The 278210-nt window shown below is 41.5% G+C and overlaps 16 protein-coding genes, 4 long non-coding RNA genes and 1 pseudogene across 45 annotated transcripts; 12 read left to right on the top strand and 9 right to left on the bottom strand.

Annotated features, from left to right (window-relative positions):
- Positions 1 to 5766: 5766 nt before the first annotated feature.
- On the bottom strand, positions 5767 to 7423 carry LOC145656966 (uncharacterized). Of its 2 annotated transcripts, none has more exons than XR_014122698.1 (2): positions 7332 to 7423; positions 5767 to 7129 (listed from the first exon to the last, which is right to left on the bottom strand). XR_014122698.1 is itself a non-coding variant. In XM_081710796.1 (2 exons), exons 1-2 carry the CDS (start codon positions 7347 to 7349, stop codon positions 6802 to 6804), a joined length of 411 nt encoding a protein of 136 aa, XP_081566922.1. In that variant the 5' UTR covers positions 7350 to 7423; the 3' UTR covers positions 5767 to 6801. The 2 variants fall into 2 exon arrangements, 1 of the variants encoding a protein (XP_081566922.1); XM_081710796.1 differs by having other exon boundaries at positions 7267 to 7423.
- A 127-nt stretch (positions 7424 to 7550) lies between these two features.
- Positions 7551 to 9999, top strand: LOC145656967 (uncharacterized). Its single transcript, XR_014122699.1, has 2 exons — positions 7551 to 8598; positions 8657 to 9999. It is a non-coding gene; the product is annotated as an uncharacterized LOC145656967 (long non-coding RNA).
- LOC118242407 (uncharacterized) lies at positions 9730 to 17293 on the bottom strand. 4 transcript variants are annotated; one of them, XR_014122697.1, is made up of 3 exons: positions 16870 to 17237; positions 14859 to 16122; positions 9730 to 11052 (listed from the first exon to the last, which is right to left on the bottom strand). XR_014122697.1 is itself a non-coding variant. In XM_081710795.1 (2 exons), the coding sequence occupies exon 2, from the start codon at positions 15981 to 15983 to the stop codon at positions 15114 to 15116; it is 870 nt and encodes a 289-aa protein (XP_081566921.1). In that variant the 5' UTR covers positions 15984 to 16109; positions 16870 to 17238; the 3' UTR covers positions 11062 to 15113. The 4 variants fall into 4 exon arrangements, 1 of the variants encoding a protein (XP_081566921.1); XR_004776841.2 differs by lacking the exon at positions 14859 to 16122 and having other exon boundaries at positions 9730 to 11055; positions 16870 to 17293; XR_004776840.2 differs by lacking the exon at positions 14859 to 16122 and having other exon boundaries at positions 16870 to 17293.
- A 40271-nt stretch (positions 17294 to 57564) lies between these two features.
- On the top strand, positions 57565 to 64285 carry LOC145653745 (uncharacterized). The gene is made up of 4 exons (XM_081707737.1): positions 57565 to 57693; positions 60316 to 60389; positions 62794 to 63111; positions 63245 to 64285. Exons 2-4 carry the CDS (start codon positions 60329 to 60331, stop codon positions 63574 to 63576), a joined length of 711 nt encoding a protein of 236 aa, XP_081563863.1. The 5' UTR covers positions 57565 to 57693; positions 60316 to 60328; the 3' UTR covers positions 63577 to 64285.
- A 28457-nt stretch (positions 64286 to 92742) lies between these two features.
- rasd4 (rasd family member 4) lies at positions 92743 to 94847 on the top strand. The gene has a single exon (XM_027000373.3). The coding sequence runs from the start codon at positions 93223 to 93225 to the stop codon at positions 93847 to 93849; it is 627 nt and encodes a 208-aa protein (XP_026856174.2). The 5' UTR covers positions 92743 to 93222; the 3' UTR covers positions 93850 to 94847.
- A 1376-nt stretch (positions 94848 to 96223) lies between these two features.
- prpsap1 (phosphoribosyl pyrophosphate synthetase-associated protein 1) lies at positions 96224 to 104417 on the bottom strand. Of its 3 annotated transcripts, XM_027000362.3 has the most exons (12): positions 104109 to 104417; positions 103326 to 103378; positions 103160 to 103226; positions 102696 to 102868; positions 102463 to 102578; positions 102302 to 102357; positions 101801 to 101946; positions 100556 to 100594; positions 98985 to 99055; positions 98610 to 98756; positions 98193 to 98397; positions 96224 to 97785 (listed from the first exon to the last, which is right to left on the bottom strand). In XM_027000362.3, the coding sequence occupies exons 1-11, from the start codon at positions 104189 to 104191 to the stop codon at positions 98239 to 98241; spliced, it is 1110 nt and encodes a 369-aa protein (XP_026856163.1). In that variant the 5' UTR covers positions 104192 to 104417; the 3' UTR covers positions 96224 to 97785; positions 98193 to 98238. The 3 variants fall into 3 exon arrangements, with proteins under 3 accessions (XP_026856163.1, XP_026856162.1, XP_026856164.1); XM_027000361.3 differs by having other exon boundaries at positions 96224 to 98397; XM_027000363.3 differs by lacking the exon at positions 100556 to 100594 and having other exon boundaries at positions 96224 to 98397.
- Positions 104418 to 106422: 2005 nt separating this feature from the next.
- Positions 106423 to 116985, bottom strand: LOC113571425 (splicing factor U2AF 65 kDa subunit-like). Of its 3 annotated transcripts, none has more exons than XM_081710793.1 (11): positions 116615 to 116985; positions 114720 to 114855; positions 114327 to 114430; positions 113660 to 113811; positions 113174 to 113290; positions 112295 to 112433; positions 112018 to 112097; positions 109374 to 109496; positions 108762 to 108848; positions 108000 to 108245; positions 106423 to 107704 (listed from the first exon to the last, which is right to left on the bottom strand). In XM_081710793.1, exons 1-11 carry the CDS (start codon positions 116661 to 116663, stop codon positions 107642 to 107644), a joined length of 1296 nt encoding a protein of 431 aa, XP_081566919.1. In that variant the 5' UTR covers positions 116664 to 116985; the 3' UTR covers positions 106423 to 107641. The 3 variants fall into 3 exon arrangements, with proteins under 3 accessions (XP_081566919.1, XP_081566918.1, XP_026856151.2); XM_081710792.1 differs by having other exon boundaries at positions 106423 to 107597; positions 116615 to 116909; XM_027000350.3 differs by having other exon boundaries at positions 106423 to 107597; positions 108000 to 108242; positions 116615 to 116903.
- A 100-nt stretch (positions 116986 to 117085) lies between these two features.
- dhrs7ca (dehydrogenase/reductase (SDR family) member 7Ca) lies at positions 117086 to 120914 on the top strand. 5 transcript variants are annotated; one of them, XM_027000301.3, is made up of 10 exons: positions 117087 to 117256; positions 117578 to 117881; positions 118123 to 118275; positions 118499 to 118547; positions 118663 to 118819; positions 118929 to 119041; positions 119322 to 119532; positions 119639 to 119731; positions 120123 to 120275; positions 120455 to 120914. In XM_027000301.3, exons 4-10 carry the CDS (start codon positions 118527 to 118529, stop codon positions 120661 to 120663), a joined length of 957 nt encoding a protein of 318 aa, XP_026856102.2. In that variant the 5' UTR covers positions 117087 to 117256; positions 117578 to 117881; positions 118123 to 118275; positions 118499 to 118526; the 3' UTR covers positions 120664 to 120914. The 5 variants fall into 5 exon arrangements, with proteins under 5 accessions (XP_026856103.2, XP_026856102.2, XP_026856101.2 ...); XM_027000300.3 differs by lacking the exon at positions 118123 to 118275 and having other exon boundaries at positions 117578 to 117794; XM_027000298.3 differs by lacking the exon at positions 118123 to 118275.
- Positions 120915 to 121988: 1074 nt separating this feature from the next.
- Positions 121989 to 123665, top strand: LOC113571392 (uncharacterized). The gene is made up of 3 exons (XR_014122696.1): positions 121989 to 122231; positions 122344 to 122433; positions 122571 to 123665. It is a non-coding gene; the product is annotated as an uncharacterized LOC113571392 (long non-coding RNA).
- A 132-nt stretch (positions 123666 to 123797) lies between these two features.
- On the bottom strand, positions 123798 to 126853 carry LOC118241268 (uncharacterized). The gene is made up of 4 exons (XM_035525740.2): positions 126702 to 126853; positions 126266 to 126367; positions 125697 to 125823; positions 123798 to 125209 (listed from the first exon to the last, which is right to left on the bottom strand). The coding sequence occupies exons 2-4, from the start codon at positions 126360 to 126362 to the stop codon at positions 124927 to 124929; spliced, it is 507 nt and encodes a 168-aa protein (XP_035381633.1). The 5' UTR covers positions 126363 to 126367; positions 126702 to 126853; the 3' UTR covers positions 123798 to 124926.
- A 686-nt stretch (positions 126854 to 127539) lies between these two features.
- On the top strand, positions 127540 to 137609 carry tspan10 (tetraspanin 10). The gene is made up of 4 exons (XM_027000370.3): positions 127540 to 127831; positions 134153 to 134300; positions 134489 to 135099; positions 136053 to 137609. Exons 2-4 carry the CDS (start codon positions 134211 to 134213, stop codon positions 136378 to 136380), a joined length of 1029 nt encoding a protein of 342 aa, XP_026856171.2. The 5' UTR covers positions 127540 to 127831; positions 134153 to 134210; the 3' UTR covers positions 136381 to 137609.
- Positions 137610 to 143024: 5415 nt separating this feature from the next.
- LOC113571390 (galectin-3-binding protein A) lies at positions 143025 to 145847 on the top strand. The gene is made up of 5 exons (XM_027000291.3): positions 143025 to 143216; positions 143443 to 143652; positions 143850 to 143981; positions 144114 to 144381; positions 144612 to 145847. Exons 1-5 carry the CDS (start codon positions 143138 to 143140, stop codon positions 145645 to 145647), a joined length of 1725 nt encoding a protein of 574 aa, XP_026856092.2. The 5' UTR covers positions 143025 to 143137; the 3' UTR covers positions 145648 to 145847.
- On the bottom strand, positions 145641 to 152904 carry LOC145656965 (uncharacterized). The gene is made up of 2 exons (XR_014122695.1): positions 152767 to 152904; positions 145641 to 149545 (listed from the first exon to the last, which is right to left on the bottom strand). It is a non-coding gene; the product is annotated as an uncharacterized LOC145656965 (long non-coding RNA).
- timp2b (TIMP metallopeptidase inhibitor 2b) lies at positions 152872 to 157013 on the top strand. The gene is made up of 5 exons (XM_027000310.3): positions 152872 to 153164; positions 154910 to 155010; positions 155364 to 155472; positions 155589 to 155713; positions 155890 to 157013. Exons 1-5 carry the CDS (start codon positions 153038 to 153040, stop codon positions 156085 to 156087), a joined length of 660 nt encoding a protein of 219 aa, XP_026856111.2. The 5' UTR covers positions 152872 to 153037; the 3' UTR covers positions 156088 to 157013.
- An 864-nt stretch (positions 157014 to 157877) lies between these two features.
- On the top strand, positions 157878 to 177661 carry usp36 (ubiquitin specific peptidase 36). Of its 6 annotated transcripts, none has more exons than XR_004775426.2 (22): positions 157879 to 158010; positions 160953 to 161214; positions 162193 to 162414; positions 162700 to 162810; positions 163011 to 163113; positions 163448 to 163515; positions 163881 to 163951; positions 164079 to 164161; positions 164332 to 164443; positions 164528 to 164668; positions 167175 to 167275; positions 167352 to 167487; positions 168380 to 168721; positions 169491 to 169712; positions 170412 to 170545; positions 171371 to 172066; positions 172182 to 172363; positions 172529 to 172714; positions 174612 to 174727; positions 174850 to 174987; positions 175568 to 176463; positions 176649 to 177661. XR_004775426.2 is itself a non-coding variant. In XM_081710786.1 (22 exons), exons 3-21 carry the CDS (start codon positions 160962 to 160964, stop codon positions 174976 to 174978), a joined length of 3408 nt encoding a protein of 1135 aa, XP_081566912.1. In that variant the 5' UTR covers positions 157891 to 158010; positions 160578 to 160688; positions 160953 to 160961; the 3' UTR covers positions 174979 to 174987; positions 175568 to 177661. The 6 variants fall into 6 exon arrangements, 5 of the variants coding, with proteins under 5 accessions (XP_035376969.1, XP_035376895.1, XP_081566914.1 ...); XM_081710786.1 differs by adding an exon at positions 160578 to 160688 and having other exon boundaries at positions 157891 to 158010; positions 175568 to 177661; XM_035521076.2 differs by having other exon boundaries at positions 157878 to 158010; positions 172185 to 172363; positions 175568 to 177661.
- A 678-nt stretch (positions 177662 to 178339) lies between these two features.
- On the top strand, positions 178340 to 219272 carry cyth1a (cytohesin 1a). 3 transcript variants are annotated; one of them, XM_081710785.1, is made up of 13 exons: positions 178340 to 178490; positions 205263 to 205345; positions 207026 to 207090; positions 207723 to 207789; positions 208171 to 208289; positions 209215 to 209295; positions 209422 to 209534; positions 210505 to 210653; positions 211003 to 211114; positions 216553 to 216629; positions 216936 to 217004; positions 217096 to 217250; positions 217724 to 219272. In XM_081710785.1, the coding sequence occupies exons 1-13, from the start codon at positions 178472 to 178474 to the stop codon at positions 217800 to 217802; spliced, it is 1188 nt and encodes a 395-aa protein (XP_081566911.1). In that variant the 5' UTR covers positions 178340 to 178471; the 3' UTR covers positions 217803 to 219272. The 3 variants fall into 3 exon arrangements, with proteins under 3 accessions (XP_081566911.1, XP_026856124.2, XP_081566910.1); XM_027000323.3 differs by lacking the exon at positions 178340 to 178490 and adding an exon at positions 184220 to 184537; XM_081710784.1 differs by lacking the exon at positions 178340 to 178490 and adding an exon at positions 193562 to 193754.
- Positions 219273 to 223205: 3933 nt separating this feature from the next.
- Positions 223206 to 223918, top strand: LOC145655751 (uncharacterized). Its single transcript, XR_014121709.1, has 3 exons — positions 223206 to 223460; positions 223666 to 223716; positions 223818 to 223918. It is a non-coding gene; the product is annotated as an uncharacterized LOC145655751 (long non-coding RNA).
- A 6225-nt stretch (positions 223919 to 230143) lies between these two features.
- Positions 230144 to 232822, top strand: socs3a (suppressor of cytokine signaling 3a). The gene is made up of 2 exons (XM_027000391.3): positions 230144 to 230363; positions 230923 to 232822. The coding sequence occupies exon 2, from the start codon at positions 230989 to 230991 to the stop codon at positions 231616 to 231618; it is 630 nt and encodes a 209-aa protein (XP_026856192.1). The 5' UTR covers positions 230144 to 230363; positions 230923 to 230988; the 3' UTR covers positions 231619 to 232822.
- A 28815-nt stretch (positions 232823 to 261637) lies between these two features.
- On the bottom strand, positions 261638 to 269827 carry LOC113571415 (transmembrane protein 235). 3 transcript variants are annotated; one of them, XM_035530986.2, is made up of 4 exons: positions 269096 to 269827; positions 268272 to 268349; positions 267834 to 267971; positions 261638 to 262088 (listed from the first exon to the last, which is right to left on the bottom strand). In XM_035530986.2, the coding sequence occupies exons 1-4, from the start codon at positions 269265 to 269267 to the stop codon at positions 261844 to 261846; spliced, it is 633 nt and encodes a 210-aa protein (XP_035386879.1). In that variant the 5' UTR covers positions 269268 to 269827; the 3' UTR covers positions 261638 to 261843. The 3 variants fall into 3 exon arrangements, with proteins under 3 accessions (XP_035386879.1, XP_035386880.1, XP_081563858.1); XM_081707732.1 differs by lacking the exon at positions 261638 to 262088 and adding an exon at positions 266497 to 266658; XM_035530987.2 differs by lacking the exon at positions 268272 to 268349.
- A 150-nt stretch (positions 269828 to 269977) lies between these two features.
- Positions 269978 to 274060, bottom strand: LOC113571426 (baculoviral IAP repeat-containing protein 5-like). 5 transcript variants are annotated; one of them, XM_027000354.3, is made up of 5 exons: positions 273812 to 274060; positions 273363 to 273472; positions 273138 to 273255; positions 270716 to 270773; positions 269978 to 270511 (listed from the first exon to the last, which is right to left on the bottom strand). In XM_027000354.3, exons 1-5 carry the CDS (start codon positions 273917 to 273919, stop codon positions 270498 to 270500), a joined length of 408 nt encoding a protein of 135 aa, XP_026856155.1. In that variant the 5' UTR covers positions 273920 to 274060; the 3' UTR covers positions 269978 to 270497. The 5 variants fall into 5 exon arrangements, with proteins under 5 accessions (XP_026856155.1, XP_026856152.1, XP_026856156.2 ...); XM_027000351.3 differs by having other exon boundaries at positions 269978 to 270457; XM_027000355.3 differs by having other exon boundaries at positions 273138 to 273206.
- Positions 274061 to 276661: 2601 nt separating this feature from the next.
- The window catches only part of LOC145653816 (E3 ubiquitin-protein ligase TRIM47-like), a 3081-nt pseudogene continuing 1532 nt past the window's right edge, over positions 276662 to 278210 (bottom strand).

The raw sequence follows: 278210 nt of genomic DNA, 5'->3' as shown, positions 1-278210 counted from the left end.
ACTCATCTCCCACGAGTCACGTGGTTTGGCCCGCCACGTGCAATGGGAGGATTCTCGTTTGTGGCCACGCCTGCACACACCTGTATCTCATCTTGTCTGTGTATTTAAACCCACGTCAGTGTGTGAGGTATCCTTGGTCATTGTTGATGTAACGTATTAATGTCAAGGTTATGGCCTTTTCGTCATCGTTAAACGTATGCATGTTTATTGTGTTTGTTTAATGTTAACCGTTACATGTTCATGTTCTTCGTGTGTAATGCTTGTGAGTGCCATTATCGTTCTGTGTAAATAAATGTCACTGGAGTCTGTGCGTCCTGCCCCTCGCCCTTCGGCACTTGGGACACCACACATTACATCTACAAATTCAAGATACTACTGTAATGAACAGTCTAACTGAGGTTCGATTTAATTCAGCTGGCCACCAGTAAATATCCGATATATATATATAATATTTTTAATATGTTTTATATATGGGACTGGGGTCTTTACACTCATAATTCACATTGAGCAGCACTTTTACATGAAATACATAATTATTTAAAAAAACAGACACTGAATAATTTGATGGCTGTGCATTAATTAAAAGCGAAATGAGGGCAGTGATATGTTTGGTGGGCTTCTGCAGGATTAGAGTTGCTGAAAGGAGTCCTGCCATCCTTGGAGCATTATTTCAAAAAAATTCTCCAGTTTCTCCAGCTGATAGAGACAAAGAGCTTCCATTCATGCATGACACACCCTCGCCTGTGGGCCTGCCTGGGTGCTGAGTAACAGCTGTCCCTCCTAATGGGGCTCAGCTGCAGCTTATCTGCCTATAGGGAACAGTGTACACACCAGGCCATACAAGCAGAGGGTGTCACTGTCCACAGTGCTGATCCCAGACCCTTCATATAGCCCTGCTGCATGTATTTATGTTCTAAAAATGCTGATCTCCAGCCTCATATGTCTATCACCAGTCTGCATGTGTAGGGTGACCTGGACACTGAGTTTTTTATTGGAACATTGAATTATGTGTGAAAATTCTTAACCTTTAATGAGACTGTGAATGCAGTACTGTCTAGTGGAGATCTCTTCAGAGGAGGGAAAGTATTATTATGCATTTGTTACACAGAACATATTGGCCTTGAAGGGTAAACTGTGCTGGCAGTGGGTTTATTATTAATGATTAATGGGAGGAGGGGGCATCTCTATGGCCTGCTTCATTAATGCACCTCCTGCTGTCTGTCAACATGCTTTGTTAATTGGGTTAAAGATGAACTAGCCTGTTTTATACTGTTTTTGTTTGAATAAAAGTGAAAGTTCATTTACAAAAGACTGCTTTCTGCCTTTATTTGCATTTCATTGACCATCTCAACTTTTTAGAATCGAGATTTTAGAAACTAAACATAACATGAGGACACACAGAATTCAAACAAATCTAACTACAACAAGTTCTGCTACCCCCATTCATTACTAAATTACAATAATGTGGACTTCACCTAGGCTAAGCTATCACATAGGCTAAGTGGCATGTGTCTGTCCTTGATACTAAGGACAGCACTGCTGACGGTATGGAAAAAAAACTGACCACTGTCCATGGTGCTGAACTCATGCTAAGCGCCTGTGGGCACTGGGCATTGCTGCAGGTGCATTAGATAAAGTGACCTGCCCAGGGCATCAGATAAGGATCAGTAAGATGGCCAGAGGCTTCAGACTTGCACATATTTTTGAGGGCAAACTAGTCCTTGGGATTTCCCCAATTTTAATCTGTCTTTCTGATATTGAGTAATTCTGGAAATGTCAACAGATGCAAAATCAAAAATAGGAAGAAGCTGTGCCTATAGAACTATAAAAGTTTTGAGGGGATGCTATAGCATCCAAGAAATTCTCCCACTCAGCTTGTATATGCAAGTCTGGCACAGGCTCTGTAAGAAAGATATCAAATCTAAAAATGGCTGACACAACTGGCCAATCAGATTAAACCACACATTTGACAGGCTTCCAACTGGTCAATCCACAGGAAATTTGTATGGTACTTTCAGGCACATATTCTCTAATACATGTTCAAGTTTCATAGGAATTGGCCACAGAGGGTGCTTCTCATATTTACAAACACATATACTGGACTTTGTCATTCTATAACAAATGTACCCACAAGATCTTGAAATCAAATAAATCTATGTAAGACAGACAATTGTCTCTTGTAGTTCTTTTCAAAGCTTTATGAGTTTCATTATCTAAAAATAACTCTTTTCAAACTAGTCGTAGATGTTTCACTGGATTGACACAAAATTGGTCTCAATGTAATGATTTGAGTCTCAAACCAAATAATTAAATGTTGAACATTTAGTAGTGTTAATGCTACATGCCAATCAATAATTGTGAGTGGAGCGCATCCACACTGAAATATTCAAAACTGTAGTAGCAATAATCAGAGTTTGACCAAATTTGGAAGATGATAGTACCATAACATTCTCAATAGGACTGCCAAGTTTGATGTGAATTAGCCCCTGGGAGGAAATATCCTAGAAGACAAAACCTATTTTAAATTTTATTTAAAATTTTATTTAAAATGGGGTAAAACAAATGGTGTCACATTGCAAAACTCTTTATGATTGATGACTTCTCATTAAACATTTGTTTCACAATTGCATGTGTAATGTTACTTTACTCTATTATTCTATTTCTATTTTCTCCAAACCAGAATTAAATTGACAATGTTTATTTATCTCTACACCAAACACAGTTGTTCAAAATAACTTTTTGATGGACTCTACTAAGTCTGGTTCAATTTTATTTGACGTAACAGTTACTAGATATTTTTTTTATATTACCATAAACTTTTCACTATTTGCCAGACCCTATATTTAGTGCTTCTGGCCGCATTTATTGTTATTTTTAATCTTTAAATGTGCTCCTTAATATTCCTTTCCACCTTTATTTTTAATGTACACATGATTATTATATTGTATCCTTCTAATTATTGTTTGCTTTTGTTATTAATTAAATTTAGTCATATTGTTCTAAGTCAACTATGCATACACTATTTTAGAATTGTTTAACTTTATTGTTTAATTTATTTACATTAAGTAATAAGAAATAAAATGAAAGGCAGACACAAACACAAAAACAACACAAAAAACAAAGAAACAAAAAAAGGCTGGGAAAAGATACTGCTGCTTCAAACGGAAAGATATTAGTTTTGGAACCTTTTTACACCCTTGCTATGCAGGTGTCCTGTCCAAACATAACATTTAATTAACAGCAGATGTTTTTCCATAGGCCTTCTCCAACACAGAAGAACTCTTCTCAACCCAGTATCTCTTATAAAACACTACAGTAATGGCGTCCCTATTTGCAGAGAGAGCAAAGTTAGTGTGGCCTCTGTGGACATCTCCGAAAATCATACATATTTCATACAGAACCCGTGGTTGGTGTTGCCTTGTAGTGAAAGTATGAGAGGGATCAAAGTTGGTCTTGAAGATTTCACAGTCAACCATCTTGCTCTCATGAGTTATTTAAGTGGCTTTGGAAGGTGTAATGGGTGGTGTTCAAAAGGGATGTAAAGAGGGAGAGAGAGGGAGAGAGTAAAAGGAGAGAGAGGAATGTAAACAAATAGCACATCTGTTGATCCATGCACAGAAGTTGGATTTGGCCATTCTGTAGAGCTGCCATGCACCTGTGAATGAAGGAAGAAGAAGAAGACATGTTTCAGAGGAGCTGAGGAACACAAAAATCTGCTGCCCAAAGCCTATCAAAACTTTCAAAGCCTATTTGTCATTAAACGATAATACTGGGAAAGCCTCAATCCACTAATCGTGCCCCCTTCCATGAACATGAAGATTTAATGTAAGCAGGGATGTCCTACAATTCACTGCATGTATGGGTGTGGGTGTGTGTGTGTGTGTGTGTGTGTGTGTGTGTGTGTGTGTGTGTGTGTGTACATGTGCTTGTGCATGTGTTTGTGTATGAATAGATGACAAAGCACTTTTGTGCTTTAAATAGTGTCTGAGCAAATGAAAATGCACTTTTGCAAGTCAATCTGGATAAGAGCTTCTGCTAAATGTCAAAAATGTAAATGTAAAATGTAAAAAAAAAAAAGCAAAGAAATTTTACAAAGCAATGATTACAAATTGTGGTCTAAACTGAAAAGTGCAAATGTAAAATACTAAGGGTAGAATGATGTATGAACTCAAGAGTGGACAAGTGACACTGGATGTCTCTGGAGTAAAAATGACCTACGCATTATGCGTTATGTTCCTTGAAAAGTGAAGGAAAGAAACCATTCCTTAAGTGTCTGGCTTAAGTACCACCAGGAAGATGGTTTAGTAAGTGGTGTACTGAGTTAGAATGCTCAGAGATGAGTTTTGAAGCTTCATTTTTGATGTACTTGATAATATAAAGGAATGTCACTAAGAGAAGGCGATATCAAAAAACATTTGATGTATACAAGTTATTCCAGATACCTTGTTGTGAGAGACTCTGGGCTGGCATAGAAGGTAGTAATAGATGATGTCTGAATGCTTTGGAAAATTGCAATATAAACTTTACCTGTAAAAGCAGAAGCTGCAACACTAGAATAAAATAAAACAATTTAACTACATATTCAGCCTCTGGAAGAAAGAGTCTCTGCTGGGTCTTCTCAGTGATGTTACTGGTGCCAAGATGCCATTTAAATAAACTGCTGATACATGTACCAAGATTCTACACGAACCCCTACTAATTAACAACTAGTTACTGATTCATTACATACTTGTAATGGAATCTGTCATTTATAAAAAAAAAATGTAAAAAAAAAAATTAAAAGCTTATTATAGTTTACAGTCCTCCAAAACATTATGCAAAATTCATAGATGACTCACTGAATTACTCTGTTACCTTCATCAATTAAATGAGTTTTATACTCTTCTGTTACAGCTGGACATTCTGCTCTAGCCAATAATAGAACAGTGGACATCACAATAGCAACAATATAAACAATAAAGTCAAAAATAAGTAATGAGAGAGAAAAAAAATTAATGAATGTCTACTTCAGTTTTCTAGAAGTATAACCCATCTGGCACGAGAACATCTGACCAGGGTAACAGATGTGGTTGGCTAGGGTGGAGGTGTGGTGGGCTATAGCATGGGACATCAGGGGTGGTGGGAGGAGCCATGGGAGCTGAGATGGGTTGAGGCTCAGTAACATGACATCAGGGGTAAGTCTACCTCAACAGAAAGTGAGAATGGATTATTAGTCATGTCCAAGTATGAAGTTGTGTAAATTAGGGAACTATAATATGCAAAGATGGACTCCAGCAATCTAGCTATGGTAGCATAGCTAAATGGGCACCCTGGAACATCAGCACTCCACTGCTCTCAGTCAACAAATTTGAGTGACAAAAGAGAGGTGAAGTGACATCATAACATCACAGTTTACTATAACTCTCAATGCCTATGCAATCCCAGATCTACATCTTTACCTAAGAAGGGAAGAATTCAATAAAATAGGTTTTCAGCCTAGCCTTAAATATTGAGAGTGGTATGGGAGATAATCGGAAAAGGCTCTGGCACCTGAGGTAGATTTTCTTATTTCTGACACTAGTAAAGAGCCTGCAACCTTTGATCTAAGCAGACATGGCAGGTTATAATACACTAGGAGTTCACTAAGCTACTGTGGGTCCAGACCATTCAGTGCTTTTTCGGTGATTAGAAGTATTTTATAATCAATACAAAATTTTACTGGGAGTGTAATGTTGTAACGGTGAGCGGTAAGAAGGCAGACGCACGTGCGGAGAAGAGCGAGATTTATTGTGGGCAAATCCAAAGTCAGAGTTGTTTTAGTAGTCCAGGGTCATATTACCAACACAGTGAGCACGGAGATACATGATCAAACAAACAAAACACAAAAGCAAACAGGGGAAATAACTCAGAGGCTAACAAACAGAAAGCCATTTGTTTTCCTAGCCTTTGTAACATCCAAACATTCAATACAACCACATAAATACAACCATTAAAATAAACAATGAACAGCCAAGACCAAGGCAACAAGGCAGGGAAGACATGGAGCAGGGACAGGACCCAGATGAGACACAGGAGCTGACAGGCCAGAAACAGGAATCAAACACAGGACATGACAAGGAGCAGGCACAGCAGCAGACACAGAAACCAGGGCAATAGGAAAAGACCGAACAGGACAAGAACCAGGAGCAGAAGCAGGAATAGACACAGGAACCGAAAGAACAGGAGCGACAGGAAAAGAAGCAACAGGAACAGGAGCAGAAACAGCAGCAGCAGGAATGGATGTAGAAGCAGAACCAACACCAGAAACTGACCGAGGATGAAAAAAGTGCCAGGAGGGAGGCCGAGGAGAAACAACAAAAGACAAGATACGACCGGAGGCACAAAAGCACGAAGAAAACAAAGACACAAAACAGACCAGGGACAAAACAGGAACAAAAACGGACACAGGCACCTGAAAGGACACACGGCTGGGCATAGGGACAAAAACAAAGGGAGACACAGGAATCAGAACGGGCACAGAAACAAGCACAGGGACAGACAACACAACAGGAGCAAAAATGGAGGCAACAGAGAAGGCAAAAACAACAGAGGCACAGGAGGCCCACAGGGAGCAGGAGACACAGGCCGGTGCAAGATGGGTAGGAACCCAGTGGCAGAGGCAGCAGGAGACACAGGCCGGTGCAAGATGGGTAGGAACCCAGTGGCAGAGGCAGCAGGAGACACAGGCTGGGAACATGAAGCCTGTGAATCAGGAGGCAGGTCTGCAAACACAGAAGAGACTGGAGAAATAGCAGTGGCAATCTTTTGAGGTACAGGAGTTTTTCAAGGAGCAACCACTGGGACAAGTCTAGCACGAGGCACGGGGGCTTGTGGAGTGGCTTCTTCCACTCCAGGAACAGGAACTGGCAGGTTCAGGGGCGTTGCTGCGGCATTCAGCAGCTGCGGGTCCAGAGGGTCTGGAGGCGTGGCTACAGGAACAGAACGGGTGGTGTCTCCCACACCGAGAACAGGAATTGGATCAGGACAGGTGGCGTCCTCCACGCCGGGAACAGGAACTGGAATAGGATGGGCAGCGTCCTCCGTGTCTGGAACAGGAACTGGATCAGGCTGGGTGACTTGCAGGATAGCCACAGGCACTGGTGGGGTGACACTGGAAGAACACACAGATACAGAACCTTCTTGGCAGTTCTCAAGGCGCATACAAACCATGGAGAGCTCACATTTGTGCTTGAGTGCCCACCGAGTAATGTTAGACAGGTTATCTGTGCATTCACTCTGCCTACTCACGTCTTTCGCTGCAGACCGGTTCCCCATGCAGCGTTGGTCAAGACGGGCATACTCTTGACACTTACCTGGGATCTCGTCGTCATCAAAATAAATGTGATCCTGCTTTTTCCAGGAATGACGAGATGCCCGTGTACCCACAGCGCCAGGGGATTTGCTGTTTCTGAGACGTAACGAACTCGGACTGTGTAGAAACAGCCAGCGTTGCATCCCAGCAGAACACCCACCTCCCAGAGTCTCGCTCTCTTGCTGCGTCCTTGTTGGGCTGTAACGGTGAGTGGTAAGGAGGCAGACGCATGTGTGGAGAAGAACAAGATTTATTATGAGCAAATCCAAAATCAGATTCATTTTAGTAGTCCAGGGTCATATTACCAACACGGAGAGCACAGGGATACATGATCAAACAAAGAAAACTCGAAAGCAAACAGGGGAAACAGGCTATAACATATAAGAGGAAGAACTCAGAAACTAATAAACATGGATAGGAAAAACATCCTAACATCCAATCCAAACATTCAAAACAACCACATAAAGACAACCATTCAAATAAACAATGAACAGCCAAGACGAAGGTAACAAAGCAGGGTTTAAATACATGAATTAAATGAGGGCCAGGTGTGGAAAATCAAACGAGGGTGGCAGAGAAAACAAAACTATGGTATGGAACTAAAATACACAAGACAGGGAAAACATGGAACATGGAAGCTGGGAGGGACTAATTGTGACAAATGTAGCTAAGACAGGAGAAATGTGATCAACCTTTCTAGGTGTAGTAAAAATTGGCTGCTATGCTTTGAAATATCTGGAGCTTGTTTAAGCAGTACAGCCAAATAGTAAGGCATTGCAGTAGTAGTAGAGTAGTCCTGAGACATATAATTGAGTATCATCCACATAGCAGTGGAAACTAGCACAGTGTTTACATATAATGCCACCTAGAGGGGCCCTAGATCAGATCCTTGTGGGACACCAAAACTAATCTTGGTGTATGCTGAAAAGTCTCCAGTTATGTTGATAAACTGGTAATGATCATCTAAAACATCTGGTAAACTGGGATGTTATGATGCTGTCACTTCACCTCTCTTTTGTCATTCAAATTTGTGACTGAGAACGGCAGAGTGCTGATGTTCCAAGGTGCCCTCATCTTCTAGCTCTATCCTTTTCTTTGCCACTGTCGCCCTTGGGTTGCTCACTGGGGGCTTGGCCTTGGACATTTGTAAAGCTGCTTTGTGACAACATCTAAAAATAAATTTGATTTGATTAAATAAGATTTATAGCAGGAAAGGGTTATTCCTCAAATCAATATTTTTGAATTTATCTAGTAAAATGTGATTTATGGTGTCACTTGCAGCACATCTCAGTGCTGCAAGTGACACCATAAATCACAAAATTTTAGCAATATAAGCAAACACACATAACCCTGGTTAGAAGCCAACAACAGTTCATTAACTACTTTAATCAGCACTGTGTCTGCACTATGATGAGGCATAAACTGTGAAAGACTAAATGTATCTGGTTCTGATGCAGGTATGAGCTTAGCTGCTGAGCTATCGCTTTTTCTAGGATCTTGGATATAAAGTGAGGTTTGAAATTAGCCTGTAATTGGACATCTGACATATTTTTGAGGTTCATGTTAGATTTTTGATAAGTGGTCTGGTTAGTGCTAATCTTGGTGATTTAGGTATGTAGCCAATGTTCAGGGAGGAGTTTGTTAAATTTTGTAAAGGTTCACTTACTTCAGGTAGAATTTCTTTAAGAAAGTGTGTGGGCAGTGAATCTAGTAAGCAGGCAGAAGCTTTTAAGTATGAGATCAAAGATGTTAGTTCAGGCTTTTGGATAGTAGTAGTAATGGATTCTAGATGGCTTGGCTGTTCTGATCTTTGTGTAACTGCCCGATGTCATATTAATACGCTGAATGTTATCTCTAATGTGCTTAATTTTCTCATTTAAAAAAATTGAATGAAGTTATTACTACTATGTGATGTAATCTGAGCTTTGGTGTCATCTTTATTCTTAGTTATATGTGCAATTGTACTAAATAAGAATCTTATTATTTTTGTTGTTTTCTGTTAGAGGCGAGAGATAGCTATTCAAGTAGTAATAAGTGCCTTTCTATACTATACTTTCTATACTTGAGAAGACTCTCCCTCCATGCAAGCTGGAAGACTTTAGTATGATGCCATAGACATTCTATCTTTCTTTTTAAATTGTGAATGTTATCATTGTATCATGGTACTAATATTTTGTCCCTTTTTTTGTTCTTAAGTGGAATGACATTATTGGGTGTGAGGCGAAATACTGATTGTATTTGTTGAGTATCCCAGTCAGAAATTATAAATCTGGGAGATTTGCAATAAATCTAGGTGCAGTGACTGAACTAATTGTGCATCTGGTGAGGTCGTGAGGCCAGGTCACTATATTGGGGCTTGTCATGTGTGGTGGAAATTCAATAAAACGGGGAGTCAGATGTGGATAATAAGTAAAAGGTTTAATAAAAAAAAGATTCCACAGAGTGTGGGGCTCACTGCCGAGAGGAGCCCCGAGCATACAAAGCGTTGCTTAATATACGATTCTGGCTGTATGCTTTGACCAGCTGGAAACGGTCTGCTTGGGTGTCGTTTCTTCTTTGTACGCAGTGTAGTAAAACAAGACAGACAGTTCCTGTTTATCTAATCTACAGTCACACTCCCTTAACATTTCTTGCTTGCATAATCATTTTTTCCCTGGAGAACATGGTACTACTGACTGTGTGTGAATCACCGAAGCATGCAGTATTTCCTTTACATTTCCCCTCTTTGATTCTCATACAATCATTGACTAAAACCTTCAATTATTATGGTGAAAACATGGAAGTTAGCTGGAAGTTATCCTCGTCCGAGTTAGCGTGAAGCAATATCTGTCGGGGGCCACTTGACGTAGTCTGTGCCTTTAAGGCCATTGTTTTGTTCAGTGTCACTGCTTTGCGGGGGTAAAGTAGAGGTCACCGGACTAGCCGTGCTTTCCGGGACTGGGTTAGGCTTACGTCGGAAATTAATTTTTATCAGTCCCATGGGGTCCCTACCATACACATCCACCCCCAGGATGAGCCAAAGGGGAGTGGTGCCAGTACTGCCGCCTCCCTCTTTCTCCATTAAGGAGCGCTCCCATTTGGTGGAGAGTGTAAGGGGATTTTGGGTTCCACTAAAGTCACGCTGGAACGACAACTTGCCCCATTCATCAATGTGCTTTCCTGCTTCATAACCGGACATCGTTGGTGTCCACGTTCCTGTAAATTTAATTACATTTCCCCATCCTCTACCACACCATGGATTACTAGCCACTATGTTTTTATGACAATTGTGAGATGCCATTACGTCCCAACATAAGTATGTGTCATATCCGCGATATGACGAATTCTTTCCTGCACAATTAATTACGTCACATAAGTCAAAAGTCCATGCAGTAGAACTGCCCAGCATGTAGTCCAATTCTACTCCTCCATACTTTTGTATGCACCAATCTTTAGATGTAATGACACTGATGCGTGATAGTATCAGGCTGATCCACAGGAGGTGCTGCATCTTGCTAGTCCTGCGGTGGCGTTTCTGGTGCCTTTTTACAATGCGTGTGATGCACCCACGTCGCTCTCCCGTCGGTCTTGACGGCGGCGTTAGTCGTCAGTAGCACTTGGAACGGTCCTCTCCACCTGAGCTGGCTCCACCGCTTCCTTCTGAAGTCCTTGATCAGCACCCAATCACCTGGTTGATAGGTGTGGAGTGGAGTATTCGTCACCTCGGGAAGGACTGCCTTCACCTGCTTAGACACATGGGAGAGAGATTTGTGCAGAGACACACAATACTGCAAAAGTGATTCATTGATCAGGTTAGTATCCCAATCGGGCAGACCTATCCCCGTGTTGGGAGGCCGCCCAAACACTATCTCAAAAGCTGATAGCCCTGTTCGCGCCTGTGGCCTGGTTCGACATTGCCACAGGACGAGGGGAAGGCATTTTACCCAATTCATGCCTGTTTCCTGCATTAATTTAGCTAGACCCCCTTTAATGGTGCCGTTTGCCCGTTCTACTGCCCCTGCACTAGCAGGGTGATAGCTGCAGTGTTTTTTAATATCCACCCCTGGGTATTTAGTCAGAGCCTTTAGTCCTTCATGTACGAAGGGTGTTCCATTGTCACTAGATACTCGTTGCGGCAACCCCCACCGGGGAATAATCTCTCTCAGTAGCGCTTTTGCTACTGCATCACTATCTTGTTTCCCTGTTGGGAAGGCCTCTACCCACTTACTAAACATGCACACACACACAAGCATGTATCTCTTCCCTTCAGCTGGTGTTAGTTCTACAAAATCTATTTGCCAATGTTGAAATGGCTCACTGGGCGGCGGGTGTCCGGCGGGTGCGTGTTTGGTATGATTGTCTCCGTGTGGTGTGTTTTGTGCACATACCAAGCTTCGGGAACAAAAATTTTGGGTGTGTGTGTTTATTCCCGGTGCATACCAATGTCTCGTTATACTCTCCACTATCCCCCCTTTGCTCATGTGACTCCTCCCATGAGCAATCTCAATTAGTCCTTTCATATAAGCTGTGGGGAGACATGGTTTGTTCATATCTGGGTGTACCCATATCCCGCTTATTTGTTTACACCCCCCTTTTTTCCACTTCACATAATCCTGTGGAGTGGCTTGTTTTTGGATATCTTTGGTAGATATTCTGATTTCAGTATCTGCTTGTGCCATTTGTGTATGGAGTGGTTGTAACGCTGAGTTGAGCTACTTTGTCCGCATAAGCATTCCCCTTTGACACAGTGTCATCTGCTTTTGTGTGTGCGGCGCACTTTATGATTGCTACTTCCTTTGGTAGTTGGATTGCTTCCAACAGCTCTGCTACTAGGCGGTGGTTCTTTATCTTTGCTCCTGAGCTGGTCAAAAAGTTGCGATGTCTCCAAATGGCCCCAAAGTCATGTGCTACTCCCCACGCATACCGGGAATCGGTCCAGACATTCACGGTCTTATCTTGTGCTAGTTTACACGCCTGTATGAGTGCAGCAAGTTCAGCTGCCTGCGCTGAGTAGTTAGATGGGAGTGGTTCTGCTTTCACCACTTCTGTGTGCGACACAACAGCATATGCTGCTCAATTAGTGCCTTGAGAGCCACGTTTGGCTGAGCCGTCCACAAACAGCTCCAGATCCGCATTAAGTATTGGTTCCTCCTTTAAATCTATTCTGGGAGATGTTGCAATTTCTAACACTTGTTGGCAGTCATGGGGCTCTCCCTCCTCCTCTGTAGGCAATAGAGTGGAGGGGTTTAAAGTTGTGCATCGTTTCACAGTAACATTTGGCATGTCTAATAAGGCAGTGTGGTACCTAAGCCATCGCTGAGTGGACAAGTGTGCCACCTTTTGGTCTTGCAGTATTCTTGACACTGCATGGGGCACATGTAGGGTAAGCTTGGCGTAGCCTACTATGTCTCTGGAAGCCACCAGTGCCTTCTCGGCGGCTGCCACAGCTCTTACACATAGGGGTAGACCTGCTGCGACTGTGTCTGATTTTCCTGAGAAGTAGGCCACCGGCCTTTGTTTGTCCCCATGTTTTTGTGTCAATACACTTGTCATATATTGCCCTTTAACATCCACTGTCTGTTCGAATGGTTTGTTTGGGTCTGGAATGTCTAACGCTGGCATGACTTGTAACAGCTGTTTCAGTGTTGTGAAGGCCGCCTCAGCTTCCGTCGTCCATTCCGGCTGTGAGGAATTTGACCCTTTGGTCGGTATTATATCTCTGAGTGGTCCCTCATGTTCTGCATAGGATGGTATGAATGTCCTACAATAAGAACACATTCCTAAAAAGGACAACAGTTCTTTTTTCGTCGTGGACTTTGGTATAGTCAAAATGACATTCACTCGATCTTTAGTCAGCATGCGCATTTGTTCAGTGATGTCATGTCCTAAAAAATGCACTTGCTGCTTACAAAACTGTAATTTGGATTTGGATGCCTTATGGCATCCCCTGCTAGATGATGTAGCAGTGCCACCTTGGCTTGTTTACACGCTTCTCGTGTTCTCCCACAAATCAAAAGATCAACGTATTGCAGCAAGGCTATTCCCTCAGGGAGTTCTAAAGCCTCTAGGCTTCGATGTAAGGCAGCATTGTAAATGGTTGGTGATTCACAATACCCCTGACACAATCTCGTGAATGTGTACAGCTTTCCTTCAAAAGTGAAAGCAAACCAAAATTGGCTATCCTTGTGTACAGGTACACTAAAGAAAGCACTGGCCAAATCAACTACACTGAATCACTTACTGTCTGGTGGGATCTGAGAGAGAATGGTGTGCGGGTTTGGAACTTCTGGGGCTCTAGGGTGTACTGCCGCGTTGACAGCCTGCAAATCCTGCACAAATCTCCATTCATTTCTCCCTGGCTTCTTAACTGGGAAAATTGGAGTATGTACCGGTGAATCTGGGCGTGGTATGATAACTCCTGCTTGTTTTAATGATTGGAACACAGGCCTGATACCCTCCGCTGCCTCTGGTTTCAGAGGGTATTGGTGCTGGTGTGGTCTATAATCAGATTTTGGGGTGATGTGGACGGGCTCACATCCTTTTATTAAGCCCACATCATTTTTTCCCTGTGCCCATAACCCTGCAGGAACTGTTTTCAGGTCCTCTTCCTCTTCCTCTGAGAGGGTAACAGAGGCTGCCATAATTACCATATTTGGACTTACAAGCTCGACCCCCCTTTTGCAATTTAGCCTATACGGGGCTGGCATTTTCCACACTTCTATGCTCGGGCTGTACATAATTTCACACTGGTTCTTTTATCCAATCAGTTGCACTCAACACGCGTTTTGTCCACAACCCTACTCTCTGCCAGTCTGGGTCAGCATGTGCGCTAGCCAGCGACACATGAGGTGCTGCATGTGAGATCGAATATAAAGGTGTCTGTTTATCTGAGAGCTGCACCACTCCCGCAGCCCACTCGCTGTCCCATGCTATGGCTGTGATAATCAAACTGTCACTGCCCCCTAAGTCAAATTTCTGCTCAAAATCAACGTCACATCCCTCATGGACCTTCATTGTGCAGTGAACAGAGTCACTTTGTTTAACTGTCAGCTCACCAGGTAGCATGTTAGTAACTTCAGTCATAAAATGTGTTAGTACTTCCCCAGCAGTGCACTGCAATTCATACACGTACAAAGGGACTTCTGCCTCTAGCTGGACTCCCTGTGTAGGTGTTTCCCACATAACAAATAACCCCTCTGGGTTGCTGCTAATTGTGCACCCAAGTTTACACATTAGATCTCTAGCTAACAAATTAATTGGACAGGTTTCTGACACCAAAAAGCTGTGTTTGAATTGGCTGTTTCCTAAACTACATTGGAGAGGCTCGGATATCCTTTCATCAATGGGATGACCTCCCACTCCAATTACTGTTATCCCATATCCTGGTCTCATTCTACATTCTATTAAACCTTCTTTTAACACTGAGTGGGTGGCACCGCTGTCAACCAGAAACTTAACAATTTTTTCCCTCTACGTTCACAATCATCTCGGGGAGGCCCCTTGACCCTTTACTAATCTGTTGCAATAGTTGATAATTTAAATTTGTCACTTCTCTTTTGCCGTCTTCACTCAGTGGTCCGCTGCTGTCCTGCCTCTCCACCGCCCGTCACTCGTGGATAGTGGGATCCTGGTCTGTGCCCCCGTCGTATGAGTTATCCTCCTCCGGGCAGTTTCTGGCAAAGTGTCCAAACTTTCCACAGTTGTAGCACTCCTGTCCTTCCTTTTGTCCATCAGGTTTCCCTCCTTTTCCTCTTCTTCTGCCTCTGCCTCTTCCGCGACCGCGTCCCCTGCCACGACTATTTCCTCATCCGCGGCCTTCCCCTTGATCTCCCACCGTGTGGAGCATCGTCAGCATCGCTTGGTGTGTGGTATCTGCTTGTTGACGCTCTCGTCTGGCGTCTTTCTTCCCCAGGATTGTGTCATGATGCTTGGCATGCTCCTCAATAGTAGATAGGGGAGCTCTGCTGTAGCCTATGCAGTTTTTTCTAATGAGATCACTGATGTCTTTTCTCATGTTCATCAGGAAGCTGTTTCTCAGATGAGCTTCCCATGCCCCTACTTCTCCAGGTTCTGCTGCTCGTTGTGCTGGTGTGTCAATACCACAATGGTCAGTGTGGACACACGTCAGACGGAGGGAAAAGTCAGCGACGGGTTCGTCATCTCTCTGTTTGCATGCTGCTATCATGTCGGTGTTGATGGTGGTTGGATAGGCTGTTTCCACCCTTTCGATCAGTCCTCTAATCATTTCTCTATATGGGCCATTCAGGTCCTGTTGGCCCTGGGGTGGTGCATTCCACTCAGACAGGTGGAGACGGACATCTCCATCCACCCAGCCTCTGTCAATGCGATTATATTGTGGCCCAAGTCGAATCATCAACAACCGTCTCAGTTCAACCTGAGTTGGTCTGCAGGACTGCACGAATGCCATCAGTTCTTGTCCGAAGCATCGTCTGCCGATGTCACCTGGCTTGCTCAGGCCGTCGGCTGCTTTCATGATGTCGTCTGCAGTCCAGTGACGGTGGACCATAATAACTCCCTCAGGTCCCGACACTTCCACCATCGTGAACTGTGGGGCATAGCCTGCCTCAGGCTCTGCAGATGGCTTTATAGTGGCGTGACTTCGAGTGTGATGAGCCACTGGTGAGGTTATCCAGTTGTCGTCTTGGTTTGTCATATGGAGACGGCTTTGATGTTAGCGATGAAGTCCCTGGTTCGGGATAAGGAGGTGTGTTTCCTGACGCTTGTGTTTGTTGAATCAGCTGGGGGGCTCTTGGTGGGGCGGCATCGAGGTCAGGATCAGCTAAGGAAACACACTGAGACACTTCATTATTACCTTTTCTATGCCCTACCTGTTGCTTCTGCCTTTTCTCAGCTTCTTCTAACCACATTTTTCCCTTTTCAAACATATCTTCACTGTTCTTGTCAAAATATTTCCGCACTTTCTTATCAGCTTCCCTAGGTTTGACCTTAACTCTTTCAACTAGTTTTAACAGATATACAACACTTAGAGTCCCTGAGGTATTAAAACCGTAATATTTAATCCAAAATGGGACGTGTTTGTTTACATGTTCCCCGTAGTCCTTACTCATTTGAAAGAATAGGCTACCGGAGAACTTGTCTTTACTGAACTCGTACTCCTTACTGTTGCCCGCACTCATAATATTTTTTTTTATTTTTATTTTTTATGAGCCCAGGCAACAAAAGAACAAAGAAAACTTACCTACTCTTTACAATTTTTCCTATCCTTATCTTATTAAACACACCACCGACCCCCGATATGGATTAGTTCGACTCCAGCAAATCGTGCTAGTATACTGAGTCCACTCCTTTCCCTGCGGGGTGTTCTGTCGGCCTGGGCCTATTTCTTACACTAGTACATCTACTCAGTGTGCCTATTCTCTTAGGCTGGCGGAGTCCCTGACTCCGGAGTCCTCTGACCCTATTTTTAAGCCCTAGTATCCCATATACTATGCTATATTACAGACCCACCCCAGGGTAGACTCAGGCGGATCACTATGTCACTTTCTTCTAGGATTGGATTACTGAACCTCATCACTTACTTTCTGTTCGTTGGATCAGGCAGAGTACACCAGCAGAGTCTAGCGGGACATCACTCCCTGGTTAGATACTTTCCCGTATTCTTGTGGGTTTCCCTCTTTGTCCAGCTCAGTTTTCTCTCTGAGGAGCGTCCTCGAAGTTTAGTCACCGCTGCTCCACGTGGTGCCTCTCGCTGATCCTGCCGACTACGCCAATTTCTGTGGGTCATACACCAATCAGCTTTAAGCGTTGTTTATCTCTTCAGGCCAGCTGGAAACGGTCTGCTTGGGTGTTGTTTCTTCTTGCACGCAGTGTAGTAAAAACAAGACAGTTCCTGTTTATCTAATCTACAGTCACACTCCCTTAACGTTTCTTGCTTGCATAATCATTTTTTCCCTGGAGTACATGGTATTACTGACTGTATGTGAATCACCGAAGCATGCAGTATTTCCTTTGCACATGGCACGGCCCCCTCTCCTAGACTCCTCCCCATCTCTGTGTGTGTCTGTCCATTGTCACGCCCCTGCTGTGTTGATTGACCATGTCACACCTGTTCATAGTTATGTTCCTTGTTAACACATGTACTTAAATCCCTTTTGTTCTGTTATCTGTGTTTAACCCAGTGTGTATCTTGTATAGTATGTTAACACACATATTGCTTAATGTATACGGTCATTGTGATGTTAATGTTTGGGGAGTCTTACGTTATTCATCGTGTTGATTACTTTCGGTTTTTGTGTTTATTGCATTAATTAAAGACCAGTTTAGCTGTGGAGACTTGTCTTAGCATCCCACTCTCACAACACAATCATTACAGAAACGCCAACTCACCAAGGGATGCAACAAGAATCCTATTCTACCCGAAGTCTGCTAGCAGTGTGACATTTGGAGGTTTCAAGCATGATGTGGGGGTGAGGCACGTTGACGCAGACGTACCATGATAGAGCTTCCCCCAAAGGGTGCGACTCCCGGCGCACCAGCTTATCGAGCTGTGTCCCCGAGACCAAAGCCAAACGACGAGGCAAAAGGACCGGATAACCCCCCACAGGCCAGCATGAGCAGAACAGTGGGGGGAAGGACAGGGGCCAGGACAATGACAGACACAGGGACCCCCCACAGGGACCCCCCACAGGGACCCCCCACAGGCCAGCGTGAGCAGGACAGTGGGGGGAAGGACAGGGGCCAGGACAATGACAGACACAGGCACACACACACTAACAGGGACAGGCACAGGCACAAAGGGGAACAAAATGATCGGTACATTCAGTGTAATAGGGACAGGCACGGTGACGGAGTCAGGCACATGAACAACACCACACATATTAAACGGGTCCAGAGAAGGGGGAAGGAACCCCAGCCAGTCCCCCAGTTGTCGGCTGGGGGGATTGTCCTTTGCCAGCTTGGGTATCAGAGGCTGTTCTGGTTTTGGCATATGCATCTGGAACGCACCAGCTGTGTTGCAGGCACTGGTGCCACTGCCTTTTTGCCTCCACAAGGCTTAGGCATAAGCGTATGTGTTCAGGGGCCTTCGCCTTAGGCGGAGGAGTGCCTCCCTGCTAGCCACCCGGGGCAGCTTGCTTGCACCGGCACGGCGTGCCCTGGGCGAAGCCTTAGGTGGAGCCTTGGGTGCTGGGGGCTCATCATTCTCTGAGCCTTTAGCATCACTGTGGGAGGGAAGATCCCTATGAGGGTCCTCGTCCACCTTCATTAGTGTGTCCTCCTCACGATCGGACCTCATGTCCGACCGCAGACTGACATCACTACACTCCCCTTTCTCTCCATAATCAGCATAGCCCCAGTAATCATCTAGGCAGGGGTCGTAGGACCCACCGGAGTCCACCTCCAAGTGCCGGTTCTCATAGTCTAGAGAGTCCGACCCCAGACCATACACAGGGCACCCCCAAAACTCCCCTGCTTCCGCACCTGGACCATGCTTACCTGGACCACTCTCCCCTATTGTGGGACTCAGGAGGTTGCCCAAGAATACAGGGGGCTTCCCTGCATGGGTAGTGGAAGGGCGTTGACTTCCCTTCTTTCCCTTCTTCTTTTTGCCTTTCCCAGGCATCTTTCATCGGTTATGTTTCTGTGACATTCGGAGGTTTTAAGTAGGATGCGGGGATGAGGCACGTTGATGCAGATGTTTATTATGACATATAACAACAAGATGTAGCACGCAGGCTATAGTTTCAAACACTGACCACCTCAGTGATAAGACACAAGACTTATATACATGCATGACACACAATTACACAAAACAAGGATCAGGTGAATGGCACAAGAGGGCATGGCAATACAGACAAACACACACACACACACAGAGACATTTGGGTGGGGGGGGCGTACCATGATAAGTGGAAGCAAAGTACTTGGCGTTACTTACAGAGGATACTGAGCAAGTGCGTAAGGACAAGAAAAGAGTGGTTCACACGTTTGCCGATATGATGGACGCATTTCTCGGGAGTAACACGGTTATTATGGGGGATGAAAGGGTTATATACCTTACCCAAAACTTAAAAAGGGAGGGTATCAACTCCCCTACTCCTTCTAAGGGGAGGAAAAAGAGGAAAAAGAAGAGAGACTGTGCTCCCCCAGACTCCTCTTGTACAGCAGAGCCTTTGAGCCCAGAGGAGCCGCCATGCTTCTGCTCAGAAACGGAGCTGGCACTTATCGGTGTGCTCTGTCCTTACTTAGAGGAGAAGGGTCGTCCTGAGGGGTTAACAGAGGATCTAGGGGATTCAAGGTCACACAATGGTGGTCGACCAGCCCGCCATAGACCAGGATGTTGAGAGCTATAATGAGGGGCAGGAGTTCTACTACGACTTGCGCTCAGAGGCAGGATCCGAGCACACCATCTCCTCTCACCACAGCATGGAGGAGCTTCCCCTGGAGGCTCTCTCAGAGGTGGAGTCAGAGTATTCAGTGGACTCCCGAATGGAGGTGGAAGCCTCAACTGTGCCAAAGCCTACGAAAGGCACACGCCACTCAAATGCCTGTGTGCTTTTGGTATGCTTTTTTAGGAAGGTACAGGTGTCATCCGGCATGCACCACCCCAGAGTCTACGCATCCCCTCACAAGTCCGCCAAGCCCGTGAGGGTCTCCATGCTGCCCGAACCCGTAGCTGGCACTTTCATATCACTTGTGCCGATTTCTCAAAATATTCAAATAAACTGTTTCTGATAAATAAGTGTGCAAAAATTATTGATCAGTTTATGAAGGCTATATCACCATAAGTAAAGCCTTTGTTTATGCACTAGTGAATCATTTCAATTTGACATTATGGCTGTCCGTGTCGCTTAGCTGGTAAAGACAAAGACAACTTTGGTCAAACGGAAAACTCTAAGCTGAAAGAGCATAACAGTAAAAGCCCCAAAGACAGAGTGCAGAAAAGCTAAGCAGAGAAAATAAAATAAACATCAAATCCACTACATTACTAAACAGAGCCTTTCGACTTTTATCCTTCAACTGCCTTTAAAAAAAACTTTAAGCTGTAATGCGGTGCAAGCAACTAAAAATGGTAGAATACAGGCACAAGACGTTTAACTGAGAACTAAATTAAAACACAAACAGCAAATACGTTAAAGCCAATAATGCACTCTACTATATGAATGTTCGCATCCAAACGGTGCAGACAATACAGACATCTGACAACTCACATGTTAAACACATGAGCTAATTGTGGAGAGAACAAGGCACAGGTGAAAACACAGAACAAGCTATTAAGGGTGGTGTGGATAAACACATGGACAAGGGAAAAGTCAGCACAGTAGTGAAACAAAAACATAAAGCCACGTGGCGATCCTCACCACACGGACAAGTGGAGAGTGTCTTAAATAAGCCACTCTAGAAAAAAACTGCAATTCTGCAACTTTTTTTTACAGCCCCACCAAAGTCCCAGGACTGCTCTTATAAAGGTATTAACATATGCCTGCATATCAACTCTTGTAAAATGTCAATTCTGGTATTACTAGACTTCAATGCTTCATTTGACACTGAACAACACATAATACTACTAGAACACTTTTAGACACTTCTATAAGAAACTGTCCTCAAATGACTCAATTTCAATTTATAAAGCCAGCGGTTGGTTCAGCTCAGCAATTATGAATATGATGGCTGTAATATGCGGAATTTAACGGGATGATGTAACGTTAAATTTGATGGAATGGCTGTAACATGCAGAATCCATTCTCTGTCTATTTTTATTCAATGCATTTATGCGCTCACTAGGCCAAGTTCTACAAGACATCAAAATGTCTTATTACAGTTATGCAGATGACATGCAAATATAATTGTCTCTCATCTCATGATTACAAAACAAAAGACACACTCTGTTTATGTCTGGAACACAAAAATAACTGGATAAGAAAGAATTTTCTTCAGGACAAAACAGAGGTTATGATATTTGACTATAAGTACTAAAGACCTAATCAGAAATCTTGGCATTTTACTTCACTAAGATCTAACCTAATTATCACCAAAATAGCCTTCTATGCTCTTAAAAATATCAATAGAATCGGAAGCTTTATGTCCCAACAATACTTTGCAAATCTCAGGCATGCTTTTATCTCCAGCTGGGTTGGACATGGTGTCATTTAGATTTCACAAAGGTGCCACAAAGATTTCTGGATTGAGTAGATTCCAGGGTTTCTGGGTTGAGCAGGTTCTTGGGTTTGAGTAGATTCCTGTTTGATCCAGCAGGAGCATATCCAGCAATCATCAGCATATCCAGCAATGTAAAGACCATGAATACATTTTAAGGTCTAATAAAACAACCTGAAATCTATCTAAAATACATAAGTAGCTCATGAAGGTTTTCACTATTAGTCCCTCCCAGCTTCCGTGTTCCATGTTTGCCCTGTCTTGTGTATTTTAGTTCCATGCCATAGCTTTATTTTCTCCACCCCTCGTTTGATTTTCCACACCTGTCCCTCATTTAGTTCATGTATTTAAACCATTCCTTGTTGCCTTGGTCTTGGCTGTTCAGTGTTTCTATGAATCTGTGTGTTTGTGTTGACCTCATTGTGTTGACCTCATTGTGTTTGTGTTTTTGGATTTTTCGCTCTTCTCTGCACATGCGCCTGCCTCCTAACCACTCACCATTACAAAGGTATTTGAAGGCTGTTTAAATGTGATTTTTCTGACATAGGCATTGTGACCTCATTCCAAATTAGCCCTTTGGATGGCCCTTAGAGAGTTTCACGTTAATCTAGTCTACATAAAACAATGTGCAAGTTTTGAAAGACAAAGGCTAAGACCTTAAATATGTACCATCTAGCATTGCTGACCTACAAACATTTAGTCTATGTAAGCAACCGCCCCTTTACACTGAACACTTGAGTGCCTCTGTTATACTCACTCTACAAACACAACTACAAGCTCGTCCAGAAGTTGAACATCCATAATAAAGTTTGCAGATAATGCACCTGTCAGAGTACTAATTTCAGACATTAATGAATCAGCCTATAGAGAGGATGTCAAGAACATGGAGTCATGACAACAACCTAGGTTTTAAATCAAAGAACTGAACCTGGACTTCAGAAATCAGAAGCACAGTGATCACCACCAGATCAGTATCAATGGTGAAAATGGTGAAAAAAAATGTATTAAGAAGACTAAGTAAAGCACAACTCTGATAACATCTTGTTAACTTCTACTGGGCTATGATTCAATCTATAATTACTGTACAACACTGTTACAGGAAGGTACCCTAGTGCATCATCAATACTGTACAAAGAATCAGTGGATTGCAGATCCATCAAACCACAAAGCCAATAACATCTCCAAGGACACATCTCACCCAGGTACAGAATTTCTATCCTCCTGTCTTCTGGAAAATATTATAGAACCATGTATGCCTGCAGAGCCAGATTGTAAAGCATCATCTTTCCCAGAGCTGTTACATTTCTTAACACTGCCATTTCGCTCACTCCCATCTTTATAATAACACTTCACAATGTTCTGTAATGTACCAACAAACTTCAGCACATATTAATCCATGATCCATTGATATCTCATGAGTGCAGTTTGTTCAAATATTATTTTTTTATTTCTGATTGCAATGTCTTAAGGTTTTATTTTTGCAGTACTTTATATCACACCTACATTTACACTTGTGCATATACAGCTATTTCTCCTGTGATCCTTCCAGTACTGCTATGACTATTACAAATGCTGCTACTTATACACACTCAGGTAGAAGTTTCCCCTTTTATTAATTTAACACTTTTGCATCTCTGTACTGTGTAATTTACATTAGCATTTGTATTCTGCCCTGTGATGGACTGGTGCCCCATCTGGGGTTGATTTACACCTTGTGCCCTGTGCTGCTGGGATAGCACCCCCCACCCCCGCCCCCAACCATGATTGAGTTAAGTGGATTTGGAAGATGGATGAATGAATGAATAAATGAATGAATGAATGAATGAATTTGTGTTTCCTCTTGTATTATAATACTTTCTTCATGCATCTATAGCATTGCATCAAACAATATCTCGTTGTAATTGTAAAGTGACAGTAATGGTGCCTCATGTCTTTTATCAAAGGTAGTGTGAGATCTTGAAGAAATATGACAGAGAGTGCAGCTGAGTCAATGATAACTCACAAATCATTTAAAACTAAGATATGTTGTTTGCGAGCTGTGGGAAACCTAACAACCACACTTGCAATAAAAATGCATTAATGTTGTTGGAATTATGATACTCATTTAACTGAATGGAAACTTCCTGGTGAGTAATTTCACCAAGAAATAGAATGTTGCTTGGTCTATAGCTACTGAGTACTGAGGAATCAATCATTTCATTTTCTTCAATCGATGCCCAGTACTGGCTGTTCTAAGATTATGCAGATAAATTCAAAGACCTGAAATAATAATTAAAAAAATACACATTACAAGCATATCTGCATTAAATGCTGAACTCAAATATATAAACAGTTGTTGGAAGAATGGTTACAGAATAGTGCCAGGCATTAATAACAGTCCTGTTGGTACAGTAGGCAAACTACAATCAACCCACATGTGGAGATGTACACAGTTTCAGCTGACCAGAAGCAGGCTCATGTACCTTTATGGTCAGCAGATTTCAGGGCAGCAGGTCTGAAATCTTTGGTACATGTTGTCATTTTGGAACAGGAATGCGTCTTTGAACACTGGGAAGTGTTACATTTTGAAAGGTGTTGAGGACTTGTGTGAAGACCAGGAGCAGCTGAACCGGTGGGGTGATCTGGACCAGCTGCTTTGCTTTTCTGAAAGTAGTTTTTCTTTTTTTTTTTATGGTAGAGAGTGAAGACAGGTGGCGGGGGAGGAGAGGAACAGAGAGTTATAGTGTTCTTTTAAAAATGAGCCAATGGAACCTGATTGAGTTTGTCTGGCAAACAATCTATAGGTGGAGAGGACCTTGGCTTGCAGTTTATTTCCTGCGGCTTTTTCCAGACTGTTCTGCTGATATTGGCAGCAAACTCTGTAATTCAGTAAAGATGTGAAATTAGACTTTGCTTTCCTGATGACAGCTCAAAGCTCATATTCAGCAGTCTTATATCAGTCTTATAAAATGCCATATGTCCACCACTGTTTAAGGTTCCCCTCTGCACAGAGAAGATCATTCTTTATTACACCATGGTTTGCCAATACAAAGAAATTTCATGGATTTTGTAGAGGTGCACGAGTTCTTATTGAACTGACTCTATCACATCACTGTGTTTCTGTTCTGAAAGAATTCTACTCTGAAAGTATCCTACTTTGCAGAGTACACATCAGGGCGTTCACATCATCAGTAGCAAACTTTAAACTTTAACTGCTGTTAATTAAGGCTTAGCAGTTTTACACTCCTGTTAGTATATCAAGAAGAAAAACAGGACTGAGTGGTCAGGGAGAAAGAGTGAAGAAAAGAGAGAGGGGGGAAAGAGCAGGGGTTTGTGTTCTTTACTTCTCCTCTCTGATTATGATGCTTCAGTGCACGTTCAGTCTCTGAGAGAGAACTCTGGACTATCTACTCCTGTGACAGACACTCTGAGTGTTCATGCTCACAGGAGAAATTCATTGTTGGACTTATTTGTTTTGCACAAAGACTACTTCAATTGTAGATTGTCCCTCCTTCCAATTTTATGGTTCGCATCCTTTGTCATTTTACTTGTTCGTCTGAGGTAAATTAACTCTTGCAATTTGACTTGCAAAGGTAGATTTGAAATGTAATGTAGACTTACTGACCATGTGAATTACTTACTTTTATTTTGTATTAAAAGATAAAAACTTTCTGAACGAAAAACTATAATAAACTCTATTAAGATAAAACTTTATCTGTGGCATAGCACTATTTGTTCCAGACATTTATTTTGATGATTGGGTGCATTTAGATGAGTGTACTTTGTGTAATGTACTACAAAAATGTGTTTCAAACAGCTATGGGAGGCACACAAGCAGAAAATGTGTTTGAAATCATAAAGCTCCTTATTCAGTCATGCATTTCCTAATGGGCTTACTGAATCGACACTGAAACAATCCAAAACACTTTGAACACGGGAAACATTTTAATATACAATCAGCCCAGTTGATTGAGATGGAAAATAATTGTATTTACAGAATTTTACAGACACTCTTATCAAGAACGATAAACATATGTATATGTTCATTAGTATGAGCTCTTTGGGATTTAAACTCATGATCCAATGCGTCCAGGTAAACTATGGTGACCAATGCCACAACAGCCAATGTTTGATTTTTGGACCTAATGTAGAGTGGAGACTAATTTTAGTTTTGTAACTTATGGTTAAATAAATGTAGACAGTATGTAGAAATGTAAAACATGCTGAACCATTCAAGAGCAGTCCAAACAAATCACACATGCTATTATAACAGATATAAATCATAGGCCCTTTTTATAACTGATATAAATCACATATGACTTTATAGCTGATATATATTACATGCTTTGATAACTGGGATATGTATCATGCTTTTATAACTAAAGTACATCACATGCTTTTATAACTGAGATACATCACAAACATAAAATCACATATCCTTTTGTAACTTATAACTGGTATGAATCAAAATAGTTTTTATAACTTACATACAAAAACTTTTTATAACTGACTTTTACATTATCACATTTAATATAAGCTTAAAATAATTTAAGAAATTAAGATCAGTCTTCCAGTTCAACACATTATTGTTAGTCTACAGTGTGAGTCTACTGAGTGACTACAGGTTGAGTGTACACTGTGAGTCTATGGTGTGACTGTTGTGTGACTACAGTGTGACTCTACTGTGTGATTCTACAGTGTGAGTCTAATGTGTGACCCTACTGTGTGACTGTAATGTGTGAGTCAACAGTGTCATTCTACTGTGTGAGCAATATCAGGCTTTCAGCTGGTGGGCCTGTGTCTGGGGACAGAAGCAGCTGTTCTAATCTCTCACCTGTATTATCTAGCTAAGCAAGGCCTGCTTCCTTGATCCATTAGGTTGAATAATTTGAGTGGGAGGGCATTTTTAACCTTGATTGACAGGTGAGAAATTGCAGATGAGTGCCCTTTCCATTTTTCATTTCATTTCTAGCCCTTGGGTCTATAGCAGATCTTCATCAATCTTTCAAACACCATGGCAACAAAAAAGGAAGCTATTTAGAGACCAATAACATGAACAATGAACTGGCATATCTCCCATATCATTTTGCTAAGATTCAGAGTTGCAAAGAAATACTGCCTCAGTACTGGATGCTGTTTAATGTGTTTGTTTAAAGAGGCTCATTATGGGAAACTGTAAGCTGTTAGTCTTTCAGTTCTGCTAGAATACTGTTCCCTACAGAATTATGCTAGAACACTGTGTCCAGAAGAACTATGATAGAATACTGTGCCCTGTAGAATTATGCTAGAATAATGTGTTCTGTAGAATTATATTAGAACACCGTACCTTGCAGAATTATACTAGAATACTGTGCCCTATAGAATTATTGGCACACTTGATGAAGATGTGGAGACTAAAATCACAATATCAGTTCACAAATTACATATTGTGCAGATCTAATCTTTAGGGACTCTAAAGTGGTCAATAATTTCATTTTTGTAAATATGTGGTCAAACACATTCACCTATTAATTTGGAGACAATCAAAGACTACAGAAGTAAAACAGATAAAAGGCATACTGACCTTCAGAAATTAAGAAATAAAAAATTCAGTTAGGCTCATATAAACACTGAACAGTCTTAAATATAAGGGAAAATAATTACAAAGTTTCAAGCAGAAAAGAAAACTCAAAAGCAGCTGGACAATTCATTCAACTTAATTCAAGTATATTTTCATAATGCCCAAAGCAACTTCATACAAACCAGATACCACCTCCAACCCAACCACCTCCAACCCAGCTGCCTATTTGGAAGGACTGGCAGAAGAAAACAAATATTAGGACTTAATGATTAAGGGTTTCACTTCTAATTATTGGGACTTTGATTAGAAGCAGGTGCTATGTTCAAAAACACATGAATACACATGAATATTGAATACTGTGTTCATCAACAGCAAACATGAAGGGTAATAGCAGATCTGTGATGTAATCCTCAATGTGAAGTGTATTTGCAGACCCGTGATGTAATCCTCAGTGTGAAGTGTAATAGCAGATATGTGATGTAATCCTCAATGTGAAGTGTAATATCAGATGTGTGATGTAATCCTCAATGTGAAGTGTAATATCAGATGTGTGATGTAATCCTCAATGTGAAGTGTAATATCAGATGTGTGATGTAATCCTCAATGTGAAGTGTAATATCAGATGTGTGATGTAATCCTCAATGTGAAGTGTAGTGGTGGATCTGTATTTCTTCCAAACAATCTGGGAGTCTTCTTTGGAAACATGACCTGCTGGACTTCTGATTGTTTTGTACAAGAAGCTGTTCCTGCCAGGAGGCTAAGACTGGGTCAGGGTTAAATCGCACAGTAGAGTAATGATGCAAAACAAACTTTCAAATCCACACAAAACTGGTTCACTGACCACAGAATCAAGCTTTTGCACTGGCCATATCTGTGCCCTGTCCTAAATTCTGTTGAAAACATTTTTCATGCAATTATGTTTGTTTGTTTTTTGTTTGCTTGTTTGCTTGCTTTTTTGGTCATACCAACAGTGCCAGTAAATAAAGTGAAGTGTAATGCAAAACAATTTGACTTAGTTGTTAATGTTACTTTTTAGAATAAAGCTTCTTGTGCATATAGTCACGGCATCTGGCTGACACTTTTTTCCAAAGCAACTTACAATTATGACTGAGTACAGCTTGAGCAATTGAGGGTTAAGGGCCTTGTTCAGAGGCCAAACATTGACAACTTGGCAGTGGTGGGTCTTGTATTGGCAACCTTATGATTATTATTCAAGCATCTTAACCCCTGAGCTACCACTGCCCACACTGACATCAGCATAATGCAGATGTATCTGTCTTGTGATGAAGAAGTGAAGTGCACCATATGCTGAGTCTCTCTCTCGCTCTCGCTCTCTCTCTCTCTCTCTCTCTCTGCTACAGCTCTCGCTCTCCAGCACAGCTGTAACAGCAGGCCACTAAATAAAGTGGAAGATAAATGGGCCTCACATTGGAACTGTACACTGTGTGTGTTTTGCTCTCCAGATACAGTGCCCAAGGAGGTTCGATGTTGAATAATTAAATTCATAATGATTAAGGGGATTAAGAGCTGTGCTTTAGCAATATACAATGTAAAAGGTGGTGTGAACTATTGGCTCATGTGAGAAATTCCCTCTGTCCTCTTCTCTCTCTCTCTCTCTCTCTCTCTCTCTCTCTCTCGCTGTCTCTCTCTCCCCATAAATCATTTGCATCATGCATATAGATCAGTCTGACTTTATTGATTCTCTGAATGATAATGACATGGTCACTGCCACTCTAGGACACCTCTTACCACAGTCTCCTATTCTTCCAAACCAATGAGCTAGAGAGAAAATAATGACTATTGTCCAACCCATAGAGATTTTACTCTATGTAGTGAACATACAGGGCTTCAATATTCTCCTAATTAGCTCAAATGCCTGTCACACAAGCCTATCACAATGTATACCTCAGCACATTATAGCACACTGATGTACTGAGGAAATTTATTAAGAATTAATATTTTAACGACAATCCCCAGGTTAAGTTGCTTTTCATATGAATTTGCTTATGTGCATAGAAATCTGTAGCTGTAACAATTTATCAGCTCTTAGACACTCGTCATTTAGCAGTGTTATTGATAAAATCTGGTCATTATGTAGGAACACTACTGCCATGGAGTAGAATATGTGTCACATTTTAAGACAAGCAATAAAGTGGAAAAACATGAAAATGCACATGTGACAATACACTTTAAAATGAGATGAAAAAAGCATACTCAAGCGTAAAAGCAAAACCAGAGTCATGTCATACTTATATGTTACATTGTGCTTTGAAAGTTATTAAACTCAGTGTTCCATGCCTTAGCATATATCTCCAGTACTCTGCATTTCAAACAAAAGTTCAGGAATTATTCCAAAACATAACAAAATCATTGTCAAATAACAGTCCTCTACAGAACTAAAGGGTGTGGTTGAGTAGCTGGTTTGTAATGGAGCACTATTAAGCATGTCTTATAGGGTCTGGTAAGCAAACTCGGGTGTTTATATTAGGATAAAATGTGATTAGAACTATAACAACATTTTAGAAGACAATAGCATTCAGAGAAATCCAATGAGGTATTTGACCTTTGTTATTGGCTTGTTCGAGGCAGCATGCAGGCAGTCATAATACAGCTGAACAGATTACACAGGTGCATTACATCTATTCCCATTACAAATTCAGCATTTCATTCTTTAAATGTTAATCCCCGCACACTGTTTCTTAGGTCAAGCAATGTGAAAACATCTAAATGCATAAAAGTAAAGCATGACATTAAGATATGGGTCATGAGCTTCAGATAATGTTTGCATCAGACATCAGATAGGGGAGAGAACATGACCTGAGTGACTTTGAAGGTGACATTGCTGTTAGTGCCAGACGTGCTGGTTTGAGTGTTTTAGAAACTGCGGCTCTCATGAGATTTTCATATCTTTAGAGTTTACAGCACAGTCAGCAGATAGTATAAACAGTACAAAGAATGTTTTGTAAAAATGTCTAACATACAGCTGGGAATTACAAAACAAGATGTAGTGTCTTGTTACAATATTTACAATATTTAGTATTTGCAACTGCGAATGACACCTTCCATAAAGGCAGGAAAGTGATTTGTTGGCCTCCATAGGTACCAGAAGCCAGTTCCCCCCAGAAAGGTGAGAAGTACGGGTACCATGGAGGAGTTATTCCATGACTCCACAGTGCTTACAAAAGATTGAAAACTTTACAAGAGATTAATGCTGCAGTCTATTTAACTATAGGTGGTTCTTTGCTCTTAGTTAGTGTGTATGTAGGCATTTACAGATGTCTACAGAATCAGAGGGGCAAAGTTTGGCCTGCCAAGGCAGGTGGTCAGTTCTAGTCAGGTGGTAAGTCTGTGGTATTCATTTGGAGATGTGTCTGTTATTCTTCGAGACTCTCAGGACCAAATGCACCACTGGGAATGTCCCTGAGAATTAAATTTAGGCAAAATTGACACAGGATGGGAAACGTAAACATAAACACAAACTTAGGGAAACAAACTATGATAAAAAAAAAAGGTCATCCAACCAGCAATAAGAGCATCAGCTCCATTATCTTGTTTTGCTGATGCCTTCAGTGTTCCCAATGAATTTTTATTTTGCTGCCATAGCAAAACAATTCAGCTTATTAATTAGGCTCAAACATGTCATTGCACCGTCATTTTCTCGTAGTTGTTATCTGAAATCTACAAAATAAACACATTGTTTCTTTAGGTCTGTATATAGAGAACAATTTGGAGTTTCAGATGTCTGCATTTTTTGTGTGTGTGTGGTTTTTGATGGGCAACACCAGGGTCCTGGAAATGAGAATGAGTTTCTTTCCTTTCAAGAGTTTCTTTCCTTTCAAGTTCACTTTCAGTATTTGTTCTATGACAGTTCCATGCACGGGGCAAAGTGTGAGTGCAGTTATCCAAAGTTTTATTTAAGTTAAATAAAACAATGAATATGAAATGAAGACAATAAGCAAAGTCTCTAATAGTAACCTATATGGGAACAAACGCAGGCTTCTGTGGACCAGAGTGGGTTAATGCCGAGCACTGAAAAATGGTACCTATGGGGCTTAAATAGACAGGGAAACAAAGTAGTTCTGACTCAATAGGTGGGTGACTGGGACGATCAAGAGAGTGTGGAGGGGTGTGTGTGTGTGTGTGTGTGTGTGTGTGTGTGTGTGTGTGTGTGTGTGTGTGTGTGTGTGTGTGTGTGTGTGTGTGTGTGTGTGTGTGTGTGTGTGTGTGTGTGTGTGTGTGTGTGTGTGTGTAATTGTGTAGCCCAGGGTGTAACAGTTTATTTTTCAGTCTTTGTAATGATAAGCGAATCGAGCAGTGTCAGACAGAGAAATAACACCAGAATACATAAACTACGAAGAGCAACACAAAGGCTAAACAAAAACAAACAGGCTAGAAATTAAACTGGCAAGAAACTAGAATAACCACTAAATGGAAAAACAAATGTGGAAAATGAGAACAGGGAGCCAGAACATAGAACAAGATACATCAAATGTAGTACCAAGAATATACAGCATACATACATTCAACTTCAACACTGACCAGCGACTAAAACTAGGAAACCTGGGGTTTAAATGGTGAGGGGAAATAACACAGCTGATAATAATCAAGGCGGCGCAAAACATGATGTGGACGAGAATGAAACCAGGAGCAAAACAAACACAAAGAACTCATGGACAAGTTATGCTGTGGGAACTGTGATGCCTGATGGAGAGGACACTGAACAAACACAAACATGGTCATGGGACAGGGACAGACGAACTGACATGTACAGGGACCAAAACAAAGAACATGACAGGCACAGGGCCTTGGGAAGGCCAGCGGAAGGCCACAGTGCATTTTGCAGTTGACCTCAGAGTCTTATACTGCTAAGTCCTTCAGATGTATGTATTTTTTAAATTTATTTGTATATTTATTGATTTATTTGACTGGAAAAAAAGAATGCGAATAGTACAAACCTAAGCAGATTCTAAACAAAATAATGATCTATTTGGATTATACACAATGTTTCCAGCATCCCAGTGTTGTAGAGAAGGTTTTTGGGAGACTCTTGAATCCTATATAACCTCTGCTACTGACTAGCTGCTTGGAAATGTGGTGACCATCCAAATGATTCTCCAAGAAGAGAGGATGTCATTTAAGATTCACAATACGTTAGAACAAATCTCTTAAATCTCTGTTGCATCAGTAACCAAAATAGTGAGATTAAAATATAACATTAAAATGCATACATACATATATGCTGTTTACCTACTAAATATACCAAAACATACATTGGCCTCTTTTGTTAATAAAACCAGTCAACATACTTTTAAATGTCTTCTGGGCTAATCATATTGAAGGTCCTCAGTGCTCTCTTGACTGACTTCCTCCAAGGCCCTTGAATGAGTGTAATGCAGCCTATCTCACCTTCCAGGACAGCTGCCTGCTGGAGCCAAGGCACAGGGGGGTTTGCATCTCGCTGCTGTTCCCACCGATCCTGGCCGCCTGATCTCCTCCACACAAGACAGGCGACAAGGAGGAATATGGCTTTAAACTGCCCTCGCTGATCCCTCATTCATCTACCATGCTTTCATTGTTAGTAACTACTCAGGTACCGGGATCTTCAGGCATGTCTCCCCTTTCTAGCTGCTTCATTCTAATGGAACTGCTACTGGAACCAAGGTGTAATTTCCAAGGCAGCATCTACCATCTTTCCCTCTTTTTCCATTCGGATTGTGTTATTAAGCTCTGCTGACTGTTTGAGCAAGTGAGCCCTGCCTGTCTCCGAATGTTGGCCTGTGCAATATGACATGTCATGGAACTGGTCTCTCAGACAGCCATCAGGGAAGGACAGACTGTGCCTGTAGTTGCCTGATCTTCTAGAGTCTCTCTCTCTATCTGATTTCTCTTGTCCTGCTCAGGCTTCTTCTCTAAGACAGCTGTTTGATGATAAAATCCTGGCATGATAAATCAAACCATTTAAGCCATCAAATTTTAAATTACAATTCTATGGAACTAACAGGCTATACAATGTCATGGTGATGGTAAAATATGTCCACCTTGCCTGGTAGTCCTCCTTCTACTATACAAAGATTGACATTGACACCAGTGCTCCGCACTGGTCTGGATCTAAAACATCATGTTTTCTCAGGTGCTGTGGGCTAATCCTCAATAGGGGGATGCGTCAATGCCTCACTCGCAGGACTCAAGATCACCCTATCGAGTGCTGTAATCCCTCACAAATCCTGGTGATAATACACACATTAAAACCTCTAAACCCCATTGATGAGAAATGGGACAAGATTAATTTTGTGCTATCCTTTTTAACCTTAACAGCATGCATTAAAACTAAAAATAATGGACTTTGCTTGTTAAATTAAGGGTTAACTTGGACAGCTGTTGTTAATACACAGTAGTTTTGCAGATTTAGCCCTCAAGCAGAGAGTGGTGTTGGATGAAGATCAAAGAGCTTCCTGTCAAAGACAGATGGTACCACATTTAAGTGAGTGACATTCACTGTTGCACAAGAAGCAAGGCACGAATACAGGAAACAACAGACTGAAAAGTATATATATTTTTAACATCATCATGCTCTCTTAACTCAGCTAAAATCAATAACAGATTTGCTTTACAAGATTACTGGCATTAGATTGGGTGACTCAGTTTCATGATACCCTGTATGATTGAGGTCTAATCGATTTTTCAACATTTACTGTGTCAGTGTAGTGCATGATGTTTGCCAAGGATTCAGTCTGGCTTGTAAGTTGGGGTTTCAAGGTGCATGTGGAGGGCTTAAAGTGTTGAAAGGAATAACAGAAGTAGAAGTTGCTCAGATGAACAGACTGTAGAAGACACAGCCCTTCGGGCCAATCAGAGAGATGCAGTGCTCAGGCCCAGAAATCTGCTCTGCTCTGTTCCTGGGGCCGGATCAGCTGCAAACAATAAACACACAATACATTGAACTCCACAATGTCTCCTGTTACATTCAAAACACAAAGAGAAAGAGAAATGTAGGTTTTATTACTGCATTTATTTAATCCTACCCTGCTTACCTACTAGAACCAATGATGGAAATGGGTGCACACAAAGGTTTAATGTGTGTAAAACTTGTTAATAAATGTTTCCAATCCAAATTATAATTACAAAATATATTAGAACTGTAATACTACACAACTGGGTGAGAGATCTGCAGTAAAAATATAAATACTGTGGGCTTCACAAAACAGGCATAGGTCAGCAACAAGAAGAGGGCCATACAGGGGAAATGGAGTGATGAGAGACAGGGTTGTTAGAGAGCATGACATGAACAAGAAAGTTCTATTGTACAGTGTAAATCATGAGACTTTATAAAGTTCCTTAAGGCTAAAATAGATGCTTTGTCACAAGATTACTGTTTGGATAGCCTAATTTATACTGTAATTTAAACTAAGTGATACTCAAATTAATTCATATAGTGCTTTTTGTAACACACATAGTCACAAAACAGCTTTGCAAGTTTTTGGGTCCATTTCTGTAATAAGCAAGCCAGAGGCATCAGGTCCAAGGAAAAATTCCCTGGGTGGAATTAAGGAAGGAACCTTGAGAAGACCAAGACTCAAGAGGGAACCCACCCTTCTTGGGCAGGCCCAGCTTACAAACATGCTATGTTCCACTATATATAGTCCATGTAGCCAGTCAAATTCAGTGTCTCAGCTGCTCCAGTGGGTCTATTGTGGGCTAGCTGTTTCTGTATCCAGCTATGAAACATGTACTGCAGAGATTGGATACTCTACACAGAATTGGTGTTGGCAATCTATAAAACTATAATTGGTTCATCATTCTAGCTAGTGAGAATTTAAGCAATTACATTAGGTGCATATATCTAAAGAGCTGAGAGCTTCAGGATTTATTAGCTTAATACAAACCAATTAGTTACACATTACAATTAGTTATATATTATAATGAAGCAATAGAAATGTACTAGCTGAATTGAAAGGGAGAGAGAGAGAGAGAGAGAGAGAGAGAGAGAGAGAGAAAGAGGAAGGGAGGGAGGGGGGGTAGAAAATAGTGCAGGAGAAAGAGAAAGAAATAGAGTGAGAGAAGAAAAGAGAAAGAGAGCCAGTCCCAGGGAGAGATTTCTCAAATGTACCTCTTCAGTCCAACAGCTCTGCCCCACTCTATTTACCGCTAAAGCTCAGAAATCCTTCCTTCCTAAATTGACCAAGAACAGGGCTGACCCAACAATGACCAAAAAAATATTATATTGAAGTATGAACTGGTACTTAGCTAGGCCACCCAATGGAGATGGATCCTCTCTTGAGTCTTGGTGCTCCCAAGGTTTCTTCCTAATCCCCATTTAGGTAGTTTTTCTTTGCCTCCATCGCACTAAAAAAAAACTTGCCCTTGACTTTGACCAATCAAAAATGACCCCATACTTGTATCACTCCCACCATAGGATAACAGTCAGGAATCACAGCCACAATAACTTGCATCTGGTATTGATTTGATATTGATTAACAGCCCTGAGTAAAAGCTGACCATTTGTCATGTGGCAGAATGAATGTGACCATTGTGACTTGATCACCTTTATCTCTGTGAGAGACAATGATGTTTATGCATTTATTTATCATTTTGTCCAACTCACTGTTTTAACTACTAGTAAAGATTACTAAATGTAACTATTTATATAAGTAAAAATTATGTTTTGAATATATATTGTATATAAATATATATTCCTCTGTATTAAAACACACTGGCAAAGCCATGTTAATGTGTTTCTTCTCTGAGTACACAAACATCTTCTCATCATAAAGTGAAACCAAGGTGAATTTATGATACCAGGAAGCATTCCAACCCCTGATGTGAGGGGGTGCCTGTTACCATGGAGATTATGGTGCAAACTCTGGAAAACTAACCTCAAGTGGACCAGAAGTCTCTCTTTCTGTGTGTCTCTTTTTCTCCTCTCTCTCTCTCTCCCTCATTCTCTTGCTCACTTGCTCTGTGACATAATGCTGCAGAATAACTGCCCATCACATGAAACTGAATCCTAGCAAGGCAGAGCTATTACATATTCCTGGTGATTTTTCGCCGCACCAAAATCTGGCCATTTCCTTTGAGAACTCACTTATCCTGCTGTCTGAAAATGCAAGAAATCAAGGTGTGGTCATGGACAAACCAGCTATCATTCTCTGCTCATGTTACCAACATGTCCCAGAATGCAGGTGTCTCTTATGTAACATCAGGAGAATTCTGTCATTTCTTTCAGAGAAGCAAGTCAGTTGCTTGTCCAGTCCCTCGTTGTCTCATTGGATTGAAGTTTTGGAGCTGAATCGGTCAAACACTGAAAGTATAACTTTGGCATAATTTTTACACCTATGCCACTTTTTCAGCTATGTGAAAATATATGGGTGTACTTCACCTTTTAATGCTGCACATAAAATGTAAAAACAGCCTTCAGGGCTGGGTCTGGTGAATCAGGGCAGGACCTGGGTCATTCAAGGTGGGGCCTGGGTCATTCAAGATGGAGCCTAGGTCATTCAATGCCAAAGAAACCAGAGAAATTTAACTAGAGAGCAAGAGGTCTTGGATCTAGTCCCTTTACCACCCCTCAAAACCACTAATCAATGATTGAATGACGTCCTGAATAAACACTCATCAACAACCATGGGCTTGTATAGCAGGTGTACTTTAACATAACAGACAAATGCATCCTGTGCTTTGATCCTAAACAGCATCTCATCACTGTAGCCACCTTTAATCATTCTCCTATCTCTCTCTGTTACTTCTATTTCTTCTCTTATTACCAGCATTAATAAGTCAGCACCTAAACAGCACAAAAACCAGGAGGGACACAAATTAGGCGGCAGGCTCAGTTTTTCAAAATGCTCTCAGGGCTCCAATTTGCTGAGGGCTGAGGAGAGGTAAGCTGAAGTGAGGAGAACACGTTTCACCAGGCCAATTAAGATGCAACCAGGTCCATTCTTCAGGCCACCAGGGAATCCCAGAGCACCACAGGCAGAAATCATCTGATTTTAGTCTTTATTTATTCATGAAGGACTCAGTGGGCTACTAACAAAAATCTATTCAAATGTCCAGTAATGTGGTTTTAGCAATAATTTAAATGGTAAACAATAGAATATGTTCCTAAAATTAGGCTATTAACTATTTTAAGCAAAAGTCAGTCTTTTAACTTTACCAGAAGTTTATTTTTGCTCGACATCACTTCAGTTATGGTCAATTCTTAAATGCAATTGCCAGGTATGAGAGATGGATAACTTTGCTTGAAATCACAAAGAGGTCTGGAGGTTTGCCAGTCAGCTTTATTCTGTGTTGCTGTTTGCCATTGCTTTGACTTATGTGCTTTGTCAACAAGAACAGCCGGTGTGATGGAAGATAATTTCCTGAGTGCAGAAAGCACCCCGGTATGTGCAGTGTTCATGTTCCGCACACCCACAAAAACACCTCACTCTCTATGTTTACGCTGCGCTTGCCACTGATAGCTGAACTCTTCCAAACGGGATTGCGGTGAGAGGTCTCGGCTGTCTCGTTCCCATGGCTAAGCCATCAAGCAGGTGAAAGCTAGTAGTGAAAGGAAAGTTTGTCCATGAACATTTACCCATTCATTAGAGAATAGGTCATCCAAAATTAGACTCCCACCTGTAAACATGTTTAATCTGGAGCCAGAACAGTAATGAGGACGAAATCGATGTGATTACCTCTCTCCCTTTCAGCTCCCCATCGCATCACCTTCCCATCAGGCATGCATTCAAGTGAGTGGGGAGGGGGGGGGCAGTATTTGTTTAGGGACACTTAGTGTTCTGACAAAATAAAAACCCATTACAAATGAAAGGTTGATTGTGGACTGTGCAAAAAGAGCATACAAAATAATAAAAAAAAACTTGCACACAAGGCAACTCTGAACTTCTTTATTTTAATAAAGTCCACTGGGTAGTGAACGCTTCTCTCTTAGATGGGCTTTTTTAATATGGCTTTTTACAATCAGCCACTAACATTTCTTAGTCCTCGCCTTCTTTTCGGGATGCTGACATGATGTTTGGTTGAGTATAAACATTAATCGATGCGTCATTTTATTTAAGGGAACTCAAAATTGGGTTTTTTTTTAACATAATGGCAAAGCAATTTCTAGAACTGTTTGTACTCAGTGAGGCCTCATGAGTACTTCACTGAAATGGGGAAAAGACTCATGGGAGAAGCCTACAAAACTAGGCTGCTTGTTCAGAGTGAAGTAAGCACTATTTGAATAGCCTCATTCATTCAGTAAGGGAAAACACTGCTGAGCTGGAGCTCATTAGAACAGCATGTTTAATTTAAAATAGAAGGATAGAACAGATTATTATTTTGTCGAGCCAAGGTCTTTAAGTGAACAAAGTTGTAATAGGGTTTTAAAGAAAATAACACCACTCTGCAGTCCGAGGGCCTTCAGGAAGGCACTTTCTGTGCTGTATTACTGACATTAGGCCCTGCACATGTCTGCCCAGCTCTAAGTAGAAAGCAGCAGGAACCAGGTCTTCTTGAGGCAAGTGACATCTGGCTCATCTTTATGAGTGATACATCTTGGGTCCTCTGAAGAAGCTCTGTGGCAGCTTTGAGCCAGCAGCGGGGAGTGTGCAAAAATAACATTGCGCTGTTACAATGTTATGATGCATTATAGCTAAAGGTCTTTTAGACAGCCAGCAGCTTGCCCTGCAGGCGGCTGTTGTAGTCTACCACAGCCATTCAGTCAAGACAGGAGAGTACTTACTGCACCATCAGTGTAGCCTAGCACAACTTTACATCTCTCTCCTGTATAGTACCTTTTAATTCTTCAATTATGGATTGAATAGAGTGTAATATTCAGCTTAAACCCTACCCTGTGTAATATTTGGCCTCTTGCCATATTTATTAGCTGTGAAGATGAGCTGTGATGAGGAAGTGGGGTGCTGAGGCAAGTCTCTGTAAAAAAAAAAACATTTACACAAAAAAACCCAAAACAATACACAAAAAACAAGAACAAAACACACTAGACTAAACCAATGTAGCAAACAGCACAAACCTTTAAATACAATGTGTGGAACACACGGGGTCAAACACCAACAAAGACTAACATGCAAGCACTTAAATATACATGCTAATGATGACTCAGACAAACACTTTGACAAACACATAATCAATAAACAATGAGGGGCATGGCCGGGTAGATACACACACACACACACACACACACACACACACACACACACACACAATGTTTGTTCCATTATATATTATTATGTATAGTTTACAGACACTAAGGAAAGTGGATCCCCTCTATGTTGGCAGACTATTGCTAGACATTGAAGATGGATAAATCATACACTGTGCATTTTAGAAGCACATTTGTACATATTTTAAGAGTAATAACAGACATATTTATGAATAAGTAATATATTCTTAATGTAAAACATAATTGCCCTGTCACTTCAAATCCATACATGATTGAAAAATTCTACCAACAGCTCAAAGAGGACATCAATGTACGTACTGTAGCTCAGAGAAAACATACATGTACATGGTAGCTTTAAGAGGACATGCTTGGATGTGCTGTAGTTCTGAGACGTGTTCATGTCTGAGATAGAAGAGAAGACAGCAAACAGGATGCTATTAGCTCTCTGCCTGAGTGATGCTAGGAATTCTGCCCGCCTGTCACCATATGCACCAGCATGAAAAACACATGCCAGTGTTAACGGCTTGCTAGCCACCACTGGTGTGTCTGTCTTGGGCGCATTTCCATGCCTTGCAGGGGAGCACATAACCCATCATGCCACAGTAGAAGCAAACAGAGACTCTGCTGTTGCTCATGGTTTGGCACAAAAAGGCAACTTCCAAGCATATATATATTTAAACCCACACTGTTCTGCACAGAGTGCCTCCTTTTGTGTGCTTCACAGTCCCATACACTGCTCATGTGTTTGCCTGCTCCTGGTTCACTGAAACCCTTCAAGAACTGAACTCTGGGTTTGAGAGCAGGGAACGAACCTAATTGTTTTCATGAGGTCTGTTTAAAATAACTGACTATAATTAGTGTTCCACTGTGTGCATGTTTGTTAGGGTTATACTCAGGTTATTGTTATAATCGGTTATAATGTCCACAAAGCACAACAGTAAAGGACCCAATCGAGACACACTGAAGCATATATGGGCTAAATAAAGTCTCTTTGATGCTGACTGAGAGCTACTGAACACAAGGAGGGACTTTGACTGCTGTGAGTGACCCTCATCGTTCAGCATATTAGGACACTGTAATGGCTTTTTAGGTTTGACAGGCTTCTAGCCAAACCAGCTGGAACGAATAATTCCAGCAGAGTGAAACAGGAGTGTGACTCCAATGAGGCATGTGAAGTGTGTGTTCTGCTACAAAAAATGAACATTTTTGACATACAATTTTATGTAAGGAAAGTTGGTATTACATTAATTAGGCTTTAAATTATGTGGACACATAAAGCGTGATGGAAGAGGATGACATCTAATGTCTGTCAAGAGTCAAAAGGTATTTTAGTTCATGGAACAAGCTCTTTAATACAACATTGATTCCATAACAAGACAGATACAGCAACAACAAAAAAACAAGCCAATATATTAACTAACCTAAACGAACACGACTGGGCTAAACTAACACATATACAGTAATAAACATCCATAATCACAAACAATAAACATTACATTTGTGACATTACAGAAGTAATCAGACGCTGGCAGTCCTAAAAACACAAGCTTTTATTTATAGTGGTGCAATCCAGAATTGAAGCAATAAAAAAAGCAAGCGTCAAAAGCAGAGATGATAGATTACCAAATCCAGGAGACTTCGGAAAAACCGTGAAAAACACAGTCCAGGTCAACAACAGAAAGATGACAAGATAAGGCAAACAAAACCAAGGAAAGAGGAAAGAACACAGTGGGCCTAGGAGTTAACAAAGTGTGTCAGCAACTAGAATATACAACAATAACAGGACAACCGCTCGATATGCACAACTGAGTAGCGGCGATACTTTGCAGAGAGTGAATAAAACAGAAGTGATTAAATAGGTACACATATAATGAGCAACAGGTGAAATCATTAGTCCAGTGAAGAGTATCGTGTAAGGCTGAACTTGGGAAACTGAGAGTTAGGGTCGGGTCCGCTGCTGGCAGAGGGCAGCTGCGTGACACATTGAACTAAATAAGAATTGCGGAGAGGCACACATGAGGAGTTCTCCCCATGGCCCTCACCCCTTGTCCACTGGCACACAGTCCTTGGCAGACACCATGATACACAAATTAAAACTAATTTAACCTTTTCTGTCTCAGGTTGTTGGTTTAATGACACTGTTGTTATGTACACATGTAGAGTGAATAAGGCCTTGGTTATATTTGTCAATTGTTAACTGCTGAGCTATGAAGCGTTGTGTGCATTTGCTGATTCCTCAGGATGGATGGATGTGGGTAAGAGACAAGATGGGGGATTAATAAAAAGACCCAATTTTCCTTTCTACCTCCCCGGGGCAGCTTAAATCTCACTTTTTATCTCCTCAGTGCTCCTTAAATCTCCCTTCTACCTGCATTGTTTATTCATCTCTGCTTAATATACTTTGGGACTTTGCACTGAAATTGAAAAGTGTTTTATAAAGATCTATTTATAAATTAGATGATTTTATTTATATATATATATATATATATATATATATATATATATATATATATATATATATATAAACTTTAGTAGCAATGTTTATTAATCAGTGGAACTGAAACACAGCAGACCCTAAAATTAGACCCTCAGTTCCCAGTCTGTGAGTTACACTTGCTGTCTTTGTGTGTTATTCTAGTGTAGCACTACCCCTAGCAAACCTGCATTCCTTGGGTGTGTACACGTTTTCTGAGGTTGAACGCAGAGTCCACCATGTCTGTGGGAACTCCAGAGGACAGTGAGTCAGTAAATCAGAGCCACCATCTTCTTCCCCTATAATGAAAAGAGCTGATTGCGTCTGGTCTCATACTAAGAGGTCGGGTCAAAAGTGCCTTGGCAGACAGTACCATGCTAGGATGCTGTCTCCAACCAGCGATGAAAAATGTTCGCCACTGATTCATGTTGGGGACCAGCAGAGCCAAGTGAGTTGCCAAATCACCCAGAGAGTGTGTGCTTAAGGGAGCGAATCTGTGGACATATAGGCCATCACGTTGATGCAGGCATTGGGACGGGAAGAGAAAAGTGGCTCCGAATCATGCAGTGTTGTGTAGCTTGTCTGGGTAGGGAATTCTTTGCTGTCAGATAGAATCCATTTTATGGAGGTGCTGCAAAGGAATATCAATAACAAAATAATGCCTTTTGTCAGAACTTGGGGACTGGGAAGTCACAGTTACAGCAGGGGAGTTCAGTGAGAGGACAGATATTAAAAACCTTGGAAATTTCATTTCATATCCTTGGTCTAAAGGGGATTTGGACCTACAACATTGCATTTATAGATTTTCACTAGGCAATTTAACAGTGTATGACTGACAATGCTCTTTAAATATAGTGTTACCTCGGTCAAAAGGGTGATGATGTTGACATTAGCTCTGCTGCAGAGCACCTTGGAAACATCACTAGCCCTGATCAGATGGAGATGGCTGGAGAAGCCTCAGTGTCTCAGTGCCACTGATTTTACAGGGCAGCAGTGATTAAGTGTTTGGAATTGATCAATATCTGTGTAGTTTAGAAGGTGGAGAAAGAAACCAGACAAAGACCTATTAAAAACCAATTTAAGAGTTGAATTTGCTAATCCCACTATACAATGCTAATCTGTTTTAATCCCCAACACAGTTCAATGGGGAGATGATATAATAAATGTGCTGTACCTGGGAGCAAAACAAAAACAAATAAACAAATATCATATTTTGTGGCTGGAGACTTCTTTATAAGTCTCTTTCTTCAGCAGTTGTGTGTGTATGACTGCAAAACAAAGAAACAGAATTAGAGTGAGACAAGGAGGGAGAGTGAGACAAGGATTAAAAGAGAAACATAAAGACAAAAGCAGAGAATAAGGCTGAGGAAAGACTGATCATGATCATGAGTTAGCTCACAGAGAGTTATTTATTTTTATGTTTATGCATAATTGTAAAAATGGACATCTTTATAAGCCCATTGAAACTCACAGACAAATCAAATTGCCCATAGCTACACAAAGCCATCTCTCACATAGAGAAACCTGGGCCCCGTATCCAAAGTGCAGTGGCTATTGAGAACCACAAAAATCAATACCGCATTGAAAGCATTTTAAATTTCCATCAATATCAGTATCTCAGACAGATCTGAACAGCCCTAATGGCTTACTTTTTTTTTTTAAGACTTTTTTATGAAAACATTAGACATATTTCACAAAAAATCCCATCATTCTCTCAAGATGATGAAAATTTTACAGTGGCCGAGGGGCTGTAATGTACTATATTCACGTCTTCCTGTGACATTGTACATCCTCCTATGACATATGCATGTTCTCCTGAGACATGTGCACAGTCTCCTATGACACATGCACATACTCTCATGACAGGTGCATGGGCTTCTGTGACACATACACATCCTCCCGTAAGACATACATGTCCTCCTGACACGTACACATCCTCCTGTGACACGTACATGTTGTATGAGATGTATACGTCATCATGTGAGACATAAACATCTTCCTATGCCCAAACCCTTGAGTCTAGTGCTTTTTGGCCATTTCAGGCACTCTTAACTAAACTCAGAGAGCCCAGGCATGAGTGGAAACTGACACTCCAGCAGCAAGACAGAGATCAGCATGCAGAAGCACAAGCTCACTCGATAAACAGTCCCTCATCATTCAGGGCTCGAAGGCTGTACTACACAGGATGACCCGTCTAAAGAGCAAGCTGTTTCCAGACTCATTGTTCAGGCCACAGTGTTTTCAGAGTCGCTGCATCACACAGAATGCACAACGTGCAAAGTAAACCTGGATCAACATTAGATTAATGTAAAACTCATCTGTAGGTTTAAAAAAGGATCGTCACAAAAAAAAACAAAAAAACATCATAAGTTCATTGGTTTAAATGTACAAAATACCTTCAGCAAGGCTCAGCAAGACCTGGTTTGTACACACATGTGCACACACACACCCATGAATCCCTGTCAGTCATCATCTTCAGCCACTCCCCTGCTTTATTATTATTTATCCCATTCACCTGTCGCCGCTTACCCTTTCTCCTATTTAAACATCACAGGTGCCGAACTCCAGCGCTTCGCATTATAGACTGCTCCATCTATAGCCAAGCTGCTGCTTAACGCTTCAGAGAAATGTCACACTATATCAAACCTTTTTAATGCCATTTTTTCATTTTCCATTGTTTAAGCATTTTAACATTGCCTTTTTTCTCCCACTCATGTCTGGCTCCTGTGTCAAAATGTCACATTAGGCAAGTCAGGCTTATGATCTGATCATCAGTTCTATGCACATTACCCAACTCTTAAGCATGTAAACCTGAATGCTATCTTGGTATAATTATTTTCAGGTGAAGTTTAATTGTTTAATGGGGGAGGGGATGTGGCCTAAAGTAGTTAAGACCTTATATAAGGCATGCATAATTATTAGACAGCTTCTCCAGCTCAGGAAAGAGATTTAACTGAGACTGAAAAGTCAAGTACTTCATCAATTGCCTATCAGAGGGATTCAGTACACTGCAGGCTGCACAACTACTGAGGCGTGACTACTGGACGGTCAAACGCTTTATAAATACTCAACAGGGGTGCAAAAAAAAAAACGAGAAAAGGTGCAAGAAGTCTGCAAAAGAAGAATAAAATGTGGTTACCAGGAAATTGTTAGCCTCGATTGCCACAATATTTCAGATCAGCACCCTATCAGGTGTGTCCTGATGTACAGATGTCGAGTGCTCAGAGACCTGGCGGAGGTAAGGAAGGACACCACCACCACTAAGACTCACAAGCTGAAGCATCATGACTGGGACAAGAAATAAATGAAGACTGATTACGCAAAGGTTTTATGGACAGATGGAATGAGAGTTGCTCTAGTTGGACCAGATGGATGGTTCTGTGGGTGGACCACAAATGGACACTGAGCACCAGTTCAAACGAGGCACCAGTGGAGTTGGGGAGGGCTGCTGCTGTGGTCTGGTATCATTAGTGACTTCAGGTTTCATTGCTGACTTCTTTGTGTACCTCTTTTCTTGTTTTCTTACTGCCAATTTCCAGTCACTTTCTTCAAGCGGTGGTGCAGAAAGAAGACAGCAACCATGATCTTCATGCAGCAGAGTGCTCCATCAAGGTACAACGCTGCCTGGTTAGCCAGCGAAGGTATCACAGATGACAGGATGATGACCCAGCCCCCCTTCCTCACCTGACAAATCCTGCTGAGAACTTCTGGACCATCCACAAGTGTGAGATTTACAGTGAAGGAAGACGATTCACCTCTCTGAACAGAATTTGGGAGGCTGTGGTGGCTGCCTCAGCTAAAAGTGATCACGAACACATCACAGAAGTGATAGATTCAAATGCTGGAAGGCTTATGAAGATTACTGAACACAAGGGCTGCTATATTCACCACAGAATAGTTCTGAAGGGCCAAAATTGATTTTAGTTCATTGTTATACTATTTTGTTATTTAATTGTTAAAAAGCACTTTAAGACTAAAGTAAAAATATTTTACACAAGTAAAAATATGAAATGTAATAACTGTAAATAATTGTAATAATTGGGCACACTAAAAGTTGCCTAATAACTGAATTGAAGATGAACTGCATTTCTAAGAAAGACAAATCTCATTTTTTTTCAACATTCTATCTTGATGTGAAATAAACATGCAGTACCAGCTGACACCATTATTTGTTCACCAATAAAATTAAGCAGAGACAGACCATTTGCCTCATAACAGAGAGCAATGTAGTGTCACACTGAGCCTAATGGACAGGTGGTGTAATGTAGTTCAGCTCAGCATGGAGAGAGCTTTGAAGTTTGTTTTAGCACTGCTGCTTACCAAAGGTTTCCATGAAACCAGCAGGACCATCAGGACTCTAAGAGAGCTCCAGAGCCAGACGCATTACACAGTGCTACTGTATGTTCCCTTATTTGGTATTTTTATGTTCCCTTTTCACTTATTGTAACCCTCTACACTGACACAACAAATACAATTACCAGAATTCATCTGCTGAGTACTTTTAAGGGAAACCTGGAACTTTTCATGTACATAGCGAAATGTTAAAATAAACCGCAATGGTACATTTTCACAATCTCCTTTTATTTCAATTTTCTTCAAACTTGCTGTCAAATGAGATCAGAGAGTTGATTTTAACATGTGGGATTTTGGGTTGACAAACTTCCACTGTGGGTAAAAAGAGGAGGTACGTTTGGCTTTTCTTTGGAATTGATATCTTTCTCCTTGCCCACGCTAATGTACCTCTGCAACCAGATGAACTCATTTCAGACCACCTGACTCCTGCAGTGCAATATATGACACACTTAACCACTTCTCCAAACTGTACAAGACACACATTGTGAGAGAGAGGAAAGAGAGTGAGAGGGAAAAAGAAAGAGAAATGGAGAGAGAGTAGAAGAGCATGAGTATACATAGGAATGTTAAAGACAAACTGAAGAAAATGAAACGGACAGACTTCCCCATCTCTGCTCAAGCAGGAAACAACGTTTAATGAGGAGGAGGCAGCTGCTTTAAAGACTGTAATTAAAAAATTAATTACACACCAATTGAAAAATTAAGCGGAGAGATCACTACATCATGGAAGAATTATCCATCCCTTATGCTAATAGAAGTGGGCTGGTGTAACATTGCCCGAGTGCCGCAGGGCGTGGAACATGACGCACAGACTCCCTGGACATTGTGAAACATTTAATGATACAACATGTAACAGATAATGGTGGCACTCACACAACATCAGCAATGAACATAGACACACTTAACACTGACGATAAATATGTAACAAACGCAGGCTATACAAACACAGACATTAACATATGTTCTGACTGACAAGCAAACAATGACCAACAGTGAGGGGTGCACTGACTGGGGTTTAAATAGCCTAACGAACATTAACGCTTAACCCCGTACAGGTGTGTACCCTCAAGGGGGTGTGGCCACATACAAGAGTAAGAACACCCCCCCCCCAGCATGTGGCAGGCCGTACCATGTGACTTGTGGTGAGGGAGCATCCCATGACAGCTGGCACACTTGGACAGACTTGCAAACAAATTCCAGTTTCCCATCTGGTCAGGAAACTGGATCCTATGTTTGAGAAGTACTCAGTGTTAAGATTTCTCTTGTCTTGAGAAGTCCTGTCTAGGAAAACATTCCATCCTTTTGCCCCTTACAGGTAATTATTAATCCCAGACTATAACTTAGTCAAAGTTAAATGATCATTAATCTCACACTACAAATAAACAGGCATGTTGAAATGCTCATTAATCCCACACGGTAAACAAAATGAAAGGTAAAATAAACATTAATCCCACACTGTAAAGAAGCATGCAATGTTAAGTAATGATTTATCCCACACTGTAAGTAGGCAGGTGAAAATAGTCAGTCCGTAGGAAAAAACATATAGAGGGCTGAATAGATTAGTATTACTGGCACAGGATAGCAGTGTCGAGGCTCAGTAAACCTTACTCTGACCAAAGAGCAAGCAGGAACAAAACCAGTTAGTAGAAAGAAATTGCACTCAGTGCAGACAGTTATGTTGTTAAAAGAGCTTGAACTTTTACATTGGGAAAGGTAGCACATGCACCAGTCAACATTTAATTTTCCAAACCAGCCACAGGGCCCCACTATGTCCCACAAGGTCCCATGGATGGAGGTGAAGAGAAAGTCAGGCAGAGCGATACCAACAGGGTGATCAGTGCCTGCTCCACCTTTTACCTGGTGTGCAGTAACCATGGTGCATGAATCAGAAATGCCACTTACATTATCCAATCAATTTTGGTTCCATTGGGACAGTTCAGGGACTAAGGAGAGAACCAATAGAGTGCCTGAGTGGAAAGACGCAGCACTTAAAACTTCTAAGTTAACATAATTTCCCTTGGTTCTCTGAATACATTTGGTAAGCATTAGTGAAAGCATTACGAAATAACACATGTTTACTGAAAAGGAACAAATATGGGAGGAACAAGTGATAGAAAACAGACATAATCCTAATTAGAACAACATGCTCTTCATATTCCTTTTTTTTAATGGGTTTTTGTTTCTGTGGACAATGTGACCACTTATTCATCAGCACCGAGTGGTCTCATCAGGTGCCTATATTTAGTGACATATTTCCTCTTATATGTGGCTTGCATTTCATCAGTGTATGGGCTGCACCCGTAGCCTTCCACAGTCTGCTCTAGCCTTCCATCAGCCTCCAGTTCAGGTCCCTTCACCTGGCAAGATCTTGCTTATTAATGACTCTGCCAAAACAGAGAAAGCTCTCTGTGGACCATTAAATGAACCCTCACTATTTTGACTCGCCACTTAATTCGGCGTTGAGCACACTAAACAAAAAGTGAGTGCTTTTCTCTGCACATCCGGCTCATTCGGCATCGGCTTTCATCCGCACGCTGCCTGTTCTCTTTAGGGTTCTTTATTCTAATTGCATGACAGGGACACTGACAGGCAGATGAAATACCTGAAGCTCTGATGCTCTTTGCACTAAAAACAGCTCCATAGGTGACAAAAGCTGAGCTGTTGTCTTTCCCTCAGAATGCAAATCTGGCTCACGCTGCCTTCCAACCCCTCAGAGACAGGGATTCTCCTGTGCAGAGGTACCTTAAAGAGGTTTTTAGACAGCACCGCGACGGGACTATTAATTTTGCATCAGGGAAAGAAATCATAAGGCTTTGAAAATTGCATTTGATTTTGGCTCTCTGTATTTTTCCCTCCCAGTAAATCACATTGTATTTTGAATTCTGAATACAATTCAAGGAAACTGTGTTGAGTCAATTAGAGAAACTGTGCATGCAGTAAGGGTGGCTGTGTTGAACAGACCTGTCTCTGTGCTCATAGGATCTACTATAAAATGAACCACTGTGTCATCATCTCAAGTGAGGCATTTTAAAATCAATATTTGATGAGTTGAGCAGACATTAAGTGGATTGCCCAGGCATGACCCAGTAGGTGTTCAGCAAGCAATCATAGTATATTAAGAGAGAGAGAGAGAGAGAGAGAGAGAGAGAGAGAGAGAGAGAGAGAGAGAGAGAGAGAGAGAGAGATTGCAATGCTAATATCTGCTTGTCAAAACATCCTACCTTAGGAATATGAGAATGTAAATAACTAATACATGCATAATACAAAGTTCTGTCATGGAAGCAGAAAGTAAAGCACTTATGAGAGCGAACAATATATGCTGAAGAATCACCTTCTAATTCCAGATGGCAGGAAAGCCTACAAGACCTGAACAGCCAGGTGAGAGCCGAGGTCATGTGAACTCAATCCTGGAAACAAAATGAATGGACCACATGCAATATCATTCACGTGTATTAGCACCATAATCACTTCAACCTTCTGATGCTCAAGTCATGTTTATGCCAGTCCAAGGGCACCCCCTGCTGGTTTTATTTGTTTTTAAGTCGTACAGATACATGAGGTTTAAGAGATGAATACAGTACTATAAAGAAATCAGGCACTTTTTAACTTAGATGCAGTTATAGTCAAAGTTCCCCAGATACATGGACAAAAAAAACACACACAAATTGAAAATTTTCCCTCCCCAAACTAAAGCATTGCTCCATCACACCAGCTTTACTTTAGTGGCTGCACTAGACACACTGAATGAACTGGAGGCACTGGACAAAGTGGATGCACTAGACACACTGAATGCACTGGACACACTGGATGAACTGGACACTAGGGATTAACTAGACACACTGGACAAACTGGACACATTGGAAACATTCCAGTCAACAGGAAACAGGAAAGCAGGTGAATCTGCTCACTCGTCATACACAACATACACATCCAGCTCCCATGACAACCAGTAGCTCTGTGGTCATCACTTCTTGCTCTCTCTCTCTCTCTCTCTCTCTCTCTCTCTCTCTCTCTCTCTCTCTCTCTCTCTGCCACTCTCTGTTTTTTCTTTCTGTCTGTCTCTATCTGTATGTCTGTCTTTCTCCCCACTCTATATGTTTTTTTCTCTCTGTCTCTATCTGTCTCTCTCTGTTTGTCTCTCTCTCTCTTCGCTAACCCATCTCCAGAGGTTTCACCGCTCGTCTATAATGTTCCATGCACATGCTGAGCTCCAAGTCTATTCACTGGAGCAGAGTAGAGTCGGACATTGAACTCTCTGTGAGCTCGCATTGAGACAGCTGTAGAGCAGGGGTCAGTCATGCACCACACTGAGCTTTAATTGAGCTCTTATTTGAGATCTTATTTGTGTATTAATATGATCTTTCTCAGAAGTCATATCGAGTATATCTACAAAACAGATATAAACGCATAATCTCAGTCTCAGTGTATGAGAGCAGAGATCTGATTCCACTTTCACCTCTTCTTATGAAGGCATGCATCTGTTTGTTTGTGTCTGTGTGTGTGTGTGTGTGTGTGTGTGTGTGTGTGTGTGTGTGTGTGTGTGTGTGTGTGTGTGTGTGTGTGTGTGTGTGTGTGTGTGTCCACAGCTACAGACCCACAAAACCTTTTTCCAGGTTTCATCTCTAGATTTGTTGAAATCTTCAAGGTGCTACTAGAGCATTGAGACAGCAGGAGTCACACAGCTCTGTGTAGTAGTTGAGGAGCAGCTCTGAGTGACTTTTTCCGTAGATTCACATCATTTTGAGTCATGCATTTGAAGGAGGTGAAAGCTCTCAATGCCCTCTCCACCATCCCTCCAAACTACACAGCAGATTTTATCCACTAACCCACAAATCTGCACCATCTTCCCCAAATTGGTTTTCTGGTCCAGGGAAATTAGGATGGCAGAACTATAGCTGTAAGAGTAACTAAGGGCAGTGAAATAGACAAAGTCACTGAGGCAACTCATATGCTTCTGCATCACTTCCTCTGCTCCAGTGATGATTCAGAGGCTCTCCTAAATGAAGGCAGTTAGAGCACAAAGGCAGTCGGGCCTGTACAATACATTGTCTGATATATTGTTTGATATTTTGAATTTAGTTGGGTCAATAAATCAGAATAAAAATTATTTATTGAATAATCCAGAAAAACACTAATCAATTTTGTTACTTAATTTTCCACCCAGTTTAACTGCAGACCCCTTTGCAGGCAAATAATCATGATATATTTCACAGATATTGCGAATATCAAGAAAATATAAGCATGGTTTGGATTGTATTTGCTAATTAAAAAATCTTTAAAAGTCCTAAACATTTTCAAACAATACAATACTTGAAACAGTTGTAGTAATGACATAAGTATTAGTTATAATCCAACACAAGATTTGATTGTGATTGGAACGTTTGTCATGAAGTCAAAACCGTTCTTTGAAAGGCGGTTAGAATCTTTTGGATGGTTTGGCTAAAGCTGTGGCTTTTCTAGCATTATATTGGTGTTAAATGTGGCATTTGTACCAACAGGCCCTAAGCACAATGTCCTTTGAGAACGCGAACTCTACAAGGCTGTGCTGATTTGTGCTATATAAACTATTGTTTGTGCCAGTGTAATTTTTAGATATTATAATGTTATATTTCAGTATAAGTTAATGATCAGAAATTATATTACAGGACATTAAACCACATACAGCTGAGAAATCAAACCAAATTACCATCATTTATTTTTGTTGTGTTTGTGCTGATCTGTGTCTATCAAAATGCACAATAATTATTATAGCACACATTATCATAAACACAGTACAAATGATTAGCAACAGTTTTGATTTGTAAGTTCTTTATACATTTATACTAATTGTCATGCCTTGGTCATCACCCAGTCAAGAGCACACACTCATCCACCAATCACAGCAGCCAATCACTTCCCAGTTCCCAATCACCCACTTAGTAATCACTGAGCACATCTGTTTTTCATTTCACCTTCCCTATTTATTCCCACAGGCTCCCTCTGTCCGATGTATCACATTAGTCTTGAAGACTAATACTTAGCTGTCGTCATCTTTCTAAGGAGAACATCTTTTCTAAAATCGAGAATCTTCTTCATTTTTGTTTCTATCATTAAATGTAACGTGACTCCTGAACTCACACCTCTGTAGTCGTCACACTAATGTGTTACTAATGTGTAACTAATGTGTTACTAATGTGTTACTAATGTGCCTCAAAAGTGGCCGCATATTAATGTTGTATCTCAGTAAATAAGGCTACATCTGGAAAATCACTAGTTCAGTGCAGTAGTGATTTCCCATCACTGAACAGTGAATACTTCTGTTAGCATAATCTCACCAAAGAAATGTTTGATTTTCACTATGGGGGCAGATTTATAGCAGCCTCTCAGTGTTCTGAAGAAGGGGCAATTCCAACATTTGCAAAACTCACAATCTGTGTACATGCTACCTTAGCCAGGTAAAGTCATGTGGCAACTACAAGAGAAATCGACATCACTGTAAAATTATGTAGCTATGTAGTTTATATAAGAACTTACATAAACAATGTAATTTATGTAAGTTTAAGTAAGGTATTTTTCTTCCATCTGTAGTTGCATTTTTATGATTGCTAAAATCTGTTTTTAAATCCCAACAATAAATTAAAGTCACACTGAATTTTTGGATTGTTTTTGTTTTTGGGTTTGTTTTTGATTTGTTGTTGTTGTTGTTGTTGTTGTTGTTGTTGTTGTTGTTGTTGTTGTTGTTGTTGTTTGTGAAGGGGGTGTATCCAGAAGAGGTACCAGCTTATGCACTGCACTCTACAGTGTTCTGGTAAAAATAATATATTTTCTTTACAATGCACAGTGGAAGACCCTGATACAGAAGCCAAGTATAGATGAATATCACTAGCACCCCTGCCCTGGGTCTGGGCCACTATCCATATGAGTGAAATTCTGGTTCTTTTTCATTGTGAAACAGCAAGGGTGATACCCATCCTGAAAAAGTCCTCACTTGACACTTTAGCCATCTACATGCATCAACCCTTGTCTCTGTCCTGGGACCCAGTTGGTGGAATGAATTTCTACTGGCTGTCCATACAGCTGAATCACTGGTTCTCTTCAAATGAACACTGAATGCTCACCTCCCCAGTGAATTACTAGACATCAAAATATGCACTAATATTTTATAAAAAGTACATGTTATGACTTTTATTGTCTTCTCCAATGTAGCCAGATCTTTAGACTCATAGTATTCCTAATGCTGACTCATCTACGTGGATATGATTTTAGATTTGTCTTTATTGTCATTGTACTATATATACAATGAAATTAAGGTAAACTATAGTAAAGTACTGTGACATTAGGAGGCTAAGCAGGATGCGGGGATGAGTAATGTTAAACAAACACATATATTTATTTGTACACAACACACCAAAGACATAACACACAGACTATCATGATCAAACACCAACAACACAAACACGTAAATGATAGACTTTTATACATGTACGCTAATGACACAATGAGGAGCAAGTGTGAGACACAGGGATGGCGTGGCCACTTTGACAAACACACACACACACACACACACACACACACACACTTGGAGGCGTTCAGGGGGAGGGGCCATACCGTGACAAGTACATAGACTTTCCAGAGGAATAGAATGTATTGGTCAAAGGTCCTTCAGCTGTGCAAGACTTCACTTCAAGTGCTTGGAACAGCATTCAAACGGTTAGGAATTTTGCAGCGGTTAGGGATTTTTCCTGAATTAATGAAGCTAATTTTGGCCCTTTACCTTGGCAGAGGAGCTACAAAGTCATCTCAGAGCAGTTTCAGAAGGTGATGATGAACCAAAACAGGAGTAAAGAGAAAAACATAAGAATGGCCACATCAATGTCCTGAGCTCCTACTGAATCCTACTGAAACTTTGCACTATGACATACATGTACACAAACACACAATACACACAATTCCTAATGTGGGTGTCTACACGTACATCTTGTCTGCTAATAAGGCCAAAGGTTTTTTTGTTATCATAAATATTGTATATATATTTACAAGATAATTATTTTACAGAATAATTATTACACAAATGGAATAGGTATTGCACAGTTATTCAACAGGATATATTGCATGGATATTGCACAAGGGTAGCTATTGTACTGTAGAATGAATAATGCACAGAGATAGTTATTGCACAGTATCTGTGTTCACTAGGAGTAATTTATTTAGTGTATAGAGTTCAGTTCAATTCTTTATGGAGTCCAGTTCAGTATTTTACAAGTTCAGATTTTCAGTGCCAGGTTCAGTGTGGTGATAATCCTGGGGTAGAAACTGTTCCCTCCTCATGTGGTGCACACTTTGATGGACCTGTATCTTTGTCCTGAGGTCAGAAGGTCAACCAGGTGATAGGCAGTATGAGATGGGCCTTTTATGATGCAGGATCTGCAGGCATGGAGAGCTGTAAATATCCTCAAGAGCAGGCAGATGTGTGTTAGAGATCTTCTGGGATATGTTTATGTCTTTGCACTGCCATCTTAGCAACATCTTAGCATCTCTCTATCTTAGCAGAGCTGTTGCCATATTACAGTAAGATCCCACAAGTCAGAACACTCTCAATGGAGCCATGTTAGGACACTAGCAGCTGCTGGGGCATGTTGGCTTTTCTGTCTTCTTAGAAAGTAAAATTTTGATGTCACACAAATTTCTGTTCTAGGGCCCCTGCATTTTGTTTTCTCTTTATATATGCTACCTGTGGACACATTACTTGCAAACACTATGCTATTCAGATGACACTCCAGTTATATGTCTCAGCTAAACCAGAGGCTAAATATCAGCTTAGCATTTCTGAGGCATGTGTAAAGGACATCAGACACTGGAAGTTGGGAATATTTGCTCTCACTTAATCAAAATCAAAAGTGCTTTTCACAAATCAAAAGTGCTCTTATTAGGCCCACAGGCAACCAGGAATAAGCTCTCTAATTAAAACTTTTTTTTTAAAAAAAAACATTGGTCTCCCAGTTTCACAGCTAAGTGTTTAACAGCTAAAGATCTAGTGAATCTTTAATGGCTTGATATTTTACATCTTATCCTGTGTATAATTACAATTTTGTGTAATTTTGCATAGCAGTCTCTAGTCAGAAGCAAATATTATTTAATTACAGGAAATTTGGTCTGGGCATTTATTAGGTCATTTAGGAACCCAGAATAGCTCTCTATTGCTTAGTTGTTCATATTAGCTATCTTGTTCTTATTACCTTGTTGTATGTTATTTATGTTATGTCAAAAAATATTGGTTCCTCTCAAGGTTTCTTCATGTTGCCTTTGGCTTGATTACTGTGGGTTTGGACTCAGACATCTGTAAAGCTGCTTTGTGATAATGGCTGCTGTAAAAAGTACTATATAAATATATTTGACTTAACTTTATTAAAGCTAGAGTTCATGGATTCTTAAGCCCAATGTTTTGTATTGATTTCTTGTATTTCTTTAATTTCTTCATATCAGGTTCGCCCACCCTGGCGTCGTGGGCGACGTCATCTTGTGGTATATGTCTGAGCCATGTGTTATCATGTGTGTTACTTCTTGTTGTTTGGATTTTCACATGGACTTTTGGCTTACCCTCTTTGGCTGTTCCCTGTCTGTTTTGGTTTACCTTGTTGATGGCTTTTCTGGATTACAACTTTCGCTTGTTCATTGGATTATGTGTGTGGACTACCCTTCTTCTCTAATAAACTGCATCCACTATACTGCACTCGACTCTGTCTCTGTACGTGCTCGGAACATGACACTTCATTATGGTGACTTGGGAGTTGTTGAGTATCCTGGCACTATGTCCCTCAAAAAGGAAAAATCACATGAACTGAAGCCCTCTAACAGGCATAAACCTCTTCTTCTGATAATAAGTTTCTCTTCTCTTTCTGTCATTCCTTCATTTGTGCTTGACATTGTGTGCCTTCTCTGTCTCTGTTTCCATCTCCATCCCCTCAAGTCTGAATACCACATGGCCACCAGATCTACTATGAGTGTGAGCGTCTTTGGTCCATGTAAATATCATTTGGAATAGAAATACTATACCAACACCAAAACCTCATCTCTATTGTAAAACTTAGTGGATGGCATCTAATGGTGTGAGAAACACATTTCAGACAGAGGACCTTCATCAGCTGTGCAAGCAAGGTGACCTTGAAGGACCTCTGTCTGAAATGTTTTGTTTCTTTGGAAACTCTGAATACTTTATTACAGTTTTGAATATATCTACATCTCTTACTAAAGTATACTGCAGTTACTCACCTGGAATCTTCTTTGGTCACCACCTGGATTTACCTAAGCAAATAGGTAAGAGCCTCCCATTGGATAATTACTGCATGGGTGATAATGTTTCAGCTGGCAACAAGTTATTTAACCCTAACTGATGCAGTGAGTAGCTTCTCATTTGTTAAACAACCAAAAGATGTTAATCTGTTTCAGAAGTATCAAATTATTGGCATGCTAAAATCAGGTTAAGAACTGTCCAACGCATTATTAAAAAGCGGAAGCACAGTGGGAAACATCATCTTTGAGGAAGGAATGTGGTCGGAAAAAAAATTTGAATGATCGTGATCCGCGATCACTTAAACGTGTGGTGAAATCAAATCATAGAAAAACAACAGTAGAACTGAGGGATATGTTTAATAGTGAAAGTAAAAGCATTTCTACATGCACAATGAGAAAGGGAACTCAAGGGATTGGGACTGAACGGCTGTGTAGCCTTAAAAAAACCACTTGTCAGTGAGGCTAACCAGCAAAAACGGCTTACAATGTAGTGAGTGCTGAAAGAGGAAAATTAAGATTACATGCACGGCTCTTCTTGCTCTCATCAGATTATCGTGATTAGCCATAATTAGGGTTTGGGTTGATCTTAAAACTCCTGAAAATTCTTTTTTAGATCAAGTTGCACAAACCACTCACATTTGGCCTTATTTTCATTTTCTTTCTTTCTTTCCTTCATTTTTCCATTTTTCTTTTCTTCTGCCTTCACTCAGACACCCTCTATACTCATTCATATGTGCAGAGCAATGAAAGAAAGAAAGAAAGAAAGAAAGAAAGAAAAAGATTGTTCATTAGCACAAATGATATGAATAACTAGATTCACTCAACATGTGATAATATACAAATCCTTATGAATACAAATCACCTTTTGGCTCAGTGATGGACACAATGATTGTTAAATCAGTCAGCAGGGGGCTGATTGGAACTAGTTTGAAGGTTAGCTAAGGTTAGCTATCACACTTGGAAACATCTAATTACTTTTGTGTGATTGAATGGAGGGTAATTTCCATCAAATTGCTGCAGTGAGAAATAAATCTCACTGAGCATTTTCAAAACCAAGCTGGAGGTAATTTTAAGTACAATTTTAGGTAAGAAAGGAGTAATATTTTAAATACATTCCAAACTGCTGAAGTTTCCCTTAAACTTGTGTTTAAAAAAACATGTTTAAAAATAAAGGGTGGATAATTGTGCAGGCCACCTGAGTTCCTCTGCATTCAGCATTAATTGCTTTCATGCCATACTTTCACTTGTCAAGTTTTCAGTGGTGTGTGCATGTGTCATATTCCCTCAGCTCACACATTCCTTTTAACCCAGGACAAGTGAAAACATGTTAACCCCTTGATATGTTTGTTAACCTGAACTGTATAAAGCAGGATTCCTGTTGCAATATCACTTTCAAAGTTACACAGCTAAACCTGGATGAGTTTCTTCATTGCCGTTGTATAAGATATTTTTAGGTAAGTAAGTTGTGTTGTATTGTTTGTTGTTTGTTGCGCTTATATATGTATGTATTGTTGCGCTTATATATATATATATATATATATATATATATATATATATATATATATATATATATATATATACACACACACACACACACACACACACACACACACACACACACAAGGTTTTCCAAAGAAACAGGACATTTCAGATAGAGATCCTTCATCAGCTGTGCAACCGATGTGCTTCTGAAGTTTTAGGAGGAGAAATCAGCTTATATATGAAAAATTAGTTGAAAGTTCTTTTTTGTTGTTTCCTAACTTCATTGCTATCATAACAACTGGCAATGCAAACAGATATGTCATTAATGCAATGTCCATTAGTATTAAAGTTCCTTGCCAATGATCAGCAAGTCTTATCTTGGTTTCTCCAATATAAAGCTCTTACATTAAATTTAACAGACAACTCCTGTAGTAATAGAGGAGCAGGAATGGGTAATAACAACTGATCCTTAAATTATGTTTATTTTAGTGGCTGTGTTAATAAATTCATATGTAGCACCTCTAGAGTGCCTGCAGGGTACAGTACCACAGTTATTATCTGAATGGTGATTTATCTCCTTCTTGACAACATGACTTTTAGGTTTTTGTCTCGACTGTGCTAAATAATAGCAGGCCTTGGAATATGAAAGGGATCTGAGTGAATTATTACTCTTAATCAATATGTTAGAGGTTATTATTATTATCATATGATTGTCAGAATGGTCACCCACTTGGTGGTTGACAAGAGATGCACAAAAATGGGTAAAACATTAACAAAGTTTAATAGCAAAGCAATTGGAAAAGTAATAGTGTAAGATGCATAAAAATATAATATTTATATCGGAAATACAAACCTCAGGGTGCACCAGTAAAATCATCAAACTGAAATAGGCTACTTGTGACAGTGCTGTGTCATCTGTATCATGCTCTCTCTCATTCTTTCAACCATTCCCTGCGCTCAATGTCTTACATGGGTGTCCCTCCTTTTCTTGTCATTCTCCCTATTTGTTCCTCATTTCCTTCTCTAATGTCTCCTCATATATATTCCTCCTGTCTCCTGTCAGTGGTGCGAGTTATTAGTATTGTATTCATATTCTTGCTCATGTCATTGACCTTATCCGTGTATAGATGCATGTTGTTATTTAGATTCATTTTTAATTTAAAGTGACTCTGCACAAACTTGCACTCGAATGACACAGTATTTACGAGGAAAGATTGCAACAGACAATGCTAGAACTTTCCTTTGCTCTGTAATGTCACAGTGTCAAGACTAGAACACCATGTTATCACTGGGGAGGAAAAGCAAGGAATCGATCTTATATTTACATTCAGCATAGTCCTTGTTAACTGAGAGGCCTAGGCAGAAGCAGATGTCCCCTGGGAATTGCAGAAATAGGCCCTTGTGCACTTATTCCAGATTGTTTCATGCAGTATGTGTCTCTTGACTAGACTAGACACATACTGAATTTAAAGCTGTATCAGCTAAGAGGTTGCTCTGAAATTGCTGATCAGAGACCAAAAGGCCTAAAATGTTCAGTTCCAGCCTGAAATATGAGGGTGCTGTTATGTATAGGTGTGTAGAGGTCGGCAGAGTCCATATCCCCATCATATCTGGTCCTCCATGTTGATTGGTCCTTCCAGCAGCAGTGGTAGCCTATTCTTTGGTAACTGCACATGACTTCATTTCTCATCCTTACAATGTAACTGGTGTATGATACATCTTTGAAAATCATTTTTTCAAGTAGAATTTCAAATATTATTCTAGATTAATCATGATGATATATTGTATTTTTCACAAACAATTCAGGAAAAAAGGAATGAATTATACTTTTGTGCAACACATCATTACACAAATAATAAATGACCTGTCACAGGATACTATGAATGTTTTGTGAAACTTCAATTTCAGTATTGTTAAAGAAATTGCATTTCAGCAGGGTCAGCAGAGTGAATATACCAGTTTGTACCAGACAGCCAGGTCAATCAAGGTCATCCACACTCAGATAGAGAAAGTTCCTTATGTGGTGCCCTCTCTCCACATAAACAATACAGAACCTTCCTAACACTTTTGATTAATTTGCAAGGCACAGGCACTCTGTGCCCTCCAGGGATTTTGCTCCTACAGTGATATCTGAAGAAGATTCCAGATGAGTAACTGCAGTGTACTGTAGTAAAAGATGGAGAGATTAGTCAAAATTCTAGTCAAAATTGCAGTGAAGTACACAAGGCTTCCAAAAAAGGAACAGCTGATGAAGGAACTCTGAAACATTCATTCTTCTTCTCTCTCTCTCTCTCTATCTCTCTCTCTCTCTCTCTCTCTCTCTCTCACTTTATAGACACAAAAAACACGTATATACACTTATGCCCTTAGCTGCAGTATGCCATTCCATGTATATTGTTGAACTTTGCTGGCGTAAATTCTAACCATCCTCTGTCTACTTCAGTGTAGACGGAAGAGATGCTTTTTTTGAACCTTATAATCTTCCTCTTAACAGCCTGGCTGGTCGTCCTAAATGCAAAGCAAAATTGCTAAAAGTAACAGAGGTTTTTAAATACTACATGACTCATTTAGGGGAGGTCTTGTCACATTTCCAGGTTCTCAGCCAAAATGAGACCGACTGCTACTTATTTTACCATCTTCTGGGTCTCGTCTGCCATCTTCAGTGAACGTAAGAAATGAATTCCAAACATGTTTTACTGAAAAGAACTGAAGCAGCTAAAAAGACAAACCTTGGTTCTGCACCAATATGCTATCCTACTCCTACTAATAATGATTTTTAATACATTATTCAGTCAATAAATATAATATTTAAAAAATAACTACAATATGACAACAATAACTTATTTCTTGCACTTTTTTAAAATTCCCCTTCCTTTAAAGAACGTTAAATCAAGACAAGGCAAGATTATTTGTTTAGCACATGGCAATTCAATGAGCGTTACACAGACAGCAGAATAATAACTTAACTGGAGAGCGCGAAGCCAAAACGAGTGCTTTATTACAAAACAGCGAACGAAAGAAATGACGAACGTCAACAAGAAAACGACACATCAGCACCAACAGCAGTGTTTCAGACTGAAACATGCAGGCTTCTGTTCGGGCGCGATGTGAATGCAAAGCGTTGTGGTCTTTAATAGAGAGAATAATTAAGAGACGCGAGCAACAGATGAAAGTAATAAATACTTTATAATCTAGGGGACTGGGATCGCGTTTTGTGTGTGTGTTATTTATTATCATGTGAGAAAGCCAGATGTATCTGTGTACCATCTACAAACCTTTTTAAAGCATTTATTAATATATCAGTAGGTATAACAGAAACAGTCACTGTAAAAAGGCCTACCCAAATTCACATGTACTAGTCTATGTACTAACCTAGTTCACTGTTCTAACTAATGGAACAGAAATAAAGATTGAAAATAAAAACAGGCAAAGCTACCTTGTATGCTAACTGACATCTGTTCTTGACGAATGATATTCTTCATATTATTCATGTTTTTCTCCCTCTTTCTCTTTTACTACTCCAAATATCATATCTTTTCATACTCCAAATATATCACAGCAATGCATGATGGGCATGACTTTCTGAAAGTTATCCTGAGCGGACATGTACCAGGAAAGTAACAGACCTATTCACAAAAAAAAAAAAAAAAAAACCTGAATGCAAGCCCTCCGGTTTGGGAAATCAAACATTATTTAATTTCATCGTTTATTTTGTGTATCGCAACAACCAGTTCAGAAGCTATAAAAGAAAGCCAGCTTGTGTCTACACAAACTTAAAATATGTTTCAGACAGCAGGAACTTGTGCAACACTGGTTACCTTTTGTTTTTAGATAAACCACCAAGAACTACTAAGTAGTTTAAAACATAAACAACTAAAGTGCATTGCTGGTGTTGTTTTACAGTGTTTGACTATGTTAATTAAATCACCCTGGTCTATCCATGCGCTATTATGTTAATGCTATACATAGACGTAATTTACGATGGGACAAGTCCCCACCACTTTCTTTTTGAAATGGCTGATTTTGTTCCCACCACTGTTTAAAGCGTAGACTACTCTGGAAATATTAGCGTTTCGTGTACAAGCAGTATTTGCTATATTTATTCTGTAATCATTCCAGCCATACTGTAATTGTTTTAGTCAATAAAACGAAATGCATTAGGTTACTAATTACATAATCAGATGATGTTCGTGCTTTTCCTTTTTTGAAGGGAACGTGAATTTGAATTAAAATTACACACATCATGATAGGTGGTCATACCGCCAGATCCCCAAGCAGACTGCAATACCCAGCAACCCGTTTATCACCCAGTCAACGACTCAACCAATCAGAGGCGTCCAATCAGAACAGCGTCACCAGAATATTGACCTCGCCTGTATGTCCTGATTATTGGATTATGTAAGACTGTTTCAAAATCTAAGTCATTGCGAAGTATTGCCTTTAGTTTTCTGGAAGCATACCGAGTGTTATTTTGGATTGTCTTTTAGTGTACCGTACCTTTTCTTAGAATTCCTCGTTGTTGTATTTTCGCCTGACCCTTTTGGATTGTCTGCCTGGTAATATTGTGATTGATCTTCTGGTTTCTTACTCGGACTATTATGCTCTCTACGATTTGGATTATCCTTTTATATTCTCTTTTTGTCGTCACACTGGATTATTGCACAACTTTTGAACAAAAAAGAAACCAATTTGTTGTTTCATATCCGAAAGCATCTGATTTTGCCCGACCCATCACAATATGCCTGTTATTTCACTAGAGAAACATGAGCTAATGAGAATTGTTATAAGATAACTACAAGATTATCCAGTAAATGAAAGGAAATATTAAATATCACAAATTATAATGAAATTGACACATTTAGATTAGGTGAGCTGATGAGATGTCAAGGTGTACATTAACAGTTAAATATAATCAGCAGTGTGTGTGTGTGTGTGTGTGTGTGTGTGTGTGTGAGAGGGAGTGGCAGGATACATTTTGACATTTAGCTGTTCCTACACTAATGGTTTATGCAGTTTCCATGTGCCAAGATCTGTTATGTTTACTTCACAATACACCGTGTGTCGCTTCCCAGGGGGAAGAGCAGCAAGTTTCGCTGAATCTTCAAAACCAGTGGATCTCACCATCACTCTCCACAGGCTCATGAACTGCGAGGTTCCCATTGTCCTAGAGTGCTCCATTTCTTCAGCAGAGAACTACAATGTCATCAGAATGGAATGGGTCGAGTTTTGTAACCTCTCTGCTCTTGGCCCACAGTGTAAATACAGAAAAAATGAATCCCTAAATCTCACTATCCCATCATGTAACAACTTGAAGGACAAACAGGAGTACTTCTGCGCCGTGCAGACAGACAATGGACATGCAATAAAAAATATTAGCATTACTGTAGAAGGTGAGTTCACTAGTGATGTAGCTCCTGTGCACATATATCTATACCCCTAGATAATATGGTTTAGCAGAAAGTGTATTGGATGGAAGGATAGGGTCTCTTCAGTCTCTGATTCACACTTTTCTTCCCACTGCAGACTGCAAAGACATTTCCCTAGTGAGTGTTCAGGCCAACCAGAAGCATTGTGTCTTCTGTGTAAATGACTCCAAAGGTCAAGTGAACTGGTTCCATGGCAACAACAATGTGACCTCCAAGGCCACTAACAACAGACAGTGGAAGACTCCCAATGGACATCTCAAGATCAGTAGTGATCTTCCCATCCAGGAAGATGCAGATCAATATTATTGCTCCCTGTGGTTACCTAATAATAGTCAACAATCAGGGATCTTCTCCCATTTCATGAACAAAAGCAGGTTGCTGTGGCTCTTCTTCATCTTCCTCATCCTCCTCAGCTACATTTTATCTTAAAGGTCAGGCTTTTGGTCAGGCACCATGTAGAAAATTTAGAGCTGCAGTCATTGATATGTAGAAAATACCTACAAAATGACACACATTCTCTAAGGCAACAGTGGTAATGTTATTAAAGTCAATGGAATCAGGGACATTCTTTTTCAATAAATAAATTCTGCAAATTAATGAGTCAGGTGTTGTTAAAACTTGTTATAAATTCTTGGTGAGACATATTGTCAAGGAACAAAAGCATGTGAAAAGTGATTAAGGGCAGAAAGAACCTGTTTGTCCTTCCAGTTGGCATATCTTTAACCTGCTGCAACATGTAACTCTAGGCTAGCAAACAGTAGCTGCTATATTAATTACTGAACTAGACATGACCAGAACCAGATATAAGAAAAATTGTATAAACATATACAACTGCAATTAAATTTCATTTATTTCATTTAACAATAATCAACAGAATTAACAGACAACAACAGCAACAAAATACACCTCACTCCTGTTGGATTTTTTAAAATGTTTTCATCTTACATAAATTAACTAAAGTCAGTAACCATGGAGACACTGGATGAACTGCTTTTTTGAGGGAATAATAGATGCTAATTAAAAGTGACGTTACAAAAGCAAAAGCTAATTTCATTCTCCCCTTCTAAAGAGAAGCACCAAAGTTTTAATTATTGTTATAAAGTACACAGTGTTCTCATAAGGTCACACAGCAAGGGAAAAATATTCAGCAATGGAATATTCAAGGTATCACAGAAACACATGCACACAGAGAAATAAAGCATAGAAACTAAGTATCCAAAACGTGTCTCACTTTCAGCACATCCTCAGTTTTGTTTGCAATTTATCCTAGTTCCACAAGGGGAGCTATAAACTTGAGCTATAAGCACAGACTTAAAGGAAAAAAATAAAAGAAAAAAATTTGTGAACAAACTTATTTGAAAAAGAAAATGAAATGTCCATACACAAATCATAGTCATTGCCAGTGTTTAAACAGTTTAGTAATCATCACATTAAGTCAATCTCATCCAAGAAGAATAACAACCCATTTAAGGATGTATAGTTTTTCCTTCATCTATCTTTTACATAAACACACTACAGGTTTGTGAGTGCAAAAGAAACTGAAACATATTCTGTGTGCATAGAATGGAAACTCCTTCTTTGCAGTTGTGCAAAGTCTGTAAAGGTGAAGGTGAAGTGTGTCTGTATGTATTTCCTGTTTCCTTAACTCAATGTAAAATGGGTTAACATGATAACCATGAACCAAATTAGGCCGTTTTAACTCCTATTGATAGATTTCTTATCTTAATCTGAACTTTATATAGCAGGTCGCTTGTTCCAATACTACTTTCAAACTCCCTAATACAACTCCATGACAACGTGGAAACTACTGATCAAGACACCACAGGGCACCATCACATGAGCAATGTAGCTATTTAAAGAGCTCCTCGTAAAGTACCCTCATGGAGCGCCCTCATGTGGATAAACTGTAAAAACAAACCTCAAAACACAACAGCACAAAAGAAAATGCCATAATGTCCAAGGACTTAAAACTGGGCATGTGAATAGTTGTATGTAAGAATGAGAGTTTAGAGAGGGTGCAACAAGAGAGAGAGAGAGAGAGAGAGAGAGAGAGAGAGAGAGAGAGAGAGAGAGAGAGAGAGAGAGAGAGAAGAATTTTACTAGAAGCTTATCCTGCACACATCAAAACATGCCCCTACTTACAACAGGTCACTGCATGTCCTGTGTTGTTGAACTTCTATTTGCTTCAATGTGGATAGAAGAGACACCTTTCTGAGCCTTATAATACTCATTTTAAAGACTCCTGCCAGTGAAAACTGAGGTTTTAAACTTGTTATTGTGTCCATGTGAGAAGACAAACTAGGAGTGAAATAAGCATGGCTGAGGACTTCAGGCTTTTCATATCATCAGCATAATACTACAATGATGAGAGGGGTGTCAGAGGAGATGGCAGGTTTAGTAGCTATTGTATTTTGCAATATTATATATTATATATTGTAAATTTGATTATTTTAGAAGTGACACCAAAAATGTCATTTTCTGTTGCAAAGCTTTCATTTACTTCCTAAGGATCTGAAAATCAGAAACAGGTGCCGTTTATTTGGAAAACAAACTCAACCACACTTCCAGAGAAAACTCCAGTTTGCAGTTCCCATTTTACAGTTTTGAAAATTGTATTTTAATAATAATAATAATAATAATAATAATAAAATTAAAATAAAATTGCCACAAAACTTTCATTGAAGGCAAATACTGTTCCACTTTTTGTTCCACTTTTCCCTGGGGTACAGCAAGTATGAGCATGTTGGTTGGCCCATCATTTTACATTTTTTGTTGTGTTTTCTCTGTTGACTGTGTGCAATAAAACTGTAGCGTGCTAGATGTTAGATAATGCTTGCCTTTCAATGTTACATGATGATTCATATTAAATGCCAACAGGGCATTTTATATGGCTTGGAGATGTTGATGAAGAAAGTTAGGTCAAACTTTATTATTACTCAAAACAGTTTGTCAGAGAGCTGAATAATATGATGGCTGTATTCTTTTAAAAGAGCACCACTGAGGTCACACCAGTGGAGAGGACTTCCCCAAGGTCACAACAGCAGAGAGCACTTCCTCAAGATCACAACAGCAGAGAACACCACAGCAGTGCTGTTGGCCAGCTGAAGACATCAGAGCAGAAACTGGGATTTTCCTGGTATTAAGATGAATTGAGAGGCAGGTTCTATTTTTTACAGCATTTTTACAGTTGTGATCTGTAACAGATGAAGTATGAAGATAAAGTATATGTTTGCCTGTGTGTCTTTGTGTGTGCAGTTCTTTAATCAGTTTTCTTTGCTACTAGCAAATTTGATTGTACAATTGATTGTACAATTTTAATGTACAATCAGTGATCGCTGCTAATGGCAATGTGACCCAAGCTCTCCAGGGCCTTTGTTAGCTGTCTAGCAACAGGAAGGTCCCTGGGCCCCTAGGTTTTCAAGTCCTCTATGCTAAAAGCCTCATTGCATTTGTGTACATTGGCTTTAGTTTACATGGATCCAGGTGATTTTTGAAGTGCAGGGAACCAAACTGCAAAAGATTTCAACCTTTAAGCTTATACAAATATGTTTGATAAGTTGTTTAAATTGGGCTAATGTTTTAACACTTTAAAAGTCATGATGGGATACTGACTTTTTCCACTTCCTCTACTTCTATAGCTCTCTCTTCATGTTGTCTTTCTCTTCTGTCTCAACTGCCTTTCATCTGATACACTCTGTGGTCAAACTGACGTGGGCCTGTCTCATTGTCATCAGAAATTCCCTGAAAATATAAGCCATGAGGAAATGGTGTCTACAACTAGGGCAATGTAAAAATTCGCAACAAATATCTACTGCTAATTAAATAAAATCCTGTGGTGGTTCCTGAGGAGGATGTATCCCCCGCTTCCCAATCTGCGCTCCTGATAGTGAAAGTTCAGGTTTCAAAGTTCAGGTTTATTTGTCATGTGTCCTGACAAGCTGTACATTGAAATGTTTGTGTGATGTTCTGGTGCTCTACAGCTGTGCAATATGCAGTACCAAATATGAAGAAAATGTAGAAAAGTGCAGAATAAATAGGGCAAAGAAATATATTTAATATAATTATTTATAATTTAAAACATTTGAAAATGCTGGTATAACCCTTAAGTTATTCACCTATTAATTTATATTTATAGTGTTAATAAGGGTAATAATTTATAGTGGTAATAAACATTTCCTCTATACAAATTTAATTTAAAAGCATTTTTGGTGGAACCTTTGGTGTACCTCTGAGAAACTGATCTCGAGAAATCTTTCTGAAATCTTTCACACAAAGTCACGTGTGAACAGGGGCTATAGGAGGGGGCTGAGAACACATTCCTGAGGATGGCCTGCGTTCAGAGACCGTGCAGAGGATGTTCAGCTACCGATCTTCACCACCTGAGTTCTGTTTGTCAGGAAGCCTGTAATCCAGTTTACCTTATGAGTGTTCAGCCCTAAGCCCTTGAGCTTTGTGCTGGGTTTGTCTTGAAAGCAGAGTTGTGGTCGATGAACAGCATTCTCACATAAGTGTTTTTCTTATCCAGGTGTGTGAGCATCACTAAAGCTATGGCTATGGTCCATTGATCTGTTTGTTCTGTGTCCAAATTTGAGAGGGTCCATGGTGGTGGGAAAGTGGGAACAGACATGGGTTTGAATTTGCTGCTCCAAGCAGTGCATGATTGTAGGCGTTGGGGCCACAGAGAAGTAATCATCCAGACAAGTTTCTTAGGGACTGGGATTATGATGAGCTTCTTAAACATGTGGGAATCATGCTTTAGGAAGTCCATCATAATCCCAGTCCCTGTGGAAGAGGTGTTCTAGGGCTTATGGTTGCTATTATGGAGGTGTTTTAGAGTGTGAGGTGTTGAAGAGATCTGGCAGTGCATAAGAGTGGCAGCATCTAAGCCACTTTCTTTGGCATCATAGCCAGTCAAATAGCATGGACACCACTACATTCTTTTAAAACCAGAATAATCTTTTCCCATTCATTTTTTTACTACATTTTATAATTGAATGAGTTTTTATAACTGTTCTATAGGAAAATGCATCATATTTTATATGCAAATTAGTTGTAATGTCTATATACACAAAATATTATTCATCTTTCATTGATTATCCATGGCGTGAATCAGTGACATCACTGTTGACGACAGAGGGTAGTGCTAGCTTTGCCCTCAGGGGAAGCTGTTATACTACACTTCCAACTCCATTTATCCAGAACGCTTGGGACACTGGAGCCATGGCAACATAAGCGTGACCTCCAACTCATAAACAACAGGAGCCTGGAGGACACGGATGGTGTTCTAATCAACATCATGTTCTACTCACTCAAAGCAGTTCAGATGTGCTCACTGATGTGCTTCCAATAAAGGCAGTTTCCCTACTGACCACTAATGACTACCAGAACCCTCCATTTTCACAAAGGCAAGCAAAAAACAATAATATCTTTATTCTCCTTAATGTCTCAGCATTATTACCCTACCAAAAGAGTCAGTTTATCGGAGATTTTAGTACTCTTAAACCTTTGACATGTTAGCATCTACAAATTATTTCAAATGTGGAACATCATAGCAAATTAAAGAACATATATAGAATGTGCATAAATATACATATATGCAAATGAAATCAAACATGCTTTACATATCTCATTACCGTCACTGGTACCATTTATTGGTTCACTTCATGCAATTCAGCATATTTCCACCAAGGGGCATTATTGAGCTATCTATTTTCAGATTAAGGAAGTAGAACAGGCCTAAAAAGAAAGCCTGTTCTCTGAAATTGTGAAAATCACAGGCCTATGAAAAATGATACATTCCAATATAATTATTTCAAAGACGAAAGGTATTACCATAAGCACACAGCATAGCAATGAGCTATAAAACAGGCCCAAAGGAATCTATTCCTCCAAATGACACAGAGACTTCCTCATATCACTTTGTCATTCAAACACCGTCCATGTAATATGCATGTGGCCAAAAGCATGCAGGTGGAGAGTGGTAAACTGAGCTCTGTCATACCCTCCACCTAGCGCGGAGCTCCTGAAGGTGGCACTCAGGAGCAAAGAATCCAAAAAGCCAAGACACATGGCACGGAAGGGAAACCTATCTGGGGTATATACACTGTGTCGATACCTACACTTACACCACCATCTGGGGTATATATGCCTTGCAGATGTTCTCAGTGAGATGGGTGGAGGAGGGAGCAGTAAGACGGAGAAGGACCCAACAAAGAGATTTGTAGAGTGTCCTTGAGTTTGAGAAAGGCGTTACATAAATGCAACTTATAATAAAAACATATTGGATGAGGCAGCAGTGAGACAGGACGTGACAGCATGGAGATGGAGGAGGTGACAGCAGTGGGACAGTGGAGATGATAGCAGTGAGATGGAGGAGGAGATAGCAGTGAGATGGAGGAGGAGATAGCAGTGAGATGGTGGAGGTGCAGCAGTGAGTTTGAGGAGCAGACAGCACTGAAATGGTAGAGGGTGTGACAGCAGTGAGATGGTAGAGGAGACAGAAGGGGGTGTTGGACCAAGTGTCAGCAGTGAGACTGAGAAGAAGACAGCAGTAAGATAGTAGAGGAGACAGCAGTGTGATGGTGGATGAAGTGGTAGCAGTAAGACTGAGGACAGCAGTGATCCTGAAGAGGAGACAGCAGTGAGACAGAGGACGGAGAGGCAGGAGTGAGGCACCCAGCACTCGATGACCTGCCTCCAGGCCCTCCGCGCATCTGCTTCCAAAGCCTGTGTTACCATGGTGACGCCAGGCTGCCAATGCCTCTTGCTCACATGGAAACGGCTGGAGGGTGGGTTCTGTACCTATTATATGGTTCACCTGATTAGCTTAACTTCAGTTATTCTGTTCTCACCAAACATACATGCTAATTAGCCAGGCATGCCATTGGAAAACAGCACAGAAACCTCCTCTATTCTCTTGTGGAGGCAAAACCTGATCTATCGGCACCTGGTCCATGTGCTTAAGGCTCTCTATCACCAAGCCTTTCCAAGGTATTTTCTGAGGCATTTTCCCAAGTATCTTTCAGCATGTACCTGCAGTGAAGGATGACAGACTGACAATTATGCGAACAAGTGCCATCATAAAGATCAAAAAGACAGATCAGAGGACTGACAGGTACCCAGCTGCCAGCCTCCTGCTCAAACACAAATAAAGCGTTACGAAAACTGTTCTCTTCTTGGTGAACACTACATCTACAGGAATATTAAAGAGCGTTTACATGCATGTCTCTGCTACACTGAAAAGGTAATCTGCTATTGCCATTTAATTCAAAATGTCTTCAAAACGTGGGGTTTTTCCCAACACTAGTTAAGCGCTTTACTAGTAGAGTACATGTGGATTTCTTTGAATGGTCGCTATGGTTGCACAGTGTTCTGCAAAATACTGCACTCCACTGGCCTGTTTCTATTCAGCCTGCGTGAGTCTCCTTCTCCTTTCCTATCCGCATTCATGAACGGTCTAGACAAAGGGTAGGTAATACGCCACAGGCACATCACATTATAGAGTTACACTCAGCAACCACTTTAGAAACATTTATTTTGCCCTACACTCATCTGTCATTACATTGGGCCAGGCATAACTGGTGAAATAGGACATTCTCCTTGCTGAGGCGTGGACGTCCAGCAGATGAGGTTGGGTGGATCTCGGAAGGTGTAGTGAGTGCGTACATTAGACTGCCTGGAGGTTATTGGGTTCTTTGTGTGATATTTTTCTCATAAAGTAACCCGGCAAAATCTGCTAGAAAATGCTTGTTAGGTCTACAGAATAATACAGAAAATAAATATTTTTTAAAGTCAGTAATTATGATCCTCTTTGAACCATGCTCCAGTCTCCAGTCTAATAGACCCAAGCACTCAGGATGGAGTTTGTCTCATGCAGGAGGAAGAGCCGTGCTCTATGAGTGTGTCTACGAGCAAAGGAAAAATGGGAATTGTTCTCCATCTGTACTTCACCTGCCACAGGACCGGTTTTCCAAGACGAAAAGAGGTCTTCCCTTATAAATGTTTGTGATCCAACATGTGTGTCAGGCCACCTGAGTTCAATGAAATGTGACAGTGAAGTTCTATTTATTTTTACATCAATTCCCATCATTTTTTTATTTAACAGAATGTCAACTTCCTTTCACTATTTTCATAAACCAAGAAATAAACTGTCTTTTTCATGTCAATAAATGTTAACTTAATAAGTTATTAAGCTGTAACATGATTTATTTTGGCTTTGGAATATGTCTCTACGCTGGCCTGGGGGGACTGCTCCTTCAGACCAAACCTGCATTATTGTCATCTGGTTAATGATTTAACAAAGAAAGTCTTAGGACTCTTACCACAGAAGCACTATGCTGTCACAGAAAAATATTAAAACATTAACTCAGCCACTTTGCCTGATGTTCAACCTCAACCCATGTATGGGAAAAAACATTTAATTCTGTATCAACTCAGTCTTTGAGATTGAGCCTTTGAGTCTGGAGAGGATAATTTTCCCTTCATTTACACTGAACACTCAGCTATAAACACAGTGCTTTGTTCATTGGCTTGACCTTCCCTTTTTGCCAAATTGCACAATGTGGCAAAAGTCAACACTGTTGATGGTGTAAATGGCTTTAAGACCAGCGGACAGCTACTGCTATGCCACTGTGGAGGACAGCAATCCACTTAGTAGTACTCCTCCCGCTGGGCTAGATTTATTTACGTGGGAGATGATGTAGGCACAGTTTACCACCAGTCACCTGCCTTCCCATTCTAGACCATCACCAGCAGTCCCCTTTCAGCCTCAACACATTCAGAACTGGCTTCACTCCTCTGCCTCACCCTGCATTAACACATTCAGAACTGGCTTCACTCCTCTGCCTCACCCTGCATTAACACATTCAGAACTGACTTCACTCCTCTGCCTCACCCTGCATTAACACATTCAGAACTGACTTCACTCCTCTGCCTCACCCTGCATTAACACATTCAGAACTGGCTTCACTCCTCTGCCTCACCCTGCATTAACACATTCAGAACTGGCTTCACTCCTCTGCCTCACCCTGCATTAACACATTCAGAACTGGCTTCACTCCTCTGCCTCACCCTGCATTAACACACTCAGAACTGGCTTCACTCCTCTGCCTCACCCTGCATTAACACATTCAGAACTGGCTTCACTCCTCTGCCTCACCCTGCATTAACACATTCAGAACTGGCTTCACTCCTCTGCCTCACCCTGCATTAACACATTCAGAACTGGCTTCACTCCTCTGCCTCACCCTGCATTAACACATTCAGAACTGGCTTCACTCCTCTGCCTCACCCTGCATTAACACATTCAGAACTGGCTTCACTCCTCTGCCTCACCCTGCATTAACACATTCAGAACTGACTTCACTCCTCTGCCTCACCCTGCATTAACACATTCAGAACTGGCTTCACTCCTCTGCCTCACCCTGCATTAACACATTCAGAACTGGCTTCAGTCCTCTGCCTCACCCTGCATTAACACATTCAGAACTGACTTCACTCCTCTGCCTCACCCTGCATTAACACATTCAGAACTGACTTCACTCCTCTGCCTCACCCTGCATTAACACATTCAGAACTGGCTTCAGTCCTCTGCCTCACCCTGCATTAACACATTCAGAACTGACTTCACTCCTCTGCCTCACCCTGCATTAACACATTCAGAACTGACTTCACTCCTCTGCCTCACCCTGCATTAACACATTCAGAACTGACTTCACTCCTCTGCCTCACCCTGCATTAACACATTCAGAACTGGCTTCACTCCTCTCCCTCACCCTGCATTAACACATTCAGAACTGACTTCACTCCTCTGCCTCACCCTGCATTAACACATTCAGAACTGGCTTCAGTCCTCTGCCTCACCCTGCATTAACACATTCAGAACTGACTTCACTCCTCTGCCTCACCCTGCATTAACACATTCAGAACTGGCTTCACTCCTCTGCCTCACCCTGCATTAACACATTCAGAACTGACTTCACTCCTCTGCCTCACCCTGCATTAACACATTCAGAACTGGCTTCAGTCCTCTGCCTCACCCTGCATTAACACATTCAGAACTGACTTCACTCCTCTGCCTCACCCTGCATTAACACATTCAGAACTGACTTCACTCCTCTGCCTCACCCTGCATTAACACATTCAGAACTGGCTTCACTCCTCTGCCTCACCCTGCATTAACACATTCAGAACTGACTTCACTCCTCTGCCTCACTCTGCATTAACACATTCAGAACGTTCTTCACTCCTCTGCCTCACCCTGCATTAACACATTCAGAACTGGCTTCAGTCCTCTGCCTCACCCTGCATTAACACATTCAGAACTGACTTCACTCCTCTGCCTCACCCTGCATTAACACATTCAGAACTGGCTTCACTCCTCTGCCTCACCCTGCATTAACACATTCAGAACTGACTTCACTCCTCTGCCTCACCCTGCATTAACACATTCAGAACTGGCTTCAGTCCTCTGCCTCACCCTGCATTAACACATTCAGAACTGACTTCACTCCTCTGCCTCACCCTGCATTAACACATTCAGAACTGACTTCACTCCTCTGCCTCACCCTGCATTAACACATTCAGAACTGGCTTCACTCCTCTGCCTCACCCTGCATTAACACATTCAGAACTGACTTCACTCCTCTGCCTCACTCTGCATTAACACATTCAGAACGTTCTTCACTCCTCTGCCTCACCCTGCATTAACACATTCAGAACTGGCTTCACTCCTCTGCCTCACCCTGCATTAACACATTCAGAACTGGCTTCAGTCCTCTGCCTCACCTTCCATTATCACATTCAGAACTGATTTCACTCTTCTGCCTCACCCTGCATTAACACATTCAGAACTGGCTTCACTCCTCCACCTGAAACAAATCCAACTAAATACTTGAGACCAAACAGATGATGGATAATACAGGATAATAATCCAGCAAATAAATAAATAAATCCATCACATAAAGTAGATAAGATAGACAGTTAGACAATGTGTAGAATAAAGTATTTAATTCACAATACTAGACCATGCTTGTTCGCTTGAGCCCGAAATAGATTTTAAGAGGTTTTATTGCCTTTACCCTATATATTTCCTTTCCCTCTGTTTTTTTAGTATTTAAGCAATAAGAGATTGTCCTGTAGAGGTCTTGAAAAATGTATATTCAGCAGGTGAATGCACTGCTCAGATGCATTTTAAAACAGGCATGACTGAAGTCTTGTTTTCTGTTATGTACTCAGTGGCCAACCAGCAATGACAATAAGATTGTGCCCTGATGCTGATTTGGGTAATTTGTAGTTGATTTGGGTAATTTGTAATTAACCTTTAACAATGAATCAGATGCCATTCCTGTTCATTTAAAGATGAAGAACTGATCTTCAAATTAATATATAGGCAAGAATTCAGGCACAGTGATGCAGCTTCCTATTGCAAAACCAACAGATGCGTCCCAGATGGGTGAGAACATGAAAAGAAATTGAAGTTCCCATGTAGGAGAATGAAAGCAAATATGATCCATGTAAACCAGAAATGCAATACTTCTTTTGAATGCTAATAATGATATTCTCTGAGCACTTTGAAGTGAAGTCACTGTGGTTCAGTACCCCCTACATAGTTCAGTTTCATCATTCAAGTCACATACCCAACTCTAGGTTTGCCACATGCCATAATAAACAGTTTGAACATGGTCCTCAGTGACAAACCAGCCAATCATGGCTCCCTCACTCGCCATTTTTGTAAATACCTGGTCCTGTATAACATGGCAAAAGTAGTAATCAGAATAATAATTCCAAAGCTCAGAAATCAGCATGTACATGGACAGCATACAGCATATCCACGTGCTGCTCTAGCAGTGTTTGCATGAACAATTTGTCTTTAGATGTAATGTAAAAGGAAATGTTGCAGGGATTTATTACGATTGCATTACTATAGTAGCATGGTGCTATGGAAACAGACCACTAGTGCAGAGCAGTCACGCTGACATATAGAGCAGCTTTCTAAACTATTTACTTATCTCGATTTGTGATTAACCTTCATAGAACAGTCCATATTGCAGAATGTGTTTTGACTGAATTTAAATAGTGGTCGTGGGGCCTGAGGTCAGCTCTTGTAAAGCATCCCATTTTTTTCATCAAATGGCTTTTGAAGTGGCAATTGCAGGACATCATGTCTTTTTTTCCCAGTTTAAAAAGATAAGTTTAAAAGGTTAGGCAGCTGAAAGCTGCTCCTGACATTTCGTTTTTATTTTGTGTCTTCTTGTGCTTGCTTTTTTGACAGATTGTTTGGCCCAGATTTCAAATGCATCTACACTTATGTATGGTTCCAGCAATCTAACCCTAAGTGCACAAGTACCACATATCATTCAGAATCCTTTTGCCTTTATATTAGGCCCTCAACAACCTTACACCTTCTTCTCTGTCTGATGTTCTTCTTGACAAACCCACTCTCACTCTCAGGTCTTTTTCGGTTGGGTTCCTCATCACTACTCCATACAACCTTCAAAGTTTCCACGAGCATGCTTTTTTTTTTTATTGCCCGCTCTATGTCTGTGTTAAGGTTGTCTACCTGTATTATTGCCCTGTTTTGATGTTCTGAAACAAAGGAGATGGCAGTTGACTTTAGGACAGTATGAGGTTATCACTCTCCACTTAACACTGACAGCGAACCATCAGAAGCATGAAGTTTCTGGGTGTCCACCTAGCAGAAAACCTCATCTGGACCCTCAAGCTCCATAGCCAAGAAAGACCAGCAGTGACCCTGTTTCCTGATTAAGATGAAGAAATCTCATCTCCCTCCCACCATCCTTACCATGTTCTATAGAACGACAATAGAGAGAATCCTGAGCAGGTGCACCACTGCCTGGTTTGGGAATTGCCCCATCTCAGACCACAGGACCCTGCAGAGAATAGCCGAGAAGATTGCCAGGGTCTCTCCCACCTCTATCAAGGACATTTACCCCACACACTGCTTTCGCAATGCTACCAGCATCCTGGATGATCCCACATGCCCCTCACACAAATTCTTCTCTTTCCTATATAATGTTATGTATGCTACTACTACTATTAATAATAATAATAATAATAATAATAATAATAATAATAATAATAATAATTGTTGTTGTTGTTATCATTATTATTATTGCAACTAATTCAATATGCTGAAAGCATGTAAGAAAGCAAATAATTATCTAATATCTTAGAAATCAAAACAAATATTGGTAGCTCAGGTTGATTGGTTTGATGTTGTGGGGTTCTCTGAGCTTGACATTTTGGTTACAAATGTTTCATCACCAGTCAAGGTGACATCGTCAGTGCAAGCGTCATTGTGTGCTTAGTCGTGGGTTTTTGTCGTTATATAGATTAGTGTTGTTTGATCCTCAAATGCCATTGGTCACTCATCAATTGGAGGCTATCTAATATCTTATATCTGGTTTCTCACCTACCTCTGCATAATTTTTAAGTAAATATACCTTTAACATCAAATAAGGTGTCATTCATGTGCAATTCATATACAATTCATATGCAAAGACACAGCTTCTTGTTGCAAAACCAGCAGACACCCCAAAGATGGGTGAGAATGTGAAAAGAAATTGAAGTGGGGGAGAATGAAAGCGGGCATGATCCATGGAAACCTGGAATGTAATATTTCTACATCACTAGGGTTTAGAAAACGAACCTTGATCTAATGTCTTATCACTATTTCTTAATAACCCTCTAATGTAAATTCTTAGCACATTTTTTTCTCACTTTGCAGCTAGGGATTTTAGCATTCTTGCACAAGTCTGGAAAACCTTCCCCATTATTTGTGGAGTCAGTCACCAGACATCTCCCAGCTGATCAGAAAGGAGAATATCCAGGTTTTCCTCTTGGGCAGTGGTACAGTGACACTTCTCTTCTGAAACTCAGCTGATTATGACTTCTCTTTCAGACCTCAGAGCTGATGGTGATTTCTCTTTCAGAGCTTAGAGTTGATGTAGATTGCTCTTCTGAAGCTCAGAGTTGATGTTGATTTCTCAGTCAAAGGTCAGAGCTGATGGTGATTTATTTTTTTCAAAGCTCAGAGCTGATGATGATTTATTTTTCAAAGATCAGAGCTGATAGTGATTTATTTTTCAAAGCTCAGAGCTGATTTCTGTGCATTTTGGATTTTAGATCTGGCCAAAAGAGAAGTTTTGTAATGGAGTTGTACTGTTGTAACGCGTGGTGGCCCAAGTGCCGCAGGGCGAGGGGCAGGATGCACAGACTCCAACGTCTGGGACGTACATTTATTTACATTTAACATAAAACACTAAGGGCACTCACAAAAATCACTCACGATTGATACAAACAAGAAACGGTTAACATTAAACACATACAGTGAACACTAATACAATGAACATTGACAAAAAACATTATAGCTGAACATTTACTATATTACATCCACACGCTATGTCAACAATGACCAACAACACTGCACAACCTAACATGAGTTTAAATACACACAGACGAAACGAAGTACAGGTGTGTGCAGGCGTGGCCACAAATGAAAGTCCTTCCACTGCACGTGGCTGGCCAAACCACGTGCCTCGCAGGAGGCAAGCGTTCCGTGACACCTGTATTTTATAGTTTCAATTTAATTTAACAGTCTCAGCAGTAAAAACATTGGTTATATCCTCTAACCTTATATGACCATTATATGACATTCAAACTATATTTCAACATTGTCTTTTACTGTATTAGAGTAGTATAAAGCTTGTTCTATACATATTTTAACTGGAGCTCTTATGTCCTCAGAGCTGGTCAGACTCCATTACGTAGTCATTGTAACACAGAGTATGCTTTATCATGGGACCGTATATGGCCTTGGTGCAGGACGTCATGGATTTCACCCCATTTACAGACCATTCACACAGCCCATTACACACACAAACACAGCGGCCTCAAACCCAAACACAGAGCCAGCTGTGCCCCCCACCCACTCTGTGTTTACAGTAACGCAAAAGCATGACTAAAAGGAACCTGACTTCAGAGACCCCACCAGTTTGTTTGAGTGCTACTTGTGTTTAGTATCTGATGTGCATGTGTGTGTGTGTGTGTGTGTGTGTGTGTGTGTGTGTGTGTGTGTGTGTGTGTGTGTGTGTGTGTGTAAACTGCCTGCCTGTTTTGATTGCATCTACCAGATCTTGAGAGTAGGACCAGGGTTTTGTTTACTCAACAAGGTAAAACTTGATCTTGTTGTAATTTATACTGTCAGGATTAAATTGAAAATTTAAATACACAATACATTATATAAGAAGCACTTTACTTCCCCAGCTGATGAAGGATCTCTGTCTGAAATGTCATTATTATAAATTTATATTAAAATATTTTATTTATATTTAATGCCTATTCTATGGTAAACCTTTCACATTCCACTCATTATACCAGACATATTATTACTTGAGACATAACATTTCCCAGGGTGAACGAGCTTTGGTAACCAAGACATAGTTTCCCTTTGCATTTGTGCACATGCGCAGAGAGACGGTCAGCAACAGCACCACACCACTCTCACTTTATTAGACATTTTTCTGCAGCAGTCTCATGCAATGTCATACATAATTTTTTTTAAGTGTGGTCAATTAACACCTATGCTTTACATAAGAATTAACAGGCCAATTACATAAAAGCTTTCATTTGGAACCATGTATGCAGAATGAGGACCTCTTTTTCTATTTATTCAGAATTATTGGCCCAAATACTGTCAAAAAAAGCAAATTGGTTGCTAGGTAGAGGTTACGGTCTATCATGTGATCCCAATTGCCGGCGTTGTGCCGAATTCAGCACCCCTGCCATGAGATATGTCCCTTTCCCAGGAGCGCGCGTGGTACGACTTTCCATCGAAAGCATGAGTAGATATCTTACAATCCTACAAAGCAGCTCAATCGAAGAGTGTATATGGGTTGCCTGCTGTATTACTTGTAGAAGATGTAATAAGCTTTATATTGGAGAAACCAAGAGAAGGCTTGCTGATCAGTTTGTTGAACACCTTCAGACCATCAGAATTAAAGATAAATCGCTTTGAGTGGCATGCATTTTAATACTATACATTGCATTAATGATATATCTGTTTGCATTGCCAGTTGTTGCTATGGCAGCAATGAAATGAGGAAACTAATTTACACTCTTGAAACTTTAGAACCCCATCTACTTTTTCATATAAACTGGCTCCCCTACTACTAATTCAGAAGCACTTTGCACAGCTTGCACAGCTGATGGAAAAACCTCTTTCCAAAACGTTCTGTTTCTCTGTGTACTTTACTACAATGTTGAATATCTTTACATCTCTTACTACAGTAAACTGCAGTTACTCATCTAGAATAAGAATAAATTCGACTAAATAGATAAATTAGAATAAATAAATACAGAACAATCAATTTCTATATACTTTCTTTAAGCTTAAGTGTAACGTGTCCAGCATTTCTGATGGTTCCATTCCACCCACGTCAGCGAAGAAGCATTTATTTTTGCCGATGAAAATAGCAACTGAGCAAAACGGTGTGGGGAAAAAAAATTATTATGCCAAACCATATTAATGCAGGCTACTTTACAGCGTCACTAACAGGTGGGTTCTTCTTTTGTGCAGTTTTAGGCATGACGTTATAATCTACATTGGCAAAAATGGACCAAATGGACTTTCATACATGATGTCAATGACCAAAGCCTGAGCCATATATTAAGTACTTCAATCCTGAAGTATGGCTCGGTTTGAAAAAACATGCTTCAAGTCTCATGGAAGACAAGCATTGAGACTATTCTCTCCCAGATGGTGGAACAAATTTTCTATGGCTGTCCGGACAGCAGTCCTTTTCAACAGTCCCTAGCAGTCTTCAAATGCAGACCCATTTAAATGACCACTGATACTGCACCTATGTTGAGTAACTGAAACTCTAGTAGTTATTGTAGGGTATTGTTTGTTCTTGCAATTATCGCTGTCTGAGATAGAGCTTATACGTGTTTTGAACTTCTTAGCAATAACATTGACCCCTGTATTTCAACAGCATTCTAGTTCAATGGTATTTTGATCTCTAACCTACTGTACTGGCTAGGATACATTCTATGAGTAAATGACAAAACACATTTGTAAGTTGCTCTGGATAAGAGCATCTGCCAGATGCCGTAAATGTAAATTTAAATGTACATGACTACAAAACTTATATACGTGTCATAAGTTATTTTTCAAAAACACCCAAATAAAAAGAGTGAGTGAACAGACTTTAATGTATTCTGATCATTCTTGTGTGCAGTAATATGTGCAGTAATAACAAAGAGGAGATGGCATATGTATAAATAACAATAACAATATCTTCAGAGACCTCTGAAAAACTCATGTAATCATGTAAAGCTGTTATACATGATTTCTATTCATTCATGCTTATTCATTTAAGGGGGCAATAAGTGAATTTACCACCAAAAGTAGCAAACAATATTTATGAAAGTAATTATTTATTACTTTTACATATTTCTTTCTATAAAGTGCAGCTCATATGTTTAAAGATCAAATTGCTTTGTTTTCCACAAATGAACCAGTTTATTCTCCAGGTATTACTTCTCTATAGTAACAAGGTATAAAAATTAAAAACCAAAATAAATCAATTTCCAAGGCTATTGGAGGGTACCAGGTAGTCAGGTCCTCTGAGTTTTGATGATACTTTTTAAACCACTGTGATATTACACTGAATTAATCTCCCACCCCTGGTTATGCTATATCTAAATAAAGATAGTTCTATTACTTTTGATACTTGAGTACATTGTACATAGTTAAAGTATGCACTTTAACTAAAATGTAAATGGAGTAGGGCTACTTTACTCCAGTAATATTTTACCAGGGTTATCTCCATGTTCTCTTGGGTACTGGATTTCTGCACTTCATCCACCACTGTCTCCAGTTTTGTATCCATACTCTAACAGTTTGCCATTCAGCTCTACTTGCTCTGCCCAGCTAACTGTTCAGATCTTCCATATGCAAATATCGAGTGTGGAACTGTTTTTCGAGTGGATCCTAAAGGAATATCCCTCAAAAGAGATGTTTCATTTAATGATAAATAAATATATATTTTAATCTCCTTTATGCTTTTTTGCTAAAATCCGCTCATGCCAGAGGTACATTGATTGCCATGGCTGCATTTCCATCATGTGGACAAAAGTCACTGAAGGACTGATTCATGGTAATGTGGCATGCCATAGTAAAATATTTCCCACACTTGTGCGTGTGCATGCGCGAGAGAGAGTTAAAGCACATCTGTAGGTTAGTGTGACCATTTGTGTGCAAGTGATTCTATCTCACCATTTCCCTAAATTAGATAAAGCTATCTGGGGTCTCCATGGTGACAGACCACATAGAAGGACCAGTGAAAGGAAGTAAACACCATTTGACACAGACTGCTAATAAAGCATGCTTCTGGCTACTCTACACCCACCACCCACCCAAAGCTTGCAATTCACCTAACCACCAGTATAAGCCCCCATCAGAACACACATTATGCATAAACTAATATTTACTCACCAATGAAAACAAGAGTATCATTAGGCAATGCAGTTAATAGGGCATGGAAAGATATCAGCATGCTTATATCCATATGACCATCTATGAAGCCATTAAGATGACATGGCTGGCTTGACATTTTCAAATCATCATTGATCAGTCTGTGATGTCTCGAGTGCCGGAGGGCAAGAAGCAGGATTCCGCAGCATCTCTCTATGTGGACAAACATTTATTTATACAAGACAAAGCACAGATTATAAACACGAACATTAAACGTTAATAGCACTCACATATAACAAACCAGTAAACACCACGATACAAATGATGAACGGGAACAGAATTATAAGCAGAAACAGGAACATAAACAGAACCATGTAGATGAATATAAACCTGAAAACAATGACCAAAAAATGACGCCACGAACACAGGGGTTTAAATACATGCATAAATGCCATAACAAGGTGCACCTGTAACAACTTACAATGATAACAAGGGGGACATGGTTACAAACAAGGGGACAGTCACAGAGAGAACAGTAAACAAAGCCAACACGACCAGCACATGGCGGGACATACCATGTGATGAGTGGGAAGGGGTGCATACTTTTACACTATTTGCAGCTTTTTTTTAATCTTTATTCTTTAATGACTGCACATGGAAGTCCATAAAAGGCAGCCAAATCAATGCCCTTACACAAATGTGCTTCATTTCATTCTGCTGTACAGATTTATAGCCTGCAGCGGAGCAGAAATAATCTGTTATGGTGTCCAATATAGGTCACCAGTACTGATCAATCGCAAGTGTCAGATGACTGGGCCGCAGTGTAACTGAGTGATCAGTAAGAGGAGCAGTTGGTTATCCTTCTCAGTGTGACATAAAATCCTCTCTAGCTATAGCACACCTTGATTTGGCTATATCATACTTTGATTCAGAAGGCTGAATATATTTACATTCACCATACTTTAAAAAGCCTTATAGCCATTTGGGGTAGCTCCAGATGGAACCAATGCCGTGAAATGGAAGATTCAAGTGCAAAATATATTATCTTCATGATCTTCAGTGCCTTAGCAAACTCACCCACCACCACCACCCTGCTAACATCTCATAGATATTCATGGAGAGGGGATCTAGACAAAGGCACCAGGGTAAAACCATTTGAATTGGAAGCAGAATTTATTCCCTGGCCAGATTGCTATTCCAGTGGCATGGTGACAGGCTGACTCGCTAAACCATAACATTATGCATGATGTGACTACTCTTATCAGTAATAGTGACAGTTAACCTATTGTCTTTACCTATGCCTGGAGTGAAAAGAATCTGACATCTTGCCAGATTCAGGATCAGTGAGTTAATGACGATCCACTACAAACAAAGCTGCATGGAGCTGCTTTCAGTACCACAGGGAAGCTGTCAAATTCCCCAACTCATGTTTGATTTATAACATGCAACAGACCCTGCATTTCAAGTGACTCTGAGGGATCTGGGGAGTGTTTGAGTTTACTGTGAGAAGGCACGGCTTAAGCACACTGAGCTCAAACAGACACTAAAGACCTGGGGACTCTCCGAAGGGCTCAGAGAAGAGTGTTGAGGAGGCACTACAGTAAATGATTAAATGGATACCAGCTTTTCTATTCTGCATGCAACAGCTTTTGAAAGAAATGTTCTCTGTGAGTAATTGTATTGTAGGCAATTACATGAACCTTGAGCTCAGTAATTAGGCAGTTATGTGGAGGAGGAGCTCGGTAATTAGGCATTAGTCAATTACGTGAAGGTGGAGCACAGTAATTAGGTTTTAGGCAATCATGTGAAGGTGGAGCTCAGTAATTAGACTCTCAGCAATTATGTGAAGGTGGAGCTCAGTAATTAGGCTCTCGGCAATTACATCAAGCTGACGTTGATCAATACTGCACTTTATAGATGATGAGGGCATTGTAGTCACGATGGCCGTGGTTTAAGTTCCTACATATTAAACACGTATTATACACATATTAAAAACCTTACTGCTGTTTGCTCTGTTACAGAAGACTGACTGGGTCATCAAAGCCTCTGTGTTCTTCTATGGCATTCTTAAGAAAGCCAGAGCTCAACCACTCATCTCCATTTGGATCCAGACAAAGGCTAGAGCTCCTAGGAGGAAGAGGAATGGCTCATTAAACATAGATAATGAGTATAGTTACTTTTTACCTTGCTTAACTTGTAGCAAGCGGTCACTCCTATGACCAGTCTTGCCAGCTTTTGATATAGGCAATCACATTCTGGATAACTGTCTATACGCAATCATTTCAATATATCGTGAAACACAGCAGTAAAGCATTGTGAGACTAGCAGCATTTTTGTTGTTTTGTTAAACACAAAGTATAAATGTTAATGTTTTAGTAGTATAAAGTGTCTCAAACAACTTGAGATTGGATGCCAGTAAAAATAACCTGGAAGGAGAGCCCTTGTCCTTCAAACCTGTGAAATGAAAAATGTTGGTAGAATGAACCAACACTTTTGACAGCAAGTTTCTTGCCATATAATGCAACCACTAGAGAGTGTCAAATCCAGGCCTGCTGATCTGACTTTGAGCTCATGGGAAAAAAATGTATGCTCTTCAGTGAGGAAGGTGGATAAATGGAGGCAGATTTTTTCCCAAATAGTTGAGTTTCAATTAAGCAACAATCGAAAGAGATTATTCTCAGATATGAAGACCAAGTGCAAAGACTTCCTGAAGTCCAAACCTCTTCCTAATGTCCCACAGCAGGGCATGAATTATGTGTGCGCACTGTGAGCACAATATGTGGAACTATCAGAATTCCCATCTCCAATGTTGCAGTTCCCATGGCACGAGCCCCATGTGGCTTTGTTTTTGTTTCTGTTAATCTTATGTTTGTATTTTCCCACCATTTGGAGAGGGAGAGAGAGAAATACAAAAGTGGAGTACACAGTTTCCAGAGAAACAGAACATTTTGATCAGAGGTCCTTCATCAGCTATGGAAACAAAGTGCATATATACATGTACACACACAAATCATATATTTATAATATCAGACATTAATACATTAAGATTTATTAAGGCTAAGACATTAGCTTCATGCTGTTTAGTTTAACAGCTTTTTAATTTTATTTTTATCTTTTTTATTTTAATTTTGTGCAGAAATTGGCATGACTGAATTATGTTAATGAAAAGTGTTTTAAATGTACTAATTGAAGTTAAATAGAAAATTACTGCTCTGGGCACCAGAGTGAAGGGTTGATTCCCTTGAAAATAATCACATAATTTATGCTAATCATCCTTCTGTAACCTTCGCAAATAGAATGACACTTCATCTTAAGGCAAGTGGTGTTTCTGGCAGATATTAACTCATGGGCATTAGATTTTTCAATTTGAGTTTGACTAATCGCAAGTTCTGAAATTTCAGGTAAGGGAAATCTTATGACTGTTGCATAACCCTGCATGATGTGATAATGATGACTCGACGTTTATTTTACACAAAACACGAAGAACAATAACAACACTCAGAAAGTAACAGGCAGTCCAACATACAACAAAGCAGCAGACACATGGTGTCAAACAGCAACAAAGAATGACTAACACACAAGAACTTGTAAATTTAATGATGATTCTAACTAGGGACAGGTGTAACGCATAATTGAATAACAAAGGAGGGGTGTGGCCATGTAGACACTCACACGCACACCCAATGACATCACAAGACATAGTCTAGGAGGAGGGGGCCGTGCTGTGACACAAGACATGCTCCCTCAACAGCAAAAGACACTGTCAATCTGCAAAATAAGTAACATGTGATTTGATCAAAAATCACATTTCAGAGGACATTTTTTCTAAATGTTGGAATTAAACAGCAGGAAGAGAGAAGGTGGGACTGTACTTGGAGGAACATCACCACAAGTGTTAATAAATTAATAATATGCATAATTAATTTAACTGAATAATGTCCTCTGAATGTGGCAGAACTAAATGTTTGTAATATTGCTAATGTCAGTGCTATCTGAAAATGTGAAAGAGCACACTGCAGTACATTATATTAAGACAAATCTGTAAATAGAAATCAAACACTAAAGAAAACATCTGTCTTATTATTCAAGTCAAGATGAAAGATTTAAAGTCATAAAGAAATGTTATCCAGGGCTTGTTTTATACAGTCTATATCTATAATAGGATGAGATCAGCTCCTTTCTGACTCTCCCTTTTAAGATAAGTTGTTATATCTCATTCTGATGGAATCTCTCTTAATCATATACTATCCGGTGCCTTCCAAACACAGCTAACTAACTCTCTGCTTCTTTTACTCTGCCAAGCTGTAAGACTACCTCTCATCTCTTCTGATGCTGATGCAAGCCCGACCCTGAAAGAGAGTTTCTGATTTTCTGCTTTTGGACCAGCCTGACCACCACTGACCATCCAACTACACCTGACCAGCTAATCTGCATGTTTCGCCCACTCACCTGAAGAGATCAAAAACTGTTCCTGGGTGCCATGGAAACTTTAGAGCCCATCACCGCCATTAGCTCTCTTGCTAGTCTGTGTTTAGCTGTTTACTGTGCAGGCTCTGAATATAAACTACTAATTGGTTCTCACTGAATAATCTGAGTATCGCTGCCAAACATTTGTTAATCGTTTCTTAAGTCTTATTTTGTTACTCATGTAAGTTTTATAAGTTAAAGTCAAAGCTGTCCAGTGTTGATGAGAGTAGGATGGGTTTCCCTTCTGAGCCCTGGCTCCTCACAAGTATTCTTCCTCTTGCTCTCAGTGTATATGATTTCTAAAAAAGATGTTTTGTCATGTGTTGTAAAAAGGGCTATACAATTATGAATTGATTAAAGTGACATTTTCTGCTTTCACTATCTGCTACAGAATTCTGAGATGTGGATACTGCATTTCCCATAAACAAATGCTTTAAGTCATTCATAGCTTTCCAGAAGCATCTCACTTTCTACAAAATCATCACAAAAAGACTGCATGTTTTCCCTTCATCTGGACACGTTTTCCCAATATCAACTAGAATCAATTACACTGCTTTCTGTATGTACTTACAGTTCTATTCAATAATTGTATTGCTACAAAAGCAAGACATTTTGCTTGTTTTCATTCCACCCATTTAAATTGTTCAACATGTAAATCAGATTTGAGTTATTTTCCGGGAGCATGTAGTCACAGATCCAGCCATGCACCGGATATCTCAGGAATGCTCCTTTTCAGTAAGTTCCATTTTCTTATCCAGAATCATTATCTTCTTATCTTGTAGGGCTAGCCAGCCTCCATCTAAGTGAGAGGCAACTAAGACCAAAATTATTTATTTTTCAATTGCAAACTCAGCTCTTAGGTCAGAAAATGATTTGGGACATCCTTCACATGAAGATGTTTCTAACAGTACACTTTCAACAGGAGGTCATAGATCAGGCTTCCCCCTCATTCTCCAAGAGCCTGTCAGTGGGTCTAGACTTTCATTACATTTCTTTGTAACTATATGATGTTTAGTTTCATTTCAACATAGATGCTGAATAATTCACAGTTGTTTCTTAAAAACATCTCTTAAGAATAAAGACTTGAATAATAAGACTGGACTTAAAAGTCTTTTAGAAGTCTATGTATGGTGCTCTCAGTGTCATAATCTGGAGTTTGTTTTGCTGTGGCTGTTTTGAATGTATATTTCCAGTAAAGTATGAGGAACCAAGTCTATTATAACATACTTCAGAAAAAGCAGGATAAGGACCCTTCAAAGTTGAGTGAGAACCAGTAGGGTGCCTTACAGAGTTCTTCCGGGGTGAGAACCAGAACTGGGTGCATTAGAGTGTAACTTCCAGGGGAGATCCAGAGCTGAGTAGGTGTGTTCAACTAAAATTGCCTGATCCTGCTAAACATATAAAATGTCCTGTAGTATCAACTTCTAGGGCCAACAAAATTCTCTTTGAAACTTAAGTTAAATGAACTATATAGTCAGTGGACTTTTGTCATTGGTCTGTTTGGTTACACGGGGGTAAAGTCGATATTTTGTTGTGGTCTAACTTATGGGAAAGAGATTTGGAGAGACATCTCTTCACATATTAGACAAGGTAACTTTAGGAGCACATTAAGGTCTCTTTTCAGCCAGGTCTGGCAGTGTGGGAGGCAAACATGTCTTCAACAAGCAGAACAGGATGAGGACTGAACCTACCTGACTACTGCATCTTCCCCAGGACTGGGGCACTGACCTCTGTCTCACTCATTGTGACAAAGCGGAGCCAGTTCCAGGCCTTTCCGATGTCTTATCAGTATCTTGGGATTGCCAGGGTGGCAGATGGAGAAAGAGAGAGAGGGCCCAGAAGGGAGACGGCTCATGTAAATGAGGGTACAGGATGGACACAAGCTGGAGGCACATAATGCTCTGTCTGTGAGGGTTGAGTCACTGCCAGAAAAAAATGAAATACACATTTGCACACACACTCTCTCATTAAACCCACTGCTAACCTGGAATTACATTAATACTAATGACAGATTTCAGCAAAACATGAGATACTCTTCAGATCAAACAAAACCTCAGCGAAGAGGTGGGTAATAATCAGTAGGGTACTTTTATTTCTGTTTATTTTATAGAAAAAAACAATATTTTATGTGATATATGTATTAGTTTTAGGCTATTTGTTCACATCTGGTCCTGCCAGACACACTGGGTGAGCTCCAATATGCAAAAACAGTAAAACATATTCAGCATAACCTGCACGAGCCATCCCTAAAGGATAAATTTACATACTGTAGTTTGAACAGGACCTCACAATTTTTATAGATTTTAACACTTCAAAACCTATAGACTTCTCAGTCTACCAGATTTGAAGAAAGTAGAGGGGAAGGAATAGATATTTGTATTGGAAGCACAGCTGGGCAGTGGAAAACATAACTGGACTACTGCACTTCCACTTGCAATTACTGAAAGAAAATCCAGAGTATCTTGATCCAGACCCCTAATGAAAAACTCTCTGAGAGCAAGAGGAACAATCATTGAGAGGAACCAAGGCTCAGAAGAGAAACTAGATGACAAACTGGATTACAAACTAAACATATAACGAATACAGTTGTTTATTTAGTAGTAACTTAAGAAATTATTAACATTTATTTGGCAGAGGTATTTAGATTAATCTGTGAAAACCGAAGATATGCTCTACTCCATCTGCGCAGGCATCATCTAAACACAGTCTAACAAGAAAACTGAGACGGGTTGTGATGAGCAATTCACTAAAGCCTCCATCACACCCATCTGCAGGTTTTGGCCTCATCAGGAGGGTATGTGGCATAGGCAACATTATCTGGCACAGCTGAAGGGTCCAGTGGGAAATGAGTTTAGAGCTGCATGCTAATATCCGCAGTCTATGCGCACCTCTGTGTATGTCTGTGCATCTCTATGCATCGGCACATCCGTTCTTTCAGAACTGATCAAACCAAAAACGGAAGAAAAAAACTTTTGCCTGTTTTATTGTGATATTATTTGGGAAACATGTGTGGGGTAAGAATTGGCATCAAACATACAGAGTTCTTCACTCAGGAAAGAGGAGTGAGTCAGGGATGCAGCCTTAGTCCAACACTGTTCAAACATTAATGAGTTAGTGGTGCAGTTGGAACAATATGTCACCCTTGGATTCATCCTACAAGACAGGAAGTTAAATTATGGCTCTGTGCAGATGACCTGGTGCTGCTGTCATCCACTGCACAGAGGTTACAGCAGCACCCAGACCTGCTGAAGATCTACTGCCAGAACTGGGCCCTGGCCTCAAAAAAAAACCTCAACACCTCAAAAACAAATCTTCCAAAAAAAGCCCAGATGCCATGAACACAGACAACAGCTCACTTTAGACAATGCTACCTTAGAGTACACAATGCAGTACACTTACCCCAGCCTTATCATTACTGAATCAGGTAGTTTCAGCAAGGCAGTGAATTCACTAAAGGAAAAAAACTCACAAAGCACTATATGCAATAAAGAGGAGTTTATAGATCATCCATTTTAAATAGGCACAGAATTATTTGATAGTCTAATAGAAGTGAGATATTGGGTCCACTCAGCTTACAGTCACCATGGTTACACTAAATGGGATAAGCATACAATAGAAACCCTGCATGCAGAATTTCACTGAATTAATCTCAAAAGCCAAATTAAAGCACCCACCAGTACCTGTGAGACAGTGAGAAAGCCAGTTCTCACTGTCAATAAACATCCAAAAAAGATCCCTATATTTCTGGATGCACTTAAAGACCAGTCCAATAGAAATGCTGCATTTGAAGACTAGTCCAAAGACCACTTTAAAGACCACGCCAAGACCAATCCCAAGAACCAAATTCTGAAGAGAGTCCCCTTAGTCAGTGTCACTGCTGGCCCCTCTTCGCATTCCTGTCTCCCTGGTTTCCCTGTCTTGTCATTGGTTCATTTTCCCCATTCCCTTTCCAGTCAATGTTGTTTTGGTTTTCACTCTCTTTTGTATCGCCTGTGTCTTGTTAACTCTTTTTATACATGTATTTAAACCCCATCTAGTTCACTGTTAGTTTGTTGTTTATTGTTATTCCTAGCCTTCTGTATTCCATGCCTCATATTTCCTTTGCATGTTGTTCATGTTATCGTTTATGTTTGTTGTTTGTTCTTTCTGTAGCTTGTATTGTTGTTATAGCCTGCGTCCCCTTCTTGCATCGTGTTTTGTTTCTTGTTGTTTATTATGTATTCCTGTACTCTTCGTATTGACTCTATGACCCTAGACCAGGACTATGACTCTGATTATGGATTTGCCCTTAATAAATCTTACTCTTCTCAGCGTATGCTTCTGCCTCCCGATCGCTCCATGTCAGCTGGTTGTGAGGTTTACTATCTCTGTAACAACCATTGACACAGACCAGCCTCTGACCAGCACTGCTTTACCACCATATCTATACATAAACAAAATAATATACCAAAGTAGAAACAAATATTCGGAACATTGGGACTATGAAAGTAAAAAAGTAAATTAGAGTGTTATGGGCCCTAAACAGAGTATGAATTGGCAGGGTATCTCCTTACTGTCAGAGATACAAAGCAGAGACAGATCCAAACCAAGTACAGGCTCAGTGACCACAGGGCAGATACAGAAAGATCTGACTGCCAAAAGAGGAAATTATTACTAGTCACTGTGCTATGACAGGTGAGGTTAAGACCGCAAGAAGACAGGTGAGATTAAGATGCACTTTTTCATCAACTGTGAAAGCCTACAGGAGATGTTCACATTAGAAATATAAATCCTAATTCCACATATCAAGCATATGACCCAAAATGAAAAATTACAAATCCTTCTAGAAGTGCAGCAACCCTTGCCGTGCAACATACAGCAACATATGTTGCAAAAAGCTCTAGACAGATATATTTTGATTTGAATGGGAATTAAGAACTGAAATAAGTTTGAAAAAAGTAGAGGAGAGTTAAGAACAAAACATGTGCTGTTACCCTCATAAACACTCATGAGAGAGAGAGAGAGAGAGAGAGAGAGAGAGAAAGATGGGGGGCGGGGGGAGGGTCAGAGAGGTGTGTGGAGAGAGCAAACCCAAGAGAAATGGGGTGCTGTAGCGGGGTGGGAGAGAAAGCGGGGGGGCAGAGAGAGAAGGAGCACTGATGCTTTAAAACCCTGATGCTTAACTACAAAGGACCTTGAGCCCTTCAAGATTTATGAACCGCCCAATTTGACCGACCATCTTTCAAGTGTCATGGAAGACAAGGAAAAGTAGAGGCTCCCCAGACGAGAGCAGAAGAGCAAAAGGAAGAGTTGTGACATACCACTTGACTCTGTGTTCTAATTAGTGGACTGATTTTGGCTTTGCCTTGAGAATAGAGCCTAAATGAAACAATGCAGGAAGCAGTCCAAGACCAGTGCAGAGAGCCTTCTGATGAGCTAAGATACTCACAGAAAATAAAGCAGAACTACACTGGCCATGAAAAATAATCCACTAATCCAGATTATGGCTGACACAGGCAGCCACTGCTTTTGTCAAACTGTGCAGTTTGAGCCAACCACTAAGATCTGCCTCAGTGGGACCAGCATCAGATTCTCGGCACTTGCCATGAAAATGCAGCTTCTTAGAGGTTGAAGGCACTCTTTCTGTAGAAGCTGCTGCCTATTTTGGTGTGGCATAGTCCAACCTGCTGGCCTTCCTCTGGCTGAACCAGTGACTCAAAGATGAGTTTAGAAATCTAGCCCTCCAATTTAAAGCCAAAGAACAGTTGCAGAGATGAGGACAACCAGAAGCAATGGAAAGAGTAAAGCAAGCACTCTGTCTCTCTCTCTCTCTCTCTCTCTCTCTCTCTCTCTCTCTCTCTCTCTCTCTCTCTCTCTCTCTCTCTCTCTCTCTCACACACACACACACACACACACACACAAACACACAGACAGTGCTACTGATTAAAGAAACTGTACATGGTATGAAGCCTATGTCTCATTCACAGACACATACACAAACAAATGCACACATACATTCATAGCATCCTTATGTTTCACTTTAAATGCAGAAGCTCAATACAGGCTGGAAGCTGACAGAACAGCTATATGATGAGGAGTAGTCTGACTGTAATTACCCCGACACAGGAAATATCTCCAGAGCCACCTCACATGTCAGCACATGCTGGCAAATGTCTAAATATAGGCTCTTCTGCCCTGACGGCTACAGCCCTCATTCGGAAATGGCATCAACTCCTTATGAGGCTCTAGGTCAACCTCACTACATTTTAATGTGTGTTCGAAAATTTGTCAACTTCTGGAGATCACATTTATACTCTACCTATTTCAACACTAAATTAGGCAATCAAGTATGATTTTTACAGAGCATATGTACACATGTTTGTTGTCATATATATATATATATATATATATATATATATATATATATATATATATATATATATACTATTTTTGTATATATAATTTTATCAGAAGACCTGAGAAAGGCAGGAAAATCGAAAAACTAAACAACTTTTAAAAGATTTTTTAAATTTTAATGAGTTCCAAAATTATGAACATTGTGCAAATCTAAATAACAAAACATGAAATTCATTATTATATATGTGATTAATAAAGTGTTCATTATTTTTGTTCTCACTTTATACATAGCAATGGAGAAGCCAGGTGACAATGACGCTCGCATCATTCTGCACAAAACACTTCTTTAACTGTATACCCCTTATTTATACCTCTTATTTGAAGGTATGATAACATTTCTCATCTGCATACTCCTTTTCAATTGGTCGCTGAGATGACAATAAGGAGTGCTGCCTCAAAGCGATTGGCTGAGAGTTCTGGGTAGGCATGGATCTGCTGTGATTGAGAAAATCTATAAATAGGACGCGCAGGCACACAAGACACAAAAGCACCTGTCAGCCGTGTATGGTGCACTACTGCTGCTTATGTTACTGTCTTTTCACATACTCTAGTGTCTGTCTAGTATCCTCTACGATTCCTGATAATTACTAAAAAGCTCCAGAAGTTTCTGGCTGAACGCACACCAATGTCACTTTCTGCAAACTTTATTTAAGTTCTAAGTTCTAAGATCTACAGAGCAACTGTCTAGTCCATTAGGGTAGAGGAGAAAATCCAGGATGTCTGTGGATGTGAAGGAGAAGACCGAGGTGCGTCTGGTGTTCATGGGAGCTGCCGGAGTGGGGAAAACAGCTCTGATCCAGCGATTCCTGCAGGACAGCTTCGAGCCGAAACACCGTCGCACTGTGGAGGAGCTCCACAGCAGGGAGTATGAGGTGGCTGGCGTCAAGGTGACCGTCCACATCATGGACACAAGCGGTAGCTACGCTTTCCCCGCCATGCGCAAGCTCTCCATCCAGAACGGTGATGCCTTCGCCCTGGTCTACTCCGTGGACGACCCCGAGTCACTCGAAGCCGTGAAGAGCCTTCGTAAGGAGATTCTGGAGATCAAGGAGGACAAGCTCACGCCCATCGTGGTGGTTGGCAACAAGGCAGACCGGGATGGCGAGCGGCAGGTGTCCGCCGAAGATGTGCTGGCCACCGTGGAGCTGGACTGCAACAGCTGCTTCTTGGAGGCCTCGGCAAAGGAGAACGCCAATGTGATGGAGGTGTTCAGGGAACTGCTGCAGCAGGCCAACCTGCCCAGCCGCCTGAGCCCCGCCCTCTGTCGCCGCAGGGAGACCTTCCCCAAGAACAGCGGGGCGCGCCCACCGATGAACAAGACCAACAGCTGCACCATCTCCTAAAGCAAGCAGCAGAGGGGCAGTGGGGACATGGAAGGGGGGTGGAGTTTGTGGGGGGGTGCATAAAGTTGTGAAGATGCAGAAAGAAGCGTCGCAAACTTCTCACAACCTTTTGAATGTTCCCAGTTGAGCACCAATAGCAGCCTCCAAGTACAGACAGAGGCAGAGGTTTATAAAGAAGGGAACTGCCAGCTGGTGTAGAGTGGATGGAGCATGGCTAAACATACTGGTATTGCTCTGTGAAAGAAATGTAAACCAGCTGCAGGTCGTGTATAAAGTAAACCGAATGTTATGGCAGTTTTCGAAGTTGATTTGAGCTTCTCAAGCTTTGATGCAAGATCAACATGTGTAAATTTAAGTTTTAAGCCCTGTTTAAATAGTGTACAAGTATTCTGACTATAGTCAAGTGGTGTGGGCTAAAGCATTAACATGCCTATTTAATACATTGTTTTAATTCATTGTTTGCATGATGTTTGCATTGGTTTAAAAAGTCATTGCCAAAAAGTACCGAGCCAGAGCCTTAACCTTGTTGAAAGCCAGGCTTAAGCATAGACTTTTCATAGTCTAATGTCATGTAAGAAATACATTGCACTTCCAATGTTATCAACAAATAAATATTTAATTGTTCAAACATGTTTGAGTGAAATATATAAAGTGGTAATCATAGATATGCTGTAAACATAATTATGCAAGTGTTTTTAAAATATAGATTTTTTTCTCTAAAAAATGTATTTTTCATTTAACAGTAGTAAATATAAATCAGTTTAACCTAATGAACAAACTAAAAGGTAGGTGAAACTACACCAGGGTTTCATAGCATCAATCTCATATGTAAATTTAGTCTAAACTGGAAACGGGGGTCGGGGGGTGGGGAATTTACATTTACTAAATAATATTTTCTAAATGAGTATGAAATGGACAGAGTGAAGAGACCGTCTAGTAGTCTTCTGCCCTCTAGTGGTGATTCAGCCTGCTTGTATCTTCTCACCTTGATCAGTACAATAGTGCAATTGTACATTAGTACAGTAGCCAAAGCAGAAATAAAATGATAGGGAAGCTCTTGTTTGCAAATGTCTACTTTCTCTTCTTATTGGGTACTATGGGATGTCAGAAATTAGAGTCCTTAAACTGAATGGCCTTTTGAATAAGAACAGCTACTCAGGGGGCCAATCATTGGACAGAGATAGAATATCAAGCATTTATTAATAATATTATCCAACAAAATCATGTTAAATCACGATGAATTCAAAATATATCTGCATTTGTTGTGAAAACAGACAACAGTTGAAACCAATTCCCTTAGTAACAATTACCAAGTCAGTTAATGCTTTCTATGTGGCTTGTGACACTAACATGTATTATATTGAACATAATATATATTCCTCAGCCAGACTGGAAATTACCATAGGATCCAGCAGTACATATTCTACATTCTCTCACTCACACACACAATTTTCCCCTTTTGGGAGACAAGGTGTATTGTTTCCCTGAGCTCAAAGAGGAAGAGACATGACTGGGTATGCCTTAGTTCCTCTTATAAGACAGGCTAAAGCACACAACTACCTAATGCATCTACCACATATCAAAATACCCTGAACACACGAATTTCTGACAAACTGAGGTGAGTCACCATCAATGTATTTAATAAAAATCTATTCACAATTTAAGTGTCTTAAAATACTTCAGAAAAGTGCCGTTAACATTTATGCTGCAACCTTTAGTTCCTGAATATATATTTATTGAAGAGAAAAGAAGTTTTGGTGCCTGTTTAACCCTTTCAGTGCATCTCTAACTGCTGTTATAAGGCCTTTGAACATCATTTTCTAGCCCTGGGGGAGCACAGCAGTGTACAGGTGAGGAATCTCCTTTCTCCCTATCCAGACTCATTTGGGAAGAGTTATAGCCTGTTTACCTCATGAGCTGAACCGGAAGCATTACAGTAAAGTGTGATTGTAATATGAAGATTTTGGGTGAATCAATGTCTTTGCCCCTGGACTTGGTCTATGCGCCTCAGTGTCATCTGAGTTAGCCTGAGGAGTTCTGAGCAAGTACAGGGTCTGCGACCAAGTGAAACAGTAGTGCAAATAGTGAGCGATCAGAATTAGACCGACTGGTTTAATGAAGCTCAATATGGATTTCAAAGAAATCCGTTTTGAAGATTCAGATTACACCCAACAAGACTGATCAGCGGCTGTAAATGTTAGAATTACAAGCAGTCTGGATCTATGAACAATCGCTACTAATACTCCTGGCTTTTTAATGCATCAGATTGCTGCCACCTGGCCGAAAGCTGGGGGTAAGGGGCGGGGTTTACAAGTTATTCTATTACACAATATTATACTTGAAGACTATTACATTATAAAGTAGTCAATTCATATTTAACTCAATAAAGCAAAAAATGCATGTTTATTTTAAAAATATGACTGCAAATCAAAAACTGTAACATACATCATGAACAAATCACTGTTTCGAACATTTTTTTTGAAAATAGTTCAATACGGCTCTGAATACGGTCGCTATAGCAACCATTGTCGCTCTCGTAGAGACTGGTGAGTAAAATAACGCCAAACGTGCATTGTCTGGCTTAACGGCACCTGTCATAACATAATTCAAAACAAGAAGTGGACATGGCGGGCGAGGTGTGGAGAGATGATGTGAATCCACACGTGCACAGAGACGCAATTTCGTACCAACTACTAACAATGCGAAGAACAAAAACTACGGGTATCAACACGTGAACACAGCGCACGGTCGCTCTTCAGCTGAGCAACGCTGCAACCGCTTGAGCTCAGTAATATCAGAAATAGACCTGGTGTGCTATTGATGATTAGACGACATAAACTTGCCTTGCGTGTCTTTTGCCTTGTTAACATGGAGGAATCCCTTAAAGGAACAGATCAGCAAAATAATACATTTACACAATTTTCCACCCACATAACCAGGCCGGCTACAGTCCATCAGCCAAGATATGGTTGACAACCAGCGTTTCCTTTATTGGTTTTGTACCAACATTCTCATAACGTAGGGGCTGGATGTCGCAGAAACTGAGGGAGAAATCACATGCTCAGCTGTTGTTCTCCTTTGCAAAGGGACGAGTGGTTGGTGAATTAGTGAATCAAAGCTGCTTTTTAAAAACTCTATATTGAAGAGAAACTGCAATGTACTGTAACTGTTTAGCTTGTCACCAGTAGCCTATTGTGTGTGTTGTGAATTCAATTATGGAAAAGATATTTTGGTGTACTTAATTTTAATGCTTGCTAACTAGCAACATTAGACCAATATTCCCAGTGCACACTTAATTGGCCTTGATTAACTGTCTTGACAAGTTTACTGTATTTGTAGCAAGTGGAAAATTGTGGAGTTTATTTTGTGGAATTGTACCTTTAAGGAAAAGCTGTTATTTTTACTGGATCAGTTGCCAGGTGTGAAATAAAGAGGTGAACTCCTGCCATGAAATTGTGCTGCTTTATGAATTTACACAAAAGTATATACATTCAAGAAACAAGATGGAAATAATACTGCAACCATCTGACATGAAAGCTAACAAGCATTCACTAGAGCAGAGGTCAGTGTCTGACAATATGAGCACCAGCTACATTAACTGACCTCATACTGTAAATGTTGAGGGATGTTTCGTGTTTGTGTGCATCTCCCTTTAAAAATCTGAGAACAAGGTGTACCCTAGAACATCAAGATGAGCACCACATAACTGAGCCCAGACAGGTGAGACAAACAAAAAACACAAAACAATATGTTGTTCTCCACATTTGTCCACAGCTTTAGGGCATTTTGGACAGGCTGGTTGTATCAGACATAATACTATTAAAGTGCTGCGTGACTAAGCACGAGCATGCAGCTTCTCACACATTTAGGATCCTTCACGTACACCCTCAGTCTTCTGTACGGATATCAGTTTGGACTCAGACTTCATCTGGCAACCTATTCAAGCAGACAAATACCAAACGTCCAATACGGCATACAGTTAATAGATGGACTACAGAAGTGCAAATGACTAGAGCAACACGAACATTCATAACTCTTACAAACATGCGTCACTAACACTCATAACTTGCATATATGCATCACTAACATTCCTAACTCTTGCATATATGCATCACAGTTGCAGCAAGTCAAAGCTGCGTAGTTTAACTGACTGTATTGAAGCAAACAGGAACATTCCACACTGACAACTGTAAGGTCTGTTCCTCAGATTTAACATAAAGCTACATTTTTAACCTCCCATCACGCACATCTAGAGAGACGCATATTTAAATAAGTTCATTTAATTGTCTTAAATAATTGGGTTTTAGAACACTTGGCACATGCTGAAGGGGTGGCATTCCGACCCGGGGACTGCTGGCGTTCGGAGCGAGCCGGATGGCACTCGCTGCCTCAGTCATCCACAGCGATGTTGCGGAACAGGTAGGCCATGGACTCGCCGTTGTGGATGCGTCGGATGGCCTCAGCCAGGATCATACTGACGTCCACCGTCTTGATCTTGGGACACTGCAGCTTCTGCACCTCATGTGGAACGGTGTTGGTCACCACCACCTGCAAGGAAAGACGGCCATCCAGCACTGTGCCACATCGACTGAGAAACACGCCTATTAACAGCAACCTATAAGTATTTGGACAAAGACAAATGCTTTTAAATATATGTTTAAACTGAAGAAGAGTACAGCATTAGCTGCTGACAGCTTAGGAGCCATAGTTTTGTGTGTTGGTGCGAGTCCTGGGTGACCTGGGCAGTGCGGGTACTCTACCTCATCTATGGCAGACTCCTCGATGAGGCGTGGAGCATCTGCGGACAGCAGCCCGTGCGTGGCCATGATGTAGATTTTATAGGCTCCTCTCTCCTTCAGGATCTCCGCAGCTGCCACAAAGTCCTCTACGTCATCTATGATGTCATCCTGGAAGCAGGTTAATGTAAATAAGATGCACCGAACACCTTTAGAGGGTTTCCTTTGCCTTGGTACAGTATAGCTCACTCTCAAGGCTATGAAAAGATTATTTTAAAGCCTTTGTATCTATAGAGATGCACAAGCCATGACTCGCAATATTAAAAGCAGGACTTGTTTCACAGTGCCTGCTATGGTAGTGAAACTGGTAACGTATAAATCAAGAATTATATTTCTTACAACAATAATAGCAATGCGTCCTCCGACATCCCCCACCACCGTGATGGGTGGTTTCTCCTTGGCCATCATCACTATAAAGAGAGGTTACAGCTGGTAAGTCATAAACATGTCACATGAGCTTCTGAAGAGGGATACCATTAAACCATTTAAGCGTTTTCTGTCAGTGTAGACTGGGTAAGATGGGTTCAAAGGCATATAATAACCAGAACAATCCCTAGCCATCGTTAAATAATGAGTAAGTCATCAGAGGAGTCCTGCAAGCAAGTCTTTAAGTCTTCGATGTTTCCCCATTTTACCCCACCTACAATTCAGTTTGGAATTGCAAACTCATTGCAGCACATGCCATGCAGAAACCAAAGCATCTTTTTTTGCCCAACATACCCAATCATGAAGGAGAATGGCTAAGAGGTTTCAACACAATATGTGCAGACCAACTGCACAGAACACACAATCTTGTCCTCAAAGACGGGGTTAGTGACTGGAATAGTGGGGGGGCAAGATTGCATGGCTGTTCTAATTTAACAGCCAAGTCTTCAGTCACAGGAAAGGCAATACACAAAACACACTTCCAGCAAACATACACACTTGCATACACGCTTGTATACAGTTTATCAGACAGGGCAGAACTCAGGTTCTGAGGGCTTAAACATGCTTTCAACACATGCCTTTCATCTGCAGAGCAAAATACACACTTCTACTAATGGGAAGATATGGGTTATAATGGGTTCTTCACTTAGAGCTGCACTCAGTAAAACAAGTTTTAAATGCTGCCACTCTCAAATAAAACCATAAAAATAGCACCTTTAAGGCACGACAGATGAAGACAAGCTTAAGATGTTGATGCTTTGTTAGAGCATTTGTTTTAATCCACAGTCACATTTATATTAAAAAGCAAGAGATGAACTTGCTGTGTTTATAGGCAAACAAAACACAAATCACACCAGTATACATTAATGTTTGTTAAAAGGTATTAACAACTACCTAGAGGTATTTTTAGTTTGTGTTGTGTCCAGTGGTTCAGACAGGAGTGTGTAGACCAACACAGTTCTCAGATTTCTTATTCCTGAAGGTCATGTGTTTCCAAGACCTAACAGAGGCCTTGACATCAAGCAGCTACCAGGCAACCGCTCAAACTCTATAGTCTGCGGAATTTTGCACAAGCAGGCAAGATGTGTTGATTGGCAAAATGGGCTCTGATCAAACCGAGCACGTGTATACATCTCAGACAGATATTTTGCAGGGACTATAAATTTTCAAGAAAAAAAAGTACTTCAGGTGAGGTCTTTTAGTCCTGTATATAAGCACTCTGAACACCCGCACAGCTCAGATAACCCGCGATATTCAGACTGTAAAATAAGGTCTGCTCTTTAAAAAAATGACATATCCAGCCACAGATGGCTACAGTCTGAATGGCTAGTGTGAACATGAGAACCATAGACTCGGTTTGAATGTGCGAGTGCCAGAGTGCTGTCTGCAGGAGCTGAGAGCCATGGGTGAGGCATGCACACACAGGGAGCCAATTCAGTGCGGTGACTGCTGGGATCAGAAGCAGAGAAAGTTAATCAGCGTACTTGGGAGCTCGATGCCTGGGAACGGAGCTTGCTGCTTGCCTATTACCAACAAATAAACACCACATTAAACACCATCCACATACAACTCAAAACAGAGAAATGAGAGCAGGGACTTCAACAACCCTCAGGATTCACTCAGATATGAGCTAAGTAGGCAAAATGCATATTTGTTTTACTTTTTTTTTCCTTATTAAACATTCCAAGAAATTACATGATCAGCTTACTGATGCACTGTAAGAGAAAACAGCTATCAAATGTGTACCTTTATTAAAAAAAAAAAAAAAAAAAAAAAAAAGATGGATGTGTCAGTTTATTGGGCCAACCTACTCTATAGGTTTACTTGTAGGCTCCTAATTAACTTCCAAGTCTATGCTGTATGCGTTCATAAGTGTTTGCTTATATAGTACTTATAAGTGCTTTGACAGATTCGATGCATAGTAAAAACAAACACTCAGTTGGCCCTATGGTCAAAACCGCTAGCTCATAAAAGACACAAACAATGCCTAAAACAACATATACAGATTGATGCACAGGTGTACTCAAAAGAAGGACCAAAGGGTGGGAGTGCAAGGTAGGGTCTTCTAAAGAGGGGAATGAGGTTATATAAAAAATATAACTCTTTGACTAAATCAAATTACAAGTCTTAAGAGATAACTCTTAAGAGACACTAATGCATGGCTCTGAATATCCTCCCTGAGGAGTGTTAAAAGTCCCCATGAGATATAAAAAACACACAAATGAGAACAGAATTAAAGTAGAATAAATATCTGTCGGGTCATTAATTACGCAAAAGGGATCCAGGAGTCATTTAAATGACCTTTTGTTAATTATTTTAGTTTTATTTTTAGCAGAACATGGCCATCTTTTTAGTAAGAGCTTGATCTGAGTAAAGCAACTGCACATAAAAAAATTAGTCAAGGTACCACAAAATTTAAAACCTGCCATGCAACAACTGAAAACCTAGGTTTAGTGAGCACCTCTGTCAGCCTGTGTATGTTGCACTACCTAGTAAACCTGTGTAGTGAGCCCCGCAGACAGCATGTACTTATTACTGTACCACCCCACAGTTCGACTGAAAAGCAGGTGTACCAAATTAAACTAATACTGTCAGAGTCTACAATCAATCTAAATGTTACATGCCATCCAGCGGGTGTACATCCAGTGTCTTCAGTATACGGGTCTATACTGAGGAATCTGCAAGTGTGCAAATTTGCTCAAACATGTGGAAACAGAAGTTGGTCTTACATGGTAGCTCCAAGCCAGGGTGGCCAGAGGTGTTGCGCACACAGGGAGGAGAGTGTCGGCCATCAGCCATGTCAGACTCGGCGCACTGGGCTTCCCCATGGATGACGGCCAGGCCCAGACGCAGACGCTCCGCATAGGACTGAGCCCTGTGGGTAGCAAGCACGCACGCACACACACACATTTACAAGCACATACACACACAGTGCCAGATTAAACCCTGTGGAGGCACCAAGGTAGTCAATCTCAGGGCCCCCCTCGCAAATTACTTCCAATACTTTTTTTTTCTTTTTTGATCCGTTGTCACAGGGCACCTAAAAATCATGGGGCCATAGACTAGTACCCACTCTGCCTATTTGGTAATCCGCCACTGGACAGACAGCTCTGTGGTGAATACACACCAACTTAAAAAAACCACAAGAACATGAGGGGAAAAAAAGCCTTAAATTGCTCATAAAACTATTTACACTTTCAAATCAGTTTTAGGAAACATGGCACCAATACCTTTTTGCAGCAGAGGGGGATTTTGCCACGATGATGGCATTTCTGTAGTCAGGAACCTGAGACAAACCACAGCAAATACTCTAAAGTCATACAAACAGCCTCATCAACGCTGAGATGTCACACAGACAGGAAATCTAAAGCTGGGAGTGGAAGCCACCCACCTCCTCTTGGATGTACTGTGTAAGAAATGGGGAGGCACGTAGGTTGTCCACAGGAAAGCTGAAGAAACCCTGAATCTCTTTCTGATGCAGATCCATAGTGATGATGTGAGACAAACCTGATTAATGGAAAATGTTGCTGAAGGCTTGATAGTGACCATCCAATGCTTCTTACAAATACCTTAAAACATTAAAAAAAAAAAAAAAAAAAAAAAAAAATATCAATAAAGCGATACCTGCTTTGGCTAGCATGGACGCCAACAGCTTACACACTATGGAGCCCCGCTTCCTCATCTTGCACTGTTTGCTGTAGGGGAAGTACGGGATGACTCCGATGATGTTTTTGGCACAGGAGGTCTTGAGTGCATACGCCATTACCAGCAACTCCATAATGGCAGTGTTAACGTCTCTGGTAAATAGGCATATGTAACGAACAAAGTAGGAGAAGCGTCATGGAAAAATAGCAAAACTGGGATATCAGGCTACTTCAGGAGGCAGCGCTCAAACGTTACACTTCTGTTTATGAAGGCAGGGTTTAGAGTTATCAAGGAAGTCCACTCTGCAAAACTGCTGTATAGGAAACAGTTCAGACAGATCAAAAGTCCACCTGTTAGCTAGGTTAATGATTTGTTCTAGTTTATTTGATAATCATGTCTCTTATCATTGGCACACTGTTGCCACGTTGAAAAATCTGTATTACCTGGGAATGGTTTGAATGATGAAGATTGTTTGGCCTCTAACAGACTCTTTGACATCGATTCGGGTCTCTGTGATGTTTAAGGGAATAAATCACAATAAATTAATGTCACTCAGTATGGCTATATGGCTATATAACATCTTAATTTAGCAAGATGCAGTATTTTCACCTCTGTTAGATTCCTGGTAAACAATGGATTTCCCCAACTCCACCCCAAGGCGCCTAGAGTGTCAAAAAGAAAAGCTGCCTGAATAATGGTACAGAAAAAAACTAAATCATGTTCAATTACCACAGTTGTTGCAACTGGTAGACGAACATAATTTGCCTTGGGAAGATAACATATCTTCCCATAAGCGGATCGATCCAATATAGGATTATTAACGCAGGCCAATTTCGTAACTACGTCAATCACTGTTCTATTGATTTCCAGTAAACCAAGACTGTTGAACGTTAATGATATTTATATGCACATCTGTAGGGTGTTTTGTAATTTGTCAGTTTTCACTGACAACCTGCGGAACCTGAGATCAAGCGGGATTTAACATTATATAACAACATTACGTTGAGGATTGTATGACTAACAAAGCTATTTACACGCGGTTGGTTTTTAAGTAGAGAAAAACGTCAACACCTAGCAGACAGTAAAAGGGTCACACCGACTGGACAAAGACAGTTAATGCTAGCTAGCTAACTAGCAAGTCATACCCATCACCAACTAGCTAGCTAGCTAGCTACGTTAAACAACTACCTACATGGATTACAAGACAGCTGGATAGTAAGCAAGCTAACCTAGGTACCTCAACTGCTAGTCTAGCTAACTTACATATTGCTAGGGTTAGCTAGCTAGTAATATCTAGCTCCAAAAAACTAAAATAACTTCAAGATTACCAATAACAAAAGTTAAGAAGACCAACAAATGTACAGGTAAATATGCTATTAACAGAAAACATACTCTGTAATCTTCTTTGCCAGTTCGGTACATGCTGAGCTGGAGTTGGCGGAGAATACTCGATAACCAGTTTTCGGAACATTCATTGTGAAGTGAAGTTTAGAAGCAATGTCACCTGTCTGGCAACCGTATAATAAGAGAGTTCGTCCGTTTGACTTTTTTACGGAAAGGTCATTAAATGTAAAGAGTCTAATGTCGAAATATGTACAAAAGAGCTAAAATAAAGAGAACAAAATGCTAGCAAACCCATATAAACATTAGACAACTCAATTTGCTTCTTAATAACTGTCAGCTTTCTCTTCTTCCTCGAGAATTAAGTTGACAATAAATGCAATAACGTTCTCTAGCGCCGCTAAATGGTTTGGAGTAAACAGCCGTGGTTTAAAAAATTACTGAAATTATTAATTTGACAATAAATTACTTAATCATCAATAAATTACTTAATTAATAAATTACTTTAACATTACAATATAATATTCGTATAACCTTTGTTTCATGTTAAAAATGCACTTTGTGTGTCTTAATTTTAGCTAAAGGGCTTGTTTTTCACACTTTGAAGCCTCATTTAGGTTAGGATGGGAAAATTTTTGAATCTCACCAACACAGCACACTGAGCTGAATTTGCTGTAATATGTAATATGTGTTGTCTTTTTATGGTCTCCATTTGTAAAGGTTTTATTTTCCTGTTTTAGAAAGGCTCTGAGAGTTTTCGCCACATGATTTTTAGATGTGAAGGATGCACACCAGGGACCTAAATTGTATCTCACTCACATAGACAAGAGCAATGTATCCAGATCATTTTCCTTATGTAATTCCATTCCCCTTTTTGGATGAAAGCAGACCCTCTAATTTGAACTGGTGATAAATACAAATATTTAAGTCTTTGCCTATTTAATAGCATACATTAATAACACCAAACTGATTTTTAGCTATTAGGAGCCCAAATCCTTTGACCAACCAGGCAAACAATTAATGTCATTGCCAATAAATGTTTTGTCTGTCACCGGTTGTCCTTTTTGCATACCAAACACACCCAACAAGATCTGTCATATTAGAAATGGTTTGACCCAGTCAATCACAAGCATCACAGCGTGGTCCTTTTAAGTCACTCAGATCCTTACATTTGTCCATTTTTTCCTGCTTCCAACACACTAAATTCAAGAGCTGACTGTACACTTTCTGTGTGATATATTCCTACTCGGTGTCATTAACCGGTGTCATTGTAACAAGATTTCATTCACTTCATCTGTCAGCAGTTTGAATGTTGTGACTGATCGGTGTATATTGTGACTGTATCTGAAGTTGATTCATACTACCGCATTACAATTTGAGCAAACAGAGAACAGGATCTTGCCACACAACCATCTGGTGAGTAGCACAGCCCTCCCCCTAATCCATTCATACATTTAATCCATCCAAATACATTATTTGCAAGAAAAGGCCAGATAAATAATTACAGCTTGTTGTGTTTTTTTCTACCTGTGTTCTTATTAAGATGAGAATATGGCTTAGTAAAATGAGTACAGTGAAGATGTGGTTAGTTGGGTTATAGTTCTTAAAGGGTGTTTCGTAAGTTAATGTACGATCACCTTCTCACACATCACGTGGTACGGTCCGCCACGTGCTGGTGGGGTCGTCTCCGTTGATGTTCCTACTGTGACGTCCCTTTATTTGTACCCACGCACCTTATCACACACCTCCACCTTGTTACTTGGGTCATTATTTAAACCAAGGTATTTTGTAACATGTTTGTCGGTCAGTATTCGTGCTCACGGTTCTGTACTCGGTCATTGTTTGAATTACGGTTTCAACTGGTTTGTTATATGCGAGTGCCGTTAATGTTTAGTGTTCATTTTATAACGCGTGTTTCGTCAATAAATGTCTGTCCATTGCTGCTGCATCTTGTTCTTTGCCCTGCGGCAACCGGGCCGTCATTGTTGAAACATTGGCCAGAGCTTTGGTTTACACATTACTGAAATCATTTACACTTAAATAAGGGGGCAATCCTCAGGCCCCACTGAGGTAAAATGTCTGATAGTTTGTGATGCTGACATCTCAGTGGTCACCACAAACATTAAGACTTTGAAACATTGAGGCAGTTGCCTTTCTATGTACAGAGGAAAAATTCCAGACACGTGGACAGTTTATGGGGAAGAATGTTTTCCCTGGCTCCACGGAGCAACAGCTGGGGAAGGATGCTGGGTACTGGGGTAAGGGTCTTGTGTGCTGGGGAAGGGTACTGGGGTGAGGATACTGGGTGCTTATGAACAGTATCTGGTATAATGGATGAAAACAGGAAAATACTCTAGTATTGTACACTGTCGTTTATTGCAGGCAAGGCAGTGAGTTTGAACTTACAAAACCAAGTATTGCTAAATATTTGCACGCATACATTGTACATTTATGGCAGTTTCTGGACTTAATTATTTACATTTTTGGCCTAGAAGTGAGGCTTTGTCTTGGATATTTGAAACAAAACTTGCTAGCATGACTAGCCTCAAGGGAAATTCTGACCTGATGTAAAGGATATAACAGCTTATTCTAATGGGAACAAAAACATGTGAACTAATTTCATCACAACTTCAGTTAGACAACCAAACCATTGCTGTTGCTTGTATGACTTACATACTGAAATCCTGTAGGTTAAAATGTAAGGAAATAGTCTCAAAAATAAATACAACCATCTGCATAAATAGAGGACAGGAACACTTTATATATGAATAGACAAACTCTCTCTCCTTCACTCACACACACACTCTTTACATTACATATGTGTACTATGTTATATTACATCATCTTAAATACACTTTCCTTACAATACGATTAAGGAATTGCTAATTATACATATAGAATAACACCAATCACATTTTTCTGGTATGGCACCCTTCTTCCTAATCAAACTACAAATAAATCTCATTTAATTTTTATTCTAAAATAAAACTCAAAACACTGGCAGTCAAAGGCCAGGTAGCACAGCAAACCCTTGCAAGGCTAAGAACATAATGTCACAGCATCAGGTTTTGTGCTGTTAAATGCAAAAGCTGTACTTAAAATTAGATCAAATTAAAGTACATCATTTACAAAACACTGCCTTAAATTCTGACTGCGATTCTTAAAATTGTATTACTACAAAGACAGTTAGATGAGCTTTCCCTGTTCATTTTGTGGACATACTTTGCTTCTCAGTTGAACAACAATCATACATTTTCTACCAAGGAGCTTAAGTAAATAAGCTGGTCTACTCATATAATGAAATAAAGACAAGAATCTTCATGAAACAAATAAATAACCCAGGTCACAACACTTTCCTTCTCATCATTCTGTGCAGCATTCTTCCATCTGGTGAGCAGCCCATGACCTTCAGAATTCATGTCTGTGGTACATGTCCGGGTCGTAGTACTTGGTGACCACGACACGGTTGGCAAACTTCCGGCCGGTCAGTGCCTGCATGGCCTTCTGACAGTCTGCCGCTGACTCATATTCCACAAAGATCTGAAACAAAGCTGCACTTCGTCACCAAGGCAACCACAGCATCATCAGGCCATATACTCAGAATCCAGCTGTGAGAGTACATGTAGCATCCTCACCACCACCACCACCTAAATCAACAGCATGCACACAGAATTCATTCATTCATCTCTCTCTGCACATATATGCTTACTTTTAATAAACAGAACAGCTACTGACACTGTTATGTACAATTCCACGATGAAACTAGACTAAAGTTCCGCATGTCAAATGATGAGCTGCATCCCGTTTCACATAGCCACACCACAGAATCATCCCGCTGCAGAGGAATGCAGAGGAGCCCTTGCCCCCACCTAGCTCCTTCATCTGCTCTTCCACTCACTCCACCCCTCACTCTCCGTCCACTCCCCTCCTCAGCGGACCTACCTTGCCGCAGCCCGGCACGTCCACGCCATCAACAGGCCGAGGGATTTCAATGGAGCGCACGCATCCGTGCTTGCAGCACTCCTGACGGATGTCCTCCAGGATCTCCTCGTAGTCCTCATCGTCCAGCAGCTCCTCGGGCATCACCATGTTGAGGAGACACAGCACCTCGGTGGGCAGGCTCATGATTGGCAGCCTCGGCAGAACTGGCAGCAGGAGGCTCAAGGACGCCTCGGTTGCAGCCATCTGCTGGGAGCACAAGTATGCCACACACACGCTCCATGTTGGTGCTGTCATTGGCACTTGTGGATTAATTTGAGATGTTTCATGCAAAGTATGAAGGGAATTTTCACAACAGCGAGTAGACTTTTTAAAAAATGAGAGCAATGGGCTGGTATTTGTTCACCTCTGAAAATATAGAAAGTGTTGAATACAAAAGTTACCAGTCACATCTGTTTTATATTTACAGCATATATAAGCAATTGAGAAAAGAGTAATAGTATTTTTCTCTGATAATGGTACACTAAATCATATACAGCTACTCAGTGTGTGCCACAACCAATGTAAACACACCTAAGCACTGATATAAGTGAAAATGCTTTTACCAAGTTCTGACTATGGCAACAAGCAGTGGGTGTATGTTTGAACGCTACTGCTTTGATGAAAAGGACACACACTGCAGAGTTATCCTGTGCAAAGCGATAACACCCCCTCTCCCTCCCTGAGCCCAGTGTGGGCATGACAATTTCTGCTGCTGCCACTTACTGAGTTGGCGTTCTTCGCCCCCACGCTGGCCCGCTGCACAATCAGCTTCTTATCACCCAGCTGCATGCCATTCAGACCAGCCACTGCCTGCACACAGCAAACCCATCTGATTAGCCCTGGATAGCCCTAATGGTATGCAATAAATACATCTGTTTAGCCCCGGACAGCCCGAATGGCATGCAATAAATACATCTGGTTAACTTCGGACAGCCTGTACTGCATGCAACAACTACATCTGATTAGCCCCTGTGAGCCCATATGGCATGCAACAAATACATCTGATTGGCCCCGGAGAGCCCATGTGACACGTAACAAATTAATCTGATTAGCCTTGGACAGCACATCTGAAATAGAGCCCATATGGCATACAGGCCAATCTCTTAGCATGAGTGTTACTTTAATGTGCTCTTCTGCTAACAAACAGACATTGACTGAAGTAAGAATGCAAAAATGAATTAATTACTATTTACTCAGCAATTCCCTTTATTTGTAAAACTGAGAGTGGAAAGGAAAGGATACAAGGATACACAATGATGACATCACCTGCTAAATCCATGAGCCACACCAAACCTACAACATATTGAGATTTTGATCGAAAGAAAGGTCCCACACCTGGTCAGTGGCACAGATGTCCGCATATTCGCAGAAAGCATAACCCTTTGACAGTGACGTGGCACTGTCTTTGACAAGGTTGAAAGCTTTTAGTGGCCCAAATGATGTCAAGAGCTCCTTCACCTGCACAACAGAGGAGGGGACAAACAGCTGTTTGCATAACATTGGCTTTGACAAGAGGTGAGTGAACGACATCTTAACTGTTCCACTCTAAGACTTGTGGGGGAATAAATTAAGAGGTGGAATGACTGGAGTAACACATCAGTCAAACATAAGACATCCCCTTACTCCATTGTTACTGCAGTTGTAGTATTACAACATTATGAACATACCGAGGCATAATTAATCAACCCCAACACCCAAGTGTCAGTTTTAACATTTTATTGAATAAAACCCGAGAAAGTGCATTTTTTTACTCCCATGGTGGCTGTAGTGGCTGAAGGAAACCAAAAATAAAAAACCTTTTGGCTTCAAACTGAATCTGTTTTGCAGGAGGTCATGTTTACAGAAAATGCTCTGCTGGCATTGTTTAAAAAAAAAAAAATTATAACAAGCTTAACAATTCGAAGTAATAAAATCTAATCAGTTTATATCTGTATGTTCTTTTATGACACAAATGAGTGCAGAACAGTGCTATGGGATAATTTACACTTAAATACAAAACAGTGAAAACTATTGCCTCAGTCAACACGTTCCATCTACGTGTATTAAAACCACCATCATTACATCCATGTGTCATGCCTTTTTTAAAAATTAACGTACCACAATTAGCCATCCTCCACCCGTCCCACCCCGCTACCCAGAAACCCCTTAGTGGGTTTGCGCGCTCAAAAGAGTGATGGCAGAAAGAGAGCAGTTGTGGGGGAGGGGAGGGGCAAACGAGCCCACTGGCGGGAAATGAATCCGTGCGAGGAGCGGAATGTCTTACTTGCCTTGTATTATATGTTGGCATGGCAGCAGTAGGTCAGTACTACTGAACAAATTATGAGCGCAGACTTAACGATCTTACCGGCCCCTAGCTGGGGACAAAGTGGGGGGGAACAGAAATGAAAGAACTGTGAGTTTCAGAGCAGTAACGGAGACTGCATGAAAAGTAGGAGAAGAGAAAGAAAAGAATATCAGGACACAGGGTACATTTACATCCATTTGACTCTTGTAGTTTGGCTTGGCAGTTATAATCCAGTAAGATAAACATCACTGAGGAGCAATGTTATTCCCCCTTTCCAATTACAAATTAGAGTAGAATATGTTATAGTTTTGTGTAATTTAGTGGTTTTCAGCCGTTTTATCTATGAAGGGAACATTGGTATAGGCCCAGCAATGCAAATAACCTCACCGCCTCCAACATCACCTCATCCATCCAAAGTTACAAACACAGCGAGTGAAACGCATGAGAAAAGATGAAAAAGGTAAGTGTTATAACAAACATTTTTTGACCCAGTCCGCATGTCAGCATGCATCTATGGGGTTACTAGAAAATTGTTTATCTATGTTGTGGACTAAATGTGGGACTTTTCCTTTAAAAAAAAAAAAAAAAAAACGAACTTTGAATGACACTCATTGAGCAAATGACACTCAGCATGGGCAAGTGTGTTGACGAACCATTGAAATCAGCACCAAGACTGGGAAAAGCCGATACATCTACACAACCAACGCTGTAAAGAGTAGGAACTGCTCTGACCTGGGTTGTTAATGCTAAATCATCTTATGTTGTAAATTATATTCAAATATACTGGTCCTCTGAACAGACACAATTCAAAATTACCAGGGTATAAAACACAAAGACCTGGTCACTTTTAAAATAGAATCCCACAGTTATCATTTTCAAAGACGTAGTTTGATGGGGAATTTAGATTAGACATCTAATCCAGTGTTTTTCAACCTAGTTCCCGGGGCCCACCAGATGGTCTACATCAGATTCTTTTTTTTGCTCCAAATCAGATACCTGTGGAAGACAGTCAATGTTCTCCCAGTATACCTGTACCAGGTACTCAGTGTTCTCTCAGCACACCTGTACCAGGTACTCAGTGTTCTCCCTGTACACCTGTACCAGGTACCCAGTGATTTCCAAGTACAGTTGTTTCAGGTATTCAGTGTTCTCCCAGTAAACCCGTTACAGGTATTCATTTTTCACTCAATACACCCGAAGCAGGTATTCAATGTTCTCCCAGTACACCCGTGGCAGGGATTTGGTGCACTTCCAGAATACCTGTTGTAGGTATTCAGTGTCCTTGGTTGCTTAGTTTGTGTGTGTTAGCAATAGAAAGCAAAATGTGGAACATCCAGAGGACTGGATTGAGAAACACTGTTCGAATCACCCTGTTATCTTATTTGTCATATTATTAGAGCAGAGTCATAAGATAAGAACAGAGATTTAAAAAATGCATAGATTTGTTTTAGAATTATGCGGACGTATAACTAAGATATTGCTCACACATATTGTATGTTCAAAGGCCATGACTGCCCTCCTCTCCATGTGTACACAGGGCATTGAGAATACTATGTCATCAGTATGACATACAGGAATGAAAGACCTTCTTGCGACAAATGGGAAACCATGCATTCCTGTTACTGCTGCATTTCGACAGATGGAGTGAGTTTAAAACAACTTGAACGGACACTTTATACAAGAGCTAAGAAATACCTGATCATCGCCGAGATAGTTTGGCAAACCGCCAATGAAGAGTTTATGCGGGGAGTCTGGGACAACAGTGGACACAACTCCTGGTGGACCAAAAAAAGACTATCTGGCGACTCAGAATTCTAACCAGAAGGCACTTCAACCAAATTTTTACATTTTGATAACTAAAATTCTCTCATTACAATCTTTTTTCAATACTAAACTACATGCTTGTAGTACTGGTAGAGACATTGCTCATCAGTTTAGAAGTGCAGAACTACTGCTGTTGGGTAATCTGAACCTGGGACGTGAAAGGTGGGCTGCTCAGAGATGCCGGGCAGGGGCCGGTAGTCGTGAGGGCGTCTGATCTTCAGTGACTGCCCCTGGAAGATGATTCCGTCAAATGCCATGGCCTGCGTGGTCTCATCCACAGACCTAAACTGAAGGAAAAATACAGCCGTCCCTCACCCACCACGACCAGCAGGCATGAACCGTCACTCAAAACTGATAAAGTTGAATGGGCTTGCTCACAAAGTCCTGTGTGTTAGTGCGACTTTATGGCTTCAAAAACAAGTGTCCCCAATGGGGAGCAGTATAGAGCCAACTAACCTTGACTGCAATGTTTTCACATTTACGCCCAGTTTTATATAAAGACAAAAACAAAAATTATGTACTTGTGAATTATAAAATTAACATTTTAGGTTGTTTTCTAAAACAAAAGTAAAAGCACCACTTTATATTCCTGTCTTTCTAAAATTCTTGCACTGCAACCCTGAGAACATGCAACAACCTAAATGCAGCATAAACAACCAGCATATTAAAAGTACAATTAAGAAATTCACTCTGTATCAAATCTCATGAAAGTCAAAGTACATATTTTGCTTCAAAGATTTAATGCTGCAATAGAAAAATGCACATCTTAAGTGATGCAAACTGATAATAAAATATGAAATGCAAAGATAAAATTGATATTACAGCAACTTCTGTGCTGCCGTGATAAGCCACAATTGTAATGTTCTCTATGTAAATTTGCACACCTCGGGAATTTCATCAGTTGTTTGGTTGTTGGTTTTTTTCCATGACTTTATTGGTCAAAAGCTTGGCACCTCAGTGCCATGTACTTAGTACCTCTTAAGCATCAGATGGACAGATTAATGAGCTAACACAGAAGCATTCTCACCTCAAGAAAAGCAAAGTTCTTATCCTGGTTGATCTGCACTGCAAGCACTGGATTACTGGGGGCTTGGATGAGCCTGGCCAGCCTCATCTGGGCATTGAAAAACTCAGCCATTGATTCCTACAGGGAACATGGCAAAAGCAGGTAAGTTCCTGCAGGGTACTTCTAGGAATATGAAGCATGATTACTTATTTGTCATGTGTGGAGGATGCAAAGGTAGTTCCCTGCCACTGCATAGAAATGTAACACCGGATACTGGGGTGGCATTTTCAACAAGTGGTGTTGAACGAGTAATCTGATCGAAAGGCTTCCTTAACACAATATCTCTATTTAATGCCCTAGACTCAGTTAGCACTATTCCAACAATCCAGTGTTTTTGCTGGATCTGGTGCTATTTGCATCACAGACTTTGACACAAACACCATGCCAGTGGAAAAGTGCAAAGAAACCGTGGATACCGGGCAAGCTCTCGGGTCGCATGATGTCTACCTCAGTCACTCCAAATGGGATGTTTCCAATGTAAAGGCGGCGAGCTTGTCTGGTCATCTGGCTGCCGCCGAGAGGCACCTGCACCGTTGCTGCGGGAACTCCGGCTGTAGTGGACGTAGCCAGCAGTGCTACAGTGGGGATCTGGCCGGCAGCTATGACAGACATATCATAGCATATTAAAAGCATATTAAAGACTTACACTGCAAGTCAACCAAAGAATCAGTGTACCATACTTGTGGCAGTAGTAGCTCAATGGTTAAGGTACTTGACATGTAATCAGAAGGTTGCTAGTTCAAGTTCCACTGCTGCCAAGTTGTCACTGTTGGGGCCCTGAGCAAGACCCTTAACTGCTCAAGTTGTACTCAGTCATAATTCTAAGTGTCAGATAAACGTTTGGCACCTGATCACAGCATTAAGATTACTGCTATGATAAAGAATAGGAACTAAAGCCCAGGAGGAACAGTACAACTAAAACAAATACAAAATCAAAGTGTGTCAAATGGGGTTCACACAAAAAGTTCACATTGCCTAACAGTAAGAGAGTTTCTAAAGGGCAGCCTAGTGTCCTGTTTGTAAAAGTCACATGATGTCATGTGATATTAGGGCAGATATGCTGGCTTTGAATGTGCCTATAGAGTTCATGGGTAAAGTAGGACAGTTGCTGTACCTTGCATGGCTTTGTACTGCATCGGGGTGATGTTCTCGAAGCCGGGAGGTGGGACATCCCAGTATCTGTAGATCCTTTTCTTTCTCGTTTGTCGTGGAGAATAACTGGGCAAACAGAAAGTGAAGAAGCGTAGGCCAGCGGCTTACTGAGAAAAGGCTCAGTCAGGCGGCTGAACCAGGCATTCTCCAAGAGGCCTGTTCTGTTGCAGCAGCCTAGCCAAGTCTACGTTTCAGAAAATGTCAAGCAGATGACACAACAGGAGCACTGTGTGCACACCTACTCATTTTCATCAACACAGCTAAAAGCAGAGGAGCTCGACTACTGCCAGTGGTCACTGTACAGATCAGGTGGTCTGCTTTGGAGAGCTCAGCTCTCCGTGGGTCTTGTAGGCACCTATGTTTCTTGTGGTCCCTGGAGCGGCTCCGGCAGTCCCGGCTCCGGTGGTCCTGGCTCCGGCAGTCCCGGCTGCGATGCTTCTCTCCTCTTCCCAGCAAGCCACTGCATGTCCTGTGCCTCTCCCTCTCTCTTTCTATAGCCGCCAAGCAGGAGTGAGGGACAGACACATGGATAACACAGGCAAAAAAGCAAGATATACATGAAATATTACATGACATCATGTGACTGTTTTACAAACAGGTCACTAGATGCAAAAAGGAGGGCATATGTGAGGGCAATAGAACTGTATGGTAGACCCCAATACTCTGACAAGCACAAATATTTGCAGCACAACTGTATCCAGAGCTCTTATATCTGACTACAGCCTTGACAATGACAATACGCTACTTAAAAGTCCAGCTTGCAGTTGCTACAACATAGGCAGTATTTCAATTACATGCATTTACAATATGAAATTAATTACTTTTGAATGTTTTGTAATTTGCTGGACAGAAAAAGTTGAGGTAATTTTACCAAAATAATTTAAAAGCATATATTTGTGTATTTGTAATACCTAAAATGTATTTAATTTTATTTTCAAATAATACACATTTCTATCTCTAGGTTTTAACTGTAAAAATATATATTACAATTAGCCAATCAGTTTTTGGTTAAATGCAACTGAATCACATGACATGTCCTACTGAGTCCAGTAAGCATTGTCCCCCCCCCCATCTGTATTCTGCAAAGATTCATCCCTACTCTTCTTGGTTCTGACCCTGACAGTTACCTACCATCTCACTCCTCTCATGTCTAAAACCTATCAAACCTAACAAATGAAGGCAACAAATTCAATCAGTGGCAGAGTAGGCCTGATCTCATAATCTGCTTCAAGGGTACTGTTTGGAGTCTTTCACACTCATTCATTTGGATGCTTATGAAGATCTTAGAGGGCTACTTACTGTGCAGAGATTTACTTGCTATACGTATATTTAATTTCTTTTGAATAAGGCATCTGGTGAATCCCAGTCTTGATGACTAGTGCATCACCGTGGCTTAACCGTTCCGCTCCACCAGTCGCATATCAAATGTCTGTTCAAGCACTCAGTCAGTGAGTGGTCACTTTGACTGACAGAAACCACCCACCATTCAACCACCATCAAGATATCTTGACTGGCCACTTCACATCTATAATGTTGTACTTTAGCAGAGCTCATCTTTTCAATGTAGGTTGATTAAGATCAGTCCAATATCGACGCTAAATGGATTAAAAATGAATAAAATGACATAATCTGATCTATAATGTATTTTTATACTTTCAAATTACAAATTACTTGTATTTTAATTTTTTCTCGTACTATTTTGTATTTTATTTTGATTAATTTGTGGAGCAAGTATTTGTTACAAGATTCTTCTTAATGTATGTGTCCATCCATGGTTACATTCCTGTAGGTTACAGTCTAGATAGACTTTTCGAAAAGACATAGATCTGTTTAGCAACTGATTGATGCTTGTCCCAAGACAGCTAGCTGGGTCAGATAACTTTAGGTGGATTGTCAAGTTTGGTTCTGGCCATAGTAGCAAACTAGTCAATGTCAGATGGCAGATAAACAGATAAAATGCACAGTTTTGCATAAAACGGTGATATCCTAAATGCGTTTTGATTGAGGTTATATTTTAGCTAACCAATGACAGATTCTCCTATTACACTGGCTTCGACGCTAATAACTAGCTAGCTAGCTAACGTAAAGGAGCAAATAACCATTTTAATTATAGCTAATTATAAACTTTATATTAGCTCGTTGCAGCTGGTTAATTTACGCGTAAACACATAACCTATAGGTTAAAATGGCACACCTAAATGCAGTGTCAACATAAATCCGTTTGGGCGGAGATAAACGGACTAACGTTACCTTGTCTGTTCTCATTTAATTGTTTCTCGAACTCTTCAAAATCCGACATTTCTAAAAAAAAAATAAAATAAAATAAAATAAATATTAAAAAGATATATATATATTCGTCGTTCCAGTTAGTTTCAGCCACTAACCAGTAGCCGCACCAGGAGTGCAGTCAAACTGAGCCGGGGGCGGACTAACGCCAAATTAACGTGAGGGATTAACGCCAACCTCTAAAGAGGTAAAGAAAACCAACCGCTCAGAGTGCCGGTCACACGCGCCTCACTGAGGTCACACGCACAGAGCGTCGTGGCTGCGAAGGTACTGACTGATCCTGCGCAGATGCAGGCATTTGCAGACCATTACCTGCGCTGCGCCAACATGAGCCACCCCTAACATGTGAGCAGTGTAGTAATGCCGTGCAGTGTGCCGCCTGCGCGCACATGCGCACAGAACATGAAATGGGTCGGTGGGATTCAGTTGTTATGGCTTCATCATCCAGACGGGATTTTTAATGTGTGGGGTTACAGTTGGAGCTACTGCGATGTTATATGGAAGTTAAAATACTCAAATGGAGAGGCACATAGTTTAGTGCTCTGCAATACTTATCCTCTTTAATGCAGATTCTCTGTCACAGTGAGCATAGACCTGCTGTCACATGTAAGCGAATACTAGAATGGCATGAACAGCATATAATAGCCTGCCTCTTGTGTCGATATGTATATGATGTATGCTGTGTATGCAAGATAATTTGGATGGCAAGTATGGAGCGTAATCCAGATATATAAATGTCTGTGAAATGCCTATGGAAAAGAACAAAATTTGGTTGCTGATATTGGTTCATGTAAAAGAATGGTTTTACCTGTTTCCTTGTTTCAGTGCTACAGAGGTCATTGTTAATAAATGATAATTAGGCTAATATTTAACAAAGCCAGGGTATGATAGCTTATTGTGATTGTTTGTCTGTTTTTGTTCATGCAGTGAGGGTGGTACTGCCATATACCGTAAAACCACTGACCCATTTAAAGTAAGCCTCCAGAAGTAAGCTGTCCCTGAGCCTTGACTGTTACACACTGCTGCTATATATACAACATACGTGACAAATGGCAGCTTCAGCTGTGTGCTATTAAAAGCACACAAAATCCCTGTGCACTGGCTGGTGGAGCTGCTGTTTCATAGCTGGAGGAGGACCTAGTGGGTAAGATTCCAATCACTGATACCTTCAACACAGGACAAACAAGCTGAAACTCTCGCATCAAGATCACACATCTAACTTATGCTTTCTGTAAGTTGCACAGAGCAAATTATTTCTGCAGTATGTTGGTGCATCTGTGCATTGTTATGTTCCAGTCAAGTTGCATGTTGGGCTATGCTGGAATGGAAGTTTTCTGTCTCCTTTGCTATCAAAGGCAAATAAGGTTATTGTGGCACTGCTTGCAAAGTGTTATGCTTCATTCTGCCCATTATTGCTGGAAACTATTTTGTTTGTGTCTCAGTGGAAGTAAATTAATATCTGGAATTTGCAGTTTGGAATATATATGGAATATATTTGGAAGAATATATTTAGCACATTTCTAAACACAAAAACTGTACATGGTGTGGATACGCTTGGGGTGAGGAGAGTTCATACACATGCTCTTGTGAGACATATTCCACGGTATTACTGGATATCAAACAAGGTACTATGGTTTGCAGTTTGTGTAGTTTAGAAAGTAAATGTATACACTTCATGCATGTATATAAATCTGTCCTCCACAGATTCCAACATTTAGAGTTCTTAATCTTGTTTCAATTTACCACTGTACTGAATCTTTGTAAATATGCTGCATTTCTTTTATTCTGTTTTCATTACAAAAATTATGGATTTGACTAATGACTGATGACTGATACTATTCTCTGTAGATAATGAAGATTTAAATTTTCCAACACTATGGATCTGGAAAACAGTGTGGTAGGAATCCGATGAATTTATGCAATGGCGCACTGAAACATTGATATGATCCATAGTAGCATTTCAGAGAGTTTTTAGAGTGTTTTTTCACATTCTGTTGTGTCATATCTTGCAGAAGACAGGCATGAGCACAGTTTTGCTGGTGCCTGCTGTGGCAGTGATCACAGCCGGAATATTTTATCTGTACGGTGCGATACTCCAACTTCTGAGCAAAGCAACCGTTCGAAACAAAGTAGTACTGATAACAGATTCGTTATCAGCACTTGGCAAAGGTAATTCCTTTTTTTATTTGCATTTTTGAGAGTGCGTTTTTGGGACTGCAACTCATTTTTAGCAGGATTCTTTTTCGCTGGCCCTATGCTGTTCCTCTGTCTTTTTTAGAGTGCGCCAAGCTCTTCCACAGGGGAGGTGCCCGGCTGATCCTTTGTGGGAAGAACTGGGAAAAGTTGGAGTCACTTTCAGAGCAGCTGATGAATGGCTCTGACCGTACTTTAGTAAGTAATAGTTGGTTCTGATAGTTTGACCCCAATTCAAGAGTTGGTAATTCCACTAGTACAAATGTGGAAGTAGAGTCATTAGCGTTACAGCCCTACAGCCTTGGTCTGTATAATGACTAAACCAGAGTATTACTTAGCAATTAACTTGCCCCTTGTGGTAATAAAGACCTATACAGTAATGTAGACATCACTAAGTCTACAACATGTCCACATGCTCAGCTTTAAAATATTGAAGTAATAATCTGTTGAATCTATCTGTTCAATCAAATATTCCCAGACATTCCCACCAAAGCTAATGGAGTTAGACTTCAGTGACGTGGAGACAATGCCTGACGTGGTGTCAGATGTGCTGGATGCCTATGGCTGCCTGGATGTGCTTATCTTCAACAGCAGTGTGAAAGTGAAGGCACCCGTGCAGTCCCTGTCTCTGGAGCTGGACAAGACGGTCATGGACGCCAACTATTTTGGGCCCATCACACTGGCCAAAGGCATGATATGAGCTCCAAGAACAGATCTTGCATCATCTGCATCACATTGGCCACGTATGTTGATTAAGACCAGGGTTCCCTTCTGTAACATGTCTTCTGATCCCAGGAGTCCTGCCCTCTATGATATCCAGAAGGGCTGGTCACATGGTTCTGGTGAACAGCATCCAGGGGAAACTGGCTGTGCCTTTCCGCACCAGTTGTGAGTTTGGCTAACACTCTCCAGTATGATTGCTTCATTTTCACTTTCTCTGTCACATACTGTCTGGATCCCAAAAGCTCTTCCTTTTCATTGCAGTGTTCTGATTAGTGTAAACTGAGATGCAATAATTAAGAAACAATAAAGAGAGCCTTTAGTAGAACTTTATGATATTTAGCATACAAATCTTGGATACTGAACCTCAAAAGTAACTGTAAAACCACTGCAAGCATTGGTTTAGGTAAAGCATAGCATTTATGTAATTATTAGGTAATTATAATGTTTTTTCAAATGTTTCAGAATAAGAGTGTTTTAGTCCTTACAGTGTGAATGGCACTGCATGGTTAAAGCAAAGATGATTTGCATTCTTTGTCTGGGACACCTATCCTTTCAGATGCTGCCTCAAAACATGCGATCCAGGCCTTCTTCGACTGCCTGAGGGCTGAAGTCCAGGAGTACGGCATCTCCATTAGCACCGTCAGCCACACCTTCATTAAAGCCACGACCTCACCCCACCCGACCCCGAAAACAAACTCTATCTGGTCTGGTAAGTCCACTTCACCATCAAGTTATAACACTAAAAACACCTGATTCACCCTTTACCTGAATTACCCTTCACTTAATTTACCCTTTTGATTTGTGTGTGGTCCGTTCTCCCATTCCATCACCCTTACCCCTTCCCGACGTGCCCACTTGGGTCAAATGGGTCCTCCTTGGACACTCCAGCCTTCACCAGACAGAAACATCATGGCATTTCACCGGAGGAGATGGCCAGTGAACTTCTGAAAACTCTGAGCAGCAAAAAGAGTGAGGTCATCATGGCACACTCTGTCTCTAAAGCAGCCATCTATGCCAGGTCTCTCCTCCCCAACTTCTTCTTCTCTGTAATGGCTGCAGGAGTGAGGAGTGGTACACCTACTAAGTATGAGCACTGAGGGAAAATTGCCTTGTTTGAAAGTTTTGAGAACAAATTGTATTTGTCATAATAATTTGCTGAAATTTGTACAAATTGTGGTACAATTATAATGATTCAGTGGACAGTTTAATTTGTACAATTCCCAGTTATTGTATTTTTAATACAAAGACCTGTTGGTAAGTCAGATTTAAAAAGTAGAATAAGGTACTACAATTCCCTTTGTATAAAATTGATTATATCAGAGATCATTAAAACCTTGAAAATAATAAATCAACGCTTGATCATTTTGCATTATACACGTTTTTTGTTTGATTGAGAACGTTTTTGGCAGGGGAACATAACTCGCGGCTCGAAGTCCACACGGCTACTGTCTCAAATAAATAACAAAATGATGTATGAGTTCAATATACCACAAATTCAATGAGACGTTCACATTTAATAAAAAAGCGAAAGAGTGCCACCTAGTGATTACTTTCAATCATTTGAATCGTTCTCCAACCTATTCCCATGGTTTTCTCTTGATTGTCTGTCGCCAAAACCCGAGGCAACATAAAACCGAAACACAACGGTTATAAGCAGAACCTTATTTTAAAGCTTGTCTTCTCAATCAAAGAACCAAGTACGAGTAAAAAGAAATGAAATGAGAAAAAGAATAGAAAACGAAATGAAAATGAACCTTTTTGCAGCCCAGTTAGGGAAAGGGAATTTGACACATTTTCCAACATCCCGAGCAGCGTTTTCCAACATACAGCCGATACAGCTGTCTGCTTGAAGAGAAATTCATGACATGAACAGGCTGCATTAAAACTAGCAGATTCTCAGTAGGTACTAAAACAGTATCTGGTGAATCACAGCTCTGCAACACTGCACTGAGAAGTTTAGTTTTAGTTTTACCAGGAACAGTTTCCAAATCTATATGTAAATGCAGGTTTATATATATATATATATATATATATATATATATATATATATATATATATATATATATATATATATATATATATATGAACAAATGCTTCTCCTAATGAAGCTGAATAAACGAAAATATTTGTAATACTTTGATGCAAGATATTTCTTGTAAGTAACTAAGTAACTAATGTTATATAATATTTTTGTAGTGTACTATATGATAATAATTGCGTGGAGAAGTCTATAAACCTGTAATGTAAATATTTGTGTCTCTCTGTTGTGTGTGTGTGTGTGTGTGTGTGTGTGTGTGTGTGTGTGTGTGTGTGTGTGTGAAACAAACCCTTGTTAAAAATAAGTTATGCGCCCCTGATTTGTGAAGTTACTACGCCACCTGGTGGCAGTTTGCTTAATTTATTTGAACGTTCTCGTGAATGTGCTTCTAGAAGACGGCGAAAGCCTACTCAAGGTCAGGTGTTAAATTACATTCACGAGCTAACTTCCTACATACAAATATGGGACTGCACAGACCGCTGTCGCAAAACAACTTTTGTATATGCATTCTTTCGCTAATACAATTTAGAATGTCGAAGTCTCCTTTTTGTGCTTTGAACAACGAACCATATCGCGTGATTCACGACAGACAACGGCGGTGTTTCACCGTCAGACTGGAACACGAAGGTGACCTGAATTATTATATATGTATTTTTTGTGGACGTCTCGTAGACACTCATAGTAAAATAAATCTATTTTAAAATCGCCATTTTCCCTCATTGCTTGTGATCTTCTGCAGGTACCGTGGACAGCGCGATGCTAAAATACACGTATAAGAACGACGGTCACGTTCACTTACTGTCAACTGTGGTTCCAGGGCCCTTCAGAGGTAAAGGTGTAGCAGCACATCTAGCAAAGGTGAAGTCTATTTTAGTTAAGGTTTAACTATTTCTCACTTGTCCAGTGATCCTGGGGTATGGTTAAGTGTGAACCGTGTGTAAGTAAGCATCTCTTTCCCTTCCACAGGCAGCACTGGACTTTGTGATTGAAGAAAGATTAAAAGCCAGCATCTCATGTTGGTATATTAAAAAATATGTGGATGAGAATCCACTTCATAGATACCAAGAACACACTGAAGATTAGTTTTACATAGAGTTGAACACACTGAAGATTAGTTTTACATAGAGTTGAACACACTGAAGATTGGTTTTACATACAGTTGAACACACTGAAGATTAGTTTTATATAGAGTTGCCAGGCATCCGCTTTTAGGCCTGCTTTTTTGTTCCCCGTCCTCTCTGGCTGTATGCCTGGGCAGACACCTACCTGTCATCCTGAATTGCTGGTTGCTTTTCATTGATCAATATTATTTTGGCATGTTACTGGGTCACATACATGTCAAAGCAAATACATTGTATCTCGTTGGTTTAACAGATTCAGTTCTCAGTGGTCAGCACATGCTTTCCTATTGGAGAATGGAAAAGATGTCACTGCACACTATGTAAATACTACAAGTAGGTGCTAAGTTTGGTGAGTAAAATATGTATGTTACAGATTTCTAGATCAAGTCAAATTTATAGATCCCTAATGAGCGAGCCAGAGGCAACAGTGTCACAGGAAAATTCCATGGTCAGATTAAGGAAGAAACCTTGGGAAGGTCAAGACTCAAGAGGGAATCCACCCTCCTTGAATGGCCCAGCTAATAAACAGTCCATGCTTGATTACATTATCTTCAGTCCAAGTAGCCACTTCAGTATAGATGTGGGATTTATGGTTACGCATTGTGGGCATGTGACGTGTGATCAAGGGATGAAAACCACAGACAAAAGTATCTGTCCGAAAATCAGACAACTTTTAAGGTCCCTGCAGAAAATGTCGAATATAAGTGTAGCCACAAACTCTGTGCTACTCAGGTCATGGGGTGGGTGGAAAGCCACTCCACGAAGCCCCTCCACTCATTTCATTTTACTCTCATATATCTCGTGTGGGGTCGTTAATGATGCCAACTAGCAGATATTTAAGGAAACAATGTAAGGAGCTATGCAAACTTTGCCTTAATACTAATCCCAGTCTTCAGAACTAACATTAACCCTAACCTGGATTAAAATGGCATAAACATCATTTGCTTATTGTTTGAAAGTGATACGTGTTCATATGTGTATATAAATATAGATGGGGTGCCTTTTTAAACAGAAGTAATCCCAGTCATGGTATAAGTGTTACTATGAATAAAAATAAGTCTTTGTCCAAAAAGCCCTACAAATACAAATTCATTTATTCCATTAAACTATAATCTATAGTCTTGCAGCCATAATAAATAATTAATTAATGCATTAATTAATTTATCAGCATTAATTAATCAGCATTAACATAATATTATAATTTTTATAGTTTGTAGATGCCATGCTTGGGGATTTTCACACACAGACCATTCACATATATTCCACATTCACATAAATTCCCACTGTTTTCTTCATGGCATTGGTGCTGTCCTGGTCTTAAGCTCCTCCCCTTCCCCTGCACCCCAGTCCCCCAGGAGGCTTCCATTGAGAGTACACTATGTGGAAATTGGCTGCCAATTCTCATCAGTGTGTGAGTGATTGTAAAAGCTAATATATATCTGTAAAATGTCCTTGACTATTAGAAAGGTGCTATATAAATGTAAATATTAATAATAATAATCACCATCATCATCATTGTAGCTTGTGTGTTCGGTGACGGCAGGACCTCAAAGTGCATTAACATACCCATTATGTTGTACAAATAACAGCTTATAAAGACTCTACATTTTATCTGATATACCAGTCATGACTGATGCAGTTACATCAATTCACATAAATGTCATAGTAAATTTAAGCATTGCCATGAAATAATTAATTATAAGTGTTGTCAGCACTGCTGATTAGGAATCGTTTTTGCAAAGAAGATAATGTAGGTAAAGTTTTACTATTACTCCCAGCATTTTAAAAAAATAAATACATCACCCCAAAACTGCTGCTGTGTCTGGCATGAGTATGGCACTGACCGGTGAGTACGGACCTGACCACTGACCACTGTACTGACCAGTAAGCACGGTACTGACCATTGAGTACTATACTGACTAGTCAGTGAGTATTGTACTAAACTGAGCACTTTATTGACCAGTGAGTATAGTATTGACCAGTGAGTATGGTACTGACCAGAGAGCATGATACTGGCCAGTTATGGTACTGACCAGTGAGCATAGTACCAAGCAGTAAGTATGGTACTGACCACCTGCTCCTAGTGATTATTCCTTATTGGCAGCATTAGCATTTTTGGGTGAAGTATGCCTGTAATTATTTATATTCTCACTAGGTTCCCATTCTGTAGCTTCAAAATTCTTATTAAAATTCTAGAGTCACTAAGAGGCAGGGCCTTTTCTGACTCTTGCCCTCCGGACCCACTGTCCTGCGTTAGGAACTCTCACGGAAGCCCTCACAGGCGTTCGAGCTGATGGAACGCCGACTCTTATGATGGAATGCTGTGGAACCATCCATAGTGAGGACTTGGGAACTTTTCCGGCTTGGATCTCGTCCACAAAGGTCTCCACCTTGTCAAATTTCTCTGTGAGTTTTGCCAGGTTCTCCTTCAAAGTGTTGAACTGCTTGTAGAGATCACTCAATGCTTCAGACAGTGGCTGTATCCTAAACATATCGTTGCAGAAATGGCAAAATGTAAAAACTTCTACAGTTGTAGGTACCATGCCATGTCATGTCAGGGGCTACATAAGTCAGAGTATACAGTTTTCTTTCTCATGGGCATGGCAACATTAGTTTAATAAGACTTTATCAACTGGTAGCATGTCTGCGACATACATATCCACATGACACACACACAAACACACTGCTATTTTCTGCATGAACTATTTACATGCAAGAAACTATCCACAGGACAAAAAGGTCTACTGGCCCTGGTAAAGCAGTCCATCAACATAACTTCACTGTATCCATGAGAAAGTATTGAGTCTAATTTTGCTGAATAAACAGTTGACTCCTAGCAAACCATGGATACACTTTCTTACTTGATTAAACAGCTAATAAACAGACACCATACTACTAAAATAGGGCTGACATGCTTTCATTGTTTCATTGTGTTTTCACTGTTAATTCTGCTGTACAACCAGTCACTTACCGGACATATTCAGGTAAGACAGATGCATAGTCATTGACTAGCAGATCCTTCACCTGGTACATAATAGCATATTTCCAGTTGTCCAGGACCTGGGTCAGGTTGGAGCAAACCTTGTTGTTTGCTTTGTCTGTAAAGAGTGAGCAGGTCAATGTCTGAACTTAGCTGCTGGCTATTCAAGCCAACTATACCAACCATTTTCAGTTTCAGTACATGATTAATCACACTGAACTTTAAACTGGGGTTCAGTGACTACTAGCATGGCCAGCAGGATTTGTGACAGTCATTTCATCTGCTGCATTTTGTATAAATATACTATGAAATGGTTTTCTTATAACTGATCACTTTCGATAAGAAAACGAAGCTACACATCTGCTGCTTAATGAACAACTACAGAAAAGTGCTGTTTTAGACCTCGCCCAGAACTTTAAAACACTCCTGCTGCACCACATTAGAGTCCGAGTGTGGCACCGAAGCATTGCAGAACACAGGAGTGAGAGATGCTACAGAATGCTTCAACATGCCATCCTAGCTGACTGCCCAACTGTTACGTGTGTCACAAGAGCTTTTACCTCTATGCTCCAGTGTTTCCTGGCTCCACCTTTTCTGAGCAGCACACAGTGAGACCAGCGTCAGCAGAGCCAGAGCCTTCCTTATCTCCATAGTCATCGTCGCTAGCAAAACAACAATGATGTCATTTAACATCTCACACATGCAGTCAGAACAAACTCTATAGCTACTGATCTAAACAGCCTAGAGAGAAAAGGAGCTTTCATGCTGGATTTTCTGACCAAACACTGTAAAGGGAGTCTGATAAAGAAGTTCGGTGATTTGTCTTGTAATCAGATATCTGGAGCTCATTTCTGTGCGATGCACTAGTATCATAGATTTTTTTTCTGCAGAATTCTTGAAGCATGTGTTGGACTCTCTGTAAACCTGCCTTATCAGCTTAATCATATAGTTATCCCTGTTAGTACTATAATCAGACAACGGGTTGCAATCAAATACCTGGCTGTTGATTGGTTTGTGTTCCTCTGGTTCCTGATATCCAAGCCTTAGACTGATCCAGCTGTGTGGTTACATTGAGGAAACATGTCAAGTCTACTGCCTTATATCAGTATCCAAAGCCACAGAAGCCAAAGCCATCCCTCAGTCTGCTCCCGCCTCTAGAGAGAGAGAGAGAGAGAGAGAGAGAGAGAGAGACATAGAGAGAGAAACAGATAGTTACAGAGAGAGGGACAAGAGACAGGTAGAGAGGGACAAAGAGAGAGAAAAAGAGAAACAGAGGGACAGAGAGAAACAGAAGGATAGAGAGAAAAACAGAGAGACTGAAAAACAAGTTAGACAGTGAACAGAGAGAGAGAAAGTGAAAAGTTGGGGTTTAAAATACTGATGCAGAATTACAGAATGCAGAATTGTGCATACTGTGTAGATACTACAATGTATTGTTTTAGGTTAACAGAAATCTATAAGCAGTCAAATTAAAATACAAATTAAGATTAAAATATAAATCTGGTTTAAATGAATTTATAGTCACAAAAAATCTTGTTTATAACATATCTAAGACGTTACCCAATCATTAGTCATTCATGTTTTAAGTTATTGGTCAAACTTCAAAATTTATAATGAGCAAAGTAAGCATTGAGATAGTTGGCCATTCAAGTGGTGAGGCTGTTGTTTAATGGTTCCACACTGTGCCTCATTACTCTTGTCAGCAGCATTGCTGCAACCTGCCCAAAAATATCTCCCCATTGCCTGGAGGTGGGGCCTAGCCAAGTAACCCAACCAAGAACGTCTCACCGCTGGCTGGAGGTGGGGCCTGACTGACTAATTCAACCAAGAACAATTCACTGGTGGCTGCAGGCGGGGCCTGACTGACTAACTCACCCAAAAACGTCTTACCGCTGGCTGGAGGCAGAGCCTGACTGACTAAGCCACCCCAGAATGTCTCACCATTGGAGACACACCTCTCTCGGCAGCTCCCCGAGATACGGCGCCGCTCCAGGGCAGAGGCGTCTGAAGTAACAGCTTTGCTCCAGCGTGGCATTCTTGTTTCCCACTGTAATGGTCTGCTGAACATCTGGACTCTTTGAAGCAGCCACCACCACACTCCGTAACGAAGGCAACCAAGAGCTATGGTAAACCAAGACCTATGCACCCCTCACGTGCTCTGCAGCCACATCAAAATATATAATCAGGATATTTTTATTCAGGCAGTCGAAAGAGCAATAGGTTACATCGATGTCTGGCCTGGATTAAAACGCATGTGCTAGACAGACGGGACCTGGACAGTTCATGAAGAAGAGACTGAATGGCTGAGTGTAGAGCTGTTATAGAGGGGGGGAGGGGTGTGTATTTTGTATGTGTATATTTTGCCCAAGTGCTTGGCACATTATACTGTGTTTGGGTGTATTAATGGCACCATTCATATTAATGATTGATTTTTTGGCATCTCATATAGTGAAGACTCAATTTGTTGGCACAAGAAACATGATTCATAAAGTGAAGCTGAAATAGAAACAAGTGTTTTGCTTTGAAACAGGTTCCGCTTGGCTTTGTACAGATGTGTACTTTTGGAGCCTAAATTACGTAATGTTAATGCTCTGAACGTGCATTGGATCTGTTCTGGATGCTATTAATCCCACAGGAGGTGAGCTGTAGAAAAGATTTGTGAAAAACCATTGTGCTTATGCAATTCAGCACAGGAAATAACATTTCCAGTTGTTGTTTTATTCGAAAAAAAGAAACATTCTAAAAACATTCCGTTTTTTCTCTGTTATAAATATATTATAGTAATTTATTTCAAGGATCCATAAAACTGCAAGTTTTCAGTGTCTTGGCAGCTCAACAACAGGCAAATATTCCAGTACAAAATTTACTTAAACACTTTAAAATTTGTTTTAAAACCAGATGTCTGGCACCATTTAAAACTTGATAAAGTTGTTTTAATGATGTAATCCAATCAAACTTTATAATCAGGCAAGGTGTATTAGACAAAATAAAATCTCATTGTCAGTGTCACAAAAGTCAGTTTTCCTGTAATTCTGATCTCATCACCACGTCCTAATTTTGGGTTCTTGGCTCAAAAATGTTAGTGTTTCTAAGTAGTGTTGCTAAGGTGATAGAAACAAGTTTACATGCAGCTGCAGCTAAATGACCTCCACTAGCATCTAGTGTGGCAAACACAAGTGTTGTTGATGGAGCTGCTCCTGTTGTCAACTTTGAAAGCAGTAATGGAAAACATGGAACTTTTGGCAACACATAGCCATAACTCACACATTACAGGATAAGCCATGATGTAACACAATAAACTGAACCCAGACGCTCGCAGATAAGAGCAGACAAATTAGATTTATTCAGACAGGGATAATCCAGCACCATAGTAGCTAAACACGTGTAGGTCAGAATCTAGAGGGTACCCCAAAAAAATGGGACAAGCACAGGGGAAATGAGATATTAGTCCAAAGTATACGAAACCAAAGAGCAGTCAGAGAAAGTGAACAAACTGGAGTGAGAACAGGCAGAGACATTGACCAGAAGTTAAAACAGGTCAGTAACCAGAGAGAAACACAGGAAACATTCAGTACACATGGACAATACATGGCACTACTGCACAGTGGGTAAGTGGAAACAGAAACAGACAGGTTAAATAGGCAGACACAAATAGGGAACAGATGGAAATATTCAATAATCAGGGGATGCAGATTGAAGGAGTTGGCTGCAACTGGTCAAAACAGGTAGAGTAATGAAGCTGATGGGGAAGGTAGTCAAAGGCAGGGAGTGACATGACTCAGCGTTACAGGCGTGAGAAAAAATATTAGGGGACACATTATGTGATAAAGTACAGTATGAAGAATGACCTTAATGACAGGCTATAAAACTAGCAAACAGTTGTAATCTCATTTAAGTCTAACAAGACAGAAGATGACAGGGATGATGTAGAATGGCTTACAAATATAAAGCCTAAAGTGAATTTATAAGAATATAAATAACATTGCATTTGGCTTGATTTGGCTGACTAGCCACTCAGCTGTATAAAAGTTGTACAGATATAAACAATGGCAAAACACAGGATATGGGTTTATGTGTGAAGGTGATCTCCTAAATCCTTAAAGGACCAAAGCTATGTAGAGTTTGAGGAATAAATGAGCCAGTGTAACTGTGAAGACTAAGTGATAAGACATATACCTAAAGAAGGGTTTACAAATGATGAAAAGGATGCAGTATCTACATTTACATTTATGGCATTTAGCTGACGTTTTTATCCAAAGCGACTTACAATTATAACTGAGTACAACCTGATCAATTGAGGGTTAAGAGCCTTGCTCAGGGGCAACTTGGCAGTGTTGAGGTTTGAACCAGCAACCTTCCGATTACAAGTATCTAGAGTTATAATCAGTGATAAAGAAGATGTAGAATCTACCAGCATTTTTATGGGCCTGATAATGTCATTGTTATTGTTTAGAGTTAATGCTTATTCAAGACTGAATGCCAACTGAATACCTGTATCTGGATACTATATCTGTAACTGGGCCCTGTATCTACAAACTGTTTCCTGGTATCTGAGTATGGTATCTGTATCTTGGTCCTCTGTCTATCTGGATAGTAAATTTGTATCCAGGTACTCTTCTCTTTATCTGAGAGCATGACTCTTAATTAGTCCACGTGACCTGTATAAACTGTGAATGATCTCAGAGATATGTGCACAAGACACGACTCCTGTATGTGTTTATCCATTTTGAGGCAGACTATCTCTTATTCCAGGATGTTCATCCAATCTAGAAATCACACTGGACATTAATCATCCTAACTCAAGGTAACAGTACAGTGCCTGTTATTTCAGTTGATGTCTAATTTTCTGGCGAGGAGTCTCACACCTGAGGCAGAACTGGAGAGGAGCTCTGGGTGAAGAATGATCTAACACAGAGGGCCAGGGCCAAACCCAGGGGTCATGGCTCTCACACCATAGTTTCTTACCCCAATGTCCACCCTAGTCCCGCCCACACCAGGCTCAACAAGGTTCCCACTGGGCTAGGGGTTCTCCACAGAGCAGATCGGCCCAGGACCCTGGAAAGGATGACGGCATACTCAAGCTGCGGATGCCAGCGAGAAGGAAAATCAGCTCCACGTCCACAGTTTTGCAGTTAGCTGTCTCTCCATTCTCCAACGTAGAAGGTTCAGCAGGAGTAAAGATCTCTGTATTAGTCCTGTAATCCCCCTTTTTCCATGGAGAGATTACCCGAAAAAGGTTCTAACTGCAGAAACTACAGAGATGGTTTGTATGTGCTAAGATTCAATTTGTTCCAAGTCATCAAGTCTGTCCCATCGGCTCAAAACCATGTTTGAATAAGAAATAAGAAAAAAAGAAGTTAGACCTTTATAGAAGAAATCATTAATGTGTGGGAGAAGTGATAACAGTGATAATACCAATAGAGGAGCTTGATGTGCATTCTCCACACAGACACTATTAAATCGGACATAGTCCTATTGAACTGGTTTTATGATCCATAATTAAGATCATGGTTAACAAGGAACCAAAACATGGCCTGAATGTAGCAGTAAAGTGATACCATTCAAAAATCACAATTAGTCTTATGGTAATTAACATTACTATAGTTAGTCTTACTGTAATTAGCACTATATTCTGACCTCATTATGGACTTGTTATTTAGCTGATGAGGTGTGTGGTAAGCATATGCAAGGCAGGAGTCATCTGCTACATGACAGCAACTCAACAGGGCAGTAGACCATATCAAATCTTAAAGAGAATTGCATGAATAATTTGGTGATAGTGCAAAGAATGCCTTGGTACAGAGGAAAGCACCCTAAGCTTGAGCACAAGAAAGTGAAAGAAAAATGTGGAGATTTTATTTCAGCGCCAGCAACATAAAAAAGGCTCTGAATTACGAGGAGATGAGAGACGTTCCAGACCCTGAGCTTCAGTGCAGGAAGTTCACACTCCTCTGGAGAGGCAGGTGAACTAATTACTGTCAGATTGATTCTCTCCTTTTTTCCTCTCTCTGTCTATGTATTGGGGTGTGTGTGTGTGTGTGTGTGTGTGCTTGCATATGCATGTATTCAAGATAGTAAAAGACATATGCAAAGCTTTGCTGTGAGTTCTTCTATTTTTTCCTGTGGAAAAAAAAGGAATGTTAAATAGTTATTCCATGGAATGTACATAATGAATATTTTTGGCATATTTCTCGCAGTTTAGCACCTGACCTGGTGCGTCAGTGAAGTGAATCAAGGTTAATATGATCAAATTACTCTGCTACTTTGCCAGAAGCAGCATGTGGATTTCATTTGTGTGAGTAAAACGGGGAGGGGGGGGATGGTAGCTTTCCACACAAAAGCCAAATTAACTGTGTAATTCTGTTTTTTTGACTGATAAAATCATGCTCTTGATGTGTGTATTCCCTAAATATTTTCGAAAGGTAGTGAAGTTCACTAAAGTCCTACTTGGAATGTGTGAATGAGGTACCCACTAAAGGAATGAGGCCACACCAACATCACGCTCTTATAGGGCAGACTGCAGGTGTTACTGTAAAAAGCTTTAATTAGTGGAACTGGTGTTAATTTTAAAAGGCCGGATCTTAATTTTAATTTAAAAGATGAGGACAGAGCTTAATTTTTAAAGATTAGGACTTTATCTTTTAAACATTAGGAGTTTTGTTATAAAAGTTTAGAACTGAGGTATATTTTTAAAAGGTTATTACTGAGTTTTATTTTGAATGATTAGGTGTCAGTTTTGTCCTAAAGGTTATGACTGAGTTTCATTTTAAAAGGTTAGGTTTGAGTTTTATTTTAAATGGTTACAAATGAGTTATGTTTTTAAATGTTATGACTTTTATTTTAAAGATTAGTACAGAGTTTTGCTTCAAAACGTTAGAACTAACGGCAACACCGCTATGTTTATTTACTTCCTGATTTTGTTTCCATTACTTGTTATTGCCTTCACATGTATCTTGTTAGCTAAATCTTTGTATTTAAACCCCATGTTTGTATTCAGTCTTCACAAAGTCTCGTCCACTTGTGTTATGTTTCTGAGCTGTTTGTTATCGTGTCTATTTCTTCTGGTTTATTGGATCACCGCATGTTTCATTGGCTTACCCTATTTGCCTGTTCCCTGTCTGTTCTGGTTGCTTCATGGACTGCTCTTCTGGATTTTGACCTGCACAAGTATATTTGGATTACGACTGTGGACTAATTGTATTCTCCATTAAACTGCATTCACCATACTGCGTGTGACTCCATCTCTGTTCACACTCAGAACATTACAACTAAGAACTGTCAAACACAGACAGCCTTTACTGCATGCCTGAGCTCATGGCTCTGTGTCTGAGTGTAGTTCATGGATATTTTTTGTTGCTGGTTCATTTTCTAGTGTTCCTTTGTGGACACTTTGACAGTGCTGTCAAATTTAACCTTGTATTTACCAAGATGTTTTACACCTCACATGACCATTCATGCCTCTTATCCAAACCTACATACAATTATGGACAGAAGGACAGAAGAAGGACACTTAAGAGGGTTCAGGGGTTCTGACTATATGATGAATGCTTCATATGGTGCAGAGTCCATTTGCCTCAGTGCTGTTCAGCTGGGTGAAGAAGTGCTGTTCCTGTTGGAAGAGAATCCAGTCCTGCAAGTTCTGCTAATTTCATAGAGGATTCCTCTCAGCTCGGGGTGTGACAGATTTACTGGTGCGACTTCAGAGTTCATTGTTGTCTGGAATTTTACTCTCCACTGTTGCCAAAGTGGGCTGTACATCCAGAAGCTGATAAATCAGCACTGGTCTACTAACAGAGATGAAATATAGGATAAACTACAACACTTTTAACAATCTTAGCTTAACACATGACACTCTTAGCTCTTACAAAGTCAGGTCTTACAGAAATCTGAAATCTAGTCTCGGAGTCATTACCTTTACATTATTGCATAGTTTACAATAAGTCAGCCCTCAAGAAACATTTACCAATAACTAATGCACTCTAATTATTGAAACAGGTCTGATAATACATCATATTATTGAATGTTTTAATAGACTGAAAAATTCCTTGTTTTTGCTGAGATTCGCATCATATTGCACCTTGAATTCTTTGAAGCATTACAATGTGCATATTGTTACTCTGTAACACACTGTCATGCATTTTGTTAGATGGGTCTGCCCAACCTCTTTAGACCTTGTTATCACCACCACCAGGCTCATACACACACACACACACACACACACACACACACACACACTCTAATCCCAGCAGTGTGACTCTCACATGACGGGGCAGCATCCCTGCTTCCAGCTAAATGTTCTCCATTCAGTTCGGGTGCTGTGTTTGGGGCGTCTCTCGTGACTTTCTCTGCCTCTCTGCCTCTTTCTCACCTTTGCAGTTTGGCTCAATCTGCTGCGTTCCAAGCATCCATCGTGAACATATTTGCCTCTTTCTTGCTTGCCTTTGCAGTCAGCTGGCATCTCTCCCTAACCGCCTTAGTCGGTGAAGAGTCTCCAAACAATATGAGATGGGCCGTTTTTCACTTTCAAGGTTTCCTTTCCTATGGGAGCAGAGAACAAGCAAACAGGATGATGAGAGCAGACCACTCATACAAAGGGTAAGATATCTTCTGTCTCTGGTTATCAGCCAATGTTCTGCTTGGTTCGCTTCGGCCATCTTATCTTAAAGTTGAGGACGGTTACCTTATTCTTGCATAAGAATATAGAAATGAATCAAAGTGGGGTTGAAAGAAATGAATCATTAACGGTTGTTTTATTTTCTTCACATTGCCATGGGAACCTTCAGAAGGACACCTCTGCTCCTCCAAACCTGGACACAGATGACAGTACAGAGGGCAAAACTGAGTCAAGTTCCTCCAATCATAGGGAGCGAAGCAGACACCCCTCCTGGATGTTTCTCAGCCAGTCCACCCGCCACCACCAACCCTGCGGTCCCAGCGATTGCCTTCTGAAATACGTCCTGGTCACCACCAACCTGCTCTTCTGGGCACTGGGCCTGTGTGTCCTCGGCCTGGGGCTCTGGGGTCTGCTAGAGAAGGAGTCCCTCACCCAGGAGAGGCTCGAGAGCCTGGGCACGGACCCCATGTTGACACTGGCCACCAGTGGCCTGGCGCTCACCCTGTTGTGTCTGGTGGGCTGTGCTGGAGCCCTGCGGGAGAACAGCTGCCTAATGCGTACCTTCTGTACCGCCCTGCTCGCTGTGCTTGCTTCTCAGGTGCTGGCTATCATCGTGGCCTATGGCCTGCAAGATTGGATCACAGGCGTGCTGCGTGCCGCCATGCTAGGAGCCGTTGCCCGCTACCAGGACGACACAGACCTCAGGTTCATCATAGACGAGATTCAGGTGGGACTTCAATGCTGCGGGGCGGAAAACTATCAAGACTGGGAGATCAACAGGTGAGGCATTGGTGATTAAATATTGTATAAAATGGGAGTGGTGATTAAATATGGATTAAACAGAATATCAGAAACAGTCGACTGTGCGAGATGAGACTACAGCAGCACAAAACTGAACAGAAAAGAGCTGATGTAATGCACTGTCCTTCTTCCAGAAGGCAACACTCCAAGCCTTGTGTAACCATTTATGTAAGCTTCACACATTGTGAAAACAGTACCCTTAGTGCCCTGATTTCCTACTCTAATAAACTTTGATAGACAGCATAATGTTATGGAGCCATGACAATGTCAAAACTATAGGCCGCAAAAACACAAGATGAAAAACATAAATCTTCGGGTTTTAACATTTTGTCTTTTATCATTCTCAAATGTTTTCTTTCTCAAACCTATGCCAACTGTCTGCATTCCTCTTCGTCCACCATCCTTGTCTTCTGGAGAAGGCTTTTCATAGAGTGTGGTCAGTCACAAAACCAGGAGCCATCAATAGCATTTGCTGACAGAACTCCCATGAGCCAGACCCAAACTGTCAAAAGCACCCCCTTGTCAAAACTCCAGCACAAAGCAACCTAAAGTAATGTACTTGGCGCATGAGGACAACTGTCAAACCAAGAAACAAAAAACATTTGCGAATGGAAAAAGACCATATATTACGATAAACGTGCACACAATTATTCTATATGTGCTGGCTCGTGAGTCAGATATCTACACACGAGAAATATTCAAACTTTTTATACAGGCCTATAGGTTAATATTTTTAACACTTTTTGTTTTTGCACCCTCTAGTTTTAAAATCGTCATTGCTCCATAACATTATGCTGTCTATTAGATTGTATTAGAGTAGCAAACCATATAATGTAAACTTAATATAATGTAAACCCACAATGCGATCAGTCTTGTGTCTGAATGCTGTCCCATGTTTTGTGTCTGAAAGCCAGTCTCTTTTACCCCAACAGTTACTTCAACTGCACAGCCCCTGGCATGTGGGCGTGCAGCGTGCCCCCATCCTGCTGTGTGGACCCACTGGAGAACGGCAGCGTGTGGAACTCACAGTGTGGGGCGGGCGCCCGCCGGCTGGACGAACTCACTGCCCACAGGGTAGTCTTCCTGGGGGGCTGCCTGGGCGCTGTCTCCCGCTGGATAGAGCACCACTCCGGCCTCATAGGCACGGTGGCCATCACCCTGCTGGCACTCCAGATTCTCATGCTGCTCTTTACCGCAAGCCTGCTCAACAGGATCCAGTGGAACAAGGTCTCATTGGGCCACTGGACAGACCAACCTTAACATTATGGACACCTGTTAACTGCAAAACAAACGTTCCAGATTTCAGGACACTTTACTACTGGGGCAGTTTGTTATATTATTTAAAGGCTTTTACTGTACGTCATTATTATTTCTGCAGTTAGCCATGTATTCAGAGTACTACTCCCACTAAGTAATGTTAGGAACCCCAAGTGGTTATCTATGGTCAGGGGTGGTTAGTAACGGAACACATGCAATTGCGTAATCATGATAGGATAAAGATATCTATTTTGATAAGGTTACAGAAAAAGGCTGCAATTACATTACTGGTTCATTTTAAAAATATGTTAAGGATAACATTACAATGAAACAAGAATGACTCCTTTTTCTTTCTGATTTTTATTTATTCCCCTTTTAAATGTTTTTAATCGGCTGAATGGTTCCCGTGACAGCAGTAGCCTGCATTTATTTAAATGTGTAAAGTATGTACCATGTGTTTTTTCTTAGCCATGATGCATGTTTGGTATTTTTTTCCCATTTGCTTCCAATATGTAAATGGAACCAAATGTGTATTTGTGAGATCTTTCTGGTGAAGTTCATGTCTCTTTGCTTTCATTAACGCACAACACAGTTTGAGTGAAAATAGTTTTTTTTCCCACTATCAGCATGAGATTTGTTTTTCGTGAACACAATATGTTTCCTATGAGTCATAATGAAAAAACTTTCTTTTGTTTAGTTGACGATAAATCACATATTACTCGGATTACAATCAGATGAGCTTACTTTAACTACAGTAACCATACTTCCTTTTTTCCTCTTTTTGTGACTTAAATATGTGTGTGTCCGAGATTTCTAACATTTCTGAAATGTCCAGGATCTGGCTTTCCTTTCATGTTGACATTTCCTGTCTACTGTAGTCATACACTGTGGGGCTGTTTTGACCATTCGTTAAAGGTCCTGCCTTCTCGCAGCCAACAGCAACCTGCACCCAACCATTGGTCAGACTACTTCTGAGCGCACTTGTGTGTGTGTGTAGCTGCTTCACAGAAACATATGGCCAAACACGATACATGTTACTTTCTAGTTTACAGGCTATATGATTTTATGATGCCTGTCAGTGATGCTCTGAGAATTATTTTTTGTCCGTATACAGTATTCATGTCTCCTTCCGCTCAGACCCCATTACCTACACTTCGAATAAATGGCTTTTTAGGCCTGTAAATCTTAAAAAACAGTCATTAAAATAAATCTGAAAGAATTATAGAGGTGAATGTGAAGTTGCAAGAGTTTGCATGGAAAATCTGTATTAGACTTGATTCTCACATGTGGATGGATTTATGCCCTCTTACAACGTCATGTTCTAAAACGAATCGCACACAAACATCTAAAACAGATTGATCTTCGGGAAAGTATACGTGGCAGAACTACAGAACTACTGAAAAGTGTCTAGTAAAGTAGTGGATTTTTATGACAATTCATTTTCATTTATTCTGTGATCATAATATATATATATATATATATATATATATATGTTTTATTATTTATTTATTTGTTTGTTTTTTTACTATATTTATAGGTTTTTAAAAATGTAGCCTATTTTATTTATAAGGAACAGCTCTGACTGGAGAGGAATAAGATTATCTAGCCACAATCTTATTCCACTGTGTGTATAATACATACTACATTCACTGTGAACAAGCGAATGGTGCGATTTGTTTTGCTTTTATTTCTGCTTTTTCTTTTGGGTAAAAAAACATAATGGATAAGAATTCATCTTGAAGACTTTCATCCCACCAAATTCTGTTAAATTTGGTTACACATATATTTAGAGTATAGTATTAGAATGCAGAAATGATTAACTGCTCAGATAGGCTTGAAAATAAAGCAAAACCAAATCAGTGGAGCAGCTACATAGGGACCACTTGCATAAGTCCTCCCCTTCCCCTTCCTCGAAAGTGACACACATATGTCTGTATAAGGACTATCAAACAATGTTAAAACAAGAACCATTCTTGATTAATTGTATATCTAAACAGATTTAAAGGTTAGAAGAACCAGGTGAGAAATAAATCTTACTTTATGAAATTCTGAATAAAATAAGTGTTTAAACAAAAGCAGCTAAACCAGTAATGGGCTCACACACACACACACACACACACACACACACACACACACATCTGCATGTGGATCACACTCTGAGTGTGGTGTCCATGTCTGCTCTGATCCTGTTCCACTCCCACATCATCAGCTGTCTCACAGACTGAGCACTTTACACACACAAGCATGCAACCATATTGAGACCCATTCAGCTAATGCCCAAACAGTGTTCACACCTCCGTCTAAGATCAGATCCCTCCTCAGCACACGGAACACTCAACATTCATCATTATGGGTGGACTCACAACACCCATTTGACAAACACTCTTATCAAGAGTTGCTTAAATATAATTATTGACGACAGTGCATGTTGTCCCTTGGAATGGAACCCATCTTGGTGTTGCTATATCTCCTACGTAAGATAGAGGGACACTTCAACATATAGTACCTACGTTCAGTGAACACCTCTTTAAAAAGTGTTTAAGAGGGGTTGAGTGTGCAACAGGGACATCATATTTCCTGGTCTTGAGACAGAGGACACACTGGAATTCACAAAGTAATCTACTAATAATCTGAAAACAATTCCACTAATAAAGTATATATAATTAGATCTAAGATTAGACAGTTAATTGGAGTCAATAAATTAAGGCTAAAATATCTCACTATAACATTTGTTAAATTAATATGACTACTTCACTAAATATGACTGTAATGTTGGTATAAGGATCTAGCTTTACTTATTCAAGACTACACTGAAGGACCTTTTGAACATCTGTACTAAGTATGTGTACCCAGTATTGTTCATCTTGTTGCCTGTGCCATTACCACTAGGTGGTGCCATTGTCTCACAGCACAAACGCCGTTCACAGTCCTATCAAAGTGCTTGCTACTCAGTATTCTTAGAGTAAAACTACAAACCCGTATCACATCCAAGTGTGTGATAAACGGGTTGATCCACTAAAATACCTAAAATAGTGATATTATTGTATGATCAGAATTCCATGAATTGGCTGAACTGTATAATAAAATTGGAAATAACTAGTAATTTTTAAAAAGTAGTTTTATAATATCAAACTATAAATTTGCTGTCCGTCTGTACCAGTCTTCAGGCAATTCCTCTGTACGAGTGTTTAAGACATTCAACTGGTCTGTGTCAGTGTTCAGGACATGAGGCTGTACCTGCAGCCCATTCAGATTTCACAGCTCGTCCAAGATGGCACATCCTCACCAGAATTAGTCAGCCAGTGGCACCCCGTGCTATTCACAGATGAGCAAATGTGCCAGACGTGAAAGAATCTGCTGAAGTTCAAACCGTAATTGAAGTGACTTTAAACGTGACATGATTGTTGGTGCTACACGGGCTGGTCTGAGTATTTCAGAAACTGCTACTGGGATTTTCACATACAGACATTTCTAGGGTTTACACAGAAAGGTCAGAAAAAGAGAAACTATCCAGCGAGCGGCAGTTCTCTGGGCAAATTTGCTTTGTTGATGCAAGAGATCAGAGGAGAATGGCCAGGCTGGTTTGAGCTGATAGAAAGGCAACAGTAATTCAACTGCAGAAGAGCATCTCTGGACACACATGTTAAACCTTTAAGCAGATGGGTTACAACAGCAGAAGACCACACCGCTAAGAACAGGCAACTGAGACTACAATTTGCACTGGCCCACCAAAATAGGACAATAGAAGATTGGGAAAATGTTAAAATGCTGTCTACCTGGCATAAAGTCTATGAAGATGTAATAGGAAAAGAAAATACTGCAGTCACGGTTACTTAAGACCTGTTTTCAAAGTGAGCGCGAGAAAGTCCCACCGTCTTCTATGTGTAGCGATATAGCGTGTATGTATATTATATAGCGATATAGCGTGTTTTCCTGTAAGTATGTATCACTCAGTGTTCATAGAAATGTGTGAAACACGCGAATAAACCTGGCAATCTGATAAAACACATTCGAAACCTGCCGTTCTTTAGTTTGCCTATATTTTCTAAGTAGCTAACCTAGCTAACTCTGGCATAACAAATAATAACAAGTACCGTACACTACGTACCAATTCATGTTTATAACGTTTAATGTTTATAATGAAAAAAAACCCTAACGTTTAGTCTGTTGTGAATGCTAGCTAGCTAAAGTCAGTAATATAATTATCTGGCTAACTAAGCTTGAGGTTGTTAGGCTAAGGCAGCTAGGAGGGAGTGTGTTGTTTTCTTGTACCTTCCGCTGCATTGAAGGCAGTGTGCCATTATAAAAACTCATACGTCGTTGATACATCAGAGTTTGCCAAAGTTTTCCAGTTCAACAACAGCTGAAGGACTGGGGCATTATATTGGAGGGATCCAGGAAGTGCAGACTGTAGATTCCAGCCGCCCTCCACCGCAGAAGCTGCTACTACCAGCAGCATCACCGTGACCCACACCTGCATCCTAAGCTTCCCTGGTTCCCTGATCCAACCTAACCTTGCAAAGGTACTGACCCAGGTGCAACAACAGAAGACAGTTAGGAGGTTTCCTGTTTAGGCTGTGTGTGGTGCCACATTTTGTCTTCATCATGCCATATTAACAATGTCTCTGTCAGTGAAAGCCACGTTCCCTGTGGCCTACAGAAAAATATAAACTGAGAATTTAAGAAAATCGCATAGCACAGTTTTGGTGAGGCCCCTTCTTTGGAAGAACACGTGCTGGGCAGGCTGAGGTCTGAGAGGTGGAGCACGCCGTCTGAAGACCAAGAACAGGAGTGCACCAGTCCAGGAGGCATTGTCTAAAGAGTGAGAGCTGGAGCACACCATTCTAGGAAGCATGGTATAAGGAGTGAGAGCAAGTCTTTTCACAGTTTTATCTAAGTCTTCTGGTGTATGGTTCCAATATTCAAAGTTTCCAGCTCGTTTGGCTAATTATTCACATACTTATTCTTATTTGGTGGCTGAACGTGGTATTCGTAAAGGGAATGTTCACATAGATATGCTGCACACACAGATCAACTAATAATGAAGGTGTGATCATAAATTAGTCAAATTGATTTTCATCCTATATTGAGATTAAAATAAGAATAAGAGTAAGAAGAATAAGTATATGAATAATTAGCCCAACTAACAGGAAATGGCACATTCAGTAGTGCCACTTAGTACACAAGTAAAGAAGAAGAAAAATCAGATCCGCTTTGAGTTTTAATAACCACGGGACAGAGAAAAGTTAATATTTCAATGGGGAACAAGTATATTCATGTGAGGAGACTTTGATTTTAGTCTGATTTTCATACCTCACAACCGATAACATGGCGCATGGTTAAATGAATGCAAAGGGAAAATTTCAAAGGCATAGTAATTGCCTTAGTCATCTTTGGACAGACAAATAAGAAATCCATCATACAGAACTGGTCACTCCATGTAAGAAAAACCTGGTGTTGGACTGGTTCATGATCATTTCACCCCTCAAAACTAAATGGCAACATGGAGCAATATGGCACAATGGCAGTTGAATAAACAGGTGAAATTCTGGATCAATACTGAGAACTTTAATGACCCTATTGCAGGCAAATAGAAGATAAAGCAAAGAGAAGATGTCACATCCTGCAAGAAAACTCTGCCTTTAGGCTGGCCTGGGATCATTTTACACTGCCAAACTAAGTGACAACATTGCACATTAAGCAATTAAAGCAAAGTAGCGAAATAAGATGAAATTGCAGATCATTTTGTGGACTTTAATGATACTAGACCCGACAAGTAAGAGGTTAAGAAAATATAAGAGACTCCTTCCTGTAAGAAAAACTTGATATACCTAAAAACTAATTGGCATCATGGCACATTGAGGAATGGTGCACGTGGGTAAATGGGCAAAGGGGGAAAATTTCAGAGGCATACTGAAGACCTTATTCATGTTGGACCAGACAAATCCATCACACTGGACAGATGCCACACTATAAAGCCTGGTTTTAGGTAGGTGCAATATCATTTCACGCCCCAAAACTAAATGGCAAAATGCACACTGAGCAACAGTGCACACAGGTAAATTAATACAAAGGGGAAATTTATAAGGCCTTAATCATGTCAGGACAGACTCAGAGGACTAGGAAAAAGCCCACTGTTGCACTGGAATGGGAGATTTTAGATTTAGCCATGGTAGTCCAGGTGCTGGCATGTTCCCTGATACTGGGCTTTTACTTGTAAAGAATCTATGGTACTGCCACCTTTGTCAATTGTGCTTTGCAAATACTGATCCTCTTCTCGTGTGCCAAGACATTGTTGGACTATGACTGACTCACTTAGATCACCGAAAAGGACAATCTTTACCCCTATATTTGGTTTAGTTTTCAGTAGTGTATATAGAGTAGGCTACATTTGGTTCCTCAGTATATATAATAATATTTATGTAACATCTGGAAACTCTGCTGTCGAACTGTTTTATGAAGTGAGAATCAATGGCCTTTGTTTGGATATGCTGAGATTTACCATGGCTTGATGCCTGTGTTTCAGTAGTAGAATATAATGTTATCACATGGCTCACTTCCTTATTTAGGTTTCACATGAAATGAAACTTAGAACGGCTTGGTGCTCTGATTGGATACTGCTGGACTCATATAAAAGAGGTTTCACAGCACTTCATGTTGCTCTGCATGAAAGATCATGTTCTTTTAATACAGATATATATGTACATGCTTATCTTATTGCTGAAATTTATTGCGATCTAGTCCCTCAGCTCTCCAGGAAATGTTGGTGTCTAGAATCACTTCAATCGTTTGGCCTCTATTTCTCTTTCATGGCTTCACATACTGCTGGAGTTCATTTGGTCAGTATTTCTAGTCTTCTTTCACTTGGGCAGTGTATGTAATTTTATTTTCTTTAGTTGGCAAATACACATATTTAACAAACACTTTTTTATGTTTGAATATGTATCACAGAGAACATTATTTTACACATCATTATTATTTCCATATTAAACATTATTTTCCATCTTATTTTGAAATATTATTTTCCATATGCTATTGACTTATTGTTTTTTAATCAATTTCCAGATCTGCAGTCTAAGGGGCCACCCCAGGAGGGCACACTAAGACTGGTTGGGAGTGGCCAGCCCTCTGCAGGCCGTGTGGAGGTGTACCATGATGGGCAGTGGGGAACGGTTTGCGATGATGGCTGGGCCCAGGTTCATGCTCAGGTGGTGTGTCGGCAGCTGGGATTCCCTGGTGCTGCGTCTGCTACTATAGGAGGGATCAACGGGGAAGGCAAGTACACACACACACACACACACACACACACACACACACACACACACACACACACACACACACACACACACACACACACACACACACACACACACACACACACACACACACACACACACACAGAAGAGCATTACATCATGTTTAAACCTGTTTGAAACCATGAACATAACCCAGGGTGTGTTGAAATGTTTTAGGCTCCGGTCCTATTTGGCTTGATGATGTCAGCTGTAAAGGATCTGAGAGCTCTTTGTCCGGCTGCCATTTTAAGGGATGGGGTGTAACTGACTGTTCCCATAAAGAGGACGCAGGGGTAGTGTGTGAGAGTGGTAAGCCCTGTTCCTAGTCTTAAATGTGCATTTGTTTTTTCCCTCTTCGAGAGTGCACTGTTTGCATTTAATTTCCTGCATGTGAATAAGCTGGCCGCATTATCTGCTCTAAATCAGTTCAATCCTATGCAGGCAAAAGTGTTGACAGCGACCGAACGTTTTCATTGGACCACAGCCTGGGACTGTCTGAAGGGCTGGGAACTCTTTTTGAGAGCCACGAGAGCTGCGATTTCAACGTCACCGTCCACGACCCCAATGAAAAGCAGGTCGGGCAGCAAGCAATCTGCGTCCACAAGCTGATCCTCTCTCTTTACCCTCAGCTCAACATCACTGAAACATCGAAAAACCTCTCTGTTGAGATCAGCCACACCTGTCATCCCCAGGTCTCTAGTTTCTTAAGGTAATGGTTGCACTAGTTTGGGAGTGCTACTCCTATCTGGAGGACTGCACACTTTATGCACACTTTCTGTGCTCCAGCACACCTGGGCCAATTTATGGGCTTCCCATCAAGCCCTGCATGACCTGGATCAAGTGTGGGGCAGGGGAAACCTGAAACTATATAAGGCATCTCAATACCTCTAACTGGAATTTGTATTTATTTTGACCACATACCATGCACTTTTCCTCCAGGTATCTGTACACACGCAAGATCGACATCACTGTCTTGTCAGCCCAGTGCATTCACCAGCTGGCCTATATCTTTGAGTTTCAGGAGGTTCTAGAGGAGGTAGGCAGGGTCTTCACCCTGCTGCTTCCTCAGGACAGCACCTTCCATACCCAGGTGTCCCTGTATGAGTATGGTGTCCGCACAGAGGACCTACAGCTGCAGGACAGCGTCTTGCAGTACCTGTCCTGGAATTTTGAGCTCCTCACCATCTCCCCGGCATGGAAAAGCATCTCTACACACATGCTGGAGGCTCTGCTGTCTCGCTCAGACCTGGTAGTGATGGATGAGGCATATTTGCTTGTCACACTGGAGGACTGGATTAAAGAGAAAGGAGACGCGGTTAGTCCGGAACAACACTTCACCTTTCTAAATCAAATCCGCTTTCCTATGATATCGGTGGAAAAACTTTATGACATTCAATTCAAATCAGATCTGTACCAGAGCAATGAGGCATTTTATCAAGGAGCTATACTAAAAGGCTTTCAGTTCAACACTCTGGCTTTCTCAACAACCAAGCAGCATTTTAACCAGAGCGAAGCATATCTGCCTCGGATCTATACTGCAGCTCCTTGGAGCACAGTCATCAATTACACTTCCTCGTCCAATTACAACTACAAATACAATTACTATAGTAATGACAGAAGCCAAATGTTCACGACTCCTGTTCACAACAGTGTGATCTTCAAGGAGAAAACAATAAATTGGCAAGCGCAGATTTTTCTGCGCTCTGAGGAGTGCTCCAATCAGGGTTTCCGCTGCAACTCTCTCCCTATGGCTTGGCTACGTACCGTTAACAATCCATACTATCCACCCTATCTGAACACCGTTCGCTTTAGCAACCGGCTCATTCTCACGTGCAAGGCTGAAAATATTGTGTTTCACGTCCAAGATTTCAAAGATGACAAGGCGATAATTCCAACCAACAGCACCATGTTCCTGCCCAGTCCCTGCCCGGATGACTACACCTTTACCTTTGTGGTGCGCCCAGAGTACAAGTGACCACGTCCTTTTGCACTTCTCTTGAAATAGCTGCCATCTTAATTCCTACAAAATAAATCCTAGAACACTTGATATGTTGATAGTCATTTAGATGACACTTTAATTCCCTTTGATTATTTTTATACATGTCATAATCACATTACTAACAAACTAAAACTTTGACTTGAACAATAATAAACATGTTACAAATTTCTTTGCAAGTGCAGTGGTTGCTGTGTTCTTTATTTCCAGGCGTATTTATGATGAGCTGCAAACAATGACAGCATTATTCAAAGCAAAGCAGCTTTAGAGTAATTAGGTTTAAACCTGATTTTTTTAAAGATGTGTTTTGTATTAGCACATTCACAGCAGCATGCAGTGGAGTTATACTGCAATAAAGTTCAGCATTTCATTCATTAAATACAAATTCACATGTACTGTTTTTCTGATAGGCAATCAGGCATATGTCACTGTTCTTGTTACACAATATAATCTTGTGTTCATTGCTTTTCATTGTGTTCATTGACTGCATTTATCTTTTAACTGGAAAACAACATACAGTGGTGCTTGAAAATTTGTGAACCCATTAGAAGTTTCTACATTAAAAGTAGATAAAGATAACCAAACAAACAAATGAGACAAAAATATTAGACTATCATTTATTTATTGAGGAAAATGCAATGACCGAATATTACATATCTGTGAGTAGCAAAATGTGAACATTTAGGATTAGAAAAAAAGATTAAATTTCAGTCAGGTGTTGTCAATCAATGGGATGACAATCAGGTGTGAGTGGGCATCCTGTTTTTCTTATTTATTTATTTAAATTAATGTCCAGCCTCCCCCACCCCACATGTATGGAGACATTGACTTCATATTTTATTTTTGCCTTTTCATTACTAATGTCACACAGTTCATTGTTTGTATACAGACATAAAGGTAATGAGGAACCACAACCACCCAACTCTCCTCCCCTCCACCCCCTTCTTCTATTGCACCCTCCTACACCTCTGTCTCTCCCATCTCACCCAGCTTGTGAAAGGAAAGAAAAAGAGAACTGAAAAAACATACAGACAATAGACAAATTGGATAAGACAGGACAGACATGCAAATACACTGGACAACAAGTAATAACATTCCCACATCCCCCTGTCATTTTTGCATGCTAAGATTAGAAGTGTTGCTTAAATTCAATGTAAATGTGAAACCATCCATTAAAAAGGGTGGAAAGAGGAGTCAGCTTTCAATGTATTGTAAAAAGTGAGACCAGGTTTCCTCAAATTATTTTGTCCTCTTTTTGAGGTTCACTGTGAGTTTCTCATTTAGAATTATCTGTAAGGAGGTTAAACTAATGGTTTATTGAATTCTGGGTTCCGTCCTTCCAATTCAACAGTATAACTTTTTTTTTTTTTGCAATTGTGAGTGATATTAATATAAAGGATTATAGGGGACTGGGTGCTGAGAATGACGAGAGATCATGAACTAGAGCAATAATAGGACAGAAAAGGATGACAAGACCCAAATTCTCTAACAGCTTGCGCATGAACTCTGACCAAAACTGCTGGGTAGGGTGACCTGTCCAGAAAGCATGATGATAATTGTCTGTTAAAGCTGGGCAATGTGGGCATGTATCACTGTGGCTAAACCCCATACTGTATTGTTTACAGGATGTGATGTAGGTTCTGTGACTAAACCACATGTGGTGTGGTTTAGAGTTCTGTGCAGTGTTTTGTACTGTAATAGCTGGAGGTTTGAATTGCTGGTCATAGAGATGTTGTTGCGTATCACTTGCCAGTTAAGATAACATGTTTCTTTCACATCTGAGGTCTGTTATTCAACTGGGAGTGAGATAGTGTGTTTATTCATTGCGATGAGTTTATATATTTGTAATAACATTTTCTGAGGTTTAAGTTATCTGGTCATGAACAAGCTGCCAGAGCCAGGCTGGTTATACCGCTCTGCCTCCATGTGGAAACTATAAAGGGTCTGTCATTTAATAAAATCATGGGACAGTCTGATCAGACGGAGAATAGCTGAAATTAAGAATTTTGTTTGAATTCCACCAAGCATTCAATGTAGTTCTTATTGTGTTGCTGTCACCTGAGGAGTTATTGAAGGATGCGGGGACGAGTCGTGTTGAACATAAGAATACATTTTATTGCACATATAACATACACAGACTAATGGGGTTAAACACAGACAACACAAATTTTATACATGTATGACAACGCACAATGAGGAGCAGGTGTGAGACACAGGGAGGGCATGGCCATATTGACGAACACACACACACACACACACACATACACACAAAAGAGGAGACGTTCGGGGGGGAGATAGATTGTATCATATAGTCAGATAGATTGTGTACAAATAGGGGAAATTCAAGACCATTATTACCCTTCCCAGGAGTAGTCAACCAACAAAGATCACGTCAAGAGCAAGGCATGTAACAATCCACGAGATAACAAAGAAACCTTCTAAGCAACTCAAGGCCTTTTTCAAATTGGCCAAGGTTAATGACTCCTGAAATTTACATTATAGCTTGGCTGCATTTTTTTCCTCATTACTGAATGCAACTGTAACTCAATATCAGCTTAAAATTGCTGTTCTTGTGAATTTCAGGAGTATATTGCTGTTCTACCCACTACACACCAAACACACCAGGCACTGTGAGAGCAGACAGAGAGAGGCAATATGTACTACAAGTCTCTTCTCACTTACAACCAACAGAAACTTAATCTGATTCCAAGATGGTTATTCTGTCTAGCCAAAAAATCTATGGACAGAGTTATCTTAATTTATCTTATTCTTCAGCTTCATATTCAAACTTTTCAGGCTGCCTATCTTCTGTAGACTCTGTCTGCTTGACGTCCTGTTGCACCGACTTCTTGTCTGACGTGTCCTATTGCACAGTTTTAGTTCCACACCAAGTCTGGGTTCAAGGAAACAAACACTCTTTCATAGGATTGGCTAATACATATCCTGAGTGACCATTTTATTAGCCACAACTACTCTACAGGTGTACGCATAGGTTATCAATTGATACATAGGATTTTATGCTATAGTTGTACGTTTTTGCATAAACATCAAAGAAAGACAAAATGTTACATTATTTAATATTTCACTTTTAATCTGAAGCCTTTTAGTTCTGAAGTTCTTCATAGAAAGTTTCTTGTTCCTCTTTTCACAAAAACGCTGATCTCTTGTCTGACCTCTGTCATTACTGTGGGTTTCTATCCAGTTCTGAAGTCAGTTTTTCACGTGTCAGCAAAACACATGCCAAAAGGGTCAGTCCAGGCACGCATGAAACGCTGAGTGAAGAGTGGCATGGGAAGGAGGTTTGGTTTTCACTATTCTTTAGGATTACCACAACACGACTCCCTTGGCTTCACTTCTCTTTTTGATTACCCATAACATGAAGCCCCGACACTTAGGTATTCAGAGAAGGCCTACAGGAATTCATATGAAATCACTCACAGATGTAGTATTACATTACAGAAAACTCTTAACATAATGTCCATGATATAAACTGAGTTGTTGTAGTAGATTTGTCTATATAAGATACATATAGACAAACACTGGCCCATTATATAGTTGTGAGCAGTAGTGCAGTACTGAATAACTGTAAAGCATTGTTGCAGTGTAGTACTGTAGTATATTGTAGTAGTGTAATGTGGTGTTGTGGTGTAGTATTGTAATATATTGTAGGTGTGTAGTGAAGTGTAGTACATTTTAGTAGTGTAGTTATTTGCTTACTGTAATTTGTTACATGAGGGGGAACATGTGTTCACTGAAGTACAGCTTGAAAAAGTAACCAAAAAGTAAAAAGTCAAATAAAGTAGCAAAATGACCTACGTACGTATCACTGTTCAACCAGTGTCCCCTTGGGCGGTTTGATGTCATCTGGATGAATGACCTAGAGAGGTTCCAGAAGTATACAGTTCAAAGTTATACATATATATCATAGTTCTACATTTTTTGATATTGCAACAATCCATGCAATTAGAAATAAGAAATTCCACATCAGAAATTTCACTGCTTGCTGCCTGAAATAGGAAACAGCTGAACTGTCATCTGAGGTTTGTCGGCCCTCTACTGGGATGGTATAGAACTACATTCAAGTCAATACAGCAAACTTCAAATAGAAAACAAAAGGCATATTATGTTGACCATGAGGCTTTAACATTTCTCTTCAGAAGAGTTCAAACCATTTATTAAAGTATGTTTTAAATGTATTGTAACCTTTCATATCCGTGATCTGTGGTCACATCTGACACATACCTTAGAGAACTCCTAGTGCATTACTACCCACCATGTCTGCTTAGATCAAAAGGTGCAGCTCTTTACAAGTACCAAGAAAAAGAAAATCTACCACAGGGAGCAGAGCCTTTTCCTGTAAAGCTCCCACTCTATGGAATAACCTTCCTGTAAATGTTTGAGACTCAGACACAGTCTCAATATTTAAGGCTAGGCTGAACACCTTTACAGTCAGGCATTTTATTAACTACTTCCCATCTTGGGTAAAGGTGTAGCTCGGGGGGTCCATGGGCATTGAGAGTTCTGGTAAACTTGGATGTTATGATGCTGTCACCTCACCTCTCTTTTGTCACTCAAGTTTGTTGACTAAGAGTGGTGGAGTGCTGATGTTCATGCTCTAGGGAGTTTTTCCTTGCCCCTGTCACCTTTGGCTTGCTCACTGGGGGCTTGGACTTGGACATTTGTAAAGTTGCTTTGTGACAACATCTGTTGTAAAAAGCACTATATAAATAAATTTGACTTGATTTAATTTGATTTGTTTTGTTGTTTTGATATATGCCAGTGCAGCTAAAATACTGAATTTTTAACTGTGAAATTGTGTGTATTTTGTGCTTCTTATCCAACAGGTGAAATTACCATCTTACTACCAGTGGGGATATGTTGGAGTGCTTAAAGAAGTCGTAAATGAAAAGGTCCGCTTCCTGTGGTCTTTTAATGCCATAATACAGAATCCAGGAATAACATGCTTGGAATAGGATAAGAAGAAAACCTGTCTTGTTCTGACAGTTTTCAGAACACATAGTGAAAGACAATGTGTAGACTTATTTTAAGGTGTCAGTATTGTAGGGGTTCAGGCTGAATCAATGTATCAAATAGCAATTAGTAAGACACACGAATTGCCCTGGACTGTGTGGTGACATTACCACTGTTGGGGAAGTTACACATGCGTGAAGGTGTGTATGACTACATGCGTTTCACAATTACAGACGTAAGTCTTAGGGTCAAAGCATCAAGTCTGGTCTTGCACAGAATCACTTCTCCATGTTCGCTGGCATGTGCCACATCTGGGAGCTCTTTATCTTAGGCAGGGAGCAGGCCTCAGATAGGTGGATTAGCCTGTTACAGACCATGACTGAAACCTAAGGAATGTCGCTGATGATACTTTAGGTCAGAGGAGGGAACAACGAATTCAGAGCATACCGGAATGAACATTAAATCTCCCTCATTCAGGTCATCTGCTTTGATGTTAAGACAGAGATCGACCTTCTCAATCATCTCTTCTTGCCTCAGCATGCTTAATGTGATCCCAAAGCAGTGAAATCCATTATGAGGCCAGTCCTCAGCGAGACGTTTCACTGCTTGTGCAACACTGTGCTCTCCCTTGTGTAGATAATTACTCAGTCTTCTGTTTTGTTTTCTACAGGGATCTCACATTTCTTCATATCACATGTGATTTGAACGTTTGTCACTTCCAGCACGCAACAATCCAGTGTGTATTGCTTTTACTGTATCTCTTACTGTGCATCATTGTCTAAGTAGTAACCACTCCACGAGTGACTTGTAGGAATTAAGTGGCTTACTCATACACCAGACAGTCCTCTGACCTCAGGCAATTTCTTATCCAGCCAGTGCTTCAGTAATTTCTTTAGAAGACATTTATTTTCTGCAGGAAACTTCAACTAATAACTTGATGGTTCCAAAGATAGTTTAAATATGGGTGGACCATTACAGGTAAAACCCATTGTAACTTTTGGAAAGCAAGGAAAACCAGACATTAAACAGAAAAGCTTGTCACCAGGGTCTATTGTCACTAGCAGTTAAAAAGTCAGTAATTATAGTGCAATCTTAAATGCAAGTAACTCCCCCACTGCCTACCAATAGTAATTCCAAAAAAATGTTATGTATATGGACATGACTTTGTATTGGCAGTAAATCTATTTAAGTGCTTTTTAGTTTTAGTTTATTTATTTGCTTATTTTGTGGGTGTGTTCTTCAAATTTTTCCATTCCAGTTTAATTAAAATCCATTCACGAGACCCAGGAAGTCAGTTGTGGCGGGGTACGCAGAGTCTAGATCATGCCAGAGAAAGAGGAACAACATATGGCTAATATACTCAAACAGGAAACTGTTTGGATAAGTTTTGCGACCCGGAATCCTCTTTTCCCATAAGCTATTAAAGCGTCAATGTATTAACTCATGATATTTTCCTTTTGTAAATGTCTGTTTATTCATTGTTTATAAATTAATTGTGGGTGGAGATCAGATCCTCTGCCTACGCACAAGCTCTGTCATTCAGTTACCGTACATTTGGGCCAAGTAATGCTTCAGTAAGAAATTATTGTGGCTGCCTGCCCTGCATCAGTTTTAAATGGCTTGTTTATGTCTAGGCTTAAACTTATTGCCAAGTTTCGGCGATAGGACACCAGCTGGCTATACTTATCCTGATTGTTTATGCAAACCAGTTACGCTCTATATATTCAGAGTAAAATAGAAAAAAAAACGTTTACTAGATACTACTCCACGGGTACATGTATTGACAGCTTTATGGCAAATAAATGATCTCTATAAATTATATAATTTATAATTATATATACTTAAGTATATGCTCGAAGCTTACAGGGTGTGTAAATTACCGCCACTTCCCGCAGTCTCACTGTATGTCACTTTAAATATATCGTTTCCGTGCTGTTGTAGTAACCCCCACGCATGCGCTATACCCGCAAAACGTTACGTCATTACTCTGACAAGGCCTATATTAAATAAATTTGCTCATCGGGCTTCCGCAAGGAATTCCCGCAAATGCTTAGACGTGGCATTATCCCACTGCATTTAGCCTGAATTTAGTGTGAAATGTGTGTAAAAATATGAAAGCCCACTTACATGACATGGCGGGAGGTCATGGGTGCTCACATATTGCATTAAAAGGAGGAGCTTGGTTGCCAATAAAACGCGGCTGTTCCTGTTCTAGAAAGTGAGAGTTGGAACAAGAACTGCTCCATCGCTGTACTTTTCGCTGTTTTAAAACCTCTGGCTTGAAGAAAGTTTGCTCCGTTCCAGCTGCGCTGTAGGAAAACACCCACATTATCCGTTAATTCAGTCGCCGTATTTAGATTCCTTTATTTTGGACCTTCTGTATACTTATTTTTGCAAAATGACCAAGCTGGGTAGTTTTTCGGCTTCAGTGTTGGTGTTGCTTGTCTGGCGGATGGGAGAGGTCGCAGAAGCTTGCAGCTGTTCGCCTGCACATCCCCAACAAGCCTATTGCAACGCGGATGTTGGTAAGATTTTGCTATTACATTTGAAAGGCTGTGTCTTGGTTTAGATGCTCGAACTATCTTAAAAAATAACATGGGTGTTTTAGCTTGTAGGGCTTTCGGTGCAGGGTCGATCAAATGAAAACTGCTGTTCAAGTGCGTGTGCGTGTATGTATGTATGTATGTATGTATGTATATATACACACACACAGACCCCACTCTGGCTGCTTTAGTTGCTATGACTGGGTTATCTGCCATATGTCCCTATGTGACCTGAGATATGGAAGGGTTGCCTCATTATCATGCTTTTCTGTGGTTACAATGATGTAAGCAGCTAATCTCCAATCACGTACTGAATTTCACTAATAGATAAAAGAGGAACATGAACAGACTCATATGTTCCCTATTATGACACACAAAGTAAACTTTTCATTTCTAAACTAGTTTTTGTTACTAATACAATACTAGTTTTACATTTAGTTTGAATAACTTCTTAATGCATATATTTTGCCTGTGGTTATATACAAAACCACAGGCAAAAGCATGTGACCTGTTTGTATATATCTATAGGGTTTATGAATGAATTATGTATTTGTTATTAATGTATACTAAAGGCCACTATTACAGTGGCCTTTTTTAATATATCAGCTTGGGATGAAAGTTGAAATACAAATTGTTCCACAAGCTATTCCGATATCCTTGTTTTGCAGTGTAAACTGGAAATGTCTAGCCCTCATCCGGCCTTCTGTCTGCTGAAACCACAGGAGTTTGGTTCAGCCCCCTCTCATGGATGAGCACACTGCTGCCTAGAATTTTACACAGCATGCAGGGCTTTCTTTATCTGTCTTTTTAGTTAATTATATTCATAACCAATTGCAATAGACCTTCCATATCTAGGGATACCTCCTAGATTTACCCCTTACATAGATATGCAGTATTTAACATAGTTCAGACTATGCCTGTGTCTTACGACAGTGAAATGAGTTCTCAGGCAATGTGGAATTCCCTCATTTAGGCTTCCCTGTCTGCCAGATGCCTGAACCCGCCTAAACTCCCACTCACACCCCTACCCAAACCCACCTACAACCCCACCCAAACCCTCTTATCTACACTGCCATCCAAACCCACTCATCTGGGCAGAAAACAGCAGCTGCTCTGTACCCTTCACCTCTACCTGGCCCGGAATGTGTGAGCTGAAACGAGAAGCTGCACATGAACGAAACATTGCAGCCTTGTGTATATTGGGGTGTGTGGATGTGATTGTGTGTGTGTTTAATCACTGGGGCTCCTGCGGGCATGGCTGGCGTCCCATGCTTGCGTGTGTGGTCCAGAGAAAAGGCGCTCTGTGCTCAGGGAGCATGTTTTGGGAAGGGGATATGTGCACTCTCTTGTTGAACACACTGCCACTACCTCCAGAGGAATGTGTTAGAAGGACAGAGAGATCACTGAGGGTGTAAGGGTACGTCACTCTCCCTTCATGGAGTTGGATGTAGTGAACTGACATATGTTATAGTTAAAGTGCAGCTCTGAGGAGCAAGAGCGGCCTTTTTTTTTTTTTTTTTTTTTTTTTTTCTTTTAATAAAACAGAAAGGACTTCCTGAGTATCAGGTCGGGATCTCTTTATGAGGCACTTCTTCAGCGCAGGATTGAAGATGCTAATTGATTAAGAGGAAATGGTCATATATGAAATGGGAATCACCAGGGCCATTTCATTCAGGGTCAGATCCAGATTTTCTTCGTCTCATAAGTCTTCCTTTGTCTCTCTGTAGTTCTCAGAGCCAAAGTGATTGGTCAGAAACAGGTAGTCACAGGCAACGACAACTATGGCAATCCAATCAAGAGGATCCAGTATGATATTAAACAGATCAAGGTATTTTATTTTTGTTGTTGGGGTGGTGGTATATTTTTATGCACCTTTTTAGTGTATATCTATTTAACTGACTCAAAGTCAGTAACTGATCAATAGAGGATGTAGATATATACATTTGTTTGATGTTTCATGCATTTAATAGACAATAATAGACACAAAGTGAATGGGTTTTAGTTTATTACTTACTAGGCATAATGGTGATAGATTCTTAATAATTAAAACACTATTTAAAGAACTCCTAGTAATAAAGAACCTACAATGGCATTATTGTATTATTAACTAAATTATGTTATCTTGCATTCAAGAAGTAACATTTAATGTACCATGACATCTCAATACATTTCAACCATTAGATGTACAAGGGACCTAAAGAGGAGATTGATGTTATCTTCACTGGTGACTCCTCTGCTGTGTGCGGGGTGAACCTTGAGAGCAGTGGTCAAAAGGAATACCTCATCACAGGTATAGTGACTGTATGATGGTGGTGATGCACTAAGCCACACTGCATTTTGGGTTTTCCCCCAGTACCAAGATTGCCTACATCCACTGATTTGCCCATGTACACTTGCCGTGTATAGGTAAGCTGGAGTCTGATGGCACCACACACGTGACACTGTGCGACTTCATTGAGCCATGGCAATCACTGTCCATCACTCAGAAGAAGGGACTGGAGTCACGCTATGACATGGGCTGCCAGTGCCGGGTATGTGTTTGATCATTATATAAGCATACATCCAAATGGCTGCTCTAAGATCATGACCAGTAATATCTCACCTACTCTTGATCACCCACACATGAAGAATGTCACTGCTCCAGGATCAGTCTTGATTACTAATGTCTTGGATGTCTCTCTCGCGCCTGCAACATGTGTTTATCCAGATTGTCCGTTGCCCCTCCGTCCCCTGTGAGGTTAACCATCCCATGGAGTGTCTGTGGACTGACTGGATCGTGGAGAGCACAGTGTATGGCCCACAGGCCCAGAACTATGCCTGCATCCAGCGGAGTGACAGCTCCTGTGCCTGGTACCGCGGGGCTGTCCCACCTAAGAAAGACTTCATGGACATCGAAGACCCCTAAATCTGCATGTGTCTGACTTCACTGCCCCCCTGCAAAAGGCCTCCTAACACTGTTCCAGACCCCCAAAGCTTTTGCTCCATTACTCACCTGCATTCTGCACGCCATAGTGTGCTTCTGGTGATGTCTGACCAAGAAAGAATACAGCAGAGGTGAAGTCTGACTTTCTTAAGCACTTTGAATCCCAATAGCACCTAGCTGTGACCCTTGCTCTTTATGAAACACAAAGAAAGAAGTTTACAGCCTTCTTACCACTGTTAATTTTCCTAGTTTGAGGCTTAGCTAAATAAAACATGACTTCACCTCCACATGGGAGCATTGGCCACTTATGTTGAAAATAAGGAATGATGTAATGAATGAATGAGTCCAGTTTTGCTGGAATTGAGGAATTATTAGCAATTAAAAAAAAAAAAAAAAACTATCCCAGGTCTTGTTGATAGACTAATAGCGTATTGAAATAATTTATGTATATTGTAATATATACAGACATTTTTAATTTATATCTAAGTATACCATACTAGTGTCACAAAAAAGGAGAGAAAGTGCATTTATTTTTATTTGGATTTACTTTTTTCCTAATGCTTTGGCGCAAAGATTTGAAGCAAATTTATGACTATGGTGTTTTGCACTATAGATCCCTGTATTCCTGACCTTTGGAATCATGAAATTGGTTATTCACCTACTACATGTAGAAAAGATCATGAAGTCTTACATTTAAAATAGTCATTTTGTATGATAACCTGTTTTGTGTGGTTGTGTGTCTGAGGTTCTTTTTTTTTTCATGAAATACCTTTTTATATGTGTCATGAGCAGGAAAGAAGCAGTATGAGATTTTCAGTGCTGGAACCACTGTGCATGTCTTCCATACTCCTGAATTATTCATACTGTTGTAACGGTTCAGTATTCATAAATAAAGGAGGAGAAACGCAGTCCAGCTGTGTCTTCCTGCCCTGGGTGTCTGTGTGATGTTGGCTCTGTGTAGACATTTGCTTTGTTTCTTACTAAACTCTTCTGATCATCTTTATTGCTTCTTACAAGAAACTAACCATTCATTCAAGGTCACACAAAGCCTACTTTCCAGAAACATTACTAAAAGCACCTACAAACAACTGCAAAAGTGCTTTACCTGATAGGATTGCTCCAACTCAACTAGCAACCCTGCCACTCCCATGTGAGCTTTAGTTCTGTGTTGTGAATGGTTAGAGGCTTGCTGACAGATTGTGTATGCCAATATGTTAACCTCTGTGGTTGTATACTTCTAAAAAGCAGCTGATGGGTATACCTAAGTTATGAATACCAAAGGAAGTGTCCATTGAGCATAAGTACAGGGTAGGTGTTTCTAATAAAGTGGCTCGAGAGTGGAGATTTTTCAAAAGATTAACAGCACTCACTTAGCGAATGCATGGATTAATGTGCTACGGACATAATGTGCTACGGTCTTTTTTGCATTGCAACCTATATATACAGATATACTGCGCCAGCGTTAAATTGGTAAAATGCGGTTTTAATAACATGATCAGGATTCCATGTATGTTCATTAATAAAATAAGTTGCCAAAATACTCGTGGACACTTATCTTACGCTTAGCATTTAAAATAATTAATATTTAAAGCGTAACTGCAATAACATTATATTTAATCAAGGCATCTCCTTAACAATTCTACGAATTCTGACCTTAGAAATTGTAAACAAAACGTGAATAAAAAAGCTACGTTAGAAGGATTTGTTTTTGCCATCTGACTGGTTGTCTGAAGTGTGTCGTCAGTCTTTTGGTGAGAGCTGATTGGTTCTCGGTGCAGTTCGTCACTCGTGTTCACGCCCTCTGATAATGCAGCATGGAGGATAGAATGTAACAAAATGAAGGACTTCGTGGCAATCGAGGGTCTTTAAAGCGAAGTACATTAAACTATTTGTAATGATTCACGGGTGAGTATATACATTATATCTTTTATGTGAATTAAATGTATTAGTGCCACTTACCAGTTTGTATCACATGTATAATTATTTGGAAATCGTAAGATTTAGGGTGGTGATATTGCAGCAGAGTAAAATGCAATACGACTCACTTGGGTTAACGTACAAGGCCAACATCTAAAATATTACATTGTTTATATCAGCGTTTAACATACATATTATCATAAACTGCCTATACAACAAATGGAAGTGTACAGACGATAACGACCGTGGCTAACTGGAGAGCTTGTTGGACGTTTTAAGATTATATACTAGCTAGTGATTTGTCTAATCTACTGTTATGTAGTTGAGTAGCCATCTACCAATGTGCTATAGATTGGTATGCATGGTAGTCGGTGAGTTCGTTAGATTGCTGTCTTTTGATTGCATACACGTAACACATCCAGCTAGCTAAGATCGTTAGTTCAGTACATGTTAAAACCCCTACATGACTAAATTTAACTAGCTAACTCTTATCCGAGGTAGCTTACCCAGCTAGCTACATTATCTGTAGTAAACGTGGTCGGGTTCAAGTTAGCTGCATGGCAACGTAGTCACTTTTTACTAGTTGTTGTATTCAGAATCCTGTGATATCTATTTTGTGTGTCCGGTATGCAACCTATGACTTTATAATAAATTTATCCACGTTTCAGTTGTATTATTTAAGAGCAGATGAAATTATCTAGCGCTAGGTTAGCTGTCCGTACTAGCGAGGTAGCTACCAAGGCTACCCGCACTGACGTGTTTACACGAAGTAAATACAACTACCACTGCGGATTACTTTAAACACTGATCTTATTTACAGTTGTGTAGCTAGTGTATGCATCGTCGTTCCGATGATTAAGGGGGTATCTAATCGCCAACAAATGACATTTCTTCCAATGACAGGGTTAGATTACCGCTACCATTGCAGTGATGTGATGTAACCCGTGTTGCCTCGAGAACGTCGTGGTAATGACCAACCTTACAGAATGTTGAAAACTCGATTCCCTGTTAGTGGCTTCGTTTTGTTTGTTTTTTTCATCGCATGATTTATCTCTTATAGTGGCTCATTTATTGTCCTGAAGTAAGTTATCCTTGCCAGCTCACGGAAAGTTATCCGTTTTTGGCACGTGCCCTCAAAGTGCAGCCGTCACGTGTCGTCCGGGGCTTCAGTAAATTGTCTATGATGGATTAGACAGTGTTGCGTTAATGATTTTGAAATGTTTGCTTTGGTGGAGAAGTTTCGATATATCGATGACCAATGTAGTGCATGACGGATATGTTTTTATGCATATTAAGTCGCATTCGATGTAGTGATCGGTGTAACCTCGGAAACGTCACGGTTTCTCAACGTGTCCTCAAAAACAAAATATGAAAAGTTTGTACTCCCGTTTTATCGCAAGATTATCGGCAACATTACAAGCTTACTCGGTCATCTCACAGACCGACATGCAGAATCCATCCTATCGGAAGAACGGATACCGCGTCCGCGCTCGGCTGTGGGCCCGATGTCGCGATCGGTCGCTTCGGTAGCTGCACGTGAAGGTTAGGCTGCCCTTGTGGCGTTTGATGCATGTGCGGTCTCCTTGCAGCTCCGCGCGTCACCACCGCAGCTGACGAGCCAGCCTGCGGTCTGTGCTATAGCTCACTCCTCTGTCCCCAGAGGGACTTCTGACTCGAGCGCGCTCGCATGCTGAGGGACTTTAAAAAAAAATCATGGGAGATGCTTTGTAATGATGTAACGCTGGGGAAGGGCTTTGGCGGCAGCTGCAATCCCGCCATATGTCTGAATTTTGTGGAGCCCAGTTTGAACTTCTCTTCTTCGCTTTACAGATTTTATTACTACAAAACTGTTAAGGGGGAAGGAATGTATTTGCCTCGTCACAGATGATATCCATGTTCATGCACTTAGACTAAGGCAAAAGGGTTATTGGAAACAAAGCTTGCAAGAGACATTGATTAGTAGAAGCCAGTAATATTCTTACTTGCACAAGTTGATTCTGTAAAAGAATGTGTTCTCAGTTTACTTGTGGCAACACAGATGATGTCATTTTGATGGAGGAGATGGCAGAACACCCTTGTGGCTGGTGACAGTTCCTCCTGTTCCTCCTTGGCTCTGCTGATGCCTTTCAAACTTCCACTTCTTCATATAAATTTGAAATATTCTTATAAGTAATAATGGTCTGTATAAGGTCAAGTTTTAGATATTTCATTCTAAATCGGACTGCCAATGGTATTTGATTTGAGGTATGTTTGATTGTCCAAATTTTATTGCAATGTAGTTATGAGGCAGTGTCGTCCACCACTAAAAAAAAAAGTCATCGCTTTTCCCGAGAACGAATTAGCTGATTGCTCATTTCCCAGCACAGGAAATGACCTGTGTGATGAGTCTTCCAAACGGCAGTGAGAATCGTGGGCAAGCTGTGCTCGTTTCTGGGTTTTTCTTTCCATAAACAGCCTAAGTCTGTTGTGCTCATCTGTTTTCAGTTGAATGGGCAGTGATAACTGGGTCACAGGCACAGCAGTTGTCTTCAGGTCATTGTTCTCTGGTGTGGCAGGTTTTTATTCCTTCAGTTTGATGTTCATGACCGTGGATGAGCACTTGAGCCCTGTGCTTGTTGGCTACTTCCTTACCTAACTGGAGGAGACGGGTTCTACGCCGCTACCTGGTGTGTTTAGCCGACAGGCACTCTACTACTGCCATCCTTTGTAAAGCATGCTGTTCAGATGACTAAAAACGGAATGGATAAAATCACCTGTGTCCCAAGTCGCTGGTAGACCTTTGCAGAATTTCTCTTAAATAGCACTACTTCTCAGCTGAGATCAACTATTAAATGCACCAAGGGGTGTTGGTCTCTGTCAGGCTTGTAGAGTCCGGTGATTTAATCAGAATGGGGCTGGTGACTGATGGTGGCCTGTTTTGTTGCCCACAGTGATGCACGATGCCCATAGTGGACAAGCTGAAGGAGGCCCTGAAACCGGGCCGCAGGGACTCAGGTGAGGAGGGTGACCTGAACAAGCTGCTGGCTGCCTCCGCCAAGAAGGTGCTACTGCAGAAGATAGAGTTTGAGCCGGCCAGCAAGGGCTTCAACTACCAACTGGAGACGCTCAAGACCAAGTATGTGCTCCTGAACCCCAAGGGCGACGGTGTGGTGGTCCAGAGGCCCGCTGAACCCGCTCCGATAAAACGGCAGGGTATGTTGTGTGTGTCCCTGTCCGTCTGTCCGTCCGTGTGTGTGTGTGTCTGTCCCCGTCTGCCGTGTGTGTGTGTGTGTGTGTGTGTGTGTGTCTGTCCCCGTCTGCCGTGTGTGTGTGTCCCCCCTCCGCCACGTGTGTCCCCCTCCCCCCGTTCGCCATGTGTGTCCTGTCGGCCGTGTGCGTGTCCGTCCCCGTCTGCTGTGTACATGTGTCCTCTCCGCCGCGCGTGCGTGCGTGTGTGTGTGTCATCTGCCATGTGTGTGTGCGTGTCCCCCCGTCCACCGTCCCCGTCAGCCGTGTGCTTGTGTCCGTCCCCGTCAGCTGTGTGTGCGTCCGTCCCCATCCGCCGTGCGCGCGTGTGTGTGCGTCTCCCGTCCGCCGTGTGTGTGCGTCTCCCGTCCGCCGTGTGTGTGCGTCTCCCGTCCGCCGCGTGTGTGTGCGTCTCCCGTCCGCCGCGTGTGTGCGTCTCCCGTCCGCCGCGCGTGTGTGCGTCTCCCGTCCGCCGCGCGTGTGTGCGTCTCCCGTCCGCCGCGCGTGTGTGCGTCTCCCGTCCGCCGCGCGTGTGTGCGTCTCCCGTCCGCCGCGCGTGTGTGCGTCTCCCGTCCGCCGCGCGTGTGTGCGTCTCCCGTCCGCCGTGTGTGTGCGTGTGCGTGTGTCTGTCCCCGTCTGCCATGGGTGTGTCCTTCCCGGCCGCCGCGTGTGTGTCCCTGTCGGCCGTGTGCGTGTCCGTCCCTGTCGGCCGTGTGCATGTGTCCCCTCTGCCGCGCGCGTGTGCGTGCGTGCGTGCGTGCGTGTGTGTGTGCGTGTGCGTGTCCCACCGTCCCCGTCCGCCGTGTGTATACGCGTCTCCCGTCCGCCGTGTGTGTACGCGTCTCCCGTCCACCAGGGCCCTTTCAGGCTGTCATCTCCGGTCTTGTGCCTGCGTTTGCAGACAGCAGACACGCCGGTAAACAGATCGGCTCTTCTGTTCTCCAGGGTCAGAAGGCCTTGGCGGAGGCCAGGGCGACGGCATCCCCGCACCGCAGAAGCTGCTCTTCCCAGGGAACAAGCTCTCCATGAAGTGGGAGCGGGTGTACCGGGTTGGAGCAGGCCTCCACAACCTGGGAAACACCTGCTTCCTCAACTCTACCGTGCAGTGTCTCACTTACACACCACCACTGGCCAACTACCTGCTGTCCAAGGAGCACAGCCGTGCCTGTAAGTCCCACAGGATCTGGCTGATACTCGTGTATACTCTTCCAATGCCCACATGCCAGCCAAATACCCCATATAGTCAAGTAAAGTCAAGTTTATTCATTTAGTTCTTTATAGATGTATGGGTCCAGATGCTCAGCCAATACTCATACCGATGTTTACCAGTGTTCCTGGTAAACATTGCTTTAATGTTTAATTCAACCAGGAATGCTATTTTCTTCATATTCTTGGAAAACCAAACAGTTAGCCCACAAGAGTGCCTAATGTGATCCTTCTGGTCTTCTCCAGGTCACCAGTCAGGCTTCTGTATGATCTGCGTCATGCAGAACCATATCATCCAGGCCTTCGCCAACACAGGCAACGCCATCAAGCCTGTGTCCTTCATCCGCGACCTGAAAAGTAAGACCCCACTGCTCCTCTGCAGGTGCACACGAGGGGAAGTGGCTTTTGCTTGCAAGTAAATGCGACTCACTGTGGTTACTCAGCCCTCTGTGAAAGCGTGCGTGTGTGTGTGTGTGTGTGTGTGTGTTTATATTAATTTCTCGCTTTATTCTGTTAGTTCTCCCTCCTGTGTAACTTAATTTTTCTTCATCCTGCAGAAATTGCCCGGCACTTTCGCTTTGGAAGCCAGGAGGACGCTCACGAGTTTCTGCGCTACACCATCGACGCCATGCAGAAAGCATGTCTTAATGGATACCCAAAGTAAGACCAGCCACCATCCTTATATATGTCCCATCCATTAAAGGAGACCTTGCTCAGCGAAGTTCATACCAGTGCTGCTTAACACTGTTTAAAATGTTTTGTTACACATAAGCAGAACATGATTTTATTTCATGGTTCTCCACCCCCGTCTGTTAATAGGCTACCATTTATGCCACTGTTATGGTAATGTCCCAGAGGGTATTGCTATGTGTCCCATTATTAGAATGTAAGACACCTGCCGGCCAATTGGAAGCAAGTACTTTCTGAGGTCGTGGTATAAGAAGATCTCTGCTGTGCCTGTTATGATGCTGACCTTTCCTCCTTTGGTTACCAGGCTGGACAGGCAGACACAGGCCACCACACTGGTGCATCAAATCTTCGGCGGTTACTTGAGGTCCAGAGGTAAGTCTGTTTACCAGCCTCTCATGTCAGGGAGGTTACCAGTGCACTGTAGCGTGTCGGAGGGCGGGCAATAGCTGCATCCATATCGACCCAGGGTACAGTGGAGTGGAATCTGAGCTGCAGCCACAGACCATGATCAGATTGTGAGGATATTTAAGGCTGTCACTTACAGCCTGGTGGTGTCAGGAGTTGGTAATCAAATAGTAATAATCAGTGTCTAACATTCTAGATGGCCAGCATGATACAGTCAGCATGAAATGACTGATTGATTTAAAAAAAAAATTATAAATTGTTTTAAAGGCATTGTCTAAGTAACTTTTTTTGACCCCCCCCCCCCACTTGTTCTCTCCCATTCCTTCCTGCAGTGAAGTGTTCTATTTGTAAAAGTGTGTCAGACACATATGACCCCTACCTGGACATAGCAGTGGAAATCCGGGTGAGTGCTCTTTGGCTGGGCTCTGAAGTTGGCCCTTCCAAGTTCTCCGGTGGCTCAGTGCACCAATGCTGGTTGTGGGTTTTGTCTGTACTGGCCTCTGAGACTCTCTTGTGTCTTGTTCACACAGCAAGCAGTTAACATCGTTCGAGCTCTAGAACTCTTCGTCAAGCCTGACGTCCTGAGCGGCGAGAACGCCTACATGTGTGCCAAGTGAGCTTTGCCTTTCCCATGAAAATCTTTCCTAGGAAAGTAATTTTTCTGGTGTCTCAAGTGTACAGTGCTCAGTGTGAAACTTTGCTTGTCTAAGATTTAAAGGCTTAATTTAGCAACGTTTTCTAATGTAAGGTGTTTTTTGGGGGGGTTTTTTGTTTGTTTTTTAGGTGTATGAAGAAAGTGCCAGCGACAAAGCGGTTCACGGTCCATCGAGCATCGAATGTGCTCACACTGTCCCTTAAACGGTTCGCCAACTTCAGTGGGGGAAAGATCACCAAGGTTGGCATTCGTACCGCACCGAACACGCACACGTGGCTTTTGAAAAGCTATAACAGGCAATGAACCCTTAGCTTTCCCTTACAGGATGTTGGCTACCCAGAATTCCTGAACCTTCGTCCGTACATGTCTCAGAGCTCAGGAGACCCAGTGATGTATGGCCTCTATGCGGTCCTAGTGCATTCTGGGTACAGCTGCCATGCTGGTCACTACTACTGCTATGTCAAGGTGATTTATATTTGTTATATAATATTGTGTGTGTGTGTGTGTGTGTGTGTGTGTGTGTGTGTGTGTGTGTGTGTGTGTGTATATGTGTGTATATGTGTGTATATGTATATATATATATATATATATATATATATATATATATATATATATATATATATATATATATATATATATATATATAATATAGATAGATAGTGTGTGTTGTTGTTGTTTTTTATTTTGTTTTGTTTGGTTTTTTTACAATTTCCCCACCTCCTCCAGATAGTCTTCTTCCATCAAGCTCAGGTCCTCTACTAGAGGGTCCTGCGTGGTATCTTTGCTGTTCCCAGCACTGCGCTCTTCCGGACAGAGATCTCGGATGTTGTTTCTGGGATCTGCTGGAGCCTCTCTCCCAGTTTGGGGGTCACAGCCCCTAGTGGTCCAGTTACCATGGGAACCACTGTTGCTATCACCTTCCACATCTTTTCTAGTTCTTCTTTCAACCATTGGTATTTCTCAAACTTTTCATACTCCTTGTTGCTGATGTTGCTCTTATTTGGGGCTGCTACATCTATCTCTACGGCCCTCTTTTGCTATTCATCCATCACTACTATATCTGGTTGGTTTAACCATTACCATTTTGTTTGTCTATATCTGGAAGTCCCACAGGATCCCACCTTTGGGGATGCATCCCACTTAGACCTTGGAACTTCCAGCCCATACTTGGCACAGATGTTTCTGTATACTGTGCCAACCACTTGATTATGGAGTTCCACTCTGCCCGCTAGCATCTTGCAACCTGCTGTTATGTGCTGGATTGTCTCAGGGGCATCTTTGTACAGCCTGCATCTGGGCTTCTGCTTGGATATCAGCCTCTATTTACCTTTTATTCAGAGCTTGTTCCTGTGGTGCCATAATTAGTGCCTCCGAACTATCATTCAGTCCAGCCTTTTCCAGCCATCGGTAAGATTTCTCCATATCAGTCACTTCCACTATTTGCCAGTTGTACAATACCGCGCAAGGGTTTATCCTCCTGTTATGGTTCCTGCTCCTCCCCATTCCCATACTCAGGTTCCTGCTGTCTGAGGTATTCATTAAGCACTTCATCACTGGGGGCCATCATCCTGGTGTACTCTATTCATCCTGAATAGTGACTCTGATGCTCACTAGTCCTTGGCCCCTCACTCCTTCCGCTTAGTGTACAGTCTCGGAGTGCTGGATTTAGGATGAAACCCCCAGTGCATTTTAAGAAGTTTCCTTGTCTTGATGTCAGCGTTTTCTGTCTTCTCCTTAGGCCAGCTTATTATGCCAGCAGGTCTGTGATGACTGGTAGAGCATAGGTGTTGATGGCTGAGTCTTTCCGTTACCTGACTTCTCAGTATTTCCCTCGCTCTTTGTAAGAAGTGGGCTGTAGCTGCTTTCCTCGTAGTTTCTTTTTGATTCCCATTTGCCTGTGGAATTCCACGGTACTTGTTGCTGGCTGCAACATCTGCTGTTACCTTCTGTGGTACGATCCCTTCAGTCAGCTACCTTCCCTCTCCTCATGACAATCCGACCACACTTATCTAGTTCGAACGACATTCTGATGTTGCTGTATTTCGTGGTGAGATGGGATAAGTGAGTCGATGCCTCGTTTGCTGCTGGCATACAATTTGGTGTCATCCTTGTAGAGGAGGTGGCTGATGGTTGCTCCATTCCATAGCTGGTATCTGTAGCCAGTCTTGGTGGTGATTTTCACTGAAGGGGTTTGGGTTTGTACAGAACCACAACAAGGACAGTGCATCTCCTTGGTAAATCCTGTACTTGATGGTGACTCATGCTGTTAGTCTGAACTTGGTCTGAAGATGGTCTCTAGGGTTGTCTTCCACAGCCCCATTGAGTTCTTGATGAAGGCTCTTAGAGTCTATACAGCTATAGAACCTCAAGCATTCCACGGTCCTTGTGAGGGCCTTTGAATCATACGCTTTTTTGTAATCGTTATAGATATATAGACAGATATATATAATAAAAAATGTATATATTATAAATATCTCTGCAGATGATAAAGGGAGTAACTGCAGTGTCCTATAGTAAAAGCTGTAGATGCAATCAAAATTACAGTGAAGTACACAAAGTCCCCCATCAGCTGTGCAAGCAAGCACTTTGCTTTCCAGAAGTACTTTGCTTGCACATCAGATAAAGGACCTCTGTCCAAAACGTCCTGTTTCTCTGGAAACCTTGTGTACTTCAGTGCAATTTTATATCCTCCTCTGTGTACATACCCACCCCAAGTTGTAAAAGTTCTATAAAAATGTTACGTGCACGCGTGAATTTGAAACATTTGCAACCACATTTTATTTCATTAAATAGCCTAATTTGAGTAGATTAATTCCATTATTGTCATAACATTTATATCTATATTACATTATATCTATAGCCAAAACGTAATTGATATTTACAAGAATTTTAATCGTGGGGGGGGGGGGGGGGTCTTTTTTTTTTTTCCCCTCTTTCCTTTCTTCCTTGTTTATGCCATTTATCTATGCAGGCCAGCAATGGGCAGTGGTACCAGATGAACGACTCGATGGTTCATTCCAGTAACATCAAGGTGGTGCTGAATCAGCAGGCCTACGTTCTCTTTTACCTGAGGTACGATGAGGGCTCTCCCCTCATGTCGTCTCCCACGTGCTTCAGCGGAGAAGAACAACATGTCCTTGTGTTGCAGGATCCCTGAAAAAAAGAACACAGATGGTCCAAACGTCAAGCAGAACGTGATGCATTCGGCGAGAAGTCATGTGACCCCTGAGCAAGTGAAGAAAACTCTGCTGAACGGGCCATTGTCTTCTCCCCAAGTGATGAAGGTAGGCATGCTGCCCCCTGCTGGTGAGCTAATGGCTCTGCAGGCACAGCCTCGTGACTATCTGAGCCACAAGAGCTTTCCAGAATGTTCTCGCACTTCACTGTCCTACATGAAACTGTTCAGCAGATGCTTCGAACTCAAAATTTGCAACTCGGCTTGGTGTATCTTCAGAGTCCGCAGCGTTTGTGACTTTGAGTGTTGACTATGAGCGACGTGCATCTGTGTTTCTCTGCCCAGTCCTGTGGGCCCATGTGATGGTGCAGATTCTTTTGCTCTAACGCAGTTCATAGCACATCTGCACCAGGCAGGACTGAAGGGCACTTTGGTAAGTCACTCTGCAGAAGTGTGGTTGCAAAATGCAACGGCTGTAAATGTATTCAGTGTTCCTAATTGGCTCAGGTGTGTTGGAGCGCATTTTTGCCTCAACCCAGGTGCGTCCCAAGAACTCTGAGAAACAGTGATGTGCACTGCCATACCAAATCCATTTTGATGATGATGCAGAAGTAGATTGCAGATACTTTGTGTGTGTGTGTGTGTGTAAATAATATAAATATAACTGTACAACTTCATACACTTCGAATCAATGTAGGATTCTGTATAAATAAAACTTTAGATGTCTCTAGAATGATGTATGACACTGACTCCTGAAGGGGTGATTAAGAATAATGAGTTGTTTTTGAAAATTTGAGATCAAATCTTAAGACTGATGCTTTGAGAAGAAATTATAATGAAATTATAATGAAATTATAACAAAATGTAAATACCCTTTTAGAATCTGGATTACATTATTTAGATCTACATTGTATCTGTTTTTAATGAAATGGTATTAAATAAAATGTGACATGATTCTGATGGTAATGATCGTGACTTTGGTTTTGGTTTTTGTCCTTCAGAAGCTGGACACGGCACAGCTGAGGAAGATCCAGTCTGTGGATAGTGGTCTCGGCATGCCAGTGTCCCGAAATGGCTCGGGGATTCAGTCGCCCAAGATGGCCAACGGCACGCCCGTCCCGCCCAGGACGTCCGCCGGCCCCACGACCATCGATGAGCCCTTGAAGAAGCCGAAGAAGCCTGTGTCTCAGCCCCAGGCCCGTGCCAATGCGCCCGTCTCAAACGGGCTCACCAAGCCCGACCCCGACAGGAAGAGCATCGGCGAGGGCCGCAGACTTGCGCCGTCTACCTCACTTAAGTCCCTGTCTGACTCCTCGTCTGTGGACGTCTCCTCCGAGTCCAAGGTATGACCTTCTCCATGTGCACAAACAGCTTTGGTGGCTGTTGGCCTGTAGGGTTTTGAATGACCCTAAACTTGACACAAACGCCCACAAACACAAGAAAATTTTCAGCCTGTGGGAAACGCCAACCCTTTAAAATGCAGTGTGTTAGTGAGGAGAAAGGTCATTGCTTAACTTGGCCTGCTGTTTCTGAACATGTTTAGTTCAATTATTTATATTTCATCTGCTGACTTATTGCCCATCAAAATAAATAGACCTATTCAAAATGCAGACCAAATGCACACAGTCATGTAAACAAAGTCTGGGAAATTGTTCAACGTTCCACATTTCCCATACATAGAATCTACTTGAGTGGCCTCCCCAGGTAGATAAAATCTGAACTTGGGTAAGTCTTGCATGAGGATGCCTTTTCACTCTTTCTAAACTAATATTTGTCCAAGTTACACACGTTGCTGCAACTGAGTGGGGACTGGAAGCTTCTCTGCGTGTAGCCACCTAGCCAACGTGACGGGAGGTGTTATAGGACCGTGCGTAAACTGTAAAGTCTACTGTGAGGTGTATAGGGGACTTCTGTGAATTGTAGCTACAGAAAATCAATAGGGTTGCACTCTCCTGCTCTATACTGCATGAGCTGGACACATGCTGTGCCACCTACCACCACAAGAAAATTCTCAGCCTGTGGGAAACACTGACCTTTGTGTTTGCCGTCGTCTCATTGTAAACTGTGTGGATTACAACACAATGGTGAAAGTTTCCCACCTCTCACCCCAAGGAGTCGAATGGCAGTAGGAGCGCTCCTGTGGGAGATGTGTCCGTCCCCGGCCGGAATGCTGTGAACGGCACCTCCTCCCCGGCCAAAAGCGCAGATCGGGGTGCTGCGGAGGACACAAAGTCGACGAAACTGAAGCCCCCGGCCCTCACCAACATTACGCTTGAACCCACCAGCACCATGTCGCCCCCTCCTGCCAAGAGGCTGGCCCTGTCCGCCAAGAAGGTGAGTGCTGCGCAGTGCCTTTGCACAGCTGCATGTCCGGTAGAGCTGTGGGTTTGGCACAGGGCTGGGCAATGTGGTCTGAATATTTTCTATGGTTTCAATATCTCAAAAACACCTATAATGTACGACTGACGATAGAAAAACAAACTTCAAACAACATTTATGCATATTCAACAATCACATAGAGTTAGTAATAGCCAGGGCCATCAGTATGCAACTGAAGCAGGCCTAGGACCCAGAAACTTTGATCTCCGTATTGCGATAAGGGTGTGGGTCTCCTTGCCCAGCCCTGAACTGTGTTTGCCTGCTGCCTTCCTTTTCATTCTTTTCTGGCAGATCTTCATTACTGGCACTTCTGCTACTTGGAGTGCTACCGTGGGGTCTCTCTATCTGCTCTCTTGTCTGTACCGTTGACTCCAGTTGCCACTGCTGTCCTTTTTAGAATTTCGTTGTCTTCCTTTGCTTTGATTCTTTATTTCTAACCATTTCTAATTCTTCTCTGCCATACTCTCCTTCCCCCACCCCCTCCCTGTTTTTGTTGTGTTCTGGCCTTGATTTTCCTGTTGGGACCCCTTTATCCTCGTCACATTCCGTTGGCTATGGGTTTTTTTTTTTTTGGTTTTTTTTTTTTTGGTTTTTTTGTTTTTTTAATTTCTTTTTTTTCGACCACCAAGTTTTTATTTATGTCAATAACTGCAGGCCAGGCCCAGCCGGAGCCCGAGCAGCAGCAGCCCTGAGGCTCCGCCTTCCTCATCGCATCATCAGTCCCGTGACCCCACCCATCCAGCTCAGCTTCATCTGCCTCCCCCTGCCACACCTCCCCAGCACCACAGGTACTGCCGTACTACTCTGCTGCTGCTGTTGAGCTTACAGGGCAGGTTCCTGCAACTTAACCACATTAGTGAAATGCATCGACTGCTGCATTTCATCTTCACATTAACAGGATATGACTGGCTATTGGTTGAGTTTCTTAAAATAAGAATAGCACTACATGCTAACTTCAGATCTGGGCTACTGCACTTTTAAATGGCAACTGTGTAGAACAATGTTACAAACTAATTTCAGCTAGGCTACATTAACGTTAGCCAAGTTAGTCAGAAAACCGTTGGCAAAAACATGGTGAAAGGTGATCTGAATATGATTTATTTCTCAGAAATAAATGTGGCTAAAACATTCACAGACAACTTGTGTTTGTAAAGATGCAAATCACAATCCACAAAACTGCTGGTGCTCGCATAGGAAATGTAAGGCAGCAAAGGACACAACCACACTTTAATTGCGGTGTCTTGGCAGCCAGCCTTTTATCAACTGGTCTGGACAGGACTAACTTCCTGCGTCCGAACACTGCCTCAGAAGGCAACATTTGTTACGTTTCAAAACAATCTTAGTCTTCAGTCTACATTTGTTCATGGTCTTTGTGGGAGACAGAAGTTGTTGATTCCATGGCTACAACGCTTAAAGGAATTCTCACTTCAAAATGCTTGCACGATTTCGCTTAATGCACTTATGAAATAGTGTGCTCACTGGCTTTTATGTATCTCCAGTCGCATTAGTGGTTTTTGGTTAAGAATTACTTTCTAATATTAAATAAAGGTTCACTCTGCCGGTGCTGGTGGTTATTTCTCACCTCCTTCCAATGGCTGTTCATCTTCTCTCAGGGTTCCATTCCATCCACCCAAGCTGCAGCCTCCACCAACCAGTCATCTCTTTAAAAACGCAAGTCCTCTCAAAGAGCCCTCTAATGCCTCAAAGAATCCCATGCGCTCTCCGTCAGTTGACGGGATTCAACCCCACCCTTCCAGTGGCCCTAAACCAATTCCAAGTCAGCAGTCCTTAGGTTCTGGCACAGTATTGGCCGAGGAACCCGTCTGTCCCAGTGTGAAGAAGAAGAAGAAAAAGAAGAAGAAGCGGCGGTGGTCTGAGGGCGAGGCGGCCGGCGGCGGCGAGCCGATTACCACCAACCTGACAGCAGAGCTGGAGTACAGCTGCGAGAAGAGGAACAAGAGGAAGAAGAGGAAGAGGGCGAGGGAGGAGGAAGCCAAAGGCCTCGACCCTCGGGGAGAGGCCGTGTCATCACACCTTAAGGCACTCCCTCCCAATGAAGACTGGGGCCTCTCGGAGCTGTGGAGCGTTAGTCCGGATGCTAAAGGCAGTGCAGGGTGGGCCAAAAAGCAGCCCGAAGTATCTGCAGAGTCTCGGCCACCTCACCCCGGGGCTCAGCTTCAGCCACCGCCTGTCCCACCACAGCCAGAGGCTGGAGGAGGCCAGCAAGACTGCGCCCCAAAAAAGAGCAAGAAGAAGAAGCTCAGAGAACAGCTGGATGAGCCCAAGAGCAAACTTGGCATCTCCAGCAGGTTGGATACACACTCTTTTGCCTTTCTGTTCATATTCACAGCTTGGGTTTCTTTTCCCATCATTGGCACAGTAGAAAATAATTGTTTTTTTTTCCCCTCTCTGCCACCTGTCCAGTAGCGCCAAGCTGAATAACGTGACGCCGCCTGACAAGGAGCTGAAGAAGAAAGCTAAGAAAAGGAAAAGAGAGGATGCACAGAGTAAAGGACCCAGTGGCACTCCCGAGGACCCTAGTGGTGATGAGCAGCCCTGTCACACCAATGACGCTGAGACAGGGAAGGCCTGCAAAGCAAGTACAGGTACCAGTACAAGTGGCGTTTGTTTACAGCCCATATACCACCCACACGTGCCTACAACATTTCAGCTGTTTTAAACTGCTAGCAATGTTGCAGTTGTATGTAATGCTCTGGTCACTTTTGAAGTCATGACGTTTGTTTGCACTGTCTCGTGGCAACCTGCTGCAGCTGCAGTGGTAGTCTGGGACGGTCAGGTTCGGGATGGCTGCAAGAGGGGCAAGGCCTTGTGTGAGTCAGAGGAGGTGGCCAGGAGCGGTCCTCGTCCTGCCCCCGTGGCCTGGGATGGCAGGAAAAGCTCCAGTGTGGTGGAAGAGCTCCTCAAGAACGCCACAGATAAAGCATATGGAGCTGAAGGTGAGCTTGAGCTGCTGCAGGGCCTGTACGATATGTCATTTGTTAATTATTATCGCAATATAAAAGATCTTGACCAATCGCAGGCTTTCCAGAGGGATATTCTGATATTCTGGTGAATGACACTATTCTCACAATCGTCATGTTGTAAATAACTTTGCACAAACTAAAGCTAGATATATTGTTGCATCAAGAGTTCAGCAGTGTTTAACATCTCGCAAGGTATTCCAAATGGTGATAGATATCTTCGTTACGTTCCTACTCTAAATGCATGTTCTCTAATGCTAGTCTCCACTAGATTATCTGAGTAAGTCTTCGTCCCTTTTGATTTCTTTGTACATCAGATATTTCATTGCTTATCGCAGAAGCCCTATAAGGTCACAGGTGACCTTTCCCCTTCAGGGTCCTCCAGTCCTGGCTAGCATTGTTGAGAGCATGGTTTCCTTTCATTAGCTGCTTAGTGTTTCCTGGCCTCATTGTTTATACTGCCATCGCTGGTGTGCATTATTTGCTGAAGCTCCCATTTTTCACAATTTACTTTTTTCCAAAACACTAAACAACATAGAATGGATAAGAGACCACCCGAAGCTTGCTGTTCACACAAAGGTGGCCGTTACCTTAACCCCACTTTTAAAAATGTCGAGCACAACCCCTGAAAAAGGGGGCAAAATTTAACTTTTGTTTGAGTACAAAATTGAGACCCAGTGCTTTGTGGTACAGTTTAACAAAGTCCAATTATCAAGCATTTCTCACAGTAAATCAGTGTATTAGAGTGGTTCAGAAAACAACCATCGCAAAACATCCATCATCTCAAAGTTAAATTTGACCATCACAAATAAACTTATACTTCTCTATATACATAACTACTACTGTTGCATTTCAGTTGAAACATTTTGCATTATCAACTGTTTATCTTGATGTTTATTTATTGTTTTATTGACATTTATAGGCCTTATTTAATTGTTCTAATATATAGAATGTTACACACAATTCTCAGCTTTTGGTTAGCTTAACCTAGGAGTAGGAACTTAACCCAAATTAAAGCACTGGTATTCAACCGTATGAGGAGACATTGTCCAATAAGAATGCAGACGCCCTCACGAAATGATCAACACCCATATGATGATTTGTGTGACAGATGAGAGTGATTTTCAGGTGGCTTGGTGGTTAGCACGTTTGCTTCTCAGCGCTAGGGTCTCAGGTTTGTGTCTATCTGGATGGAGTTTCTGTGTTCTTCCTGTGTCTGTGTGGGTTTCCTTTAGGCTCTCCAGTTTCCTCCCACAGTCCAAATACATGTAGATTAATTCAATTGGCCATCTTAATGATAAATTGTCCTGTGTGTGAATGCTCAGTGATGGCTACCCTAATAAAGTTGTCCTAGTGTGTGTGTCTGCGTGTGTCTGCATGCCCAGTGGTGCATGATGATCTATCCAGGCTGTCCTCTCTCCCCTCCCTGCACCAGATTCAGTACCCCAGGGCACAATTGGTTGTTTCTCACCAGTGTGTGTCATGATGTAAAAGCTGTGTGAGATAATTATGAAGTGACCTTGGGTTCCTTGAAAGCTGTTAGAAAAATATAACTTCATTCATTCATTCATTCATTCATTCATTCATTCATGTGTTTCTTGCCACAGCTTGTGCTCTAGTTCGGCTCATCTCATGAAGTGCTGAGAAATAAACGTAATTAAGCCATTAATAAATCATAATTAAGTCCTGTGTGTTAAAGCAGCTATGACACTGGGCAATGCAAGCAGAACCACAAGGACTTGGAAACACCTTTCCCTCCAAGCCATCCTCTGGTTCAGAGTGCATGCAGTATTCATTTAACAAGCCTGTTTTGAAGTTTGATGGCTTGATGAGGGATTAGTAGTGTTTGTTCACTGATGCGTCTTCTGATCAGTGCTCACTTGGGAGGGAGAGCATTCTGCAGTCAGTAGAGATGCCATCGAGGACACAGCCAGCTCCAAGCACCACACAGTCATCGATGAGTGGGACGAAGAGTTCGACCGCGGCAAGGTGCGCGCCCAAACCCGATTTTCAATCCGCCACTGCCGCGAGCAATGTACACGTGCGGCTGACTGCTATGCGACCTGCCGGCTCATCGTACACCAACATTCTCTCCCTTGCCCAATGAATAGGTGAAGAAAATGAAGTTCAGGAGAGAGAGAAAGAGAAGCGTCAATGTCTTCCAGAAGATCCAGGACCACCGCAACATGTGGTCCGTCACCCCCGGAGGAAGGCGGAGCAGTCTCGGATATCGCTACTGATACTGACAGGTGAGGTTTTTGGTCATGGTGGGGTCAAAGGTTGGTTGCTTCCGTATCAACGGACATTCTAGGCATAATTAAGACGATGGCCTCTCAAGGAAGGTTATTTGTGGCTTAATCATCTTTTACAAGCTCTGTTGTGCTTTTGTATTCATCGTCCTGACTAATAAACCTGAACTTGTGTATCTTAGAAGGGTGGAGGCATTGAGAGAAATCTGAAGAACCAATGCTTTTGTTCTGTTGAAGTCACTATTATTGGGCCTTGTGGGAGTAAAGTGGCCTTCAGGCTATTCTCACACACACGCATGCATGAACACATTCACAAATGCACTCACACGCACAGGCAGACATCAGACATGCATGTGTATACATCAACAGGAGAGTGTGAGCCTGCCAAGCTATTGCTGTGCAAGCCAGAGAAATCTGACTCCATCACTGCACCATGATGCTGCAGAACAGACTGGTTGGAAAGCCCCTCCCCTTTGGCAGCTGCCAGACCTGCCACTCTTATCAGGACAGCACCTCGTAACTAGGCCATGTCAAAGAATAGAAAGCTGTATTTATAACTCGCCTTGTCTCTCTCTTGCAGTTTCGAGATGGTGATCTTGTGTGTGCGCTCCTGGGCTAGACCGCTCAACTTGTTGGACAAGGATCTGCATGGTTTCCCCAAGAATGTTCTGGAGTATCTAGTGCACCATCTGAAGCACTGTGAAGCAATAGGCTGGCTGGGGGCGAGGCTGGGTGTAGGGCAGGGGTTGGGGGGCAGGGCCAGGGGTGGCTTTGGGCATCTCTTGGTTTCAGGTTTTGAAATCTGAACCCACTCTGTGTTCGTTGTGGCACTGGGTTCTAATCAGCGTAATAAATGGCCTTAGCCACACTGGTCCGCGTTAATGGTTTAATGTCTGTGACGAGAGCTACTGCCCTACAGAACCTACACCGGTATGGATCAGGACAGACACATTGTAAAATGAACACTGACACACACTGCAAGGCAATGGGGCCACTCTGGGTTAGCGGCCCACTGATCCAGAAACCACTCTATCATACTGCCTCCCACGGAAGCTAAACCATATTCTCAGAATGAAATTGTATTTTAGTTTTATTTTTCCTTCTTAAAGACTTTTTAGGTGTGGTGGTGTTTTTTTTGTTTTGTTTGTTTGTTGTTTTTTTAAGTACAACACTGGACATTTAGGAGACCATGGCCCAGGTTATAAGAGAGGCTAGTTTAATTCAGCCCTCAAATAGCTGATCTGAGTAATGATCATGCCAGACATGTGAAGCCAGGATCCATGCTGTGTAGTTCCAGTGGTGGCGCTCTGAACACTGCGCTTGTGCTGGCTTTTTGTTTTATTTTTTTTATTTCTTTATTTTTTCAGACTTTGTGACAGTTCTGCACCAAATGGAATGTTCGGCATTGAAATGTAACAGCCAGCCTTGTTCAGAGCAGTGGCCTTAGCGTCACGTCAAGCCCCTGAGTGTTTTACTGTGAGTTTACAGCATTCGTTCAGCAAGCATATTATGACAATATGCTTGCAACCTTTATGCAACCTTTATGGGAGCAACCTTTATGGGATAGTCGCTTATGTTTTTGTTTATGTCCGTTCCCTCTAAGAGCAATGCATACCCAAAGGTTACACATTTAATGCACCTTTTATTGGGTCTCCCCTCAGATGGGGTAAACGGTTGGTCTGTCTGCACCGTGAGCGAGACGCGCATCAGGGACAGTACACCTTGCGAACAAGCGTCCGCCCGTTTCACTGAGAGGGGCTGCGCTCCGGCCCCCGGACTTCTGCAGGGAAGGTCGGAGTGCAAATCCCACATCACACGTTGATGCCAGTGTTCCTACTCTCTATGCAAGTGTCACAGGCCCCATCTGCTACTGGGGTTCCCCTCTGGAGGTCCACCTGCAGAAGCTGACTGTGGGAGAATGTCGCACCTCTGTCTTCTACGCAACCTCCTGAGCAGCCTGAGCTATGCCCCCCCTTCACCCTGTCATCTTCAGCAGTCATTCATGATGCAGAGATTAAAATGTCTCTGGAACTGTACTATAATGCTTTGGGACAAAATAATTTTACTACAGATATTTGACCACGGACAAATAGTTAGTGAGAGTAAGACTTGACGTTTCCCTGAAATAGAACATCGTACAGTCCCACTTGTGTTCTGTGTGACTTCCTAGTGTCCTAGTAGTCAAGAATGATTTCCCCTTGATGATACTTCCATTTTAGAAAAGTTGCCTTGAATTGATTTTGCAAAATAATAATATCTCTGAAGTTACTTTAGAATGTAAAAGAAATGCATTTTAAGAGTCACAAATGAAACCTTATATATTTAAGGGTAGTTGAAGAGGAAAAGCTTCTCAGCGGATAGATGTGTGAATGTTGCGCAAGAGAGCGCGTGCTCTTCTCAAGCCAGACTTTTATATTTTGTGATGGGTGGTACGTGACGTCAGAGGGCGCAAAAAAAAAACGCGAGTTGCGTAGTGTGTGTTTGTTCTGTTAGTGATGTCACTTCGCGGTCCAATCAGACGCCAAAGGATACGTCTGTTCACGTCATGGTTTGAGCGCCTAGTTCTTTAACTTTATGCCGTATTTTCAAGACTAAGATGAGACGTTCAGTATTGAGCATACATGGATATAAATATACTGGTGCAATAAAGTTGTGATTTTGTGAAAAAAAAAAAGGTCTCCTTCAGTCTGTTCATAGTATCTATAAACTGAACAAATATATGCTAGTTTTCAAAAAGTAACTGTTTGGCGGGGCTGTGGTGCGTCCAAGACATTTTTATTGAAAATAAATATTGAAACAATACACTGCTCATAATTATCTTTGCTTTACGACATACCGAACGACGGCATTTAACGAATTTCGAGTTTCGAATTCTCTAAAGAAGTTTCTTTCGTTTTTATTTTCATTTTTTTGTGTTTGACACTGCACGAGCCATGAAAACGAATAAAAGAGGGAACAGTAGCCCATTGTTTACGTTGGTTTTGTGCATTTTCCGGAACTTAAATTGGAATAATCAATTATAGCATCAATAGCGTCACCCAGCGTAAGTGACCAGTCTTCGAATACATGTAACCACACGTATTCCAGGATGCGGGTTGAACAGGGACATTTGTCAGACAGCCTAGAGTTTAGGCTTTATGTTACTGGAGGTGTATTTGACTCCCAGTGTTTGTAGGACCACTGTTGAAAGAAGGGTTTCACATTCTGCAATGCATATCCTAATACTTAGGGCGTGACGACATATCGCAAAGGAGGAGTCTTGTCAGCGGCGCGTGTGCCCAACCCAGGACCCATAAAGATTCCCTATCAGAACTGCCGCAGGGGCTGACCGTATCTGTGGCCGACAACAGCCGAGGCAGGGCAATGAGAGGCAGGGCTCTCTGAGCCGTCGGGGGCGGGGGGGAGGCACTGCTCCCAGCCATTCGGTGGACCGAGAGTGGGAACGGTTTTGCGGAGAATATCCCTGCGTTGTCCGTCTTTCGACATGAACGAAGAAAGATACGGTAGGATAGACATTTACTCGGAACACTTCCTTTGCAGCATATTTGAAGTCATTTGCGATGCGAAATAGTACCGTGCGTTGGCCCAACTGGCACTGCCTCAGCATCATTTTTGTAGCGAGGCGCGCTGTCATTCTGGTGAAATCTCCTGGGTAGGCGAAACGCATCCGACGTCCCTACGGAGCGCGTGACGCGTGCAAGTTTGGGGCGGTAAGCCTCCGCGCGATGAACAGGTAGCGTTGGATCTCGTCGCTTATGAAAACGCGCAAGCTATGAATCATTCACAGCTGTAGCCTAAAGCGCTGCACCGTCGAGGCCGTTCCTTCGTGACCGTGTTAATCCCTAGTTCTGTCTGATTCCCTAGTTCTGTTTTATTCACACTTTTGGTAACTGATCATTTATAGCATAGAGTCGAACGTGTCGATTTCCTGCGTATTGCGTCTACTTCGCTTTGTTAGTCAGGACCATTTGAACTTTTTGGAAGTACTCCATGCAAGTCGTTATCTTTGACGGGTTATAAACAGGAATCCCTTGCAAATGCATGCCATTTGTCCATAGCATTACACGTGATGAGATCATTCTGTAGCCAGGGCTTCTTTCGTAATGTTACGACAGCGGAGACCTATTGTACAGGTCTTGCTCAGGACGATGGAAAGCCTCTTTTAATTATTCATCGTTCAGCTAAGTGCATGATGCATCTCAGAATAGAGCCGTGGTTATGATATCCCCGCTGCAGGACAGCACCTGTCACAGGACCTTTAAAAAAGAAATTACAGTGTTTATGTTTGATTAGCAGTTTGATGGAAATTTTGCATAAAGAAAACATTGACTGGAAGTAATTTGCATGTGAGTGAGTGAAACAGTAAGCAAAAGGTGGAAGATAGAGAGGGAGAGAGACTGTAAGTAGCTGTAGTAATGAGCTTGATGAGTGGTACTGACAACCATGCACTTCACACAGCAGTGCTTCAGGGTCTCTGGTTCTGCACATGGACAAATCGCATCCCCGCTTGGGCCTGGCAGAAGACATTCCACGTCAACACTGCAAGTCAAGCAAGTGTACTGCATCCAATGTGATACAGATATTACAAATTAGTCCTGTAGGAATTGGATGTGACACAGACATCAGGAATCAGACCAGTTGAAATCCAATGCGTTTCAACCATTAGAAATCACTCCAGCAGTAATGTCTTGAACTCTTCAAAAGCCTTTTGATCTGAGCAGTGTGCTGAACACTCTGCTTGTCTCATCAGATGGACCTTTGACTTCCTTTGTCTGAGCTTTTCTAAGCCTTTATGTGTTAGCCAGCACTCTGTTACAGACAGGCTGTAATCTCCTGAGGCACATTACTCCATGGAACATGGCCTTCGTTTAGCACAAACATCATTTAGCTCAGAGACCTGCTCTTTGGTGGGTACCCTATTTTTCTGGTTTAATGGAGCAGCTCACCCAAAAAGTGCCAATGTGGCTGATGGTGAACAGATAGTATGGACTGTTTTAGTGTGTTTATTATCCGTTACCAACTCCCATAAAGGCAATTTGCTGGTTAGAATGTTTTGATGTGTGGGGGAGTATGAAGAGACACTGGAAATGAAAGATTGTATGTTGAACACTACTGGATGCTCAGCTTTAGTGTCTGAGTGATGGGAGGTCTTCCTCCTGCTGCCTGCTCACTAAAAGCATGGGCAAGTGGAGAATTCACCTGTGAGGTCGCTGAAGTCATCTCAGCGTTCCCGAAAGTGTCAGAGCTGACCAAGGATCTTACTCTTTGACTCACAGCAGCTAATCCCAGCGCAAGCGTCTGAACCTCAGTGCAGCGCTAATTTCAGAAATAATGCTGCGAGTCTGAGCTCTTGTTTTTCATGAGGCTGCACGGTTTCTTTGGAAGTGTGTGAGTGTGAGAGAGACGTCCTGCGAGGGTGTGGGCTGTGAGTGTGAACCACCTGTGCTTCTGATGCTGTGAGCTCTCACACTCCTACGTACAGCTCACACTAAAGTACTGAGACATGCAGTGAACTCACTTAAAGGGAAGAAGCCCTGTCATTTGCACTCAGACCTTTTCTGTATCTGAAGGCCTGTTTATCAAAGCAGGTGACACAGTCAAATTTCTGTTGTTTCCACATGCAGGTTCAGCACCAGGATCAGCAATACACAGCAGTAACTTTCACATTATTATGTTTTAGTATGCTTAGCATGTTTTTTAGTATTTAGTAAGGAAAAATGTTTAAAAGGGTAAATAACATTCTAAACAAATGAGCCTATTTAACATTTCTGTGAATTACCATTATAGCAAAGCCTTACCAGGATTACATTCCTTGGGATGTACAGCGGAGGTTAAACATTTCCTTCAAGCAAGTGTGTGTGTGTGTGAGAGAGTGTGAGGAAATGGAGAGAAGCAGTAGGGTGTGTGTGTGATCCATCTAGTCACTCTATCAACCAATGGATGCAGAAACAGTTCATCCCCCCTAGACCCACCAGAGTAGCTGAGACTCCCACATCTACACTGAAGTGGCTACTTGGAGTAACTATAATGTAATAAAGCTCCTGTTTATCACCAGTGTGGTGAGATGAGAGACTTTAGAGGCTTTCACACACTGGCTGGGTAAGTGAGCTGAGGAGAGGCTGGGTAGGTCTTTCAATAGCACAAGCACAGTGAAAGTCTCCTCTCTCCCCCAGGTAAGAAACAGAAATGCTACCAGTCACTTGTTCTTCGGAGTGGTTGTGTGTGAACAACAAGAAGACAACTGACGTCTGGTCAGGCGCTTCTTTAATTATCTCTCGTGCAGGCTCATTTTCGTCCAGTTTCGTTGGCTGCACTTGCCTTCTCTTGTGAGAGTCGTGGAAGATGCCGATGAATGCATTGTGATGTTACATTAAATGACCACTAGGGGGTGACTATAGTATAGTTTTGGCTGTCAGATTAACCCAGTTCCAAAAGAAATGTAAGCACCTAGAAAATCTAAGTGTTAAACCAAATAGCCTATACCACAGTTTTTAATGCAATAATTTCCTGTGCCTTTTAAATTATGTGTGTCATAGCCCATAAGAACTACACTGATGTTCAGTTCATCATTGTGTGATTACAGACTGTAGCCAGTCTATTAGCATGTACAGTTCATCATGACTGGTTAACAAAACAGCTGCTTGGATACTATTCAGGTGAGGGACAGTTCTCAACACAGAATTAACACTGACATGGTCTAAGCATGGTGGGTGAAGAACTCATATCAATTCGTCAGCTGCATTAGTGAGACAGCAGTTTTTACCTTTTGGTCAGTGTCACTGAGGGGCTGGCAGGGCCCTACCACAAAAAAATTCTGAGAGAGTCTGAAAAACCTTGGCAAGTGACTCAGTGAGCACGTAGGCAGGCCTGGCTGCCCGGAGAGGACATGCTATGCTCCCAGTGCCACCTGAGAGAGGTGGAGACCGAGCTGAACTTCCGAACCGAGTGTTCCAAATACTAAAGAATCCTAATCCTAATCTAAACAAACATTTGCAGCATCTGCCGAGTTTCTAGTGTGCAGTAATAAAGAGAAAGTGCTCTGTATGTGGAGATATATAAACTGATCAGGCAGGCAGCTAGATTCGTAGCACCATATCACAAATGTTTTTGTTTTTTAATCTGATTATTTTTTAAATTAATAAATGTTAATTATTTGTATAAAAAAAGAAGAAAAAAAGTACTTTCTTCTGTTCTATTCTTAACCCTACACTTTTTATTTTGTTTATATAGATTTGGATTGGCAATAATGCAAATTGTATTCAATCATGGAAATAATGCATTGATGAGCTGAGTTGAATTGATGGGGAGAGAATAAGAAAAAGAGAGGGGGGGGGGGACTATCAGCAATAAACAGGATCCGCATGACCCACTGGATCTTCTAGTCAAGAAGAAAACCTGGAGAATTGCCCAACTCAACCCTCTACACTGAAAGAAACTGAAGCCAATAACAATGCAAATTATACCCTGTACTGGAAATATGAAATTACACATGAGAGCAAAATAAAAGGTAATGAATTTCTTGATCACAAATACAAATTAGCAACTTAATTGTAAATTTACATCAAAATTAAAGATCACAAACTACTAGCAAAATACAGAATAACTGACCATAAGATGGCCAATGAAACAGGAAGACAGAAATAGCCAGAATGGCCAGAGATGACAGAGTCTGCACCCACTGCTTGTCAGGAGAGACTGAAACTGAGAGTCAGTTCTTTCATGTCCAACTGTCTTTTCTGCACAGAATTACTAACAAAATCCCCACCTTCAACACACTGACCAGTACAGAAAAACTGAAAATATTACTTTGGGAAAACACAGAAACACCAGATTTAACAGGGCAGTTTATACAGAACTACTGTAAGATCAGAGAAAATGCTATAACACATACATTCACAATTATTTAGATTATAATCTAATGTCTGAAATAACACATTTATATATATATAAATGTGTGTGTGTGTGTGTGTATTTGGTTCTTACTGATGTTCTAGTAATTTTTTGTTTATTTTTTAATATTTATTCTCTATAAACTTATTTACATATACTGTAAATACTGTTTGGTCAAATTTTGTGTACTGTGATGCAGACAGATGCCTAAAATAGCACAGGAGCTCGTACAGAAGTGGAAGTGTGTACTAAACAGAGAAGTGCACTGAATTTTCTGAGTTCTTGGCTATTCAGGCCTTGTGTTATTTGAGGAGAGTACTCCTCCAGTATACAAAGTCTGAAGGGAGTATTCTTCCAGTGTGCATAGTCTGAGGAGAGAATTCCTACAGCATACAGATACTGAGGGGAGTATTCCTCCAGTGTGAAGAGTCTGAGGAGAGTATTCCTCTAGTATACAGAACCGGAGGGGAGTATTTCTACAGTGCACATAATTTATTTACTGGAATAGAAGGCTGTAGAATTCACTGTGTGTATGAGTATGAGAGAAGCAGGACAGCTAGAGAGAGCTTGTATGCTGTGCGTGGGTATGTGTGACTAAGTGTTTTATGTGTCAACATGTGTATGTGTCAGAAAGTTTGTGTGTGTGTTTGTGAGAAACGTAGAGATAATTGCTTCCATATGCAGCAATTCACCAAATGTTAGTGTGCCATTCAGGAAATTCAATAACAGACATAAACCTGAAAAAAACGTCATCTATTATGGCACAGCTGCAAATCACCTCTGCACCTTGTTGCTAAGCAACAATAACATCTTGATTAATATGTAGAATTATTATGTAGAGTCCAAACTGTGGAAAGAACTATTTAAGAACACTGAAATCAAAAATTAGAATCAAATTTTTTAAAATTTCAGTGAAAGACTAGAATAATCCAAACAACAGTGGAATATGTGTAAAAACAATTGTTTCTGTAAGATTTTTATGATGACTTTGTATTTGTTTTTGCGGTCTGTTAGATCTATTAAAACCTTATATAGTCACCAAGGAAAAATAGCAGAGAAGTGAGAAAGAGAGAGAGAGAGAGAGAAAGAAAGAGAGAGAGAGAGAGAGAGAGAGAGAGAGAGAGGGGGGGGGGGGGAGGGTGGTAGAAGGTCAAAAACATACCGGTAGAAAAGGAGGAATGGGGTTTGCAGTGTTGACTTTAAAACACTAGTGCAACACATGAGGAAACCTGACTGCGTTTGCAATGTCTCAGAAAATTGCTACAGAGACGTGCTGGGATTGCTACAGGAGACCTGTTCTCTCTCTCTCTCTCTCTCTCTCTCTTTCTCTCTTTTTCTCTTTCTCTCTCCCTCTCCCCTTCTCCCACACACCCACACTCTCACATACATGGGGCATTAGGAATAGCCCCAGATGCCACCCTGCAGATCGCTGCCCTGAAAGCCCCAGGAATGCCTCCTGGGTTGGCTTGGACATATGCTCATCTTCTGTCGCTCTGAAACTGTGGGGGAAAGAGAGGAAGTGGCAGGAGAGGCAAGACGCTAGGGGTTTGGTGCCAGCCGTCAGAGCGCTCTGAAAGCGCAGCGATGGGGACTGTAAACGAGCTGTGTGTGTCAACTCTCCAGGCTTTCCTGTGTCCGGCTGTGCCCAGCACCGCTCAAGGTACGACCGTCCGGATCGGGGTTGGGGGGTCTGCTGAGGATGTCTTCTGCTGATCATCCACACTATAGCGCCTATGTGATGTTACTTCTGCTCTGTTTTAAAGCTAGATTAGATGTAGTTCATCTCATGTCATCCTATTAATGCGATATATATCGATGAAACTGGGCTACTAGTGGCAGACCAAAATTAACGCCTTCCAGGTCTAGTTGGTCTTGTTAAAATCCTGTGGACTGGACAGATCAGAAATATATGATGTCACCTATAAAAACACACACACACAAACATACACACACATGTAAAACAAAGCAGCTGAAGTTTTAAATGATAATCTTGATAATCATGTATGGTAATCTTGCATGCATTTTGAATGCTGGAACATGGCGAACATAAGGCTGATTAAGAAATAGTGAACACAGGATGTTAGTGACGTACAAAGCTCTTCCTTAAGCATACGAGTAGATGTTTAATCTAACAAGTGTCTCTTTAGCATATATTCAGTTCTATTATAGTGTGACTCCATCCCTTTGAGAGCACTCCACAGTGTCTTCTACTTTATCAAGTGGGTCTTGATGGTGTATAATTAATCATAACAATATGGTATATTAGTGTGTGTTACGGCTACTGTCAGGCAGCCAAATGTGTGAGATGTGTGTGTGTGTGTGTGTGTGTGTGTGTGAGAGAGAGAGAGAGAGAGAGAGAGAGAGAGAGAGAGAGAGAGAGAGAGAGAGAAAAAAAGGAGTTGAGTGAGAGCTAAAGAGATGGTGAGAGATATACAAATCTGGGGAAACAACATGATAGCAGCACCAGTGCAAGCTTGTCCTACCTAATGAACTTGTTCTCACCTTGGTCAGCTACAATTCTTCCTCCTCTCACAGGATAGCGGTAAAGGTTGTCCAGGTGGTCTCTGTCTCTGATGCGTGCTTTCACTTCTTTGCCTTGAAAGTACTGTGACTCCTGAAGAGCAGTCAAGAAATCCTTTCAGACTCTTTGCTGATGCCTACGGTCAGAAGACTTACTTATCTTACCTTTAATCAGAAGACCTCCTTATCTTACCTTTAATCTGAAGACCTGCTTATTTTTTCTCACTTTGCATGTGTGATGCCTGCTGTTTCAGATTTGCGAAAAAAAGGCATGGGGCGTTTACTGCCCATCACCTGCTCAACTGAAACGAAAATGGCTCCTTTTCCACAGCAAATAATAGAGGAAGTGGTCTGTTGGCGCAAGCGGGTGAGCTGCTGCCATAGTTTTGCGTTCACAGTTTGAAAGCCGACACCAATGCTGTGCAGACGAACAAGCTGGGAGTTAATGGCGACGCAGGCAATTGAGGGGGGAGTGGAATAAGCACAGAGGCAGTGGAGGGAGGTTAGCAGGTGGCGGAGGGTTTTCAGACGGGAGCGGAGGCACCGTTCCTCGGAGAGTGGTAATTTAGGGCCAGTGTGATTGCTTTGCTTGTGTTGTGTGTTGATAAGGGGTTTGGTTTGGGTCTGAAGAGTGCAATACTTACGCAGGGGGTGTTTATGAGACCAAGAACAGGCATGTCTGATCTAGAATTATCTCAAATGCTCCTGCACTCACAGAGTCAATCTCATCTGATTGGCCAGAGCACAATAGAACTGGCTATGGAGGGTTTGAAGGCCTTGGGTAGTGGGGTGCTACAGGGACCAATATTAAGGCGTATTGAGTTGAGGCGTGATATGCTGAACTTTCCATGGTATTTCAGTTTCGGTGAAGTTGATTTCTCCAGGTCCCTTTTTGAAGTGAGGCAGGGACTTTGATTCAGTACAAGGGGACACCTGAACTGGGTCATCCGCTTCCCAGTTGGCTGATCCCCTATCTATCTGTTGGAGTAATTAGCAGATCAATTAGGCACCTGTATGGAATTCCTCACCACTCAGGGCAGAGCAGAACAGAAATGCCAGCATAACTGCTACTCCCTGCCATCCACTGCCATCCACTGCTTTCTAGTGTCAATATTGTCTGCACAGCTTTATTAGAAACAGCGGGAGGAGGTGTGTTTACTACAAACGGCCCTAAGGAAGAGCAGCAGTCAGACATGCTTGTATTCGACAGCAGGAATGTCACGGTACTGACTGCCTCCAGCTGCTCCACGATGTGTAGACGCTGGTGTCAGGCAACACACCCCCAACAATCACCCCCCCCCCCCGGCCCTTCCGACCCTGCTGTTATCCACAAAAGCATCCATCTCCGAAAACACCAAATGCCCAATGTGAAACAGCCACTTTTTGAATCCATTCAAACCTGCAACCTTCAGACCTATCAAAATAGAAACTGTCTGGTGGAGGAAAGATGGCGTGAACTGTATGGGGTTGTGTGAGGGTGTGCTGAAGGGATGGCTGGGGTGGTGTTGTGGGGTGCAGTCGCTATGACAGCCACTTCAAAGGGACTCCACTAGTGGGAGGTCCAGACGGGGACCCTCAAAGCCGACTTTTTCAAAGGCGAGGCTGTTTGGAGTCTGCCTCGACTCCAAACGCTGCCCCCCTCTTCCTGCCCCTCTTTCAAGTGTTGGGAATTAAAGAATATCAGGCGCTCCCTCTTTACCTTCACCAAATGAGAGTGTGATTTATTTGACACAGTCCAGAAGTGTCCTGACATTCAGAAAGGGTGCTGACCAGTTGGCGTGTCATCCTGTCAGTTTGAATGATGGTTACATGCATGCATTCACCATCTTTCCGGCAACTATGATGTCTGTTTACTAACTGCATCTGAATCAATGATCAAGAATAAGGCTCTGTTACACATCAGTGTTCTGTACTCTTACTGTGGTAACTGAGTCTGGACCACTGCTCTAGAATAAAGATCTCATATAGATCAGTGGTCTATACTCTTATGATGGTAACTGAGTCTGGACCACTGCTCTAGAATAAAGATTTATTATAGGTCAGTGGTCTATAACCTTATTATCTTTGTCATTTCTTTGCCCATTGTTTAGGATCAGTGTGAGCAGTGTGAACTGAAGAAAGAGTGTTGGTTGATAACAGATAGGTGTAGAGAAAGGGTGGGTATCACTGTATAGACATTTGTTGTAACCATTGGGTAGGCTTTTGTTGTAACCATTGGGTAGCGTATGTGTATGATGAAACTGTGGTGTAGAATTTTGGACAACTGTTGGTCTCTGGCTGGGATGGGTTATGCCCTCTTCATCAGAACACCGTATTCTACACTCCATTGCCTAAAGCCATGATCAACTGGGTCACACTCACACAGACACACTCACGCACAGACACACTCACATACAGACACACTCTTGCACAGACACAATCACACAGACATACTCACACAGACACACACACAAACACACACAAACACTTTCACAGACGCACTCATGCAATCACATAGACGCACTCATGCACAGACACACTCACACAGACAACTTCACATAGACACACTTATGCACAGACACACTCACATTTGCGCTTGACAAACCGACAATTGTTTTTAAACTCATCGTTCATACTTGATATGCTCATTATTTATAACTCTAAAATGCTAAAACATGAAAGTAATTCCATTAAAATATATGAAAATGTCTATTTATAAGATATATAAGACAGTGAAGAGGTCTGAACGTTCTCACTGCTTAACTGTCAGAGACAGTGAGGAGGGCAGAACACACACATGCCTCAGTACATCACTGCCACAAACACAGAACACCTATCTAAACCTCTCAACTGCTATTATCTTAGTCATTCTGCCTCATGGGCTGCTGTTCATGTACTAGTATGGTCCTGTTGACTCTGTGGAATCTGGCTGGATATTAGATGCATCTTAGTAATGGTAATGGTGAAAAACAACATCTTAATGTTGGTTAGGGTTAAAGCATAGGCTTGTATTCAGTGAAATTCATAAGGAGTATCAGGATCTGTTGGATCAGATCAACTTTGTAATGACAATTAAGTAATTTAACTTTAACTTAATGCAATATACATATGATTTGGTTGGTAGTCATATAGTTCCTTGAACTGAGTTCTTCCCACACTGCAGATGCTCCTTCTCTTTTCTGGCTAGAAGAACTGAATTCGCTATGCTTACTTGTCCTCTGTATTAGCACTGAACCCAGTCATTACACTGTTATGTCATTACACTATCCTGAGCGATGCCCCGCCTATCAGGGCTGAGGGCTGAGAGATGCCCAGCCCATCAGAGGCCAAGAGATGCCCTGCCCAACAGAGGCAAGGGATGAGAGATGCCCTGCCCAACAGAGCTGAGGGCCGAGAGATGTCCCGCCCAACAGAGGCCGAGGACCGAGATTTACCCCGCCCAACAGGGGCTGAGATATGCCCCGCCCAACAGGGGCGGAGGGCCAAGACATGCCCCGCCCAACAGGGGCCGAGATATGCCCCGCCCAACAGGGGCCGAGGGCCGAGACATGCCCCGCCCAACAGGGGCCGAGGGTCGAGACATGCCCCGCTCAACAGGAGCCGAGGGCCGAGATATGCCCCGCCCAACGGGCCGAGGGCCGAGATATGCCCCACCCAACACGGGCTGAGGGCTGAGTAATGCTCCAACCGAGGGCTGCTGGGACAGGAAGGGAGATGTTGTGCCTCGTTCAGCTGCAGATAGGCATTGGCTGTTCTGTTATTATTGTGCCACTTCACATTATCATTGATGTCCTGCGCATGGCAGGGACGGCCTCAGCTGGAGTCCCTGCTAATGCTGCATCCTTTGTCAGATGTGGAAAGTATCTGTTTACATATGCTGCAAAATTTTTACTTTTTTTAGTATTTGCAAATTCTAACTCTTTTACTTATAGTCCAATACGCTTGTGTGAAAACTGTTTTAGTCAGGTGTACTTTAGCCAATTATATTTGCTAGTTTCTTTTTTTATGTTCAACATATTTTATTGATGACAGCATCTGGGCTCCCTGATTTGCGTCTTGTGCTGCAAGAATATGCTCTATCACACTGCAACTCTGAATCAGAATAAGTAGGTTTAGAAGATGAATGAATGAACAACAGCTAGACTTCTTTGCTTCTGTTCATACCTATATTTATATGTATTGCATTTTATTTGAATCCAAACGTATCACAAAAAGAGGATCTGTTTGTACTAAAAGGTTCTACAGCAACTCAAAGTACTGATTTATATTTATACCAATTTAATTGCAGTGATTTCAATTAACCACTGGGGGGGTTTTCAAGAATGACGTCTCTAACGTTTTACAATGAAAATGGCCTTTGTTTGGCTTTATGATTAAATCATATTCGTCTGGCCAAACTTTAGAAACGAATCTATTTGTCATTTTCCTTCTCTTAAGGAGCTAAAAATGATTCAAATTACTCTCTTACTGAGAGCTCTTGCCCACTTTAAATCTATTTGATTTTGCTTCCTGCAAAACAAATACTATGCTTTCAGAATTTATCTATCAGCCATATATATATATTTTTTTTTTGTGTATACTTGTATAGTATAGAAAATAGTAAAACGGTACCAAGGAAAGTGGATGCGCTCTATGTTGGCAGAGCACTGCTGGACACTGAAGAGGGACGTTCCTGAGGCCAAATTGTCACAGTTAGTCCCTCACATCTTCCGTGTTCCGTGTTTTCCCTGTCTTGTGTATTTTAGTTCCATGCCGCAGTTTCGTTTTCTTTGCCCCTTGTTAAGTCTATATATTTAAACCCTGTTGTGGTTTCTTTGTCTTGGCTGTTTATTGTGTTTTGTTTAATGTATTTGAATGGTTGCGTTTATGTGTTTGGTGGCTGTTTGAAAACCCGTATGTTTCAGAGCCTTCGTTTGTTAACCGCTCACCGTTACATTTTATATATATATATATATATATATATATATATATATATATATATATATATATATATATATATATATATATATATATATATATATATATATATATATATAGGCAAAACTAAGTGTAATAACAGTGTAATAACAGCCTTATTTATGAATAGGTCATATATATATATATATATATATATATATATATATATATATATATATATATATATATATATGTATGTATATATATATATATATATATATATACACACACACACACACACACACACACACACACACACACACCGGAGAGAGAGAGAGAGAGAGTTTACATACTTAAAAACCATACATTATAGAAATATTCTAAAAACAGATCCAAATTCAATACAAAACATCATGTAATGTCCGGTTATTAAAAATAAAAGTTCTGATTTTGTTGTCCAGTGTATTTAGCCTTCTGTAACTCTTAATATCAGTGTTCGAATCACATAAGGATATTTAAATCTCTTCTTACAATCATACAAGTCACCTACCTACTGTGAATGATAACACGTATATCAATGATATACTTGACTGAAATCAGACTTTTTTAAAAAAATTGTACGCTGGAGCTATTAGAATTATTTTGCAGCATATATGAATGGTATTTTGTTTTGTTGAGCTGTGCCATGTTTCTGAAGTGTGATAAGTTTTGATGATTCTCCAAAACTCTCCACACCAGTACGGGAGCATACGCGAGCGTACTGTACGCCAGAGTGCAGTTCATGAGTGCACAATACTAACACTGCCACGAGGAACATCAAAATAATAACACAGCCATGAAATAGCCATGGGCATGTGTGCACCGTAATGAGAAGAAAGCAAAGACCAGTGAGAGGAATGTTTAAGAAGATTTGGATTACTAACATTTGGTCATAAAAAACATTTTTGGCAGCAGCAATGCAAACACTTAATGCTAATACTAAATGCTGACATAGGTAACACAACAGGCTATTAGAGCGTTAGCGTGATTATTTCCACTATGCCTTACAACCTTTATGCATCAATGGCGATAATGTTAATATTACTGGGTTAAATACTGGTGTTTAATATTTTACTCAATGACAAACAGACTATACTAAGCAGGCACTTTTCTACGGTACACTGGAGGAATCTTTTGTATAACATCACACGAGCTATCTGTGAATGTAACCTGTTTAAACACACGCCATGAATGACAGCTACGTTTGCGTGATATTTGCGTAAACAGATACAGTCGAAGGCTCAGATTTACATATGTCGCACGAAGTGGGTAACGGCGCAAGCATGACTTTAGACGGATCTTAGGAAGTCTTGTCCCAGTGTGGTCTACATCCATTCAGTATATGGGTCAGTGGGTGTATTGCGGGGGTTAAGAATCCTGCGGGAACTGTTGTAGTCCTCGCCTCCTCCACAGAGGGCTCATTGTAAGAGCGCCCCTAGGGAAGCAGAAAGCTCGCTTTTGTGAACCACACGAAATTGTCTTAATGTGCTCGTTAAAGTCGTGCTTTTCTTCTTCCTGAGTAGTTCTCTGGACGGCCCCGTTCCGTTGGTTTGAGCACTTACATGTACAGTGGGCAGGAAACGCTCTGGTTTCAGTGTGAGCAGACATGACCCCTCATTTCCCACAGGTCTGCTGTGATCAGGCCGGAGTTTGGAATGGTTTTTATCTACTCAGAAAGCAAGCTGTCATGCATGGCTGCGGCAAACGCTTTATGGTGCAACAAAACGGTCCATCTTTACGTAATTAAAATCCGAAGTGCTGGAGCTGAAAGGACAGCAAGTAAGCATAAAGCGAAGTCCAGTTGTGTGGCCTGTGTGTGCGCGCAGGTCTAAGTCAGAGTCAGGAAAAAATGACCATGCAAACGTCGTCACAGTGAGTGTTGTACACAAGCACAAACCAAAAACAACAAAAAATCCACAAAACCTATTAGCCAAACTGAGTTTAAATTACTGGTGACCTCTAACAACACATTTTGAAACACACAGTGTATTTTTTTATTGTTTTCTGCACTTGGACGTTTGCATTGTGAAGCACATATATAGGTGTTGCTTTTCACTGGTTATGTGCAGCTAACGCGCAAAGTGGGCGGCTCATGATCAAGTAAAGGCTTAAATATAGCAGCGCCATTTAATAGGGCAGGACTGCTGCTACGCGTGCGCACTACTTTCACTTGTGCTGGGTTTGCCAGAGGCTAGATGGCGCAAGGATCCACGGAGATACGAAGTGTTTGAGGCATGTAAAAAGCGTGCATGCTATGAAACTCATTTTTATCTTATGCCTAGAGGCTACTTGCCTGCATTTCTCCAGAGCTCAGCTGGGGTGTAATGTATTATTTTGCACCCTTTTAGACCCGTGTGTGTGTGTGTATGTGAAAGAGAGAGAATCAATCGAATTATTTTCCTCCTCACGAAATGGCCTTGAAATATTTTTTTCCTCAGGGTGAATTTAATGACATTGTACTTTGTATATGAGCCTGCTCTATGCAATAACAGTGATAACAAATAACATTTGACTGATTTTTCATGATTTACCAAATCAAATTTGCTGCTGTGCCGCATAATCACAATGTAACAACAACTTAATTAGAAACCTCCTCAGCCTCGCCCTCTCCGCCGCTCCCCTCCTCAAGCCCCTCCCCTTCTCTCGCCCCTACCCTCTCTCCAGTTGTCCCATCTGAGTAGAGGATTGTTTTGGCAGGGACACGCTTCTATACGGATAACCTGTGGACAGTACTGCTTTTATATCAAAGAACCATTTGACGGGATCAAGTTTTACTGAGACAGATTTAAATCCATAACGTCCTATCGCTTTTAACCTATTTAAACTGCCAAATGAAAAAAAAGACTACCACGACAGACAAAATAGCGATGCATTATAACGTTCTCACATTTATTAAAAGTATTTATTTTGGTCTAAATTTGAATAAAGATTTGAATAATGCCCGTATATTTTCTTCTTTAATTACGCGTCAGAGCTAGCGTAAAATTCAGCAGGGGGTGCGGTGAAGTTTTTGCGCACCGTGTTTGTCAACCATTCTCCCTGCCCCCTCTCTCTGTCTGTTTTATGTGCAACAGGGTGTGTTATGTTCTTGTGAAACAGAATACCGGTAGAGGTTTAGGACTGAGCTAAAATCACGCAGGGTGCAAGCGCGTCATTTGAGCGGAGCCATTTGGCCCAAGACTCACTTTCCTGCAACGCACGTGATTGGTCCGCGAGGCCCGTGCTAAGGCCACGAGGCCACGCCCTTATGCACCGACGACAACCCTTCCTTAACAGATACTCATCCGGTGTTGTGTATTATGTAAAGCAGATTTTTAGTCTACAAAAGTTGTTCAAAAGTTGAGCAGTATCTCTCTGTATACCCATTTAAACGTTTGTGATTATTTACAGTCGGAAGGTTACCACACAATACGCTATGGTGCTGAAATCAGAGGACGGTGTCGGTAAGTGTGGACTGTCAACTTAACCCTTAAAGCTACCTTAGCCGCCCATCTTAAAATGATCAACCAGTAAAGATTGTTAAAACTATCTTTAAAATGTTCTAAAGTAACATAGGTTTAACGGTTTCTGAAACATTTGCGGGGTCCGTGGAGCAAACTAGAGCAACTGAAGCAAATATTTTATGTGCTCTACACAAAACAAGCCGGAGAACCTACCTCGGAATACCACAAAGCTGAACCGAGAAAAGGTTGTTTGTGTAGCACCAGCCTTTATGTCGGACCACTCATTGTTAGGGCCTTTATGTTTCTGGGAATATTACCTTCTGGTTTCCACTGTAGTCTGCTGCATACCCAGGGACCTATTTCACTCGAGCCAGGAGAAAACAGGCAATTCAAAGCTAATAACATCGTTTCACTAATAGAGTGGCAGATACCATGAATATTCTTGGACTGAAATGACCAGCGGCACAGCTGAAATCAAGTGCATTGTTGGAACACAGTTATATTGCCTGTTTTTTAGATGATTCATTTTCCACGTCAACGTAAATTATCCAAGGTATTCAGATGTTGAATGAGCTGCGAGGCTTGCACTTTTCATTTTTAAAACGCAGCCATCTAGAAGTTTAAAACTCCTCTGCACCCGGGCATTGCTTTAATTATGGTCTTATGCCTTATTCATTACGTCAGACTTGGCTGGCTGGTCAAAACAGTAAAGTATTGTCTAATTGTCTGCTTTGTGATGTCTGGTTCACTTAATTGTCATTGGTCGCGTCGTCTAATTTCCGGTTACCAAAGAAAAGGCCCTTTGCTTGGTGGATGACATTTTAGTTAAGAAGTTGCATTAGTTGCATAAGTGCTTAGTTGTCTACTCCCTGTTAGTAATCACTAATATCATACTAATCACTAATATCATTACTAATCTGGACATTTTATTGTTGAAATGTAAGACATACAGGATTTGTTATCTTTTCTACTTTTTACATTATTGTTTTTGTATTTTTAGATTTTTAAATTTGTATATTAAATTATTTCAAACTGCTTCTGAAGCAGGCTCACCAGTTCCGTTTTATCATTCGTTCAACACAACTTAATTGTTTATAGGCACGTTGGCCAAGTGTTATGAAGTACACAGGGAGATGCATGCTCCAACAACATGTGTATGGTTTCGAACCTAATTACTGGGTGCAATTATGAATTTGTGTAGAGTGCACAATGTATGTTTTTTTTTATGCGTTAACATACATTTGTTTTTAATGGCATACATTAATGCTTTAACATACATTCGTTTTTTAGTCCATCCTTAGGGCATGGTCTTAACAGAATCGAACCAATGAAACAAATCGCTGTTTTCCAGTGAACAAGGTCTTGGAAGGTAATGGTCGTAAATTGCGTCGAGCTGTCGTGCCTGCGTGGTCCCTTGTTTTTCTCACGCGCATAGAACTCCTGTTTGGTGTGCCTGTGATTCAGATTAGTATAAATAAGAGTCAGTCAGACTAAACCATACTGAAAGAAATCATGCTGAATATAGCATGTAATTTCTTATATATTAACATAATACGTAATATGCTGTACGCCACAGTATATTGGCGTTTGAAGTGCGCAAAGTGCTTTGTTTGGACAGACTTTGTAATCTCGTTTGGTGCGCTGGGGCCAGGCTCTCTGTTGCTGCATCTCGCTGGTTAATGATCGGTTAGTTGTGAATGTAAAAGTGCGAGTTTGTCCACTGGGAAACAGTTATGACTCAGATCAGCTTGCGAAAGCTGCCGTGCCACCTTCTGGGCGTGAAGCGCGTGATTCAGACGGTTAGCTGCCGTGGCCAAGTGGCTCAGCGTTGAGGTGGTGTGCAGCCTGGAGTGACCGAGCCTGGTGAGGATCGGTACCGCCCAGTACTGTGTTCTGCTCTGGCCTGATGTGCCCACTCTGGCGGAGACACTCATTTTCTCCGCGTGTCCCCCTCATGCTGTTAGTCGCTTGTTTTGGTAGACACGGGCCCGTTGGCTGCTCCACCACTCACTCTCGTTTCCTGCTTGCAGAGCTTGAGACTGGCTGGCGATCGAGAGATCTTTGATCTCTGCTTGCATGGTGTGAGAGTCTCTCCGTCTACTGATCACTTTCTTTAATTCCTTGCTCATATTGTCTATCCCTCACTTCCCCCCTTACCTCACTCTCCCTGTTCAGCCGAAAAACTCGTCCTCAGCCGAATTTTAACATCGAGGCCCAAAGCCGCTAGCAGCAAGTCCCAACTCACTCAGCTTCCCCACCGAGTGAAACCTAGCGATCACAACAGTAAGAGCATTGTATCCAACCCTGCTCACTGCCTCTGGGTTTGGCTTGATATGCACTCACGTTGACATGAACTGAGAGGCACCAGGCCAGGCTCAGGTTCCCAGGAGCATAGTTTGCACATCATTTGTGTGAGTGCAAAGCAGGAAGCAGCTGGAAAAGGGTTGGCCTGGATCTGTGGTTTCTTTTCTTAAAAAGCCGTCCTTCTTGGGGCTGGGTAATATGACGATGTGGTATTTTTATCGCGATACCAGATTGGTCGAGAGCTTTTTTGAGAATTATGTATCACCAGAATGAAAATGCATTAAAAAAGTATTATAGAGTGCAACAGGGTATGTTATAATACTCTGTAACTGTGCTGCCTTCACTCACCTGTAATCTCACCAGTGCCAACATAAGTACACAGTTATGTTCACAAAATAAATACACAGTACCATACTAAGGATAAAGCATCCTAAGGTGTCAGGGACATGTGTTGTGTAACAAGAGGGTTGCCTGTGCTGTGAAAAGCTTGGGAACATTCCCATAGTACAAGGGTGGAGCCTGTCTGGACTTTGGGGGGGGAAGAGGGTTGGTTCAAGGGTAAGAGCTCCGCCTTTGTGCTCTCTTCAGAGAGAGTAAGAGCACGAGAGCACAGCTGTCTGTGACAGGGACGAGGTGGAAGAAAGCCTCTGAAAAGGACTCGAGAGTCTACATTTGGCCAATAACGTGCCAGAGTCTACATCATACTAGTAATGCACCACAGAGTCTACATCACACTAGTAATGCACCAGAGAGTCTACATCACACTAGTAATGCACCAGAGTCTAGATCACACTAGTAATGCACCACAGAGTCTAGATCACACTAATAACGCACCAGAGAGTCTACATCACACCAATAGCATGTCATCTGTAACAAAATTAAAGAGTTCAGCAGGCTGATTAGGTTCCTTTTTTTCCCCCACCTAGAAGCTCTTTCTAAAACCTGTTTCCATGTCACACAGCACTATAGAGCTTGTGCTTGTCTAAGTGAACTGAAATGCCACTAGGACTGTTTGCCAGATTGATGTATTAATACAGTATTGAACTAGGAGAGGATGGTAATGATTGATATTTCAAGGAGAGCGGCCTTCAGTTGCTCTGGGCCTGGCAAGAATCAGGATGCTTGGTGACGTGCTGTCGTCATATGCCTGCTGTGGACTTTGGTCTGTTACCCAGCACAACACAGCGGAAAGCCTCAACAGGAAGTAATGCCTTGTATTTCATCTGGGCCAGGAAGTACTGCCCCTCAGCACCCTGAAAAAAACTCCACAGTGCGGCAAGGGATTGTGGGGGATGGGCGCTGATTTTGCCAAACAGTGTTGCTGTAGAGACATGCCATCTGGGGGATAAGATAGGATTGATTGTGTAGGGGGAAGGGTATGCATGTATCTCTATGTGTGTGTTTAGGTGAACGTGTGTGTGTGTGTGTGTGTGAGAGTGTGTCTGATGTTTGTCCTCTGTTTAGTGTTGTGTGTGTGAGAAAGTGTTTGTGGGTAGGAGAGCCTGTGTGTGTGTCTGACGTGCATGTTGTGTGTCATACTCTGTTCTCTGTGTGTGGGTGTGGGTGTGTGTATGTATGTTCGTACTCTGTTGTGGTATTATGACTTCCGCTGACTTTTTTTCTGTTGGCGCTCTGCTAGCATGTGGATGAGGACCCTTTCAGATGTGTGTTCGGTTTGGAGGGTTTCTTACGATTCTGCTGTGGACAATGTGATGATAGATACACAGTATGGAGACTCCTGAAAAAGTAATTTTCACAGACTAACCCAACACTTTCTGTTACCCAGAACACTGGTGTTTAATATTTAGTCTTTTCTGCTTTATGTAGTAGGCCTCACTGCTATAAGAACGTACAGGTGAAATTTATATTTTATACATACATTTATATAATTTCTACATTTATATTGATTGAATAATTAGTGTAAGACTGCCATAAGTGAGTTCGAATACATTAGATGAGAGTTATACACCAGCATGAAGTTCATGTTAATAAATAAAAATTGCTGAGGTTTTCAGCTTTTGGTTTATCATAAAACAGTGAGGGGCAGTGTCCTTCCTCTTAGGAGTGTCCACAGGTGGTCTGAGCACACAGGGACAAGTGACAGGACACTCTGGTCAGTGTCCACAGGTAGTTGACTATAGATTAAAGATGGCAGCAGCAGAGACTGCAGAAAAAGCAGTAATGTTACTCATGATGTGATGGTATAATCTTACATGTAACACCTCTAGAGAATTTTTCCTTTTTCCACTGATGGTCATTTGATGGTGTGAGTAAAGTAGAGATCTGAGTGAATGGCGCTTGTGAGAAAGTCCGTGATACCTACACAACATCATCTCTACCTGACCCTCACAGCTTTGCTCTGCTCACACAGGCACACACACCCTTCTCTTAGCCCAACATAGCAGTGTGTTATGGGCCTAAGAGGTTGATTGAGGAAGGGACAGCAAATGACTAAGAAGTGTGTCATCCTCCATGGACGCTGTTCCTATGGTGACCTCTGGCTGTAGTCACCCTCCCATGTGTCGCTCTGATGTCAGCCCATGCTGGCTCATTTGGGCTGGAGTGATCCCTTGACTTTTGGGATTTTGTGCATTAGTGTTATTGATGAGTGTCATATTAAGTGTGTGTTTAGGTGTGTGTTGGGGAAAATGGTGGGAGAGAAACCTCAGGGGACAGAATGGCTAGAGGACCCGCAGCTGAAAGAGAGCTTATGTGTTTATGACTCAGTGATCTGAGTGAATCTTGATGGCATTTCCTCTACTTAAACACACACAAATGCATACACACACACACGCACACACACACACACACACACACACACACACACACACACACACACACACACACACACACACACACACATACTGGGGACAACAAATGGTATTCAGGCAGAATCTGCTTCATTTCCTTGTCAAGTAGCCTTGAACACAAAGGGCTCTTTACAATAAAGACTCATAAAGGTAAAATATGCTTTGTCTGAAAGAATAGTGTGGGCTGAAAGAAGAATGACAGACAGTGGCCACTGGGGGGAGCCCCCATGCTAATGACAGAGGAACAGAGAGACCTCAGGACCAGGCAGAAAGGTGAGAGAAGGGGCAGAGAGAGGGCAAGAGAGTGGAAAAAAGAGGGAGAGAGAGGGAAGGTAAAAGAGGGGGGACAGAGAGAGAGAGGGAGGGGAGAGACAGTGAAGGAGAAGAACAGAGGAAATGCTGTCTCCAGATGGGCTGAAGCAGTTTGCTTGCTGTGAGCCTCTAAGCGACAGCTTTGTGGTGCCGGGCTGTATCACCCTCCTCTTCCTCACTGTCCGCCTGCGTCTGCACTCTTCCTCTGACATGCGCCCTTGCCCTCTCTCTGGTGCGTCTCAAGTGTCAAACCCACCCTCGCTGGAGCTCAGGGTGAGCAGGCGGGTTCTCCAGGGATATCAGAAGCAGGTCAGTTCTATGATATTTGGCTTTTGGACAGTTTGCTCTGTCTGTGGAGACAGACTCAGTGGCTTCTTTCTGTCGATGCTGATTTTGCAACTTTTTTTACATTTGAAATTTTATTATTGTGGCAGGTAATAGGGCTTTGGTCCAGAACATGTTTTTTCATTCTAATATGAGGTGTGTGTGTGTATGTGTGTGTGTGCATCCAGGTGTATTTGGACCCGTGTGCGCGCGTGGGTGTATGTGCTGTTATATATGTGTTTGTTTGCTCATATGTGTGTGTTTGTGTATTTATGTGCATGTGTTTGGGCCTGTGTGCATATGTTTGTGCATATATGTGTGATGGGGAGGGGTTTTTGTGACTTTGTGTGTGTGTTTATTTTGACTACATAGGCTCATGCTCAGGTAATAATGCAAGAACCACTAGGCAGACTGGCTGTGAGTTTATGGCTGCTCTGTAAAACGATCCAAGCTGTAGCTGAGATCTGTGAACCGCAGCCATTGCGAGCCACATGTTTGTTATTTACACAGTGGCTGCATGCCACTTCATTTTAAAGGCAGCAAATAAGGGGCAGGGTAGTCAACAATGGCAGACAACAGCGTTAATGGATACCAGTTACAGGCGCGAGAAGTAATTTATTAAATGATTCTTGTTCACATTATGAAACAGCAATTATGCCGACACCTAATGGCCAGGATGTTTCAGCACTAAAACTTTCTGTTTTGTTTTTTCCAAATCTATTTGTACTAAATCTCTCTAGAAAGTTAGCAAAACTACTATTCATATAGCAAAATATAATGTTAGCCTAGCACACTGCCTCGGTAGATCACGCCACAATGCCACAAAAAAACATGCAGTTATATTATCTTGTTTCGAGTCAAATTTAGACTGAATAGCAAATAACAGAATTCTCCCTCATGTCTGACTGCTGACGCTGATTCAACATCGGCCAAACCAGCGCTTATGGTGACCAACTAAAATCAGTGGTGTGGAACACACTGCACTATGACTGTCAGACAACTTGCAAAAGCCTGATGCCATCTAATGACCAATAGTCGGGTAAATCCTTTCAAGTAGTTTAGTGTACCATTAAAGTAGTTAATATACCATTAAAATAGTTTAGTATACCTTTAAAGTAGTTAGTATACCTTTAAATAGTTTAGCATGCCTTTAAAGTAGTTTAGTATACGTTTAAAGTACTTTAGTTTACCTTTAAAGTAGATTAGCATGCCTTTAAAGTAGTTTAGTATGCCTTTAAAATAGTTTAGTATAGCATCAGTATACCTTTTAAAGTAGTATAGTATACCTTTAAATAGTTTAGCATGCCTTTAAAGTAGTTTAGTATACGTTTAAAGTACTTTAATTTACCTTTAAAGTAGATTAGCATGCCTTTAAAGTAGTTTAGTATGCCTTTAAAATAGTTTAGTATAGCATCAGTATACCTTTTAAAGTAGTATAGTATGCCTTTAAAATAGTTTAGTATACCTTTAAAGTAGATTAGTATACCTTTAAACAGTTTAGCATGCGTTTTAAAGTAGTTTAGTATACTATTAAAATAGTTTAGTATACCCTTAAAGTAGTTTAGTATATGTTTAAACAGTTTAGCATGCCTTTAAAGTAGTTTAGTATGCCTTTAAAATAGTTGCATAAGATATGTTGTGTGACCAAGTGGGAGGTTCATAGCCGACTGTTATGAAAGGACTCTTATTCAGTTATTCCCATTTTTGACTGAGGTTTCTCTGTAAGAGACTGCAGTGTGTAGCATGTAGGTGCTGTCGATGTGTGTGTGTGTGTGGGGGGGGGGCGGGTGTCAAAGGGCCAGGAGGTGGGGTCAAAAGGCCAGGTCTCGCCTTCCTTCACTGACTGTAATGAATATAGTGATCAGTGCTGTTCAGGCTGCCACCCTCTCTGGCTCTGATCCGCCTACCGTGTGTGTGTTCACCAGTCAGGCCAGCCTACACAACCACTGACCAACGCTGAGCACTCTCTCTCTCTAGCGGGTTTGATTATCAGTGCAACCCATACACCAAATAACTTTATAGGACACAGTTAAAAATAGGTCAATATAAAACTGAAAATAAAGTGTAAGTGTAGTTATCAATCATCTGTAGAACAAAACAGTAGTAGACTGAAGGAAAGTGATTAATAACAAAAGGTTTTCTAACAGTTTAGGGAATGTCGGGATCGTGTCCCTACTCTCGGAGTATGGGATGGTCTGTTGGTTGTGTGTGAGACCTTGGACAGTGTGAGAGAGCAGAGAACTCTGGGGCTCTAGAAGCTGATGGAGTGGTCATTATGTGATGAAGAAAGCCCTCCAAACATTGAATGTAGCTTTGGGTGCCACAGTGATGCTCATAATTTCTCCATGTTTTTTTTTTCCTCTTCATTTATTCATGTCCTTTTCATAGAAATCACTTATAACTCTTATAACCTGATAACCTGATACAAGTTGTATGATTTTGGTATTCAGATATTTATAACTGTACATGGAATTTCATTTTAACTTCAGAAACTTCCAACATTATTGTCACTTATCTACAAATGTTAGTTTATTGTCCAAAGTTTCAGGGACATGGAACAATGGATAAGATATTAATTAATGGATGTAGTGATTGTGTGTGTGTGTGTTTATTTGTGTATGCTAAAAAATATGTTCTGTGTTCTGCTGAATTTCCTGCTGTTTCAGTTTGGGTTTCAGAACCAGTGGAGAATGTTCTGGTACTAGCTTTGACTAACTTTTCTACAAATATGTGTAACAAATATTAATTTTTGTGTGGTTTTATGCTATTCACTGGAAAGACAACTTTATCAGTTCTCTTAAAGTCAGACTTTTGACTATGCCATAAGGCTTAAAAAGACACCTTAACTGGCCAGTGAAAATGTTAGATCTTGATGATTGACACTGAAACTAGCCAATGCTTAAAGATCTTCAGCAGAGACACAGGGGAATGCCTGGCTGACTGTGACGCAGGAGTTTTCAGATCCTTTTCTTGAGGCTCACTGTGTTAGGCAGAAAAAGCATTGAGGTTGAGGTCCGTAGGTGTTTACCACATTGGTGACACACTGAAAAAAGAAAGATGGCTAAAAGAAGATTGATGTGTGTTTTGCTTCTATGGGGATTTCCATCTAAGCACATATCTAGAAGTTACTATAAGCTAAATCAGTTACTAGAAGTGATGTACATCTGCCCATGAGCTGTAACGTAGAATGCCTGAGAACATATGAGCACTATATGAGAAAAAAAGATATTGAAACCAGTTCCAGTCTCTAAATATTCCATCACTTTCATTTACATAATTTACATAGTCAATTCACATAATCTATACCCAAGATTTTGCTGTTTGGTTAGTTTCATCTTGACGACAGAGAAGTTCTAACTCTTTAAGAAGCCCTAGTGTGATATCTTGTCCAAAAGCCGTCTTGCTTCATGTAGGTGTCCTCCTATATTCTCAGATAGACATTTACACTTATTTTTGTGATGTGGACATGTGGTTTGGTGCTGTGATGTGGGGTTGTGATGTGGAGTTGTGATATGGTGTTGTGGTGTGGTGAAGGTCTGTGATGTGGGGTTGTGATATGGTGTTGTGGTGTGATGAGGGTCTGCTATGTGGGGTTGTGATATGGTGTTGTGATGTAGGGTTGTGATGTGGGGATGTAGTGTGGAGATATGACAAGGGACTGTGACATGGGATTGTGATATGGGGCTGTGATGTGGAGTTGTGACCGGGCTGTGATATGGAGCTGTGATGTGGGATTGGGCCAAAGATATCAGCACCTTCCCGAGAGAGCTATGAAGAACTCTGGGGCGTGCGAATCAGTTTCGGCAAGGAGCTGGCTACACTCCTTCATTAGTTACAGCCTGCAGTCCATCAGCACCAGCAGGGTCTCAAAAAAGGTCCGTGGGCGAGACATGCACCAGAGTCAGAGCAGCTCTTCCCTCTGTGACCAAACTGTTTCCTTTGAGCTGAGGGGGAGCACTTCTAACTGAAGTTGGCCTGTAATGCAACATCATTTAGATGTTTCCTGAAACTTTGTGTAATCCAGTCTGTTTGGTCCTCAGGGAACAGATGCTTAATCTGGTAGGTTGCCAGGTTCTCCCAGAGTCACTGACTTGTATTGCAAGAGCCTAACACCATAGATGTGGTCTCACCACTGCATGTGGCCTATGGTTGTCAGCTATGTCTTTCATGGCCAAGTGAAAATAAAATGGATTTGAAAATTAATCCACAATTAACTGAGCAGTTGAGTAATCCGCAGTTCCGTGCCAGTTTTCAACCCCAGGCCACCAAGGACCCACGTTCCTCCGACCATCTCTTACAGCTCTGCACTGTGCACCGTGGAAAAGGGCAGAGTGTGTAGCCATCAGGAAATTCCATGTGCGTGGGTGAAGGGTCCACTCCCTCTGGGAGAGCGAGGGTCAGTAATGGAGTGTTGGGATACATACCATTCTCAGATTGTTCCGGGAGGCTGTGGGATATGATTCATGAGTGGCCTATGATTCACTGTGGTGTTCACACTTTCCTCCACCCAAACATTTATCCACCCATACATTCCTCCACACTCATGTGCCTCCACCTTCACATCTGGCCACATCTATCCCCTCTGAGTAGATGGCCAAATTGCTGGACAGATATCTGACCTCTGGCTGTAATTTGCCTACTGAAATGGCAGGAAGGTTTCTTGTGAACAGTTAGCAAGAGACGGTCATTGGAAGGACAGACGCATAAATCATCACACTTAAAACCATAAGTCATCGCACTTATAATCATGTGTGTCCCATATGAAGGGTTTGTGATGACTAAGGGATATCCGGCATATTGTATAACTGAAAGCATGTTCTATTGGTTTTGGCATTTTCAGGGAATTGTGCACTGTTGCAGCAGCATGTTGCTGGTAATATTGTACAAACATGAAGCAAAGATGTTCTAGCAGACCTGTAGGATGACTTAATTTGCCTTACTAATGAAACGTAAGTCTTAATAAAAAGATAAACAGGATTATACAGGAATAAATTACTGACAGGGCTTGGACTTCATTACCACCATGTCCTACATTTAGCGTGTTCTGGTTTGTGCTATTGCCTGTTGGTTTGTATAGTGCTCACCCATTTTTTAGATCAAGTACAACTGGCCATTGCCACCTCGAGCCCCAAATAGAGCAGCAACATTCACAAACAAACAGAAAATGGTATGATAGCTGGATCTGTGGATTTTCCCCAAAGGTACATCCAGTTTTATTAGAGGTATGCCTGCAGTACATCCAGTTTTATTAGAGATTGTATACAGATATAGTTAACAAGGTCCATTGCGATGGAACCGCACCGTTAATACAGTGACGTATCAAAGTAATGTACAGCAGCACCAAAGTGAGGAATGGTGAGGCATGGTAGCACTGGTGCTTGTGTAGTGGTGATGTGACCCGCAATCCATTACACAAGAAACCTACTGAAATGGCAAGAATGGAAGACAGTGATCCTTCTGTGAGAATGGACCATTTCAACCACTTACACACCAGTTACATGTGCAAGGTTTTAGACTTATATTTTTAACTATTGAGTAATTTATAGTGCAAATAAAATGCTTTGGAAACAGCAAAATAAAGAGCCTGGAGTCTGAATGTAGGAAGCAACCATTTTTCTTTACTCAGGATAGGTCAGATTTGCTAGGTCGGATTTCAGGAGTCATCTGTCTTTAGTGTCAGTGGTGATTCCTTTAGGCCTGATGGATGTGTTGGGCCATTTTGCTAATGATGGCGTGTGTCTCTTTCCTGTTTCCCCAGTGCCAGACGACTTGACGCCTGAGGAGCAGCAGGAGTTGGAGAACATCCGCCGGCGTAAGCAGGAGCTCCTAGAGGACATTCAGGTACCAGTCCTCACTGTACCCACTGTAGAGCTCCTCACACTCTGTCAGCTCCGACCACTTCCCACAACAGAGCTGCCAACACTCGTTCAGCTCCGTTCACCCTAGAACTCCCCACACTCCGTCAGCTCCACCCAACCCTGAACTGCCCACATCCCCTCAGCTCCTCCCACCCTAGAGCTGCTCAAACTCCTTCAGCTCCACCCACCATAAAGCTGCTCACACTCTATTAGCTCCGCCCACCGTAGAGCTGCTCATACTGCATCAGTTCCGCCCACCGTAGAGCTGCTCACACTCCATCAGCTGCGCCCACCATAGAACTGCTCACACTCCATCAGCTCTGCCCTCTGTAGACCTGCTCACACTCCATCAGACTCGCCCACACACAAAATCCTGGTTTTTCACCATCTCGATCCAATATGAAATCCCTTGCATATTTTAGCCTGAACCTTATGTTCCTTGCTGCTTGATAGAATCCGTCAAAACCATGCATTCATTTAGTCACGAGGGTTATGAGGTGCCTGAAGGGTTAACTTTTCCCTTACTAGCTCTAAACTCCATCTTCATTGTTTTCCCCCCCATCCTAGAAACCCCTCCCTCTCTCCATCCCCCTCACCCCAGAAACCCCATCCCCCTCCCCTCTGCATTCAAGGTCTTCCTTTACCACCACGGCTTTTGTTTGCAGGGACAAACATCCGAGGAATTTGCTGTGATTGTTGTGACCTTGAGCCAAAGAAGCAGAAAAAAAACAGCTGTTTTTCCTTCTGTTATTGTTCTGTAAACAAATCTGCGTGAAAAATAAGAAAGTTATGTTGTAGAGTTTTAATTCACAATAATTCTAGATCAGGCATCTATAAAATGTAACAGTTACAGGGAGGTCTTGCTGCATCATGTGACTCAGTCTGTAACAGAACTATCTGATTTCTGAAAAGACCCCCCCCCCCCCCCACACACACACACACACACACACACACATACACAAATCCAATTTCCTTGTCTCTTATGTTTAATCTGGGGCTTTTGGCAGTCGTCCTCATGATAATGTAAATGACATCTGAAGGAGGGAGTCTGGTGGAGGGGCCAGATATCCAGCCGTCTGACATTAGATTCAAGGACTTTAGTATGAAGCTGGAAAGCCCAAGATGGATCTGGAAGTGGGTGGAAACTGCGGCTTAGGGCTGGAAGAGCTGAAAGGAGTTGGTGCAAAACCAGCAGGAACAGCCGAGTGTTCGGTCTTCCTAAATAATAACGACATCATAATATCTTGCTCAGTAACCCCCTCCGCCCAGCTCCTCCCCTACTCTGATAATAGCTTATTGATTAAGGAGTCATTTCTCAAAACCATTATAACTCCCAGGTCTGTGACGGAATTACCGTTCTCTTTCATAAACCCGCAACCACTGCTTACCTAAGTCATCCTGATGGCTACACTATGACACATTTATACAGTACAATATGATATGATGGCTACACCATGACGGGTTTATATGGTAGCAGGGCCTCATGAAATAGTTCCAGGGATGATGGAATGTGTGATTGGAGTTTGTTAGCTCCTCCATCTTTTGCACAATACCCTTTTGTCTCAAACACACTGACAACCGGCCACCCATTTTGTTGCACGTGTGTGTGTGTGTCCCTCAGCCATGTTCTCTAGAATAATCATCTTCCCTCTCCTCCCCACAGCGCCTGAAGGATGAGATAGCCGAGGTTACCAGCGAGATCGAGAACCTGGGTTCAACGGAGGAGAGGTGGAGGACTGCCCCCATCACACACACACCCACGGCAACACCCCCTCCCCACCCCGATCTTACTCACACACCGCAACGCAATGCCACCACTTCTCCATCACAAACCCACCCCAACACCATCCCACCTAATTCTCAGTTCATTTACCCCAATTTGTCATCTCCAAGCGCCTCCTTAATGTTTAAACGTCAAACCATAAGTGTCTCCAGCTCTGCTTCGAGCGGACCTGGATTCTGACATACATTTAGGACCTGCGGAATCTTTCATCAGCCCATGGGAACCCAGTGTATAATCCATACTGGTTTTTGGTAAAATGACCAGTGGTGGCCTCTAGGGACAGCGAGTGCAGGTCGAGAGTGCAGATCCTTGCAGCCCTGTCCATTTTTCAGGGTCTCTTCATGCAGATCTGACCCTCTATGCCGTTGTGAGCCGCTTTCTGTACGCTAGCAGCCTGCGTGAGAAAGCTGTGTGCGGAGTTATGACCCGAGTCACTTTCATGTTTGTCTCGGACCGAGCCTCTCTCTGCCTGTCACACTCCACATGACACTCTTCACATCTGACTCGAGGAGCCCGTTTGGACCATCTTTTGTGCAAAACTTTGATGTTTTTTGTTGAATCTCTTCCTTGTTGGCAGAAAAAACATGCAGAGAAATAAGCAGGTAGCCATGGGCCGCAAGAAGTTCAACATGGACCCCAAGAAGGTGGGTGGCACTCTGGGTACAGGCTCTGTGTAGCGGTGGCCCGGGCCATGCCAGTTATTGATTATAGAGATTATTGATTATGGTAGACTGTGTAGCTGTGGACGAGGCCATGCTGGTTATTGATTATATTGATTATTGATTGTGGTAGACTCTGTGGTAGACTCTTTAGCTATGTACCAGGCTATGCCGCTTATTGATTATTGTGATTATTGATTATGGTGGATTCTGTAGCTGTGGACCAGGCCGTACTGGTTATTGATTATATTATGGTAGATTTTGTGTAGCTGTGGACCAGTCTGCGCTGGTTATTGATTATATTATGGTAGACTCTCTGTAGCTGTGGACCAGGCTGCACTGTGCAAACTGTGTGTCCATTCACAGGGGATCCAGTTCCTGATTGAAAATGACCTTCTGAAGAACACCAGCGATGATATCGCTCAGTTCCTCTACAAGGGCGAGGGCCTGAACAAGACAGCCATAGGGGACTACCTTGGAGAGAGGTGTGTGTGTGTGTGTGGGGGGGGGGGGGGGGGGGGGGTTTGTTTGTTTTTCATTTTTAGTTATTGTCTGGTTGTTTCTGGGGTTTTTTAAGTCTTATTTCAGCAACATCTGAGAATTGTGAGGATCGTAGGTTACATACATTATTGATTGTCGCTCTCTTTATCTCTCTCTATCCCTCCATCTCTCTCCATGTTGCTCCCTCTGTTCCTCTCCATCCCTCTCTCTTTTAATTTCCAGAGCAGATCAGATATATATCAGGCATGACAGGTGGAGTGAGAGCTCTGCCTTGATTACTCTGAGAGCAGACGTGCACCTCTGATACGAGCAGAAATGGGGGGCTTTTGGTGGGGGGGGGGTGTCCACTGAGAGCCGGGACCTTAACACAACATGTGACACTGTGGCTTCCCACAATGCCCTGGGGGAATATCACAGCAAAGGTCAAATATGATGTCATGTTTTTTGTTAAAGGGGCTGAGGGCATGGATGGTTTCATTCGCTTTGCACTTTTAAAAGGTTTACAGCAGTGTTGCTCCTAAATGAGAGCTATTGTTGTCCTGGAACCAAAAGCCCTGATCTGAATCTCACAAGCTTTCACTCATTCAAGTGCTGGGACTCCAGCCTAGCCCTCTTTCCTGGACCATTGTTTAGTCGGATTTGTGTGTTTTTAACTACCAGGCTAGTTCCACTCGTATCAACTACTCATATGAGAGATACAGAGTAAACGAGGAGGACAAACCCCCAGCAAGAATTCTAGAGATGGATGTCGATGCTCATAAACGCAGTTGGTGTGTGGTTGGAGCTGGCTGGTGAAGCATAGAAAGGTGGATGCTGGTGGCCAACAGGCTTCTTGGTGCCCAGCTAATGACTTTCCCGGCAGAACCGGAATATGATGGAGGGTTTCTGTTTTCTCCCCCCGGTCGACAGGGACGATTTCAACATCCAGGTTCTGCATGCATTCGTGGAGCTGCATGAGTTCACAGACCTGAACCTGGTCCAGGCACTTAGGTGAGGCACAAACCCATCCTCACCCGGTCTCTGGGATCTGCGCCCAGCACCCATCCAGTTAACCTATTGCATTGCACATGCACACACACACACACTGGTCTGACTGATGTTGTGATGTGTGTGTAGGCAGTTTCTGTGGAGCTTCAGGCTTCCGGGTGAGGCGCAGAAGATCGATAGGATGATGGAGGCTTTTGCCCAGCGCTACTGCCAGTGCAACCCTGGAGTCTTCCAGTCCACCGGTGGGTGAGATGGGCGTCAGACCTCCAGACATTTGCTATTGTTGTTAATTAAGCTGAACCCTTTGAGTTATTTATGGGAACATATGTTTAAGGCCTGCAATATGTTTATGATTTTAGTGCAGTGCTGTTCATCTGTTTATCTTTTATGTGTGTGTGCATGTGGTGGGTGTGTGCATGCATGTGCATGGGTGTGCATGTGTGTGTGCATGTGTGTATGCTTACAGTTTGTTGTGTCTGATTAGGTCTGAGTGTTTATGGCTGACAGGCCTACAAGGGGACAGATTGATGTGCATTATTTATGTGCTTTCAACTGAAACACACAGGCCAAGTAAATTCCTGCTGTGTCAGCTTCACACACACACACACACACACACACACAGACAGACACACACTCAATACATGCAAATATGACCCAGACCTCTTCAGTCTCACATCACATTTTTCTCACTCTTTTCTCTCAATACAGCTTGAAGTGATTTGCATCCATTTAAACTGCAAACTAAGTACAGGCAAAATGCAGCTCTACTAAACAGTCTGACAGGAAGTGTCATCATAGCTGACAGTCAGGGAAAATACAGAAATTGTCCCGGCCATTTCAAGTTTTCCACTCCGTGATGTTTTTCAGACTCATCTTAAAATAGCTGCACCTCTTTTTTTCACATCAGGCCACAACAGCACAGCACAACAAAAACAGGTTTTTGAAATGTTTTGAATTTAAGGTCATTCTGAAGCATACCAAGAGCTATAACACTTGGAAGCATATGAAAACCTTCTGTATGGTTTGTATATAGTTTAGGGCATAGTCTCCAGCGACAGCTTACTTTCATAAAGCAATCCAGTTACAGCCCATTACAGGTCCATTAACGTCAGTACATTCCTAATGCATTCCTCCTGCCGTCTTATACCTGCATTGACTATCGTGGGATTGGCCGAGAGCCTGAGGAAGTGACGCGTTTCCCTCTCCATGCAGACACATGCTACATCCTGTCATTCGCCATCATTATGCTGAACACCAGCCTCCACAACCCCAACGTGAGGGACAAGCCTGCAGTGGAGCGCTTCATCTCCATGAACCGGGGTATCAACGATGGTGGAGACCTCCCCGAGGAGCTGCTCCGGGTTTGTCCCCCTCCCTTCACCCTTCCCTCCATCCCTCTCTCCATCCCTCCCTCCACCTCCCCACTGTTCCCCCCCCACAGATCGCCTTCGTCTTGGCTAAATGTGTTCACCACTGGCAGCTGTTTGGAATCACTGTGCTGGTGTCAGTGTTCGTGTCGGTACTGGCGTCGGTGCTGGTGTCAGTGTTGGAGTCAGTGTTGCTGTCAGTGTTGGTGTTGGTGCTGGTGCTGGCATCAGTGCTGATATCAGTTCGATATCAGGAGCAGGTTTCTTCCATGGGTGCATCCCTAATGGTTTTTACCTTTCCCCCTCTGGGATCCCTCATCTTCCTCATCTGATGCCCTGACAGAATCTGTACGAGAGCATCAAGAACGAGCCGTTCAAGATCCCTGAGGATGACGGGAATGACCTCACACACACGTTCTTTAACCCGGACCGAGAGGGCTGGCTTCTCAAGCTGGGTGAGTCCAATGCTTACGGCTAGTGCCAGCTCAGGTCCAGTGGCCTGCACGTTCCTCACGTTCACACCAGAACACTCCAGCCAAGAGCGCTAATCTCACTACACATGTCTGGAAGCCACAGTAACTGCACCCTACTCAATTGTTGCTCATTGGAAGACACATTAGCATCTTTAGATGGAGTATCCCTTCAAAATATCCTTTCTGGAGGGAAGGTGAGTTGTCTCGGTGACGTCCGGCGTCATGTAGTATGGATTCTACCATTTCTATCTAAGGGTATGGCAGCCGTTTACATGGGGTTGTGAATAATTTACATATCTGTATTATCACCATTTATTTCTACCTGAAGAGATTTGGAAGTGAGCCAGAGACATCAGTGGTTATTCATGGGTTAATGATATGTTGTGATGTGTCACTGATTTTAGGATTTGACTGAATTGACTGAATTAACTATATGTGGGTCTGTTATACGGTCATGTGTGAGAGATGATGTACTGCATAGACATTCAAATGGAAGCTTGTTTACCGATCTACATGAATGTATATTGTATTCACAGAGACACAGCACATATAGTACCAGTCAAAAGTGTGGACAAAGCACCTTTATTTTTACTGTTTTTATTTTTAGAAATTTGAATTAATCAAAACATTAAAATAATGCATACAAAAATTAACTAAAAAGGTGTTGAAATGTAAAATCTTAGATTTTAGATTCTTTATAAACACTGGTTGCCTTTCTTGATAGTTTATCCCACTCTTGGCATTCCCTTAGTCAGCCTCGTGAAGGTTCTAGCTGGCTGAGGGCCTTAGGTTTAGAAAATAACTACATGTTGTGGACCATAACATTTAAAAATAATAATAATAAAAAATTTATGAATATGCAAATCGGTGTAGTGGACCATAACATGAATAATAATAATAATAAAATTATGAATATGCAAATCGGCAACGCACCTAACACTACATGTGCCCGCCCCCTCCACTGGCAAATTGGTGTATAGAGCCACTGTTTGAGCCTCAACCAGCTACTGCTGGGAAGTGTGACGGTGGTGAGATTAATTACCGACTTACATGATCTGGTCCGCTAGCCAGTAGCAAATCCACCCACCTAACTAACACCAGCAGTCATAGCTGTCCGACCAGTCTCAGTCCGACTGGGATTTCTAGTTACCAATGAACCATACTTTATATATGATCAACAATGGCCAACAACCGCAAATGGCCCGGTTTTGCATCCTGGAACGTGATATGCCCTTATTTTCTGTTGCGCAATAAGTCTTGCCTGGCGTGTGATCAGTACAGGCTCTGAGTTCAGCTTCCTCAGTTTAATGAGAGAATGTGGCAGAACAGCTCTAGTGACAGTTTTCACACTTTAGAAATGAAAGGAAATACGGATTTAATCAGGAAAATTTAAATGTAATTTAATCAGGGAAAACACAAATATAAACAATAAGGTACATTTTCATTCAAATATATCCACATTTTTGACTGGTACTGTATCTACTCTCTGTCTTTCTAACTCTCCACACACACACACATACACACACAATATGTGGGATTCCAGAGCTGTGCTCTGCTGTGTGTGAAGTGAACATCTTTTTATTGACATACAGTAGAACACAGATCACTAAGGCTGATTTAACCCGGTGTCCTGGATTACCCTGAAAGCAGTTCAAGCTTAAAGTAAATCACAGGGCAATGATTTTGTTCTGTCATGGTGTAAGCTGATTGAGTGGAGTAACTGATCCCCTCAATCGGTTGGGCTGTCAATCAGAATCCTGCCGCTGAGATGAGGAGTGCAGAGATGGATCGTAATTTGGCCATCTATCCTCGCTTGTGTGCCTTTTGAGCCAAGATGCCGTCATCTGTTATAACACACGAGCGCCCTCCGGTGGTCAGAATGATTTTATGTACACCGAAACGTTTTCCCTTTCGGCACGAATACAAAACTTAAACTCACCAGCAGTCCGATTCGTTCCGAAAGGGGAAACAATTATGCAACTCCTTTGATCAGCAGCGTCCATATGATTTCTTACCATTTAATTTGATTCTTTTTGTGTTCTGTTCTTCCTCGTTTGTTTGTTTGTTCCCATGATTTTGGCTGTTGTCTTTCCCTCAGGAGGTATGTACACTTGCTCTTTCTTCCCCAAACCCCCAGACTAGCCCATTTCTCCACTGTCAGGTGCTTCTGGTGGTCTGCCGTGCATCGTCCCACTTCTCTTCTTATGGGCCTCTCTGGGCTTCTGTTCTCAGCTGAGCTTGTCCACCCATCTGTTTGGTCTAGTTTATTTATATGCATATATACATATTTATACATCTTTGTTTGTCTGTTGTAATGTCTTCCATGTAGCGGGTGGTTTGTCTGTCTGACGCTCTCTCTTTGTGGTTGCTGGGCGGTTGCCGGGTGCTTGGGTTTGGGGTTCCATGTGACCACCGTAGTGGAAGTTTTCCTTCTCACTGTTTGCTGTGGTGTTCAGATGGGGATCTGTTTTGTTTTTTCATGTTGGAAGCTGCAGTATTCTGTGTTAATCATTAGTCTGGATATGTACCAACAAACACCAAAAATGAGTCAAAACAAACCAATAAATCAACAGCAAAAAAAACAAACAAACAAACAAACAAAACTGTATAATGTGCGTGTAGGAGTGACAGGGAGATTATTACAAGGTTATCACAAAAACATGTACTGTTTTTGAGGTCGTCATGCTGTGTGATTGGATGGGGGGGTGGGATGTGCATTCTGAGGTGTTTGGTGGTTGGTTTGGACTGATGCGGAGTACTGCACCTGGACCAATGGGCTTGGGCTGCTCTGCTTCATGCTTTGAATAAAGCAGAGGGGTGTGTGTGTGTGTGTGTGTGTGTGTGTGTGTGTGTGTGTGTGTGTGTGTGTGTGTGTGTGTGTGCGCACAAGTGTGTGTGTGTGTTTGCGCATGTCCAGTTGTGTCGCTGTGTGTGTGTGTGTGTGTGTGTGTGTGTGTGTGTGTGTGTTCATATGCCCACTTGTGTGTGCCTGTGTTCACATGTTCATGTGTGTTTCTGTGGTCTGATGAGCTGTGGTTTTGGACTGCAGTGTAGTTGCATTAAGAGCATGTGGAAGTGGGAGTTAACGAGCGCGTGCGTGTGTGTGTTGGGGCAGGTTGAGTGGACTCATCACTAGTATACAGGGACAGGTTATCATTACTGGCTATATTTTACCAGTAAGGTTCATATTTTAGCAGCTCCTTCTCGGCGGTCTGCATATGTGCCTGCTGTGTAGTGGAGAAAATTTTCCGGTATAAAATGTCCCCTGTGCCTGTGTCTGTCCATCACTTAGCCAGTGCTTTGGCTTCCTTTCTGGCCCCAGCACCACCTCAACCCCTTCACAGACGCCCTCAGGCTCTGCCCGTCGATTGCCGTGCTTTTAAGTGATCATTAATCCTGGTCACCACTACAATCAACCAATCATCTCGCTCAGGGAACTGGCAATTCTTTGTTGATTTGATGCCTGCGTGTGTTTGTCTGCTGCTCACCTAAACACTTCTACTGTAAGAGAATTGAGGAACAGAGGAGCCTGGAAGCGGATGCAGTGCTGTAGTCTCCGAGGGAGTGTTATGAGGTCAAGACTATTTGCTACCAGCCTCTAAGATTGTAAGAAGTTTTTTCCCCCTGTTATAACAATAGTGTAAAACAAAAAATTGAATAAATATATACATTTAAAGAAAGATAGACAAGAAAGTGTTTACATGTATTCAGTTTTAGGTCTGCTTAGGGTAGTTGATCAAAAGACCCCTGGGTTGCCAGCATGTGCTCAATGCGGCACATTTCAGTGCTGGTATAGGATGTGTGGTCTGTTTCCAGTCCTCAGCATTCGGGACTCCCAACACCATAGGGAATGTGCATTCAACCCAGATCAGGTTTCCAACTGAGGAAGCAGGCAAGCCAGAGGTCAGAGGTCACTTCCAGACCACTGAGCACCCGTGTTAGCCTCTGAATCCCTGCAGAGAGCACAGGGCATTCCACTCTTGAGGGTGCACTGTATAAATGAGCAGCTCTAGGAACAGAACGGGTATTTACAGCCCATGAAGAGTGCTTGTCACAGTTGCTGCACTTTAGCTGGTCTCAGGTCAGTTATACAAGCCACTGGCTTTGTTATCCTGTTATTAGTTCTCGGTCGGCACAGTTACTGTGTACAGGATTTGGGGATGAAGCACGTTGAAACAGACATTCATTAATGGGGGGCAAGGGCCATACTGTGACAAAATATAACACAGCTGGGGTGCCTCTCAGGCTTTTAGAATAATCCCCAATAAACATCACACAGCTGGGCTGCCTCTCAGTCTTTTAGAATAATCCCCAATAAACATCATACAGCTGGGGTGCCTCTCAGGCTTTTAGAATAATCCCCAATAAACATCACACAGCTGGGCTGCCTCTCAGTCTTTTAGAATAATCACCAATAAACATCGCACAGCTGGGCTGCCTCTTAGGCTCTTATAATAATCCCCAATACATGTTTTTTCCCAAATCTTTGGGTAGTCTACCAAAGACATTCTGCAAAGCTTGCTTACTGTGAAGTTTTAAATGACTTCAGAAATCCATTCTCTTGGATACATCCTGACTGAAGATTCTGAACAAACAAACACGTGTGATCACAGTATGAGTATGACACCTTGGTGTGTTTGAAGGTGTAAACAATCGCCTTTTAGGTCTGTATTCAAGCCCAGTGACCCAAATGCAGACATGCAGGCTTGTTGAAACTAGAAGTATCAGTGGGATAGCAACTGTTGGTACGTGACGAGGAAACGACAGTTTTATTGAAGCATAAAATCGAATGCTGTAAAACTCCAAGGTTGCTTTTTTAGCACTACTTCACCGAGAACTTCATCACAGCACAGTATATGCTCTTTGGCAGGTCTATCTTTAACAGTGACTAAAGTACTCTAATGTCCTTAAGACAAGGCTGAAGCAATACAATGCTTTAAAGGTCAGTCTAAAGTACTACAATGCCTTTAAGGCAAGGCTAAAGTACTACAGGGCTCTTAAGCCTAGACTATAGGACTACAATGCCCTTAAGGCAAGGCTGTAGCCCCCACAATTCCTTTAAGGTAAGGCTAAGGCACTGTGTAACCTGGTGTTGGTGTCAGTGCAAATGCTTAGAGAACCTGGAGTGGGATTTCTTTGCCCTAGGTTAGGCGTATCAGTAATTCTTAGTTTAGTCCGGATAAATGGCAGAATGCTGCTAAGCTTGCTGGAAGCATGGTGCGGGGCTGGAGAGGAATGCTGTGCTTGGGGGAGGATCATGGGAAGTGGAGTCATTTAGAAGCGCCCCCATCATCTGCCCGCTCATTCGTCTGTCTTGCTTGCCGGCCGTTCCACCTTCTGACTGCGTGGTTCCTGGAGGACGCGCTGAGCCCTGCCCTGGGCTACGCCTAACACTAACTCTCTGCACCTTCTGCCTGTAGGTGGACGTGTCAAAACCTGGAAGAGACGGTGGTTCATTCTCACAGATAACTGCCTTTACTACTTCGAGTACACTACTGTAAGTGCAATTCCACCACCGGCGTCCTTGATGGAATGTTAACTCTGCAATCACATTTGATGTGTCCAGATCATTAAAATGAACTTATTATGATATTTTTATAACCCTGGTGTTCCTAGTGCCAGTCCAGGTTAGTATTTACAGCATATGGCTGTGTTTATGAAGGACTTGTATTGGCCATGTCCCATTCACCATGGGAAATGAGAACCTTTGATCTACACATTATCTTAATCGCCTTTAGTCACTTGGCCCCAGTGATTGATGTATTATGTCTGTTTTAAAAAAAACATTTTTCTCTCTTTGTAGGATAAAGAGCCCAGAGGAATCATTCCTTTGGAAAACTTGAGTATTCGGGAAGTGGAAGATAAGAAGCCGGTGAGACTCCTTTTCTTCCTGACCTCGTGCCAATAGCAGAACTGACTCCCCCTTGTGGCTGAATGTGACCATTCATGCATGTGTTCTTCAGAACTGCTTTGAGCTCTTCATACCAGACAACAAGGACCAGGTGATTAAGGCGTGCAAGACGGAGGCGGATGGGCGGGTGGTGGAGGGCAATCACACGTTCTACCGCATCTCTGCCCCCACCACAGAGGAGAAGGACGAGTGGATAAACAGCATCAAGTAAGGGGCGGAGCCAGCCAGGACAGCCCGTCCCTGGACATCAGAAATACACACCTTCTGCTGCTACCTGCACTAAACACCTCAGGAACTAAGAAGCCTGAAACATCAAATAAGACAACACAGATACTTGTTCTGAGAGACAAACAAAAAAATGTCCCAGAGGTTCAGTGAATGAGACACATATGGAATTGAAAATCAGATCCACGTCCATTTGCAGTGTATAATGCCTGCTCTTGTTTGAACTAAAGCACCTGAACAGTCTTGATTGGCAGCAGTTTTTCAGTGTGTTCTGGCTTTAAATGTATTTTATATAGGCTATAGGCATTTCCGCCCTTGATTTTGGTCATTTCTGATGTTGGCCTTTATAGTATCTTAAATAGTTTACCAAAATGCTTAAACATGAAGAGATGGGTGGTCCCAGAGCTTGTGACACTTTATTTATCATATAGTATTTTGTCCCATCTTGCCTGCAGGGCAGCAATCAGCCGAGACCCCTTCTACGAGATGCTGGCTGCCAGGAAGAAGAAGGTCTCCTCCATGAAGAGGCATTAGATTTGCTCAGGGTGCTGCACTCTGGAGATTCAGGGCTGTGTGAAAGTGCTCCTTAGTGGAGAGGACTGGAATATGAAGAGGATGAATGTGGGGTGTTCTTATTTGGGGCGGAAGAGGGTTGAGGATAAAGTTGGATAGAGAAAAAAAGGTCTGGACTGTACCCCCTCTGTTTGAATGTCTTCTCCCTCAGTTCAGTGTGTGTGTGTGTGTGTGTGTGTGTGTGTGTGTGTGTGTGTGTGTGTGTGTGTGTGTGTGTGTGTGTGTGTGTGTGTGTGTGTGTGTGTGTGTGTGTGTGTGTGTGTGTGTGTTGTTGAGGAGGGTGAGGGCATTTCGTTCTCCCCTCTTCAAACCCCCAAAGAGTCAATTCTGTCCTCATACTAAACCAAACCATGGCCTCTGTTTCTGTCTCCTGTTCCTTTCATAGAACTCTCGCTCTCTTTCTCTTCCCCTCTCTGTAACCCCCCCCCCCCCCCCACTGTCTTAAACATACGCAAACATGCATTCTCGTTTAATCAGCGGGTCTGACAGAATGTGGCTTACCAAAAATGTTTTCCTGCCATTCAGAGACTTCTTTTTATGCTTTAACGTGTACAGGCAATAAGTGGATTTTTACATTTTTATTCTCTGTATATTCTCTTTTTCTCTAGTGTAAACTGCTACATTGTTTGCATAAGGGATGAAAAAGACAGTGTCTGTGCATGTGATGTTTAATACATGGCCAGATTCAAAAGTGCATTGCCTCTCTGATCTGGGATCAGATGCCCCAGCATCTGTGCTGGTCCCCCTTACTGTGTGGTAAAAGGCCAAACTGTTGCAGAAACGGCAGTCCTACTGTGAGACTCTCCATGAATGCTACCGTGTATTTTGTGCTGAATGACATGAATATTGCAAAGCTGTTCATGTATTTAACTGCATAGAAGTGTTTGCCAAATATGTTTTTCAGCAATGCTATGACCTGTTCTGAAAAATCCCGGAGTTTACCCATAGTTCTGGGCTTAACTATTTAAATAACCACTCATGCTGGAAGTTTGTGGTGATACCTAGTCATGTGTCTTACTGCTTTTTGTATTGGTTACCTTTTGCCCTTTTTTTTACTGAACATAAAGTTTTCCCACCATAAATTTCTCAAGTAAGCATACATGATATCGAGTTCCAAAAAGTTATTGTTTTTAATTAAAAAAAAACCCCAGACATTCTGAAATAAGACTCCAACTTCAGGTGTACTAGGGGTTATCATCACAAACATTTACGACTCAACATCAAAGTACTTAGGAAAAAAAAAACACACAGGGCCAGGGACTTACCAGGGTTCGTCTAGCAAGCTGTGCCATACCCGTTCAAACATCTGCAGTGGAGTTCAATTCGCAGGAGTTGCCCTGTCGTGCTCCTTCTGTTCTGGAGAATCTGCATGTCTGAGATGCTCTGACTCACATCATGAACGAATGCAGCAGAAAGCAAGCTTTTTGCGGACATGCACAAAAGCCCAAACTCAGGCTGCGTTACACCAACTCCAGTGAAAAGCCAACTCTAGGATTAGGTTCAGATTAGGATTAGGTTTACAGGAACACCTGAGAGAGCTCATGTTGTGTAATGCTAGCTAGCTTTTGTTGAGGAGTGACACTAGGACGTTGAAGTGTCCCTTAAACCCACTATTGTGTTCTTATGAGGCAAGACCGGATTCGAGAACTGGAGGCAGCTCCAATCTGCCTTCCTGCCTGAGGCCTTTTAGCGCTCAGAGCTGGTGAAAATGTGACTAAGACAGAATGGTAGGGAGATCGTTTACATTTTCTTCCAGCTTTAAGGTTGAGTTCCATATCCACGAATGCATCAGCTACACATCACTGTTTCTTTGACCTGGCTTTGCCCCTGCCTTTGAGCTTTTCTCAACGTGAGCGATTTCAATATATTCACTTCTCTGAACAAAACGTTAAATCTGAGCAGTATTGGTTTATTTATCAAGGATGTATATACTAAACTGTATAGCAAATATCTTTCTCCATTTTATATAAATGTGTATGTAGCAAATATATTAGCTGAGTGCCAATTTCTTTTTTTTTGTTTAAAGTGTTTAAAAATTCATACTAAAATAAATATTACAGTATATTTAAAAAAAAATCTACTTTTAATGTCTGTGTATTTGGTACCTGATCAATGTGGCTGTCCACCGTTATTAGAACAAAATCTGGTTAAATGAGCTAAAATGATACTAAAATCCATATATTGTATTTTAATTACCTAAGCAACAACAGCATTTCCCAAGGCATTTACTACTGTATAACATCATACTGTATAACATCATGCTACATTATGCAATATTAAAACCTGCCAAGAGGTGGCAGTGTCATTGCGTGACAAGTTAGTTTTAAGATACCTAAGCTCTGGTGTTGGTTAAGGGCAGAGACATAGCAGAAGACAGAGAACAAAAAGTCCATTCCACTATAAAAGCTCATTTATAAGAAACCTAACTGATAACCCCTGCCTCCCCCCCCCCCCCCACACACACACACATTTTTATTGCAAGCTCAGGATGCAGAACATTTAAATGCTCTCTGAAGTCTACATATAACTGCTCTTGCCAACATAATGCCAGTAAACTACTGAGGTGACACACTTTGTTTATGCAGGAGAAGCTGTAAGCCAGCAAACCAGAATTGATTTGAAGGGTTTGATAAGGATTGATAAGGAGAGGCCCTCTGCCTCTCAAACGAGTCTAAGTGCTACGTGAGACTCTGCTAACTGGAGGCCATAGCGAGTCTCAGGTCTAGGCAATACTAACTGGAGCTCATACCGAGTCTCAGGACTACACAAGACTCTGCTACCTGGAGGTCACAGCAGTAGAAACAGATAAACTCTCATCCTTGCTGACAACACCATCATGACTACTGGATGATAATTCACAACCATGAGCAGTTTCATGGAAAATGAGGTTTTCTTCCATGGAACATGACATGGACAGATGATGAACAGTACAGACTGATTAGCTATAACTGACCAGAGAGGAATATCTATGATAGCAAAAGGGGGGGAAAAAATGCAAATTCTAACTTTGCATTGAGCCAGCTGCTAAGAAAAAACAAGTCTGATTTATCATAGTTTTCCCATGAGCGCAGTCTAGAGAGTTCTGATGAACATGTCCTCTAGTGTTGATTAACATTACAGATATTACAGATTCTGCTCAGAGATAGGTTCTAGCTAAGTAACCACAGAACGAAATGCCACGACTTCCTGTCCTCTGCCGCCTCTCGTTGTCTCGGTGTAATCTTAACAGGATTGTAACAATATGTCACACTGAGATGAGGCTGTTGGTTTGCTTTTGTATTAAAGGAAAATAATCCATTGCGTAGAGCTGGTTTTAGGAGATGCCACTGAAATGAGCATGGCTTCATGCTCGACCTAGCTGTGAACGAGCTGAACATCACTGCCCACATTCCTGTATTTACATTCGGGCTGTGAGGCTGGAGAGGATTGTATGGCTTTGTTTACACAAGACAAGGGCATTTGGATGATTTTCGAGAAATCAAGATGTGGGTTGGGGGGGGGGGGGGGGGGGATCACCTCCACTAAGTCTGCAGGAGCAGAGGGAGAGAGAGGAAGAGGAGGAGGGAGAGGGTGCGAGAAAGAGAGAGCATGAAAGAGAGAGAGAGAGAGAGAGAGCGTGAAAGAGAGAGGGAGAGAGAATGCCTGGAAGAAGTCTTTGTTTTGCATTTGTAATTTGACCATGTAGGAGGGACCTGTAGCTTTTTCCATTCTGTCCGAGTCATTTCAGTTGAAAGAAAACAAACTTGGGCAGGAACTCCAGCAGTGAGAGCCATCAGCTAAACAGCTCGACGACAACAGAACCCTCATCGCTAAATAGCACCTGCGCCGCTCTCCGCGCTTGCGCACACACGCACGCACACACACACACACACACACACACACACACACACACAGAGAGAGAGAGAGAGAGAGTTTAAGATGACAAAACCATTCTGGCTCTAGTAGTTAATACTTTTGAAAAGTACCACTTAACTATCACTTTGGAAACATAACGTGTACAAACACCCGATAACACAGTAAAAAGCACAGATCAGCTGTGTTTAATAACACTCACCCTTAAACACATTTGGAAACTGAGTAAATGTTTACTGTACACCATAAAAGAGGTTAGCTCAGTGAATGGGTTGCTCAATATTGACCTATATTTACATATATGGGATGATGAGGACACAGTCATCTGAAATAGTTTTCCCGGAATGCACATAAGACCTACAAACCTACAAACAAAATTTCTTCAACCAGGAAGAGGAATGAAATTGGCCTATAATACCACAGTAACGCATATTTAGCACGAGCTTTGACAAACAGTTGTAAAACATCAGTGCTGACAACACTTGCTTGTACTCGCTAAATCATAAATACTGGGCAGGTCTGTATGCATCAGAAGCTTGTACATGCTCTGAGACTAGACACAATACTGGAGCCTAAAGACATTACAGGGGCCTACACATGACATTAAGGCCTAAACACAATATGGGGCCTAAACACAAGATAAAGCCCTAAATATGAAATTGCCACTACAAAACATCTGAAAGGTAGTGAACAGATGCTGAATTCAGCTAGAAAATGTTATATATGTTGATACGTTTTGCGGAATTTACTTGACACAAATACTGGTCTCATACACCATTGTAGCCCATAATCCTGGTATGGGAACCATTTCTATGTAGGTAACTAAAATTCAGAAAACAAAATTCTAATATCTTTGTCACTCCTTGATGGTTTTTGGCCTTTAACAATTTCTTTGCTGTAATTGTAATACCCCAAACCAACCCTGGCTGATGCTGTAAACCTACTGAAGCAACACCAGCAGTAATAACAAGGTAGAGAATGTTCTTTGGAAGGACTACATGGGCTGTTTTTATTAGAGTGAGACTAGGACACACTGTTCTGTACCAAGGGGATGCTGGGAGTTATGGCACAGGGGAGCGTGGAGAGTGAGACAAATGCCCTCCAGGGGAATGTCCTGCAGGTAAGATGTTGCTAAAACAAATAAGGAACTGGCGAACAGCAGCAAGAGGCTCCGGCACTTGTCCTACCCATGCTAGAGGATGGAGTTGGGGAGAAGAAAGGCTCACTCTGAAAGGGAGAGGGCTTCTCCACAGGGAGAACATCAGGCCAGCCCACTGAACACTACTGCGCTGTTCTCTGGGGCCGTGGGGGCAGAACCAGGAAATGGCAGCTGCCAAAAACTACAAGGCAGCCTCAACAGGTATTGGAAGCTTCCACTGGGCAGAAGCCCAGACCTCCAGAGCTGAGCAGATGAACCTGGGTCACTATGGCAACACAAACATGTCACTGGGCCTGAACACCAACAGTTTCCAAGGCTGCAGTTCTGCTTGCTGAGAGGAAAGGGGTGGCTAGGTAGACTACAAGCTGCCAAACCGTATGAGAAATGTACAGACTGCTATTATAGTGATTGGAGTGGGTAGCTACCATCTGCTAGGTAATATCATTAGACTTGCTGGGTTCTGTTAAGATCAAAGTCCAGGTGCCTCCTAAGCTAGTTTAATTTCCCTTTCAGTGGTCATTAAATTTGATTATTCTTATTGAGGTTTGAAGAAACCCACAACCAACTGTCTTCATTCCACACAAGCAAATGTATTCATAAATAGGAAAGTAAGTAATTCTTTTTGTCTTTCTTACTTTATTTCATAATACGCTTTATCATCATTACAGACCGATAAAATCAGCCAAAGACATCTTATTTATTAAAGATAATTACAATTCATCTGCTCTTACTGCATTTACTACATCCTGAAGTAATACAATGGAAAATAATGATAATGACAAGGCGTGACTGGTTATATTCACTTCCTTCCAGCAATAATAACAATAAGGCCCTGCTAAGAAGTGGATCAGGCCACACTCTACAGTGAGTGATCAGTACCTCAACTCATATGATTAAACTCTGAAACTCTGAGATATTCTCAGTTTCTCAATTATGTTTTTCTAGTGTAGTTTTTCTCATTTCAGCTCTCACATCTCAGCTGAGGACAGTATCAGATCCACTGAGCAGAAAGCACCAAAACGAAACACAACACCGCTTCCGTTTTCACGAGCCAACCGTGAGGAGGTTGAAGGGCTCTGTGCACCTTCATGGTTCGTGCACAGCCCAGTGTTGGGGTGGGGGGGTGGTTGGGGTTGGGGGAGTTCCACCCATGTCGTCGGTCTCTCCCCTCAGCGACACTTTTATGGTTGCAGTAGAGACCATTTAATAGCATATTGTAAAACCACAAAGAACAATAAACAATGACATTCTGTATTTAGTATGCAAAGGAATATGTACATGTCTAGTGGCATCATACACCATGGCACTTAAAATAAATTAATTTTTCTGTAATTAGCAGGCATGAAAGGGGACATGTTATGAAAAATTATTATTATTTTTTTTTCCCCGTCCTTGTGCACATACATGTATATATCTGGAGTACTGATCCACAAACATTATTGTGAAAAGGTTTTTTTGTGGGCTGCCTACATTAGAAAACATGACAGAACATAATTCAGAACATAATTCATGACAGACATAATTCTTCCACCATATTTTTCAACCAAGAAAAATGTTTATTTAGGTCAGTGAAACAGATGTACAGTAGAGGATTTACAGTAATACTTATGAATGCGCACGGTTAAGTACCTCGTAAACTGTTTGTGATTCTTACATAATTTATAATCTATAATCTTTAAAAAAGAACTTTCAAATAAAATGATAGGAGACAAAAATATGAAACAGAAATATGAATTTAATAGAATTTGTTTTAAAATATTGAAACAAAAAGAACATTCCTAGCCTGTAGTAAGAGATGTAGAGATATTTTATTTATATATATATATGTGTGTATATATATATATATATATATAAATCACAGAGTTCAGATGTCCTGTGGTATCACCTCTCACCGGTGCTCGATTAAACTTGATTAGAGAGCAGCTTTACAAATGTTTTGCTCTGGATCCCTAATGAGCAAGCCAGTGGCAACAATGTTTAGATAGGTGGTGTATGTCAAAGTATCAGTCACATGAATGCCAGAACCCAAGATTTCCAAGCAGAACCTTGTCTAGAGCATCAGAACATCACACTACCTCTGCCAGCTTGCATTTTTGCTATGGTGTATCCTGGTGTATGCATCAAAGAAGATTCCAGGTGAATCTTAAACTGCAGTGTACTGTAAGGCAAGGAACGTTTATAATTTTTTTTATATAGCACCTTTCATATATTGCTTTCACTCAAAGTGCTTTACTAATGAGAAAATAAGAAACAGATATGAGACAAAAATATGAAACAGAAATATGAATTTAATACAATCTTTTAAAAAAAATATAGAAACAAAAAGAGAAAAGCATTAGAACATTCCTAAGATGTATTACCCCATAAAGGCTAGGCTCTAGTAAGAGATGTAGAGATATTCAAAACTGTAATGAAATGTACAAGGCTTCCAGAGAAACAGGATGTTTCGGACAGAGGTCCTTCGTCATTTTGCACAGCCGATGAAGGACCTCTGTCTGAAACATCCTGTTTCTCTGGAAACCTTATTCACTTCATTACAATTTTGAATATCTCTCTCTTTTTCCCTCTCTCTCTCATATATATATATATATATATATATATATATATACACACACACACACACACACACACACACACACACAAGTCAATGTGTAAATAAAATATTAATAAGTTTCATCATGGGAATTCTCATAATAATGGGAAATTTGAGTGATTTGAGTGACTTAAAATGAGGTATGGTCATTGATTCTTGTCTAGCCAGTATGCATATTAAAAAAAAACAGAAAAAAAATCAGAAGGAACAGTTTCTACAGGCTGACCTCCCCTAACACTTGAGAAATTTCCAAAACAAAATGGCTTCTATAGGCAAAAATTTGTATTTAGTGTGACCTCCTTTGGCAAGTACTTGAGAAATAGCAGGAAAAGACACACTAAATCTAACGAACAACTGAAAAAATCCCAAAAGAAGCCTGGTATAACAAACATTCAGGACAGTCTTGCCAAAAGAGTTCAAGTACTTGCCAAAGGATGTCACACTAAATACAAAATTTTGCCTATAGAAGCCATTTTGTTCTGGAAATTGTGTCCTTTAATTTAACACAATTTAATTTAATTTTAAACACAATTTTTGGGGGTATGTATTTCCATTTTTTTCTGTTTATATCTTAATAATGAGACAGAAATAATTATATATGGTCATCATACTATTCCTAAAACAACAAATCTAATGATCTAACGATCTTTTAATGATCTTTTTTTTTTCTGCTGATCTTTTAAATGGAAACTTCCATTACAACTCTTTTCCAGATGTCTTTTTTTTTTTTTTTTTATAAAACCAGCATTTTCTGTAACTACTGTTGTGGTGCATTTATCACCAAAGTATATCAAATCTGAAGCAAAACAATAAGAATATCAGTAATATCTGTAATGTTAATCAACACTAGAGGACATGTTCATCAGAACTCTCTAGACTGCGATTATGGGAAAACTATGATAAATCAGACTTCTATTTTCTTAGCAGCTGGCTCAATGCAAAGGAATAAGTGAATTATGGTGACGTGTTTTATGCCATGTAACTGGTTTAGGGTGAAAATGTTCTTCATAACAAGTGTCATGCAGCCGGCAGTCTAGTAATTGGATTACATTTCCAGTTTAAAATGTCTGTTGGTGTGGGAAGCTTTCACAAGGTTTTGTTTCTGCTGTGCTTTCATAGTACCTGTTATAAAAGACCCACACAGGCATCTTCTACAGTAAATCTACAGGAAAACAGCCTGTATGTGTGGGTAGGTGTGTAATTGCATGTGTTGCCTAGGGAAACATCGTTATTGACATTTCAAGGGACAGAAAAGACAAAGTAATTTCCACAAACTTGGAAAACAAGCTTCAGGGTCTGAAAATGTAAATAGGGAGAAAGTCTCTATTTGATTAGAGATATTCACTGCTGTCTGTGTAAAATGTCCTGGTTCTACATATGTGCATATATTTGATTGAACTGATTGTAACAGTGCCCATGAAGATATTGGTTAGCACTTTTAGCTGAATACAGTGCCATCCAGGCTCTTGGTTCATACTTTAGGGAAAACAGAGACACATGTAGTGTTATGGAAAACTTGACTTCATTCATGACTCCCAGTGGTAGGATTTACTTTTGAGGAGATCAAGCACCCATGAAGGAACAAACCAGTCAGTCAAGCAGAAGGTCAAACAAATTTAAAAAAACAAAATAAGCAGTATAAACTCTAAGCAAGCGAGAAGCGGAATTTCTCCAAGAGGAACTAAGATGACGCATGGCCTGGTAAGAAAAGCTCTTGATATTCCGCTCTCACAATGCCCAGCATCTGTTTTTGTTTATCCTTGGCTGCTGAACCCAAGTCTTTATTTTCCATTCATAGAAGATGCTAACATGATAAGCCAAACACAGCTGGGTATGCAGTGCAGTATGTTATTTCATTTGGAAAGACAAAATTCCTTTCCTGCCAAGTCAGGCTGGCCACACTGAGGTCTGCCTTTGTCCTCTACAGATTCAGTAAACTGCCCTGGCACAAATTGCTCTTCATTCTCAAAACTGCTGAGTCGCCATAAGCATCCAGACCAAAACCGTTTAAAGCAGGTTGATTTGTAACAGTAGACGATCTGTGGGAACTTCGACATAAGAGGCACGGGCAGGCGGCTTAGAAGTACAGGAGAAAGAACCAGGAGAAACTCTGAGCAGGTGTACAATAGCTGACTTGGGCCTGTCAGAACACCTCTCATTACAGGAACCCAAAGACAGGAGATGCCCTGATCATGACTGTTCTCGTTTGCAGAGTAGTAATACTGCTGTGGATGCGTGTTCTTCTCCTGTTCCTGTAATGGTTGGGAATCGGTTTACAGGGGAAAAAAGCTGATAACCTGAGTAAACAAGTGGAATGGAGCAGGAAATAAGAGCCCAATGAGCTCCCAGGATAAGTGACATAGGCGAGGGGCATACAGGCCACACACTCTGGGGATAGACTCGAACGCACCCCCAAACCCCAAAGATGGGATTCTAATTTTTTTTTTTTTTTAATAATACAAATTTTTAAAAAGGCCCCCACCCTGCCTCTTGCATTGGGGCCCCAAAATGTGGCACTATGCCGCTTCCTGAGGTGTCAGAACACTTACAGCTAATGAGGAAGAACCTGGATCATTCGCTTTTCTTTTGTTTGGGGCAAGGATTAGATCATTGCTACACATTCATTGGCTGTTTCAGTGGGGGTCATTATTTCCCCAACGGGTCATCACAAAGGGATCCATGAATGAGAGACAGAGCATATTTTTCACTCATTTACTTGCAGGTAGAATTATTTTTTAATTAAAAAAAGCACTTTCAAACATCAGTTGCAAACATCACAGATGAACATCTTATAGATATTTCAGAAGCCGCTATTGGTGATTTCAGTTCATTATCTCATTGTTATAAATGCAATGGTATGTCATATTGTTAAAAATGCTTGTGTGTTTGTGCATGTACATGATTTCTTTGATAAATTCCAATTCTGTGAACTGCCTTGAATAATTGTGATACACACCCTTCCTGTTTCCCATGGCAAATAATATACATTTATCTAAAGCAAATAGGTTACAGTTAAATAATGCTAAGCAGCAAGTCTGGGAAAGACTACATCTTACTGGATGTTTGCTTTATTCATGCAATCAGTAAATGAGTTACTCATTTCATTTAGAAATATGGGAAGAGCTGTCTCAGGGGTGTTATAAATATTTGTTTCTCTCTCTCTTTCTCTGTGTGTGTGTGTGTGTGTGTGTTTTCTATAATGTAGATCTCCAGAAAAAAATTCCATACATGAGAGGGTGAGAGAGAGAGAGAGAGAGAGAGAGAGAGAGAGAGAGAGAGAGAGAGAGAGAGAGAGAGAGAGAGAGAGAGAGAGAGAGAGAGAGAGACTGACTTGAAATCTTTTTAATAGCAAAGGTAGGTCAAAAGCATACAGGTCCCAAAGGCAGTATGGGTCACTGGTCAACAAGTTTCGGGTTGGGACCTTAAGAGTATCTGAGAGTTTTAAAGTCACTATCTGTAAAATTGTTACGGAAAGTCCAGCTCAGCTCTGCCGAACAGAGTGTAACTTTCCCTGAGTGGGTGGACGGAATCCTTGCTAGAGGATTTCGCTTATAACTATTCTCACTGTTTTCTTCAGTGTCAATCGCTACAGACCGTGTTTCGGTTCCGCTTCCGCGTCCGTGCTAATTTTATTTTATTTTTAAAAACTGGTAATTCCACAGAGTATCGCGTTGTGACAACACCAAGAGTGATCGTGTTTCATCACAATAACGCTCCGCTTTCCTGAAATTAGCAGCACGCACTTTTTCACACCTGTGGCGTCAGCGCCCGAGCCTGAGCCTCTTTCGTCATTCCCAGGCTCCTCGCGCCTTTCCGAGCACAGCTGCTTGTCCCCGCGTATAACCGCTCGTCCACAATCGACCACACACGCTGCAGTTCACTCAACATTCAAACCTGAATTCTTTCGACAAGCTCAGTTACACGCACTAAATACAGACTTCTGGAGTTTTCCCAAAGCGGCTCGTGATTTATGTGCGGTTTTTCGAAACTAAAGTGCAATTTCAGGAAAGTTGTGCATTAATAGCGATAGCTGTTATTGGCCTCCTCGATGATGTTAAGACGGTTCAGAGTAAGAGGGAGGTGTCCCCGAATTCGTGTTTATGACTGATGACAAGCCAAACCGATTCAGCGTAGTACCAATGACTTATCACTCCCATGTGCATGAGCAGCATAGGAGTCACTGCTGCGTTTTTGGTTTCCTGTGTTTAAAAATGCACGTTTTAATCTGGTCAAGGTTTCTTTGGGGTTTTGATGTTAAAGTTGCGAGTAAAACAAGGTAAAATAAGAGTATCCCTGACAAATATTAACGATTTGCCGCAATCAGGATAGCAACTGTACCTCTTTGTTAACCGCAGAGAATTTTAACTACATACCGACAAATTGCATTGACCAAATGTTACCTACTAATTTATGTTTGTACTACGAACGGATTCCCAAATGTGAAAAGACGACGTAGGATTAGTAATAACGTCTTGTTATCAGTTTAGGAGCGGTCTCGCGCGACACAAACTTACTGTAAATAACTTCTCCTCGTTGGAAGAACAAAGGCAGGGAGGGGGAGGGGAGGGCTAGTGCGAATACCAGGAATCGTGCTTTAAAAGAAGTTACTGACAGCCTACCCTTACTGGAATGGCTTCGGGTGTGGCGTGCGGTGGGGGTGGAGCTTCCGCGGGCTACATTATACACGGCACGGAGCCTCGGCGCTTACTGCAGGGCACAGCCAGACAACGAGAACGTGCGCCGAGCAGCGTACACCGACGCGCACGGAGGAATACAAAGTTTGCAAGAGGGAATGTACTTCTGCTGCTTCTTTTAGACAGCCGTATGACACTGGGAACGCCCGACCAACGGATCTGTCTGCGTTCACGGTTGCTGTGGATATAGCAAAGCTCTTTGTCTGGCAGAAGGACCTATAAAGGTAATAGAGATAAGGAATGTCTAACTAGTATTTCATACATTCGGATTCATATACTATACATTATATCGACTAGAGGAAGGAACCGAGGCATCGAATGCACAAATATTGACCTAAACGTGCGCATGTCATCGGCCGTTTTTAAGACAGATCTAGCTGAAATTGGAGAAAAAAAAAAACTACCTAAAATGAATAAAGTCTAACTTTACAGATAAAGCGGATAGGTTATTTCCCATATAGTAGTCTATTATTTATGCCATATATCAAATATACCGGTGATTACAAAATATACGTTAGAACGATAGAAAATGCTCTTGTCAGAAAGTTTGTCCCTTTGTAACGGTGAGCCTGTGGTTTAGTTTAATGCAGATAAATGTTCACCATATTTACTTAACGGTTTGGGAAACCTATTAAAAATATCGGTGTGTTCAAGAAATTCCTAATATTTCCAAACACTGTTTGTACTGTTGAACGCTGTAGTAATGATTTCGCACAGGATATTTGACATCTTAGACTGTGTATAATTATAATTCTAATACATCTATCTCCCTGTCCCCCTTAGGTACCTGTTGTGTTTGAGTGACACTTGGACCCATCTTATGCCAGTTCAGGGTGCGTGTGCAGCGCCATGGTAACACACAGCAAGTTTGACACCGCCATGAGCAGCTGCCCCTTGGATGCCAACGTGCGGCTGGCTCCTCACCGTTTCAAGACTTTCAGCTCCAAGGTGCAGTACCAACTGGTGCAGCTCGCTGTCCGGAAGCTACAGGAGAGCGGCTTCTACTGGGCCTCGATCAGTGGCAAAGAGGCCAATGCCATGCTGGCGCCGGAGCCCAGTGGGACCTTCCTGATCCGTGACAGCTCTGACAACCGCCACTTCTTCACGCTGAGTGTCAAGACCGACTCAGGAACCAAGAACCTGCGTGTGCAATGCGACAACAGGTCCTTCTTCCTCCAGACGGACCCTAAGAGCTCCCAGTCAGTGCCGCGCTTCGACTGCGTTCTGAAGCTCGTGCACCACTACATGTTGTCGCCAAGGGCGCCAGCGGGCGCCGGGAATGCCCGCTGTGCCTACTACATTTACTCGGGTGGCGAGAAGATCCCGCTGGAGCTGCTGCGACCGTTTTCCTGCACCATGTCCTCCCTGCAGCACCTGTGCAGGAAGGCCGTGAACAGCCACCTGGACATCTCCAGCGCCAGGGAGCAGCTGCCCCAGAACCTCAGCCACTTCCTCCAGGAGTACGACGCTGCCATTTAGAGCACTGTGTCAGCTCAGTGCAGGTGTGCTGCCCCAGAGGATTGTGGGTAGAGCTGCTGAACTGAATAAAATGAAGTAAAGCAGGGAGTTTGCTGCAGCGAGACTATGGGACGGGCAAGCGTGCACACGGACAGTTATTGCTTCACTTCTCTTGCTCTCCAAGCTTCAGGCCACAGAGAGTACAGTTTTGGAGAGAAGCTCAATGTCAGTTTTAGACAAAACAACATGAACTAAGTGCTGCTACTGGTCCCACTGACCAGGTTGGCCTTGGAGCCATGGACTAGTGGATCTCAACTGAACAGTCTTATTTGCACCATGACTTGTCATCAGAACAGTGACCATCCGGCTGTGGACGTCTGGCTGCCCCACACCTTTGCTTGCCTTGGGAGCCAGGGATCAACTCCACCTGTACTCACAGGCCCCACCGTGGGCCCCTCCCGACCACACCCACCCGCTTCAGGGAGCAGAGAGCCCACATTTCCTGCAAATGGGAACCTGCCACTGTCTTCTTCCAAGTAATCATTAGTGCCTTTCATGGAAAACAGTGAGTAATAGCATTGCCCAGGGGCAGAGATAGTTCTGAGAAATTACTTCAGGGAAAGTGACAACAGGGCATGAGAAAAAGAAATAACACAAGCAAACAGAACCTGATCGTTGTTGTTTCTTGTTTTTTATTCCATAAACTGGTATAGATCAAAAAGGTATAGAGAAAACAAAAAATATCCAAGATGGCAAGAATCAATGATGTTTGTTGTTGTTTTTACTTGAAGAGTAACATCTTTGTTGAGAGTGTGTTCTGAGGATGTGAGACAGCTAATCAGAAGCCTCCCTTAATTCTGAAGGAGGGGTGCCTTTGTGTGAGGTACAGAGTAGCAGAAGGTGGCCATTTATGAATGTATTTAGATAGGGGAACCTAACCCTCCTGTCTGTCAAAGGAAGGGCCCAAGTTTCAACCCCCATCTTATTCTTGTACTTTAACAACACACCGTTTACATGTGTGAAGATAATTTTTTATCTGCTGTCTTTTGTAAAGATGTTTCAATCTTATGTCTGCTCATATGACCCACTGAAAAAGCTTGAAGATGAAACTAAACAAAACAAGAAACTATCAAAAGCAAGCAGACTGAAAATACTTTGCACATATTTATATTTATAAATCATTTCAGTAATTTATATTAAAGAGCACTATTTTTTATAAAAACAACATCCTTGTGTATTCGTGGTGATTCCTTCAACATATGGGAATGGGAACTATAAGCACAAACCTCAGTAACAGTGAATTAAAGCTAGGTTAGGCCCGTTGTCATGGACACGAGGGCTGACTGGCTCATCCACTCGTAACCGTAATAGCCTTTTTTATGTGAAATGTGTCAAAATAAGATGAACAAACATACACACACACATCACTCACCAAAACTGAACTCCTGTCTGGAGCATATTTGTGAACATATTTGGACAGGGGACATGCGTAATCCCAAAGTAGCACATCCTGCTGGGATGAATCAGAATATCCCTGAGCCGGAACTGGTTGATTCAGTGATATTCATTCTTAAGAGTGGGAATTGTACCCGCCGCCCCCCCATGTCTCTGAGTTGGCATTTCCAGTAAGACTTTGACATTCATGACTAACCGATTATTTAAACAGGATTATCATCAGGGCAAACTCTTGCCTATTAATATGAAGATGGACAAAATAGTACATACACAATAAACTGCTCGCAATATTTAATGGTTTATATATTAAAATGTAATGCTGGTCTGTAAGGTTATACATTTATACTCACTGCCCATGACTCTTACCACTGAGACAGAACTGCCTTCTTTATAATAGACTTCTCATTAACTGCACCCTGTCCTTCAGCACTAAACTGGAAATGCTATAAAAAAAAAGAGAGGTAAACAAACCCATCCCACACCCCAAGGGGCGGGGACAGGGCGGCGTGCGAACCTCGTCCGCCCGCCAGTAGGAGAATTGCTTGGCTCGTGTACATTCGTTAGACTGCACGAGTGATCCGGGTGTCCACAACCACGTGACGCTGCCGGAGTGTTTCACGAGGTGTGGCTTTGACGTCTGGGCGAACAGAATGTACGCTCACGTGCTCAGTCGTGTGTACGCGAGCCATTGAGACCCTCTGGAAACGTGTATACGCAGGTGCACACAACTATGTAAATAACATCTAAATTTAAGTATCGTATTCTCCCTGTGGGCATCAGCAAAATTTTATTTACTGCATGACATTTAACAGAGGATGAATTTACCACTTGCTGTTCCGTTTTGAGTGCACAAAGCTTTTTTGTAATCAATGCGCAACACGTGTGTCAGCTGACGTATTTTTGGGAGACAAAATACTGATCTCTTAGAACATGCATCTTTGTGAGAGCAGCTAGTTCTGTACATTGTAGTATGTTTAACATCTGCGTGCAGACTTATGTGAAGGCCGTTTCGCTGCACAGGAATGTGTATTCCTTCAGGCTCTTCCTTACACATGCTTTGCACTCGGTGGGCTCTTTCTGTTGCTGTAGTTTACAGTAAACCAAAAGAAAAACAGACATACATAAATAGTCCGTGTCAAAAACCACGTGAGCTTCTCTCATCAGGAAACAGGTGTAGCACCAACGGGCTTGCATTCCTACTACAACCAGATTCGCAAAAAAAAAAAAAAAAAAAGCTGAATCGTGGCAGTCACGCTGCGACAGTTGAGACAGTTGTTGATTTGAAGGCTTTTTTTCCCGCTCCCATTACAGCGAAATTCACGTGCACTGGGACTTCTCCTTTATCACGGAGACAGTCTAGAGAGGTTGGCGTAGCATGAAAGACTGGGATGCGAGTTCTTTGTTGTGAAAATGGACCGGCTGAAATACACAGGCTATTCACTTCACGTCTCTTCACACAACAGTAATTTTACTTATAAGTGTACTAAACGTCACTAATATTAATCTTAAAATGTGATCATGTTGATTACATGTATATAAGCGATAATATTAATTACACGTATACGATAAAAACAATACCATGGAGCTATTCTTCACCTGAATTCTTTTCCGTTTATTCCGTTTACCTTTATTTTGTGAAGTATTTATACAGTTACATAGCTTAAAGAAAGATGTTAGTTTAAAGAAAGATTTAGTTTAAGTTTGACATCTCTGGAATCAGTACTGTTCACAGTATCACGGCAGCACTGTGTGCAAGATATATTGTTCCTCGGTATCTATCCATCAACTACAGCGAAATTCCGAAGTAACCACGTAACATTCCATAGAAGTGAGGAGATTCTGTAATGACACAAGCTGTTGTGAGCATGATTCTCTCTACTCCCCCCGCCCCCCTCCTCTTTGAGAACCCACATTGCTTTTGTTAAGAGACACACAAACACACCACCCTCGGTCGGGTTTCTTCTGAAGAACTGCTGTGTGTACACTGGTAACATGACAGCTGTTCTAAATTAAAACTAATGGTGAACTCATGCTACCCGAAATACCACCTTTGCAAAATATAATTTTCCGTGAACAGATTTGATATGACTAGCAGACAAGCAAATTTGATCTTATGGCCATGGTATCAGAGGATCAAACACTTTTCCGCGAATTACATCAATATCTAAAATTCTTGCCATGATAACCTGGAGAAGGATAAGACTAGCAGTGGAAACAGATGTCCAGTTCTTGGGTGCTTTCATCTCATCTTATAATACAGATCTGAGAGTTTTCCTAAACGACAGCTTCTCGGAAGCTTATCTCTGACTTCTGTGAGACTTTTGTGATAAAAAAGGTCAGAAATGTGAAGAAGCAACATTCACCTCAGTGAAGGGTTCTCCCCAGCAAAACAAGTGGCCTGTCATTATGTGACGTCATTTGCATCTGTGGCATGCGGTCTCTGCATATGTCTAAGGAAATTACGCAAGCTGTTAAAAATGAGGGAAACATGGGGAGATGGCGCCAAACCTTGGAGATTGTTGCTATGGTGAATGTGTTTCTGTGAACTTATGACGAGCATAGCATACTGGCTGCTTCCTTGGGTGTCACAGATATCATTGTCTTGCAGTTCTGACCCTGACCAAGAGAGAGGAGGCTCACCCTCTATCTCACTATCTTTCTCTCTTTCTTTAACTCACACACACACACACACACACACACACACACACACACACACACACACACACACACACACACACACACACACACAGAGACTCTCATTATGTAGGACTTCAGGAACTTTGCTGTAAACAGCAGCAACACAGAGATTAAAGGAGAAGACCTTTAATCGATTGAGGACATATTGAACTGTCCTCTGCTTTCTATCCACTTATATCCAGGTATCTAATAGTCTGTTCAACATGCTAAGACAGAATGTGTGAACTGTAGCTCAGTGGTTAAGGTACTTGACTTGTAATTGGAAGGTTGCTGGTTCAAGCCCCCTCACTGCCAACTTGCTGCTGTTGGGCCCCTTAACCCTTAATTGCTCAAGTTGTACTCAATCATAATTGTAAGTTGCTTTTTTTTTTCTTTTTTTATAAAAGCGTCAACTAAATGCCGTAAATGTAACTGTGTCTAGTAGAAGGACCTCCAACCTCACTGCCAGAATGGATTGATCAGGAGATGGAGAGATCAGGAGTGATGGAGATAGAGATCAGGAGATGGATCGGTCAGGGGGTCAGTAATTAACACCTCAGGGCTGACACGGGGAAACAGTGGTGACAATAGGGAAACGTGCTGAGTGTTTTACTCTGCAGTACTGACTAGTCACCTTCAGACTGGTTCCTTTGTAGCAGTAAGTGGAGCTGACAGTATGTCAGTGGACATGCCCCCACTGCCTGGAGCTGCCCCACTCCCACTTTGTTTGCATATGTTCAAACAGTTGAATATGCCCACCGTGTGGAGCTGACATCTTCACTGTAAAATACTCCACAGGCCTCTAAATACTAGTCTGTCTGTCTCCCTGTTGATTCAAACACAGACCCTTACCATAAACAGACATAAGTGAGAACCCCTCATTGAACACTGTGAGAAGTTAGATATGTAGGTTGTTTAACAAAGTGACAAATGAATGGTCTATGAGGTGGTGCTGTAATCATCTGTAATGAGACCAACATTTTCCTCTTATAGAGGATATGAAATTCGATGGAATATGTCCAGTGTCCAGGGTAATTTATGCCACATTACTATTGGCATACTACAACTGTTTGCTCCTGTATTTCGCAAGTTTAGAATCATGCTACTTAAAACATAACTAAGGATTAGCTAATACTACAGTAGTGTTCTGTATTGAGAAACAGACATTATCCCTGCAGGTATTTACTCAAGTATTTCACTAGCAGACCTTTTAAGCCGGTTCAGTGGACAATGCTTTCCCAGAAAGTACCCAGGCAATGTACTTTTGCTGCCATGGTTTGCCTTGCTCCAGAGGCTACAGTAACACCCTCCACAGGGGTTCACGACCCCTTACTCTCCCTCCGCCTGGCGCAGCTCACGATGGTATGCACAATCACACGACACCCGGGCGCTTGCAAGCACCAGCAGTCTTTCCTTTAAGCTTAGTAACTATGGGTGGAAAAACTATGGTGCCATCATTAATACCTTTAATGCCAGCAAGGTGCAAAAGGGACCCTTTCAAAAGTTTGATAAAAGCTCAGTAGCGTTCAGATCTGGGTCTGATCCAGTTAACCTCAAAAGCATCCAGAGGAGCACGGACAACACACCCACTGATTGGTCTGTAGACTGGAAAATGTCAAGGTAGTAACAAAGAAATGAAAGGGACAAAAAACCCCAGAAACCACAGCTCTGTGCACCACATGACTTGCATCTACACACATCTTGTTATGTAAGAGCTTATCGCGTCCTCGCCGCTCCACAGCTGCCTAGACACTGAGCTGGCCTATACACATTTGAAAAGCATGTTCCACAACATAGAATTGGTACGCTTATGATCACACACTGAATGCCATTTTGTAGTACTGCCAACAGTTACATAACTATTACATATTGTTCCTTAAACATTCTCTACATCTGATTCACAAGGTCACAGTTTCTTTACTGTGGAATGCCAAGGTAAGCATGACTTTTTGTACAGTTTGTGTGCAAAAAAGAAAGAAGAAGGAGAAAGGTATTTGTAAAGTAGGTGGTTCCTATTGAATGCTTTTCAAAAGAACTGTCCTTATCCACAGAGCAGCCTTATTCAGAAGAATTACACAGGGAATCTGAGAGAATGTCCAATCCTGATCCTGAAATGCTGCTTACTGTTCTGCATTCTTTTCTTGCCTCTGAGTCCTAGCAACCAAACGGGCTTCCAGAATTTATTGGAAAGCATCGAAGTCGAATAGCACAGCAGAGCTATTTCACTTGTAATGGGAACTGCAGCTTATGGGTTTATAAACGAAATTGACAATAAAGCAACTTAGCTGACTAATTAGTTCTTTATAACTGAAGGAAGCGTATGACGGGGACAGTGTGGATGCTTTCACATCAATTAAAGCAGTTATGGCTCAAATTTGCAAACTTGTTAGTTTGTACTCCAGCCATCATACCTTTATGCCATGAATAATCTGTACGTAAGGGAACATTTAATATGTGAGACACTATGCTTTGCAGTCATTCTTGTCTAATTAAAGTCTAATTAAAGTCGAAGGTTAGGTTAAATGTTTTGCTAATCACCTATCCCAGAAAATGTATTTCCGAGTATATTTGTTGTTCTTCGGGCGTTTTATCGCTTTAATTGTGAAGACAATGTTATACATGAAATGACAATGGAAGCACATATGTAAGTATTTAAATGTCTACTTGTGCTACCCTTCTGCCGGTGGGTCTTCTTGATGAAGTCTATTAGATGAACGAAAGTTAGTGTCATTCTTATGCCAGCAGACTTGTCCGGACAGGACTAGAAATCAGCAGCACTGCAAAAGCTCAGGCACGGAGGCAGACAAGGAAATACATACACACACACACACCTTTGTAGATCTCACAGATGATGTCAGTGCTACGTAACCAGGTCAAGGAAGCAGGGTTGGAATGTCTACAGTCATGTGAAATTGTTCTGATTGGTCAGGCTGAGTCTGTGATATGCAGTACACTAATTCCTTCTAGGATTGATAGCAAAATACGGACAAATTGCAGAAGGAATCCACTTTTCACTTGCTTTGAATAAGGATCTCACTTCCATATGCCTTCGCTACCAAGAACACACTGATACTAGTAACCTGTTGGGTCATCTTACCCCAGCAGCATTTTAAAAACATTTTGCATTTCTCGCACTATCACAGTGCTCTTTGAATGAGATTAAATGTGGCTCTCATAACAAATCAGTTCTCTGCATCCTTTTCCTGCATCCAGGACAGAGTGTGTTCTGATGCAACCTCTCTGAGGCCAAATGAAGTGCTCTTGTCCATCTCCACCCACAGACCCCAGTTCCTGGCGAAACACTAGAGAACTAGGCAGTGCAGAACTCCAGTCACAAACCACTCACAGCCTAACTGAACAAGATCACTGCAGCAGACACCTTTCCATGGCCGTGCATGTCAGCGCTTTCATTTTTGATTTGAAGCCACAGGGAAAACATTTACTGTAAATGGGCCTGAAGCAAAGTAGACACGGTTATAAAGAAGAGAGACATACAAACATGAGAGACATGCAAACATTAGAGATATTAAAAATAAACATGCCAAAACTTTTTGTATGTATCCCATTAGCCTGCATCAGAGCAGGACTAATAGAGAGGTCATCAGATGTTACGTTGCTATGCTGTTCTATTTATGATACACATCTCTGCGATACACCCGTTTCCTGAGCTTTAGTTTCCATTATTCACTGGAACACATGTACATCTTCAGAACTGATTTCCATACAGACAGCTGAAGATCTAGTTAGTATTCTGGAATCACCTTGAAAGGATATTAAGCTGGTAAGTGCTCTGAATAGCTCAGCAGATTCTTTTATTCTCCTTGTGACTGAAGATGTTTACACAATGGCAGCACAAAATGACCACCAACAAAAACCTGCCTTCAATACTGAAGGCATGGAGCCTTGTTAAAAAATTAATTAACAATGAAACAAGCTTTTACACTCAGAATCAGTCCGCGGAAACAGAAAAAAAAGTTGGAAGCACTCCCAGAACTCACAGAAAAAAAGGAAAGTTGAAAATAAGTTGGAAGCACTCCCAGACATGGGAGAAAAGAAAAAAACCCTCTGCTTCCATAGCAACCACTGCAGAGAACAACCAAAGCGTTGACATCAAGTTCAAGCCATGCTTCCATGGTAACCCAGGCAAGCTAGGGTGGAAAACCCTTTCAGTACACACTGTACTGTTGCCTGGAAACCACACATAAAAGAGGGGTGTGACTTAGCAGAAACGAGCTAATACAGGTTCACTGTTAGCAGTTACTAGAATTCAATTTGCTTTGATGTGCTTGGTTAAGAATGATCACATGTAAAGCCTTTAATCAAATAGTTGAAAGGGTAATATAACGTAGGTTTTAAATTCCATAAACCACACTATTTAATCAAAGTTGCAATCAGATGACGATATCGAAATGCTGCATAGTGAGCCTGAGGGAATTCTAAGAATGACAGGGATTATTGGTCTCTCTGCTGGTTACCAGAGAGATACATGTTTATGTTTTGAAAAAGGAACCACAACAACAAAAAAGACTGAACATGCCCGTAAATGTCTGAATGAGGCATTCCAACTGGGAGCGCCAGTTCCAGGAAACACTGAGGGGAGCATTATGACGCTATTGCCAAAAAAAGCTTTTTCATTTCTAGGACAGCTAGTTCTAGGTGCTGTTACCAATTACCTTGTCACAAACTGGCAGCTGTTCTCTGAACATTAAAATAATTACTATTACAACTGCCCCTTAAACTAGATTTCTGGTATGTAATACAGTTGTATACTAATCTTTATGATAATTGTATGAAAACAGTCTGATAAATGTATGAACCAATGCTGTTGACTCCTTTGATGTGTCTTCTGGCTAGAATCATGTTTGGAGAGGTGGGGGAAGAGAGAGAGAGAAGCCTTGAATGCTGCCCCCTACAGGAATGTGTAGCTATCTGCATCCTCAAGCTGCCCTGCCAATACCAACATGAGGTGCAGCTGCAGCGCAAAGTGCTGAACATAAGTGTGTCTGCACTGATGGACAGCACTTTACTTGGCTGACCCTCCCTTTCCCACTCTCCTCTCCTCTCTATAGAGCAGAGAAAGGAAAGGGTCCTCTTTCTCTCTGCTGGCTCATGGTTTCCAAATAAAGGGACTCACAGTATGTCAGTGTTTGGGTTAAGACACAACATCTTAGACAATGTGTAAAGTGTGTAAATCCCGTGAAGCAATACAGTACCCATCAAGCGGGTATGGATGAAACAGCATTGCTTAATCAGACGCAAGGGAACACTTCTGGTCATAGCATATCATTTTGTCACAGAAAGCGATTGCCCAAGATTTAGCCATGTTATAATTGCTTGGTCTTTTTTTTTGAAGAGTGTCTAATTTTCATTTTGTGCTACTTAGTTGAAGCTGTTTCCACTAATGAACAAGCTAAGAGTGTGAAGTGCTACTATTTTAAACTCTGTTTTCAGAGAAAGGCAGAAAAGAATGTGGCTTTAGACTGTGAATTTCTTGTTAAAGGAGTGTCATATGGTTCCCATATCTCGACTGGTGTGGCCAAACTTCTTCTTTCTTAGAACATGTCATACTGACACACTCATTAGCCATTACGCCACAAAGACCCAGACTGCTTCCTGCAACAACGCATGAGTCGACCACCTAGAGAACTGCAACCTTACCGGATTTAGCAACCTGTCAGTTTCAAATACAGGAACTACAAATACAGGTGGGCTTGGTGTTATAGTTAGTAGGCGTTGTTTGTGTGTGTGTGTGTGTCTGCATGTGTGTGAGTGTATGAACAAATATCCTTCAGTTATCCTGATCATAATAATGCCAAGACTCCCATTGCCTTGATTTCACACACACACACACACACACACACACACACACACACACACACACACACACACACACACACATACCCATGTGTGTCTCTTTCTCACACATGTTTGTTGTATGTTTTCAGACACGGGGATCATATGTATGTTGTTTACTTAATATATGTGTAACAACATATACGTAATAAAAATGTTCTAAAACTAATCATAATCTTAACCTAATATGAAACCTAATCCTAACCCTAACAACAGGAACCAAAAATATAACATGTAGACTTTGTAAAAAACAACAAAACAAGGTATATTGCCTCTTTTTTTCTACGTCAGGACATTTTTGTCATGGAAATTTATATAAATAAACACACACACACACACACACACACACACACACACACACACACACACACACACACACACACACTTTTCAGGAATGCCCCATATACATAAGGCTTTCATTTTTCCCTTAATAAATTAATGATCTCCCAGCATTTTACTCTCACTGTTGTTCTGTATTGAGAAAACTTCACACTACCAGTAAACAAAGACAGATTAAAGATTAAGAAAGACAGGAACCCCCTGGAAAAAGCGAATGATCGGCAGTCAGCCTAGGGAGGTCCTTATGCTCCCCTCCCCCTCACTTCCCCACCTTTAGTCATGCTGTCTGATGCAGCCTTTGAAACATTCTCACCACTAACCCTTACTGTACAGCTCACCCTCACACTCCCATATGCTGCTCTGCACAGCAAACCCAGCCGAGGTGCTAGAGCACTACCGCAGCACCTGCCTACCGCCACTTCCTCTCTGACTCTTCAACTTCTTTTCCTGGAAGCACAGCTGCGCTGACAAACAGACGCCCGAGGCAGGGGCCCTGGGGGCCCAGGGATAGGAGTGGCCCCCATCACTGTGCTCCTCTGTACACTGAGGTGAAGATGGGAATCTGCAGGGGAGGGGCTGCATGTTGGACACTTCCCAGCATATGTTGTGCAGTGAGAGGGGAGAACCAGCAGGTTTGGGGACAGAACAAATAAACCAACCATTCCTGTTTACCAGGAAAAGGGTCAAATTGTTTTCTCTTTGGTAGGTCTGAATGTTCTGTATTGCGCTTGCTATGTGTGACAAATTTGGAATTAATTCTTTCAGATTTTAAAACCAAACTCCAGAGGTCATTTTTATGAGAACATGATGGCTGATCGATTAGAGCTCTATGACTGCCAAATAATAGTGTGTTTTTGTCAACAGTCTCACAAAAATTTTTGTGAACAATGCTGTTGGGAATGTGTGTGGGGGGGGGGCTATTGGGTGGATGGTTGGGGGGTGTGGCCAGGTGAGTGGGGGTGTGGGTATATGGGAGAGTGGAGCTTGTAGGTGGGTGGGGGTGCTTGTAAATTGTCTAACAGGTGTTGTCAAGGGGGAGAGGAGCAGCATTCCCTTGTAACAGCTATTCTAGGAAGCATTAGTGTTCTGGCAGAAATGTGACTCACTGGAGTTATCAGGAAACCCTTGAAAGGATGCTTGTAATCTGCGCTTCATCACAGGCAGCTGGGGTCCTTCTCTCTCACGTGAAATGACGTAGTCCACTCCAGAGCTGGCTGGGACAGCCATGGAGCTGGCAGGTGTACCAGTGCCAGTGTCCTACAGGAAGCCATTTGCAACACATGCATTTATGGAGCTCCACTCAGCCTGACCCAGTGAGGTGTCCTCAACAGCTGTCAGGCATCCTCTGTGCTATAATGAAATATGGGGAAACTGCAACTAAGACCATTCATGTTGGAATTAATATAATTTTCTAGTGGTTTATTGAAACCTGTGTTGTTTCTCGCAGAGCATGAAGTTATTCAGGAGAGACATAAACAACACTTAAAGGCCAAAACAAAAGTTGATGGTCTCACTCTGAATGAGGAAACACTTCCTATCCACTCATCTGTCCACATCCAAGCCTGCATTCCTTCTCTGGCAGCAGAGCAGGCAGTGAGACTTCCACATGGCCATCGCCAGCTGGGAGAGACATAGCTTACACTCAGCCTGTGCTGGCGAGGGAGACACTGTGACTGTAAGGTGAGATGAAGGTGGCTGGGTGACACTCAGAAGAGCTGTTCTGATAGTTACTGTACTCATCCTGTTTGTGTACCCACCCACTCATTTAAACTGCAAGTAGAAGGCGGCTGACGCTAACGCTGCTCGTGGGTGGACCACAAAAACCCTGTTTCTACTATGAACTTTCTACCTGGAAAGTCCTGAGAGGCTTTTGTCACACAAGAGACACCCAGTGATGGGCCCTGTTGCCTGAGCCAGTCATAGCTCTCCTGACACAGTTGTAGTTCTTCCACACAGTCATTTATCTACACTGACAAGACATATGAATTATATTAAACAAGAGGTAAAAAACTTGAGAAACTAAAAAAGAGAACTGTTTATTTTGCCATCACTACTAATCAAAAAAGTATAGTCATATATATGCGTATAATGCAAATAATAATGTAAGTATATATAAGCCCCACAAATGCACATATCTTAAGAGATATTTTTAATAACTTTTATGTCTGTAATAACTCTTTAATATAATATAAAGGTATAATGTTTCACACACACACACACACACACACACACACACACACACACACAAGAAACTCCAACAATATTGAACGATTTTCAGTGGGGGCTGCAAAGAATGTTAAGAATAAATCTATGTATGCCATATATCTATATTTTCTATATTTTTTGTACAACCGATGAAGGACCTCTGTCCTAAATGTCCTGTTTCTCTGGAAACCTATATCTATATAGAGAGAGATTTTGTGTGTGTGTGTGTGTGTGTGTGTGTGTGTGTGTGTGTGCGCGCGCGCGCACACACACACACACACACACACAAAAAAACAACAAAAAATGTCCAATGCAGAGTTCACAAGGGCCTACTCAAATTAACTTCAGTGGGAGTTCACCCAGTCCAGCACTGGTTGAGTATATTTTACAGTGATGATGTTGCTGTGTGGGTTTAGAGGGTAAACCCACACAGAACCCCGTCGTCTCCTTATTTCCTGGAAACACGCACTATACCACTACCTTGATGTGATTCTCTGAAGCCTTATATGAATAAACCCCAAGACTTTCCCACTGCAAACACTTTCTTAGCATTAGAGGAGACACACCTCACCAAAGACAACTGATTCTTGGTGTTTAAAAAAAGAAGAAAAAAAGGGCCAATTCTTAATGTAGGACTTAAGAGTTACTGGGGTTTTTTGTGCGAATAGAAAAGGCCACAATGTCAGGAATTAGCAGGTGTGACATTGTGAATTTATTATAAGTACTTTATTAGCGAAAGCAAATAAAGTAGAGAAACAAAGGCTTGGTCTTAACAGATGCAGGAAACAGGTTCAGCAAAGTCTCTATGCCTTCAAAGCAAAGCACTGAGCTTTGGCACCTGAGGAACAGGTGTAGGTGATGGCTCAGTAAATGGGTGATTGAGACCAAGGAAGAGAATGAGTGCTGTGATTGGTAGGTGTGGTTTCTGAGCATTGGCTGGATTCCAACTGGGGCCTGACAGCAGGTCAGTGTAAAGGTGAGCTAGCTGGAGAAGAAAATGAAACAAAGGCTAGAAAAGAGGTATAATTTCCAATGGCTAGTTAAAAAACTGGGCCAACTTCTATCTTCAGAACAGCTCCAGTCCTGTTAATGAGTCCTGAACTTTGTGTAGAAGAATACTGGTCCCCTCAAGAAGACCACAATTCACTGGATGGTATGGTTTCATCTTACAAATGGAAATAAGTCATTTAATACTGTTCTTCAAATGTAAACATTTAATGGATACTTTTCTACTTCAGGTGAAACTATTCATTGCTTTTTGACCTCCAGAACGTCTTGAGTTTGGAAATACATTTTTTGGCATAAAAAAACTGATTTCAAAATCAAGTTCAGTGTTTGTTTTTCAGAAAATATGATGGCAGCTCTTTTAATCTCATTTGATGACATTCTTCCCTTTTTTACATTTTCAGAATTACAGTTAGTTAGTTGGGTTTTGAGTTGGGATTCTAATGTTGACAATATCCCTCTACAGTGATATTACTCTTGCCAGCCATGCAGGAAAGGTATTGCACCATAGGGGTTGGATTTCTGTTAGCTGTCTTATGTTACATTTAAAAACTCACACAAAATATATTATAGCTGACATATATTGCTAATTGACACACACACACACACACACACACACATACAAATAATTGTATCATCAGTTTTGTAATGTGTTGAAATACATGGTGCAGCATTTTATCAATTCACTATGCAAACTCAGTTCAGCATAATTATGACAGAAGAAGCCCTTTAATCATCAGTCCATTGTTTCTTATCAGGCCTCTTCCTGGTAACCGCTTACCTCAAATTTCTGTGGTAATGATCCTTTCTGTGTATATGCAGCCATTCATATTCTTTTCCTTGGAAGCAGTGCACATAGGCACTCTGCTAGGCCACACAGACCAGCAGCTCTCAAAATTATTTGGAATAGCTGAGTTAAACAAACTGCCTATAAAGGCACAGATGGGACAATGAAACCCTGGTACACATGACAAGGCAAGTTGGACATGCTAGACCTTTCGTAAATCAAATTTGTCTTGAGCATGCAAGTCTTGCTCAAAGGTCGAAGGTTTTGTAACGTGTTGCCCTCAGGGAAGTCCCACTGCAATGACCTTACAACAGGAAAAGTACCAGAACCTGGAGAAAAGAATACAGTCTGCATTACAGCTTGAAATAGCCACAGAAGATCCCACCTATCTGCAATGCAGGGCAGATGCGGGGCATGGAAGGCAGAAGCAGCGCCCCCTACAGGAGACTTCAAGCACAGCCACTCACAGTGCTCTCCTTCACCTGCCAAAGACCTGGAGACGTTGCAACCTATCGGCTCATTACTCAGCTGCCAGTGCCTTTCAGTGACTGCAAGTATAGTGTTCTAGGGTGCTGCCATGCGCAACCGACTTTATACAAGTTCATGACAAAGGGGCCACAGATTGTAAATGAGAGGCTTGATTTTGCTATGATAAAGTCTCAGTTTGGAATAGCTGTTGTTTTTTTTTCCTCACTTCAAACCATCATAGGATGTGATCATGGCTTGGATTTTAAGCAACAGGTAGTGTGGAATTTTTTTTTTGCTTCTCTTTGTGATGCCAGATCCTGGAGGATCTGTGCAGTATGGAGACGAAACCTTGGCTAAAACGACTGACAACTTATTATTAAATATGGAGCTTATTGTAAGTTTCCTGCTACAAGTACTTAGCAGGACACTGAGGCTTGGGAACTTAAATACAAAGCTGGTAGGCCCAGTGTTCTTGCATAATTGTCTGGACCTAAAAACTAAATTATTGTTTGCTCTTTCACTGTAATTGCTTCTTAGAAAATATGGGACATTGTGAAATACTTTTTACACATTTCTAAGAATACTTGATTCCTCAGAATTCTAGGTGTGAATAGGTATCGTTTTCAGCATGTATTTTCTGAGCTTGGTGCTACAATGATGACAATCACAGAAGTCTTGCTTCCATTAAAGGACTCACCAAAGAGTTTGCATGAACATGTTTCTTTGTAATAAAAAAAAATGACAAAATAAACCCCAACAAAAACAGGAGAGGCCACCAAAACCCCAAATAAAACCAAAAGAAAAGATCCTTGCTCTCAGATTGGCTTCACCTTGGAATGAAGGCTCATGAAGTTGTGAAAATGACAGTGGAGCAACTTTGAGCAAACGGAAATGTAACAGTGCATCACTCTGGCCTTTACTGAGAGGCAGAGTTCACAGAGCAAGCAGCCAGGATCACTGACTCATATCGCCTGTTTCAGGAGGCTGATAGTGAAACTTATTCCAAGAACTTGTAAGCAGCATTGTAATTTCCACGTGCCAACCACAGAAGAAGTGGTTGAGCGGCATGTTGTAGCAGGGCCTCAGAAGCTCAAGCGGCTTCTCACCTTCTTTTGGCACATTTCTGTGTACCCAGTAGTGTAAAGTGCTAGGAAATAAATGGCTGCTGTCAAGTCATCTAGAGACACATAAACTATATGGACAAAAGTATCTGGACACAACTCTTAATCGTTGGATTCAGGTGTTTCATTCAGTCGCATTGCCACAAGTGTATAAAATCAAGCACCGAGCCATGCAGTCTGCCTTGTGAAAAAGTGGGTCATTCTAAAGAGCTCACTGAATTGGTGTGTGGTATTGTAATAAAAGTCAGTCTGTATTATTTCTTCCCTGCTAGGTATTCTACAATCAACTGTGAGTGGTGTTATTGAAAAGTGAAGGTGTTTAGGAACCACAGCAACTCAGCTGAAGTAGCAGACCATGTAAGGTTACAGAGTGGGGTCACCGAGTGCTGAGGTGTATAATGTCTGTCCTCACAAATGCTCTTTTGGCTGAAGGGGCTAAAATTCCCACACATTCCAAAATCTTGCAGAAAGCCTCCCACAAGAGTGAAGCTGTTATAATTGCAAAGGGGAGACCAACTCTATATTAATGTCTATGGATTTAGAATGGGATGTCATATAAGCTCCTGTGGGTGTCCAAATACTTTTGTCCATGTTGTATAACAGAGAAGCGTACATTGGTGAGTGAATTCTCTTGCCACCCACAACTGAGTCATGTGAGAATGAAAAAGACAAGTGTGAATGTGTCTGAGTGAATGAGGGAGGGAGAAAAAGAGAGAGAGGGACAGAGAGAGAGAAAGAGAGAGGGAGAGAGAGAAGGAGAGAGGGAGCGAGAGAGAGAAAAAAAAACAATGTCAGTGTGCATGCAGTTCCGCGAATGCCTCTTGCAGAATATAGATCTGTTATTGCAGCCCTTTCGGGAAAGGCTTGCTCTCGCTGCTCACATGACAACCAGGTGCAGTGTCATCCATCCGCTGTGCCTATTATTGCTGGGGAGGACAAACACACAAATGGCAAACAAGGAGACTCAAATTCCCAGCAGTGCTGAGAAGAGGCAGGCATGGGCCTACCACAAACACCACAACCATCGCTGACCTTTGACCTGCCACCACCTGCACCCCCTGCGCCCCCCCATTTGTTTCTTACATTTCCTTGGCTGTGTAGAAGTTGGATGGTTCAATGGCAGAAAAATACTGTGAACGAATACGTGTGCATACGGAGATTAACTAATACATGTTTGCATGCATAGACTAACGGACTGTTGACTGCATGGCTTGCCTTAAAAGTCACTGATCAAACAGCTGGCTTGCGTACTGTGCAAACTTTGTTTTGTCAGAACTAACTATATATCTTACTGTTTTATTTGTTTGATGAAAGTGAGCACCAAAGAAATTCTTGTTTTAATGGTAGAATGTTTACGTCAATGCATTTGTTCTCTATACAGTTAAAAAAACCCCATAATCATCTATGACTTCCTTAGGAAATGTGCAGTTATGAAAATAGTCACACATTTTCATATTTTTCTGGAGAAATCTTCAACCGCACTATAGTCTTAATAGCTGTAAGTAAGGGATGGAGTTATTACAAGCCTTGGAATGTGAAGAGCTGTATCACCCATAGGAATGAGAATCTGTAGGTTTATACTGGATGCTGGTATTTAAACCACAATTTTCACTGCATTGATGGAATATGTGTTTCCATTTCCAGTTGTTAATATGGCGGGCAGTGAAGTTAGGAAACAAAGAACAAGAACTCATCTATACTCTCAGAACTTTAGAAACCCATGCAATTAATGTTATGATTTAAACATCACCTTTTTTTTTCTGGTTTCACCAGAAATAAACTGGTTTTATCTCTAAGAAGCATTTTGCTTGCACAGCTGATGAATGACCTCTGTCTGAAATGTCCTTTTCCTCTGGAAACATTTTGTACTTCTCAGCAATTTTGAATAGGTCTGCATTTTTAATGACATTACACTGCAGTTTATCCCTGGCAACGTCTTCTCATATATATATATATATATATATATATATATATATATATATATATATATATATATATATATATATATATATATATATATATATATATATATATATATATGAAGAAGTTTCACAGTGATTTACTATATATAGTAAGATTTGCACAATACTTATAATACCATAACAGTATTCCACGGTATAGTCCACTCGGCTTTAATTGTAGTATTAAAATAGATAAAATCTTTTTTTATTTGTCAGCTCTTATCACACAGACTACAATCAAAAGGAATCAATCCAGGAATCTATAAATCAGCCTTCAGAACATCAGAAAAAAGCTGTGAGCATGTGCAGCTACAGTAGATCATCTGGCAGAAAAAACAAAGGATTGCGCTCCACAATTCCCATTACCCATCTATTGACAAAATCCCTTTACCCATCTATTGACACCCCCCCCCCCCCCCTCCACCACCCCCCTACGGGTCAGCCATCAAAAGATTTCCCAGCCAACAGCAATCCCTTGGTCAAAGTCTATCCGTTGAACGGATAGACTAACACAATCCATGCGTCAACAGACTACAGACTCTATACGCCTACAAGATAAGGTGGCCGGTGGGATATATAAAGGCTACATTCAGGTGGCACAGGCCAGCTACATATGTGCCTGCTACTAAGATCTTGTAACCCTGTCACCTGTAGCCATGTCGGTTACAGTCATTTCTTGGCATATGAGGATTTGGCACCTTCCTCTCCACTGTGTGTCTCCGTTATCTCTACGTCGCTATGTTCCGGAACCCTGACCGCAAACCGTAAATTCCACCGCCGCTATCCATTCATGCGGATCACGTCTCCCCGGCTGAGAGAGGAGCTGCTCCGCTAATGCAACCGCACACCGTTGAGCTCGCTCCAGCCCGACCCATTACAGACTGCGCTGAAATGACATCTGGTCCACTCAGTGGCTGTTCAAGTCAGTCTATTAATGGCAGTGGGGGTCAAGTCAAGTCAAACTCATTCATCTTTTTCATCATGTGTTGTCACAAAGCAGATTTAGAAATGCTTGCGTGCTGTGTTGCAAAACGGCACTGGCGTTAATAAAATGGCATCAGTGTTGTTAACAGGTGTTCACGGACACAGATCATGTTCAAAGGTAGTCATTTTGTGATCATCACATCATTACTTCAGGCACCAGTGTAAACACAGAGTATAAACACTGGTGCCAGAAGCAACGATGTGATAATCTCAAAATGACTACCTTTGAACATGATCTGTGTCCGTGAAAACCTATTAACAACACTGGTGTTAATAACACAGAGTGTTCTCTAAACACTCTCCACAGAAAAAAAGCCCACTTCTTTATATGTTTATTTAGAACTTGTTATTTGATATGAGAAGCATGTTTGAATAACCGCATAAACACCCTAACGTACATCAAGGGATTTAATGAATGACAATGGAATGCAGACGGCTGACACTCATACCTGATAACACGCCACAAATTAAATACAAATGCTGATTAAGAATGCCGCACTTTGCCCCAGAACTGACACACTTTGAATTAGCTGCTGAGAAGCCGGAGTCTTCGGGTTACGCTTTGCGGCGGGCTTGGTTACGCTGGCCTACGCTGAGATGTGCACGCCACGCTATCCATTGGACGGCGCTCCGAGTGCCCCTGTTTGGACACGCAGTCCAAATGGGGAATGCTGGGAAATGGGGGACCTTGCCGAGAGCACTGACAGCCGCTCGTAAGAAGCAGCGATGTTGCAGGAAAGGATCGTGTAGCCAAGCAGCAAAACCTGACACGGTTCAGTGGTAAACAGAGCTGATGCAGGAGAACACACACCTACTTGCTGACCGTGCAGGGGCCGTGGCGAATTCGAACTGTTAGGGGCAGGCACATTCACTTACCAACCTACCAACTCTCCAAGAAAAAGTAAAAATAGTTTGTCGCTTTGTCTTATAAGTCAGTAAGTCAAAAAAACAACCTCAAAACATGTCCCTGGGATCAATTCAGGTGTGTACTGTGACCACTAAATGTGTCATGTACTGGTAACTGAAACAGAGAGGTCTGCTGAAACAAAGTTACAGACAAACAGCACTCTTCCTGCCTCCTTCAGAAGCATTCAGAACTTCTGAAGCATTTTGCTTGCACAGCTGACAGGATCTCTGTCTGAAATTTCCTGTTTCCCTGGAAACCTTGTGTCCTGTAGCTCATTGCAAATTTGACTTCAGTGACTTTGACTTCAATGCAATCTTTTGCTACAGTACACTGCAGTTAATCACTTCTCTCTCTCTCTCTCTCTCTCTCTCTCTCTCTCTCTCTCTCTCTCTCTCTCTCTCTCTCTCACTATATATATAGAGAGAGAGAGAGAGAGAGAGGGAGAGAGAGAGAGAGAGAGAGAGAGAGAGAGAGAGAGAGAGAGAGATAGTTCTACCAATTCAGTAAAGTAACTAATGAGCTTTCATCATATATTCAGAATTATGATTACTGAACAGCCCCTGCCCTTTTGGAATCGCCTCTGGACCCATGCATCATCGATTTAGGTAGCACACATTTTGTTTTGAGGAACAGCTGCTCCTACCCTGAAAGAACATTTACATGTTGATGAATGACCTCATGTTTATCTTCCTATTGCCTCAGGATTGGTTAAATCATTTGCACCATTTTGAAATATAAATGAAAGCTGCCAGTGACATTATAAATTCCATTCATTTCAGAACCGCTTTTAATAAGTGAGATCGGCAGCCAGGGGAAAAATGCTGCATGGAATCAGGCAATCACCTTTCTGGAAATGTTCAGCTCCCAGAAATAGCATGTACACGCATGCAGGATACAGTGTATAGGGTGAAGCATATAGTGTGCAGCATGTAGGGTGTAGGGTGTGGAGTGGAGGGTGCAGGGTGCAGGGTATAGGATGTAAGATGTAGGATGTGCTGCCTGGAACCTCAAATCTGTTTTAGATACATAAACTCCAGGTTAAACATTCGGAGACCATGACTGTCTGCATGACACAATCAACATGAGTTATAATCACATAACAAATATAAAAACACATCAGATGTCTTCATTCTGAAATGCCTCATGTTTGAAGCTTCTATTAAAACAAAGGGCAGCTGTAGAAAAAGATATAGAGACATATTTGTCTCTTTCTTTTTTACAGCTTTTAACACTGGTTTTCAACATTTTAAAATTATTAGCTTCTTTTTCTTTCTTTTTTTTTGAAAATGCTCTTATTTTCCAGGATACACTGTGAATAATAGTTCATGTGTGGCCTACTGGACTACCTTTACAATGACATAATTGTGAGATTGTGTTCCCATGAATTCTCTCACCATCTGATTACCCTTAGTTGTGACACAATCAGCCAGATTGGCCCATCTCAGTTCAAACAAAGAACATAACAACTTGAAAACTACATCCTGGACTACTACATCGTAGATGAACTTTCGGATTAGGGCCTAATCACTGGGGCACCGTCCCCTAGCAACCGTGAAAATAAAGGCCTGGTGAAAGGAGAAGTGAGAGGCATGGCCTCAGCTGGCCTGAAATGCACTAATTTTAAGCTTACTACTACATTCCCTCATCTAGTCATCAAAAGAAGCCAGAGCCCTTGATTTCCACTGGTCCTATGTCTTTTTCTCCTGCCCCTTGATTCAAATTCTCCGAGTGCTCCCTCACAGACTGTCCCTCGGATTCCCACACAGCTCCAGGTGCTGCTGGCTGGCACACTAGTCTACGGACCACATTTAGTTGCTTCTTGGGGCCAGGGGCGCTCTTGATGGAAACACCCGTGAGCAGGTGTCACAGAGGAGCCAAGACTGCATCTGCCCCTCCTCCCGCTGTGAGTTCCTCAGAGCATGGTCATCAGCATATATGGTGTAGCTTCCAGCCAAGGGAGTATGCCCGGAGCTCATTCTCGTAAAACTGTCCAAGAAAGACTTCGAAGCCATGACAAATGGCCGGAAGGTGGCAGGCATTCAAATGCAGCCTCGGCCATTCCCAAAGGAAAACAAAGAAACATTTAAAATTCCCAAGCTTGGATGAGGAAGAGACAAGCAAGAGGGGAGGCACTGAAATTAAAGTAAAGCCCTCCCACAGCAGTAAAACTGCAGCATGACTAGCAATAAATTGACTCTAGCTAAAAATACCAGGTGCTGACTACATTTCATCCCACAACTAAAATAAACAAGTCATAATATTCCCAGCTCTGCGGCCTTGTTTAGGGCCAGACACTAAAAATAGACTATATTCACATTACAAGCTTCATTGCTCAATTCCGATGTTTGTGCTCAGATTGGATTTGTCTATCTACATTCATAAGTGACCTGTATCTGTCTCTAATGTGAACGTATCACTCCTCCATTTATACTTTTTTGCACAAAGTAAAAACGTCACCTGCATCACTCGCAACAAAAGATGTCATATTTGTCAGTCGGTTTATGGTATTAAAAGTAGCTCATGCATGCATCAAATTTTGCTTTGGGGGACGGCAAACAGGTCGTTAGCTGTACATGATCAGGTTGAAAAGGCAAAAAAGCCTGACAGTCAGCTTTTGCTGTTTTCACAAGTATTGCAGATATTGCTGCACCATGAGAAGTATACACATGCACATAGGCAAAACGCCACATGAATAATGATCTGACCATTTTCATTTGTGTCGCATGGCCACAATCGGATAAGTGTCCAATCATAAGACCACATACAAAAGTGACTCAAACCTGATTTGGAAATATCACATTTCTGTGTCCACACAGACCTGGAATGATCCGATCTGTATCACAAAAAATTAGATTTGAGGCACTTCACCCTGGTAATGCAAAGTAGCCATACACACAATGTTTGTGAAATGTGCCCCACTAGGTTGCATTATTGCACAGTTTCATATTTTATATTAATAGTAATGTTACCTATTGCATCCATAATAAATCCTGACATGGTTCAGAGTTCTGCAACAGTAATAAATGAGCTTATAAATCTCTTCATGGGCATCAGCAACCTCATACCTGTGGCTTTTTACTGGGTACACCTTTAAGTCTGCAATTATTGCCCTTTGACACAATGTCAGTCACTTTAATTCTGGAATTAAAGTACGGGAATAGTAATCAGAAGATTTTCCATTCAAGCCCCACCACTGAAAAGTTATACTGAGCAAATTACTTGAATTGTACTCGGTCACAATTGTTTGGACAAAAGAGTTTGGTTAAATGCCATAAATGTGTGGTGAGCCATTCTCAATGAAGCATCATTGGTGTTATATTGAGTTTTCAGCTACAGCTGAAACATAAGCATCTTTGCTAGGTTTAATGGTCCTTTCTCATCAGTCATGTGGTCAGACAGTGACAAATAGTTGCTTATTCGTTATCTTGTATTTGAATAAATTTTAGGCGATACACTGAATGGATTTGGATAAGGTTCGTTTGGGAGTAAAATGACCTCAAGAGTTCCCTAAACACAATATACAAAGCTGCAGATTCCACAACCAATTTCTTAACATCTCTGATATTAGGGTGACATCTAGTGGCCTATGTGTGCTTAACTTCACCTGCTGTCTATGTACTGTGTTCCTAAAGCACCACCTAAACTTAACCTTTGTATTACTTACAAAAGTTGTTTATATCAGTGAACAGCAACCTGTGACTTTTTTGCCTGTCTAATGGACACAAGGTAAGTAAGTGTGTCCATTAGACATGGCTTCAATGAAGGCCATTGATTAAGTAATCAATTGCCTGATCAATCGATATGAGGTACTCAGATGAGATTATAGGCATTCAAATGGCCAGAGTCAGAGAACAGGACATTTCAGAACAAAGATATTGTAGACAGTGTCTATATGTGTAGACATGTCAGTCTTCACAGCCTGAACAAGTCCTGACCCTGCCATCTCTGACCTGCAAGGACATGTCGGAAGAAGCTTTGCTCTGTTAGAATTCCATGTATTATCTAGGAATTCCTTTTTTTGTTCATTTGTCAGCTCTCATGCATACACTTAATTGAATACCATGTATGAATGAGATAAAAAAAAGTCCAGCTCAAAAGGAATTTGATAAATGTTTATTTATTGTGCTATTCAGTCCAGAGTTGCTTAGAGAATATGTATTAATGCAAACACATAATATAAAGACTAATATAAAATTTTAAAATATAAAATGCAAAAATACTAATAAAAATAAAGAACGTGGAGCACAGAAGGGATTATTAAACAGAAAGCAGGACATTTCAGGTGGTGGTGGTGGTGGGGGGGGTAGGTTGTGGAGGGCTTTGTAAGCAAGCAGAAGGACTGTGAAGTGAATGCAATTTTGAAGTGATGTCTGCAGGTGTCTGCACCAGGTGGCAATCAACAGGCAGACAGCAGAGCGGAGGGACAAGGAACTGATGATTAGGAGGGAGCTGCAATAATCTATATGTCTGCAGGTGACAGCACGAATAAGATTGGAACAGTAGGTCTAATATGGGCATCAAATGAGGGGTCAGGATGAAGGATAATTCCAAAATTGCAAGCTGGGGAAGAGGGGGAGATGTGGAGCGGTAAAGGGCCAGCTCAACTCAGGGTGTATTCAGTCATGTCTGCAGAATCAGCAGAAGGAATTAAAAACTCCTTTACTGTACAGGAAACCAGTTTGGTTGGGGGTAATCTGTGCTTACCAACTGAAGCAGAAATGTCTTTACTATATGTATGACTTAATCAAGCAGTAAATAAATTCATTTTATTTGGTAAACAAATGAAGCATATAGTGGCTTTGGCAATTTATGCCCATTCGTCTCCCAGGTGTAAACAGTGTGGCTCACCCTACAAGGGCATGTTCTTGTGCATGGTAATTTAAGTCCAGTCTTGAATGGGGCCCTTGACTTCAGGCCCTTGAGCCCCTGCTTCTGTAAGTGGACAGTGTGTAGGTACGCACTTCAGCCACAGGAGTTGAACTCGTTCGCCTTGAATGTACCTCGCTGCACGAGCCTGTGAACGAGTGTCGGATGTACACACCTGTGGACTGTGACCTTTAACGACCTTCATGTGAGCGGACAAACACGTCATATGGCGCTACTGCCTTCTTTCAGAGAGAGAGAGAGGCCACCTCTATCTGTAGCAAAAGCAGGTATCAAGACAGCTGTTTTGCAAGAAGACAACACAAAATTGGCAAAATCTTAACAACAACAACAACAATAATGATAGTAATAATACTTTTTATTTTTATTTTTATATATGAACAAAAGGAAAAGAAAGCTGAGGGTGAGGGAAACGCCAGAAAGAACACTGGACAATAATTCCAAAAAACTACACCACCACACATTTGAATACCCCCCTCCCTCTCTCTCTCTCCCTCCCTCCCTCTCTCTCCCTCCCTCTCTCTCTCCCTCTCTCTCGCCCACCTCTCAGACACACACACACATGGGCACACACACACACAGTGGAGTTCTTCATTGGTCAGCGCCAACCAAGCTCTGTTATTGGTGTGTGTCAAAGTGCTTCTTTTTTTATATCACTCTCACAAATATGAGGCACGAAGCATGGTTGCATACCAGGGTGATTGCACTATCAATTACACAGGCTGAGTGAAATCAATTGAACTCCCACTAATAAAGTGGTCGGTAAATTACCTTTAGCATACTGGTCAAATTCAGGTCAGTCCCTGAAGCTGTTAAATATCAAGATTGGGTCAATATTTGTGAGGAGTCTAAAACCTTGGCCCAAATCAGGCTCCTTATTGCTCATCCCAGTCTCAAGAAGTTAAAGATCACAAATGAATAAACACATCTTCCAGTTATGAGCGTGTACTGAATACAAGAACTGTTGACAGCCATAAGGCTGTGGTGTGCAGTCAGGATCTTCTAACCATTCAGAGAAAGGGTAACACGAAACTGGAAGGTATAAATAATATAAACATATTTCATAAATAAATTAAAATAAAAAACATCAACCTGTTAATATTGGCTATTTTATATATGCTTGCTTACTAGAGGAGACATTTCTATCTTAGAGTGGTACTAATCAAAACTAATTACTAGTGTGACTGCAGAGACTCACTGCTGTGTATGTGCCTGTGTGCCCCTTCTGGTTATATTTTGAAGGGCACTGTAAAGCTAGTATATTATAAAAATGACAGTAAATCTGACCGATGAAATTTATGGTTTTCACTCCAGGGACCGGGCTATAGCAGGGAGGCTCTTTTTAGCATTCTGTAAAAGGGGCTACAGCGTATTATTAGTAAAATGTCTATGTACATGGCTATGTTATGCCAAGCGGACACTGCACAACTTTTTAAATCTCAGAATATCTATAATGCTCTCTCTACTAAACACTGTTTATTTGTAATCTGTTGTTTAGACTTACGCACACTACATGAGCGATCACATATGAGGCTCATGTACGACAGTTTTTCAACTGTTGAAGATCGCCCTATCCACAAATGCTTTTTGAACTGTTTGAAACATTCAAGAAAAAAATAATCAATTGCTCTGATCTGATTCAAAATTTTAAAACATGGGTTTCACGTGGGTCCTGACCTCACCCAGGCAAACTCTATCAGGAATTTTTACATATATTGTGCGAACTGAAATTTAAAGCAATATACATTCTCTCACTCGTGGAGGGGCATAGAAAAAAATCACTAATCTTTTCTAAGCTCACACCATTCAATTGTTGAGCATTAATGTTGAAAAGTGAAACCTAGGGAACCATACTGCTGTCCTGGTGGGTAAATTGGAATCTCTCAATGTGGAGAGCAGTGTTCTGTGATGCAGGCAGTGAGGGAGGTGTGCACTATCAAATGGAGCAGAAAGCAGAGTAAACACTATAACGCACATGCTGGCAAAATTAACCCTGCCCCTCTCCTCTGCTCCGACTTCTCCTTCGCTTCTCACTCACGGTGATGGTAGTGACCGCATACCTAACTACTATTTAAAGAAATAACCGCAAACCCTGGCCAACACAGCAAAGAGTGAATGGATGCTAGTGTCAGGCTAGCACCATGGTATCATTAGCATAACGGTAACTGCCCCAAACCCCAACCTGATTAACAGCACACTGGCACGTCTGAAAGAAGTGTTCCTATAAAAGCGGCAGCCACATGCCCAAAGCTGTCACAAAAAGAGAAGAGGAGAAGAAAAAGAGAGAGAAAGATGGGAATACTGTCACTATTTCTGTACTACTCCATAAGCCTGAGGGCGGGTCAGCACCGTAGCTTTTTGTGATATGGAAGTGTGACAATTCCAGCCACCTGCCTTCAGACATTGAGAAAAAGAACTTCTGTCCTAATAGATAGGCGTTCTGAGGGGAGGGGGAAAAATGAGCAGAGTACCAAAATTACTTAGCTCAGTCACGGTGCGGGCAGAGCTGATGGGAGAGGAGTGCAGTGCCCCTCCAGCTCCTGCCCATTATGCGGTGAGAGGGGGATGAAGGATTACGCGCCATAAAAGTTTAATGAGCTCCAGGCCTGAATCCATAGCTGCCTAGCTGCCATAACACACAGCGCCTCCACCTGGAGCTCATTCCATCGTTTGAAGAACTAAACCAACCAAAAAACCTTCTGCTGATTAAAAGTGGATATGGATGTGAAAAGAAAACAACAAAAACAAACTAACAAACAACAGAGAGAAAGCCGTGTCCTCAGTGAAGCAGGACTGTAAAATCATGTCGGCTGTCCAGGGTTTGGAGAGTGCTTGCACAAATCAGCCTGGCCAAACTGGGTGCAGAAGAGCATCACTGCGAACAATGCATGTTTCGAGTCATGGCCTTTTAAAAGGATCAAGCAAGAGAACTACTTAATATTAACTGTCAGCAGAGAAATAATAAATACTGTCTGTAGGGAAACACGAAATACTGACCGTGATTAGAGAAGTACTTAATACTGACTGTCAGTAGAGAAGTACTTTATATTGACTGTTAGTTGCAGCTGACTGTCAAAAAATTGAATGCCAGTGAAAGTGGCTGCAAATGTGCTTAAGAGAACATGTGCTTCAGAGAAGAGCAGCTGACATTTCAATTCCCTCATAGCACAGAATAATAATTTAAAAAAAATCAATAAAAAAGCAAAAAAACAAACAAACAAAAAAAAAACCCAGGCAGCACAACTTTGTTTCATTTGAATGTATTTGTATGTTTCTATACACATAGCAAACAAAACATATCAGCGTTCCCATATTTTTAACTGGATTTCTGGATGAATTAGTTAAAAGCAGACTATTTCCACTATTTAGTCAGAGCAAATTATTGAAATATTACTAATAGTTATACTGTATACTTATAATGTTCTTTGATATATTTACCACTGGATCCAAGCTTTAGGGCTTTTCTACATCCACAAGGCCGTAATGGTGCCAATTTTGATCTTCAAAGGTGTAATCATGTGACTGACATTTTGTTCCCTTTGACATTACTGATAGTGTAATTTAACAGCATTACCCATGTGTGTTCTTCTGCAAACTGAAAAAAAAACAAAAAAAACCTGTACATTTACAGTTAATTGCTGTGCTCAGACATTATCAATAGGCTACACATGTATTGCTGTTTTGAGATGATCTTCACCTTGTCAGAGAAATCGTGTTTAACACAACGGAGCAGGACATCAGCTTGTTTAATCAAACAGACCTCAGGGAGTCCAGGATATTCATTCCGTCACAAATAGGAAAAAGAATAATATCAATTTACTCAATTTCAAAAGCGTATAGAGATGATTTGATAAACTAGATCCAAAAGATGAATACCTTTGAGAAGTTCACACAGTATGTGACATTAAAGATTGTGTGCGTTTGTACTTTAAGATGGATTAAGATTGCTAACAGAGTTGAAGAAAAACCCAGAGATTATAATACCTTTATTATGGAACTCTGTTTTGATAACAGTTAATGGGGCATAACATGATTGCCATCCTGGATGTTTTTGCGAATTTCACAATACTAATAACAGACTACCAAACTCAACACTTTTCTATTTGCCACGAAGGTCATTTTACACCAGAAGCTTTGGGCGAGACGGGCAGGTCGCAGCTACTCCGCGACGCTTGCTGTTTCCCGCAGAGACAAGAGGAATGGGGATGAGCATTACGGTAGCTTACTATCGTATTCTAGGTAGAAACTGCAGGTTTGCCGTCAACCGGCAAAAATAGAGGCCGAGTGTACTGTGTCGCTTGCCGCAGCCACTACCGCTGCGTTGCCGCGTTATTGATTAAAACGGGCGCGTATTGCTCACGGCGTGCCGTGGCGCGGTAATCCGCGTCTGGTATGAAATGTGCTTAAGGACTGTTTCTGAAGTATAAAAATGGAAAGGCAGGCACAAAAGAAGACTGAATTCATTTAACATTCCTATCATTTGCACTTTCAGAAGGCAGTCTATCTGCTCTGCCACCATAAAGAAAACATGTTGTAGTGCTTGTGTGTCTGAAACTAGCTAGCTTTGGGGCAGCTAATGTGTTTAATTGTTTAATTTACCGTGAGGCTCTCGTGGTTGATTTTACACCAAAGAAGCAAAACAACAAGGTTAAAAATCGAATCAGTAGGGCCAAAGAAGAAAGAGGTCAAAACGTGCCTCAATGCGACAATGAATGAACGAAGGAATGAATGAAGCAAGCGACCACGGAGAAAGGATCGCTCTGTACAGACCCCGCGAAACGTTAAAAATGACAGCAGCTACTGATACACAGCAATACCTTAGCTTGCGATGAGCATCTCTCAAGCCCAGGAAAAAACAACAGTGTAATTATTAATTCCATTGTCCATAGCATTAGTCATATGGAATAAGTAACGAGTAAAATTCCAGTATGAAACATTGCTCCACGTGAGTTAAGTTATAACGTCCCATTGCATGCTTTACACCGTAATCTGTAATGGCATCCTCTAACACAAGCGAAAATATCCATGCTCCGGTGATCAGAATATTGCCTCTTTACAGACGTTACAGAGTAATCAAGAACAGACATCCACAGCGAAATGAGAAATATGAAATTACAGACAACTAAGCAGTTGAGGACAAGCTATGACTATTAACATTACACAGTACTCGCGTCTAGTGCACATGCTAAAAAAAAAAAAAAATCACAATCCTTTGATAACATAGAATTACTTTTGGAGATGGATTTTTACCCACAGTTGAACCAAAAAACAAAAAAAAACCACCATGAAATTTTTTACCATATATATATATATATATATATATATATATATATATATATATATATATATATATATATATATATAAAATAAAATAGTAAAATAGCTTTTCATTTTCTTGGTGCTGGCTCTGAGGGAGACAAATATCATCAGTCTTCAGTCGTTCCTGTTAAATAATGAATTCCTCACAAATTAATTCTGCAGCTTTGAATGAATTCTGCACATTTCTTTCTCTGTACAGGCAGCTGAACCAAAGACAGAAGACCGGAGCCGGGACTGGAATGAAGCGTAGTGGAGATTTTTGGCTTCGGGGGCCGAGTTACTCTATGCCACAGACGGAGTGGCGGCGGACTCGCGTTGGCGCTGCCCATGGGCAAGCCATGCGGCCATGCCAAGCAGGGCACCAGTGGCCACCTCCAAGCTGTAGGAGAGGCAGGCCATGGCCAAGGACCAGCCGTAGGACACGTGCACGTGTGCCAGCAACTCCGCGCTCTCCAGCCGTCGCAGCTCATCCAGAGTCTGCTGCGAGTAGCTGACGTACACGCCCACTCCAGAGAGGGTGAAGAGGCCTGCGGAAACACACAGCACGTTTCCAACTGTGCTCAGCCAATGGTCTTTTTATTATTCAAACCAATTAATCACTTTCAGTGACTTGATAGAACGCTGTCATATAACCATTTCTCAGACCAACATTTTTAACTGGGCTAAAAATGAGACCTCCACCTCCACCCCTGGCTTGTTTTCTCTCCATCACTGCAATGTGAGCAGGCTTTGTTATAAAGCCAAGCTTCAAAGACAGATAGGTATAATAAAGCTCCACTGTGCTATTAAGGCTCTACTGGTTGCAGGTGCTGACTGCTCCTGCACCATCTAGAGCTCTGTGAATAGCCTTGACGTTTGACCTTCGTCAAAACCAATCAGTCTGAGCAACTTCAATCAGCAAAGGAATTAATAGTAATGTGAATTTTAAATCGCCCAACTGAGTCTAACATTTGGAAATATAATTCTAATTGTATTCACAATAAGTAAATTAACGAGACTGAAATTCATTTGAACATTACTTATATAAAATGACATTTCTTGGTCTGTTTTTGCTTTTAACTCCCACAGAAGAAATAAAAGAAGGTCCTAATAATAGCACAAAATCCTGCACTCCAGAAGGGCTAGAGCGCAGACACCTAGGTGGCAGGAAGTGACACGTACAGCGTTGTACATATCTGCATAATCAGCCCGGCGACAAAATCATCCAGATGCCATGACCTTTCAGTGGTATACACAGCAGGAGATGGTGCAGAAGGAGTAAAAGTCATTCAGCCTTTGCTAGTCGGTTAATGCCCAACTTGAGGCCAGTGTCCTTGTTCTCCACCAGTGCTCACCATGCAGCTGTTAAAATCCACTGAGTCAGCAACTGCATTTTCCACCGTTTTTTATGTATAAAGCTCAGCTAATTGCCTTGAAGAGGTCAGTTACGACAACCACCAGTTGATTGTGCTGATGAGGTGCATTGTAAATCACTAAAGCAAGTAGAAAGAGGAGGAGAGCGAGAGCCAAAGGAAGACCTTACTGAAAAACGGAGAGAGAGAGAACAAAGCAGATAGGTTGTTGAGGATGAGATGAGAGTCTCCCTAATAGGCCAATTGTGTGATTTCATTAAGATAGGATCAAAGGAATACAGCAGGCAGAAAAACACCAATCTACTGTAAACAAAAGCGGCAATATTTCGTGAGCTTATCGCCCCCTTCGTCCATATATCAAATAATAAAATAAGACTCCTTTCCCTCCTCCTTACAAAAACCTCAGTCTCTGCCTCAATCCCAAATTGGGAACATCTTTTAGAAATATAGGAACAACATGTAAACACACAGCAATTAGAAATACACTTATCAACAAATATCTAAATAGTCAAAGCATCCATTACATTGAGACTGGTATGTGCTTCGATCAAGCCCCTACATCTTATTGGGCAAACAGATGGCAAGAGAATTGTTTCATGCAATAATGTATAGTGGCCTTGAAGAAATAACTTCTGGGGAAGGAGCTCCAGATTACCTGCAGACTGACTGGTGGTGGAGTGTCTAAGGTCCCACTTTAAGATTATAAGATGCATGTAGTGAATTGCATGCATTAAAAACCAGTCACGGATTAGGAAACAGATGGTGATGGAGGTTCTGCTACCCTCCTCTAATTGTATGAAGACAATTAGTAATTTATTAACATCAGAAATGGTTTGGTTATCAAGGGAAATTGTATGATAGAGGAAGTCTGGTGTGCACATAAAGAGACTCTCCAGCTCATTTGTTTTAAATCCCCCCACATGGAAGGAGGAGGACCAGCAATTACTCCATGTAAAATGGTAGAGAGTTTTCAATTGATGTAGCTAACACTCTAAAAATCCCATATTATTCTGGTCTTCATAAAGACCTTTGGACTTCTTTAGCCACTGGTAATTGGAAGACATGAATGTATGGTTTTAGAAACCAGTGCCCCCAGAAGAACACCATGCTGGGGACTCTCATCTCCACGGTTGAAGTCCAGATAGAATGAAATGAAGAGTGGTGGCCTGCAGTGACCCCCCAGCACTTTAGCCTCTAGCAGTCTGGCTACCTCTCACTCCCGTAATGATCACAATCAAGCCGTCCTTCAACAGACAGTCTGTTCTTTTGCCAGTAGGGCCGCAGCATCAGCAGTATCTCTGCCTCGGACTTCGGGAAGGCTCTCAGAACTGCACCGCACACCACCACCCCTCCCTTAAGACAGGAGTACTTTCAATTAGTAAGTTAATGAAAACATTACGTATCACTGTCGAACAGATTTCCATCTAAATGGGAACTAAAAGCAGGCTGGTTAGCTGGAAGATGTGCAAAGCGAGCTGCCATTAGGAGACATGTGTCTGCACTTTCCCAGACACCTTCCATCCATCTGCCCATAATCTTGGATACAATAAGTAAATGTTACCTCCATCGACACTGCAGATTTGCAGTCAAATATAACAGGACGTGTACAGGTGTGTAATTTACACTCAACACACAATGCATTTGTAAACCCATGGCTTGTGTCCTACATCGCCTGACCTCTTTATCACAAGTGCATTCTGATATTCCCCATCTGTTGTCATTCACAGTTCATCGGCTGCCCTTTATCCCGATCACCACTGGTCAGTTTCTAACTACAGGACCAGTGCTTACTGCATATGAATTAGGTGGCAGACCTTTCTCAACACAGTACTTAAACTGAAACAGTGGTGACATGTTGGTAGGTGCTGAGCAGGTAAAGGTTCATTAGTGTTGGCTTTCAGGAATGGTAGTGTCATTTCTGGGATGACACTGGTCGACCATTGAAAAATATTCAGCCGACAGCCACCCCATGGTCAATAACTGACCATCGATGAAGGGATAGGACATGATGGCGCACAAATTCTACATGAAAAATTCACAGGAAAATGACATGTTTTAACCCTTTTCTTTGTCAGTGCCCAGCCATCAGCAGTTATTGAAGAGTTAAAAGATGGGTAATGCAAAGTGTGTGGGGGAACAGGTGGACCTTAGACTACAAATGTACACCCACAAGATCTCTCTCATAAAGTGGCTTGTGTGTGTATATTCATTATTGTTTACTTTACATACTTCAGTCTAATGCATCAGTACACCAGTATAAATATTTAAGATGCACACCCAGAAGGTTTAAACACTGGAACTGTATGAAAATATTTGCAAGCCTGTATGATATAATACTTTTATTTGGTGTGTAAAGAAAAAGGCTCCATCATTTAATTTAATCAGTTGGTTGGAGGGTTTTACAAGCATTCCACTTACTAGTTAAATAACTCCATTAGAAATACATTAGTACTGACATGACAGCTGACAATATACATGAAGCCCATGCACATAGACAATATCACAAGTCATACAAGTCATCAAATGACAGTTTCAACTGCAGAAGTAGGTGGGCTGGGCAGTCACTCCAATCAGCCTTTTAAACAAACTGACTAAATAATGGCACACCTCCTTATAACGAACACTACTGACAAGCAATTTCTTCCCATAATTATTTTTTTTTAATCATTCTTTATTAAAATAAACCAAACAAATAAATGTGCCAATAAATGTGGCTAAATCCCCCATAATGTACGAGTGCAGGGGCAAACCAATCATGTTTATTACGACAAATGTACCCTGGGGCACGAGCACCTTTTCCCAGCTGTTATATTTTATGGATGTCCTTGATCTGCAGATTAACAGCAAGTGCCTCCCTTCCAGTGCTGCTGGGCAGTGCATCTCTTGGCTGAAGCCCTGCCTCTGCTGTGCATCATGCCACCATGCTTATTTCCTATTGAACCTGCCAATCACAAGTTGTGCTTGCATGGGCATTAAGATGCAACGACAGGCAGCTATGCCCTTGCATACTATTGATTAATTCTAATAGAAGTGTGGTTTAGGATACTTATTAACTCTATAAGCATCATATACACTATAAAGGGCAAACTTATAAACTCTATAAGTAGCCAGTATAGGGTGCAACTGATCTCTGTAACAGGGTTTTCAACCAGTGACAAATCAGTTGCTGGAAGTTGAAACATGAGTAATCTTCAAATATAAACAAAAACACGCTTAGGTGTTTATGCTACAGAGCTGCAGCACATTGAGCATAGAATGCCTAAATGTTTGTGTATGATGCATGTATGATAACGCATGTATATGATGTAATAATTTGTGTATGCTGTATTTGGCTACAATACAAAATAAGTAATGCAGAGCCAACATTACATATTCACAAAAAAGAAAATGGTGCATTTCACACAATACCTTTGCATATGTAGCTATTTACTTTATTTCACTAAAGCAATGATTGAAGATCTTCGCTCAAATATTTAATTGTGTTCAGACTGCTTGAAAGGAATTATAATTTGAGTCAGAGCCATCACTCAAACAAACCACAGGAAACAAGAAGAGACAAAGAATTGACATCACTCATTAAATAAGCATCACATCACAAAGTTCAGCTCAGGGGTCATGTAAGGAACTTCACAGAAAAACCTTATGCCTTTCATAGGTTGACAAATATAAAAGAAAAGTATTGCTTGTTCTGAGATGCTTGATATATCCTGGCCAGATTCTGCATTCAGTGTCATCTGACAACATGCTTTGAATGGGAAGAGTTTCAGAGTAAACACCACATCTAGGATCAAACACAGCACTGCACATGCCAGCACTGGAACACCAAGCATTGCACAGTTGACACTGTCCATGCTCCAACACTCAAATGAGATTCCAGTTCTGCATGAGGGCCATATAGCTGAGACGTCACTTGCATGCGTTTTTGAACCTTAATCTCTCTCTCTCTCTCTCTCTCTCTCTGACTAGTTTAGTTTCAGTTCCACCTATCTGTTTCTATTTAAAATCAGTTGTATTTTATATTTTTCTTTTATTTGTAAAGCCAGCTGCATGCAAAATGTACTATATAAGCCTCCCACGCATTGCCTTGCCTTTCCAACCAAATAATTAGAAATTGGTAGCATGTAGACTGTATAATTGTATGGTACCACATCACAGTGAGTTAGCCATATTCTAGCCCTCATTAATGGTCGGAATTTCTGACCACAGGAACAATGTTGGGTCGATATTTGTAGGTGGTGAAGCAATCTGGGCTCAGCAGTGACGCTGATGTAATGTCTCCAGCAACAATTTTGTGCCTGACACATTCAACACCCACTACACCCACTACCATGGCAACACCCACTACCATGTCAGTGTCACTGCTGTGCTGAAAATGTTTTGCCCTATTCAAATAATATATGGGCAACAGTGGTCCTGTGGTCAGAGCGTTTGTAGATGTGGTTAAAACAAGCAAAAAAAAAACCCCCAAAAAAACCAACAAAAAACTATGACATCAAATGGACCTACATATGATTAAAATGTACCCATGAGGATTAAGAGGTGAGTCAGTGCGTTTGTGAGTAAGTGTTTCTAAGAGCAGCTGGTCAATATACTTTAGCCTTTCTCTAGAGAAGTTCATACCCTCAGCACCTTTAGACGATGGAACATTTTTGGAAGTATGTGATTTTATTCAGCATGCTCATTATTATTATCTGAAAAAAAAAAACCCTCATACCTAGCATTTCCTATTTTATAGATGTAGCACTAAGAGTCTAATTTCACGTTCTATATATATTAAAATTAAGCGATAATTTGTTGCATCTGCTTCCTGACCTTGAATTAAATCTTTCTAGCCCATCTTCTGCATTCTTAGCTATCTATGGTGCCATTGTGTTGCGCGAGTTCCAGTAAACAAGTGTTGATAAACCCAGGGATACTTACTGCAGATGAGGAAGTAGGTAGCCACGGCAGTGAGGATGCAGTAGCTGTGAGACAGAGAGCCCACAAGGCCAAAGATACCCCCAAACACCAGCAATACAAGGCTGATGGGTAGTATGATCACGATGACCCGGTGCAGGTCTGCAGAGGGAGACAAAACAACAGGGATGCTTTTTGTTACACTTAAAAAGAACAAAAATACAGACTAAAAGGCTACACTGTTAGACGCGGATTCCGTTTTGCAAAACTAGAACGAAAGAGGCCGTGGGCTCACAGCGCCGGCTACTGGGCCTATTCATCCCAGCAGCTACAAGGAGCCGGTGTGTGTGGCGACGCTGCGAGCATCTCTCATGTGGGCTAAACCGGCATGCTCCGTTCACAGGATTAATTTCACCCCGTCTCTCATTAACGCTAATGGAGGGAGGGGTGTTGGCTACTCACTTAAAAAGTGCTGCACCTGCTCAGAGTGCTCTGAGAGATCCATATAGAAGGAGAGATCATGGTAGTTGCCATTCTTTTCTGTGACAAGAAAATCAGAGAAAGCGGCAGACAATTCATTAGTTTCAGCGTGATAAGCCACTTCTCTTCAAGTGTCTATACGGACTGAAGTCTGTATAATGCGCAAAATGACAAACAGCGCAAAAAAGCAAGTCATGCTTGTGACAAAAAATAACCTTTTACTGGTGCAAAGCATAAAAAAAATCCATACACTAAAGGCCGAAGCTACAATTAATGTTCAACAATTTTACCTAATTGCATTTTCAGTGTAGGGTAACCCTTAACACAGAAACAAGAGCACTGTAATTAGTTATCACTGCCTGCATGTACACAGGTCAGAATATTATACCACTGAAGCGCATCATCACTGAGATTCGGTGCTTAAACAGAAGAAATTACAGCCTTGTTCATCCGACATGTGCGCTTCGGGTTAACACTAATTTTGAAGTAAGGCACATATTACTGCAATCACCCGGCTGCAGGCTATGTGAAATGGGTAAATAAAAGCAAGTCAATGGTTGGGGTTCTCGTAGTTCACATTTCAGAAGAGAAAAACTGTTTTTCGCAGTACGCATCTGAAATTCAGGGGGAAACAGGAATATTACACGAGGGAACAGTGTGTCCGCTGCAAACCAGGTACACGGGAATTATACTACGGCTAGTCAACCTGCATTAGAAATACAGACTACAGCACTGCAAAACCCGCATCAGTTTCATATAGGATAGGTGAAGTGCAAAAGTTCTTAACAGACCACATAACACTTTACCTTCATAAATCCTCCACAATCCTGAGTGAGAACTCGTGAATTCCCAAGTTGAGTTGAACACTTCGTCCACATCTATGATGTACCAATATTCGCTCCCAATTGCTACAGCAAGGCAGGTGAAACTGAGCAATCCAAAGATCCCAGCGGCAATCACCAGTGTTCCGAAGTTCATTTTGGTTCAGAAGGTTCACCACGCTTTTCAGTTCTTTATTGCTCGGTGCGACTGAGCGCTGTGGCTGTAATACTCCTGCCCACATTGGTCCTTTAGCCCTTCGTGTCCGGGCGGGAGTGTTCTGAAGTGCTTCATACCGCAGAGCGCCACCGTCGCAGCTTTCTTCAGCGCAACGCTGAAAGCGGGCGGATTCGCATTCACGCGCAACTACACATACAATACAAACCCGGTGAAAAAGAAATTCCCCTCTTAACTCGGCTTCCAATACACATTTAAATATTTTTATATCCTCCCCTGAAGAAAACGTGTCACCACGTTAAAAGACGTATCAATAAGTTAACATGTGGCAAAACGTATTGCTGGATACAGTAAATTCTAGCCTTCGGCCCATAAGTACTGTTTGATGGCTCATTTCAAACCAATTCGCTGGAGTGGTAGAGCGTGTTAAATGTGCGAGTATTACACAAACACCGCATAAAAAAACACGAGACGCTATTTAACGAGATAAAATAAAGCGCTAGACGTGCTGAATGGGAAAAAAAAGCATTTAAAAAGACACACAAAAGTTGGCCTGTGAGGATAATAACCATGTTCATTTTGCCGGAAGCCTAAAAGTAATTTTGTTTTCCATTGTGGAAATAATTTGCTTCATTATACATTACAAGGCCGAACAGGGATTGCAACCCCACAAAACAGCTCACTCAACAAAATCATGCTTAAAGGTTTATTGCAGAAATAAGTGACAAAAACCCATTAACATCAGACATAACAAGAAGAAACACATTTGTGCACTGAGCTAAACACTAATCCCAAGATCTGGAAAAGTCGAACACGGTGCACATCTGCTTAAGTGCTAGCACGAGATCACAGTGAATCCCTCTAAAAGCATCTCCAGTAAAATACCTCACCTCAGAAACAGCAGCACCTACTGCTACAGCAACCATAAAAGGGGGAAAAAACACCACCACGTGGAAATGCAAAAATACCAAGTCTGGAGCAAAAACAAAAATGTGATGAGTCACAATGCCTTACGTGTAGTGTTGTGCACTGCAATCCAGGTAAACAGACTAGTACTTCGAGACCACTGTGCTTTTAATAGCTTTCTTATTAGAACCGACACATGGATCTCAACCCCATTAGCCACAGTGCTCTACGGTGACGTGCGAACTCGCCGATCTCGAAGAAAACTCCTACGACAAAAGGGTGGAGTTTGTGTTCAGCGAGTGCACGCTAGCGAATAGGCGCTGTCGAGAAACACATGAGAATTCATCAAAACTGGGCTCATGCAAGATCATTTCGTTTCCCAGATAATTAGAAATCTCAGCCTACACTACTGGAGTAACTGAGGCACAGCTTTGGACTGTAAGACATGGGTGAGACACATGGACTAGCAAAGAGAAACACACAAAGTCAAATTTATCCCTCCATGGATATTTTGATAATATCACCTCTTCGGGACCTGGAAGCTTCTTCAAATCTTTCAATGGTCTGGTTGCAAACCTTTTTCTGAAAAAGGAGGAAAAGAAAAAGGCATCTAAGGTTGATAAAGTCAAAAGGAAAAAAGCCCAAAACAAAAACATCGATAATACATCAGTAATGAAGCAAAGAGGCAGAGAAGAAACACACAGAAATGCACCAAGAAAAATGTCAGTATACACCCGGAAGAACAACCTTCAAAAACAACTCCTGGGAATTAAAATTCTTGACTAGCTGACCACAACCAGGTGGTGTCTTAGGTAAAAAATAACCAAGCACATATTTTTAAGAACCCAAAACATAAATCGAATGAAATCCAATTTCAGCTCACAATGCGAAGGAGAGAGAGAGTGTGTGTATGTAAGTGATGGAGCAGACATGCGCAAGAGCAGTTGTAAAAGGTACTTTAAAATCCAGTTTAAACTGAATGAAGCTGCTGGAGCACCATTAGACACTGATAATGTAGGAGCCATTACTTTCCTCATCATGTTCTCGGCATCACCGTGCCCTGCAACTCATGATTCCAGCAGATTCCAGCAGCCTTGAACTACCAACTACATCTTTAGCTCAGTAATGTCTTATTCTTTAAAATGCATCAAGTAAAATCATCTAGTGACTCATGATGGCTTAAATCTAAAAGAGGCAAAAGTGCAGTCAGATGAAGCCATCTGGAGTTTAGTTCAAGACAACAAATGCCCTTCAGAACCTGATGGCAGCATTAAATGGGCCACTGGACATTCAATTGTCTTGAAGAAAGTAACTGACTTGTAAGCCCATTTAAAATGTGGTGTCTGGTGTTTAGAAGTTTACATGGAATATGTAAGTGGCACAGTTGTGGCCCAGTGTTCCAGAGCCAGATTAAGTCTAAACAATAAAACAAACAACAAATGAATTAACAAATGAATAAATAAATAAAAACACAACACACCACATCTTCCAATGGTGAATTACCACTGATACCGAAATTTAGTCAAAGACAAGGCTTAATACAGGTTTAGGAAAGTACAAAATAGATGTGAGCATTCACAATATAAAGGTTCCAGGCATTATAATTAAATGCAAAGGCACAACAAAATAAACAAAATCTACACATTGCGGGTCTCACTGTGGTCAAAGGTTCTCAAATCTGTGCATTTTAGTGGCTTCCCCTTCAGATCATGATGTCTCTTCTCAAAACATATTGTTCAGTTAACAGAACCTGACCTGAGCGTAATGCTAAATTAAAAAGTTTTCTGATATAGCCCTACTTCCTTTCAGTTCCCCAAGGTCTCCTTTTCTAATCACAACATCCAAAATCATGAACAACTATAAATCTGCCCAGCATCTTAATAATAACTCAATGAAAAGGAATTTAACTGCTTAAGTACCAGCAGGGTGCAAGACCCTGCTTACAACATACCTTATAGTTTCTACGTGAAACAATACAATACACATAAATAGTATTGCATCTGTTCTATGGTTAGACAACCTGTTACACTACTGAATTTTACTGGCATGGTAGTAGCAAGTATTTTGGGAGATATTAAGAGGGACAGCTAGGCCTATTGCTACCAGGGTATACCTTCATATCTTCAGTTGTTTATAATGCACTGAGGAATTCAAAAACCTCAAAGAAAAAAAATTGATTGCTTTACATCTCTTGCATTAGAGAGGAATAAACATTTTGTGGCTGGGTTGGGTAATAATATTTAAGATAATTCTGCTCTGCTGCAGACTCTCTCCAAGAGGTGTTAAGTCAGCATCTCCCCTTCGCAAATACAGATTTATTGGTGCATATTCATGTCAAATTTATACCTCTGGAAAAAAAAGGCATTTACACCAGAAGAACTACTCTAAAACAAGTTTGGTCAAACACACACACTTCTCCCCATTTGATGAAAGGGACTCACGTTCCCCTGTAATTTTAAGTGTGATCCTAACTTATATCATTAACTTGTATATCATCAGGAACCTTCATATCCTACAGCCTGCTCTAACTTAAATGTGATTTTACACCATCAGATCACTTTCTTTCAATCCATTTACTTTATAGCTGAACCAGAGAGGCTGCAACATTTTTAACAGTCAATTCTGACAATAAGTTGTAATTCACCACTTCTGAAGTCATCTGACTGACCTGTACACCCTCCACAGTACACGAACATCTGCGTTATATATAAAATGCCATAATACTGCAATATAGTATCTCTTGGTAGGCCCATGAGCTTTCACATGTGCACTATATTTATCAGAGTAAGGCACTGCTAGTTGTGCTAGATAGTGGGTTGAAGCTGATGCTTTGAACTTTCCTTAAGGGTAACATTCGCCACAAACAAATCCCAAAACAACAACAAAAAAAAACTGAATTTGGATTCAACAGTTTTATACATTGTGCTAATGTTTTAGGTTACTCACAAGGTGAAATTTCTGCCTCTCCTTCTGTAGTCGGAGAATCTCTTCAACTGTGAGATCTTCCACGGCTTTCTTGAGCAGAATGAAATGACAAGTTGAAGAGTGAGCCTTGTGCTCCTTCCTGTAGGAATAACATGTAACATTGAAAATACCCTATTTTTATTGCCTGTCACTAAGCCACGAGGTCTAACGTTGCTGATATTTACAGTTATTCATCAAGCAACTTACACGGGATCATCTTGAGGCTCCCAGCCCTCCAGTTCTTTGTAGCAGAAAAAGCACTGGGCCACATCTGGACTGTTCTCAGTGGGAACATGGATAAAACCAGCTTTGGCCATCTGGAAGTTTATGTGTATGATGGAAACCGTTTTGTCAACAATCATAGCTAGATAGCTACTTGCATCAGGATCTAGCTGGCTAGATAGCTTAGTTAACTAAGCTAACTAGTTAGCTCTCCACTACCGAAAATAGCAGCACGTAAGACAGACGTCTACAATTGAAGCATAAGATAGCCGTATTTCTAAATAGCTAGACAGCTACTGCACTAAAACAAAGCGTAACCGATGCAAAAACTCCAAATTTGTGGCCAAGAATAAAATATTAGCTATCTGTAGTTAGCCATACTAGCTAGGTTAAAGTACTCTACGTAGATAGCTGGCTATTGGTAAGCCACTCACATTTTCGGACGTGCAGGCACAATCTTCATGAAACGGCCAACCCGAATAAGTGGCCAGTCTGTTCTTGTAAAAGAACATTTTTAAATTATCTTCATTCACGAACTCCATATTGCAAAGAAAAAACGTTGTTCAAAGAAGCTAGTTTATATACTCCGTATCCGCAATGAACAAAGCAAAAATGTAAGTAGCCTTAGTGGCAGATAAGTTTAACAATGCAGGAAAGCTACCTAGTGTTAGATAGCTAACCGTTTGAATTTGGTCTACGGGACCGACGTTTTCGTTCATTGGCAGATGACTTACACGTCATCACGTAAAACCGCGTTTGAGTTTTGGCGGATAAAATTGCATGGAACACTACAAGCTGTCAAACCGAGATGTTAGGACATTAAGACAATAATATGAAAATATAGTCACAATATTTTTTTCCTAGTGTTTTATTAAGGTTTTCGGAACAATTACATTCATATAAATGATAAAAGCGTTCGGAATTAAAAGGAAATATGAAAATTTAAATCACTCTAACTATATATATATATATATATATATATATATATATATATATATATATATATATATATATATATATATATATATATATATATTTAACATAGTAGTTACTGATTCAACCAAATGAAAAGAAAGGTACTAAAATCTAAAATATTAGAAACCAAAAACGCTAGTGAATAGAACAATCAAGTGAGAAAATCAACAAGCAAAAATGCTAAATATGCTAAAACAACACCTAAGAACAAGTATAATATCATGAATTATTATACTTTTTCTCCCAGTTTCATGTAGTTTTAGCACATTGAGCCACCGTAGTACTGCTCAGCATGGCCATGAAAACAGTCCCACAGAGGACAACCACACAGAGGACACCCACACAGAGGACAACCACACAGAGGACACCCACACAGAGGACAACCACACAGAGGACACCCACACAGAGGACAACCACACAGAGGACAACCACACAGAGGACAGCAACACAGATGGTTGTTCAGTTGCTCTGGAAGTACTTGGAGAGAAGAGGACTGGTATTGGAATAACAAAGGGGACTTGTCCTTCATATTTACTGAGCAGACTTAATAGTGTAAGAAAGAGGTTCAGTATGTGTTGGTTAGATCACTCTCAACCAAATGACAAAGGCCAATAGAAGAAAATTAACCTCCAGCCCTTTGCTTTTATTTTTCCTGTCATATGGTAAGTTTGGTAACAATAGCACTTAGATTTACATTTTATCAGGTGATCAAATAATGCAATAATAAAACAAAAAGCCAAGAATCAGATATGATAATACATTTCATAAATCATTAACTTTGTATTGCTGTAAACAAAGATTTTAACACAATAACCTAATAAACAAGTCCCAACTTGCAAATATATAGTGAAGTATACAATAGTTATAAATCACTTTTTTTTTTTTTTTTATTGCTGAGCCATAATACCCAAAACCAAAGCCAGGGAAGAGGGGCTGAGTCCCCACCTGGAGGAGCAGCATGAAAGTGTCACCAGCACTGTAAAAGCACTCCTGCCCCGTGAACCACGTACACCCATACCCTAGAGGACCTGCATGTAGCAGAGATCTCAGTTTTACTGTTTTTTGCCAGAGGGAAAATCCGCTCAAAGAGTAGTCGAGTCTCCAGGACTGGTGATCACATCCAAACACATATTCACAACCCCAACCTTTTCTACAAACCCTGTCATACAAAACTGTGATTGAAAAGTCATCTCTCCCATTCATCTCCACTTCCCAGTTATGACAGGTGGACAAACCCTCTTGGTACAGCACCTGGGAAGTTATGCTGAATTGTCTTTGATTGTTGGCGTATGGCTGTGCTGAATCACTGTACATCGCCTTTTTGTTCCCCTCTGTCAGACAGAGATGTCTGTGTGCTGTGTTTGTGTTCAATGTGAGATGGCCTGCATCTAGAGGCGAGAAGAAGAGAATGGAAATGACAGTGGAAGTAAAATATGATCATTATGTGGGTTATTGTCACGGAACGCTCGCCTCCCGCGAGTCACGTGGTTTGACCAGCCACGTGTAGTGGGAAGATCTGTTTGTGGCCACACCTGCACACACCTGCACCTTGTTTATTTATATGTATATAAACCCATGTCGAAGTGTGCAGACTGTTGGTCATTGTTGATGTGACCTGTTGATGTTAAATGGTGATGTTAAATGGTGATGTTAAATGTTTTCGTTCTCGTTATTGTTACCTCTATTTGTGTTTATCGTGTTTGTTTAATGTTAACCCGTTTTATGTTCATGTCTCTTGTTTGTAACACGTTTGAGTGCTGTTGTTGTCATATGTTAATAAATGTTCGTCCACATCGTTGGAGCCTGTGCGTCCTGCCCCTTGCCCTTCGGCACTCGGGCCACCCCGTGTAACAGTTATATAAAGAGTTTAAATTAATATTTATGCTACAAGTACACAGTTTTCTAATCAAAAGATTTATGCCCACACTTGCTTATTTTAAAATGTTTAAAATCTTAACAGATGTGCATACTTTAGATGTGATCTTGTATAAATGGCTCTGATTATATAAGGGTGTGTTTTTGAGTTTGTGTGTGTGTGGGAGGGGGTTGTGATTGTATGTGTGTGTGTGTGTGTGTGCTTGTAGTATTACATTTCTTAATGTGTTCTGAAAACATTACAGAGCTCACATTGCAAGAAGTCTTATCTGGTAAGAGGTTCAGTAATATAAACAGCTTTTACTGAAAAAAAGACACACAAACATTAAAATCAAAATTGCACTTTAGTTTCACTTCTCTATAACTAAATTAATTACAGTGTCCTCAATTATCTTTCACTGTTTCTTAATACTGAATATGATATATAGCTCCTACTAACCGCCTCTGGATAATTTCAAAATATTTTGCTTTGAGAGCTCTTCCAGTTTCTCTCTCAGTTTAGATATAGATTTCACCAAGTTTTTAAATGTGTAGAGTCGTTTGACATTAGTGCTCGGTAATTCAGTAGTCTCAGGTGGGGCAGAGGCAGATGGGAATCTCTAAACAGTAAGACAGTAAGAAACAGACTCACAAGTGCTAAGCATGTTAAGCATGTCGAGATGGTATCTGTTAAACCATTTCTTAAAACTATGAGGTCTAATTCAGATCTAACCTCAGTTTATTGGCCCTTACAAAGAGACATTTGAAACTGTTACATCAGAATGATTTGCGCTGTTACTTTGTTTACTTGGCATTTGGGAAGCTGTTGAAGGGCCACATCTTGAGCAACCCAGCTAACAAATGCCAAATGTCATATCCACCATGATTTTGGAAATAAAAGCCTTTCCTAGAGGAGTAGGGGTGTACTCCCTGTTCTCCCTGTGGAGTATAGGTACAATGCTTAAATATGATAAACCAGTGTGTGTTGCACTATGGACAGAACTTAACTTTACCTCGTGGCACTTTCTCAGAGGCAAAGCTGAGGCTGTACCTGGAGGAATTGGATGTGATCCTCTGTTTGTGAGAGCTGCATCAGCTCAGTGTCTCTCTTCTTCAGCTCCGTGATCTCCTGCTCCACTTGCCTAAGATCCCCTTCAGCTCGTCCCACTGCAGCCTTCTCCTGAGCTCTGATCAGCTCCGTCACCTCAGCATGCCTTCTCTCAGTGGAGCGGATCAGCACGGTAAAGATCCTCTCGCTGTCCTCCACCGCTGCCTGTGCGGAGAGCTGTTAGGAATAATGACACAGATATGGTCCGTTAGAAAGCGCTGATGAGCTCTTACTCTAGACAGCCCATTTCTGTTATCCTGAAGTGGACTCCTTTTAGCGGAGTCCTTACCGGCTGATGGAGTAGATCTATGATTATAGCTGAAATACTTCCTCCAGACAGGTCTGATTCGTATTATTTGCTCCAAACTCATCTTGTAAGTATTCATCTGACTTCTCAGTTCCTGAAACTCCTTCTCTCTCTCTTGGATTCTCTGCTTGAATGTTTTTTCCATTTCTTCCAGGTGTTTCTGTAAATGACAGTAAAATGTTTTCGTATTATATTTTGTATCATCCGTTTCAACATATACAGGGCAGCCAGATATAACAGTCATGCTTATATATAGCACATGATGTGTTTTTTAATGATAAATGGTTTATTTTATTCAACAATGCAATATAAAAGCCATACAAAAACATAATTCTTTAACTCTAGACTACCAAGCATGTAGAGCAGTTGTGTAGTTTAAGATATTGTAGTCCACACAACATAAGCTGGGTGGCTAATATGACAGGGCAGTGGTAGTTGCATGGCTAAGGTGCTTGACTTGTAATCAGAAGGTTTCCAGTTCAAGCCCTACTAGTGTTGATCCCCTGATGAAGACCCTTATCCCTCCAATCGTATTCATTCATAATTCTAAGTTGGATAAAAGCATCAGCTAAATACCTTAAATGTAAAT

Source organism: Electrophorus electricus, chromosome 3, assembly GCF_041902795.1.
Source record: "Electrophorus electricus isolate QZ-2024a chromosome 3, ASM4190279v1, whole genome shotgun sequence".
NCBI classification, from domain to species: Eukaryota; Metazoa; Chordata; class Actinopteri; order Gymnotiformes; family Gymnotidae; genus Electrophorus; species Electrophorus electricus.
The sequence above is the reverse complement of the archived record's forward strand: the minus strand, read 5'-3'. Positions and strand labels throughout refer to the sequence as shown.

Coding starts and splice junctions, on each gene's coding strand:
- LOC145656966 (XM_081710796.1), bottom strand. CDS start 7,349: ATGACGACGAGATCCCAGGTAAGTGTCAAGAGTATGCCCGTCTTGACC. Junction 7,130..7,266: donor ACCGGTCTGCAGCGAAAGAC/GTGAGTAGGCAG, acceptor GTGTTCTTCCAG/TGTCACCCCACCAGTGCCTG.
- LOC118242407 (XM_081710795.1), bottom strand. CDS start 15,983: ATGACAAACCAAGACGACAACTGGATAACCTCACCAGTGGCTCATCAC.
- LOC145653745 (XM_081707737.1), top strand. CDS start 60,329: ATGAGACCGACTGCTACTTATTTTACCATCTTCTGGGTCTCGTCTGCC. Junction 60,390..62,793: donor GTCTGCCATCTTCAGTGAAC/GTAAGAAATGAA, acceptor GTCGCTTCCCAG/GGGGAAGAGCAGCAAGTTTC. Junction 63,112..63,244: donor TATTAGCATTACTGTAGAAG/GTGAGTTCACTA, acceptor TTCCCACTGCAG/ACTGCAAAGACATTTCCCTA.
- rasd4 (XM_027000373.3), top strand. CDS start 93,223: ATGTCTGTGGATGTGAAGGAGAAGACCGAGGTGCGTCTGGTGTTCATG.
- prpsap1 (XM_027000361.3), bottom strand. CDS start 104,191: ATGAATGTTCCGAAAACTGGTTATCGAGTATTCTCCGCCAACTCCAGC. Junction 102,869..103,159: donor ATCATTCAAACCATTCCCAG/GTAATACAGATT, acceptor CCTATTTACCAG/AGACGTTAACACTGCCATTA. Junction 102,358..102,462: donor CACAGTACATCCAAGAGGAG/GTGGGTGGCTTC, acceptor GGTTTGTCTCAG/GTTCCTGACTACAGAAATGC.
- LOC113571425 (XM_081710792.1), bottom strand. CDS start 116,663: ATGTCGGATTTTGAAGAGTTCGAGAAACAATTAAATGAGAACAGACAA. Junction 112,434..113,173: donor AGAACTTTGCTTTTCTTGAG/GTGAGAATGCTT, acceptor TTTTTCCTTCAG/TTTAGGTCTGTGGATGAGAC. Junction 108,849..109,373: donor ACATCTGTGCCACTGACCAG/GTGTGGGACCTT, acceptor TGCTGTGTGCAG/GCAGTGGCTGGTCTGAATGG.
- dhrs7ca (XM_027000300.3), top strand. CDS start 118,527: ATGGATCTGGAAAACAGTGTG. Junction 118,548..118,662: donor TGGATCTGGAAAACAGTGTG/GTAGGAATCCGA, acceptor CATATCTTGCAG/AAGACAGGCATGAGCACAGT. Junction 119,042..119,321: donor ATGGCTCTGACCGTACTTTA/GTAAGTAATAGT, acceptor AAATATTCCCAG/ACATTCCCACCAAAGCTAAT.
- LOC118241268 (XM_035525740.2), bottom strand. CDS start 126,362: ATGACTATGGAGATAAGGAAGGCTCTGGCTCTGCTGACGCTGGTCTCA. Junction 125,824..126,265: donor GGAAACACTGGAGCATAGAG/GTAAAAGCTCTT, acceptor CACTCTTTACAG/ACAAAGCAAACAACAAGGTT. Junction 125,210..125,696: donor GTCTTACCTGAATATGTCCG/GTAAGTGACTGG, acceptor CGATATGTTTAG/GATACAGCCACTGTCTGAAG.
- tspan10 (XM_027000370.3), top strand. CDS start 134,211: ATGGGCCGTTTTTCACTTTCAAGGTTTCCTTTCCTATGGGAGCAGAGA. Junction 134,301..134,488: donor GCAGACCACTCATACAAAGG/GTAAGATATCTT, acceptor GGGAACCTTCAG/AAGGACACCTCTGCTCCTCC. Junction 135,100..136,052: donor CAAGACTGGGAGATCAACAG/GTGAGGCATTGG, acceptor TTACCCCAACAG/TTACTTCAACTGCACAGCCC.
- LOC113571390 (XM_027000291.3), top strand. CDS start 143,138: ATGTTGGTGTCTAGAATCACTTCAATCGTTTGGCCTCTATTTCTCTTT. Junction 143,653..143,849: donor AGGAGGGATCAACGGGGAAG/GCAAGTACACAC, acceptor GAAATGTTTTAG/GCTCCGGTCCTATTTGGCTT. Junction 143,982..144,113: donor AGGGGTAGTGTGTGAGAGTG/GTAAGCCCTGTT, acceptor AATCCTATGCAG/GCAAAAGTGTTGACAGCGAC.
- timp2b (XM_027000310.3), top strand. CDS start 153,038: ATGACCAAGCTGGGTAGTTTTTCGGCTTCAGTGTTGGTGTTGCTTGTC. Junction 155,011..155,363: donor ATGATATTAAACAGATCAAG/GTATTTTATTTT, acceptor TTCAACCATTAG/ATGTACAAGGGACCTAAAGA. Junction 155,473..155,588: donor AAAGGAATACCTCATCACAG/GTATAGTGACTG, acceptor TGCCGTGTATAG/GTAAGCTGGAGTCTGATGGC.
- usp36 (XM_035521002.2), top strand. CDS start 160,962: ATGCCCATAGTGGACAAGCTGAAGGAGGCCCTGAAACCGGGCCGCAGG. Junction 163,114..163,447: donor TGTCTTAATGGATACCCAAA/GTAAGACCAGCC, acceptor TTTGGTTACCAG/GCTGGACAGGCAGACACAGG. Junction 167,276..167,351: donor TACGTTCTCTTTTACCTGAG/GTACGATGAGGG, acceptor CTTGTGTTGCAG/GATCCCTGAAAAAAAGAACA.
- cyth1a (XM_027000323.3), top strand. CDS start 184,462: ATGGGGACTGTAAACGAGCTGTGTGTGTCAACTCTCCAGGCTTTCCTG. Junction 184,538..205,262: donor TGTGCCCAGCACCGCTCAAG/GTACGACCGTCC, acceptor CTGTTTCCCCAG/TGCCAGACGACTTGACGCCT. Junction 208,290..209,214: donor GGGGACTACCTTGGAGAGAG/GTGTGTGTGTGT, acceptor CCCGGTCGACAG/GGACGATTTCAACATCCAGG.
- socs3a (XM_027000391.3), top strand. CDS start 230,989: ATGGTAACACACAGCAAGTTTGACACCGCCATGAGCAGCTGCCCCTTG.
- LOC113571415 (XM_035530986.2), bottom strand. CDS start 269,267: ATGAACTTCGGAACACTGGTGATTGCCGCTGGGATCTTTGGATTGCTC. Junction 268,350..269,095: donor ATTGTGGAGGATTTATGAAG/GTAAAGTGTTAT, acceptor TTCTTGTCACAG/AAAAGAATGGCAACTACCAT. Junction 267,972..268,271: donor GCAGGTGCAGCACTTTTTAA/GTGAGTAGCCAA, acceptor CTCCCTCTGCAG/ACCTGCACCGGGTCATCGTG.
- LOC113571426 (XM_027000351.3), bottom strand. CDS start 273,919: ATGGAGTTCGTGAATGAAGATAATTTAAAAATGTTCTTTTACAAGAAC. Junction 270,774..273,137: donor AGAGGCAGAAATTTCACCTT/GTGAGTAACCTA, acceptor CTCCTTTTTCAG/AAAAAGGTTTGCAACCAGAC. Junction 270,458..270,715: donor AGCTTCCAGGTCCCGAAGAG/GTGATATTATCA, acceptor CTTTTGTCGTAG/GAGTTTTCTTCGAGATCGGC.